The following is a 245491-nucleotide window of genomic DNA, read 5'->3' on the forward strand; positions in this document are numbered from 1 at the left end:
CACTGCTCTGTAGCCCAGCGGTGGTGAGCATTCGAAGCTTTGCATGGAATTCGGTGACGTAAGGCTTGGATGCAGCTTCTCGGCCATGGAAACCCATTCCATGAGTCTGCTGTCGTTCTCATCTGCTTCCACTTTGTTATAAATCCATTAGACTTGAATGTGCAATATTTAGTTGAGAGGAAATGTCATGGACAGTTGGGTGTCCTATCACAATACCACCATAATACCATTCATTAAAGCAGTCTGCATGCCTAGGTGCTTGGTTTTACACACGGTGGCCCTGGAAGGGACCGGGAAATCTGACATGTAGCTTCTTTTCTTTATTAAATAGTGAACTCCTGAAGGAAATATGTCTCATCGTAATAAATTTAAAGAAAATCAAGATGAACACTCCGGTCAGCTCAGTTTCCCATTCGCTTGTCAGACAATAGTAATGAGCCAAAGTCATTAACATTGACGACAGGTTTATGGGGACACCTGGGGACACTTGTCACCGCGCTGGCTCCGCTCCGGACTGCCCTCCCGTGAAAGGGATGACGACGACGACGACGCCACTTACAGAGGAGCTGCTGCCTGGCCCTCAACACACAGCTGAGCCCGGGGACGCAGGTAGGACACCTTTTCACTCGCTTCTCTTACTTATTACACATGCGGTGCACCGAGTCTACCCTGCTACTACTCACGCCTGCTGAAGTATGGAGATGGGAGGTTGGTAATGAAGCGGAGGAGTTCGTCATTGCCTGGTAATTATGAAGTAATCAGCGGCGACGTCGCGATTGTAAAAGCGCGGGAAGCCGCGGTGGTTTCTGGGTCGACGCGGCTCTCGTCAAACTCACACTTTTCAATTAATTACCTCAGACCTCACTCCTGGGACGACGCAGTGGGGTATTTTTTTATCATAAAATTAAAAATTATTTAAAAAAAAAGAAAAAGGAGCAATTTTAAGCAAAATAGCCGCTCTAACTGGAAATTATACTGAAAGAAAACAGCATTTTGTCCCCATTAAATCGGAATGGAGAAGATGATGCGATACGTTTGCGAGACTTGATGGCGATGCCGGGAATAATCATCACCACTTCCACACACACGCGTCTCCCTCACTTCAGAGAGACGGGGAGAGCGAGCGAGCGCGCGCGCGCGCGCCCGGGAGAGGGAGGGAGCGCGCACCGTAGCCCGCGAGCCCGCGTGTCCGCCGTCAGCATTAATCAGCTCCGCCGCCGCGCACGATAAGGAGGCATCGCCGCCGCCGCCGCCGCAGCCGACCGCTTATAAGCGGGAAGTTCGCGCGAAGGGAGCCGACGCGGGCGTCCGACTGTTGATCGTCGGAGTAAATGGGAATTCCCGCGCCGCGGCGCACGGAGGATGGAGAGCTCTCTGGCGCCCGCGGCGCCGCTGCTGATTCTGAGCTGCTTCGGCGTCTCGCAGGTCGTCGCGGGTAAGTCGCGAGTGCCGCAGAGTCTCTCTCTCTCTCTCTCTCTCTCACACACACACACACACACACACTCACGGACTGCTAACCCCGACGCGTCCGTGGGAGTGATGTTCTCGGGGCCGTGAGGCCGACACATGCATCCCACTCGCTCAACATAATGACACGTTGCTAATTACGTTGCTGATTTATTCATTAGTTCTCTGCGTCACCGGCTTCAAGCGTCGCGCTTCCTGTTGTGAGTAGGACCGCGGGGCGCCCTTTTTAACGTTTCACGATTTTTCTGCTTTTAGGGGAGACATTTTCTCTCCGGGTTTCGTATGAAACACGTGTGTTCCTCCATGATGGAGCAGGTCCTGCTTCCAGCTTCTTCATGATGGTGGAGCAGGTCCTGCTTCCAGCCTTCTTCATGATGGTGGAGCAGGTCCTGCTTCCAGCCTTCTTCATGATGGTGGAGCAGGTCCTGCTTCCAGCCTTCTTCATGATGGTGGAGCAGGTCCTGCTTCCAGCCTTCTTCATGATGGTGGAGCAGGTCCTGCTTCCAGCCTTCTTCATGATGGTGGAGCAGGTCCTGCTTCCAGCCTTCCTCATGATGGTGGAGCAGGTCCTGCTTCCAGCCTTCCTCATGATGGTGGAGCAGGTCCTGCTTCCAGCCTTCTTCATGATGGTGGAGCAGGTCCTGCTTCCAGCCTTCTTCATGATGGTGGAGCAGGTCCTGCTTCCAGCCTTCCTCATGATGGTGGAGCAGGTCCTGCTTCCAGCCTTCCTCATGATGGTGGAGCAGGTCCTGCTTCCAGTCTCTCCATGGTGGTGGAGCAGGTACTGCTTCCAGTCTCTCCATGATGGTGGAGCAGGTCCTGCTTCCAGTCTCTCCATGATGGTGGAGCAGGTCCTGCTTCCAGTCTCTCCATGGTGGTGGAGTAGGTCCTGCTTCCAGTCTTCTTCATGATGGTGGAGCAGGTCCTGCTTCCAGCCTCTCCATGGTGGAGCAGGTCCTGCTTTCAGTCTCTCCATGATGGTGGAGCAGGTCCTGCTTCCAGTCTCTCCATGGTGGTGGAGTAGGTCCTGCTTCCAGCCTTCTTCATGATGGTGGAGCAGGTCCTGCTTCCAGCCTCTCCATGGTGGAGCAGGTCCTGCTTCCAGCCTCTCCATGGTGGAGCAGGTCCTGCTTCTTCTCCTTGTCCACACCTGGAGTGCTGAGAGCCTGAAAAAGACCAATTGAATCCTCAAACCTCTGCCAGAGGATAGACACCTTCTCCGTAAATGTGTTTTTTAATTACTTTAAAAAGTAATAGGCAGAGGTGGCTTAGCAGTGGTGAACCCGTAATCAGAAGGTTGCCGGTTTGAATCCCGATCCGCCCAGATGCCACTGAGGCTGCCCACTGCTCACCAGGGGTGATGGTTAAAAGCAGAGGACACATTTTGTTGTGTCACCGTGTGCTGTGCTGCAGTGTTTCACAATCACTTCACTCTCAAAAACCACCTTCAACTTTTCCTACATCCAGAGAAAGAAACTGTCTGGTCTTCTCTGCTGAAACACAGTAAACGGGATGGTAGTAGCCTAGTGGGTAACACACTTGCCTATGAACCAGAAGACTACAGAGTCACAGGTTCAAATCCCACTTACTACCATTGTGTCCCTGAGCAAGACAATTAACCCTAAATTGCTCCGGGGGGGGACTGTCCCTGTAACTACTGATTGTAAGTCTGATAAATGCCATACATGTAAATGTAATTACAAACAAGCAAACACGGGGGTCAGAAAATGACAGTTGTTACTGTTATTAATTTGTGGAATTATATAGTCAGATTTTCCGTATGTGGTTCAGTGTAACAACTTGTGATTTTGCAGTATTGTGAGCTGATTATGAGTACACCACAACAAGTCTTTATATACCATGGTGTGAGAGACCACGTCTTCTGCGGCAGGGACGTGCACCTAATCCCACGTGGGATTATTAGTGTTTCTGAAGCAGAGACCAGGAATTACAAAGGTCAGCGAGCACCACACACCTTCTCCCTACACACCCTGCTGTCCGAACAGCTTTTTCCAACCATTTTGTTTTATTTTTTCAGCTCAGATCATCATGTAAAATATAGATATTTGATTTTTTTTACCCTATCCAAACAGGAAAAAAGCTTATTTTATACCAACGCTGCTGCCAGCGTATCGATTGTCTCGGCTCTGTTTTTCCTGGCTGTGATAGCCCCTCTTCTCTGCAAATCGATGCACATCGCAGGGGCCGTGACTGAAGTTCAACCGAAGTGAACAAGCTTTATTTTGCACTGATTAACCAGTTGACTCCTACAATTCATAGTAAATCAAGAAATTTTATCCAAATGTTGCGCCGTGTACGTCTATATAATTTTAAGCATGAGAGCAGCTATGGAAAATAAAACATGGTAAACGTAAGGTAAGAATCCCATCCAAAAACAGGGGGTGTTTCCTTCTCCCTTCTGAGCATTATTTAGAGAGATTGAATTATTAATCTTCATAATTTTGGATCATGAAAAGGAATGGATTATTGACATAGTTGGGAAGTGTGCACAGTTCACTGCCACATCGTACCATGATACGTACAATCTGTCCCTCAACAGTCTGTCCCTCAACATGTCAATTATACCCTTGAGATGTGCTCAGTCTCTCCCTCTCTCACTCACACACACACACACACACACACACACGCGCACACACACATGTGTACAGCGTGTACGGGTGCTGTATAACAGTGGGGACAACCAGGACACTGCATTGGGAGGGAGGTAAACGGCACAGGTAGTGCAGTAGGTAGTAGTGCAGAAGAGTCGTATGACTTTATTGGGGCCGTCAGTCAATTAAAAAACTGTAGCTAATTAATGAAGCATTTTGCAGTGGATGATTGCTGATTCATTGTTGCTATCATTCATGTTTAAAACCATTACAGAGACAAGTGTGGGAAAGGGGCTTCCCATTCTCTTTGTCGGGGTGACATCATGCGGCGCCAAACTGAGGGCGCATGGCTTCACAGTGCTTGTGGCAGAAAAAAACATTTATTTGGTTTTATTGCCGCAAATTGCATTCATGCAAGGTACCTACTAGAGGTGTGAGCCTTCTCTGATCTCACGATTCGATTCAATAACAATTATGAATGCCTTGATTATCGATGAATCACAATGCATCCCATCAATGCGATGCACTCGCTGCAAAGTTTGCACTTCCTCTCAAAAAACAGCAAGTTGCGCTCAAGCTGTTATTGTTACCAACACCCCGGTAAGACGATAATGTGGTGTTGTAGTGTCGTGGAAATTATTTCCAGCAAGAATCTCCAAAGGTCTGAACACAGTGACGTGTGTGTGTGTGTGTGTGTGTGTGTGTGTGTATATATATATATGGTCAAGTGATTTCGCAACCAAAGCACTGGTGTTTTTCTGTGCCTGCCAGTACCATGCACAGAACATGATCTCACACATTCCTCACAGATAAAGCTGTCGCACACAAAGATTTACGATTCTGTTCTGCTGGCTTTGCATGAGAAACACTTAAGAAACCCTTTTTTTCACATTTTTTCCTTCACACTTCCCCCTTTTGATCATGCTATGATCACAAGAATATGCAAAGAATATGTAAATGAGTTAAATGTAAATTGATGAGTAAATAATAACACAAAGAGTATACATAAAATCAATGATTACAGGATAAATAGCAAAATAATGAAATAACACACAGCTAAAAACATCAAAGTATACTACTCTAGCAAGGGTTTAAGGTAACTTATCACAGGCAGTCGCATAAAAAAAAAAGGAACAAGATATAGAAACGATATGTCTGTACTGTCCTCACCTGAGAAGTCAGAGCAGGATACAACATTTTGTACAATAGCTTCATCGTTGTCATCAGGAGTCTGCTACTAGGGTGGATCAGGAAGTGTGCAGTTAATCATTAGTCATAAACACTTTGCTTTAGGGGCAGTGGTGGCCTAGCGGTTAAGGAATCGGCCCTGTAATCAGAAGGTTGCCGGTTCGAATCCCGATCCGCCAAGGTGCCACTGAGGTGCCACTGAGCAAAGCACCGTCCCCACACACTGCTCCCCGGGCGCCGGTCATGGCTGCCCACTGCTCACTTAGGGTGATGGGTTAAATGCAGAGGACACATTTCACTGTGTGCACCGTGTGCTGTGCTGCTGTGTATCACATGTGACAATCACTTCACTTTTTTTTTTTTTTTTTCACATTTTCCTTCACAGTAGATCTATCATGGACGAGGCCGTGGGGCGCACTTGCGGCTGTGGGTTCAGAAAACTCCAACCTCTGAGGAGTTGTACTTGAAGGAAGCTGGCTGTAGTCGGGGTTGACGAGCTTGAGATGAAGGACGAAGCCTCAGAGGCGAGACAGGAAGTCTGGTCGTAGACGGAAAAGGCGGTCGGTAACATCTGAAGCAGTCAGAAGGGCGATCGGTAGAAGGCAGACGGCTTGAGGCAATGTCAGTCCTGAAAACGGCTTACAGCGAACGTGATTGATATCAACGAATGAGTTTTTTGCCCCCCTTTTATACTGTCTGTCTACTGCTGCGCTACCGCTAACGTGGTGGCTTTCGGAGAGCACATGCACGGTACCGATCATGATACGGATCGGGTATTGACACGCGGTGCGTGCACAAGGCCACCGAATGAAACCCCTCTAGCGCCACGCAAGCTATAGAAAATAATGAGTTTCAGAGCAAAGTGCATACTGCGTTCGGCCTGAAAGCGGCTTAACTTGGAATGGCGCTGTACTAAAATAAAAGATAAAATGATCCTTTATTATTCCCACAAGTGGGAAATTTACAAATTTGTGTATGAGATCAGGCATCCGCCCAAAAAACCACCAGGCAACATCATTCTGATCTATTTTGTTCTGCAATGCATCGATTATAAGAAAAATTCCAACACCCACTGCAGTCGGGTTTATGATGCATACATGCGAGTGTACAATAAACAGCATTTAACAGGAATCTGAGCTAAAAGGGCAATTGTTTATTAATCTTTACATAGCAACAGTTGTACATTTGTGTTGCATTTGAATGAAGTGCATAGGCACAAAAGCTGCTGGCGGAAATAAGCTCCCGCGATGGATCTTATAGGCATTAATGGGTTAACAGCGTTTTTCATATTCTCTTAGAATATTAAATGCATTAAACTATGACAAAAAGACATCAAGCTACTTGCTTTCTATAGGATGAGTAAAAACACACACACACACTACCAACAACCAGGTGTCTAGTTTGGAGCCTGCAGCCACACTCTGTTGTTCACGGGGCCGTAGTTTGTGTATGAATTGGACTGGTGGAAAGAGATATAAAGCCCAATTTTTGAAACTCTATAACAGACGTGGCAAAAGAGCTTAAAATTTCACACAGCCTACTTCCTCGCATGCAAACGTAGCACAAGTGATGTTGCCCGGTATTAGTACGAAATAGCCCAAAACACGAGAATCACTCCTGTAGCAGAGACCTGCTCCACCATAGAGAGGCTGGAAGCAGGAGATGCTAGGATTGGGAATAACTACATTTCATTATCCACACATAACTGTTTTTCAGTGACCTCTGACCTCTGATGTAAAAGACAACAGATCAGGCTTTGACTTGTACTCAATAAAGCTACTGTTTTCATCCCGCAATAACAAAGGCAAGCGTCCAGTTCCTGCCAGATAGATAGAAAGTAAAGAATATTACTATAGATCTTCTTCTACAGTTCATCATTTATACATACCTGCTGTCATGTATGAAGCATCTTCTATGGATTTTCCAATAAAAGTTTTTTATTGCTATCGACTCTATCCTCTGGGCAGAATGGGTGCTCATGAGCAAAAAAATGCACTGGTCATGAACGTCTCGCATTATTTTCTCACCTAATAAGAAGTTCATTGAACATTCCATGCTGCTTCCAGTCATAAATCGGGTTCGCCCCTGGGGGACAGTGCACAATATTCCTGACATCTCAGTTATTCTCAGGCAATTTCAGAACACAGAAGGTTTGCCTTTAATTCAGTCTTGAGTTGTCAAATTTCATTTGTTTCAGAACCACCTCTGAGAGAGAAAGGAGCGTTCTCCTGTCCGGATGGGCGTGGCGTGCGTTTTGACTCTTCCTATCTCTGAGCCTTTGTTGTTAGAATGGGGCACTCTGTCGCGTCTCTCCCTCGGCTCTTCGGACTGAACGCGGTGGGGGGGCACGACTGAAGGACAGGAGGTGGGCGCTCGGACAGCACCTGCCAGCGGAGTGAGTCATCACCGCTGAAGGCTGCAAATAAAACCCCCGGTGCGGTTGATGGACAGCTGGAAGAATGAAAGAAGTGAGAATGACATTACAGCTGTCGCCATATCGCAGAGCCGCGAATCAATTCGCTTAGAAGATTTACAACTCTACACAGAATGGTCAGAAGGTCCACCAGACACTTATATTACTTGGATCTACTCAGTTTATGATTTGTCAGGGCTGAGAGAGTTGGCCAGCGTTACAGCAGCACAGCCATGAAAGGCGCCCGGGGGGGGGTGTGCTTTGCTCAGTGGCACCTTGGCGGATCGAACCGGCAACCTTCTGATTACGAGGCCGCTTCCTTACCCGCTAGGCCACAAATCTCACTTCTAGGAACGTGGTGTGGGTGGATGGGTATGAAATCAGTGTAAATAATCACACACACCCCCTCGTCATTCATTTTTAGAATGTTAAGGAGTGTGTAAAAATATATCAATATCAGTTGTGAATGGATGTCACATAAAACAGAAAAAAGCAGACACCCCAAAACCAGGGTGTAGTCAGGGGTGTGTCTCACTTTGGGAGCTCATCTATTTCAGAACGTGTCTCTCTTCATCAAATAGGTTCTTTTTCAGTCCAGCCTGTCCCATAATTCATTGCATGGATTTTTCAAACCGTGGTTGTTGCCGATCCTCCAGGATAAGCTAAGAAAATTGATTTAATAATTATATGATAATTTCATGCTTTGTTTAAATTGTAATTTTCTGTGCGAGATCTTGAAGGGGCAGTGCTTCGTGGCGCAAGAGCTACAGTTTAGACCCGGGCTAAGTGTTTGGGCCAGTGGTAAAGGAGTCGCATTTGGGGTTCGAGTCCCGAACCGCCAAGGTACCGTCCCCGCACGCTGCTCCCCGGGCGCCTTTCATGGCTGCACACTGCTCCCTCAGGGGATGGGTTAAATGCAGAGGACGCATGTGTGCTGTGTCTCACAATTACTCTCACTTTCATATGGCAGTTCTGCAGGATCTTGAAGAGGAGAGTAAGTCTCATGCGCAAATGTTTTTTTTTTTATCTTGTCATGCAAATTCTGAGGACGTGCTTGACCTTACACTAATGAACAGGCTCAACACTTAGCATTTAATGCCAATATCGCAACTGCAGTTTGTTTATTTGCCAGTTCCGTCACATTGAAGTTTCGTTCTGAAGCTGCTACTATGAACACGTGCGCAATGCAAATTGTTTTTCTCATCACGCATGGCTTGAATTAACGAGTTTCGCGGCAGTCTCATTAGCAGCTAAAGAGCATTTGTTAATGAACGTTTGTTAATGAGCCTTTCTTGCCTCCCATGTGGCAGACTGCAGCTGACGGTGTAAAAAGCAACACCCCGTGCTGCTTTATGTGATCCGGTGTCAGCGTGGCATGAACTGTAGCATAAAGGCAACCCTCTGCACCTTCTGCCCGGGATGCGTTCCACATATTCCACCTCGTTTTTTTTTTTTTTTTTTACCAGATTTCAATGCAAGTTCAATGCAAAAATCTGATTCAGATTCTGGGCACCAGTGAAACTGTAAGAGCCTAAACATTTCTTGTTAATAATTAGTATAAAGATTTATACAGATAGCGCAGACTGTGTTGTTTGGTGGGCAAAGCAGAGCCTTTACAATTACATTTACATTTACGGCCTTTATCTGACGCCCTTATCCAGAGCGACTTACAATCAGTAGTTACAAGGGACAGTCCCCCCTGGAGCAACTTAGGGTTAAGTGTCTTGCTCAGGGACACAATGGTACAAAGCGGGACTTGAACCCGGGTCTTCTGGTTCATAGGAGAGTGTGTTACCCACTAGGCTACTACCACCACAATACCTGGTGTGCATACACAAACTCCTTCTCCGCTATCGCTGCTCGTTGACGGACGGTTGTGGTGGAAGCGCTACTCATCGAGTAGCACAGCGCGGGTGAGAGTTGTGCGCACTACTAGTCGAAGGCTGCCCGTTACAACAACATCAAATGGATCGTTTTCAGCAACAATTTAGTCTCCGCTGGAATGCTGTGTTCGCTAGGACATGTTTGGCGCATTGAAGCGTTCCCTTCGGCCGTACCTGGTGCGTCAGCAAACGCGGGGTCAACTGACCGTTTCTTATTCATTTAAAACTCATTACGTGCTTTTTCCCTGGACACGTAAGCCATTTCAAAGTGGCCATAAACGTATGGCGTGGATGTGGGAAGAGAGCTGGGTGAGCCCCACCCTAAACACATACGATTCACTTTATTAAGGAACTGACGACAGTATATTTTTCAGTGTATTTTAATTCTGAAGGAAGTTACAATTAAGTTTGTGTGAATGTGCGAAAGGCCCGACCTGAAATGGGGGCGCGAGATGGCAGTAAAACGGCGGAGAATGAGCTTCACCGAGACGCCATTCCTCCTCCCTCGCAGCGTTTGTCAGAATGACAGAGAGCTCAGCCAGACAGCCACACACCACCTGCGCTATCCTGCAAAGCCAGAAGAAAATCTGCATTATTGAACACCCATCCTTGTGCACATATCTCCTCGTGCACGCCTTTCAATAAAACATTAATATTTTGTGCCCAGGTATCGAGTTGGCTTATCGTAAAAAGGCCAGCAGGCCGAGTAAGAACCTGTGAAAACTGTGTGTGTGTGTGTGTGTGTCTCAGCTTAAAGTGAATTGTGTCAATATGCAATGTGCTTGTAACAGCTGAACGTTTCTTCCTGATTTTAATCTCTACTTGCAAGAATGAGATATAAATTGCAGAGACTGGTTTGGATTTTTTGTTTTTTATATATATATATATATATATATATATATATATATATATATATATATATATATATATATATATATATATATATATATATAGATATAGATATATATATATATATAGATATAGATATAGATATATAGATATAGATATATATATATAGATATAGATATAGATATATATATATATATATATAGATATATATATATATAGAGAGAGAGGCATATATAATATTTTATATTGGTGCTGTTAAAGCAAAACAACTGCTTAATACTTTGGATGAGCTCTGAAATCCCACCAACTCTGCTCTGGAACATGTCTGAGGACCTCCTCTCGAGGCGGTGTTCGAGGAAATGAACTGGCCAAGGCTTCAGTCAGTCACCTGTACACAAATACGGGAAAAAAGCACGAGGACGCGATGAACACGTGTGCCGTGTTGTGTTTGCGTAGGCAGCTCAGTTCTCCGATATTTCAGGTTTTCGGGGATATTCGTGCCTTCCCTCAAGCAGAAAAGGTGTTGACTTTTTACAACATTTTGAGACTAGATCAGAATCGGAATTGAGCTTTATTGCAAAGTTGCTGGGTTTTTTTTGCCATAAAAAAAGACTTGTCTTGTTGGCATGGTACAATAACAACATCAAAATGGAAAAGTCCCTTTTGATTTTTCAGCTGCTTGATAGATTAGTAGCTGTGCAGCCCTCCAGCCACTTCTGTCTCCTCTTTAGTCCGTACCTGTCAGAATCCACTCGGCCAGCCGTCTCTCCACAACTCCGATTACCTCGGGAGGAGGAAAAGGAAAGAACGGAGAGAGAAAACGAGAGAAAAGGCTCCTCACTCTGCACCCTTCCCTCTGTCCGCTCTGCAGATAGTTTGACGGCTCCTGTCAATGTGACCATCAAGTCCCTGAAGGCCAACTCTGGGGTGGTGACATGGGACATTCCTGAGGGGGACACGGTCATTGGCTTTGCCATCACCCAGCAGGTAAGTGAGCGAGACGAAAGAGGAGAAGAAGACATCCTGCTTTGTGTATTAAACCCGTCCGCAGGAGATGAATTAGCTGCTGTCAGTGTTCGTTACCCATCCCACCACCACCCTAGCAGTTGTCCCGGAAACACTGTGTGGGGTGTGTAGCCGCACTCCCACCGGTGGGCCCATCACCGTGGCGACCGCTGTGTGATGACAGTTGTTGAAAGAGGGGGAGGCAATATTATTCCCTGCTGGCACGAGCGCAGCACCATCAGGCTTCTCCTCTTCTTTTATCATCCACTTTATCGGCAGTGCGGAGATGTCAGTTGCAGTAGTGAAAAACACGTAGCGAAGCTCAAGATAGTGAGGCAGAGACTTTCCTCACATGCACAGCGCACCCAGCCAGTGCCGGTAGACCCCAGTCACCCCATTCACCCCCAGTCACCCCAAATATGCATGAAAAATGTCTCCACTTCAACTAGTCCAGCCTTTCTGACGGTGTGTATATTTTTCTGATACACCAAAGAACAACTTTAATGACATTCTGGTATTTACACGGTATCTACAGATTTGGTCCTAGGATAAGATAAGATAAGATAAGATGATCCTTTATTAGTCCCACAAGTGGGAAATTTACAGTGAACCAAACGAGGGTTTTTTAATGATGGATATTTAAAGCAACTTAAGTAAGTTGCTCTGGATAAGAGCATCTGCCTAATGCTGCAAATGTAAATGGGAGGAGCCTGTTGGGACGACAAACTTCTGATACACATCACAAACGCAACGTCTGTTATTGTGGGACGACATCCTCTAGCAAATCCATCATGTAGATGGATTTTTTAACAGTTGAATTCAATAATACTGATTGGCAAACTAATGAATCTGACATTTGCAAACACTCTCACACGCTGCGTTACATATTTTCATTTACATTCTACATTTAAGGCATTTGGCAGACGCCCTTATCCAGAGCGACTTACAACGTGCTTTCAAGTTACCATCGATGAAGAGATCAATTCTAGTTCATTAGAACCCCCAACTATGAATACAAACTTTTTATTCACTCTTGTTGTAGATTCTGTAAAGGTAGACAATAAGAATGTTACAAGTTAATCTAAATATTCTTTAAAGAGGAAGGTCTTGAGCTGTCGTTTGAAGGTGCTCAGTGACTGAGCTGTTCTGATCTCGAGGGGAAGTTCATTCCGCCACTGAGGGGGCAAGACAGAGAAGAGTCTAGATGAGTGTCTTCCTTTTACCTTCAGAGATGGAGGGACCAGGCGAGCAGTACTGGAGGCTCGGAGTAAACGAGGTGCAGTGCGAGGTGTAATAAGGGCGCCTCCATATAGCACCTCCAAAATACTCTGGAATGAAACTCACCAAAATGTACATTATATCTCCTGCGCATATTAGGTATTTCATTATACAGCACTTGTATAAAGTTGTACTGATTAGTTGTAAAAGTTGTAGTTGTAAAATGCTCTATAAATAAAGTTGGATTGGGATTGTTTTGAAGTGAATTTACTCAGTCACTTGTTCAAATAGTCAAATTTATGGAAAAGTGTCACATATAGATCCCTCTAAAAATGTGTGTGATTTGTGTCATTTCTGATTGGTATGTTTTTATTGACTTGTGGACCAGAAAAAGGATGTGCGCATGCTGCGATTCATCCAGGAAGTGAACACTACCACGCGCAGCTGTGCACTATGGGATCTGGAGGAGGAGACCGACTACATAGTGCACGTGCAGTCCATCAGCATGAGCGGGCCCAGCCCCCCCAGCGAACCCCTCCAATTTCGCACACCGAAGGAAGCTGAGACACAGACCTCGAAGAACAAAGGTACAGCGTGAACCCAGACTGATGACAGACTAGTCCACTCAGACACGCTTTATCTCTTTACATAAATCCTGTACAGCACTGATATTGATTTACTTTATTGGTTTATTTATATAAAATAAATATTAAATAATGTTGCAGAATATTCTTATTTTCATCCTTTTTTAGACACCATTCGATGAGTTTACAACCAACCGAGTTTCGTGTCGGTCCTGTGTTACCATGATTCCCGATTAAATGATTCTCACCTTTGTATGATTGTATGAAGCTGCCATGTTCGTGTCTGTTCTCCATCGGGAGATTTTTGCTAATCGTGATGCTTTTTCCCCCCCGTCTTCTGTTTCATATAATAAATGACATCACGCGTAGGTGTCCTCCTTTTCCCCAACACTCATTGCACATGTACATTCACAGCCTTTGCTCAATAATTTGTCGATTACAGCCTCAAGTCTTTTTTTTTAATATGACTCTACAAGCCACCTATCCTTGGGGGCCACTCCTTTGATATTTTGACTGTTTGCTTAGGGCCGTTGTCCTGCTGAAAGATGAACTGTCGCCCCAGAGCACACTGAGTACAAGAGCGATCTGGAGCAGGCTTTCATCCAGTATCTCTCTGCGTTGCTGCAGTCATATTTCCCTCTGTCCGGACTAGTCCCCCAGTTCCTGCATCTGAAAAACATCCCCACAGCATGATGCTGCCACCACCATGCCTCACTGTAGGGATGGAATTGGCCTGGTGATGAGCAGTGCCTGGTTCCCTCCAAATGTGACGACCGGCATTCACTAGTTCAGTCTTTGTCTTATCAGACCAGAGAATTTTCAAAGCGTCAGAATTTTTTTCCACAAGTGGACTCCAGTTAAGCTGCAGAAACATCTCAAGGATGATCAGGGGAAAAAGGAGGCACCTGAGCTTAATTATGACAGAGGCTGTGAAATCTTATGTACACGTGCTTGCTCAGTTATTTTCAATAAATTCACCAAAACCTTAAAAACTTTATTTATGTTGTGTGTAGAAATCTGAAGCACTGTGAGTACTTTCCAGGTCTACTGAATACACCGTTTCTATTGAATAAGTATTCCAGGTGGTCATGTTAACCTGTGACCTTTACCACAAGGTGTTTTTGTCTCTGAAATAAACTATTCAGAAGCTTGGCCGTAGCACAGTTTCATAAATGTCACATAAATGTTACGCAACATAGTTATTTTTATATCCTGGATAAGCCTCCATGATCATGATACAACCATCCGATGGCACATGAATCACAGACGCCCTTCTGTTAACATCAGAGCATGTGGTGTGATCAGCAAAGCTGCAAAAAACCTTAACCGAGCTTTCTGTGAGTGTTAAAAAGGTTAAAAGTAAAAAAACATTACTATAATTTATACTCTTGGGTATCTTCTTTAATTAGATGCCATACGTTCTTCCAGATTTATACAGAGCCGTGGAGATGTTTCTCTTCTAAACAAAGATGAAAGCTGGAGAGAAGCGAGAGAGGGAAGGAAGGAAGTGTGCAGTGTGACAGACAGGGAGAGCAGATAAAAGCGCGGTATGCAGAAATGATGAGGAAATGAAGGGATTGGGTATAGGGCGTAACACTCCAATGACAGCAGCTCCCTGATCTTGTCAGACTTACACAAATACACACACACACACTCACACCGTCAAACATGCACACTTGCACCCGCCAGAGATATGAGGGAGGGGCAAAATAACAAACTTTCCCGGTTTGGGCTGCATGGTCCGATAAGAAGGAGATTTGCTGGGGACAGAGAGTAGGGGCTACTACAGAAAAAAAGTTTTATATCTGCTCTCAACGGGGTTTTGGTGGAGTCTTGAAAAGTCTCTGAAATCTGATTGTATTGCGTATGAAAAGGCTTGCGTTTTGTCTCGATGTCAGCCTCAATTTAACGTTATTGTCACGATGTCTGGACATGGCGAGGAAGGAGGACGCATACACACTACGTCACGAAACAGGGGCTTATTATTTTTTATTTGTGTCTTTTTGCTTTTTATTCCTTTCGACAAATGTTTTGGTGGGCCAAAATTCTCTGATCGTAAAGGGCTTTCTTTTAGTGGTCCAGATGTTGTACACTGTAATAAAACTAGTCCTTCACAGAATTTATCACTACACTAAACTTGATGGTTTGTGACTAAACATGGTGTTCTGATGTTTTTTTAGGTTCTTTTTTTTTCAGTCTTGTGAGGGTGGTAGTAGCCTAGTTGTTTAGACACTCGCCAATCACCCGCATGACCACCAAGTCACTCCCCGAGCAAGACAATAAACCCTGAGTGTCTCCAGGGGGACTGTTAGGTGCTCTGGATAAGGATGTCTGATAAACACCCAGCAGACCCCACTCCTCCTCAATTCTACTTTAAAGTGTTGGAATATTTTTGGTTTTCTGCTTTGGAGATAATCAGTTTTACTCACCTCACGGAAGGGGTTTCATCAATGACGAACCCCCTGAAGCAGCGGAAGAATTAAAAAGTGCTGTAACCCCAACATTCAGCCCAGCTCTGCTATTTAACTTGGCTTTGAAGATTGCAACAATGGTCCTAGACTTCAGAGAAGCAGGTTAAGTCCAATCGATCCTCCTTCAGAAATTGACTTCTTGTCCCACCCACCCCCCGCCACAAAGACCCTGTGGAGCGCATGTCTCCACACAGAACGTCTCCTCTTGTGAATGCACTGCACACACATGGCTCTTTCAACCCCTCTGACTTGCAGGACTAATTGGGCTGTCGGCTCCTTGCCTACAAAACAGCGGCGACTTAACTGGGGATTAATTGCGGAGGCCGCGCACGAGCCACATCCCACACAGTCGACTTGTCAAGAATCATAAACAGGACACTTCAGACTGTTTGCTGATCAAAAGTGTCTGATTCCCCAACACTCTGACAAATCCGCCTCTGCAACTGGGTCATTTGGAACGAAATTGAACGGTAAAAGCTGTTTCTGTAGCTCGTCTTCTCTCTCTTTTCAGACGAAGTTACCATGGAGGAGGTGGGACAGACCAACCAGCTGCGGGCAGGAGAGCTGATCATCATAGTGGTGGTGCTTATTATGTGGGCAGGTAAAAATGTGCATGTTCCCCCAGTAGGAGGAGTTCATTCTAACTGACTTAAGTAAAATATGTGCTTATTGGTGTTTGTGTGAATTAAAGACGGCCGTACTCTGCGCTGTGCTTATGTGCTCAGAGGGATATTTGTCTCGTCCTCTCAGGTGTGATCGCGCTCTTCTGCCGTCAGTACGACATCATCAAAGACAACGAGCCGAACAACAATAAAGACAAAGCCAAGAACTCCTCCGAGTGCAGTACGCCTGAACACCCAAGCGGGGGGCTGTTGCGCAGTAAGGTATAACCACCCCCTCTCCTTCGAGGCCCAACAGATGACACTGGGCAGGTGAATTGTCCCAGGAAATGACTTTATTGGGATGAGCCACTGTCATCTCTAATCAGTTCACATCAAGTGCATGTAGCCCATGATCACAAATTCAACACAGAACCATTTAAGCAAAGGGCAAAATAGCCATTATTAATAGTTATAAATGCTTAAGGATAACAGACATGCAAAATTGTCATAATAGAAATCACTTAACAGCTACATCCATACATTCATTATGATTACCATAATTATTATGGGAGGTGAGATGACCAAAAATCTGCCACTTTCTTTTTTTTTAATACTTTGATGCAAATGTCTTTCTTCTGCATGTTTGTGTGAGTGTGTGCGTGTTTTGTATGGCTACAAAATTAGTGATAACAATGGGAATGGATATGAAAACTCTAGGCTCGCCCTGGTGACACTGTGTTGTCAGGAGTGCATCAGGCACAGCAGAACTGTGTCAGAGTCTCTGAGGTATATAGCGGACTTCCCAGAGTTGCACTCAAATCACACTAAAGTCACATAAACAACAACTTTAGACTTGACCTCAATGACTTGAGACTTGACTCGGACATGTGACTTGTGAGTCATAACTCGTAAACTATGTTCATTGCATGGAATTATTTATGTAATAATGAAGTGCAAAAAAGAACTCTCACGAGTGCACGTTGCCGGCTACGGCAAGCCCCGAGGGGATAAAAGTATATTCATACAGCTCCTTTATTCAAGTTCCATAAAACACTTGCATTTATTTCATTATTTCGTTCATTTCAGTTTTTCCAACGTGTTGACCAGCATTATGGGAACGCCACAGGCTGATTAATTTTCCCTCCCTGAAATACAGATTTCAAATCAAAGCTGACGGCAATGGCAAGTTCAATTAGAATCCGAGCCGTTTAGGATTTGTGGATTTTTTTAGATTTCTGTAAAACTATTGTGTAGCCTGATGGAAATAGTCAAATAAAAATAATTATATTATATTTTCAGCTTATTCGTAGTAATTTTATAAAGATGACAATATTATTAGCTAAGCAAGTAAATGAATTTACATGTTCACTGAAATGCATGTTCTGATAAATATTGATACTGTGTATTCACAACATAGATGCTATGCTACAGTACATGCTTTTAATCTAAAACACACACCAATGCAGTATTATCTTCAGAACGTTCATTTCAGACATTTCAGACTTGAGACTTGAGACCTGACTTGGACTTGTGAACATCTCTGGGTCCTTCATCCTAAACTTGTCCAAGACTTTACACCTTTATCTCTTTCACCCGCCCTAATGATTGATAATTTTATTATTTTTAATATGCTTGCCGTCATTAAATGTCACCCTCTTGCTTTTACAGTACTCCAAGAATAATAACAATAACAACTGGACAACGTCTGTGAACATTATTGAGGTGTGATGAGACCGCTCTCTTTACCAACGGACTTCAAAGGAGCGTCTGAAAGCCAGGCAGCAGAGCGGCCAGAGTCGTCCTCCTTTGCGGCCACACACTCATTAGGGTGAGCCGGCTCCGCGCGCACCGTTGCCAAAATTCGGGCCTGTGTTCTGACGCCACGGGACCGGCCTCGATAAGACAGTGGCATAAAGAGCAGGGAGCCACGGACCTCCTCTCTGCCTCTGGGCCTCTGGAAACAAGGCCGGAGGCTGGGCTGAAAGCTGGACATGGCCCGGGCTGAGAGATCCTTTGCTTCTCGTCCTTATCAGCACGCCACCAGCCCCCCCGGTGCTCCGGAGCTGCGGCTCAAAAAGACGCTTTCATCCACTGCGGCTCGCCTCGGCCCTTCTTCTTTCTTCAATCGGCCCTCTGCCTTAGTTTGAAATCAGATTTAGTGTTGTTTTTTTGGTTGTTTTTTTTTTGTGTGTGTGTGTGTGTGTGTCTCCCTTACATGCTTTATCCCAGGCCATTATATAGCACATGGAGGAGGAGTGGAGGAGAACATGCCACACACCAGAGGGGCGAGGGTGGTCGCCTCTATCCTCCGCCATCTCTCGGTGGGAGGGTTGTGGGGGGGCCAGAGTGGCATTTTTGTTTTTTCCGGGAGAATAGCGGGCTAATTTTGAAGCTGCTGACGTCAGGCTGCCCTCCAAAAGAACTAGGGCCGGATCAAAGGATGTTTGTGAATGAATGCTCGCTTCTAAATGCATCTCTGTAGTCTGTGCACTGGCACCAGCCAAATTCTGATTCGGATGAAAGAACAGTTCTCCGCTATTCAAGCATCGTTGCTTTAATGCACTTTGGTCAGATTGATTTATTATCTGATGATATTTCTTATGATGGAATACTGCATTGTTCCAGCTAGTTTTGATGTTACAGCTGTCTGAAACACGTCTTGACTTGTGTCACAACTTTCCTAGGAACTTTTTTGTGAAGAAGAGCTACTTCTTTCTACAGTTCACAATTAAATGGCAAAGTGGGGAAACACACAACAAAAGAAGAACGTTGTTAGATAATATTTCCTCTCACTTGGACCAGAATCCATAGTTTAAAGACAACCGAAGTTGTCTTCACGAAAGGGCTGAAATGATTTCTTATGTCAGCAATAATATACGAGGGCATATTCCAGCATGCAAACCACCTTAAACGGAGCCCTGTGGCGGGGGAGTGCGGTGACTTTGGGCATGTGACTTGTTCCCTCTTCCTATTTTCTCGTCTGTATACTGGGGGGGTCATTGTCTCGTGCATTTCTCCCAGCGACTGGGCGTACAGTTGGCGCCGTTTTCCGGTTTCATCCAGACACACGCAAAGTACAAGGGCTTATATTTAAAGGACAGATCAGAAATGGAGGGGGGGATGCAACTTCTGGACTCCTCTACCAGCAACAGAAACATTTTGTCCCTCCTCCGAGTGGACAGGTCAGCGAAACGGAATTGCCTTAAACACCTGCATCTTCCACGTCATGTGGCATGTGGCATGTGGACGTGCGTGTCGGCTTCTTAAAGAGAAAAAGTGTCCCGAATTCTTCACACACAACCCTCCACCGTCGCCGTCGGTAAAAGAATAAAATAAAATTCGCTATGGCTCCGTCCTTATTCCACCAACACACCGCATGAACGGTGGAGTCGACATGAAGGTTCGTTGCCTGTGCTGAAAACGCCGAGTGGTGTGCTGCGGTGAAATGCGTACCTCCATCACTCCTGTGCTGTGTTTGTGCGTTTGTGTGCTATCCTGCAGGATCGAGGACGCCGTGGCCAACACTGTGTAGACTTAGTGAAGACTGATGACCCTCGGCCTTGTTGTATAGCATCGAGTGAATAAAACGTGCTAGTGCTGTTTCATCAGACGTTTGGTCATTTTGTCACAGTCCTTCTGCAGGACACGTTTTAGGGCACTGAGCATGGGGTTCACAGTTTGAAAAGATTGACAGAACTAAATAGGTAAAAGAAGAAGGAAACAGTGTTTCTTTGGTGATGCTTGTGCATGTGATGAAATCATCCAGAATGAGGAAGTAACGTGTGAGAGCTGTCAACCATCGGGCTCCTCCCATTTTAATTCATGTTAGTTGGTTCTCTCCAAGATGCAGATAACTACCAAGCAGTGCTTTCCTGGATTATCTCTTTGTTCGCGTCAATCCTGAGGATGCCTTTCGACTTTACACTTACGGACAAAATTTCCATTAACACAAAAAAGCTCGGAATAAAAAAAAAAAAAAAAAAGATCCTTCCCAGAAAATGCCTTGGCTTCTTTACGCATCTACGTATAATCGGGGCTTAAAAAAGACCAATTTGAAGACAATTTGGATAAAAGTGATAGAACCCGAATGCTGATGTGGCTTTAGATGTGAAAGAGAAGGCCAGATGGGGAGGCCGTCTGTAAACACTGTTCTGCCGCATTACCCCGTCTGATTAACAGCCCCTTCGCTGAATGCTGAGGCAGTCCTTCCTTCTGCTTCTAACGGCCCCCGATGCGGCTTAAATCAGCCCACCATCCATCCATCCATCCACTCACAATCAGATTTTAATTATCACCACCAAAAATGCACAAGTCTGCATTGGTCTTATTATCGTTTTATTATCCTCAGAGAGTGTTGTGCCGGGCCCTGGTCTGATACCACGTCCAGGGATTTTAATGCGTCTCTGAAGTGCATGTAAATTAAGCTAATGTAGGTATGACTCACTAAGTGCAGCACTGATGATTTACTTTGTCCATTTTGTCAGTGCGTCACATTAAAAATGTCACAAACCGCAGAGTTGCATATTAAAAGGGCGAATTGAGGAGAAGCTGACCGAACATGCATGTAGCAGGTGGATCGAACAGAAGGCCTGGGGTGAAAACAACTGCCGCCTCGCCAAGTTTCGGTCAGAAATGCTGTAAAATGTCATGTAATATTGATAAAATCCAGAGGCTTTCCATCAGCTTCCAAAACAACAACTGAATCCATTTTCAATTCTTTACTATCCGATAATATATCACTTAAACCTGCATCTCTTTGGGACGTGGACTTTTTTTGTCACTTTAATTGTTATTTAGGCTGCAGATTTGAATGCAAGTCCAATGTAGGCCACAGTCACATCGTTCCATGTAGCAGAGTGACAGGGAGAGTGACACCCGGGTGTCCATTTAAGCAGGATACAGGCCTTTGTACAATAAATGCCACTCTGACATCATGGATCTGGTGGAGGATACTAGAATAGAAGAAATAATAGCGATGGTGGTCTGAGATCAAAGTCAATTGAATTAACAGTGAATAAAGCCTCTGGCAGGGAATATAAATTCAGTTGTGACAATTTTACAGAATACAGACAGAAAAAAAACATCTTTATGTATGAAAAAACAAGAATAATAGAAGTTGATTAGTGTCCTGTTGAAAGGACAAACAGCCCCACCTGGTGGCCAGGGGTCTCATCATAATCTAATTTATAAGACCACCTCATTGACTCTCCAGGGCAGTAAAACGAAATAGTTCTGGGCGTTTAAAAGTGTAAAAAGCACAAATAGTACTGGCAGTGGTTCTCTCCCAACTCTGTAAACTAATGAATGATCTCCTACAAGCAAAAGCCTTCGGATGGAGAACAAAATTGTATTGCTCAGAGAAGGACAGGATAGAACACACACAATGGGATTGTTTCATTAAAATAAGTAAGTAAACACATCTGGTAAATTAATATTTGATTAATGTTTGACTTGACTTTTTTTTTCTTGCAGCTTAGTTACACAGTTTTTTTACACATTTTTTATTGGTGTACAAACTCTTGCACAGTACTGATTTTCTGACATTGTTCCTTTTGCTGTAATTAAAAGGCTTTATGCTCTGATTTCGTGGTCTCTGCAATGTGATTTTATTGTAAACTTAAAACTTATTATTCAACTTATATGTCTGCAATTGCATCCTGTCTCTCTGTGACACACACACACAGACACACACACAAATCGTTCTAAATAAATTAATAAAAACAAAAATGTGAAAATGTATTTTAAATGATTTATTCATGATCATATCTTAAGATAAAACATCTAGGGATTCAGATGCCAGATCAAATGAAGAATAAAAAAAATCTGTTTGGATGATGGTGGATGTGATGCATATTCTCATGGACCAACCCCCTACACGCACCCCAAAAACTGCTGTTTACGCTGATCCAGATGATAATGCACGATACGGCTAGCCATGAAAGTTCATGTTGACACCAACTTACTGCAGTTTAACAAGTCATTCCCCCTACCAACGCAAGTTCAGAGTGAAGGCACTCTTCAGTCCATCTTACAGCTGGATTTTGCATCATGGATGCAAAATTCCGAGTGCAAAGAACCTTTACAATTCAAACCCTCAGGATATAACACGTTCTCCCACCAGAACAGTTGAAACTATCACAACACAAGTGACGTCATGCTACCCAGTTGGGCCTTGAGAAAGATATTAGTTTTATTAGTAGTACAAGATGTACAGCCACCACCTTTGTGCGGTGATGATCAACTACAAACAAAGATCCTGAAAACCGGTAGCGGCGGAATGGAATACCATCATGGAGTAGTGTTGTAGTCATGAGCGCGTAAACTGAGGCCAAGACACTGCAGAGACTTGAGGGCACCAAGACCAAAAACAGCCTAGGGTTAGAATCGACAGTGCACAAGTTATTTAAAATAATGTAAATAATCTCTAAATCTCTGATCTTTAAAAAAGACACACCTCATGATGAAGAGGACTTGTTTGGAATGTCATACAATGAAATTATTGCTGCTCTTGCACAGAGACACGGGATTCATTTTCTGTGCTTACTGAAAGATAACAGGCTCAACCGATGGAAGGATGACACAGACTTCGTTCGCGTTATTGACTACACCCATCACTGTTCCACCACTAAGCCACCACTGTGGGGCAGTGTTGGCTTGGCGGTTAAGGAAGCGGCCCTGTAATCGGAAGGTTGTGGGTTCCAATCCCCATCCGCCAAGGTGCCCACAAACAGCTCCCCGGGCGCTTGTCATGGCCACCCACTGCTCACTAAGGGTGATGGGTTAAATGCAGAGGACAAATTTCACTGTGCGCACCGTGTGCTGTGCTGCTGTGTATCACAAGTGACAATCACTTTATTTATTTATCACTTTATTATAAATCGAGGCATCTGACTGGCTGCTTTTGAATTTCTGCGCGTAATAAATAATGATGCTGTTCTGTGGGGATGCGCTGTTTTCCCATTGAGACCGCTATGTCCAAGACCAAGACAAGACTGAGACCAAAAAGCGTTGAGACCAAGACCACAAAACCTGGTCTTGAGACCAATCTCGAGTCAGTTCAATCAGATCATCATCCTCAGGTTTATACACATTATTCATTCGCAGAGCATCCATGTGATACCCGATGTGCCAAACTGGAAGCTTCAGACAGGGGACGTGTGTTTTATATGCAGGATAGGCTTATTCATTTCTTATCTTGTTGGACAACTTTTCCTGATAGAAAGTAAATGAAAAGAGTGTCTGGTAGAATAAAAACCTCATGATATTTATCCCCTTTAAAGTAAATATATTCTAAAAATCAGTAATCTGGCAGCGTGCAAGTCAGAATAAACAGATAAGTTGCTGAAACTTCACAGTTTTTCTTTTCCTCTAGTGACCAACTAATGTGGTTGTCAGAGGCAAAGAGAGACCAGATCTCCTGAACAAGGAGGTCCAACTCAGACCACTCACTCCACCTAGTGGACAATCTCTGTGTCTGAAGTGCCCTGCTGTGTGTCCCCCCTTATATATCTATAATTAATAACTGTTCCTTGAATGTTCCCACTGTCCCACCGGAACTTTTGCTGTCAATGCTAATTAATGTGAAGGCCATTATGCATGTAGGCATGTAATTGAGCTCCACAAAATAACAGGAGGAAGTGTGTTAGTGTGTGTGTCTGCTGTGGGCCGGTCCCCTGCCTTGGACTCCAGGAGTCGCGAGCCAGAGTAGAACTAAGAAGAGTACGGATTACAGCGGTATTTAGTTCTCACATTACCCCCTACTTCACCTGCAACTGTGGCACAACGGGTTCCTGTGTAAAACTTGACACCTCCCCCACTTCTCCATGGTTGACAGCCGTCTCCATGGAAACACAGTCTGAATCCTGGAGGCTGCGGAATAATTTCACTGGTCCAGAGAAAGTGACAGAGCTGCATGCCTGACCTGTTCCACTGGAAAAGCTTTTGAGATCCGCAATTTGTTCTCTGAATCCTTGATGTGTCTTTCCAGAGGACATTTTTTTTTTCCAGGCAAACACTTGGTTTGTGGTGGACTCAAGTCTGTAGTTCGTCTAAATCACTCTTTTTCTGTGTTGTCATTTGTGGCTGTTCTGTACACCGGATTCAGAATCCTGGTAGAAACACCATATAACTTTTCTCAGAGAAAACGTCCAGAACAGAGCGTACCCCCCATGAAATCACTTCTGCTGAGCTACTGGATCACCAACCCTGTTTCATTACAGACCCACAGCAGTAAGCAGAGAGCTTCCCCTGCCAACTCCTACCTGAACAGTGATGGCCTAAGGCCTACAAACCTTTCAAATTGGTGGTAGCGTCGTGCTGGGTAACACACCCGCCTACGAACCAGAAGACCCAGGGTCAGACCCCACCTAATACCACTGTGTCCCTGAGTAAGACACTTAAACCTGAGTGTCTCCAGGGGTAGTTACAGGGTCAGTATATAAAATGCCGTAATGTAAAAATCTGGCAAAGGTTTATACCAATCTGATAGCTCATTAAAATTCACTTCAGGAAATTCAACCAATGAAGGGTTGCCAATACACCTAGAGCGCATGGTTGCTGAATGAGTGGAGGAAACCGGAGTACCCAGGCTAAATTCCACACAAACAAGCCCAGAGCTTTTAATTCAAGGTTCTAGAAACTGTAGATCAACTTTCCTATTCAGGCAGGCTCTTTTCAGGCCCTGTAGACAATTCATAGGAATTTCAGGATGATCTTCTCAATGTCTTGTCCCTCAAAAAGCACTCACTCACTCCCTGAATTTGCAATGAAACACGAGGCTCACACTGGTTTATAATTTATTCAATTTAGAGGGAGCAACAGGGTTTTTAAATGAACAGCAGAATGTAACAGAAATGCCTCTCGAAACAGAACACTGATGATGATTTAAAAAAAAAAAAAAAAAAATCTTCCCTCAGACACCAGGAATGCAATTACGAGGAGAAGTTAGATGTTATATTAGGTTAAATGAACGTTATGAATACGTCTTATGAATATTGTATGAATCGCTAAGTACCTCGCACTCCCTCCGCAAAAGCATGAATAAATAGTCCAGCACATAGAACAGAAATACATAAAAAGTAACGTGGCTCGGCTTCTCTGGGTTAATGCCGCGCTTATGATTTGGGGTGGAAGGAACATCTCACACTTCCAAAATTCATGTATAACGTCTGATTCTTTACCCATGGCAGTAATGGCCTCATCATGCGAAGGCTAACTTTGTCACTGGGGCGCTCCTGTAGGGGATGAGCGTTAGCAGGATTGTGCAGAAAAACGTGGGAAAGCCTAGGATCTAGAAAAACTGTACTTCCCTGACACGACACCATGTGCTTTGTAAAGACTCTGGGCAGGGAAGGGAGGGAGAGTGCAAAAATACCTTTTTGTTGTAGAAAAAATAAGTCTTCTTTAGTATAAACTGGTCAGTATTTTCCAGGGTACGTAGCTACCGGAGAGGAGGGATTCAGCTTCTGTGGCGGCATCTCTAGTGCATCCGTAACCGAGACACCAGCCCAAACTCCAACCTTCGAATTCAGATCACGGTTTGAGCATTAAATACAGGGATGAAACTTCTCAAATTTACCTTAACCCAGAAAACTACAAAACGGATCAATTATAATACATTTTATGCCATGCCTGTATATATACACATATGTAAACAAATTACACATACAAGGGTAAATAATAAAATAAAAAATAAAAAAAAGAGGACAACAATGACAATAATATATATTTTTTAAAAATAAGACGCTAAAGGGAAACGTATGAACATTTATTTTGCTTTGGTCAGAACTTTGGAAGCAGTGGATGGGTCTGATCTCATCGCCATCTTGGTTTCAGGAGCCTGAAGCACCAGGAACCTGTGGTTCAACCTTCGCGGAAATCCAACAAGCCTCCGATCTTCTCCGGTTTCTCGTCAGCGACTACCCCCTGTACCCGCTGCCTCCACCCGTCTCCCTTCTGCCCATTGACAGTCTCAGAAGCCAAAGGTCTCCTCAGCTTCTGCTTTGTCCCAGTTGCCAGGTGACAGGCACTCTTCAGTGTTGAAGTCCTGAGGGTTTACCCCAATGTCCAAGACCTGGGGGTTAGTACGAGACTCAGCGAGTCTGGAAAGAGAAGCAAATGAGAATGATTGCCATTGTGTGCATCACCAGTCTTTAAATTAAATTACTAAATTTCTACAATTTTGTTGCACACATAACAAAATTCATATTCAGCAGTTTCACTGTGGACTTCTCTGCCTGTGTGAAAGGTCACTTTTTTTTACTATTACTATAACACATATTTTAGTTATGCGTATTTTGAAGAAGACAAACTAATCACCCTTGTAGCTGGTGTGTAATTACCATCTTTAATTGTGCTTTTAGTAAACAGAATTTTATTAATAGAAAATGGACAGCTTGATGGACAGCTCTCCTGCTGCTACTTCATCATTCTGGATGATGTGTAGTGTAGCACTGAGCTTAGCACCAGTTTACAAACTCAGAATCTGTATTTCACTTCAGTCTCCAGTTCACTCACACGCAGATCAGCACCAGTATTAAAAGCAAACGATTTGCTGATGTGATTGGGACAAAAAAAAAAATAAAATAAAAATCACACAAAAGACGAAGATGATGACAATGTGACCGAGAACCCTGACACAGTGCATGACTGTGACTATAGCTCAATCTAAACTGTCACCTGTTCCCAAACTCCAGTCTATTACCTTTAAAAGAGGCAGGGGAGCCATGCCACCGCCACGTCACTATACTACACTACACAGCTGAGGGCCTAGGATGATGATGATGATAATGATGATGATTATGAGGATAATGATGTCAGGTGGGGTGGATTTAATTGAGGGTGGAGAACTAGACAGAACTACATCTGTTACTTCTTTACCTGTAGAAGAGTCAAAGCTATCCAAACTTCGGCTACAGGATAGCAATGAAAGAAAGGCATGTTAGGAAGGGAGCATACAAGCAAAAAAAAAAAAAAAAATCCAAAGCATTTATTTATTCACATGAAAACAGAAGTTTAATCCTGAATTAACACATGACTAAACTTACAAATAAAAAGCACTTCCATTTGCAGTCACTAGATGGCACCAGTACACATCCATACAGATTTAACAAGCACATGGGCTGGTTTTCAAATTCAGAACCCAAATCTACGCCCAAATTAGCCTTTAAAGGGTAGTGCCTAGTGAATAAAAATAAATAAATAAAAGTGCTTCACTGTTACATGGGTTCTATGGCCGTTAGAGAATCCAGTTGCAAAATGTGTGTGTGTGTGTGTGTGTGTGTGTGTGTGTGTGTGTGTGTGTGTGTGTGTGTGTGTGTGTGTGTGTTTAACCTTTAGAAATTGGACTGATATAATTTCTACAAAGACAAAACAGAAATAATATTAAGAAAATTGATAAATGTGCCATTATTTGACCATTACTTGACCAGGTTGGAGGTTGTGTTAGACTGTCTGTATAAAAGGTCAGAGTGTTTGGGTAGTGCTGGTCACCACAAATCAGGCATGATTAATACAAGCTCCACAGTGAACGCGGGCCGTCAGAAGCCTACACTGAAATTAGTAGCAGTCTGGACTATCCAGACCCCCACAGCTACAGATTAATTGTGTTTTTGGACAATTGTAAGTGGCTCACATTTTCAATACAAAGTGAAGTTCAGAGATGGAGCCGCGTTTTAATCGAGCCCTCGCTTTCTAATTCCCCAGTTAGCAGGACGGCTGCCAGCCATAAAAGCCAGTACATCAGACACCTCAGTGGTGCTGTTCACCCGGTCCTGCCCAATGATCCCTATAATCAGTACGGCCCAATTAACAGTCTGGAATAGCAACAGTGGGCAGACAAATAATCAGATGATAACAGGGCTGAGACCCTCAAACACCCACCTCACCTCACCACAGCGGAGCGCCTCAGTCCCTCTGAGACGCCACGCTTTCTCTGCCTTTCATTATTTCTCTCCGTCTCTATTCTCTCCCCTCCCTCAGGATGTCTGTTTTTTCCCCAGCCTAACTGCCTATTTACTCCCCCCTGTAGCACAGTTTCATTCAAGTGAATTTATATACTTGTATTTATTTAAAACCCCTCACTTGCCTTTCATCTTTTGCCGAATTGATTTTTTTTCCCCCTCACTCAAGCAAACTTAGTTTCTTAAGTGAGGGAAGTTTCTCTGATCCTCTTGTATTTAACAGCTTTAACAAGAGGGCATATAAAAATAAACCACTCATGTTTATTTTAATGCATCAATAAGAATCAGCTGCATAGATTGCACATTATGGCATTAATAATGTATAGTAACTGTAAAATAAAAATGAAGTGTCTATGGTTCTTACTTATAATGTCATTACGCATAAACAATAAAATAATTTACATAAAAATATACTTCTAAGTGTGTATTTAATTGTTAATGATGTTGTCCAATGAAAACCTCCCATTTAGACTTTTTGTTGTTAATTCCTTTGTCACGGTTATACACTGTAACGGGAAACGGCGAATTTATCCATGTGCAGAGTTGAGTCGGGTGAACAGCACCACTGAGGTGTCTGATGTACAGATCTGCCTCCACTGGATTCAGAGCTGCACCATGGCAACAGCTCTTCCCTTCTGAGCCTCTTTCGCACACGACTTCAGCTACAGTTCCATGCAGAAGAAAAAAAATAAAAAGTTGTCTTCATCTTTAATGAAAGATCAATAAAAACAGTTGCCATATGCTCCCAAATCCCTCTTGTAGGGAGCCTTGTAAATCTTTAAGAACTCTATACCCCCATAATCTTCTGTGGGCCAATCAGAACAGCCTTCCACTTGAAGCTTTAATGAATAAATTACATGTTTACCTTGTTTACCAGGGTGAAATATGCAGAAATGTCAGTAGAGAACTACATACACAGGGCGACTCTTCTCTCTCTCTCTTTTTTTTTTTTTTTAAATGGAAAAGAAGCGGAGGACGACACCAGAAAACGACCAGGGAGGTGTGGCCTTAAGAACTGTGGAATGTATTCCCGTAGGGCAGCCTCTCCTCAGCCCCTCCCTTCCTGCTGGAGGGTTAGAGACAGGGGCTAAAACTCTGGACTTCAAACTCTAACAGAGGTCCTGTGACCAAGTGCTTGAACTTCTCCTCTTCCTGCCGTGGCTGGCAAGCACGCTGTACGAGGACAGTTATGTGGCACATGGTGTAATGACCCGGAGCATACAGACTACACCAGAGGTTGGATTTTGTGGCGGAGCTGGTTACAACCGGAAAGTGAGATTTTTACTCTTGTAAATGTACGCTAGCAACGCCCAACGCTGATTAGAGATGTCAGCTTGTTGGAATCAGGACAGGGAGCTAAAGATTTTGGGTGGGACGAAGGAGAACTGAGATTTAGGGTGGGGAAGCGGCTTAAAAAGAGGAAACCACTGACCTCGAGAAAGCTTCATCCAGACCATCTTCAAGCTCCTGGCAAACACAAAGAGACACAGAAGACTTAAAGCAGGAGGACAGCAGACAGACTGGGCCAGAATGAGATAACACCAGGTTCAAATGGGCACAGATGAAGGACAAGCAAATTTAAAAATCTAAAATAATGATAGATTTAATAATAATAAAAATGAATTCAGAAAGATTGCATAGAAATGTAGATTGCATTTTGCCACACACTTGCAGATTCCATCAAACAGGAGGCGGTATTTCACCAAAATGTAACGTAACGTAATGCAACAGATCATAGCACACACTGCTCCACGGGCCCCTTTCATGGCTGAACACAGCTCACTAAGTGTGATGTGTGTGTGTGTGTGTGTTTGCTGTGTATCACAATGACAAACAACTTTCACTTGTCCTTAAAGATTCAGTAACTCACTATTGGTTGTCTGTTACTAGCTGGTTAGCAAGTAAATATCCCTGCCACACGATACATATTTCTCATAGTTTTTATAATTTTTGACTCCGTTTCACAACTTGTTTAACTGTGATTTAAGACTTTGAAGGTAACACACGGCGATACCTTGAGTGTGTTTATCGCTCACCTCACACACACAGTTATCTGAGACTCGATCGGCGTGGCATTGTCTACAAAACCTGCTGACATTTCAGCAGCTCTTATCTAAATGTCAGGGGCAGGCACAATTACCTCCTCCTGAAGTAATGGGAATACTAAATCTACCAATTATGGATCATTAATAACACCACACACAAACACATCCCCACCGCCAGTGTTTACCTAACCTGACCCTGAGGTCCACTAAGCTGGAGCTGGGTGGGAGGGAGGGAGGGAGGGAGGGGTGGAGGGGGCGGTCTCTCTTGTCCAATCAGATAATGGTTCCACATTGTTCCAGCCTTAATCAGCCTCCTCAGAAACGGTCGCTGCTTCCAAAAATGTTCTAGGTCAGCGGACTTGTGAATGTCAAAGAACCGTGTTCCCATTAGGAAGCAGAGGATGTGAGTAGGATATCATGCCACTAGTACAGGATGACTGCATGATTATAAATATAAAAATATCCAAGTCTCCCTTGTTTACTATACAGGGAGTGCAGAATTATTAGGCAAATTAGTATTTTGTCCACATCATCCTCTTCATACATGTTGTCTTACTCCAAGCTGTATAGGCTCGAAAGCCTACTACCAATTAAGCATATTAGGTGATGTGCATCTCTGTAATGAGAAGGGGTGTGGTCTAATGGCATCAACACCCTATATCAGGTGTGCATAATTATTAGGCAACTTCCTTTCCTTTGGCAAAATGGGTCAAAAGAAGGACTTGACAGGCTCAGAAATGTCATAAATAGTGAGATATCTTGCAGAGGGATGCAGCACTCTTAAAATGGCAAAGCTTCTGAAGCGTGATCATCGAACAACCAAGCGTTTCATTCAAAATAGTCAACAGGGTCGCAAGAAGCGTGTGGAAAAACCAAGGCACAAAATAACTGCCCATGAACTGAGAAAAGTCAAGCGTGCAGCTGCCAAGATGCCACTTGCCACCAGTTTGGCCATATTTCAGAGCTGCAACATCACTGGAGTGCCCAAAAGCACAAGGTGTGCAATACTCAGAGACATGGCCAAGGTAAGAAAGGCTGAAATACGACCACCACTGAACAATGCACACAAGCTGAAACATCAAGACTGGGCCAAGAAATATCTCTAGACTGATTTTTCTAAGGTTTTATGGACTGATGAAATGAGAGTGAGTCTTGATGGGCCAGATGGATGGGCCCGTGGCTGGATTGGTAAAGGGCAGAGAGCTCCAGTCCAACAAGGTGGAGGTGGAGTACTGGTTTGGGCTGGTATCATCAAAGATGAGCTTGTGGGGCCTTTTCGGGTTGAGGATGGAGTCAAGCTCAACTCCCAGTCCTACTGCCAGTTTCTGGAAAACACCTTCTTCAAGCAGTGGTACAGGAAGAAGTCTGCATCCTTCAAGAAAGGATGTACTCCACAGCGTGGCTGGCAAGAAAGGGTATAAAAGAAGAAAAGCTAATGACATGGCCTCCTTGTTCACCTGATCTGAACCCCATTGAGAACCTGTGGTCCATCATCAAATGTGAGATTTACAAGGAGGGAAAACAGTACACCTCTCTGAACAGTGTCTGGGAGGCTGTGGTTGCTGCTGCACGCAATGTTGATGGTTTTGACTGATCAAAACACTGACAGAATCCATGGATGGCAGGCTTTTGAGTGTTTTGTTTTTGAATGTCAGAAATGTATATTTGTGAATGTGGAGATGTTATATTGAAAGAAGAAGAAAGTGAAGTGATTGTCACATGTGATACACAGCAGCACAGCACACGGTGCACACAGTGAAATTTGTCCTCTGCATTTAACCCATCACCCTGAGTGAGCAGTGGGCAGCCATGACCGGCGCCCGGGGAGCAGTGTGTGGGGACGGTGCTTTGCTCAGTGGCACCTCAGTGGTACCTTGGCGGATCGGGATTCGAACCGGCAACCTTCTGATTACGGGGCCGCTTCCTTAACCGCTAGGCCACCACTGCCCACTATTGGTTTCACTGGTAAAAAATAAATAATTGAAATGGGTATATATTTGTTTTTTGTTAAGTTGCCTAATAATTATGCACAGTAATAGTCACCTGCACACACAGATATCCCCCTAAAATAGCTAAAAATCAAAACAAACTAAAAACTACTTCCAAAACATTCAGCTTTGATATTAATGAGTTTTTTGGGTTCATTGAGAACATGGTGGTTGTTCAATAATAAAATTATTCCTCAAAAATACAACTTGCCTAATAATTCTGCACTCCCTGTATTATTTACTACATACAGCAACATGTGTCGTGTTCGGCAGTTCGTTCACCACGCTTGAATTTAAGCGTGCGTGGCACGCATGGCGTGGTAGTAGCCTAGTGGGTAACACACCTGTGAACCAGAAGACCCAGGTTCAAATCCTGCTTACTACCATTGTGTTCCTGAGCAAGACACTTAAAGTGTCTCCAGGGGGGGGGACTGTCCCCCCTATCAACCGCTCTGAATAAGGGAGTCTGATAAATGCTGTAAATGTAAAAGATCTTACAACTGACGAGAAATAAAAAGTATAAAAATGGCCTCACTATATTAGCAGATCATTTCTAGAACCTATTTTCTTTTTGGTAAGAAAAAGAAATACAACATTGGAAAAGAGCGACCTCAACTGTGCACATGTGTGCCTTCATGTGAAATAAGGAAGCTGGCCTTGTGAGAGCTGTCAATCATGCGTGCCACTGAGGTCCCCTTGAGCAAGGAACCGTCCCTACACACTGCTCCCCAGGCACCTTTCATGGCTGCCCACTGCTCACAATTGGTGTTGGGTTCACTGCAGAGGACACATTTCATTGTGAGTGCTGAATGCTGTGCATCACTTATGACAAATAATGCCTTTCACTTTCATATGGGCCCCTCCCATGTTTATACTTCATCAATTAATTATGCATCACTTTCATTGAAATGATAATGCAATAAATGAAATTAACATTAAACAATGTGATCCAATTTAAACCCTGCACAATTATTAAACTACAGAGTGGGAACCCTTAAAACCACCCTTCCAAACCACCTGAAGTGGGAAGATCCTTTACTTCCTGCAGGTTTACTCTTAGGTCAGGTTCTTTTTATGTGAGTGGATTTCGGTACTTACCCAGACCGTGTTGTTGTTCTCCATGGCGTGTGTGTGTGCGTGCCCCGCCTCAGGGCCTGAATGCACCATGGCAACAGCATGGCCCTCCTCCAGGTCCAGCAGGTTGCCTGTGGCTACTTCTGTTGGAAGACACACAAATGAAAACAAGTAAAGAAACAGACAACCATCACGGCTCTGGACACACATACACAGAGTCCATAGTTGCAGCGGCTGAGGGCACTGAGATTAAGGTGACAGGAACGCTGATAGATCACACAGTGAGTAAATGTGACTCTGGCTTCACCTCTAACAGAGCTGGAAGATTAAGGAATGTGTCAGTGATTAATTACTGTTGGACACACACACACACACACACACACACACACACACACAAATGTCTTAATGAGAGCAAAGTGTGTCTCATCCCACTGGCCATCTGGGACCTGTCATTTCTTAATGGTGTAATGAAACACCATAGACACTAATCTCTCACCACACACACACACACACACAGAGACACACACACAGAGACACTCTGTGAAAGTGTTGAAAGTGGGGTCTAAAGACAACAGAAACGAGGTAGTGTGTTGGAGGCGTCTGCCGTGTGTAGAAGTGCAGACACCAGCAGCTACCAGAGTGTTAAAGGTCCTGGAGTTTATTAAGCAACTCGCCTCTTCCTTCACACTCTCCACTTTCAGCAGAGGACAAGCCATCTGATCTGCACTTCACCATGTGCGCAGACACTCACTCACTCACTCACACACACACACACACACACACACACACACACACACACACACACACAAGAGGATCAAATTGCCCATATTTGACATCACTATACCATTACACACACTTTTCCAGTCTCATGTTGGTTGGGAGCACGTCTCCAATACATCCTCTAACCTCTAAAGACATATTTAGCCTCATAGTTATGGATTTGAGGGCTACAATAATAGTTACGGATAAAGCGCTACAATAATCATACCAGTGCAGGAAAGAGTGCTGTGTTAAACATAAAATCCTGTTGTTTTTATAATAATAATCCCACCGGTCAACGGAAGCTTTTAAAAACCTTATTTGTAAAACATGTCCAGAGGCAGGGGTTAATCAGCTTGCCGCGGAACTGATCTCCAGAAACATGGTGTTCCAGCGACTCCCCAAATCCCCGTAAGCACAATCATCCCTGAATTGCAGACATGGCAACCGCAACACCATTCCACCACTGATTTCTGAAAATCACACGTGGGCTTCAACCATAACACCATTACTTCACACTAAATTTAATTGTTTAAATTTAATCAATTAGCAAATAAGACCCTATATTCTCCAGCAATTAGGTGGTAATTTACAGTAGAATATATGGTGAAGGACTACATGAAATCCTTTTGGGTGGGTATAGTGGGGGGGTGATCATTTAGAGTCTGATGCTCAGTAATCTTTTGGACATAATCTGTAGTTAGCTGACCGTGTACAGCGGCAATCAGTGGGGATATACGGCAAATAGACCAGCAAATACATTAAAAACTCCTGCCTAATGTTGTGCAGGTTCTCCTACTGTTGAGGCCTGGAATTTACAAGACCTGCTTTCTGATCTACAGTTTGGTCCTTCCACTTTGCTTCATCTTCCCCAAACACATCACTTGGCAAAAAGAAAATTCACATTATTCAGTTCTGTAGCGGCTTATTGGTGTTTAATGTGGGCGAAACGAAAAAAATAATTCCATGAGATGAAATTAAATGCAATTAAATGATGGGTGATTGTTGCAGTAGCCTAATGTGCAGATCAGACTTACCCCCTCCTTTTAAACTGCCCAGGCTGGCCGAGCTCTCAGACTGGGAGCTGCTGGCCCCCTCTCCATCTGAACCAGACTTTGCACGCTTCTCTTTGTCTAGATGGACACACAGTGAGAGAGGGTAAAGTGTGTGAGTGAGCGACTGTCCCATAACATGAAAAATTAAACATAAACCATTATGCTCTAAAGACATGTTAACAAAATGTCCCAGCTGGAAACAAGGCCCTGAAAACACATGCACAAAATTAATATTAAATGTTTCTGGGGTGGGAATCACACAATATCCTAGACAATATCAACAAAATATCTCAGTATTGTCAATTATAAAAAAAAAATAAAAAATTTACAGTTTTAACAGTAAGCCAGCTCCACAGTTAACCTTTATTTTCTGCAGTAACAAGATGTTTTGTACAGATTGGTTTAAGTGTTTCAGTTGGATACCAGTGTTGATAATGTACCACCTAAAGGAGAATGGGCTGACAACATAATACCATTTTGTTTTACCACCAGTAATATGTACTATATGTAAGGCTATATGAATTATTTAGATTTCATAATGCTATTTTTATGATACAGTAGTTTTTGTTCTAATAATCACCCTATAAATTCCTGAAATTTGGAGCCCAACACAGATGCCCTTTACATGTATAAGGGTAATAATCTGTATACTGGTTTTAGCAGATATGTGGATATGGCCACTGGTCTATCATTACTCTGCAGACATTGCAATTAAGCAGCAGCTTTTCTGTCACTTTTAACACTAATGTACATGGCAAGCGTGGGCAGCCTAAAAAAAATTGTCCAAAAGCAAACAAGATTCTAAACTCACAATAAACTGTTCCCCATAAATGTGCAAAATCTTCACAAAAGGTGCAATAGACTAAAAACGCAGTGCAATTTTTTTATACTTAAACCAGTGTTTATTTTATTTTTCTATTGTGGTCTTTAACTATAAGCCTCGCACTGAGTAGACTGCACCTTAGGTTTTGTTGTTCCTTGAAAAGTGACAATGACAATAACAATTTGTCTTATCTTCTGTTGTCTGACTCAGTAGAAGAGTTACTGCAGCTCACATGGCTCCTTGATGCACACACCTACACAAATCCACATCATGGTGCATGATGAGCATGTGAGGTCCGATGAGTTTAGTCTAATCCAGTTTGTTTGGGTTTGGTTTGGCCTATCTGCAGATAATGTGTGGAAAATCTGGAGGCTGGGCTCGTTGCGCATCATGCCGGACTTGACACTGTGCAGTGGGGAAGGCTGTTTCTCATGGAGGTTTAGCTCAGACCTGCCCCCAACACACAGTCTAACATGCACACAAACTTCAAAAGATGTCTGAAGTCCTTTTGTTTTCCTGAGAGAAGATATTAAAGCTTATAAAAAAAAAAATTAAAAAAAAAAACTTATATTAACAACCTAGAAAGACACCCTCACACACACATACACACAGTCAAAGACACACAAGACAGAGCAATTGCTGAAAGTGCTGCACGTATTAACACTTAGAGCTCAGGTCAGTGATAAAAGGCCTCGCATAGCATCGAGACACACTAACTGTGAATGTGGCCCCTGCACCACCTACCACCCTACCCACAATCCTCTGGGGTCTTGGTGCACCCTGAGGAGCCCGAAAGCTCTTAAGCCTTTTCTCCCTTTACAACCAGGCACTAGAGGAGATATTTATTTTGCTCTCATTCACACCTGTCATCCAGCTGAAGAGGTAATGTAAGTTTAGAAATGGGGGTTTGGTGGAGACAGATGAACACGAAATTGAAAAGATGATAGAAGAGAGAAGGGAAATAAGGAGTAAAAAAAAAAAAAAAAAAAAAGCGTAACGCAGCTAATTTGCATGAGTGTTCATTTCAGCTCAGAAGCGTCCCAAAAGCACAGAGCCGAATAACAAACGGCTGCAGCCTTGATCTTCCCCCAAATTAAAGTTCCGGCATGGAAATTGACCTCATTTAAAAAACACTAATCAAACCGTCTCCACACCTTCCATGAAAGATGAAAGGCTGCTTTAAAACAGGCGGCGTGCGGAGGACTGCAGAACAACGGGAGGACCAGTCAACACATATCTGCCATATACCAATCGCTCCATTTCTCAATCCACACTTCATGGCTCTTCGTCTAGTTCATATGAGCACTTCTGTCTAAAATGCACTGTCGAGAGACACTGCACGTGCGAAGGCAGCATCACCACACACACACACACACACACACACACACACACACACACACACACACACACACAGGTGGATTTTCAGTGCGCTCCTCACTGGGTCTAAGAACAACAACGCACCATTGCAAGTAAGAACGAGATGAAACCCACGGTCATTTGACCACAGAACCCTGCTCTGCACCCCGGCCCGACCGATTTTCCATCAAGCTGCTGCCCCAGGAGGACGACCTCCACTGTGTGCTGCCATGCAGATTATTTTCCAAAGTGTCAGCAATGCAAGTCACGTTTCAAACACGTTACAGCGAAATGGTCAAAATGCACAGATGTGGCAAACCATCCACTGTCAATCTGCCCACATCCCAATCTGTAGGAAAATGCCTGTTCACTCTCGCACACACACACACACACAACATGAAATGAATGAGTTATCAACGTTGCATCAACCATGTGTTGTACTTCAACAAAGGAAGTCATTTTGTGACATTATCGTTATCGTTTTTATCACCCATTCCTATACTCACAACCATTACACACAATCTCTCTCTCATACAACTCTCACATTCAACTCCCATTTCTCCATACAGCTGACAAAGTCCCCCCTTACACACACACACACACACACACACACTCTCTAGGCAGCATACACATCTCCCTGTCTGTAGTACCCCACCTCCACTCAGAGCTGTCAATCACGACTCCAGAGTAACCACAAAAGCTCATGAGTCAGCAGACGTCTGCCTTGCTCACGCAGATCAGTGTGAAAATGCAAACCTGCCGCCTCTAATGAGCCACCATGGCAGAAGACTGAATCTGGGCTAAAATTATATCCTTCAATATACAGATAACGTTACACAGAGCCGGGTTCTGTGTGTAGAACTTGACAGACAGGAACACACTGGAGGCTGTCAAATGTTAAAAAAAATAAATAAAAAAAGACTCCGCCTGGCAGACAAAACAATGGAAGATGAGACCGTCTGGAACCTGCAAACAGGAAGATGGGTTCTTCACCCTGGAGAGAAGAAACGAGCAGCACAACAGACATACCTTCTTTAGAGGCCTGCCAGAACTCAAACGCCACTTTGAAGGCTTGGGCCACCGTTAAAGTTACTGCCTGGGCCTGGTGGAGACAGACAGAAAGAAAAGAGCTTGTCAGAGTTCAGAAAGACTCCATATTTTTGCTTATTTTATTCTGGAACTCATGCTGTTGTCATGGTGAGGTGCATACAATAAAAAGGCTCATTTATGGGCAACTCACATGGCAACAGTTAATTTAACAAACTGTTCTGGTTGAGTTGTGTCCAAATGAAAATGTGTATACCATAACTGAATGTGCGCTCATTAATATCAATTAACATCATAAACGTCAGTGTTTGTGACAAAGGACCAAAAATCTGGAAGACAGTTCATGTGAAATTGGTCTCCAATAAGAACAAGGCATGTTAAGGTTTCTGAGGAATTTTTTGCATTTAGCACCAGTGATTTGAGATGTGCTCCATCCCCTCAGTGTGAACTGGTGTGGTCAGGGCCCAACCTAATACTAATAACTAGATTTATATGTAAATGTATATCTATATCTTATGAATCAACTCTCCCCATGAAGATACAAAGACCAAAATATTTGTAAAAGTAGGGAGTATATGTAGGGAGTATATGTGCGTTGCACGTGTGTGTGTGTGTGTGTGTGTGTTGCGTGTGATGGAAAGAATGAGACCTTTGCATGGCCTTTTGCTCATATTAAAAAGGAAGTGATGCAACAACAGAATTAGAGACAGGAAGGAAAAGGGCAGGGAGGGGCACTACCTCACAAGGGACTCCAAATTCAAAGTGTGCGTGCATGTGTGTGTCAGAGTGTAGTGTATATGTATGTGTCTATTTATGCATGTACAAAACTGGATGACTACATGCATGAGTGACCGAGTGATTGAGAGAGAGAGAGAGAGTGTGTGTGTGTGTGTGTGCATGGAGAACAGTTACCCACCACTTTCCTCTTCGTGCACAGGTAGGCGTGGCATTCCAGAGTCTCATTGCTTTGACTCTGGGCAATGAAAGCAAACACTTTATCATGCATCTTATCTGCTGTGCAGTAGGATATCCTGATGATAGAGAAAATAAGGGAGGAAGGGATAGAGAGAGAGAGAGATTGAGAGATGACTGGGTCCTCAGATTACATGACTATCACACAATGTTATCCCAAATAATCCTTTAATCCTCGACTCAACCTCATTTTAAACACTTTTTCAAACCACACCACACATCAATGGTTAAATCCGGTATGTTCAACACATCTCATAGTGAACACAAGTAAATATTTAAGTAGGCATGACTGTAGGACCCACAGTAGGCATGACTGACAGGTCAACACAGCAAGTCATCCTATGACCCCTCATTTTCATCTACATTCCAGAAGACACCAATCCTCAAGCATTCCAAATGTGGCTTATACCAGAGTAACAATATCATGTTAGATCAACTGTATTATTGTTAATTGGATAGGGAAGACTGTGCAAACGGTGTTAACGGTGTTATGGCTGGTTGTAGCCTAGTGGGTTACACACTCGCCTTTGAACCAGAAGACCCAGGTACAAATCCCACTTACTACCATTGTGTCCCTGAGCAAGACACTTAACCCTAAATTGCTCCAGGGGGACTGTCCCTATAACTACTGATTGTAAGTCGCTCTGGATAAAGGTGTCTGATGCTGTAAATGTAAAAGTTTGGAAGGGTCCAGCATGTGTATGAGAGTGATTCACTGGTGGCTGGATTAGAAATGTATTAGTCAAAAATTAAGCCTTCCTCCATATTCGTCCAGGGATACACAGGAATACACAAATAATCATGGGAGCTGAACACTGAACAGGGTGGGAGAGGCAAAATGCATTGGTGCAAACAAACCCAAGCGTTCGCTGCATTGCAAAGAAAAACAGGTCAAGACACCAGAGGTAAAATAAATAAATAAATAAATAAAATCATGTAGACATGTAACAGACAGGTGACCTACTCTTCACGCACATATGACACGCATATATGGCAGGCTCTGAGCTCTGAGTGATGGATGGGATGGTTTGTTGTTTACTGCTTACTGATGCAGACATACTGAATTAGAGTAGACACACCTTATATTAAAACATCTTACTTTACAGTATAGAATGTTTCATCATTCAGCTTTTTTCTGACATTGTATTCGTTCGCTCTCTTAACATGAAGTGAAATGTCATTATGAAACACTGCAGCACAGACCACAGTGCATGCAACAAAATAAGTCCTCTGCACCCGGGGTGCAGGGTGTGGGGACGGTGCTTTGCTCAGTGGAACCTTAGTGGTTCAGGATTATGAGTCTGCTTCCTTACCTGCTACAGAGGATTGAACCTGAGGCTTTGTGAAAGTGAAGTGATTGTCATTGTGATACTCAGCAGCACAACACACGGGTTAAATGCGGAGGCCATATTTCACTGTGTGCACCATCACCATTGGTGAGCAGTGTGTGGGGACGGTGCTTTGCTCAGTGGCACCCCAGTGGCACTTTAGCAGATCGGGATTTGAACCCGCAACCTTCTGATTACGGGGCCGCTTCCTTAACCGCTAGGCCACCACTGAACAGTGTTTATCCATGTAATATATTATAATATATAAATCCCTATTTAATATATTCTAGATAAATTCATTTCACAAACATCCTGGAATCCCTGTATATATTTCACATGATGAAATGGGGGTGTGACTATTCTGACTGACCAATCAATTGTCTGCAGTAATTTCACATCCCGTTCTGATAATGGTTCAGATCATTTGGAGCCTGAACACAGCACCTTGAACCAGGAACTAATCTTGTCCACTGATAAAAGTTGTTGTTAATTTGAGCAGAACTGGTGTCATAGAGAAGAGGTTCTGGCATCGAATCTATCAATCTGCGTTCCCACAGACTGCAACCTGTGAGGATCCTGGGTGTGCTGAGACTCACCTGTATATGGAGATGTTCTCTATGAGCTGGTTTGAGGCACTGTCGTACAGGATGATTCCTCGCGGCGAGACGTTCAACGTCACTTTCTGCAGTTTCTTTCCACTAGCTTTCGCCTGGGTGGACACAGGAAGAAACCATTTCAATTTATATTCAATTAACAGGGGAAAAAAAAAAAAAAAAAAAAAAAAAAGAGGGTCTGGGTGAGAATGTAGAGTTCTGACGTTGTAGTGACCATATGAAATACCCAGCTCTTCAGACTACAGACTATTTTACAATCAGTTCCCAGAGTCGATCATTGCGGGTAGCAACATACAAAAAAAAAAAAAGACCAGTTCTCTACATATTTAAGTGGCATAATCATCCTATATTCCACCCGTAACAAAGGTCGGATACGTGATCAGAAGGTTGTCGAATCCTGATCAGCCAAGGTGCCACTGAGCAAAGCACCGTCCCCACACACTGCTCCTCAGGCGCCTGTAATGGCTGCCCACTGCTCACTCAGGGTGATGGGTTAATGCAGAGGACACATTTGGTTGTGTCACCGTGTGCTGTGCTACAGTCTTTCACAATCACTTCACTTTCAAAAACCACCTTCATTTCAAATCAATCATTTCAAAATCATGGTAGCACGCAAGTGGCTTTCAATCAATTCTGCTTTATCATTGTGTCCCTGAGCAACAAACATAACCCCTATAATGATCTAGGGGATCGGTGACTGTAAACAATCAGCTTCACTCTATAAACTGCAAAATTAAAATATCATCCTGAATCCTTATATTCTCGCAGAACCGCTGTCTGGTCATCTGACACAACCTAAACAGAACTGAAATAGACATAATCTGTCAGCTCTGTCCCCAGTTAAACTCAGTCACCCTCTGGGTTTTCAGGGTTTCGACGCCATTAACAGGAAATAGAACAGAGCTGCACTCTCAGAAGCAGCGCAGTGGCAGCACACCGCCTCACCGTGGCAACGATCCTCTTGACTGCAGCAGCTGACAGCTCCTCCCCTTTGGGCTGCTCCACCAGCGTCACACCCAGGTACTTCAGCTGGAACACCACACCCTCCAGCAGAGGTTCACGCGTGTCTGTCCAGTTCTCTGGCAGCTCTGGTGGAGATCAGTCAACACACAGATCAGTAAACAAACAAACAAACACACACACACACACACACACACACACAACAGAATTGAAATCCATCTGTCTCCCAATATTGAGGAAAATGAAAGTTACTGTGGACCAATGGAAGCAGGTGATAAAATCATTGTCTTTTAAGAATTTGTGCAGACACATGCATGCTCCCACCCACACAACCTCAGGCATATTATTGCACACTGTTGATATATTCACTGTACAACGGTGGCATAAAACATTAATTTGAAAGATTATGGAAACGCTTTAACCCCAATTTGCTCTAGTCATTATCTATCCATTATACATGTATTTTACTGCTGCAACTCCATTATGCTGGTACCAAAGTAAATAAACCATTAAATGGTCTCATAAATCTTGAGCATCCTTTAAAGAGCATCTGTAAAAACAGGCAGTGGTTGGCCTAGCGGTTAAGGAATTGGACCCATAATCAGAAGGTTGCTAGTTCGAGTCCTGAGCTACTGAGCAAAAGCAGTTACCACACACTGCTACACTGCTGCACCTTTCATGGCTGCCCACTGCTCACCATGGGTGATGGTTAAAAGCAGAGGACACATTTTACCGTGTGCTGTGCTGTAATGTTTCACAATGACTTTCACTTCACTTTCACAAACTAGCTCATTGTGGCAATACATCAGCCCAACAGGAATAAATCACAATCACTACCACATTAATCACAATGCAGTCTATATAATACTAATTTGTGGGCATATTAGTGTGCGTGTGTGTGAGTATATACTGTCTGTCTAGTATAGGCATAATTAATTCATACTATTAGTGATCAGTTTCACAATACAGAAACATAAATTGGCCACATAAATATACAGCAAAACATTACAATGGCCTCAACATTACGGTTGTTTGACTATTAATTCACTGCTAAAATCGAAATAAATAAATCTGGCCGCACCAAGCACATAGAAAAGCAATACACACACGGACAAAGTGAAACACACACAAAAACACCTCATGTGGATCACCTCATGGCAGAAAGCCAACAAGAGTACTCCCGTTAAAGCTCATGTGTGGGAATATGTTGGATACCCAAAAGATGCTAAAAGGAGAAATCCAGAGCGACACTGAGCTTTCATGTATACATTTACGGCATTTGGCAGACGCCCTTATCCAGAGCAACTTGCAACGTGCTTTCAAGTTACCATCGATGAAGTGATCAATTCTGGTTCATTAGAACCCCCAACTATGAATACAACCTTTTTATTCACTCTTGTTGTAGATTCTGTACATAAGTTAGACAATAAGAATGTTACAAGTTAATCTAAATATTCTCTAAAAAGGAAGGTATTGAGTTGCCATTTTAAAGTGCTCGGTGACTGAGCTGTTCTGACCTCGAGGGGAAGTTCATTCCAGCACCGAGGGGCCAATACGGAGAAGAGTCTAGCTGAGTGTCTTCCTTTTACCTTCAGAGATGGAGGGACCAGGCGAGCAGTACTGGAGGCTCGGAGTATACGAGGTGCAGTGCTAGGTTTAATAAGGGCTGTGAGGTAGGATGGTGCTACTCCATGTTTGGCTTTGTAGGCCAGCATCAGTATTTTGAACCTGATGCGTGCAGCTACTGGGAGCCAGTGGAGGGAACGTAGCAGAGGGGTGGTGTGGGAGAATTTGAGAAGGTTGAAGATCAGTTGTGCTGCTGCATTTTGTATAAGTTGTAGAGGACGGATGGTACATAGTGGTAGACCAGCTAGAAGGGAGTTGCAGTAGTCCATTCTTGAGATTACTAAGGACTGAACCAGTATCTGGGTGAGAAAGATTGCTGATGTGAGTAGAGAAGGAGAGTTGGTTGTCTATTGTTACTCCAAGGTTGCGGGCTTTTGTAGAAGGAGAGAGCTGTGAGTTGTCCAGGTAAATAGCAAGATCCTGATGTGGTGAAGAATCTGCTGGAATGAATATTAGTTGAGTTTTGTTATCATCAGTAAATTAATCAGTTTTGGTTCACTAGGACCATCAATACAATCATTTTATTCACTCTGTCATTGTTTTTTTTGCATAAAAGTCAGACTATAAGAAAGTTACAAGTTAGTATAAGTACTGTCTAGGGTGGAAGGTCTTAAGCTACCATTTGAAAATACTCAGCGACTGCTGTTCTGACCTTGAGGTGAAGTTCATTCCACCACCGAGGGGCTAAGACAGAGAAGGGTCTAGATGGGCGTCTTCCTCGTACTTTCAGCGGTGGAGGGACCAGGCGAACAGTACTGGAGGGTCGGAGAGTGTGAGGTGCAGGGCGAGGTATAATGCTGGCTCTGTTGTAGGATGGTGCTACACAATGTTTGGCTTTGTTGGCCAGCATCAGTATTTTGAATCTAATTGGGTCTTAAAAGTTAGACCCAAGCCTGATAAGTAGAGATTTTTAAAAGCCAGAACCTGACATTAGTGTGGCGCCGAACGGCGGTAAAACATGACTGAACCAACATGCCTCGCGCTAGACATTTTTCATTGTCAAAGCTTTTTCCACACATCAGACTTTGCTTTTGTAATCACCAGAAGCCAGCGAGTCAGGGATAAATGTACTGGCCCAGTGTCGCCTCTCCCCGCTGCCTTTCTGCAACAGGACAAACTGTGAACCTGTAAAGCTGCGTTGTTAAATGTGATGCGGTCCAATTTGGTGCAGCTAACTTTTGAGCTGGTGCACCTAAGAAATAAAGTGAAGTGATGTGATTGTCACTTGTGATACACAGCAGCACAGCACACGGTGCACACAGTGAAATTTGTGCGCAGTGGGCAGCCATGACAGGCACCCGGGGAGCAGTGTGTGGGGACGGTGCTTTGCTCAGTGGCACCTCAGCGGATCGGGATTCGAACCGGCAACCTTCTGATTACGGGGCCACTTCCTTATCCGCTAGGCCACCACTGCTGGGCGCACCAATGTAACCAGTGCAAAAGCTATTCTACAGTAATCTACAGATTACTTTTATTCTATTTACACATTTTATTTTCTGAAAAGCAGCAATAAATAGCTTCTGAAGTTCAAACCCTTTTTATGATGATGTGTTTGTGTGATTTGCATATGAGTGCAGCTTGCTTCGTTTGTAAATCTGAAAACATTTAACAATGCTTGTGGGATTTGTTGTGGAAATCTTTCCAGCAGCGAAGCATCTGAGGTCAGTTGAGTTCAGTCAAGTTTATTTAAGGTGCGCATGGGGGGAACTCACAGGAGTCCCACCCGTTAGTAAGTTCACAAGCATCTTTATACCATTCTGGGTATACAAGGTCGAAAAACAAACCGGACCACTTTGGACAACGGCGCCCATCAGGGTCACAGAATCTGTCTTATCAGCTTATGTCCAGTTTTGTACCTCAACAAGGTCAAAAGGAACATACAGCTGTCTTCTGACTGTTCCATGACCAAAGGTGAACCATGTGAAATGTCCAGGCCCATACACTTTCCCTTCACAGATTTACATCGCCACACCTAATGGGATGCAGAGAGGGAGTATTGGGTCGGTCTCAGGTGGCAGGATTTGTCACAGAATCTTTACTGGTGTAACTCTCTGTGGTGCATGACACTGATGTAATCCCATCATCATTCACCAGCAGCAGGGCTGCTATGCAGAGAAAGGGGACCCTGGGGAGCTGGAAATAGTTTTTGTGGCTTGGCTGTAGTTGTGACACACACTGGCTCTCTGTGATCCAAAAAACTGTTTTTGTGGAGCCCTGCTTTTGTGGCTACGTCAGTTCACAAAATGTTCAGACCGCTTTCTTTAGATGCATTTCTGCTTGCTTTGTCCGTCTTCTGTGGGGGAAAAAACGTCTGTTGAGATGTGGTCCGTTGGCTGCTTTGTAGTTTTGTAGGCCGGTCATTAATTCATTTCGACTCAGGGTTAGAGGATCTGTGAGCCTCTCGGAGCCACGTATGCCCTGTTTAAGATATATTCAGTCCCAGGGCGGTTGTGGACTGGGGCCGAGAGGTCTGAGGTCGGCACGAGAACTTGAAAGCCAAGTGTGATAATCAGAGTAATAAACCCCCTGCAGAGCCAGACACAGTCTCCTAGGTACTGTGTGTATTTGTGTGTGCATGAAAAGGGGTTATATGAGGGCAAGTGAACTTGTCTATGCCGTCCACATCTACATCACGTGTCTAAATGGCCTAATGCATGACTTAGTGTTTTCAAACATCTTTGTGTCTACACACCCTTTTCAGCATTTCCTTGCTACAGGGCAGTTTCTTAAGCGCCATTATGCCCAGCATTGCATTTAAACACAGTAGCTGAGGAATATTTAACACAGTTTACACAGGAGGCAATTTAAGTGAAGTGATCGTCATTGTGAAACACTGCAGCACAGCAAACGTTGAAGCAACGAAATAGGTCCTTTGCATTTAACAATCACCCTTTGTGAGCAGTGGGCGACCGTGAAAGGTGCCCAGGGAGCAGTGTTTGGGGACAGTGCTTTGCTCAGTGGCACCTCAGCAATTCGGGATTCAAACCGGCAACTTTCTTATTACAGGTTCGCTTCCTTAACCCGCTAGGCCAACTGCTGCCCCTTTTATTCTTTTTATTAATATAATTTTATTCTTAATACAAATATTATAAATGTTATTGACTGTCCGTGACACAAAGCATGTGTTCTACATAGAGGATATAAGAATAATAACATCAACACTGCATTTACAAAACACAAGTAATCTCAATAATCTCAGCATCTCCTGGCCTTCCACAGGTGGTGCAGGTACCACAGTTTGAGAACCAAGGCTGTCTAGCTAACTGAGGAGTTCTTCAGATGAGCTGCCAGGGAAATCACAAAATACAAAGCAGATCCCCTGATGCCAAAGGCTAACCAACAAAAAAATAGTTGGTTTACTTCCAGACTTCTTTACTTTCCAAAAAAAAAAAAAAAAAAAATTATAAAATGTTGTTTGGGGATAGCCTCCGGCACAAAAACAAATTGATAGCGCCCATTGTTGTTCCCCTTCACAGTGCAGCACTAAGACTATTTCCATGCTTCTAATTAAAACTGTACTGAACAACTCCACTCTTTATGTCAAGCCACTAAAATATATATTTAATCACACAGACATTATTGTGTGTCCACAGGGTGAAAGCATACTTTTGAAAAGAGAGAACAAAGACGTGTTGATTTAGGCATGGCCACGTGGATGTGTCCCAACAAAACGATTGTCCAGTACAGGAAACTGGAGCCTAATCCATGCAACCTACGGGTGCAAAACTGGAATAGCCATGTTACTGCCGGCCATCACTTAACATTCCCTCCAGGATTCCACACAGACAAGATTTTACAATGTTGCAATGGGCTTGTCCATGGCCATTATCGGTCCCTGCTATGATGGGTTGCTATGATTGGTGAAAGTCATGAGTGATGTCATTTATGTGTCAAATCTGCAGAAACATTGCAATGATTTGGGGGAAAACAGGAGCTGGTTGATTTAGCAAACATAATTAACTGGCTGTCCAATTAGAATTCAGCACTTCACTTTTCTAAAATTCTGTGCATAATTTGAGCTAATAAAAAAACAATCCAATTAAGACGACTGGAAGCACAGGGCCTCCAGGCGTGAGAATCAATTAGGGTGTCCATTAGAGCAGGAGCAAAAGCTCATGCACACAGACCCTCACAGTCAAACACACACAAAGCTATAATGTATGAAAGTACTGAGATCAACCAGCGTTCAAAAAGAGCGTTTTTAAATGATTGGTTGTTGTCACACACACACACACACACAAGCACAGTAAGCGTAACACACATCAGCAAGTTCCCATAAACCCAACCCCAACCAGACAGCAACGCCGCCTGTGGTGTTGAGAGGTCTTCTGCTGATGCACTGTGGTTAAAGAGACAGCAGAAAAAGCTGTGGGTGATTCAGATGCGGAAATCTCACCTGATCTGCAATCATAAAATGATAAATGAAAACAAAACACTCAAATCAATATAATAATATTTATAATATTAGTATTATTGTTAGTTATGTGCATATGAGTAATAAAAAAAATCATTCTAATTTAGACAAGAAAGGACATCATTTGAAAATTTTGCACTTTTTACCGCTGTTTCCTTACGTTGTGTACAAATTTTATATTATGATGTGATGGGCTCCAAAAAACAAGCCTGATCTCCAGCAGACTTTCATCATTGCTCACATACGAGCAAAGAGCTCAAATAATCACGTCATCACACCCGACCGAGTTGAGCTTGGCACCTGAACCTGTGCGTGAGAATCCCTGGATGATTTTCCCGGAGGAGAAAAAAAAAAAAAAAAAAAAAAAAAAAAAAGGTGCCGGCCAGTGACCTTTTCATAAAGAAAGAGAAGAGAAGATGAAGGCAGTGAGTGTGTGACAGAAGAAAGTTCTAAAGAGACCGCTCCTCATGGGGAGGAAACAGGTTGGGCTCCAGCTGATGACAGGAGACGCACAGCTCGCCATTGCTTATTCATGATGGATAAACATGCTGTATATTTGATGAACTTGTGTTTAATGGAGCTCTTGCCTGCAGACGCACAGAAACGAGAAAATGCGCAGGCTGACTCCATACACGTCACGTTGTGCAAGGCAGCACAAATGACTTACCATTTTCGATTCTTGCTATACAGAATTAATAATAATTTTTAAAAAAAAATCAAAATTTGCTTTAGCTAATAATCAAAGTGGCATTGCCTGGCAAGAAACAAAGAAACCAAAGAAGCTATTGGAAAAAAGGCCCATTAGAACATTTATAAGATGACTGCATTAAATCAAATATACACTTGGATAAGTCGTACAAGTCAAATTTTTGAGGTTGATGTTTTTGCTGTGAATAAATAAAAAACAAAAAACATACCCGCATATATTTTACATCATTCGCAATGGGAAATGACCGTAACGTAATTCAAAATTTGTGATAAACAATAAACTTTACTTTGCAGACGCTTTTATCCAAAGCGACTTACAGGAGGAAGACACCAGCAATTCTCGTTCGAGCCCTGATAAGGCCGAACTTGTCAGCAAAGAGCATGCTTCGGAGATTGTTAAGTGCTAGACAAAGAAAAAATGATTTTATATAAATATTTTTTTTGTGCATGTGTAAGTGTTAGATTTGTCTGAAATACTTTTTGAATAAGCGGGTTTTCAACTGCTTCAACTGCTAAACTATGCAAAAGTTTATTCAATCTGACCACACAGGAAGTGGTTCAGATTATACTTCCTCTAGAACAACTGTCTGGCAGTACTGGATATGATATGAGCCAATTTGCCCTAGCCGGCACACTAGGGGTTTTAGAAAATATCAATACATCAATATATTTACATGTAGATATTGTATTGATACAGGGACATCAAATAATCTATATTTTTGTATTCAAATTTAGTCCAAAATTCAGTTCTGATTTATGTTGTTTTGGCTGAATTATTCATGTAATGTGATCCATACAGATTGTACACAGCATCTTATACAGTATTTCAGCTCTGTTTTTACATTTCCTGTGAAACGTATTATGTCACAATATGCACAATACCATAATATATCATGATATAATTGTATCGTGACCGATCGTAATATATTGCATCCTTGCAAATACACACCCCTACTGAACACATTTACTAAACCTTCATCCACGTGGGAGGGAAGCATCTCCAGGAAACTACCACTTTCACAACCTTACATTATACATCCCACACCGAAATTCACAAACCACACCCATGTTCTGTTAGCAGTATACGTAGAAAAAGGTGTAGAAAGGGAGCAGGTTTAATCAGCATCTCATACTAAATGACAATGAGGAAGTGCATCTGGGACAGAAGTAAGAAAAGATCAGAAACACCACACAGCAACTCCACAGCCACTGTAACCCAAGCATCACAACCTTGGTAATGTTTGGGCAGTTGTATGTCAGTGCCAGCAGCAGCCTACGTCCTCATTTGCTGTGGTGTATTCACGCTTTTTTTCAGTCATTTTCGCAATTATGAAACCCCTCTATAGATACAACTGAAATGGACAAACTATTCCAAGTAGTGTGTATTACGGGTGGGGGCAATAAATTGGAATGATACATTTTTCACATGCTGGAATCCCCCCCCCACAAAAAAAGGAAAAACAAAAACACATTTTTAAATGCAAATCCATTCTTTAGATTACAATGCTATTCTGCTTTTAATCATGAACATGTGCTTAGCGTGCTTTTTTTTTACAGCAATATATAAAGCATAAATAGCCAGAATAAATTAAATCAGTTATCATGGCCATTTCAACATGACTGTATCATGGCTGCAGATCAGTCTGTGTAACACGTCTCCCTAATTACTTTTAAATGAAAGAGGCTAATTGGTTCAGCAGCATTATCACCTACATTTGAATGGCATCTTAACAGGCAGCCCCAATTTACTGAGCCCACCCACTGCTGTTGCTGACCCAGGACCTGAAGCTCACCCCGCACCTCTGCACGAGCCGTTTTTGAAAAACCCCAGTGAAGTTAAGGGCCGATTAGTCTCCTATTAACGCACTCAGTGTGGAGAAGCTGATGTCTCATTAGCAGGAGCGGCACTTCGGCGCAGACGGAACAAGTCAAGGGAGGTCACGGCTTCACACAGGAAACACTTAGCATGCAGCGACCAGCACAGACGGAGTTCTCCAGGTACGAAATCAGCTAACTTTCATTTGATGGCTCGGACTCGCCACATGTTGGACCTCATGTGGACAAGGCTTGATGCTCAAACAACAAAAGGAGCCAAAGAGGGGAGAGGGGGTGAAAAAAATATATCAAAGGGCTCAGATGTTGCACAGAAAAAACAAACCAAAAAAAAAAAAAAAAAACTGACAGCACAGGCACAGCGTGTCCTGGGCAGGCAGGAGGGGGGGCACTGAAAGAAACGCATTGTGAGGAAGAAAGAGGAATCAGAGGCGCCCTGCGGAGGAGGAGCGTACGGCGGCCCACCTCCCCTCCATCTTTTATTCAGCTGTACTGGATGTGCCATCCACCAGACGCCAGGCACCACCTGACCCTTAACTCCTCACGTTCAGCACCACTCACACACAGGAAAAGAATTCGTGTTTTTGTTTGGTGCAGAAACACCGCGAGTGTGCGAGTACGTGTGGGTAAAAAAGGTGCGAGTGTGTGCGGAATGTGAAGCCTTGTGTCAAAGGCCTATTCTTCCATCACCCGGGCGGGGACCCATCGGGCCCCTAACGTCCATTCACGGGACAGGAATGCGGAGGAACAGATTTTCAGTTTAAAGAGGGGAGCAGGGACAGGCTGAGCGTGAAGGTGCTGCTTTCACCGGTAACACTCACGCGTCTGATACTCCTGACAGGGGTTACAGGGTATCGACTGACATGAACTGGGTGTTTTTTTTGTTTTTTTTTAATCAATACAAAGAGATTGCAAGTGATTCCCTTTATACTAAGGTATTTTTCAAAAATATCCTAAAGCATTTTAAAAAAATACAAAATCACCCATATGTTCAGTTCAGTTTCCCATTTGGTTGTGAAAATGAGGGTCAAAGAATCTCAAATAAAGTCACAAAAAAGGGACTCTTTGCCACAACAAAGCAATGACTGTACGAAGATACGTTTCAAAAGTTAAACAATTTTGTATTTTTTCGTTGACATTTGTCGGCACATTACGTTCATGGCCCATAAACTGTTGCGCAACCCTGTGCTTAAATCAGCATTGTCCTGGACACTCTCCAGATCAAATCACTGAGGAGAGATTTAGCCTCTGGTAAGACTCTTACCATTAGTCACTAATCTGCAGCTCTGAGAAAGCCATCAAAGAAATGTTCACAAATGAAAGAGAGACAGGAGAAAGTGGAAGGACTAAATGAAAAGGTGGTTTGCGAGGAGGAGAGAGACATGGGGCTGTGAATACGGTGCCTGGACAAGCAGGTAAAGGAAGTACAGGGGAGCACATGAATACAGGTCTGCAGTAATGGGATTTGGAAAGTTCCATAAATAGCTTTGGGCGCGACGCCCTCCCTCTGTTCAAGCCCAGGCCCTCATACCTGAGGACGTGGTTCCCGGGTCATGGGGTACAGCAGCTAATGAGAAGTGGTGGAGAGCAGGAGTCCAATTATCCAGAACGACACAAGAGCCAAGAACCGCAAAATGTCACCGCACGGTGTAGATGAGAACATAGTATTCGATCATACTTTACAACAACTAAATGTCCGCGGGGCTTCAGACTGTGACCGTTGTACAATTTACAACCAAATTTGCGCCATGAGAGTATGTTTGAAGAACAGCGCATTTATTTAGCTGAATGTCATTTTAGACCCACATTTTTAAACACACTATTCATTCTTAAATTGTGCAGGTTTGCATGTATTAAAACGTCCCATCAATTTCCTGTCTTTGTTATTCCCATCTCGGGAATTAGTAGGTTGTTGGTGGTACCAATGGACAGTAAGGGTGTTGAAATTAATCTCATAATCGATGCATCGCAATGCAGACCTGGATGGTTCTGCATCGATGCAGTGTAGAACAATCAATTATATCATAATAGCGTTGCTTGGTAATTTTCTGGCAGCGGTATAACAATTCTAGTTTAAAATTAGTAGTAGTGACAGTAGTGACTGTGGCTGCTTGATTGGAGTACAGCACCGCTCAGAGTAGGAGTTCGGCCTCCAGTACACGGACGATGGAAATGAACACCCTCTGAACGGCAAATGCATTTCTGTGCTTTGTAGCTGCATTTGGGGCTGAAACTAAGTTTAATAATCGATTAATATGTCTATTTTTTTTTTTTTATTAATCGTAGAACCAGATAAACAAAAATCAAGAAAAGCATTAAGTTTCCAAACACTTTATACAAAAACAGAACTAAAATCTTTAGAAAGTGCACAAACATGTTGCTCCTTGAGCTGTTATAATAAAATAAAAATGAGCTTCCAGAACAATAATTTATAAAAAAAAAAGAAAAAAAAAACGAACAATACAAATCAGAAAATGAAAGTGAAAGTGAAGTGATTGTCTTTGTAATAATGGACTAACACAAAAAACATACACTTGTAGGCTTATATCTGTGGGTGGGTGGTTGTAGCCTAGTGGGTAACACACTCGCCTCCCACACTCAAATCCCACTTACTACCAACGTGTCCGTGAGCAAGACACTTAACCCTAAATTGCTCCAGGGGGGACTGTAACTACTCAGTCACTCTGGATAAGGGCGTCTGATAAATGCTGTAAATGTAAATGTGATACACTGCAGCACAGCACACGTGCACACAACAAAATGTGTCCTCTGCTTTTAACCAATCACCCTTAGTGATCGGGATTTGAACCGGCAACCTGATTACGGGGCCGCTTCCTTTTCCGCTAGGCCACCAACAACTCTACTAGTAATAGATTTTTATCGACTTAATCGATTCGTTGTTGCAGCCCCAGCTGCATTCAATAAATGTTTCACTGGCATTTGATTGACAATGTTTAACACCCACAGCAGTTTAATTTGGATATCAGTAGAAATTGACAACAAGAAAATGTTTAATTGAATGTTTAATCATAACACATAGTCGACCAAACGCTGGTGCTTAATGCCCGTGTGGACACTTTGCTCCAAACAGTCGGCAGGTCCATATGGCAGGTCCATAAACAGGCATTTTGTATAGATTAGTGTAGACTATAGACTATGAACCAACTTTGCAATACATGTGTCAGAACAGAAGATGTGCCTTTCCAATGGTATTGAATAAGCTTGGAAGCCCATAAAAGTATGACTGCAGTATTGACGCATGCCGAGAGGCTGAATGAGACATGTATATATCTATGGTATGTATATCTATTAAGGTTGCCAACTTTTTCAACCCCAAATGAGGGACACTTTTCTCTGAAAAGCAAATTCCATAGCAACCTGCATTGGCATATTATCTCTTCCCTAAATGATCCTCTTAAAAGATTAATCCATGAACTACAATTTCTGGTTAGGGGGCTTATTTATGACCAGAAAAAATGACAACACAACAAACACTCAGGGAAATGTATCAGAATGAGTTGCTAATCATGAACACAGCATGAACGCTTAATTTCCAAGGCGTTAGTGTATGTGTCAAGGGCTCAAGTTTAATTGCTTCAAATGCATAGCTTAAAAATGTCACTATTCACACAGAGTCAGCAACCATGCAGGTTGACACACGGTCGACTGGTGAGATAGAAGATGCCACAAGGCCAATAAATCACCCTCGCTTTACAGCACTGTAAAAGAATCCGGCAGGAAGCAATCTCCATTACGACCTGGCAACATGGCACTTCCGAATGACTTTGCAGAAGGGACATAGTCCCAGCAGCCACATAGAAAAATGGACACAGACACTAGACGAAAAGCCACCGCCACCGCACAATCCTTGACGTCTCCTCTATTCTTAGAAAATCCCCCAGAGTCGAAAGGCCACGTCATTGTGGCTTGAAGGCACTGAAGCTGATACAGCTCTTGTTTGCTCCATGTTTTCAAATGAACAAGTCACAATCAGCCATTTCCACACAATACCTCCAAAATACACCTAAATTCTGTCCAAAGAAACGGGTACAAGCGATGTTACCAGCTTCACGTTTTCACGCATTATTATATTATATAATAATGCGTGAGGTAGGACATTTACAAGCGAAAAAAAAATAATAATTTTAAGTTTGAAGGTGGCAGCCTCTGGCAGCTGGAACCCTGAGTAGGACTTGGCAGTCATGGAAAGTGAGCGAGTAAAGCCAGACTCTGGCTGACCATCCCTTTACTGCTGAAATCCACAGTCTAACTTCTGAATTGGAAATAACACAGGCTTAGGGACCAAAAGCCACAACCCAACCTAAACGTTAGCCTACCCAGTACATTCATATCCAGCCAAGAAATCAGTCTTTATGACTAGATGCATAGTGGAAAAGTGAATATAAGCATCTAAAACAGTTTTATTTGGCAATCATTAACTCCTGATGAGAACTAATGGAGCATTTAAAACTGTCAAACAGTCAGGAAAATGCTTTCAATGCATGCCTTTAAAATTAATTTATTTATTTATATATTTTACAGGATTATCTATTCATAGCAGCCTTCAATTTCTGGATTTTAGAAAATGTACTCTTTCTCTGGCTATCTACAAATTAGCATAACGTTTTTTAATTCTCTGAAGCAGCACGGACAGCAGATAATTAACAGAAAGCTCCATGTAGACGGAGTCTGGGATCAGACGAGTCTTTCCCTCAAGACACTTTTCAAACTGGATTGTGAATAAATCACTGATATAAAAGCCTTAGGCCCATAATAACAGAAAAAGTTATTTGGGAAAAACAGCAATATTCTTGACACTGAAGGGCGTGGTTTGACGATGGCCCAACCCAGGGGCTGTTTTCAGTTGTGTGGTGGTAACCGGCAGTGACTACATATATAACCATGCTCTGGAGCAGCAGCCTTTGAAGGACATGCTCTCCCAAGTCCTTGTATTGCAATAACAGCTCGAGTTAGAGAAATAGTCACCAAACACAAAGGTGTGGGTTGGTGTGCATATATGTTCATTTCCCTTGTAATTTTATTCGAGTCTGCAGGAGTATGTTCCACAATTCCATAGATACGCATTAACAGTCAAACATGGCTTTCAAATACGGAGTAAAACAATAAAAATGAATGCATTTCACTTAACTAATCGGCAGTCAGCGACAGCAGGGTTCCTGATGAGACAGTTACAATAATACAGACAAAACCACCAGCATTAAAATATTAATTAGGAGACATCATACATTATCAACTGCCACAAATGCTCTTTACCGATAAAAAAATGCAATATTTTCCCAAGAGGGTACACAATATCTGACTCTTTGCAGACACTACAAGGGGGTATTGGTGGCTTCCAGTCTGTTCCCCACCCCAAGGTCAAGTTCAGAGACGAGGACGGGTTCTCACTAAGAGAAAAGGCCTGCTTGTGCCACAGACGACAAAAAAAAAGGGCTGGTCACACTGTTCCACATCCTCAACAACCCACACCAGTGTTCTCAGAACCTGGGGGGGGGGAGCTCACCATGGGATCCTCGACGCGCTCTCTCCGGAGAACGTCTCCAAATCGTCTCCGGTTCCATCCCACTGATACCCTCTGCAAGATATTCGCCCCTGATAACCCGGGGTGGAGCCGGTGGTCAAAAACCGGCCGTCCATACGATGGGGGTGGGGTTCCCTCATGAATTCAGACAATAAGGTCACCACCCATCAGATAATCCAGTCTGAGCCACGTTGCTGCAGAGTGGGGATGTGCAGCCCGGCAGAATGCCGGCCGCCGCTGCACCCAGGTAGCAGGGCCAGAGATCAAAGCGGCGGCAGCAGGAGCCAGGAACTACACGGAGCGCTAATTATCATCGTCGCCGGGCCGTAAACAGGCCGCCGAGCGGCTCATAAAACCATGCGGCGCTGCATAAATATAGCGCTCTGCGCTGGCATGTTTTGGTGCGTTTTTTTTTTTTTTTTTTTGACACGCAGTTTCTTCTTATTTTAAAGCAAAAATGCTGCGATGTCAGGGTGAAAAGGCTGATGACAAAAGGACCCAGGAAAAAAAAAAAATCCCAACAATGGTTGCACCATCCCCCACCACCCATCAGCATCCAAAAACTCATCACCTAGCAACCCTGGGATGTCTTGTGCGTGGCTGTCATGCAGTAACCAAGTTGAGGAGACCTGCAGAAAGCCATGCTCAGAACAGAGAATAAATTTGAAAATAAAAAAAAATCAATGTTAACGTCCTCAAATCCAGCCATGACCATCAGACGTAGTTACAAGTCTGTCCTGAAGGATTTAACTAGATTTGTACTACAACACAGTGAGTCCAATTTTAAACATGGTCTGAATTGAAGTAAATAAATGCACACATAATATATCTACCACAACATGGTCAGGAAGGGGTAAAAAGGAGTAAAAAGGGGTGGTTCAGACATCACTAACTACCACCGTGTTCCTGGGCGAGACACTTAACCCTGCGTTGCTCTGGGGGGTGGGGGTGGAACTGCCTCTAACTTTAACAGGCGCAGTGGTGGCCTAGTGGTTAAGGAAGTGGCCCTGTAATCTTTAAGTTGCCGGTTCGAATCCCGACCCGCCAATGTGCCACAAAGCACCGTACCCACACACTGCTCCCCGGGCGCCTGTCATGGCTGCCCACTGCTCACCAAGGGTGATGGGTTAAATGCAGAGGACACAGTTCACTGTGTGCACAATGTGATGCTGTGTATCACAATGACAATCACTTCACTTCACTACTGATCAGGCAATTGTCTAAATTTACAAAATAAATGATAAATCGCCAAGAAATCACTGTCGGTCAATTCCGACAAAAAGTAAACACTTGGGATGACCAGTTCACAACCAGATGCCATCTCCATGACGACAGGCAGCCTCCTCAGAAGCACTTAAAAGCCACATCCACGGACAACAATCACTCCAGGTGGGATTAGGCGTGACCTGTCAACGTGGGTGACACGCTTTCAGATCCACGCCTGACTATCCGACAGAAAACTGAAAAGAAAGACGAGAAAGTGGGAGAGCGAAGTTTCCATCTCCGTCTCAGACCCGTGGCCCGACGGGACGCTAGAAAGCTAGCGGCGGGGGACCGTGACACGTCCGGAGCGGAGAATAGAAGCCCGGGTCGGGTCAACACCCGGACACGTTCTCTCGGCGGTGCGTCTTCACGACTCCGGGGTATTTATTTAGCGTTGCTTGTTCGGTGTTTATTCGAGCCGGAGCGGCGCAGCCAGTCCCCCGGCGACACGCGGCGTTGTGAAGTTAGCATGTCTTCCTGTCAGCAGCCTCGGAAGCGGCACGGCTGGCCACGACCGCGGGCAGAACTTGTTGGAACACGTCGCTTTGTGTGGAGTCTGGCGTAAAACCGGAGGAGACGGGAGTAGCCGGGGTGCAGGGGGGGTTCGAGTTGGGTTAATGATACACGGGAGTAAACGCGCGGAGCAACTCCCGCACGGCCACCATTTCGGGAAGGTGGCGGGGTAAAAAAAAAAAAAAAAAAAGAAACATTGAAAAGTCGTAATTTCGTCGCACGGAAATCAGTGAAACTTACTTTTATGTCTGCCCGAAGCCCACGACTGTTTGGCGATGCTCGGACTCCGGATTATGGCTCGTCCTGCCGACTTCAGCGCGTCCATAGTTCACCGTCCGGAGCCGCGGGGCCACTCTCCGGCTCGTCACCGCCGAACTTTCCCACCGCAGCTCGCCTTTGCTCCCCTTTTCACGGGCGACCGGGCCGGACGGACGGTCATGCTGGGCAGGGGTGGGCGGCGTTCGCTATGTAAATGGCTCGGACCAAAATGCACATGACGGGCTGCGTGGCCGCCGCGATGGGCGGGGCCTGACGGGCGTGTCGACCGCCGCTGCGCCGCCCCGGGGCCACTCGCGGTTGCCAAGTCCGCTTGCTTTAACCGACCTTTGAGTCTAAACTGTTTGTTGACCCTGCTCACCCCTTCTCACTCTGTTAATGATGCCAGGGACAATACAAAAAAAAAAAGATGGCATCACTGGACGTGAACGAGAGGTGTGATATTTGTAACATTTTTGTTAGACTTGTAATAACTGGCAACCCTGGCGTTAACCGGCTCAACAGCTTGCAAGTGCGACTTAATGCAAGCAAATGGCATTCCAGGTAATATTTATCTCACTTGAGAAAAGGCAAGAATTGTAATAACCGATTAAATCAATACTTTTTATAAGCATGAGGTTATCAGATCCAGAGGACCACAAAGTGACAGGTTCAAACCCCACTTAGCAAGACACCTAAACCTGAGTGTCTCCTGGGGGACTGTCCCTATAACTACTGATTGTAATCAGCACAGACCACCTGAACGCATTTGATTTATATCCAGGCAGAGAAAACAGAGACATTAGTTCAAAATAGAATCTTGATGTTTTCCTCATACTGGATATACAGGTCTCTTTTACTAGCATGCTTCACTTGGTCACGCTTGCTCAAGACAAAGGCATGTAGAAAATCCAGCCCTGCACCCTGACTAATGCACATGCAACAGCTTAAAGGCGGTGCAGTTTACAGTCCTCCGAGGAACAGAGTATTTCAATTGTGATGCCTGTGTTTAACAGTAAAATGCATGTTTTGGTCGCGTGGTTCTGTTATTGTGGATACCAGGTAAACACTGCCATCTTGTGGTCAATGGCAGGAGTTGCCGAAAGTGGTTGGGAGACATCATTAACTTCACAAGCGAGCTGCATCTCTTCACATGGCCAATGTTTCTGCAGACCAGCTCTGGCATCTACACCCTAGGCAGAACTGACCATACGAAAATCCTTCTGGTCCATGCCTCTGGCCTGAACAAGCAGCACTTTGGCCATATTGGTGGGATCACAGGTCACATTCGGAGTTGGTGACGTCTGCTTCGATGAAGTCTGTTTCGGATTCCATGAACTTGGACTTGAATTTCACAACTGACCTTAGTCAAAATAGATTAATCTTCCAGATAAATTCATCTTATAACCACAGGCATGTCAGGAAAATAAAAATCTGTATAACAAGTATTGCTTTTTTAAAAAGATTTTATGAATTCTTGTACAAATACCATTGTGTTGCAGCACGTTTTTGTTAACGAATGTGCTAAATACATCTGGGTTAATGAAAATCTGGATTAGAAAATAAAATGGCCTTTGTTTTAGAGAGCGGCTGTATCATGGCAGGAAATTTGAACAGCTAATCTTGCCTCGTGCTGCTGAGAGCTCACACATTAGTGGTCAGTTGAGCAGAGCGTGCAGTTGCCATGGTGGCAAATTTGAGTTAAATGTGCCTCTGTCCGTGTGCATCTCCATCACTCGGTGTGAGCCCCCCAGTGATGGCCTGAGGCCCTGCCTGTTCTCAGAGTCACTGAGACCAGATGCTTATTCATATTTAATTCTCTCACTCAGGCGTCACTTCCTAATCCCTTTTTGAAGAAGCCTGTAGAAAAGTTAAAGCTCCTCAAAATAAAAGAGTGAGAGAAGCCTGAACGTATTCTTAACAATATGCAAAGAGACAGCACTGAAGCTATGAGTGTCATCGAAAGATGTGAAGAGATCCAAATTTTAAAAAGAACCATCTTACATTTGATAAAGGTCAGCATGTAGTCTGACATTACTTTCAGTTCTTCTTTGACTACAACTGGCTTTTGGCACAAAACTGAATATTTTCCATATTACCCATAGTCGACATTCACGTGGAAGTTCATTAGTGCGCTCTTGTGGTGGAATCATGTCATATTAAAACAACTTCCCAAACCAAAAAAATCTGTGTTTATGGAAAACCTCTCTTCATTGTGATGAAAATGACCTGAAACTTGTTTAGAACATCGAAACAGCAATCATGGGAAATTCTGCATTAGTCTCTTACATTTCAGGTTGTGATAATGAGGAGTTTAATTGACCTGCTAAAAAAAAAAAAACACCACAGTCTGAATCCTTTGAAAGAAAAAAAATGTCTTTAATTCCTTGAAAACCTCACAGAATGAGCTTGCTGCTGAGATCATGTCTGGAAGAAGCCCACTGGAGCATTAAATGAAAAAAAATCCGCAAAATGAATTGTACATCAGCGTCAAAGTGTCCCCCCAAATGCAGGTGGTACGTAAACATAAAGGACTGTAATACTTTTGTAAAAAAAAAAAAAAATTAAATGAAACCTCTGACTTCCATATTAACCTTCTGCTCTCAGCTCAACATTTAGCTATAAAACAACCACTATGTTCCAACACAACACTCACAAAACTGAGAGACTTCAAGGGCTTGGCACAAGAAATTCAGCACTGAACATTCGCTTGTAGGGAGAGCCAGAGGCCTTGGTCTCAAACAGATGAACAGAAAGAGCAGAAGACGGAGGTTTGCCGTTCTTTGAGCTTTGCATGCGCTGGCTCAAAACATTCGGTTTTAAAAGATCATTGGAAATGCAAAGTTAAATGCAAAAGCAAGCAAACTGTAATTGTGTGGTACTGCTATGGCAGTAGAAAAGAGGGAGGCTGCGTGTTCATCTTGCGATTTGTTAGCAGGAGATGTTATGGAGACATTCCCATCACCATCAGGTGGGGTTTGTTCATGTCCAGTCGGAAAATGGCAAAATACTTCAGGATTCAAACCATAATTAGGCCATTCAGCATGGGATGTGGGTAATACTTGCTCACAATACTTTTCTTTACAATTCCTAAACACGGATGCAATCTACACGGTAATTTGTGTATACTTGTAGTTTATATTATTATAATACCTTGAATAAACTAGGGTAATCTCCATATTTATCAATATGTAGTTGTCTGTATACTGCCAGGCTTGGCTATGGCACACACCACACTTCTGTATGAAGGAGTGATGCTGAAAACACTTTTAAATAAAATGTGTTCACTCACAGCGACCAAGTTCATGCCATGGTCATTTCTGTAATATTTTCCTCTCATATTATTATGTGATGTAGATCAGTTGCTAAAGATGAGATTGTCCTACATTTATCAAGGCCTACAGAACACTGCAAACTGGCTTGCCTCACATTTAAAGTGATATGTCCTGTCCATAATAAAGTTGATTGTACTTATTAGGGGTGTTAGAAAATATGGATACATATTTCAATATATCTGCATATTTTATGTGGTGGTATTGTATTGATACGGGGACATCAAATATTGATAAATTTGTATACAAATTTAGCCCACCAGGTGGTGATGTCAAGCGTTTTCTTTAGTGAGGCCAGTGAAGTTGCAAATAAGCGTGTGACTACAACCTCCACTCCTGTAGATGGCGCTGTACAGCTGGGTACTTTGAATTACAGCTCGGCATTTCAGGAGTGAAATCGCAAAACTTGACAGACTGATCACAGCATCTTGTAATTTCGTAATATAATTGTATTGTGACCCGTGTACTGTACCATGAGATCCTTGCCAATACAAACCCCTAGTATTTATATTAGCAATGGAGCTCATGTGGTTATGAACTGTACTAACCTGAAGCAATGTGAATTGATTATGTAAAATTGTGGGTGTGGCCTAAAACTAAACTGAATGTATACAGATTCTTTTAAACTCGCATTGATAAATGACCAGCCTCCCTCAAGCCGGCAGCTGAAGTCTAATCTCAGTTCTGATGGGGCTGGGTTTGGTGAAGCATGGGGGAGTTTATGGTTGTCTGATGCAGTCCTGTCCTAAGGCACTGATAGATTCAGATTGGTGTATAAAGTTAACTAGAAGTCCATGAAGTAGTTGGAATCCATTACAGCTATAATATAGGAGTTGGGGGTAGCTGAAGTTCCAATTGATCGAATGTTAGAAAAACTTGTTGACCATTGGTTTGACCATTCACTTGCATTTTGAAAAATTTAAAGGATAAAGAATAATTTTGCACCAATAAAGAACTCTTTAAAATGATAAAAATATGAATGGCCAGCAATTTCATATTTTGTGGGCTGAGAAAAATGCATTGCTGAGGCAACTCTGTACTTTGACAAAAACTTTTCTGTGAGGTTTCAATACTTATCCCATTCCAAGTGATGTCCACTGTCTTTTTTTCAGTTTTTTTTTCTACAACAAATACAGTCACACAATACAACATCCTTCTGATCTTGGATAGAAGACAAAAAAACCTTCTCAGTCACTGACAAGCAGAATCGTTCAGGATCTGCCCACCAAAAAAAAAAAAAAAAAAATCATTTCTTGAGGGGCTGATACACAGAGGCATTGGGGTCCAGGCCTGAGGGGCTGCTGGTGTCCATGAATTTAGAGGAGTAGTGTGGGGCGACAGGGCTCATGCTGCTGGCTTCTGCAGAGTATGTGATGCTGGGCATGACCGCCATCACTTCTGCAATCTTCTGCTTCAGTTCCTTTATTTCCTGGTCCTTCTGCAGGATCTGGCCTATCAACAACAATATACACACAGTTACCAAAACACAATAGTTTTAATGTAAGACAACGCTATTCTCAACAACAGTGACAACTACAGTTAGGCTCTGTATTAACTTCCAATTAGGGCACTATTTTCAAAATTGATCTAAGCGTGGGGTAAGGTATGACTAGTCTAATAGATAAAACAGAAAAGAACCATTAGTTACATTTAAGTTTAAATGAAATAAAAACGACATTGAAAACTACCCATAAGTCACTGTTCTCAAATCATGTGGTCCCAGAATCGAGAGCGATTACTGTTCACACTGGACAGAATGAATCGCACCAAGGGGGGAAATAGTTGAGTTCGATTCAAGTGTACAAATGCCTGTAGGTGTGAAAGCTCCCTTACATTTCAAAACCAAAAGTTCAACATCTGTGTCTTAAAGAGAAACTAACTGCCACCCAGTACGCGATGTTCAATAATTTATAATTAAGCATGCAATGGGATGATTTAATCCCACGCCTGTCAATGTGTCATATGTGCAATCATCAGTAATATTAATGATCATGTATCTATTTATGTTGATCCTGAGGTGTCTTTGACCTCGCGTTAGAAACAAAGCCCCTTGTTTAGAAAGTAAGTGAAAATTGAAAATGAAGTGATACACTGCAGCACAGAACACTGTGCACACAATGACATGTGTCCTCTGCTTTTAACCAATCACCCTTAGTGAGCAGTGGGCAGGCGCCCGGGGAGCAGAGTGTGGGGACGGTACTTTGCTCAGTGGCACCTTAGTGACCTTATGATTCCAGGGCCTGCGTTTAACAAAATCACCTTAGTGAACAGTGGGCAGCCATGACCGGTTTTACATATGCCATTGCCAAAAGATTTTCTTTAAATGATGAAAAATCTATTTGTGCAATTTGTATGGATTAAAAGAAGAGTCAGGTTGAGTTTATTAAGTTGTATTATTGGGCTGTACAGCTGAGGTCTGTGTTCTAGTTTTCTTAGAAAGACTGTCCAAATTGGGTAGAAATGGAAGCACAAGGTTTAAAGCTACCCTTCCACTCATACCTGTACTCAGACACTACACTACTACTACGGGACAACTACGAAAACACAAAAAATATGATAAACATTTGGCATAATGTTCACAAATATTCATGGGTACCACCTTCCCTGTCTCAGTTAACCTCCGATATGGGCCAACCAAAAGGTTTGTACCTGGATGCGCAGATCCCGGTTTGAAGGGTTGGGTCTTAAAAGGTATAAAGACTGTATCAACCTGATAGAATGAAGTCATTCGAAGGGTTCAGAAACAAATATAAACTTACCAATAAACATTTCTATAAGTACCTTCAATTTAGGAGTTGTATATATAAAAGGAAATGAAAGACATACTAGGAAAACCTCAACAGAGGAACTTCTGTTCAAGGATCATTTAAGAAAAGGAATAATTTCAGACCACTATAACTAGCAGAGCTAGTATCTGGATCAGCTGAAAATTAATTGTATAAATTTGACGCATGGAGGGTAGATTTAGAATCTGAAATTTCTGGAAAAAGACAGGCAAACTGTATGTGTAGATTACTACAACGCAGACATGTAACACCAGGCAGGAAACCATTTATGAAATTCATCCAAAATATAGATCTGTTTGAAGAGAACGAAGATAATTGAGTGTATCAATGTATGTTGTATAACATATCGCCTATAGTCTTTAATGTATGTTTTTATAATAACTTGTGAAAAAAAAAATGAGATGAGAGAAAATAAATAAATAATTCTAAAAAAAAAATCTCCTTCTGACTCTGAAACTACTTCTCAAAACTTAAGACATACCTTGTGCAATCTCCAGCTGTCTTTTGGCATCCCCCAGTGCTGAGAAGAGGTCTAGTTTGATCCTGGTCTCTGCACTTAGGCTGTTCTCCAGGTGCTGTGTCTTATCCTGCATTGCAGACAGTGCTGACATCAGCACCTCGGTGTCCTTCTCATTCTCCTTATACTTATGAAGCTCCTGGAATTGAGGAAGAGCATGTCTGTGTCTGTGTTCGTGAATCTCAGGGTGTACAGAAGTGATCCCTCTGTAAGGACAGTGGGTGTGAGATCAACAAGTCACCTGTACTTTGAGCTCCATCTCTCGGATCTGGTCCTCCTTCAGCTTGATGTCCTTTGCGAGTTTCTTACACTCCATCTCCAGCTCTCCGATTCGCCTACGCAGAACTTCTGTTCCTTCTCCTCTGAAAGAGAACACCTTCATCAGTTGCAGTTCGGCAACTTGTTCAACAATCAATCCACACGGCATTGTACAGCAACTCGACAACCATAACGTCCAGCTTTGTCATACTGAGGTGCTATGGCGTAGTGTAATATAATAATAAGGTTTAATGTACCTGGATGCAGCTGCGAGCGCGACAGCACGGGCAGCCGTGGCCTCCTCCAGCTTCTTCCTTTTCTTCTCTTCACTCAGCTGCTTCTCGGCTGTCGCCCGTGCTTCCTGTTCAGCCTTCAGGCGCTTCTCCAGTTGCCCCAACGTCTGTTTATCCTTCTGCTTTGCTTGTACCGCACTGTGTAGTCTTCACGCACAGACGGACAAAGCAACAACATGGTTCATTCTAATGCACTGAATTAGACATCCATTGCAATATGAAAGGTCCTCGTATGAGGAAATTCTATAGTAGCCAATTCATCCAGCTTGACCACCACAGCTAAAGGCCACCACACCTAGGCTGTGATTAGCTCGGAGGTCATTAAATTTAACAGGATGATGAGCCCTAAACAAGTGGCTTCATGGGCAAATACTGAGAATGAGAACTTTGCACAGTGAAGGCACGGGATGATGACAGAACTTCACACTGGCCCTTGAGAGGGGAGACTCACTTGTTGTGCAGGAGCTCGTTCTCCTGGCGAAGCTGTCCCAGCTCAGACCGGACGCTGCGCTCAGCGCTGCCCACTGAACCAAGTTGTCCTCGCAGGTCCTGCTCCACCTGACGACTGGCCTGCAGCTCTGCCTTCAGCCTCTTCATGTCCTGCTCCAGCCTGGAGAAGTCAGAGAGACAGTGAACAAATGGTTGTTCCAAGACAGCGCCCCCGTAATCAGAAAGTTGCCGGTTCACATCTGACACTGAGCAAAGCACTGTTCCCACACACTGCTCTACTTGTGCCAGATCATTAAGATCATTATAGTCATGAAATAGTAGTTTTCAAATCCTGGCTCAAAGGGTCCTCCCAAACATGGACTTATCACCCTAGTCGACTATAGTGCCCACAGAACACCAAGCAAGGGGTATGTAAAAATTTACAATGCATTTTTCAGAAAATAAATGTTTTTTCGATGCTACTAAATTCTTAAAGATAAAGTTCTAAAATAAATTCAGAACAACTCACCTTAGAGTCTAACTGAATTGGGGCCTGGCATACAACTAAATGTGGGCACAGACAAAATCAGAATTGCAAAAAAAAGTACTGGAGTGTATTAGGGGTGGGACAAATGGCCAACATCTAATGATATTTCCTTTGGTGATGTATCATAATGTGCAAATATTTTTATTTCCTTCAGGTAGGAAGAAATTAAGATTGTATTGCAGACAAATGACTATTATTGTGAGCTATTGAACTATTTACTATTGTAGTTTAACTATTAACTATTGTTTTTAATCCCTAGCACCTACCTGAGCAGTGCTTCTGGCTTGTTGAGCTGATTGTTGGGGATGCAGCACTCAATTGTTTCTCTGTTCTGTGATGTGCCTGGACCCTTAGCCCCGCCCTTCTGCTTCCTGTCTGACTTTCCTGTGTTGGACGAGGAAGAGGAGGGTGGTGGTGCCGAATAGGGCACACTGCCATTGGCTGCTCTGCACGGCGACGAGCCGCCCACCCCACCGCCCCCTCCATTCTTGCAGTTTTTGGAGGTGCAGTTGGAGGATAAAGACGAGGACGATGAGGACGAGGAGGAAGAATTGTCCTCCCTGAGCAGCAGGTTCTCCGTGCTGCCCAGCAGCAGCTCGCTGCTCAGTCTTTTGCCACCGTTCACGTGGTTCTCCATATACTCCACTTCCGGCAGCTTACAGTCCGCTGACGGCATGATGTTGTGTTGCTGCTGCTGCTGTTGTTTCTTCCCCTCCTTCCCTTTCTCTCTGTACTCCAGCTCTGGCAGGGGTCCTGATGGGAGCTTCTTACCTGACGCCGGCCCTCCGTTCTGTGATATGGGTATCTGGGAGTCGCCCTCAGACGAGCCTTTAGCTGACACAGGGAAGAAGTAAAATAGTCAGTCATCTTCCATTTGACATAAAACCTAAAGTGCAAAATAAAGGTATTTTAACAACTATAAGGTCTTCTCTTCCCTCATTGGAGCTCTTTACAACCATCTACAAGGAAAAAAGGTCCCAAGACATAAATGTGGTTCCTCACCTTCGTCTGCCTCGCGTTCCTGTCTCTGGAGCAGCTGCTGTTCTGGTGGGAGGGCCTGCTGCAGGAGCTGCATGTAAAACTCATTCTCTTTCTGCACCTCCTTCTGCTTCCGCAGGCGCATCTTGTAGCTTACATAGCTTTTAAAGCCAAAGCCCAGTGTCACCACCGGGTAGCCAATGCTGAGGGCAGAAGTAAGAGATCAGTCATCACAATACATAAAGCTGTTTAAAATGTATCTGCTGTACTGCAAACTGATGAAGGATATGTCGGATAATACCAATATATAAAGCAACAATGGGAAATGGAACTCAATGTGACATAGGATGATGATACTTGGAAAAGTGTTTGTTCTGGTTGTCATAAGGGGGTGGGGAGCCAAATGTGGAAGGAATTTGACTGGACGTCTAAAAGTCTCTTCACTCTGGGAGTTGGGGTAGTGCTGGAGGAACTGTGGACTTGAGGGTGATCAAACGCACATATTCTGGGACTGTCCCACTGTTCTACATTTTTGGACTGAAGTTAAGGGGCACGTGGAAGGGTTCCTTAAAGCGAATCTTTCCTGGGACCCTTTAACGTGTCTACTGGACAAATTCCCCGATTATCTGTCCCAGGATCAGAAAACTTTGCTACATCTCCTACTAATGACTGCAAGAAAAATTATAAAAATGGTTGAAACCTGAACCACCCATGGTCTCACAGTGGATACAAAAAATCTGATAGTTATATGTGATGGAACAGTTGACAGCACAACTACAGTTGAAGACTCACATCTTTGAAAGAAGATGGAGACCAGTTCAAAGTTGAAGTTAGTCTATTTATTGATTTTTATTGTAATTATACATATTACTCTGGAATATTAAGGGGTGCCGGAAAACACCCCTTATAACACCCTGTGTAACTAGAAAGCAAACTAATAGCAGATGCTTCCATTTTTTTTTTGCATATGCAGTCCACTGAAGACATAACTACATTGATCTACATCGCCAGTACAGTTTCACACTTTCACCATCCTGACAAACCACAGTATTCGGCCACATAAAAAGATCCACCATCCCAAATCAGAACAAACCAAAACAAACTTACCAGTGTGCTGCAAAAGGACGACACAGGTCCACGTGAAAATTTTTCAGATCTTTGAATCTGATAGCTGCCTCTATATACACAAAAAGTATCCACAGTGACACTGTTGGAAGGCACACTCCTCTTTCTGTGAAGAGATCAGAACATGAAGTCAGAGACACACAACTGCATGGACAGTTTCAAAAAATCACTATATTTATCTTAGGTCTTTTCAGTACTGCTGAATAGATTCCCCGGGTCCAGTCAAAACGGCTGGACACTAAGGATAACCTTTCAGCAGTGCAAAAGCTATTGATTATATACAGAGCTCCTCCAGAGTACACAGTAGCACAGTATCAGCTTTTTTGGGGGCAGTGGTGGCCTAGTGGTAAAGGAAGCGACCCCGTAATCAGGAGGTTGCCGGAGCGAATCCAGAACGGCCAAGGTTCCACTGAGGTCCCTCTGAGCAAAGCGCCGTCCCCACACACTGCTCCCCGGGCGCCTGTCATGGCTGCCCACTGCTCACCAAGGGTGATGGTTAAAAGCAGAGGACACATTTCGTTGTGTCACTGTATGCTGTGCTGCAGTGTTTCACAATAATATCACTTCACTTTAGTTCAAATGAAAACATCTGATTGCATTGTGGCCACAGAAGACACAAGAACAAGTAGTTAAGCAGAAGTTGCAATTCAATTACACAGGATCACTAATGGCACATTCAGAAAACATTCAGGTTACTTACTGATTCTGAGCCTGTGATTAAACAGGAAAAATAAAACCCCACTAATAGCCATGCAACAATGTACATTACTCTAGAAAGAAGTGAAACTGAAGAATAACATTTATTGGGTCATTGTGTGTGGAAATGTGCCACAGGGAACGGGGTATAAAATGTCTGAACCTGTGCGGAACATGGTCAACACAATAATAAAAAAAAAAATTTTTTTAAAAATAGTGCTTCTCCTGCAAGCTGCCGTACATAAGACAGTTTAGCCCTTTAAATGGTCCATCTGGCCATTACAAAACTGAGTACCAGCAGTGACAAGCAAGGACAGCTGCGCTCTCTCACACACACACACACACACACAAGAAGAAGGAAATAAATCACACTTCTGTCTGTGCTGGGTTACAAACCAAAAGGCCAGACTCAAACAGATTATAGAGCCTCACAAGTAACGGCATGTGGGCATGTCTCAACAAAGCACATAACAGTGGAGTGGACATTGATAAGACAAATCCTGATATTGCATTAGGAAAATAAACCTTTAATTGAATAATCATTTTGGATGATTCTGGATGCAAATGGATTATTAAACTTAACCTAACAAAATATCCATTCCGTGTGTAAGTGTTAATTGTAACAGGACATTTTTCATTTGTCTGGCATCAGTGAGAGCAGGCTGCATTTGTAAAGACGGCAGTGGATTGAGTGTTTATTGTGATTTTGTCTTATGGAAAAGCAAGCACAACACGGCAGAAAATTCAACCACAAATTTGGATCATGACAGGCATAACGTGGCAACTCTGATGCAGCCCCTGCGTTTCCTTCTGAACGGACTGAATGAAACGCTTCTGCTACTTCATTCTACCCTTGCGGAGCGGACTTACCTGTGTGCCAAACATACTGCACCCACACATAGGTGCTGGCTGCGAAGAAGAGCCACTGCACAGGTATGAAGAGCAGACATATGATATCTGATGTGAACGCCACACACACAAAAAACACTGAAAATGCCTAGAAGAAAAAGAGGGAGAGGGGGAAAAAAAAAAAAAAAAGACTCAATGATTAATATGCCTTTTATTAATTAACGTCCAATTCTATAATTCATACTACATGGATGATGAATGAGAAAACCCAGCTAATTAACTTGACTGACCATTCATTGTTCCATAAATTACAAATTGGCGTTTCTACTGGTCAGTAATTATCAGACAGTTTCAAGATGTCTGCTGCCCATGATTGAGAGCATGTTGAGTAAATGCGACATCATTTCACCATACATTTAAGTATTTATACATGAGTCATTTAAGCACAACCGGCTGTGAAGGAATAGTGTCATAATGTTTGATGAATGAATCGCCTGCTCATTCGAAGGCCCTGATGACAAGCAAAAGGTGTCTGTGTGTGTGTGTGTGTGTGTGTGTGTGTGTGTGCGTGTGTAAAAGGGGTGTATGCATGCAGAATGCTCACCAGGCCCTGGTACCTGAAGGAGTCATACACGCTCCTGATGAACAGCCAGAACGGCCACAGGTACTCAAACCTGAACTCCAGCACAAAGTCTGCCAGCAGCACCAGCGCCCAGACCACAAGGAACTTCAGGTACAGGAAAGTGCTGCAGGAAAACAACAGAGAGAAGAAGAAACTTAAGCGTACGACGACAACAGCAACAAAAAAAAGGCAAACTTGGACCGGTACAGGCTTCGATTTGGTGGCAATAAATAAAGCAAAACTGTTATTGTTCCAGTGGGTGACGCACTGGACAGCGAAGCAGATCCTGAACCTGCAGTCCCCTGTAAGTGGCTTTGAAAACTAGCGTCTGATAAAAGCGATGCCATTTAGATAATGGCACACTTGGCACATGAAATACGACCATGTTTCACCCCCCTCGTGTTATCGTTCCTACGTGAAGGTCCCACGCAACATGTGTAGGCGTGTGTGTCGTTCGTGCCCCCCCCCCTCCTCCTCGAAATACACAGGAACGAGGCGAACGCAGTCAACTAAAGTGGCTATTGGCGCTATTCTACGAACGTAGCAGCAATTCGGTAATACGCGGCACAGTCTCTGCGGGGTTCTGTTCAGAAGACGCGGGTCCACGCAGCTCCCAGCTGGGTCCGGAGGCCCGGTGTCGCCGTCTCGGCGGCAGGCTAACAGCCGACGCCGCTAACGCCAGCAGCCCGAGAGAAAGGGGGCTTTTAACGTGACGGCGGCGGCGGGGGGGAAGAAGAGAGACGCGGGTCTGGCGGCCGCCAGACGGTGCCGTACCTGCCGTAAATGCCCTCGGTGATTCGGTTCCGTTTCAGCGGCCGTCGGAGTTTGCTGCAGTCCGCATTGCGCCGCTTCATCCTCCCCCCCTTCGCTCGGGCTTGTTAACGCGCGCTGCGGTACGTTCCAGTTTCTCTCTGGCGGTCGGACAGAAAGGGGTTACGCGGGTCCTCGGTGAACGTGTCGTGCCTTTTTTTTTGTGTTGTTTTTGCGCCACACGGGAAACAAAGAAATAAATAAAAATACCGTCTTCTGGACCCTCCTCTTTTCCCTAGCTTATTCTGACAGCCCTGCGCGACAGCAAGCCGGACCAATCATCCGCCCTGTCGCAGCCCACCATTTTGATTGAAACGCCGGCCGGCCATACGCACCGGCCTGCGGTATCGCTACCACCAAAAAAAGGGCTGCGGGGCGGCAGAGGATCTCGTGATGAGCGTAGCGCCGTCTGGCCAATCAGCGTGCGCGTGGACAAATCAGGTATGGCGAACGGCCCAATCAGATCTCGGCTTCGGGGCGGGCTTTCCGCGTTTGGCTTTACGTACGCCGTTTGCGTACGGCCGTGCGCGGCGGCGACGCCAATTCCTGAGTGGCCGCCACGTGACCACAACAGACCAAATCTTTTTTAATGTCATTAAAGTGGGCAGCCATACGGTCCACGTCTCGGTCGGTCTTCATCGCTGCTAGGTCCGAACACGGTTGTTTTTTTTGGAAGAATGACAGCACACGAATGTTTTTTTTTTTTTGCAAAATGACTCGTTTACTTCTTCTTTTCAGTCACAGCATTATAATGTATTAAAATGTAAATATACAAAATTTAAATAATTGTGTACATTATGCAGTTTGTTCAGATGAGCCTATACATGTTCTTTTTGTATTTTTCAATCAACAGAACCTGACATTTGTAATAAAAAAAAAATTAAAACTTATCTTAGCCTATCATACATCAGATCATGTTCTTGGCATACACCTCCATTTCCATATGCAGTATATTCATATAACAAAACATAATAATAATAATAATAATATATTTTCTAATGGTTAAGTGGGTGTATTTTCATACATTCATTATTGTCCTTGGGGAAGACAGCTTCACATGAAATTGCAGTCTTACTGAGAGAAGTGCAAGTGTTAAAAGTGGGAAAAGATCAACAGGAATGGCTAAGAAACTAATCAAATTTCATTAGATGCCATTTGGAATAGATTTATTATAGAAGTCCCATTGTTTACTTTATTACTTTAATATAGCATTTATTACTGTAATATAGTGTTAAAAATAGTATTGTAGGCATATGTCTCTATGAATGCAAAACCACCAGCTGTCAATGGCCATTATTTGCCTGGAAACAGAATTCTTTGATATATATTTATAAATAATTTCAAGAAAAAGTTCACAGAATTTCATGAATAACAAAAGGCATAACAAAACCAGATAAGTAAGTAAGTGTCAGATAAAAAAAAACAGATAAAAAAAAAAAAAAAACACTCCAAACCCACATCTTTGACATTAGGGTCACCTAATGCACCACACACTGTTCCCATGCAAGATTACACACACATGTTCACTAAATTCTTAGTTTATCTTTAAAACACCAACTAGGAATTTTACTAATTACATATTTTGAAGTGTAACTCTCAGATATCTCAAATACTGCATATCTTACACACTTTGTCACAGGTCCTTCACTGCACAATATTCATTATATTTGTCATTATTAAATCATATCTATATAAATATTTGTGCGGTTCAACATTTAAAAACAAATAAAAATGTTAATGGGCAACATGAAAGATGCATAGGGTCAAGACCAAATGAATCAATAGCTGGCAACATTTAGGCCAATTCCCCAACACCGAGGTGAAGATCCAAACACAGTACTTCCATAGTTATAGCAAACCAAGACTGCGAACAAACAGATATATCTACAAGTTCACGCATAAGAAGTTCAAGACAACACATCAGTGAACAAAAGCACTTTCCACAGACGTAGGAATTATAACACCTTCACATGGTTTTGCTACGCATATCTTCTCGGGGTTGTTTTACAAAATGTAAACTAAAGAAGCATGTCTGGCTTCAGAAATAGCATCCAACATTATTTCAAGTTTATCTGGACATGTATTCTTTGCCACTAAATATATGTTTTTTTTTTTCTCTCCTTCAAAGGTAGCCATATAATCAGTGCCTTCATTTCACAGCATGAGTACAACACGGTCACCCTGAACTAATTCTAAGGTCCTCAAGCAGTATAAGGTAAATTTTAAATTATACATACATACATACGTACAACACTTTGTAATAGTACAAAATCATACAATGAATACAATCAAAGACATAAATGTACAAACATTTTCACATATAAAATAAATCACAAAAATGCTAGTTAAATTAACAACAAAAAAACATATATATATATAGTATAACATTATGAATACAAGAATACAAAGTATTGGTATGCGGATAAAACATACACAACACCTTTAATCTAGTCATCCAGTGTTTCCTTTAATATTATACACATTATACCCGTCATGTTCACAGCACAATAAGAGTTTATTTCAGAAACTGTGTGGTGTTAGGTGGCCTGAAAACAGGAAGGGGACACTCAAAACATCAATCTTTTAAAGCAGAGAGAAAGGAACATCCCCATGTTGCTCAGACAATCGGTCCACAATCGGACATTATTTATAAAATGCTGAGATCTATGGAACATCTAATAAAACATTCCGTAAGATTTATGGAATGTCACAGATCTTTCCAGAAAAAGAGATCTCTTCTCTTTCACAATGAGGTAATGAATCAGCCCCAAATATAAAAATAAATGTAAGATTGCAATTCATTTTCAGCTTTTCATTAGCCCTTGTCTGGCCATTAGATACACATTGAAAGTCTTTAATTGTAAAAACGTATTGTATAAGCCATTGGAAAATAATTATATTTGACAAAAAAAAAAAATAGGCCTATGCTTCTTCTTATCTCTATAAGCATGTGCAATAAGTGCCATGGTCCTCATGCCTGCAAGCATTTCTGTAAATATTTAAACTTTAGGAGGAGCCATGAAGAAAAAGTGCTTTGTTCGTTCACACAATTTCACAGGCAGAGATCTAGAGAGCTGAATTCATGTACGCAAGACAGACTAATGAGGTAAAATCTGTGATCCCTGGTCAAGAGAGCATTTGCTAGAAAAGGGTGATAGTATACCCTGATTAAACAACAAGGCTTTGGCCCCGTCATCACTGCAGCCAAACCTCAGTGCAATTCTGACAGAAACTTTGTTTTACCTTATTAACACAGCATCGCTGGTTCAGTCTTAATGTGAAGACACAATTATGAACTGTTTTCATGTACTGCAAAAGGATACAAAATGCCCATGAATTTTTCCTTCTGTCAAAATATATTGCACTGAGTAAAATATCATATAAAACCTCTGTATTCATACAGTATAATACATTTTGTACAATCACTGACACAAAAACTCTGGAGGTATGTAACTGTACGCTTCTTCATATCCCCACTAACTTTATGATTTCACCAACAGAAAGTTACAGTAAAGTAAAAATGTACATCACAGTTGTAGTAATGCCTAGTGGCCTTAGTGAACAACATGGTGATTTCCCTCCTCTCCGCATTGTCAGTTAAATATAATTTCTTTCCATAAGGACATGAATGGTTTGCTGTGAAGAACCCAATTAATAATTCACGCAAATTGTGCATTTTACAAAATCATGAGAATAGATATTTCATGCATTGCAGATCCAATTTCAGCTGAATCTGCAAGGTTTATGCACCAAGGTTTTAAATGCACTGTGAGACACTTCAAGGAGCCTAGGCAATTACATGATAACTTTGGCATTAAACTGACAAATTTGGCCAGAACAAGGCGGCAAACGTTTTGCCATCAGAAACTGTGTGCTTACTAGTTTAATTGGAATTGTGCAATGAGCAAAACTGAAAAGAAAAAAAGAAAAAGCATTCTACTAAAATAATGGTTTCGTAACGTAACGTTTACCTTCATTCATTTTAAATTGCAATGTAAACACAATAAGGTTGTAACTTTATATCTACATGGACATTGTATTTTTAGATTTTTATAGTACACGCCCTGATAATTGTCATTGGGACATTCTTTGTCCTTTGATGCACAGCACTATATGTCAAGTGCTGCATGGGGTCAGGAGTATATAAGGTTTGACATTCAGTGAGTTTCCTGCTGAGGATTATGTTTTAGCTGAGACTATATGAGGATTGACTAAAGAAGTTAACATTAACCTGAAATAAGGGCAATCGGCAGAAATAGTTCTGAGGGCACGGATCTTTACTGGCACTTAATAGCAGAGGTTGGCTGCATTCTCAGGTGACAAGGAAATTATGATCCACACTAATTTTGTGCTGGAGTCTGTAATGTTCACAGTACTACAGAGCAAACACCAACCATAGCTTATATTGCAATGTAATATCCAATACTGATCAGCACTGGAAATATTTAGTAGCACAAGGGGGTCGGACTGAATACTGAAAGCGATATTTCATATGCATTGGCAATTCCCAGTAATGAAATGCTGGATAAAGTTTTCCCACAATATAATTATTAATTATTTATGTTTCACTGAGGATTTGTGAGGATGACCACATGGGTTTAGTATTCAGGAAGAGTTCTAAAGGTTTCACAGACTTTCAAGCACCACTGTATGTAAGAGTTGGAATTTTGTGCCGAAGCTCTTGAGTAATTCGTTGTTTTTTTTTTTTTGTTTTTTTTCAGTACATGGCTGTTGCCCCGAATTAAACGCTGGCAGAGAAATACACCTTTAAATCAAGTTTCAAGTTATGTAATTTCTCATACGAGGACATAAAAAAAAAAAAGAAAGATGTATTGTTTTATGCTTAACTGCAGTGTGTTCTAGAAGAACAAAAATAAAAAAAAAACTATTCAGACTGAGGCTCGGTCCATTTTTACATGAGGTTAGCATAAAAACTTAATTTATTTTATTAACTAACGTAAATGATGCTAAAGCTGATAATTTAATGTAAAAACAAACCATCAGAAATACGTTGTTTTTTTAACATATAAATGTTATTTCAAGGTATTAACGCGACATGATTCAAACCGTTACTTAACATACGTGGGGGTGTTGGTTTTGTTGGTTTGTTCAGCGTCATATCTAAGACGCTGGTATGGTGGCTACATGCCGAACATAGCACCACATAGCACCTTGAGGAAAGGCTCGGTCTCACAGCGGTAACAACGGCAGAAAAGGAGAAACATGAAGAGCAAAAGCAGGCTGAGCCAAAATGCCACCGTGTTTCCATTAAAAGTTGAAAACGCTATGTCGTCTGTCTTAGTTGCAATGCATTCAGTGCTCAAAATGATCACTAGGAAGCCAGTCACAAGCTCGCAAGGCATTTGACGGCAAACAGAAGAGCATAAACACATGGCACAACGCGTCAGTGCATAAAAGACACACAATAAAAGCTGGGGATTGTTAATGTTACTTTTCTAGGATATTTTTGCCTTCTGTGATGCAATTGTTTCAGCACTGCCATCCTAAACCTGTAGATTTTGATTGCATAGCTCTTTGAGTAGTGGCTTGAGTAGTGACTGATTAAACGACTCTTTTAAATGCTCTTTATGGCAGCCTTTTCTCTTAGATCCGCATTTTCTGAGGAACATGAAAGAACAGGTCAAACAGAAAAGGTGTGCTTCAAACTCATCAAGCTGGTTAAATGTGAATTACGACATCAAATTAAGTTTAAACGATAACTTTCGAATTCCAATTGCCTCCCGTCCCCCAAAAAAAAAAATATTACTATACTATTGTTTAAAGGAAACTCGCACTCAGGCACAATAGAAAAAGAAAAGAGTTAAGAGCACCGCTGGAGGCAGTACACACCGCAATACCATATAATGCTTCAGTATTCAAAATAGACTAATTTAGCACCTTGTACATTTTGCTCCCAAACATTTAAGAATACTGGATACAGAAAAAAACAATATACAAAATAATGAACTGATATTAGAAATAAGGCTTGTAACATTAAAAAGAGGGAAAGGAAAATACATGATCATTTCAGACATGAACATCACAAATCTTAGCACAGTGGGCAGCAGCCTACATGGGTGAGGCTGGCCCGTCGGAGGGAACTGGGCTCACAGTAAGGGTGGTAGCACCAGACACAGTCCCATGGCATCCCAACAGCACCACAGGGGAAAAGGATGAGCACCTGGTTCATAATTATTATTTTTTGGTTATGGATTCACAAATACAGGTACTCCATGGGCAGAACACACTCACCATTGAAATTCCTGTCTAATAGCACACACATCAATCATACACCATTGCAAAGAATTAGCGTGCACATGGAATCAAAAGAGCACCATCCTCATCCGCCAAAACAAAGAATATACAAACATAAATGGATGTATAGAAGTGGTCATCATCATGAAAGCAGAGAAGGCAGAGTGTGTTGGTTTCATCGATGTCCTGCATAAAAAAAAAAATTCTAAATATGAACCTGTAGTGCCATTACTAATAAAAACAACACGCAACCAGAAGAACCAATATTAGAGCAGTGCTGCTTGTGACTTTTTTCAAAACAATATTTATCACAATTTTAGGACAGTTTTTTTCGTTGTTGAAGAAAGCCATAAAACATGTCTAGTTGTATAGATCCAACCACCAGTCACATGACTCACATGAGCACAAATATGATCAGAAAGATGGTCTACCGATCAAATATGCAAACACCTGACTTACGTCTTTATCGAATTAAGAGCGGAAACAAAAAAAGAAACAGGGAGTACTTAGGCCATCCAATCTGGTGACAAATCTGAGCTTCAGATGTAATTTGAGCAATAGATGTAGACAACTCTAACCTCCACATGACATAAAAATTTTGATGTATATTTCATACAATATATTATGTTTTTTCTGCATTTGTATGGTTTGCTAAAGTTGTTTCCTTCTCTCTGAGGTGACGGAGGGGTGTAATAAAGCACCAATTGGAACAAAGTCACCCTGAACTATGGCAACAAAAAGGAAAATGGTTGGTTTTGAATGTCTGATTCCTGGATTACCTCCACAATGCTGTATCAAAAAAAAAGAAAAGTGTGTGTTTGGCCAATATCACTTTAAACAGGACAACGGTCCTTAACATGTAGCCCTAACCACAATGTAATAATATTTCAGACATTTCCTTGTTTAAAAAAAAAAGAATGGTACAAAATAACCAATGATAAACCAAAAAAACATTATTACAAATATAGAATATACAATGCAATACAGATTAATACTAATATCATTCTGTGCTTCTGTATCCTTGGGAATGATCTAGATGAAGGATGCCAGCACCCTTGGTACTCTTCTTGCTCCCCCTAGAACCGGGTGGCATCTGTGGGATCTGCCATCTTGTCAAGAATGCTGATTTTTTTTTTTTTTTTAACCCAGGCGCAGAATATTAATGACAAGTCACTGCTAAAAATCCAAACATATTGAAGTAGACAGCTGGCAGTAGAAACAGGACACATTACAGGGACATACTCAGGCACTTGGGATTCATCTTGGCTCGCATGGGTAGCATCCAGTCCATAAGGTAACATAAGGAGGCCTGTTTCATGTCACCTCAACGTGGCCTGCTTCTTCACAACACACCAAACAATACAGACATGATATTTAAAATGAAAGGGGGATAGGGAGAGAGATAAATGTGAATCTCTGCACCAGAATACACCTGTAGCACACAGTCAGGGGGGAAAGGCTAGCAGCAACCAGGCAGGTAGGAGGAGCTGTGGGACAGCCGGCCTGAGAGACCCCCCACTGGCTGGGAGGTCACTAGACACTTGTGAGGCTAAATCAAGCCTGGCAGCTGATCAGAAAGAAAATGTCCTTTCATCTTGTGGGTAGATCTGATTCTGGTGGGATTACATGCCAACCGTTCACGTTCAGGTAGCAGGTGTAGCCTTCTTATCTTATTTTAGACTTACAGGCTTACCCTCAGCTCCCTTCTCCATACCTGACAAGAACCTTTCACCCGACTGCGTTAAATCTGCTCATTGAGGTTTTTTTTTTTTCCAGCACCAAGGGTTGATGCACCTAGCCTGCTTCCAGCCATTGTTTTATGTCAATTTTGCTTGGGAATCCATATTGCAGTAGGAAAGAGGATGCTTAGTGCCTCATCCAGCCAATAGTAGCAAGTTATGCATTTGCATAGCTTGCATTAGGAATAAAAATAATATACTGTACCCTTCAAATTGTTTTGAAAGAAGAATATATAGCACCATGCCAATGTCTCTTGATCAGCGAGCAGCCACAATGCCCCTAAATAATGAATTTTACTACCAACAAGTATCTTTAATTGTAAATAATTAATAGCACCGTAAAATTCATCATAAAATAATAATGCTAGTTTCTTAAAGATGCTTTAAGTTATTTTGGTCTTGGAATCAACTGTAAAAAACATGAACACACTGTCCCTAAAAAGTGAAGCCACCAAACAGGGTTGCCATTAGATACCTGATTGTTTTATCATACATAATGTGCCAAACCAACAAAAAACTGCTGCAACGTACAAAAAAAAAAAGTAGGTCTGTGGGCTGCACCTCCCACCCCCATTTTTAAATGAATAAATTGCCTGTTTCCATGTTAGTTGACTCATATTACAGTCCACAGGGGTCGGCAACCTTTAACACTGTAAAATGAATGGAACACTGCATATTATTTTTACTTATATGCTATGTACAAAAGTACTAAGCTAGTGTGTTTGTGAAATTTTATTTATGCAAAGTTTGCACATATACGGATTGAATGGGAGTGAACATCGTCAGAACTTTTTTTTTTTTTTTTTACAAATATGCGTGTAGAGGCTGATGTAGATCATCCATAAAAGTGTAAAAACTTGGCCTGACATGTTCGGTGAAAAGAGGAGATCTGGTCACCGTAACTTAGTGATGCTATGCTAACTCGACACAACTTTCTTATCAATTTAAAGTCAACATATGCAAATCACACTAAACACTAAATATTACAAACAACTGTTTACTCAGCCACAGAGGAGTCAGATTTTAAAACCCTACTCTAATAGAACAAACTGATTAACGGATGATTAACAGTTACCAGATCATAATAATATAACATTTTCAAACTACATTAAAATGCTAAAAATAAAAAAATAATAGGCTTAAATTATTATTTATTTTTCAAATACCCCAGGGAGCCGCATTGTAAGGACTCCAGAGCTGCAGGTTGCCGACACCTGGTCTATAGTATCTAATTCAGACTGAATTCGAATTCAAACCCTATGCTGATATCTTTTTTTTTTTCCATGTAGTGAGAGGGTGACTCGCAGCCTTGACTGGAGGAGAATGCATCGTTGGCCAGAGCTACTAAAAGAGAAGGCATTCTTGATGCTGACACTCATTTAATAACATTGGGGAGGTATTTTATCTTCATTTTTATACTACGGAAGCCAATGCATCAGTATCCATGTTTTTTATAGTTGATTGGTTGCTGAAAAATAGGCCCTGCAACTGAATCAAGGACTGAATTGAAGGGTTAAGAACACCACTACAAATTTTCTGCTTTTAACATGGAATGTAACACATAGCACCATTAATACAAAGTGGCTCCTTGGTTTTAAGCAGACGTCACTCAGGCGGCCCTGTGCACCAGTAGCAGGGCGGACTAGAGACGCTTCGGCTTTTGCAGGCACCCTGTGTGCCAAGAGACTGGAAGTGCCTCTCATGGCAGATTACAGTACTATAGCATAACTCTATGGTGCTACAATTACTTTGTGAACAATGTTTCATCAGGTATATTCAGGCAAAGATAAACATCCGCTGTATAGGAAGCTACCAAGCTGGCTTAGATGTTCTTCAAAAATGAAAGACAAATGTAGGAATTTAAACAAAATACAGGCAGAAACTTATAGATTTCCTCTGAAAACAAGTAACGTGCCTATTTGAAATTACCAATCATTTTCAAAGACTGTGAGGGAGTGATGGAGAAAACATAGCCTCTGTAGATTGTTGCATTGTGCCCATTGGTGTAGACAGATACAATGAATCAGAGAGAAATTGTGCTTTATGGAATACCCTGCTTACCCTAAAATTTAATAGCATTTAAACACAAATACTGAAAAGGTCATCATTTTGACAATCTGGTAATGAAATAAGCTTTATGATAGGTTTGTACAATTTAACACACTGAGCTGTTTCGGGAACAGCTCAGTTATCTCATACAGGTTTAACAGAAGAACCATTTGTGCATATCTGATCTGCTTGAAGTGTCAGATCTGCTTAACATTGTGCTTTGTTAGCGTAATAGTTTTGCTTAATATAGAAATGGGAGACTTTTAAAGAAAAGTCTAGATAAGAGCTAGGGTGAATTGACTGAAAGTGCGCTTTGGTTGGGTCTCAGTACAGGTTTTGGACTGTAGAGTGCAGTGTTGAGTTGACAAAGGAGGACGTCCTTCAATTGGCCATGCATATGTTCTCCAATCAAATGCACCATTACTGTGGTACAATTCGCTCGTGGTGAAAATGGAACTGTACAGACAGACACTATGTTCTGACTCCATCATTCCAGCTTTATACATGATATGTATACATCAAAGAGTAGCTGTACATATTGGGGTACATGCCATTCCTCGCCCAGTCATAACACTGTATAACCACGCCTATGGGGAAAATAACGCTGACTTTTCAGTAGCGAAGAAGGGATTTTGTATGAGGAAAAGAAATACATTGGTTTCATATTTTCTCACGTGAACCTTTTGCTCCACTCCACGTCTTACACTGAAAGAACCATAAATTACTATGATTAATAAACAGACAGATGGCATTAAAACATGGGGCTGAGTAGAAAGGAAAGGGAAGGATGTGAGGAGTGAGAGAGTGCACCATCACAGGGAGGACTCGTACTGCAGCAGTTCGTACAGGAGCGGTCCATCCCTGTACCTAATGCCCACGGCAGCTGGGGTGATGAATTGCAGGATGTTTATCGTCCTCCTCAGCCTCCGGTCCACAAAATGGGCGTCCCATGCTGGGTAGCGCTTCCTGGGCATGTCTATTTTAATGAGCGGCCCCTCTGACCGATAGCGGCCCAAGGGCGTGGTGGGTTCAGTTGACCGCACTTGGAAAACGGGCAGGCATGACTCTGCTGCGTCATCCTGAAGGCCCTGGTCCCCCACAGAGGCGCGACTGGGGGTGTGGTGGGAGGTAGGGGCCATTGGCTCGGCCTCAGGGGGCAAGGGGAGACCCCAAAGAAGGTCGGCGCAGCAGGAGCTTGTCAGGATTTGTACACGGGGGCCCATGGGGTGAAGAACGCCGTAGTAGATCCCCATAAAGACCACACCTGAGGCAAAGCTCATGTAGACACCGCACATCACTGGCACGGCGTACGAGTCGGTGGTGGCCGGGTCGCGGTACGCATACCACAAGCAGGTCAAAGCTGTGTTTTCGGCCAGCACCACTATATAGTAGGCCACCATGCGGTAGCGGCTCCGCCCCTCCTTCACATTGAACCAGCAGAAGATGTAGACGATGCCCACCACCATGTTGAACAGCACTTCCTCCCACTTGGACATGCAGAAATCTGTTCCACCATGTACTATCCAAAAGGCCATGGCGCACCAATGTATTACCACAAAAATGCCAAAGTAGATGTGGAAGATGGAGGCGAAGAGAGCGAATGATAGCACCCTGGAAGAGATGGTAAAAAGGCGCCAGAAGATGTGGATGAGGGCACCTCGGTAGCTCATGCTCTTCTTGTCGTCGCGGGAGTCCCGTAGCAGCTTGTGGTAGGACGCCAGCACCCAGGACAGCGAGAGGAGCGAGGCCACTAATGACACGCCTAAAATGGGAATGAGAAGAGCAGTAGAAGAAGACATGGTTTAGTAAATATTAAGTCTCCGATTCACAATTCTCAGTCGCTAATGGAGGATCCAGCAGACTGAGGAAGCTATTAACTTAAGATATTGAAGTTCTTACACTGCAGCGACTCGGCGCGGTTCTTCTGGATCATGATGCAGAGCTGCAGCACCAGCTGGGGGGCGCTCTCCAGGAATGTCTCCAGCAGGCGGAGCATGCTGACATCCGCATACTCGTACATCATGGCCCAGTAGAAGCGCCGACTATGCTGCTTCCGCCGGTGGCTCTGGACGCCCAGGTACATGGTGCGGATATACCTGAAGAAGGAGGTCAAAGGTCAGTTGGTGGCAGCGTTCATGTATGATAATGCACCAGTAAAAGGTGTAAAACCTTTGGCAAACCACGGTGCAATTGTCATCAATGTGAAAAACCATTTATTCTGTAAATTTGGAAAACCATAGCACAGTGGGAATGTTCCTGAATGTCATTTGCGAAAGTTAAGTAATCAGAATGTTTGCCAAGTGGGTGTGGTCCCAGGATGACTATAAGCTGACTGAACTAGGAGTATTACAAGGAAAGGGTAATGAAGGACAAACAGGGAAGTGATGTATTGACAGGAGACAATTTCAGCCAGAATGAGGAAATAAGAAGTGAAAGAGAAGTGATTGTCACATGTGATACACAGCAGCACAGCAAACACAGTGAAATTTGTCCTCTGCATTTAACCCATCACCCTGAGTGAGCAGTGGGCAGCCATGACAGGCGCCCGGGGAGCAGTGTGTGGGGACGGTGCTTTGCTCAGTGGCACCTTGCCGGATCGGGATTCGGCAACCTTCTGATTACGGGGCCGCTTCCTTAACCGCTAGGCCACCACTGCCCCTTTTTTTTTTGAAGAAGAAGAAGTAGGATGCATGAGCAATTATCACACCTACAAAGGGCTGGGTGGGTAGTTGTTTTCAGCTTTCTAAGATACAGATAACTAGCAAGCAGTGATTTGTTGTTTTTATCTGTTGCAGTGTGCTTTTTTTTATTTCAAATCATGAAAGCCTTACGAAGCTCCAGAGCTTTGAACCCCGTTATCTAAAGGCAAACACACAATGCTCACAGCAATTCAGCTTTCCTAAAACACAAGGATTTCCTGAAGAGCCCTAAATAAGCTGCTACATCCTCAGGCATCAGCAGGCCTGCCAAATGGCCCACCGTTGGCAGAGCTTGGGTGCCCACATCAGTAGCAGGAAAAGAACTCCCTGTGGCTCATCTGTCTGCTAATGCTGCTCACGATGATGGGGGTTTACTGCATCAAGTCCAACGTCTCTTAAAACAGCCTTGTTCCTACAGCTTAAGAGAAAGGCAGCACACTTGCACACCAAATCAGACACTCTTTGTCACAAGCTAAAATAACACATTTCAAAAGAATGACTTTCAAACCTTTCTTAATGCACATATGATTTAATCCTTGTACCAAACCCTATATATCTGCAACCAGAAATGGTATAATTGGGGTTCATATGTGAATGTGTCCTTTGCACTAACAATCTGGTTAAAATAAAGTCCTTTATTTGAAGGACAATCTTCAGTAACTTACTGAAAATGTGTTGCTGCTTAAAAGTGCTTCACTGAGATGAAATTTAAACAAAATTAATTAAATGAAAAGAAAATTAAAATGAAATTAAATTAAAACTGAAAGTTTTTTAAGGGCTTAAACTTTAATATCATCTTGGCCTGATCTGCTGCTGAATGGCACAGGGAGAGGAGACACTGGGTCAGTACAGTCGGGGCCAAAAGTTTTGAGAATGACGCAAATACCAGTTTTCACAAAGTTTGCTGCTTCAGGGTTTTTAGATCTTTCTGTAAGTTGTTTCTGTGGTGTATTAAAGTATAATTTTAAAAGCATTTTATACATTTCACTGACTTTTACTGACAATTACATCAAGTTTGTGCAAAGAGTTAATATTTGTAGTATTGGCCCTTTTTTCCAAGTTGTCAATTGGATTACGTTCCAGGGGGTTTCTTGGCCGTGGACCCAAAATTTCAATGTTTTGTTCCCTGAGCCACTTAGTTATCACTTTGGCCTTATGGCACGGTACTCCATCATGCTGGAAAAGGCATTGTTCTTCACCAAGTTGCTGTCGGAGGATGGTTTCTTAATTCATGTCTGTGTTCTTAGGCAAATTGTGAGTGAGCCCATTCCCTTGGATGAGAAGACACACACATGAATGGTCTCGGGATGATTTACTGTTGACACAAGACAGGACTGGTGGCAGTGCTCACCTTTTCTTCTCCAGACAATCATTTTTCCAGAACAATCAGAAAGGGTCTTCATCAGAGAAAATGACTTTACCCCATCCTCAGCAGTCCAATCCATGTACTTTTGCCAGAATATCAGTCTGTCCTTGATGGGTTTTCTTAGAGAAAAGTGGCTTCTTTGCTGCCCTTCTTGATACCAGGCCATCCTCCAAAAGTCTTCTTCACTGTGTGTGCAGATGCACTCACACCTGCCTGCTGCCATTCCTGAGCAAGCTCTGCACTGTTGGCACCCCGATCCTGCAGCTGAATCATCTTTAGGAGACTGTCCTGTCGCTTGCTGGACTTTCTTGGGACCCTGAAGCCTTCTTCACAACACCTCTCTCCTTTACGTTTTTGATTATCAGATAAATGGTTGAATTAGATGCAATCTTAGTAGCAGATTATCCTTGCCTGTGAAGTCCTTTTTATGCAATGCAATGCAGGTAACCATGGTTAACAGAGCAGGAAAAATGATTTCAAGCATCCAATCTGCTATTCTAACTCAATTAGCATGACAGAATGATCTCATTTACATTTACATTTAAGACATTTGGCAGACGCCCATATCCAGAGCGACTTACAACGTGCTTCCATGTTACAATCAATGAAGTGATCAATTCTGGTTCACTAGGACCCCCAACTATGAATACAACCTTTTTATTCACTCTGTTGTAGTTTCTATACATAAGTAAGACAATAAGAAGGTTAGAAGCTAATCTAAATTAACTTGTAATCTAAATTAACTCCTCCAGGGGAGGTTCATTCCAGCACTGAGGGGTCAAGACAGAGAAGAGTCTAGATGAGTGTCCTCCTTTTACCTTCAGAGATGGAGGGACCATGTGAGCAGTACTGGAGGCTCGGAGTATACAATGTGCAGTGCGAGGTATGATAAGGGCTGTGAGGTAGGATGGTGCTACTCCATGTTTGGCTTTGTAGGCCAGCATCAGTATTATGAATCTGATATGTGAAGCTACTGGGAGCCAGTGGAGGGAACATAGCAGAGGGGTTGTGTGGGAGAATTTGTGAAGGTTGAAGATCAGTCATGCTGCTGCATTTTGTATTAGAGGTTGGATGGTACATAGAGGTAGACCAGCTAGAAGGGAGTTACCACAATCCAGTTGTGAGATTACTGAGGACTGAACCAGTATCTGGGTGAGCGGGAAAGATTGAAAATGTGAGTCGAGAAGGTGAGTTGGTTGTCTATTGTTACTCCAAGGTTACTTGCTGTTGTAGAAGGACAGAGCTGCGAGTTGTCCACGTAAATAGCAAGATCCTGAGGTGTTGAATAATCTGCTGGAATGAATATTAGTTCAGTTTGGGTGGGATTGAGTTGGAGGTGATGGGCTGCCATCCAAGATGAGATGTCAGTTAAACATGCAGAGATTTAGGAAGCAGCATATAGATCTAATGGTGGAAAAGAGAAGATGAGTTGTGTGTCATCGACATAGCAGTGGTAGGATACTCCATGTGAGGAAATGACCTCACCAAGTGATCTCATGTAGAGTGAGAAAAGGAGAGGACCTAGTACTGAGCCTTGAGGGACACCAGAGTCTACGTGAGGCAGAGGTGGATCCTTTCCAAGTCACTTGGTAAGATCGCTCATCAAGGTAGGAAGCAAACCACTGCCATGCTGAGCCCCGAATTCCAAGCCTCTTCAGGATAGACAAGAGTGTTTTGTGGTTAACTGTGTCAAATGCTGCAGAGAGGCTGAGGAGAATGAGTACAGATGACAGTTTTGCCAATCTGGCCGCATGTAGCTTCTCAGAAACAGCCAAAAGGGCAGACTGTTTTGAAGCCAGACTTGTTAGGATTCAGGAGGTTGTTCTGAGACAGCCTTGTGCTTGTCTCTCACCAATGAGAGGATCACTGAAATGATCATTTTACATTTTTGTTAATGCGAAAATGGATGCTGAGGCTGTAAAATGGAAGCTATCCAATGCCGATTACATTCTGGTTGCACTGGCGATGAAAGCAAAGTGTGAGTTGTGGAAAAAACTTTGACCATGAAAAAAGATCATGACCATGAAAATTATAAGACACACACGCAAAGTATGGTGGTACAGTGATCTTGGTCTGCATCTGCAACCAAAATAATGTTGGGTTTGGGATTTTAAAAAGCTGTACTTGCTGGGTTCAGGTCTAACTATTAAGGCCCATCCTTTACGATCTCTGGTTGGATTAGAATGTGTCTGTTTCTTGAACCACACAGAGTTTATGGGTACCTTTCCCCCTGAACGACTGGTTGCACCATATATATCCATTCATTCACAGGCTGTAATAAAACTTTCTAGAGGACTTTGCATATGCTAATTATCGAAACTCTCCTGGCACTTCAATATCACCATTGAATAACAACAATGTAATTTAGCACAAAGAAAACAAAATCTGGTACAATTTGCCCAAGAAACATGTTGGGAAGATAAAAACTGCCATAACCAAGATGCACCATGCAACATTTTATGCTAAGATCTGCTCAATGCTTTTATCAAGAGCAGTCAGTGCAGTGATAATGTGACGTGGGGACATAATGACAGAGGGGAAAATAAAATGTCGGACGGCGTAATCTCAGTGCCTCTGCTGATCTGCTTCTTGGTCCCCCCATCCCCCACACTTCAGTCCTCCTATAGGGCATTTTTTTCCCACAATTCTGCTCCCATCTCACAAGCGTAACCAGTCCATCCATCTTAATCAGACGTAAGCAGCTGCTGCTGCTGCTGCTGCTGCTAAACACACAGTCCACTACAGCCCGAAGATTTTGCGTTCGTCACTACAACCGGTGGGCAGTGGCACTAACACAACACTATGCCAGTAGTGATGAATAATACCTTAATTCTAATGCAGCCACATACCAACATAGATGCCTTAAACAAAACACTATGAAGGAAAATGATTGAATTAAATTTGACAACAACTGATCACATTAACACAAATGGACATTGGCGTAAACAAGATATTGAATTTCTATCTGTCAGATTATGTCTGTACAGCATTATTCAGAATAGTAGTATTAATATGTCATGATCCACCTCTAGTGTGGTGCTCCACCCCCCTTGTTCTTGGTGTTCTTCCTCTTTGTCTCTCGGCTGTGATAATGTGTGGGGTTTAGCACATTAGCATTTATCATCTTCTGCTCCCACCCTTTGTCTGCTTCCTATTTACATACCCAGGGCTACTGGGTATGTAATACCCAGCAGCATGGCTACTGCCTCGCTCCCAAGACACACATGGGATAATAACAACTGAAAAAATGTGCTGCTAATATAATTTAGTCTTCCCGTCCTATGATTACATATTTTATTTCTCAGCAGCAGATGGGATGACGTTATATAAATATTGAAACTATCCAGCCTCTAGACCCATTCTTTCAAGACAAGGATGCACGAAGGCTTGAGCCAATCTGACAAAATCTGAGCACAACCCCAAGAGAGGGTGGAGACACACAGAAAACATGCTTAATTCATAGAGAGAGCACCAAGCCCCACACAAAATTATGAAATAACAGTTATTGCATCTCCTCAATTAAATTAATTAATTAAATTACATGAACAATTCCATACTCTGCCCATCACCCAAACACAATTTCTGCTCCATGCATGATTCAAAACACAAAGCTCCTTTAGTTCTGCAGGTATATTGTGATGCATGTGTCTGTGAACAGACCTCTGCCCTGGGAGGATCTGCTTAAACCATGTTTGTGATTTAAATGTGATTTAAGCATGCTATAAAAATCATACTTCAAACAGTCTATGACAAACGTTTCAATTACAGCAAAGACCATTTGCTGGCATACAACTGATGGATTTTAGATCTCGTGCCACCCCAACACCCCTGAACAATAATGGTAATGCTTCCCTAACTGTGTACCAGTCTATTTATTACAAACAGTAATAAACAGAAAACAAATAAATTATTTATTAATTATCATAAAAAGGAAGACAACACTCATACATCCATATAAATATTCAAATCTTTACTAAAGATCTTTACAGCTGATCAATTGAATTTTTTCACTGCAGCTCATACCTGTATGCACTCCACACAACATTTTGGATTCTTCAAAATGGCTCCATCTTAAGTCTCCATAAGCACCACAGAGTAGATGCACTCAAACTTTTGACTTGTAGTGTCCTGATGAGACAGTGGATGGTGCTCAGATCTAAATCAAGGTTTTGTCAAACTTTGTGGCGGTGGTCTGTGTAACACTCCCAAGACCATTATAGACATACTGCTAAGGTGGTTCTGCTGGATAATGTTGAGCGTTTACCATGGCATCTCCAGACTCTCAGTGTACCAGTACTGGCGTTCTCTGGTGCATGCAAATCAAGCTGCAGGAGGTGTTTCCAAACCCTGGTTCTGGAGGAACATCTGTCAAAACACAACCAAAGAAAGGCAGGAAGGTTGTGGAGTCATGTGGGTTGGAATGACAACTTACTGGCAGATGTTTCTCCAGGACCAGGGTTGGGAAACACTGTACTAGAGGACATTAGAACCTCCTGTCACCCATGGACACTGTTTCTAAATGATTGCTCAGAAACATGCAGACAGTAGCCGACTGGAGCCTCTGACCTCTTGGTATCTCCTCTGTGCTCTTTAGACGGTGATGGGAGATGCAACAAACCTTTTGCATGTATGGCTATGCAATCATGGAGGATCTGGACTACCTGTGTAATCAAATAAAGTTGCAGGTATCACCTCAGGCTACAGTACTTGCAGGAACATTAAAACTAGAGAAACATGTAAGAAATTAGGAGAAGGTTGTTGTCATCACTTGCCATTCCCTTGTTGGCAGTTGGCTCTCATATGCACCTGTGCTCACTTTCATTTTGTGCTATAAAGACTATATTAGTTATTAAATCTTTTTTATGAACCTTCTCAATTTGAATAGTAAATGTTTTTTTCACTTCAGTCAGATTGAAACCTTGTGTGACCTGTATTAATTATTAACAGTATTAATGGCTGCTTTTTATAAGGAACATTATGAAGAAATCCATGAAGTCCATTATCCTGCAGAGCTGCCACATCTATCTGTGTGTGTTTCAGACAGATACAGCTTATTGTTTAATGGGAATAAGAGGGTCAGACAGTGTGAGGGTGTACTGCTCATATAATGCAGGATATTCAAGCCATTTCCTAGAGAAATCAATACAGCATTAAAAGCATGGGGTTAATTTTTGAGTAATATATCAGATATCAGGCCCATATCAGGTGATGCTCTATTTCAAGAGACCCAGAGATGTATTGGACATGGATTGAGGAGGATGTAAGAGCAAAAGTGTTTCTTTACAGAATTAACATTATATAGCGAGTCTGGCCGTAAACTATATTCACTGCAATATTTATATTATGTATTACACAGCAAAAGCATCATGCATTTCATATGAAGAGTGATGAGCAATCTATTGGAAAACTTTTACTACAGCTCCACGCTTCAGTACAAATCCATCCAATTTCAGTCAAACATTCATCATTCACTATATTTGAAAATAGTGGCCATTAAAATTTTAATGGGCTAGGGTGTATAGTTATACATCTAATGCACAATTATTCAATATTAGATATTTTTTTCCGAACAGAGCTTTAAAAAAGCCAGAAAACTAACACGCTACTTCCTCAAGTACATAACTCCACATGTGTTCATTCATAGTTTTGATGCCTTCAGTGAGAATCTACCAAACTTTGGCCTGTACTATATATGACGACTTTGCCCTTACACTACTGCTCAGTGCTGCGATTTGAACCAGTTTGAAAACAGTGCCCTCAGAGTCTGTAAAATATGTAACGTCGTTTCCATATCTGTCTATTTTGCTGGGCTGGTGAAATATAATGCAGTCAGAAACGAGCACTAGCGGTGACACGGGAGACTTAGGAGATGTGCCTGAGATATTTCACGCTTGGATGTCATTTTAGGAGAGCCCCGTTTAGCTCAGCAGTTTCCTAGACTGACATCCGAGGCTAGATTAGACAACTCTTTGAGTTCGGCAGTCCAACATGCGCGGCGCTCATCATACCCTGTCAATTTTCCATTTCCTCTACAACAGCCTCTCAACCGACAAACCTATTTCAGCAGATCTGCCTTTAGAGGCCACTCACCAGATACCGGTCCTGCCAGTATCTGCACTAGACAGCTTAATGCCTGCCATTTTATAAAGGCTCTCACTCAGACTTTCTCTGACTGCTTCCTTGTATCACGGTCCATCGCCTGGTCCATTCCTCCTCTCCTCCCTCACTTGCATCCAGACACCACAAATTCCCATTGCAGACATCCTGAAAAGAACAAATTTTATCCTGATCTGATTATGCTGAGAAGACAAGCCGGTAGAGGCAGTGCGATTCCTTGGACAGTTCTCTGCTCCCCTGTGTTCATGGGGGTGCAACTTTGATGTGTACTTCCTACCTTACTTTGCAGCCCTCTTTCAGCAAAGTAAGGTACCCGCCACCCAGTAAAACTGGTTCAAGCTTGATGTGCTGGTGTCCACATTCTGCAGGTCTCAGTCCTATCAAGTAAGCTATGCTTGAAAAAACAAAATCTGATTCATGACAGAACCAGCTCACAACATTCAGGATTGAAGGGATCTTCTACTGCCAGCATGGCTGTTTTGGCACCGGAAGAGCAAAGAAGTTGGGTGGTCATAATGTGATGGACGAAAATCTAAATATGCAAATGTAATAACATCTTTTATTTTGCTTAAAATGACTAATGGGAAATGTGTGTGACACACAAACAGGGAGGAGTAGGATGATAATGAGCAAAAGAGTAGAGTTCCAGAGAGAGAGAGAGCTTGAGACAGCAAGAGCATGAATGAGCCTGGAGGCTGTGGATAGGTGCTGGGAGAGGTAGCACTTACGCGCTGCTCCCCCCGGACTGTTCCTGATGCCACACTGCTCTCTCAGCCAGTGCACCCACCCGTCCAAACCCCTACAGTTCCTCTTTAGGGGTGCCCGTCCAATCGAGCAACTAAAGCAAAACAAACAGAAAATAATGGGTTGATGAAATGAAAATGGCATGAATTCGAAACATAATAAACATGGGGAAAGAGACAGAGGACAGATTATAAACCAAAATAACAAAAAAAAAAAAAAGAGAGAGAGAGAGAAAAAAAACAGATGCTGTTGAGATCATCTGTTCAGAGATCAGCATGCCAAGGTTTACCAGTGAAAATGGAAAATGTTTTGTAAGTGCAATTAATTCATCAGAAAACCTCCCAAATAAGCAATGGAACAGGCATAAGCAGCAGGATTACGGACCTGCATACGAGACGCGAAGGACTCCATTTGTATTTAGACAGTTCAGAAAATAACATAAAGGGGGGAGGAAGCAAATTTTAAAGCAAATTATGACTTAAAATCAAACACACTGGTGTCCTGAGCATTAAAAAAATATATATTCTCAGTCAAGATTACACACTTTGCAAATGTAGCCTAAATATGTTATTGTTCATATTGTTCATAATTAATAAGGAAATTTAAGAAAATAAAAATGGAATGATTTCTAAAATAAAAAAGGGAAGGGGGGGGGGGGTAGTGGCAGTTCAGCTATAAACTCAAAGCACCGTGCAGAGCACCAATAACTGTGCATCATACTGTGAAAATGTCAACTGTACAAACACAGATGCCACAAAACTCCCATTCTGCGTGAACGCACCATGGCGCTGGAAAAGGCCATAAGTCCATATGGGATTTTCACGCGAACAAAACCAGGAAAAGCGTGACAGACAAAACTGATCCCGCTCATGCTCACTTAATACAAACACAGACACAGGAAGCGGGGGAAAGATGTATACTGGTGTAATCATGTGCTTACTAACCGTACATACGGCATTTTTATATATGTGTATATAATAAGCAATTAAATGCTTGTGTTTCCTGCGATCGGCAAACATCTCCGTGCATCAAATCTTTCACACTAAATAAGCAACTACTTTCTGCAGCGCCGAAACGCTTTCTTCCTCTCGGACATGTTTGGCCATAAAAGAGACCGCACTTATCAGCGCCTCAGTCAATGCCGCTTCGGCGGATGAAAGGGTTGTCCAAGAGTCAGCCTTTCTGCTCCTTTCTGCTCCCCCTGGGGAGTAGTTATTCCGAGCAGCGTGGGCCCGAGGAAGGGTGTCTTTATAATCCACAAAGCACAGACTTCAACCAACAAAAAAAAAAAAAAAAAAAAACACACAAACAGGAGAGATGTGCAGGGAGAGCTACAGACATAAAACAGACAGAGGACGGTGGAATATTTCTACTGTCACTGGGGAAAAAAGTAAGTATCAAATAATGAAAAAGAATGAAATAAAGAGTCAAATGAGTGACGTTTTGCACATTATAAACTTAAATTACTGAGCTGGCTCTCTCTCTCTCTCTCTCTCTCCCTGGCTTTCAGCGGGGCAGCAGATGCCGGGGGTTCGACGGTGATTCACTACATACATGCAACAAACTGCTGTCCTGAAGACGCGAGTGGGAAGATGACTGCACGAAAGACACAAAGTCGTGCAGGCTGTGCTCGAGAGGAGTGTGTGAAAGGTCGTAGCCGTAGGTGTGGGAAAGCATATCGTGTTCGGGCTGCGCTAGTCAGAAACGGGGGAGAATCCAGGTCAGTGTGTCATCACCCGAATTCATGTCCATCTGCGCTCGCAACTGCTGTGGTGTTCCAATTACCACGGTGGTGCAATAATGTACATTATTACGTATACATAAATCACAATTTACATATGCAATCTATCAGTTATGTAGAATTACATACGCTCTAATGCAAATAATGTAGCCACTAAATGCAATGTTTAATAAAAAAATAAATAAATAAATAAAAAACTGAAAGGTAGAGACTAGTAACAGATAAGCACAGCACAGGCATTTCTCCAAACTGCTGCGGTCCACAACTGGAAACACACTGCACCGTTCTGCTGTGCCGGAAACCATGTTAAAGTCAGAGCCAGAGGTCTGAGTAGCATGAATTCTGCTTGACGTGGTTTTGGTGCACATTAACCTGATATTTATATTGTACAGAACACATGAAGCCCCCCGCATCTATACGTTAGGGGTATTAACTGATTGTCCACATAAGGTTTACTTAACTTGACATTGTCAGGGGGTTACAATACCTTAACCAGAAATTTTAACAAAAGCCCCGTAGACTAGATAACTTCAGGCCAGATGGAAAATGTCTGCACTGGTCACGTGCAGGATCAATATCCCCCTAATCGTTGCACCACTGATTAACAGAGTCAAAGATAACAGATGAGGAATACATTTTGTACTCCATAACCTCATCCCAATTACATTTCAAGGATTCCAAGTCTGTCTGATTGGACATATACATAACAATTACCTGTTGTCTCAGGGGACACACCTTGAGGAACCCATTGGTTTGGATCCTCATTGGTTTTCCATATAGGCTATTCTAGTGCCAAAGAAAACTAATGATGTATAGTCTGCTGTTTACAATGTTGTTTAGATATGTATGTAAGCAAGCATAGCTCCTGAACCGCAGATGCCGTTGCGTTCAAGCTGGAGTGTGCTCTGAAGCATTGACAGTTAACAGTGTATGTAGGATCTATAGGCTATTTCGGAAGTTGCTTTAAAAAAAAAAAAAAAAAAAAAAAAGCAGAATTTGTATATATTGGAGCTGCACACAAGAGAGTGACCAATATAGAGGGCTCTTCTTCTCACAAGTAGGTCAGCTATAGATTCAGGAGGCTCACTGTCAAAAAGCGACCGATCTGCTGGCCATCCTGAGAGTTGTGGAGTTAATCCCTGGGATGTAGAGGACGCGCGGGAGGAGAAAGGCAGCCATTGAAACAGCCATTGAAACAGCAGGCATCTTCAGCCAGAGAATATCTGACAAAAGTGGAAAAAAAAAAATAAAAATAAAAAATTTGCATTACAGACTTTGACATTCTTCAGAAGGACAAAATGACAAAATTGAAAAAAAAAAAGGCAAAGGTTACACTTAAACACTTTTCAGCCCGGCGTGATTTCAGCTGCAGGATTAATCCAGTTTTACAAAGCCTTTAATGCTTTATCTGCAAGCCCCAATATTCACACTTATTCTCAGCGGGGTGTAAAAATCCTGTAAAAGAGACTCCCTCCGATCCTCTCACTTGCATAATCCCCTTAAGGAGTTTCTTTCCCAAAAAGCTCCATTCCAGGCTAATTCAGAGTGAGTATTTCTGACTTTAGGGTGAAGGGGGGGGTTCAGATACATTTAGCTAGTTTTCAGCAACATTGGTGGACAAACAGTAAGAAAAACTATAAAAATAAGTTATTACAAGGAATTATTATGATTTAAAATTTTCTAAATTATTAAAATAACTTAAAATAGAATATAATTTCAGTGTAAGAAGCTGGACTGAAAGGTTCAATCAGTCTTACTACATCTCTCATTCAACCTATGAGAAAAGTTTAATTGTTTGGCAGTCATGCAAGTGAGGGTCAGTGGGATCAGCACCATGGACAGTTCCACTCGCTCACTCAGCAAATGCTTTTCATAGATGCAGCAGCTTCATGGAACCAAAATGCTGTTAATAATCTGTAGGATATGAATAAAGCAAGCTTCCTTTAAAAAAAAAAAAAGGAAAAAGACTAAATTGCTCATAACAAGCACCATTCAAGAGTGTTTATAACATCAAGCTTTCTCGGAGCTCAGATCGAACACTTGTTGACGGACCTTGTCTGCCAGAATGCTGACTCATGAAATGTGACATGAGAAAGAAGACGGACAAAGAAATAAGGAGAAATATAGAACATGACTTGCAAAATTCAAAACTCCCAACTATCCTCTTTCAGGCCTGTTCAGAATTTCTAAATATATGTAACAGCCAATGTAATTTGGAAAAAAAATTCAGAGTGCACATTTCTTAAGAAATAAATTGTTTTTACATGAAATATATATTTTCATCATTTGAAGCCTATCTTAGTCACGTCCGTTCCTTTCGTTGTTGGCCATGGACTCCCACGGTACGACCCCGTTTGCCAAAAGCAGCATATGCAGCATGAGAAGAGCTGGGGAGGCACTCATGCAGGGAGCATGGAGCATGGAGCCCCCCCACCCCCACCCCCGCATTTCATTCTGCCAGCTCTGTATTTATCCGCTCGCCAGCCAGACTACTGAAACCCCAGCGCCATGGGCACCTAATTGCCTCTTCACCCACCTGCCAGTTACATGTACACGCACCGCACTCAGCGGAAAGCTGCCCACGCAAGCCTGACCGCTGCACCTGCTGCAAGTGGATGGTGCAGCATTAAATAATGACCCAAATCAAAGGCGTAATATTATACCATAATTGCAATCTGGCAAACTGCTGGGTCGTCAGTTTGCTTTCGGTGCCATGAATCGGTCCGTTTGAAACATCTGCTATAACATGACAGACAGACAGCTTTTGGCCACAAATCTAATGTTCTGCAAAATACAAATGGCCAACAGTACAAAGCTGTTCATGTCGGAACAAATAAAGGACGATCATGTTTTGCTGGCCGGGCTGCAGGACGCAAGGCCCCTATCAGCGCCATGTGTTATTAGGTCGTTCTGTCTGTTGTGCGTAAAGGGTGATGCAAATGACCCGTGGCGGCTGCAACAGACAGAGGGGCATTGTCCTTCACCATTTGGGACCCCCACTCGCATCACACACTCATCCTGATTACACTGACTTCATTGCTAATTGGGACACACAAAACAAGGGGGACAATGAGGGGAGTTGACAACAGAAAAATGTGTACATTTATAGTATTTATCAGACGCCCTAATCCAGAGCGACTTTCAATCAGTAGTTACAGGGACAGTCTTAGGGTTAAGTGTCTTGCTCAGGGACACAGTAGTAGTAAGTGGGATTTGAACCCGGGTCTTCCGGTTTATAGGCGAGTGTGTTACCCACTAGGCCACTAGCACCCTGCGTAGCAGTCGTGAGGGCAATGTGGGGCAAAACTAAAACGTTTTATGCGTTTATTGCTTATGTATGTATAGAAAATACCTACACAAATCACCCAAAAAAAAATAATCAAATCAGCTACACAGACCACTGGAGCACACAGCAGGTTAAAGCCAGTTCCAAACTCTGCAGCCCTTTCGGCCCCGGGGGGAGATTAGCGGCTGCTTTCTCGCTGCTGCCAAGGGGGAAGATGCGCCGAGACGGGTTTAATTGAGCATGATGGTGTTTTCCCCCCTCCCCGCACTCGCATCTAATCCATTTTTGATTAAAGTCATCGGAGAGATGGTTGAAACAGATCTCATAACGTGGAGACGGCCGCTGGAGGTGGTGACAGGCTGCGGGGAGACGGAGGGAGAGAGAGGCGGCTACTTTCTCCGCCATGCCGGTACGCAAATCATGAGGCCGAGGATGTGAGCGTGGATGCAAAACACTGGCTTCTGCTCACAGACTGCGTAATTGGTGCCTATTCTACCAAGATAACCGGTAACTAATGTCTATAATATTGTGGTAATTAATAGCATATTGAATTTCAAAGCAATCTGTGGCAGTGATAATTAAGAGACAAAACAGGCCCATTATTCTTGCTTAATAAATGCATAGAAATACTTACAGCATACCATATGCCAGTGATGCTGTTATTTACACTGGGAGACTGTTGTAATTACTAGTGGTTTTGAGATTAACGTGACATATGAACACTCGTCTTAAGCCTGTAACTTGGATTTTCCAATTGTGATCACATGATGTATGCAACACAGAAGAAATAGTCCAGTGAAAATGTCAACAGAGCGTCAGGGTCAGTGGGCCAAAACATGAATCCAGTCATTCGATAATTCAAAACCAATAACTTGCATTTCAGTTCCATTCCATTTAGGTCCATTTTCTGGTAAGATGCGAACTGTATTTCATGTATTCTGCCCAACATTCTGTGAATTCTTCAACAGTCGAAGCCCAGCTTTTGTTCATGTATCCAGATTTAAATCTAAAATTTATTGATCCAGTATTTAATGTAATACTGTTGTCCACAATATCAACAAAGACACATGTCAGGGATGTAAGGGAAAAGCCCTGTGAGGTACAATCTAATCATTTTAAAAGCAAAGTTGAATCATTTTATCAGTTTTGTGATTTTTTTCATCGTTGTACCAATGTGGGTACAACGATGCGAAACAACCAATTTCCAATATACTGATTAATCCAAACATGCGTAAAGAGAAGGCCACTTGGTTAAGAGTAGCACTTTCAACTGAGCCACTAGGGGGCGACTGCAATATTTTCGGTTTCTTATTTCAGGGCTACACAACTCGAAAAAAACAAAAAAAAAAAAAGACATATTGCGATTACTGAGATCAATATTGCGATATGATAAATGGCACTTGCTTGCCTATCAATAAAAAATTAATCACATAAAATGAATTACTTCAAAACCTTTACATCAGTGCAAGTTAATAAAAATAACCAGTGAACCCGGAAGTACCCGGCGCGCCGTGACCGCTGGTTTCTGACACATTTCTACACATTGAGTGTAGAATTTAGCCGTTGAGCTCCATAGTTTCATACAAAATAAATTACATTAAGTTAAAAAAAGGTTTTGGGTCCGCAGTATTAAAAAAAAATTAATTTTGGATTGAATTATATTTAAGGCCTTAAATTTCAAGTCCAAATTATGACTTTTTAAGACTTTATAAAGATCAGCGAAAACCCCGGAAGCAACATGTCTATATTTTCCACACAACAATCGCTGAAATACACGGAAACGCGCACGATTGCTTTCATTCAAACGAAAGAATGAATCAGTGCTGGATTTTACTAATGAAACCTTTGGAAGCGATACTTCATCGACCCTGACGCACGCTGTTCCTTTAAATACAGCAGATCCGCGGCTCCTACTCTCCGCCGGAGTGACATTAGAAACGAGCACGACGCCCCACGTGGACCCGAACCCACTCCGGTCCGGCCACGGCGCTCCTCACCTCCACACCTGCCCCATCTGCAGCACGTGGACGAACACCTGCCACATCCACACCGAGATCCGGCAGCAGCGGTCCCTGCCGTGCGCCCCCACTCTCCGGCTGAGCCCCTCCACGGCGCCCAGCCCGCCCCCCGTGTAATCCTGCACGAACCACCTGAAGCTCAGGATCTGGACCAGCACCGAGGGCACCAGCACGAAGAAGAGGGTCAGCCCGAACCACAGATAGTCCCGCTTGCCGTAGTAGTCCGCGGCCAGCAGCAGGTCGGTGCCCACGTCCCAGAAGAAGACCAGCATGGCCAGCACGATCCACAGACAGTCCAGCCAGAGACGCTCCCCCTGCCGCGGCCGCCCGGCCGCGCTCCCCTTCCCCGGGAGGGAGCGCAGGCAGGCGCTCCTGCAGCCCCAGTAGCAGGAGGAGCTGTTGCAGCAGTGGCAGATGTGGATGGCGGCGCTGTCCAGCGCGTCCTCGTCGCCGCCGGCCACCGCCTCCTCCAGCTCGTGCAGCTGCGCGAAACCCCCGGCGCCGAGCCCCGCTCCGTCCGACTTCGCTGCCATCTTTGCTCTCTGAAGTGGCCCGTCCGCTTTCCGGGCTGGATGACGTCACTTCCCAAATACCTGTGCATCGGCGCCGGGCGCGCCGGCGGCCACCCAGCGGTGCCGTGGCCGGGGCCGGGGGCGCCCTGCGCGGGAGACCAGGCGTCCACGACACCCGCACACTCGGCCGAGGTGGAGGTTCAGACGCGGAGTGCCAGAATGCGGAATAACGCGTAAGAGTTACGGCATGAGAGGAAAAAATATATTCATGTTTGTCGTGCAAAAAATGAGGTAAGTGTCTTGCTCGGGAAACTAGAGACCGAAGTTGAGCTTTAGTGTCATTTCGGCGATATACGTGTTGGACAGGGCATAGTGAAACGATATATTGTTTCTCCGGAACCTGGTGACATTAAGTGCACGAGTGTGACACAGACAAACTGGGCTACGTAAGGTGCAAACAGGGGACACGGGCAGTGCAAGAGTAACATTTACCTAAAACATGTAGACAACAATGAGAGACAGCGCTAAACATGCGAAACGATTCATAAATGTGCAAAGTAAAATAGTGCAAATACTGCTGTTCAAAATGGAACGTGCATTAACAAATTATATTACAGATAGATAATCCTACAATATAACAGAGGTAGTGTGTGTGTGTGTGTCAGTCCAGAGTGTTCAGGTGTCTGATGGCCTGTGGGATGAAGCTGTTGAATAGTCTGGCAGTGAGGGCCCGAATGCTTCGGTACCTTTTTCCGGATGGTAGGAGGGTGAAGAGTGCATGTGAGGGGTGTTTTGGGTCCTTCACAATGCTGGTGGCTATCCTGATGCAGCGTGTTTGGTAAGTGTCCATAATGGAGGGAAGAGAGTCTCCGATGATCTTCTCAGCTGTCCTGTCCTCTGCAGGGTCCTGTGATCCAGTACGGTGCCGTTCCCAAACCAGACAGTGATGCAGCTGGTTCGAAGGCTCTAAACGGTCCCTCTATAGAAGGTGGTGATAATGGGTGGTGGGATATGGTGGGATATATGAAACTAAGTGAAACTGGGGTTTTAACATCCATATTTTGCTGCAGCTTTAGTATTTGGGTGCATGCTATTTGTTTTTGTGCTTTAAAGCTGCCATTTAAATGCTTGTATGACTTTTAAAGTCATAACTGTTCTACTGTTCTGAATTTCTGAATACCTGCCCTGGAAAATGCTGCAAATATAAAGTATGTGAGAACGAAATGTAAGAAAGCCTCGCTGTTTTTGCAAATAGGAGCAATCTGACCACTAGGACCAAATCTAGACCAGTGATGGAATAAAAAAACTGATTCAGTTTCCAGGCAATGCTAATTACTAAGCAAGCACCATTCACCATCTTTTTCATAAGTGTTCGTTTAAAAATAGATGAATGAATGAACTCAAAAAAGTTGTTTTTATTTTAGTGAGCAGTGTGTTCCCAGCATCTCCAGATCCCTGCTCGGTCAGGAAATATACTTCAATGCCTTGTGTTGGTTTTTGTCTCCCTCAGCTGGACGAGACGGGCCACACTCCGCTCCATCTCCTGCCACTCTTGCTCTTCCGAAGTCTGCTGCTCATAAAAGGAGACATGGCCATTTTTACACGCGCCCGTGTAAAAAAAAAAAAAAAAATACAGAATCCTTCAATCAGAGTGCGAATGAAGTGACGGCGTTATTTTCAGACCTTTCTGAGGCTCGAGTTCGGAAGATCCGTTTTGGCAGAGTGAAGGCGCCTGGTGTCCCTGTCCCTCTCTTTCTGCTTCCTCCGCTGTATCTCCTGCTCCTTCTCCTCGAGCCTCCTCTGCAAGGCCGCAACTCGCTCATCCTTCAGCACCAGCTGCTGCCCCGCCGGCCTGGCCGCCTCCTCCTCTTGCCTGCCTCGCAGTAAGAAATGTTTAAAGATCTCTTTAATAGAACTTGATCTTGAGCCACATTGTGGCTGATATACTATAGATGTTGCAACGCTTTTTCTATGAAAGTGACCTCAAATTGTGACAGAACTGATCCCCGCTTAAAATGCCAAAACCATGTCAACTTGAATAAAGGTGACGAGCGTGTCCCACCTACGCGCTGTCGCCTGCCTCACAGCTTCCTTGTGAAGGGTGATGTTGTCCAGATGTTCCAGCAGCAGCTCCTCGCGCCTCTGCCTCTCCTCCAAGATCCTCTCCCTTTTCCCCTGCTGCTCCTGCTGCTGTGCTTCCTGCAGCCGGGCCAAGCGCTCCCATAACTCTGCTAGAGACATCTCATCGAGAAGACGGTGCCCTGCCGTCTGATGGCCAGGGAACGAGAAAGGAGAGGAGACGCCGTTGCAACGATGCAGCGGTTCTGTAGTGCCGTACAAATGCACATCTACAGAACTGAAAACGTCGTATGACATGCGTGTTCAGACAGAACCTCTGTTCTTACCTCAGTAACATCAACAAACTTGTGCCTGATGGGAGATACCGACTCTATGGCTCGGATCTGAAGGATGAGCTCAAATTTTCGGCTCAGCTCCGCCTGGGCCTCCTCCAAAGCCTTCGCCAACAGTTGCCGGTTTTGCTGTGAGACCTCCCTCACTTTGGGACACGAGCGGCCAAACCAGATTCAGAGAGGATTCGGTGGACGACTGCCTACTCCGCTTTTACTCAGACTGGGTTGGTTTTACCTATGCGTTGCTTGAGCTCCTGCAGCTGGGCTCTGGCTGCCTTGGCGTTCCTGTGGCCTCCTGCCACCTGCTGCACCAGGTTTCTCAGCTCCTTCTCTTCCTGCAGCCGCTTCTCTGCATACTCCCTCATGAGTTCGGCAGTCTAGGACGGTAAGAAGAGGGTACGGTCACAGCAAATTCGGAGCCAGACACGGCAGGTATTATCTGCACTGGCGCCACTCTGCACCTCCTCCTTTTTAAACACCGCCCTCTGCCGGTTGCGCTCGGCCATGCGGGCTTGTGCCAGCATCGCCTCCTTGTGGCTGATCTTGCCCTCCAGCCTCAAGCGCTCCAGTTTGGCCAGCTCCTCCTGGAGGTCCTTCTCCTTCATCTCCCTCTGCCATTGCAGGAACGAGGAGGGCTCGTAGGCTCCTTCAGCCAAACGTTCTATCCTGAGGGAAGAGGAGAAAGAGGCTAATTCTTCTAGCGCCAGTGTGCCGTATATGATTGTTCAGGGAATGTAAAGAGAGAATCGAGCTCAGTTGAAGCCCACTGACGCCAGAGCTGCTATGGTCAATAGCAAAATGGTCCTGTTACCAGCTCACACCAGTGCACTAGGCGATTATCTGCATGTACAATATGTCACCAGACTGGTCACTCAGCCTGATAATAATACACTTATCCAACTGGAGAGAAGCTCATTCGTTAAGGATAGAAGCAGTATACAGGGTTGGCCATTTATATGGATACACCTTAATAAAATGGGAATGGTTGGTGATATTAACATCCTGTTTGTGGCACATTAGTATATGTGAGGGGGCAAACTTTTCAAGATACGGTGGTGACCATAGTGGCCATTTTGAAGTCGGCCATCTTGAATCCAACTTTTGTTTTTTCAATAGGAAGAGGGTCATGTGACACATCAAATTTATTGGTAATTTCACAAGAAAAACAATGGTGTGCTTCGTTTTAACATACCTTTATTCTTTCATGAGTTATTTACAAGTTTCTGACCACTTATAAAATGTGTTCAATGTCACCAACCATTCCCATTTTATTAAGGTGTATCCTTATAAATGGCCCACCCTGTATATTTTATTGCCATGAACTGCCGGGATTGTATGGTAGATACAAACTGGTCAGGGATGAGTGGCCGTCCTTACACGATTTTGTTTTGTCATGCCAAAAAATCTATATTTCATGCATGCCCAGAAATAAGAACCTGAGGTATGCAGTCACCTCTTGAAACTGCATACATTCAAGTTCAAGTTGAGCTTTATAGTCATTTCAGCTACATATACATTAGACAGTAAATCGTAAACGAAACAACATTTCTTCAGAACCTGGTGCTACTTTTTAACTAAGTTACATACTGACAGAGTTACATAAACCACTGCAATAAAACTGGCCAAATTCACACTAGCACAGTATCTAGTGCTTCAGCAGATCTGGGTTCGATTAAATCGTTATTTCCAACACAATGACTATTTATTGTTATTTATTTTTTTATTCAAACCAATTTTGCATTGGTTTGTGTTCTTTTCAAAGAAAAAAAAAGCAATTTTTTAATGGCTCTAAACTTGTATTGTAATCTCCAGCAGTACCTGGAAATTTCCTCCTCCATCTGCCGGTGGTAGAGCGCGCCTTGCTTCAGAATGGCTGTTGTGTTCAGCCTGATGGGCAAGCTGTTGACCTGTGTAAGACGCACAGAGGTTCTCAACGGGCCAGGTTTCGCGTAAATTGAAATGAATGGCGTTGCACATGCTCCGCACAATACCCTCTGGGTGGCTGGCATTCCAGAGGTGAAGACGGCATTAAACTTAAGCTGCGAGTCTCGAGCCTGAGTGATCTCTGCGATGACATTCTGAAAAAGGAGATGTCTCAGAGGGAAGCAGTGGCAAGAAGAAGTCAAGAAGAGCTCATCATACCTTGGTTCTCTCTGACGGTTGTGGGTTGGCACACCTGAATCCCTGGGCGTTTGCTTTATACAAGTCGTCCTTGAGCAGGAGGATAAGAAAAATATTTGCTTGAAAATGGACCTGGGAATGGAGTAGTGTATACCGTGATGAAACAAGGACACACCTGGGCTTTAAGACGATTCTTCCGTTTCATTTCTTCCAGAGTTTGCTTTTCTTTGGGGGGTTTATAGATTCTGGGATTCACCTAGGAGACAGGAAGTCCAATGACTTTGATCTGGTAAAACTTAAATTTTTTTGGATGGAATATCAATAATGGACATTGGATTTTTTTTTTTTTTAGACAGCATGTTCAGGAGACTGTCCAAAACAAAAGTCTCGTCCTCAAACGTCTCACTTGAAGCGTCCTTCCGGACATGGATGAATGGTGGGGTGGCTACAACATAAACATGCAATACTGACAGCAGTCTAACCGGATGGTGCTTCTGTTGAAGTGGTATGGGCTCCGGAAGAGGCAGGGGGCGAGGTTTCGGCTTGGTCAGGGTAAATTCCTGCGGCCTGGTGCATTTCCCTGGGAGCTTTTTAGCAGCACCCACGTTTGATGCTCCACTGGCAAGTTGGTCCAACAAGGCCTTGATCTTAGGGCACCACCTATTGGTAGAAAGAAATGTCCATAAAGGTCCTGACATAGACTGCGCAGAACAAGTGACTCAGATCTGGAGCCAGAACCAATGCAAAAAAATGATCTGGTGTTAAGTGAGCAATCCACACAGTTGTGTGACGCATGCAGCCAGATGACAAACCTTTGATAATGCACAAATTGATTAAATGATGTTTAATTAATTCTCTGAAAATAAGCATGAATGAAACAGACTTGTCATTTAACCTTACAATGTGGTACTATTTTACAGTCTCTTGACCAAAGACATCAAAAGAGCAGCGCACGCAAGAAGGCCCAAGAAGCAAGTGGATAATTTTGTTATTTTGCACCGACATGGAAGTTTTTATATCTTTAACTTTAGTTTATTTAGTGGTCAGTACATTGCACTATTTAATGTGCAAGTTCATTTATGTGGACCTACATGAACTCACAGACACAAAAAAGAAAAGAAAAATGAAAAGGCTTCAGTTACTTTTAGACACCACTGCACATGGATGCCACCTACAACTGCAAGCTGTGCAGCATGGAAATGAAACAGCTTTTCATTGCCTGTCTATGTGTCTGGCCTGAAGTGAGGGTGCTTGCCTGAGCAATGGAATGATCCAGTTCGCTTCTACATAGGCGGCGTCATAAATGTTACTCCAAGATCCCAAGATCCACGTGCTGAGGTTCGTGACGTTGAAGAAGAAACTGAGGAACTAACAATGAAACAGAATCAGGGTGAGCTTGGTGGGGGAAAAAAACATTCAAAAGCAAAATAACATTTTTGTCATCCTATATAAGACATTAGACTTACCAGAGGCACAAAGTTTTCTAAACGTTTTGGCATGAATGGTAAAGAGGCGCCTACTTACTTTATGCATCTTTGCAACGTCCAGCGACCTGACAATGTTACTGAAGCGCTCCATGCCAATATCATCCAGGAGGAAGACAGCAATGTAGCAAATGACTGGGCAGGGCCAAAAAAAAAAACATGTAGCAGTTAGTTCACGACTCGCAGAGAATGTTTGTTATTTATCACAGACTCACCGGAGAACTGAGACCGATCTGCCTTCAGCAAGCACCTGTCATCGTGGTCGTAGAACGCGTCCACCACGACGTCCAGCAGCTTCTGGTGCTCGGCGCATCCACTCACCACGTCCAACACGAACTTGCGGTGCAACGCATTGCATTTCTCCTGGAAAGGCAAATCCATTTGGAACACGTGCGATCGGTGCATTAAAGGGGAGTTCCAAATCCCGTTCGGTACCTGCAAACGCACGGCGGCGGTTTCTAAAAAGCTCTCCACAGACTGCTGGGCCGGCCGGAACGCGTCGAGAAGCCGGGCGGCTTCTCTCACAATCTCCCCGTACTTTGTCATCTTTACTGATCGTCGAAAGCTCCGCGTTTCAGGCTCGGGGTGAACGGAGGGCCCCCTGGTTGCTAGGCAACAGTAAACATAAGAGGATGTGGGCGAATAGGTTTATATGGCAGACGTGTGTGGAACGTGTATGATTCTTAAATCTACAAAAATGAAACGGACACACGTTTCAGACGAAAGGACTTGATCATTTCTTGTGCTGTAAATGGACATGTTACAGCGCGACTCTTCGTACCTGCCGTGATTGGCCGTGTTCACGCCGGTCCGCGTCAAGGCAGGGCGAAATCAAATTTCCCCATTTAGCAATATTGTGAAATTACTTTCCAGTTTTTGGAAGGCTCATTCCTGTTGGACGGTTCTTACAGTCATCTCAACATCTACTGACCATGTCAAATATTCTCATTCTTAGTAAAGGTGTCAACAATCGCAAAAAAAAGATAACAGAAAAACAGACTGGCACTGGGACTATAAAGGCACACGTGAGGATAGATGTATACGAATCTAATCACAAATAGAAAGCAAATACTAATTGTTTTGGACAGTCCTGAACATGCCGTCTAAAAGAAATCAGATCAAAATCATTGGACTTCTCGTCTCCTAGGGTGAATCCCAGAATGTATTAAACCCCCTAAGAAAAGCAAATTCTGGAAGAAATGAAACAGAAGAATCGTCTTGAAGCCCAGGTGTGTCCTTGTTTCATCACGGTATACACTACTCCATTCCCAGGTCCATTTTCAAGCAAATATTTTCTTATCCTCCTGCTCAAGGACGACTTGTATAAATAGACTAAACTTTAGCCCTGTTTTTATAATAGTTGTCAACCAAGTTGCATTAAATAAACACACTAACCCTAAGCCAAATGAATCAAATACACACATTCCGACCCGTCGTCTTACACAAAATTCTTGACTCGTGCTCTGATTAGGGCATTGCAAAATGTTTTAACAACAATAGAAATGAAAAAGACTGTCAAAGCCATTAAACGCCCTCTGCTGGGCGCGGCGCACTATAACTGTTCACAAACTGAAAACGTATACATTTTGCCAAAGTATAGCACCGCGATATTTCATTTATGTTTTTCCATTTTTGATGGCGTCGTGCTGCACCAGCGATCAGCGCCAGCTGCCCGTTCCGCGCGACTCCCCGCCCTGACGCCGCCGAACGCGCCCAGCCGTACGCGATGACGCAAGAACGGTGACGCCCGTACGGGCCAAGTGGGCGTCGATGTTGTGTCAACGTGACTGTCAGCGCGCAGACGAGCCCGTCTGGCCCGTCGGATTTGTACAGCGAGCAGCGCCGCGAGCAGCAGACGACAATGCCCGCCCTCCGCGGTCCCGAGCGCCGGGCGCTGCCGCCGCTGTAGAGCCGCCGAAGAAGACCCAGCCTCCGCCTCTCCGCGCCGGGTTCAAGCGCTCGCAGCCTGCCGCGTTTTCCTACCCATCCCTGCAGCGGCGGCGGTAGCAGCAGGCTAGCCAGTTAGCGAGTTTTTTTATATATATTCTGCAGGTAAAGCTGGGCATCGGTGACAAAGGAGGGGCACCTAAGGATGAATCGCTTCCGAAAGTGGCTGTACAAGCCGAAGGTAGGTTCCGGTGTGCGGCGCTCCACCTTTTCGGGTCTCCGGTAGGATACTGATTGTAACATTTATATCGGACTAAAGATCAATCGGCGTGGGCTTTTCTTTTCTCCTCAATCCCGAGGCATCTGACACGATGCATGCCGAGAAGTCTGTCGGTGGCGGGGTGGGATGCCACTACGCGATCGCTGTGTATATATTTAGCGTTTTTTAAACCGGGTTTTTATTCACAACAGCGATGGTTTAGGACCCGTGCTGCCCACGAGGGGATTATTGTGATGTGAAATGGTAAAAGTGCTGTCTAATGATCGGCAGCCGCTACATAAAGGCTGCGGTCGCGAAGCGTGTTGCCAGGTTGGGCGGAAATGCGTCCAGTCTATCTTAGAAAAAAAAAAAACGAACCAGGACCGAACTTCTTGGGATTCGTGTGCGAGACCTACGCCTTGTCCAAACAAATAAAATAAAGGCGCGCAACTTCCTCTGTGCAGAACTACAGTCACGTCGCCGTTATCGACATTGCAACGCTAATGGGTCGACATGTTAGCACGGAGCACAATTCAAAGTCGATATAAATTGATGAATTTTACTACATTTTGTGTTAAAAAAAAAAAACGTTTCTGTCAAAGTTCTGCTAAGTCCTGGTTCCCCTCATTGATCACCGTTCACGTGCCGCTCTGGGCTGTTTACTCGGGATCGGTGAACCTTCACCTTTGACCCCGATTTGAGTGTGTATTTGTGGGGTCCTGCTCGATATCTGACTGGTTGTGTTGCAGATTTTTGATTTAGAGAGAGAGGTGTGAAGGCAGAACTGGGGTACCTTGCATTGATTTAACATACAAAATGATTTATTATTTTTTTTAATACATCTAAGACTATTCTAAATAAATCAAGATGTGAGAACTTGTGTTAATAAGTGTGAAAAAATGCTAATACATTTTAATAAAATGGCAGAAGAAATATTGTTACAGTTATAAAAATGCAACAACAATAATAATTATAACAGTCTTTATTCTCATTATATCAATACAAAATACAACACTGAATATAGCATATATTACATTCAAAACGTATCCTACCTTAAAATAACAAAGTGCTCGCTGCGCAGCAAATCCTCTGGGTGCATAATACATGATTTTTATGTTACTTTAGCCAAAAAGACAAATATTAGATTTGCAGCTGAAGTCAAGATGAGGCTAGTTTATTTTGAATTGTAAGTGAATGAACATGTGAATCCGGATTCTCTTTTTTTTTTAAGTTCCCTTCTTTTTTTCTTTTCTTTTTTTTGCTGAAGAGTACAGTAATTCTCTGCTCTGCGTTTGGAGGCTCACCACATTCTGAGTATTGCAACACATCAGTTGTTAAGCCTTTTGTCATTTCTGCATCCACCGATAAGCTGGCCGCTGGTGAATTATGGTACTCCGAGGTAGAGGACTGTTGAATCAGCACGTTCCCCCGAACATATTGATGCTTCTGACGGCTCATGGCTCTGAGCTGCTCCACAGATAACACAGGGATGAGGGAAGAGGCACCGGTGTTTCTCTCCGCCCCATCCCACCCAGGCCCTGCCATTTTGCTCAGGTACAGAAGGGGTTAAATATTGGTGCAGGGTGAGCTGTCAGGGCAATGTATCAAGTGTCCAAACTGCTAAAATATTTAAGGCATGCAAATGTCCTTTTAGAACACAGCACTTTGGAATTGCAGGAAGAGACACTTGGAAAAGTGTCGTTCTTGATGTTTCTTTCTATCTGTCTTCTAAACGGCATTTGGGAGGTTTATGTGTCCGGCCTCTCTCAGGCAGTAGTCCTGGTGCCCTCAGGGTTGGATTTGGGAGAGATCAATTGATTATTTCTGAATAATCAGAGTATCAATACTTACTTACAATTAGAGTATCAATAATGGAGCAGTAGCTACTTTGGCAAAGGGCAGTGATGATTTTTAGTGCTAATATAAAGCCTGTGAGTTTACAGTATGTTGCTCTTTGTGTTGGAATTGTTTGATTTGTTGGAAATTTGACAGATTGCCCAACGGAACTACTTAAAAAATGCAAAGTAATTTGCACTAAATGGTATTTCCATTTCAATTACTCTCAGAATCTTTTTTTTTTTAGAGAAGATAAAAATGGATCAGATCATCTCCCTGTCACTCCCTGTCTTAGCCTCTTTCCGCACACTTGTCTCTTGTGTTGTTTTAAATATGCATCATGGGAAGCTGTAGTTTTAAGAATCGTGATTCATTCATTTCATATATAATTGTACACCTTGCTTAGCAAGCTTCATTAATATTTTTTTCAAATTTACTCTAATGAATTGTACTGTTACACTAAATACTGCTATTAATTCAGTGATTAAAATGCTTTCATTACCGCCCTTTTAATGTTCAATGCTAGTGAAACAAATCCGTAGAACTTTTGTAACAATTCTGATTGAATTTACATTACCCTCACATTGCCCACAAGACAGCTCTGTGTGTGACCTCTTGGAGTATTTAACAAAGCCAAAGACTCATTTTCTCTGTCAAAGCAATCAGAAGATTTTTGTAACGCTTGTGCCTCTAAAACCAAAAAAAAAAAAAAAAAAAAAGCTTCTGAGGGGTGAATAATTGTCATCTCTTAGTCATTAGACCATGTGTTCCTCAAGTGGCGTTTATTGTTCTGGGGGGTTGGGATTTGCTGAAATATTAAGTATATCCATCAGACCCTCCGTCTTCCGATAGTTTTACCCGTAACTCGCTAGATCTTGTTCTGATTGAACGTCGTTAGTATCGGACCTGCTATCGGCCATTGCGCGGTTTTAGTCAGGAAGGGGATATTTGAGCTACGCCCACATACAATGTATGAAATGTAAACAGTGACCCATGTGTTAACTGAAAAGGTCAGTTCCAGGTTCTATTTGTCTATATGTGTTGTTTCCTTTATAGCAAACATCACTAGTCTGTAAGAAAGCTTACACTAGTATTCTAAAGGGAAAACCAGATGAAATGTTTTGGCTATGTCACCCATCCCTAATTTAGGATTAGGATTAATTATAATATCCTATGCGTGAACCTGCTTTCCACCTTTTGGTCACATATTTTTTAGATCTGAACTAGGGCTGTGCGATATGGCATAAAATTCATATTGCGGTATAAATTGATGGTAGACTGTATATATTGCTGTATATAATTTGAAGGAGGTTATATAATAAAGTTTTTACACATTTCAAAGTAGCTGTGAAATTAATTGTGCAAATGTGTAATTATAGAAAAAATATAAAATTTCAACATCTCTCCCATTAAGCTCTTTACTTCAGTAAAGTATGAAGCGAGTTCTGTATTCGACATACATTCATAGAACTTTGCTGGATTTTCTCTTACTCGTTCAACAAAAACCTAGAAATCTGTGCACTTACACACACACACACACACACACACACACGTTGGTTTTTCATGTGCTGCATCTGAAAAATTGTGAAAATAATCCAGCCACTCTTCTACTCGCCTCACTTTTGACAGCATGCAAATGTTTTTAATAAAACCCCAAAGCTAACCCTTACCCTATTATCACAAGTGTGAAATGTGCATGATGTACACGGATTTACACATGTAGTTTGACCCCAAGGTGGAAGGTACTATATTAATGTAAATTGAATCATTCCCTGTCTTTCCTTTCGAAACATACCACCAGAAGCGCAGCGAGCACCTTAAACCGGAAGTGCGGCGGTATCAAAACTGTTGAGGTTTTTGTTTAATGAGCAAGAGAAAATACAACGGAGATCTGTGAATGTCAGTCGAATACAGAACTCAATGCGAACTTTACTCGGGTCAGGTTATCAACGTTGCACCACTCTTTTCATCAAGCTGCTCCTCCATGCACTCTGTGCTCTCGTCCATTTTCCAAAAACAATACGTTGTGCTGCAAGTAGACGTGTTTTATACCACACAGAACTAATCTGAGCAATTTTGAACCTGGAATGAACTGCTACCAATTGTGAATGTTCTTTCCTCCACCCAAGCCTTGATCTGATATGGTATGGAGAGACCTCTTAATCCATCCATCCATCTGTCCACACGTCCATCTGCTATTGGCCATGCTTGCTCTGCGCATGGCGATGGCGCGTCTGATCATCATTCGGCGTGAGTCCTGGCAGGACGAGCGGCACTGCAGGGTCACGGGACGGGCCAGTGCTGACTTATAGAGGCTGGCCTCAAGCCCAGGGCCCAAGTGCTGACTCATGGCTGAAAGAGCCTTTACTTCATTTTATTTTATTTGGGGATGTGTCGAGTGGCTAAATGCATCCTGGCCTGTCTTTCTCGCTCGTCTGCTGAAGGGATGACATTGCCATTCTCACCCTTGCCTGTCATCTTTATTAAATGATGGCTTTTTCGTCTGTCCCCGTGCGGCAGTGGAGCACTGCCGTTGAAGGTCGAAGCTCTTTTCATAATGAACTCACCGGATCCTCTGTAACACGCAGAGTCTCGCCCATCTAGCTCAGCCGGTGGGGGCTTTCGCTGTCCATGATGGAAAAAAAAAAAAAAAAAAACCTCCATCTGTGGTCACTACACCCCAGCCAATGTTCACTGACATAACTGGATTAATTCTTGCATAATGACTTCCTACCAGTCACGGGTCTGTGGAAGTGGGACCTCTCACGCTACGTGATTAGTCTGAAGGCGGGCGGGACTGGTGGGCTTTGAACCAGGCTATGCAAATCCGCTTATTCGGCCCCCTTTCTGCAGGCACGTGCCGCGCGCTGTTGTAAGTCGGAAAGGCCGCGCTCACTCGCCAGGCGCACCATGTGGTTCAGGCTCGGGTTCATCGCAAAGCGGCTTTTCAGCGCGCTTCTCTTGTTAATTGAAGCCGCGTGTGAATGAAATTGAATTGAATTGAATTCATCTCACTGGCTGATTACAGACAAGGGCCGCCAATCCGGAAGACGGGGAGGCGAATTCCTGTTTTCGAACGGGCACGGTGCAGCCCCTACGGAAGTGGGACGTTTACCGCAGAGAGGGCTGTAGGATATTAGGAACGTGTAAGACGTTCTAAAACAGCTACATTTGTTCCAAAACTTGAAGAAATAAGTTTTGGGGCAGCCAAAGACCTGCTCAGTCTCGTAATTTACATTTACAGCATTTACCAGACGCCTTTATCCAGAGTGGCTTACTGTAGTCACAGGGACAGTCCCACCTCCGGAGACACTCAGGGTTAAGTGGGGTTTGAACCGGTGGCTTTGTGGTGTCTAACCCACTAGGCCTATACTAACCGCTGATTGGCTAATGCTCTGTGGCCTCTATTTTTTTTCTATTGTTGTATCTCTCCTGTCTAGCTGTGAAAAGGTCACGGAAAAACTGACCAATAACCAACCAAAAAAAAAAAAAAAAAACTATTATTACACCAATTAGCTCATAAAATATTTATAACTCAATATTTTATAGCTCAATATTATAGCTCAAAATATTTTATAGCTCATAAAAAAAGGGGTGGTAGTAGCCTAGTGGGTAACACACTCGCCTATGAACTAGAAGAACCAGGTTCAAATCCCACTTACTACCATTGTGTCCCTGAGCAAGACACTTAACCCTAAGTGTCTCCCGGGGGGGGACTGTCCCTGTAACTAATGATTGTAAGTCGCTCTGGATAAGGGCGTCTGGTAAATGCCGTAAATGTAAAATAAAATCAGTTGAACCCGAATGAAAAATTCCTACTGACTTTATAACCAGCTGTGTGTCCGCCTTCGCAGTCGTGAGGTGTGCAGAGCGCAGACATTTTTGGTAACGTCCGGGTGTAAAGACCGAGTCCCCCCCCCTTCCCACCCACAGGGCTCATCAGTCAGGTGCGCTTCAGAACGCTCAGCAGAAGCGAACCAGTGCTAAGTGGAAGTGCGGCTTTGCACCTTTCCTCTGAATAAATAGCATTTTAGAAGTTGCTGTTACGGGGGAAAAAATGGGATTGAGCCAACGCTGGACTTTAGCCTCGCAAAGCAGTCTTATGTTGAGGCGCTGCTGCTGCTGCTGGAACATGCGAGGGCGTTGATCACCCGACCACCAGCCCCACTTCGCACCTTTAGAAAAGGCCACATATTTACGCTCTAAAACCTACAGGCCGGGTCAAGTTAGAGGTTCTTTTCCACTCCGGGTCACCTGATGCCGTAGTGCGTGCCTGAGTGACGTTATGCGGCCATGTCGCCCCCGTGGCTGAGCTTAGGTTCATTTGGGGGCCTTATGCCGTGATTTGTGTTTCACTGGAAAGCACAATTCAGGGCGTAGTAACAAAGCCGGCGTAGGCCTTTCAGGCCGCGATAGCTGGAGGCCGCCAGAGAGGTTCCTTTTGCTCTCCTGCTCTGCTCTACATTTCTAAAAGGAGGCTGTCATTGCCAGGCAGTGGAACAAAAAAAAAAAAAAAAAAAAAAGAACAGAGGGTTTTTTTTTTTTTTTTTTTTTTTTTTTGGCAAAGATGATGAATTCCGATCTGTAAAGAGGCTCCCAGATAGTGGGAGGAGAGCTAGCAAGGAATTAAATTTTTTTTTTTTTTTTTTTTTTTTTTTTTTTGCTCAGCTCCTCCGAATGCCGAGCGGTTGCACAGTTCTAGCTGGTACCGCCTGGCGTGGGACCGGACGATAACAGTGGCCTCTGAAGGTCACATTTTTCAAATGCTAATTTAGTGCAGTTGTGTGTGAGGATGAGGCCGGAATGAAACAGTTTTCCAGGTAACCGTTGCGAGCGAAGAGCATAATGAGGGTCTGTGTCGTCGGACAATTCTTCTGAAGTGACAACTTTCCACTTGCTGTGGGAAATCTAATTATGGCAACATGATAAAGCCTCTACTTTGCTGCTTATGTCCAATTACAGAATTGACGTTTGGATTTTGACTGTGCTCACAGTGCCTGCCTCAGATCCGAGAACAGAAGAGCTGAGCGGATCCAGTTTAGTTTTCATTTTACAGCCGTCGAACCCTGTATGTGTGCGTACCCTCCTTTTCAGCACTTGCTGATGAGACGAGAGAGCGCTCCTCCGGCCATTCGGCTAAAGCTATAACAGAATGGAAGAGTTAAAAAGAAGGTGTTTAAAACTGAAGAGGGCTGCGTGATATTGGGATTTGTCTAAGTAAATTAGTGCAGGAGAAACTTGTCACCAGATTGGCCGGTTTTGAACTGATGCAGTAAGCAGTGGTGGCGCTGGCAGTACTTTGAGTGCCGTTTCGAACAGTTTCTTTTTTTTTTTTTTGCGGTCGTAGAATGCTATTACTGACCCTGTTTGTGAGGGTACAGCCACATGAGCAGACCTTTAAAGAGCTCATTCAGTAGCTTTTTTTATTGTCACTTTTTGTAACCGATTCGTTCGTATGGTTACATGGGAGGCTAGAACTGACGTTTCACCCCCGCCCTCCTCCTGCATACTGCGATGGGGCATGTGTTGCGGTGTGTGTGTCAGATCAGGGTGAGAACCGTGCTTGATCACGGTGTTAATTTGACCAAAGCATGTCAGGCACATTTTATTAAGACCGCAGGGCGCTGTGTTAACTAGTTGGAACAGATAATGATGTGTCACCTTTTTAAACACGCATTTACGCATTACGCCATTTATCAGACGCCCTTATCCACAGCGGCATGCAGACAGTCCGCCTGGAGACTTGCTCGGGGACACAATGGTAGAAAGTGGGGTTTGAAGGTGCTGGTTGATAGGTGAGAGTCTAACCCACTAGGCAACCACCACCTTGTACAGTAAAAAAATAAAGCAACAAAAGAACATCATAGCTAGTAGTCAGTTCTGGCCACGGTGCTTTTGATTGAAATGCAGTTGGGACCCTGACATTTCTTGGCTCAGGGAGAATGTGAGCATTGGCGGAAGGAGCCGGAGCGCTCGCTTACGCAAGCAGGCTATGCTCCGAATGTTTAACCACCCTGTTATTTGCCATCAGCACAGCACCTGAATGCAAGAACACATCATCTTGAGTCATTGTTCTCAGAAACGTCTCTTCTCTACAACCTTTCGTTGTATAAAATGGAATATAGACAGTCATGGACAAAAAATTGTTGGCACCCCTGAAATTTTCCCAAATTTGACATAATATCTCACAAAACTCCAAAAATGGGCTGGACAAAATTAACACTTAACTTAATATTTGGTTGCACACCCTTAACTGTAACCAGTTGCATCCTATAACCATCAATAAGCTTCTTACACCTCTCACCCGGAATTTTGGACCACTCCTCTTTTGCAAACTGCGCCAGGTCTCTCATATTGGAAGGGCGCCATTTCCCAACAGCAATTTTAAGATCTCTCCACAGGGATTTAGATCTGGGCTCCTTGATGGCCACTCCAGAAGCCTCCAGCGCTTTGTTGCCATCCATTTCTCGGTGCTTTTTGAAGTATGTTTGGGGTCATTGTCCTGCTGGAAGACCCAGGATCTCAAACGCAAACCTGGGCCCTACAGTGCAACCCAAAGTCCTTTGTTTGCAAGGCACCATGAAATCTGAGGATTACCAGTCAAGGCACCCAGTGCCAGATGCAGCAAAACATCATCGAACCGCCACCATGTTTGACCGCAGGTACTGTGTTCTTTTCTTTGTCGGCCTCATTCCGTTTTCGGTACACGGTAGACTGATGTGCTTTACCAAAACGCTCTATCTTGGCCTCATCTGTCCACAAGACTTTTTCCCAGAAGGATTTTGGCTTACTCAAGTACATTTTGGCAAACTGTAGTCTTGCTTTTTTGATGTCTCTGTGTCAGCAGCGGGGTCCTCCTGGGTCTCCTGCCGTAGCGTTTCATTTCATTTAAACGTGGGCGGATGGTTCGCGCTGACACTGATGCTCCCAGAGCCGGCAGGACAGCTTGAATTTCTTTGGAACTTGTTTGGGGCGGCTCATCCCCCATCCGGACTATCCTGCGTTGCAACCTTTCATCAATTTTTCTCTTCCGTCCACGCCAGAGAGATTAGCTACAGTGCCGTGGGTTGCAAACGTCTTGATAACGTTGCGGAGATCTCCATAGATCTGGAGATTGTTGATCTTTTTCCACAATTTTGTTTCTCTGGTCCTCACACAGCTCTCTTTTCCTCTTTCTGTTGTCCATGCACGCAATGCAAAGGCCAAGTGAACTTCTGCTTTCAGCTGGGATTTTTATTGAGTTTAAAGGAGCATCGCATGCTTGAAACAATCTTTTTTTTTTTTTTTTTTTTTTATATCCACAATTTTGAAAGGGGGCCAATAATTTTGTCCAGCCCATTTTTGCGAAACATTGTGTAAAAATTTGCTTTTTTGTTCCAATACACACATAGGGAATAAACACGTGTTACACGTAAACGTTTCTGTGAGAAATACTCGATTTTCTGGGAAAATTTCAGGGGTGCCAACAATTTTGGCCATGACTGTATTTTTTTTTTGCGTTGTTTTGGCATTTTGGGAGCAAACACTGGCAATTTGAACCAACCCGGAGGGAAATATCATATTGGCAAGTCAGGTGCCACGTCACACCCAGCCTTGCACTAAATTCTGTCTCATCATGTCGAGAAGGAGAATGATCTGTCACGTCCTGAGGACTCTCACCACGCAGTTCGCGCCACCGGTGCGTTACACTACCAACTTCCTTGGAGTTTCGTGCTCTGACAGATGACTGGGGTGAGAAGCCGCTTAATCGCATAATTAGCATTTTGTTGACCCTAAGTGTGGCTTTGACTCATTGTGGATCTTCGCTGGCGTGCGTGACCTCATCAGCCACTGTAGCCCTTAAGTGCAGAGTGGATGACTGCGTCACCGGCGCTTTCTGTCCGCACAGAGGATGCCACAGTGGAGGCCTGATGCTCCCGTCAGAGGGTGGTTTTTCTAATGACACGCACCTGCGAGACAGGACGACCCCGTAAGCCGGCAATCACCGGGTGTTCCTCTGGCTGAAATGTAATACTAATGCAAGCACAAAGACAGATGAGGTTAACACCCGAGGACATAGTAGATCTTATCCTAACTGCTTCAATTAATAGCACAGGGCCTCTTCAATATGAATTTGATGGGCTTCACATTTACGGCATTTGTGAGACGTCCTTATCCAGAGCGACTTACAATCAGTAGTTACAGGGACAGTCCCCCCTGAAGCAACTTAGGGTTAAGTGTCTTGCTCAGGGACACAATGGTAGTAAGTTGGATTTGAACCTGGGTCTTCTGGTTCATAGGCGAGTGTGTTACCCACTAGGCTACTAGTGCCCAATCAACTGTCCCCATTCAACACTGGGTGGTCTTTTATAATCAGATTGGCTCGTTTCTCAGATCTCATTGGACGCACCACACTCAAACAATTGTAAAAACAGAAGAAACTCATACCTGTGATTGCTTGTCACTACAAATTATATAATAAGAGAATTTATTAGTGCATAATGTGTATGGATGGTAAAGGATTGTGTTTTAAATGTGTTGCTATTATAAGCTTTTTATGAAAAGTGTAGGGTAGCCCAGTGTAATAGGGTGAGTTGGTGTAATTTCCTGCTGGCGTAGTGTTCAATGAACCTAACAATGGTCCTTAGAAACAAATTACTTACTTTTATAAGTAGTATTCTACTGACAGAAAATGTTTCAAATCACATTTGGCTGATTTTTATTCGTTGCCAACGGCATTAGATCGACGCAAAGCATATTTGGAAGATGTGAGAGATTCTGTTCCTCTACTGGATGGATGGACACCATTCTTCTGAGAGACTGTCCCTCTTTTGTTGTTATATCTGAGATGTCAACCATATCACATGATTTTATATGCTACCTTCGCCACTTATTCATTTGGGTTTTGCTCTATTATAAAACCAGCATTACAAAAAGAGGAAAAACCTGCCCACTTGGATACAGGCACAGGCATTACTTTATGAAATATGGCTTTTTTACTTTCAGTTGGATGTATTGCACCCGTGAATTGGGAGTCAGTTCAAAGTAAAATATTGACCACAACCTCTACGCCCCTGCTCTGCGAGGAACAAAATGGTTCTGGCTGGGCAAGATAAATCGTCAGTGTGTGGGCTCTCAGAGAAGCGTAAAGTCTTTCATCCTTCACCCCACCCCAACCTCCTGCTTCTGCATAAACGAAGTAGGGAACACAGCATTACGCCAGGCAATTTATTACCTGAGGAGCGTTTGAGTGGAAAGCCGGCCCAAGTCTATTTGTTTCAATCTGCTACTGAGCTTCTATATATACGTGACCAGAGATTCTCGGATTGATCCGTTTTCACACATGAAACATCTCTTTTGCATTATTTTTTACCAAAGAGTGTCAACGTGCTGACCTTGTCTTGTAGTCTATGATGTCATTTTTGTTTAATGATATGACTCTTATTTTGAATTGAAAAATCTATTTTGTACTTGTGTATTTATAAATAGGTTATTGAATGGAATAAATAGGTTAAATCTTTAGCTACTAACCCTGCGATTTGCTTCTCAATGAGCCTGTCCTGCACATTTAGTGTGTGTGCGTGAGGCGCGCATGTGTGCACTGTACATGTTTTAGTACCCAAGGGAGTTAATTCTGTCACCCAGAGGCTAGCTGTGATAAATTAACCCGTGAATCCACCCAAACCCTGCGGCGAAGGCTGGTATGGTACAGGTGCAGTGATAGAGATAGAGGAGAGGAATGAGGAATGAGGAACGGTGTCCTGTTCATTGGTATTTCCATAGGAACGACTGGCATTTGTAGACTAGAAGGTTTTTCTGGAAAAAAACATTAGCATATTTTATCCATAAATAAATAAAATCAACGTATTATTGTTATTATTTGTACTATAGTACAGACGCACAAACAGTAGGATGCATTAGTTAGGATTAAATTGATGCAGGAACTGGGTTAAAGATAGAAAATGCACACTGTGTGTAATAATGATATGGCGATATGATGATACCTGTTATTGCTTTGTATTGACAGGTCCTTCACAGTACAGAGTGAGTGATATGATTCGTCCTTACAGTGAAATATACTCTCACTCAGTCACTCTCCTTAAACGCTTAGTCCTGTTACTCAGGGTCGCAGCTGCTGAAGCCCACCCTGGGACAATGGATGCAGGGTGGGGACTCACAACAGGGCTCACACACACACACCCCTACAGTGAGTCAACAATTTACCTAGCGGACATGCCGTTGGATGGCGGGAGGAAACCAGAGAACCCCGAGGAAACCACCACCAACATGGGGAGAGCTCCACACTCACAAGGGATTCTCGAATCTCGCGTCGGGATTCGAACTCACATCCTCGGAGCCACAATTCAGCCCCAATGCAATAAATCACTTCTAAAATCTAATTTAAATGTTTTATGGTAGACTAGAGTAAATAAATTAAACATTGCATAGAGTTCAATAAGGATCTGTCCTAGTATTAAATGACAACTAACACTGGCTAGTAGTCAAACTGGTGATGATAACAATGATAATATTTATTTTTAGTATATCTTATCTGTGTATTGGCCAGTCTTGAAATGCCTAAAGAGTGGGGCAGTGGTGGCCTAGCAGGTAAAGAAGCAGCCCCGTAATCAGAAGGTTGCCAGTTCGAATCCCGGTCCGCCAAGGTGTCACTGAGGTGCCACGGAGCAAAGCACCGTCCCCACACACTGCTCCCCGGGCGCCTGTCACGGCTGCCCACTGCTCACCAAAGTGATGGGTTAAAAGCAGAGGACATATTTCGTTGTGTCACCATGTGCTGTGCTGCAGTGTATCACAATGACAATCACAGACCTTATAATGAAGTTGATGCTCTACGTTTTGTGGCTGTTCTGCTTTCGCATTTAGAGATGAAAGCCAGTCAGGGTGGGGCAGTGGCAGACTTCGTCCCTGAACCCCAGAAGCTGGGCTAGCTGTGAAACTAATGATCCAGAGCTCTGCAGCAGGCGTGTCCCCTTCACAGCTCCGCAACCAAACTCTGAGCATTTAGAGCACTCTGTGCAAGCTTTAAATGTTTTATTTATTTGTTTGTTTCTAAAATTCCATCGCTTAAAAATATAATGAAGTAAATTTTCAAGATCAGCACTATTGGGGGGTGAAGTGATTGTCATTATGAAACACAGCACAGCAGACGGTGACTCAACGAAATGGGTCCTCTGATTTTAACCCTTACAGCGAAATATTCTCTCAATCACTCTCCTTAAACGGGAGGTAGTAGCCTAGTGGGTAAAACACTCGGCTATGAAATATAAGACCCACGTTCAAATCCCACTTACTACCATTGTGTCCCTGACACTTAACCGGGGCAGTGGTGGCCTAGCGGTTAAGGAAGCGGCCCTGTAATCAGAAGGTTGCCGGTTCGAATCCCGATCTGACAAGGTGCCGCTGAGCAAAAGCACTGTCCCAACTCACTGCTCCCTGGGTGCCAGTCATGGCTGCCCACTGCTCACCAAGGGTGATGGGTTAAATGCAGAGGACAAATTTCACTGTATGCACCGTATGCTGTGTATCATGTGACAATTAATTTAACTTTTTTTTTTTTTTTTAACCCTAAGTTGCTCCAGGTGGAATGTCCCTGTAAATAAGTTGCTCTGGATAAGGGCGTCTGATAACCCACCGCATTAACCCATCACATTACTGAACAGCGACAGGCACCTTGGGGAGCAGTTTGTGGTGCTTTGCTCAGTGGCACCTTGGTGGTTCGGGACTGGAACCACCAACCTTCTGATTACGGGTCCGTTTCCTTACCCGCAAGGCCAACCACTGCCTACGCTCGAAGCATGGGGCTTTGTCCCCACTGTATGGTCAAATGGGTGCTCAGGATGGACATAAAGAATTTTTAATTATGTTTCAGCTTATTGTCCAGAATGAGGAAGTAGGACACTAGCGAACACCCTTACTGGCCAGTATTTCTGAGAGACAACACAACACAGTCACATAGTCAAAACTTCATTCTCTTGAAATTGTTGAATGGTTTTGAAGAATTAAGTTTTTCACAATGCACCATTTAAAGGGACAGATTGTGGATCCACAGCTGTCACAAATGTGACATTTATTCATAAATGTGACATTTATGAATAAAGAATAAAAAAAATATTTTTCTCCTTTCTCCTCTACTTAGTGTAGTATATTTGAAATTCACCTTTAGCTTGGACACGCTGTCCGTGCAGAATAAATTAGGAGGTCAAGTTGTCTCGGGAGCAGTAAATTTGCTGTCCTCTAGTGTTGATGCATAACACCGGTCAGCAGATTGTGGGTGTGAAGTCAGGCTGCGCTTCTGCCTTTTTTTCTGCTGAGCTGAATGAAGGAGAGGGGGGAACGGGGTGCTCTGCAGTCTTTTTAGACTCTTGCGCATTTGTTTCAGACCTGATCGATATCGGGAGTGCTGCCACTGACACACACACTTACACACACACATGCCGGCATAAGCACTTCTGTCTCAGCCCCCAAGGCCTTCTTTTTGCCCACCCACCCCCATTGCAGTTGAATTGCGTAACTCATTTATAACGCACTGTAGATCATCTGGCAGGTACTTATATTACAGTGCACAGCACCTGCATGATTTATATCCTGCCGTTCGCGAAATTCCTTCGGTTAGGGGAAGTGCTTTAGAGGCGATGATGATGTGATTCAACAACTTCATTGCTTAAATTCCTGTTGGTCGTTTAGTGTCATTTCATTATCGTGACATTCAAGTGTTCTGGGGTTACCACTGTATTATTTATACAGTGCCCTCCACTGTTATTTGCACCCTTAAAAAAAATTGCAATCTGGTTTGGGGATTTTTTTTTTTGGGTTAAAAATTGGACTTAATCGAGTTTTGAGTTTATGAGGAAGAACAAATCCCTCATCAATACATTAATATGAAACAATGTGAGTTGAGCAGTGTCCAGTTTAAATTGGATGTAATTAAAACTAATTTTGTAGCATCCCTCATAGTTCATGTCTGTTAGTGTAGCAACAAGAACAATGAGAATATTCCTGATAGACGCATGCCAGCTCCACTTCCACCCACTTTTGAATCCGTGATTCAGCAGCTGGAGAATCTTCCCTGCCCGATGTGGAATGTAGCGGACCAGGGCCAAAGGGCTTCTGGGAGATGAATGCCCTCTTGTTTTCCAGCTAAACCTCCTAGAAAGAATGGCCCAGCGCTTGACATTTTTCCTTCCTTCGTCTCCTCACTCCCTATGTGTGTGTGTGTGTGTGTGTGTGTGTGTGTGTGTGTGTGTGTGTGTGTGTGTGTGTGTGTGTGTGTGTGTGTGTGTGTGTTTTGTGCCATGCTTGATGTCATCTTTCTGAAAGAATGCTCTGTGAGCGGGGGTGCGACGTTGACTGACGCTATCTTGGAATGTCGCACAGACTGTCCGTTTTGCTTGTGCTTTTAGTGATGCTCTAGTCTGATTTCTGACGAGCACAGCAGGCTACACCTCAAGTGGACCACCTTTTTTTTGCAATAGTTCATCATATTAGCAAAAAGGTGACCATTGACCATTAGTGAGCAATCCTCTTAGTCAAAAGTGCATTTTGGAACTGCCTGAGGAAGACTGAATGATGTGACATTTGAGCTCTGTAAGCTGACCTCAGATCATATCGAGCCATTTACCTGATTTCACTTCGCATGTGGGTAGTAGAACAGGTCATGAGAGCAGATTCTTTAGATGTCTAGTTGTGTCTGGGTGGTAGTAGCCTAGTGGGTAACACACTCGCCTATGAACCAGAAGAACCCGGGTTCGAGTCCCACTTACTACCATTGTGTCCCTGAGCAAGACACTTAACCCTAAGTTGCTCCAGGGAGACTGTCCCTGTAACTACTGATTCTAAGTCGCTCTGGATAAGAGCGTCTGATAAATGCTGTAAATGTAAATGTCTACATTTTCAAATGGTTTTCCCAGACATGACAGGAGCAGTGTTGCCACACGTTACCCTGTGAACTCTTGCAATTAATAAGAATTGCCTTGGCGATATTAGGGGTGGGGGCATTTAGGTGATCTGAGCTGCTGTGTGGGCTGCGTCTCCGTACACTGTTGTGAGCATCTTAAACGAGCATCTCCCTTTTTAGATTAAACAGGGGTGGTGACAGAATTTCCTAACCTTGCCCAGTGGCTCCAATTTACAAGGCTGCTTCTTTTGACTCCTCTCTCCCTAGTTCACCCCCCTGTCTGGCCACCATCTTTCTATCCTACATTCTACCCTGTTGACTGCCCATGTTCAACCCTACACATCCTTACCTACTGAGTCCTTGTGTTCTGATCTATTGTTAAGATCCCTAGAGTTAGTTGTGATTTTATATAGACTGAATAATACTTTTTGACTCACAGTAGTCATATACAGTACAGGCCAAAACTTTGGACACATTGGTAGATTCTCACTGAAAGCATCAAAACTGTGAATGAACACATGTGAAGTTATGTACTTAACAAAAAAGGTGAAATAACTGAAAACATGTTTTATATTCTAGTTTCTTAAAAATATCCTCCCTTTGCTCTGATTACTGCTTTGCACACTCTTTGCATTCTTTTAATGAGCTTCAAGAGGTCGTCCCTGAAATGGTTTTCCAACAGTCTTGAAGGAGTTCCCAGAGGTTTTTAGCACTTGTTGGCCCCTTTGCCTTCACTCTGTGGTCCAGCTCACCCCAAACCATCTCGATTGGGTTCAGGTCCGGTGACTGTGGAGGCCAGGTCTCCACTTTTTGTTAAGTACCTGCTGGATTTGGTTGTTACTATATACATTTGAACTCAGACATCTAAAGGCAGAAATATGCTTTCTGTGAGCTACATGCATATCCGTACACAGTTGCGTTGTTAATGTTTGTGGTGATATACCTGAGCCCGTACAGTCATGTTTTTCTCTCTGTACAGTTTTTTAGATTGACACAAATACTGTTTTTCACAAAGTTTGCTGCTTCCCTTTTTATTATGGCAGTTTGCATATACTCTAGAATGTTATGAAGAGTGATCAGATGAATTGCAAAGTCCCTCTTTGCCATGAAAATGAACTTAATCCCAAAAAACAGCTCCACTGCATTTCAGCCCTGACACAAAAGGACCTGCTGAGATCATTTCAGCGAGTGTTGGTGAGCACAAGGCTGAAGATCATTCTGTCAGCAGAACGGATGCTTTAAAAGGAGGGTGATGCTTGAAATCATTGTTCATTGGGTGATGCTTGAAATCATTGTTCTTCCTCATGGTTACCTGCAACGCATAAAAAGGGCTTCACGGGCAAGGATATTGCTGCTACTAAGATTGCATCCACATCAACCATTTATCTGATCATCAGAGAGAGGTTCAAGTGTTGTGAAGAAGGCTTCAGGGTCCCAAGAAAGTCAATTCATGTGTGGGGCTGCTTTTCATCCAAGGGAGTGGGGGGCTCACTCACAATTTTGCCCAAGAACACAGCCATGAATAAAGAATGGTACCAAGTTGTTCCAACAGCCATTGGGATCGGAGACCCCGTGAAGAGGGAGTTTTCAGTCTCATTTCATTTGCAGATCTGAGACAGCATGCAGGAGTGTAGCTAGCTAGTAGTGTATTTGTGTAGTGTATATAAACGTGAGGTAATTGTCAATAAAAGTCTTATAAAATGCTTGTAATTGTACTTCAATACACCAAAGGAACAACTGACAAAAAGATCTAAAAACAATGAAGCAGCAAACTTCGTGAAAACCAGTATTTGTGTTTGGCCACGACTGTACTCTGCGTCGTAATCTGTAGTGTGTATTCCTTACCACCAGGGGTCAGTGTCAAGGCCGCAAACCGAATGAATGAATAGCTGTATCTTAAAATTGTCATCAGATCTCGCAACACTGCCCCTATAAAACTACGGGGGTATTGCATCTGTACTCTTTTTTTGAGTACGTCCACAACAATACAGACCGCAGCTGTACGTACATTTATACATAGTTAACAGCAAGTATATTCGGCAGTGATTTTGGAATGAGGTTGGACTAGGCATCTTCACTTGCACCAGAGGACATAGGATGATGTCAATTCTGTGCTCCACTTCCTCTTGTTTTTCCATTAGCCCTCAACGTGCTGTTAACGTATTTATTGATTTATTTCCGTGTCCTTTATCTGTTTATTTTTCTTGCGATGTCCACCTTTCATTTTTCTTTTTCTCTCCTTTCATCTCCTTCATGCCCAAGTTAGCAGCTGCCTCTCTTATCACCCTCTGTTTGCTGCTTCTCCTTCTCGTCTGTCATTTACTGTGTCAGTAGCTGGGCTCCACAGCTCCGGTCTCGCTGTTCCCAAGTGGTTTATATATAGAGATTGTGCTGTACATGACCTTGTTCAGAAAGGAGAGACGTGTGAAATGTTTAAGACGCTCTGAGTGGAGCTCTGCAGCCTTGCCATGACCTGATCACACTGTGTGTGTGCATTATTGGCATTATTGGCCCATAACTGTATTTAGACTAGGAAAGTATATAATGAAGAAATGTCACATGCATTCTAACTGTCTTTTTCTTAGTAATGCAAAGTTGAGAACATACTTTTAACAACATGTCCTAGGACTCTGACTGCGTATAAAAAAAATAAAATAAAAAAAACAGAACACATCACCTCTTATTGTTCCATCATCACAGCAGTTAACCCAGAACACCAATACCCAGACCCAGAAAATTGCTTGCGCTGTCTGTGTTTCACAGCTGTGCAGCCCTCCTTCAAAAAAATTAAATAAATACAGCAGTGGATTTATAGAACAAAGCATGAAAGCCCTCTAATATATTCAATAAATTTTTTTAATCTGTGCAGGGTTTTGCATGGTATTCCTGCATATGATTGCATCACACAGAGTCCCATACATGTATATGTACTCTGTGTGCCTTTTGCGCGTGATCTGACACACGAAACAAACATCATTAGCGTTTTCTACCATGACGCAGACAGTTCCCAGTAAATTAGACTCACCGTCCTCAGTGTGGCTCATCGCTTGAACTGCAGTCGTCTTCTCCTCCTGTGGTCCTCCATCAGAATGGGACTTCAGCAGACACCTGCTGTGCATTTTCCTTTCAAGAGAAAAGCTATTAAAATAGGATGATGATAAGAGCATTTATTATTCTCCCCATTACCTTCTACCGACAGTTATTTACTTGTTTCCTGCTGAGATTTTTTTTTCTTGTGCCACTGTGAATACAAATTCCATTGACACGTGCATGTACAACAAATTTTGAAAAAATTATTCTTTAAGTGTAGATACTACATGTTTTTTGCAAATATTGCTGAAAAAGGTGTGTTGCCAGTTCTGCTCCTACATTGTGCTGCTTTGACGTCGTGTTTTCTCACATTTCTGCCTGTTTTTCACACTCCTTGCTTTTCTGCAGAGGACAGACTCTCACCTCCTGGCCCAGTTTTACTATGCAGATGAGGAGCTGAATCAGGTGGCCACAGAGCTGGACAGCCTGGATGGCAGGAAGGACCCCCAGAGGTGTACCCTGCTGGTCAACCAATTCCGCTCCTGCCAGGTAATTGTTCTCAGTTCAATACAATATCTGTAACTGTGGTTGCAAAATACGCTTATCAGTTACCTTCTTAAAAAAAAAAAAAAACTAAGCTTCAATGACAAGAAGATCAAAAGCCTATTAAAAGGGAAAAAATGCCTCAGGCACAGTGTCTGAATTATGTGAAGTACATTTATATGATTTTTTTTTTCACCCCACAGTGTGTATCTTGTGTGTGCACCACCATGGCCTGTCCAAGCTTGACCATTCAGGTCACGGTTAATACCAGTAAATGCTGACCAATTCAGAGCGATCATGTTCTTTGAAAAAGCAATTTGAGAAGAACACCATTGTGGAAGAATGACTGGCTACCCTGGTGGTTTAAAAAGCAAATTAGAGAGAGTCTTCTGAGTCTCTGCCCTAGGCAGCCCTAACATTCCTGTTAAAATGTTTCAGGGCTGAAATGTTTTCCAGAGCAGCAAAATTAAACCTGATCAAGAACAAGCATATTGTTGTGCTTTTTTGGTTTTGGTTTTAGTTCTTTCCTGTCTGGTGCATTGGAACAGTTGGTACTGCAGTGTACAACATGGATGCCGTTGAGTGTTTGTCAAATGAAAATGTGGCACTTAAAGTGGACTTAAACCATCTACATCTTTTGGTGAGTTGCCAGGTTTGGGAGATGTCAGCCAGATCTGGCAACCACTGTCCCCATCTTTCTAGTTTAATATCAAGAAAATAATTCCTACTGTTGACAGCCAGCCATGCTAATTATGTTGCGTAACCAGGTCATGATTTCTGGGAGGGGACATTTGCTTTTGAAATTTTAAGGCCCTTTGAGCATCATGAAACAAATACCCTGTACACATTTACAGCTGTGCACTGTTATGGAAATATGTATCTCTAATAATCTTAATCATAATAATTAAAGAAGACATGGACAATATGGATCATCCTGCTCTATACAATTTAGATTTCCTCAGCAGTAGCTTCTAGCCACACTGCTTACATTTCCATGCATCTCTGATGGCCGCAAGTGTTTTATGGATAATGTCTAAACTGTATAGTTCCACAAGGTGAGGTCGAGCACCATAGTCATTACAGTCTTGATTTCAGTAATGCACTTCATTGTGGGGAGTATCGGTTTAAAAATATCCTTTAATATCAGGGCACTCATGCTTTAGGGAAGCACGTGACTATAACCGTCTCACCTTGATCATCTGTAACTTGTCACCATAGTAACCAGGTAAAGTGGGTTGACTGGCCAGTGAATAGATTCACAGATTAATGTTACAAATTGAGTTGAAATGGACTGACCTATAGAGGCAGTGAACCAGATTTTGCAGTGTTATAATTAGCAGTCCTAGATGATGGAGGTCGTTAGACCTAATGGGTTTAAAATGCCCTCATGCTCATGAAAGAAGACAAGACTAGAAAACGGGGATCGAAAATAAAAAAATCCTTATGCTTCAGTCAATGGGTACTTAGTGGGTTAGTAATCAACTGAAGATGTTAAGGGTTATTTTGTGAAGTGCTGCCTGAAGACGACTCTTATTCATGCCGAGAAAGAAATATTCTATCAATGGCCATTTAAAGCACCACATTGTCTCGCTCAAGTTCTCTCTCGTCACCTCCCGTCTGTTTCCTCTCCGCTTCTCCATCGCCTCTCTTAGTTTAAGAAAATTGAGAGAAACGTATTTATTATAACAGGTTCACAGCTCTGTCTACATATGCCACCCTTTTTTCAGTCTCCTCATTCTCCTCCTGCCTCTTTTGCTGGTCCATTTTCGTCCCACTGTAGTCATTTTCAATTTTCAGTCAATGAGATTGGAATGCTAATTATGCTACCAAACCCTTTGGTTCGAGCAATAACACAAAGGGGAAAAACAATTATAGAGTGAAGTCATCCACCCAGAATAGGATTGCCGGTAATGTGCTCTACATCATAATCATATAGTGCGAGTGCGGCTTGCACCCACTGTATCCCAAAGCTGCTTGAAAAGAACATCTATTAAGTTGAGCTAAGTTAACTGGTGCAGTCCATCTCTTTGTTTAGGATTTTCATCTTAGTTACTGTTTTTTTTTTTTTTTTGGTGGCTTAGCAGTATGTAGTATATGTAGCACTGCCTACAGAAGATCATAGACTTTTTTTTTTTTGCTTTTATATCGGTTTATATTGGTATATTAGTGGTCCACGAGTACTTAATCTGAAGTGAAAAATGAAAAATAATATTTGTCATTTTTATATCCATCACCGAGCTACTGCAAGGTTAGGGGAACTCGTATTACTGTCAAATAATCACAAAGTGAAATTTTCACTTTAACAGCTTATTTGGCCTCGCAGTGACTAGTTTGGATTTTATTGTTATAAGGAGAGCAAAGTCTTAAGACACATCATCTTTAACGCAGTTTTAACTGATTAGATTTTTTCCCTTAAAGTCTCAGCTAATGCCATGTTCATAGTTGGAATGCTGCAGTTCCCTAATCGTTTTTTTATGAACTTTAGCATACGCTCTGCTGACCAGGCACTTTTGAATGAAAATCTGTGCTGTGCAGCTGTGTCCTCCAAGTGTTTGAATTCAGGTTGAGTGCTGGTGATGAAATGCTTCTCTTTATCAAAATGTAGCCTACTTCCATTTTAAGTGGATCATTGCGAGCGAGAGGCTTTCAATTTTTCTGCTTGCTTTTCGCACCATGGCTCTTTTTCCGGATAATGGGGAAAACATTATGTTGTTGTGGAGCTGCAGACAATGTTGCCATGTCCAGCTGATGCTTCCAGCCCAGAAAAAATCTTCCAGAATAAAATATTTGCCATTTCATTACCATGGCTGCTTTTTAACATCACTGTAACATAACACTGGGTCATTGTGCTTTTTTTTTTTACTGTTATATTACCTTTGTGTATGTATAGTCTTGTGGTATGTTTCAAATTCAACCAAATAAGGTAGGCACATATTTTGCCTACCTTATGGCAAACTAATCTCAACTCTTGCCAAGATATTTTTTACCTGCACAGTAGTTCACCCAATCTGGCAACACTTTGTCATAGAATTAGTTTTTTTTTTTTTTTTCCCGTCCCCTTTGTTTCTGTTGGGTGGCTGGTATCTATTGTAGCTTTGTTAATGCAAACCCATCTGCCTAATACTATCAAGACAAGATGTCAGCAGCACATCCATTTCCAAATCCATAAACTGTTAGGTGGTGCCTCCACGGTCTGCACTTCTATTCCAGTACAATTGTGCAATCAGATTGAGATCTTGGGAATTTAGAGGCCAAGTCAACACTTCAAGCTCTTAATTCATTTTGTCAGTGTGGCATCTCGGTGTAATATCTGCCTAAAATAAAACAGGATTTATTCAGAACAAGCCACTTTCGTCCATGGCCCATGTTTATTGTATGTAAATAAAGCCTCTAAATTATAGCCATTTTGACACCATCTTTCTCTCTTCAGCTTTATGTGCTCTGGTAGCTCTTCACTCCCCTTCACTCTGCGTGTGCGTCACTGAGCCATTGACACTCATGACCTTGCTGTTGGTGAAGGTCCTCCTTTCCTTGTACAACTTTTGATAGATAATAGTGATGTGTTCAGAAGTGAACTGGACTGACTGTTCATTGCCTAGATGCATCTGTAGCCATGTATTCACTTTGGGTTTAATGTTTTGAGTGTTTCGTATAATATTGTATTACTGTATAAAAGTGCAACCTTAACTAATTGCCATACTTTGTTCAAATTGCCATGTTTTCATTGCATTGCTGAAAATGATTTCCTAATTACTGGCATGCCCTGTAGCATCTACATTTGATAGTCTAGTAGAGAAACGTCTGTCTGGCAGAAATGATCCATGACTGGCAACGTGGAAAGAATCACTGGCCGCCAGCCAGGCAGTTTGCAATGCAACAGCTTGAATGGTGGCAAGGCATCTCACAGCTGAAAGACAGAGAGGACCAGCAGCGAGTTCAGCTCATCACTGAATACCTTACGTGATGGTCACCCCTATGATGAGATATTTTTGACAACTCTATTATAGTTGTGATCGTTCTACAGCAAATGCTATTAGCCCACTACTAATCCAGAAACATGATTCATCATCAGAAGAACAAAATCTAAAAATCAGTCCTTGACCTTTACAATATATTTTGCCAGTCTTAGCTTGTGGGGGTGGGATTATAATCATTGGATTCAGTCACCTTTTCTAGGCCAGTTTCCAGTAAATAAATGTGTATTCAGTGAGTACTAAACTGAACACCATTGTTCTCAACATTCATTAAATCTCTCTTTCTCTGATTAAATGTGTCCTGGGAAAATTCTCAGAACTGATTCATGGTGTTATTATTCATGGTTTAATAAATTTCAGTGTCCTAAACCGCCCTAAATAAATAAGTATTGTGCTAACAGTCATTTGACAATACAGTTATTAATAATGCCGTCATTTTTGTGCTAATGAAAAATTACTTATTGATTAAACTAGGTTTGTTATCTTTTAACAGGATAACGTGCTGAACATCATTAATCAGATCATGGATGAGTGTATCCCTGGTGACCGGGCAAACAGAGACTTCTGTGTAAAGTTCCCCGAGGAGATTCGCCACGACAACTTGGCGGGCCAACTGTGGTTCGGGGCCGAGGTAGGTATGGTGCAGTGCCACACTGCTCTCGCCGTCACCGTGGAGGCTCCCTGGAGAGGCTGCTTGTTTAATGCTCATTGCTTAATGAAACATTGTGAAAGGACCAGGCTCAGTGATGCTCTTTTTAAAAACGGATAATTGGCTATGAATCTGTGAAGTCACGTAAGCATGAGAATTGCAAAGTGAAACCAAGAAAGTCTCCCCAAGAAAGTTATTTTTTGTTCTTCATTGTGTCTTCTGCATACCTCTTGATGTGATGGTACTGTGGAGTTCCACCATAGAGCAATCTGTTCTGTTCTTTTTTTAAAGTACATTGTGTGAGGTATTTTTAGATAAGAATAGCTTGGATGGTAGAAGCCTGGATTCTTTGCCTACAGTCTGTCTCCCTCTTGTGGTCTAATGGGTTGTAATGCAGGAGTCCCAGGTTTGTAGTTCAGACGTAGTTGATAGCATGAAGTTAATGTTCCTCGCTGACATATTTTTATAGACTCCTGGTTAAGTACATAAATATAATACTGAACAACACACACACACATAAATATGTATACATACACATACATACACACATACGCGTAATTTTGATACCATGTGTATTTTTGTCCCTGTTGTGCAGTGCTTGGCTGCCGGCTCCATTATTATGAACCGGGAGATTGAGAGCATGGCCATGCGACCACTGGCCAAGGATCTTACCCGCAGCCTGGAGGAGGTGCGGAACATCACCCGTGACCAAGCGCTCCGTGACATCAACTTCTACACAGAGCGCATGAAAGACGCCCTCCGCCACTTTGACAGCCTCTTTGCTGAATTTGAGCTCAGGTGGGCTTAGGTTTAGGATTTACGCAGTTATAGTTATGCAAAAATTATTATTATTATTTTCAGGATGCATCCCGAGGATGTTTTTGACACGGTTTCATTAAAAACCTGGAAAAGTCATGGAATTTGAAAAGAAAAATCTCAAGGCCTTGAAAGGTTTTGGAATACTAAATAAACATATCAAGTTCTGGAAAAGTAATTTAAATGTGATTGACACATGAATGTATAACGAAGTTCATAGTTCCTGTGAGACCGCGTGAGAAACCTTTTTCAACGTTTACAACTACAACGTTTAAAACTAATGCAGGTCTGTAGAATCTTTGCTGGCTTTACATAGTGAACCACTTCTTTTGGTACTGCATCTGTTGCTTCCATATTCTAGAACTTTCTCAGCCGCATGTCTCCTGTTATAAGTCATGTTAATTACAGCTGATCAATGCCCGAACCTGATTGGGGCCCATTTTACTCGGGCTTTGACTTGTGCAATCTTAAGCTTTTTAGGGTTGTCATAAGTTCAGTTTAACAATATTATGGTACTTTTTTTTTTTTTTTCATTCGCACAGAATTTTCTGAGAATGTACGGTCATGAAAATGTGCCTTAGAGTAAATGAAAATCATGGAAATTATTTTCTAAATATGTGTAGGAACTGGTTTGACCTTACATTAGCAAACAAGCCCCACGCTTATATATCTGTCCTTGACACCAGTTTGACAGTAGTGTCCCTGAAGTTATTTTTTTCCCTCTCTCTCTCTCTCTCTCTTAGTTATGTGTCAGCCATGGTGCCTGTGAAGACGCCAAAGGAGTACTATGTCCAGCAGGAGGTGATTGTGCTCTTCTGTGAAACAGTGGAAAGGTGAGTGGAGCTGAGGATTTAGGCATCAGGAAGCCAGTGTGCTGAAGCCATTGAAATAGTTCCAACTCTGATCCAGCGGTTGGTGTTGTTGCTAAGCAACATCATTCACTCATTGTAGGCAGACCAATATTAGAGCTGATTCAGTCAGAATACTGATAGGATTCCTCTCATACATTTATGTGTTAAAAATGTGTATTTGTTTTTGCAGGGCACTGAAACTGGGATATCTTACACAAGACATGATTGATGACTATGAACCTGCTCTTATGTTTACAATCCCCAGGCTGGCCATTGTGTGGTATGTCATTGCATGTCATAATTTTCCTGGTTTCTCTTTGACCCTTTTTGATGAGTTCCTCATCATCTTTATTCTGACCGGGATTTTGTCTCTTCAGTGGCCTGGTTGTCTATTCTGAAGGACCTCTGAACCTGGAACGTAAACCAGAGGACATGTCTGAGCTCTTCCGGCCTTTTCGCACTTTACTAAAGAAGATCAGGTACTGCACTGTTGAATTAAGCCTTGTTAGTCTGACTTACCCAGACAATATAACACTGATAATAAGGGCAAGACTGAACAATGTGGTATTAAAATACTGCAATTGAGTGAATAGGACATCAGGTTTATTGGTATAAGATTATTAATAATACATTAAAATTCATAGTGTTGGACATGTATTGACTATTTACTAACTCACCCTGTCTCATTACATCACTTTACATCTCAAGAGCTGATAGTTACTGTATTATCAAGTTTGTTCTTAGTCATGTCTTACAAAATGATCTGAGATGTTATAGGTTATGTTAAACATTCACTTGCCCAGTTATTGTGAGGATAGACTGTCAGTCACTAGTCTGGCTGGTTGATTGCTCCGCTCTGCACATGTGGCTTCCAGCACATATCAGAACAATATTCTGTTGAGTTTATTAGGAGACAGGGAGAATTAGTGTATTTCCTTGTTTCTTACAATACATGTGGATGCCCCAGCTTTTTGATAATATAGATATTCATCCCCCTGTACTCCATTCGAGTATAAATTCAATTGCAATATCTTGACCTTTTAAGGGTCATTGGTTATTTGCTGGAAAGCATCACTGAATTGCAACTGTGAAGTGTAGCTAATTGAACTTTTTTTTTTTTTTTTAAATAAAATCTGAAAAAAATACACTGAAAGCTCTGATAATTACTAATGACTTTCTTCATTGAGCCGAATGAACCAGTCATTATCTCCTGGAGCCAAGGTTGTCCCTCAGTAATGGATTTCACTAGGTTGTATATAAATTGTTCATATTGTGAGGTGTAAAGATCTAGCCAAAGGGCAGCAAGGTTTTAATGCCTCTCAGAAGACGCAGCTCTGTACTTCTAGCGGTTTTTAATTCAGTCATTTCAAGTAAGGGGTGACTCAAATTGTATAATGCTAGAATTTTAACGTTGACACAGGAAATGTGCAGCGGCAGGAATCAAAAAGGATCTTGGGGTAGCTGGGTGGGTGCAGTTGGGGCGCGCCCAGGTTGTGCAGGGTTACACACGGGTGTGAATTTAGCATTTTTAGCATCAGACTTTATCGCCGTTTTGTTCTAGGGATCTGCTCCAGACACTAACAGAGGAGGAACTACAGACTCTGGAACGCAGCCTCTGTGTCTCTCAGGATGGGGAGTTCCCACAAGGTCAGGACCACTCATCAGTCGGGGAGCCCAGCCAGCCCTCCTCAAGCACAACAGAGAACCAGGAGGTAGAGGAGGAAAAGAGTATTATAGTGGAGAAGCGACAAGACAAGGAGGAGGAGTCCCTGGACGTGGCTCTTGGCACCTCCCACTCTAAAGAGAATGGTGTCTGGGAGGAGGAGCAGGAGGAGACAACTCTGTGTGATGAAGATGGCGAAGCCGACTTGGCCTGCTCCATGCAGTACGATGAAGAGGAGATCGAGCAGCTCAACATGATGGTTCATCAGGTGGGTGACCAGATGTCCACCCTGCTTTCCCCACCCAGCCAGGGTCACTCCCCAGCCCGCCGGCCTATTAACAGGCATGGCGTCTCCAGTGGGCCTTCCAGCACCGAGGCCTCGCCCCGCCGGACACCCGGCCACTACCAGGAGGAGGAGGAGGATCGTGTCTTCTTCATGGAGGACTTGGAGGTGGGGGTAGCAGGGGGTGACATAGTGACGAGTGTAGACGAGCTACGGGTGGGACACGCACCGCTTCTGATGTCCACATCCAGTCAAATTCCAGGCCCAGTCACTACGGATTTGGCCTCCAGTGGTTGGCTGAGAGCCTGTCAATCAGAAGAGTTGGCTAATGGTACCAGCCGGCAGCCCAAAAGGACACAGCGCTCTACCTCCCTCGATCCAGCTGTCACTTCCTTGAGCAACGGCTGGGAGGCGGTGCCTGGGGAGGAAGTGGCAGTGGGTGGCGGAGCTGGGGTGGTGGAGGCAGCGGAGGTCATCGCCCATCGGACTGGTGGCATGAAGCTCTCGGCCACGGTTATCTTCAACCCTCACTCCCCCAGCCTATCAGACCTGGCCATGGTCCTGCCCCGCCCATCGGAGGTGGCAGAGCCATGCAACATGGGGGGCGGAGCCCTGGTGGCCACGCACTGCCTGCTCAACTCCTGTGTGTGCTGCGCAGGTGGCTGCGACGACACTGCGGTTCGTGATGACTCTGGCGTGGATAGTGCCACTGCCATGGCGACGCTGGGCTTGTCGTTCGGGGCAGAAAAGCAGAAGGTGGCGCTGGCCGTCGCTCGCTCGCTGGCAGGGGAGGCACGGAACAGTCTGGTGGGGATGGGAGACTCCGGCAATGTTTCCTCCGCTGTTCACCTGACGCCCCCTTCGCCACGCCAAACCAGGGAGGGTCCCGCCTTGAAAGAAGGTGTCGAAAATGCGGAGGAAGGACCCGGCTCCCCACAGTGCCCCTGCTGCGAGACGTGCCACGCCCTGGGATCGGGGACGTCCGAAGGCTGCAGCCACCAGGGCAGGAATAGCCGGAGGCCACAGGGCAGCACACAGGACATACAAACACGTGGCGAGAGAGATCCCACCAAAGAGGGCATCAAAAAGACCTCCAGGTGTGTGTGTGGCATACGTTTTTGAAGGTTTTTTTTTTTTTTTTTTCCCCTTACTTTTTAGCATGCAAATGTATTTCATGTTTATCCTTTTCAGTTATGAATCATGTGTTCAGATGCTTGTTTTTAGTCCCATTTATGTTTTTTACTTTACGTCCTCAGTTTGCGGGGCTCGCCTCTCAGTTCTGTTTCCAGCAGTGACTGTGAGAGTGTGTCTGTCACCACATGTAGTCTTTCCAGTGCATACACTCCCAGGTAAACTGTGTGTGTTTGTGTGTTTGCCGTTGCTCTTTTGTACAATTTAGAATCAGCAGTTTAAAAAAAAAAAATCTGTGAAAGTGAGCCTCGATATGAATTGTTAGTAGAAAGTGACGATCGCTTTTAAAAAGCCAAATAAAAATGGTCACGTTTCAGCTCATAACTGTCATAGAGATACAAAGAGTGTGTGTCACTCGGGGCATAAATTCTATTCAGAACATTCAGACCTTCAGATTCAGTAATGGTTTCCTCTTCAGCCCCGTCAGCAGTCTGACTGCCAGTTCAGGGACATCAGAGGATCTGGACCACCAGGAGATCCAGCTGGCCCTGCAGGCCGCGAAGGCCGCCGCCCGCAACAAGATCCGCTCCCGCTTCCACAGCAGCAGCGACCTCATCCACCGCCTCTTCGTCTGCATATCAGGCACGCCGCCGTCAACAGCGGTACTTGTACTGTGCGTGCGCCCTACCGCATGCGTTCTCACCTGCGCTCCTGTGTCCTTCGTGCTCAGGGGTGGCTGACCAACTGCAGACCAACTATGCCAGCGACCTGCGCAGCATTCTCAAAACACTCTTCGAGGTCATGGCAACCAAATCGGAGCAGGGCGACATTGACAAGCAAAAGAAAGGTACAAATCCGTTCGTTCATTTGTGGATGGGAACTTTTAACTGAAATTCTTCATTTTAATCAATGAATTCATAAATAGTGAATGTGTACATTTAACATTTGGATTTACGTGTATACATTTGAAAATTGCATGTACTTTGGTTTCATAGATTCACAAAAAAGACAAAACTCATACAGTTATTTGACGTACAGACTATTTACAGAACTGCAGCACTCAGGCCCTGTCCATCTTGTCTTTGACAGCGGGCCCTAATGCGCTTGCTCGTTTTTGTTATATATATTTTCCCCCTGCTGTCTTTTCCAGCGCTCCCATATGAATGAACTTTTATGAATTATGCGCGATGAGGTGCTGCACTGCGTAGGCCTGATTGCTGCACTCTTCTTTCATTGAAGCCTACTGTGATCTTCACAGCTTGACGTGCTGTCCTCTTCATCAGAACAATTCCCAGTGGGCATCTGTAAGGCATGGTTCTATTGTTCTCCAGCAGGGCCAGGGCTCCGCAGTGCGGTGTTGGAGGACTGTGCCCTTTGTCAGGAGACCATATCATCTGGGGAGCTTGCAGCCAAAGCTCGGGACGGCCAGTTTGAAGGTCAGCATCCACCTGTTCCTTGAGCTCTGAGTTCTGTCTTTCTCGCATGTGAGGTGAGAAACCCTCATGAGAGAAGAATGACCCGTAGTAACCCCCCTAGCAATAAATAAGATTTTCTCTGCCATTAAGTTATTATGATAGTAAACTGAGTTGGACTGGACACAAAATCTCTTGCAAGGGACCACAGTGTTTATGGATGGACTGTAGGAATTCCCAGTATCTACATCATGAGTGAGAGGAAGAGACCAAAGACCGTGCTAGAGGAAACTGAGAACAGAAAAAGAAAAAGCGAGAGAGCAGGCAGTATTAAATGAAGGGTTTACACTGACTTTGCTTTACCTGCAATTAGCACGAGCCCTTAGCAGCTTACTAGTATTTTCTAGAACCTTCCTAGTAGCTTTCCGTTGCAGCCAATTTTTCCTGTTTTTCCGGATACCCTATCCCGTTTCTTACGTTTCCCACTTGTTTGTGGGCCATCCCCCCAAATTATCAAGAATTTAATAATAGTCACATACGGGTTTATGCTTTGAATATAGCAATACAGCCAATTTTTCCGCTCAGCCTGGCAACTTGTGTGCAGCAGGGATATGAAAATTTAAGCAAAGGATTTAAGCAAAACATGTTTTAATAATGTGGTCTATGAGCAATGTATACATGTATAAAAGCCCATGAGGGATGCTCAAAAGTGTGACTTGTATTTACAACAAAAAATCTTGCATAGTTTAATACATATACTAACCGTAGTATATAGCGGTAAGCCAGTAAGTGTGTTTCCAAATAGAAGGGGGGCCCTGCCATGTGGTTATCACTATTGATGAATTCCTGCTGTTCTCTATCTCCTGTCAGATCCTCCTGAATGGGTTCCTGATGAGGCCTGCAGCTCATGTGTCGCCTGTAAGGCTCCGTTCACAGTCATTCGCAGGAAACATCACTGCAGGAGCTGTGGGAAGGTATGGCTGGTTCTCCTCAGGGAGCAGGACATGTGGCAAGAGCCTCATTTCTGCTCGTTCTTCCTCTTTTCTTCATGGATCTCATTAAAACTAGATAACATGAAAGTGCTTTTATTGTGGATGCTTTTGATTTTGAATGTAATTTCTACAGCATGTGTGGAGGATGGCATTTTGGTAACTTTGCTGTTAAAGTGTGTGTGTTTTGTTTCTTTCATGTTAGATCTTCTGTTCACGCTGCTCATCCCACTCCGCTCCGTTGCCGAGGTACGGTCAGATGAAACCAGTGAGAGTGTGTACTCACTGCTACATGTTCCACGTCACTCCTTTTTACAGCGACCGGACGGGTATCTGACACTAACACACACTCACAGTCATTCAGAGATTCACTGAAAACATACACGTGCAATACTGTCTACAAAAAAAAGAAAAACTGTGAACTTATCAAGTAAACTTTACTAGTATATGAGCCCCATCTGCTCCTGCAACAAAAAGACTGGTGGAGAACGGACACCTGTAAGCTGACACGGCGATTCTTGATAAGCTGCTACCAGATATGGAGCCAAAGGATCTGGCTTTCTTCTCTTAAGAAACAGCAAGCAAACAAATGTGTGACACTGCAAGATTAAAAAAAAAAAAAAAAAAAAAACGCACTGGCAATATCTTCTTTTTTTCTTTTTTTGTTCTGTTGTTTGTTTTTGGGATATCTCAAGTTCACTTCCTGAAACTTGGTTAAAAGACCAAGGCCTTCCCCTCCCACCCCCACCCCCCACAAACCCGGCTTCCACAGGGCTCAATACACATTACGTGAATGTAATACAATGGGTGTAATTACAATAATATACATAATCTGCACCACAGGTCAAGCTTTTGTGCTCTTATTAGCAGTTTGATATAATGTTTTTTTTTTTTTGTTCATTTTGCTACTTCCAGAAAAAAAAAAGTAGTGAATTATGACACATGGGACTGATTATTAAAAATGTTTTATATGGATGAGAGGTTATTATTGTTATTTTTTTTTTGCTATGACTATGAATGTGCAATGTGTGTTTTGAATTCTTGTTTAAATGTACATTTGTGTACAGATGAATCGAGAGATTGGATGGGGTCTTCTTGTGTTTCTTCCCCATTGCTTATGCTGTGCCACTTCATACAGATACCAACAGCGACTCTTTCAAACCCCCTACCTCACCCAAGTGCTTCCCCTCATGCTCTGTCATGCAACTGCTACCCGAGCGGCCTGTTTTCAAATTGCACAAACCACACATCCTTCCTCCATCTTCTGGTCCCACCTCAGATCCCAGCAGGCTGGCCTCTCCTCAGCATGTTCCGCACCAGCCTTTGGTTTATTCACGACTCTCTGTCCATACCTTTCGCTGCAGCTTTTCTGAATCCTCTTCATATCTGTCTTTAATAGTTAAGACTAGGGCAGAAAAATTGAATGTGCATTAACTTGCCTTTTCTGGCATTTTTTCATTTGTGAACAACACTGTCAGAACAGGCAGATGAAAATATGTCTGCTTCATTTAAACTTTCTGCCTGTTGTTACCATTTCTGACTATTAATGCACATGGGACTTCAAGCTGCTCCGATGATCAGGCAGTGCATCTTCAAGTTCCTTCTTCTTTCTCCATGCCTGGTGAGGTCCACATCCAATGAGCAACATCTTCCAGTCGCCACAGTTTGCTTTCTTCCGTATCGTATACTGAGAATGTATCTGGGCTGTCAAGTGAGGACACGAGCAGAGACATATTGGCATATTCCAAAGTCTTAATGCTAAGCTAGTCTGACCTAGTGTACTGATCTTGTTCTTTTGACCTTCAGCAAACTCTCAGGCCTAAAATGAATATCACTGCAGTTTTATTTTTATTAAGTACAATGAAAATGACTTTGAGGAGATATTAATATTTTCTTTTATAAAGAGCAAAAAAAAAAAACGAGCATAACGTATGTAAATGTATAAAATGTTATTACTACTTTTCTGTATTGAGAGGAATCACAAGTTAATGATAACCGTATACACTATTTATTCAAAGCTTGGTAATATTTTGTAAATTTGGTTTCGACACAGTGAGGTAAGAATTTGAAAATTCAAAAATGATTTAGTTTTTATGTCCTGTAAATACAAACAAAAAATAAATAAATAAAAACCTGTTTTCCTCTTTTGGGGTTTCTTGTCTCTTGTGTAAATGTCATGGCAGTTTGTTAACAATGCAGTACATTTATAATAGTCTCCAAGCGCTGCACATCAACATTCCTCTCCAACGTCAGCCTTGCTTCTGCTCCTCCCACATCATCATAATGTCATCTGGGGTCAGCAGATGAATGATCATCTCTGTGCGGCAGAATATTGACTACTAAGTGTATCTTTAAGGCACCCGATAAAGTGGAAAAGGTGAGCATGTTTACAGTCCACCTGCCTGGTAACACTGAGGGTTCATGGACCATCTGGAGATGTTGCCACTGTGACATCTAACAAATGTGCTAAATCATTTCAACATTGTGATATTCCACATTTAATACCAATTACCGCCAGACCGATTATGCAGGGAATACATTTTCTCAGTGCAATTACATCCACTGAGACTGTAAGCCAGAGGTGACAACATTAAACTTGTGAAGTGATGCCATCATGGCATGAGGTGGGATACACCTGTTGGAAAATCTCATCTCCAAAACTCCAAGTCTTATGGGCACATACAACCATGCATGGGTTCATGGGGACTGCTCTGGATCATGTACGTTTGCTTGTAATGAACAAAAAATGACCTGCATGTAAAGGAATTCAGTAGATGATTAACTATGGATTTTTAAAATTACAATTTAAAAGTATATTCATCTTAGGTTATACTGAGAACTAGATATAATATATGGTAATTGCACAGCTTCCTGTCTAAAGTTATAGGAATATCATCAAGCACCAAAATTTTGGTTCATAGAACGCACTTTATTAAACAAACAAATCAACCACCAAACTCCTCCAGAAGTTTTTGTGCGCCACACCAGCCACGCTGTCGAGTTCCTGAGCTCGCCGCAAGGGGGCGGATTCGGCGCGTCTGATTGGTCGGCTGATCAACTGGCGCCGATCACTTAACGGGGCCCGCGTTATCACGCGCAGCTTCGCGGTGCAGCACGGACGGACACGCCCTTCACGCGGCGCACGGACGTCCTACTCTAATAAAGCAGAGGCTTTTACCAAATACTGCCGCTCCACTCTGTAGATCATTTTTGACAAAAAGACATTTGCATGAAGGCTAAAGGGAAGCAACAGCGACAGAAACCCACAACATGCGCGAGTGCGCAATAAAAAGCTCCACGTCTCATTACGCGACGTGGCCTTGCGAACGAGTGTTAAAATCAGAGTAACTCTTATTTTGAAAGGTCGGTCCGCGGCGGCCGGAGCGCGGCGAGTTCTGCGGTGGGCTGGACCGGCGTCTCTCTCTCTCTCTCTCTCTCTCTCTCTCTCTCTCGCCCTCTCCCCTCTCTCTCTCCATTACCGCGCCGAGCGGCTCGAGCTCCTCCTCGTCCCCACGCAAGCAGCCCCGACTCCCGCCGCACACCGGGGCGACCGGAGTAGTAATATTAATAAACGTCCTGCGTCGGCCGCGCGCGCCGGACTGTTGCCATGTGACGGCGGAGGAGAGCGGCGCACCGCCCCCCAGCAGAAGCGCGGAGGCTCCGTCTCGGAATGGGAGGCTCGTTACGCGGCTGACGCTGCCCAGCAGTCCCGGTAGGAGCTAGAATGAAACGTACGGTCACGTTCATCTCCGGATAGGTGCCTTCCGGTCACAAATTGAGCGAATATTACGTTTTGGGGGCGTAAAAGGACGCAGACGTTACTTCTGCGTCCATTATTCCTGAGCCCAGGTTGGGACTAATTTGTTCAGAGTATATATATATATATTTAAATACAAGTGTCAATTAGTTGATGAGAGGTGCTAAATGTTATCAAAAATTCTTTGCAATTATTATTATTATTATTTTTATTATTATTATTTTTTTTTTTTTGTAGAGCTGAAATCTTAAGCGCTTTCCTTTGGGAATGAAGGTCCTTCTCGGGTCCCTGTTTGTGTTAACAGCCTTTCTGTTGGCAGATGCTGCCAGGGGTGAGTCCATTTTCTTTTCTTTGCTCCGTTTGCTTCTTATTCTTTTTTTTTTTCCTTTTCTTTTTTTTTTTATTTTATTTTGTGGCCGTCCAGTGTTCCTTAATTTGCTTTATGTCAGGCTAATATGTCAGGCTAACAGACAGTGAGTAAAGGTAAACTTTTTTTCTTTTCTTTTATTATTATTGTAAAGGCCAGTTGGCCCCAAACCTTTTACCACTCAAACAGCAGAAGTCAAAAAGAGGGGGGGAAAGACAAATAAGCACTAAAACAACATGAGAGGGAGAGGCGAGAGAAAGACTGCACCCACGGGTGCCCCCCTCCTGAGGCTGTTTGTGGTCTTTGCAGTGATGGCTCTGTGTTTGTCCACTCAGTGCAGGTTAGCTAAACAAACACGTCCATTTGGCTTCCCGCGGTGAAAAGCACACAGTCGGCAGGGCCGCCCCAGCCTCCGAGATTTACGCCGCTCTGGAAGTCTGCCTTTTCGGCTCAGTGTGTGTGTGTGTGTGTGTAAGGGAGAGGACGTGTGTTTAAGAAAGGTGAAAGGTCGAGTTTTGCTTGAAATTCCTATTCTGAGGGCAAGGTAACAAATCTCGTGCCATTCACGTTCCAGCCGCTTCTGCAGAACAGCTCAGTTTTTTACATTTTTAATTGCTGGTGTGACTGAGATTTTTCCTAACACACCCAACAAGAAGCAAAGCAGCACAAAATTGATATTTCTCAGGGTCATTCATAGAGAAGCGTGGTGCAGTGTTTTCAGACATTTTCTCAGTTAATATGATTATGCTAAAAACGTGAGAAACAAAGGAATATGACATGGTTTCTGATGCAGGTGCGAACGATAATGTTCATTTCCAGCAACCCCTGACTCGTGTGTTTGACCGACTGGCCTATCAATGATCAAATTTTATTGTTGCGTTTCCTAATTCTGTACTTCTGTACTCCTGCCCTAGTTTTGAGAAACTATTTGTGAAACCTCTTTGATCATCAGACTCCTCGGTACTCAGCCAGATGACAATTTGAATAGTTTATGGCTCCGATGTCCAATTTGGGTTATGAATGCATGCCTACCTTCAAGAAAGCAATTCTTTGACGTTTTTAATTCCATTTACTCAGCACCCCCTTTTTTGGAAGAACGGACGCTTCACCTCGGCCAGCATTGTAGGTGCAGCGTAACCAGGAAAACATTTCTGATCAATTAAAACAAAGGCAAACGAAACAAAGGCCGAGAGGCAGCGGTGAAAAGAGGAAAAACTAGGTCATGCTCCTGACTGCACGGCCATAGGAGGTGGGGTCTGAGCGTGTGAGCAGATCGCATCTGTGTGTCTTGGACAATGCAGCATTCACCATCGCTCAGGACAGTCCACCGTCTCCGGCGCGCAGCTAAACCCTAAACAAACGCCAGGCGGAGGCCCGAATGGAGCCAAACTGGCAATTACACTGGTTTGCAGATTTCCCGTCCGCATGAGAACTTCGGGAAAGCGGGGCAGGTCTGGACATCCCAGTTGCGGGACGGCTTTGTAAAAAAGGGGAGGAAGCAGGAGCTCGGCCTAGTGACTGCGTCTGTCGGGGGTGTCCTTGCCCCACCCCCTAATTTTTCTCTCGTAGTAAAATGACTGAAAAGCTCAAGGACTAGGCGACTTGTTCCACGTTACGTACGGCTGAACTTTAATGTGGCTACAGATGAGTTTGGAGCAGGTTTGTTTCCCAGCGGAAGGAAAGAGGCCTGACAGGAAGACAGGCTAAACGATAAGTCAATAATGCGGCCGTGTGACCTCCGCGCAGCCCCACCGCGAGCCGGGCCGCGGCAGGGGCGCTGAATGGAGCCCATTGATGGCGGCGCGGGCGTCTCCAGCCGCCCGTCCGTGTCGGCGTTGGGAGGGTGAGGTCATGGCCGGCAGCTGTCCGGCGCAGTTGTATCTGGCAGCTTTGGAGCTGGCCGTTGACACGTAGCTGCGTTAACCACATTTTCCTCACTTCTGCAGAGGTTCTTAACCTCTTTGTATTATCGAGAATGGAAGCGGTTTTCAGAAGCACGTGCACGTGAATTTTTTTTTTTTTTTTTTAAATACTTTTTATACATGTTTCAGTTTTATCATAATAACTGGATTAGTAAAAAACTAGAATAGCAAGGGTGGTCTGTTGTATATTTTATGGGTTACATGGAACACCTAATTTGAATTGAATTGTAATTAAAACCATTTTCTCAAAACAAAACAAATGAATAAAATAAAGAATTTGATTAAACGGGAAGAAAGGAGGAGAATTTGTTACCAGATGCAGTAGAGGAGTTGGTCGTCTTCTTTCGGGAAGGAAACCTCGGATGTAGCGGTGTTACAGGCGTTTGGCCTGCTGGTCAAATGGACATATTCTCTTTGGATTAGTAACGGTCCGCTCTTCTCAGCCGGCGTGGAGGGAGACATGGAGACCGGGCAACTGCGCATTCCTTTAGAAGAGTGGTTTTTTTTATTTTATTTTTGAAAGCCGGGTGGGTTTCGCTTCACTGTCAGCGCTGCATGCTCAGTGACACCCCCCCCCCCCCCCCCCCCCCCCCCCCCCCCCCCCCCCCCCCCCCCCTTTATCAGCAGCAGAGCGCATGCAAGCGGCCGCAAGTGGATCCTCATAAAGCCTCTAATGAGCGCGGCTTTCAGCGGGACCGCCGCAGACTCACCGTTCTGTAGGGTGTTTGCACAAGTCCCCAGCCACCACCCCCCCCCCTCCTTCTGCAAGCCACCACTGCGGCCCCATAAACAGCTGCCTACTGATGTGTGCCAGCTCTCGCTGTGACAAAAGCAGCAAATGGGCCGGAGCCCTGACTCCGCCCATCCCGCAGGACTGCGATTACCTGCAAGTCCCTCATTGTGGAGTTTATTAATAAGGCTGGCGGCGCCGCTGTGCTGTTTTTGGCTCTCTTACAGGAGCGGGACTGCGGCTTTTACAGTGGACCTGAAAATGGAAGTGGCTGGATTTTATGATAATGTCGTGGTCAGGGGGGTGTTTAAGATAAATATAGCAGCTGCCCGCACAGTCTTGCTAACGCGCCTGGACCGCTTCACCCAGAAGCCACATATGACAGGACCGTGGACCGGACCCCCTGCCCGAGCTGGGCTCGGCTTTAAGACGGTTTGACACGTGTAACTTCATCTGTTGCATAAGAGCTCGCCGACATGCACAGGCCAACCAGGGGTCACGCTGCACAATACGATGAAATGTGACGTTCATCTTTTTAAACCGTAGGGTCGGCTTGGTGGGAATATTAAACAAATATTCGCCTGTCTGAACCGTGAAGGGCGCCATGTGATCGTTATTTGGTGTAAGGATTGTTTAAGGCAGGTAAGTCGGGAGAGAATTCCAGCAGCCTGCGGTGCAGCCAAGTCCATTTGGAAAATATACATTTTTACAGGAGAATGACATCATGCGCTCGTAACTAGAAGATACCCCAAAATCAATTATGTGCCAAAGACATAAAAAAAAAATACTAAAAAATCTCAGGGACTTTTGGCTGCCGGGCGGTTTTCCATTTCCTTCGAAACGTAGCAAGGTCAGTTTCCTGGAAACCCAACACTCCAAAGTTTCATTTTATTTCGTTCTTCTTCTTTTTTTTTTTTTTTTTTTTTTAACAGAAGTCCAAGTGGTAGAAGGTTATGGCGCGGTAGTGATTTTCCGTGCACTGCCAGTGCTCCAGTCAACCTGCCAAAGCCCGGGGGGGGGGCCGGGGTGGAACGGGGCAGAGGGTTGGGCCGCTCTGACTTTCTCTGTGACCTTAATTACATCACCTCGCTGTTACTATGCAAACTGAGGCAGTCAGGAAGGTGCACCGCCGCGCGCCGAATTTAGGGTCTAATGCGGCACGATCACAAAACTGGCCACGTGGGGCACGGTGTGGATTGCTTTTTAATCCACATAGTGCTCCTGGGCAAAATGTTTTTACTTTTTTTATTTTTTTTTGTTTTTATCCTTGTGTAAAATTGTGCATATGAGCATGTTCATATCATGCCTGACATGATAAAAAAAAAACTTTGGGTGCAAATATAAGAGTGAAATAATTATATCTGTAACTATCTTGTTGTCGAAGTGTAATGTAAAAAGATGTGAATTGATGTGAAGGCTTTACAGCAATTTTTGGAAATAACTTGTTTCCTGGCACATTTTCAAGCAAACTGGATGTTATTGCGCCATAGCCACACATGACAGGTATTGGTCAGAAACTAACAACGTCAAACCTAAATGATATGCTACTGCTCACTTTAAAATGTTGAAAAGCAGTGAATTAAGAAGTTATTCTGAAGCATTTCCAGTGTTTCCCTTTGATCAAGCAGAGAGGGGGCAGCCAAGAGTCCGACCTGGAGTTTATGTATGTACAGGTACATTAATGATTTGCCAATGGAAATGAGCAGGGGAGACGTCCCAGTGGTGGGAGTCAAGATGGGGACTGATTTCTCGTTTATATTATTAAATATTCAAGCACCACCTGCGAATTGCAGTGCCTCAAGCCGATTACATTTATCGTTTTTGGCCCGTGTGTTTGTAAAAATGTTCTGTATTTTGTTTTCTAGGCTGTCGAGGTCCCCCTCCCTTCCAATTTCACGGCCGGTTCTTTCTCGGGTTTATTATCACCCGGACACCCGGGGAAATGAATCAAGTAAATATAGCATCGTTACAATGAGCCATGGAGCTAATCGCCATGCCCTCCACAGAAACCCTGGTCCCTCGCGCTCTCCCTCGCTTTCTCCCCACTTCCCATTCGCCCCTGTTTACTGAGGCTCCATTTGCTGAGAACAATGGTTGGATTATTACAGTCACTGGTCCCCCTGGTCAGACATGGCAGCAGTAATTAATTTTAAACACTCTCAGCCGGCCGCGCCGCGCTTTAGGGCCGGCCTGGGCGTTATTTACTCCCTAACCGCGAACACGGCAGACCAGGGACTGTTTTTTTTTTTTTTTTTTTTTTTTTTTGGCCGACCGCTGCCATGCCGGGGGTGCGTGAGAAGGAATTACGAGAGGGGTTGCGAGTGGGGGGGTGGTTTGGGGGGTTTAATATGCACGTGTGTGTTTCATTAGGAGCGGTGTGTGGGAACAAAATGGTAACGAGATGTGCACCGAGTGAAATCATCTCAGAGCGCCGCAATTATACCTCGGCTTATTATGTCGGCAGCTATGGCTACTGCTCGATTTCCCCCGCGCGTAAACGCGTTGAACTCTCGTACGTCTTGTACTGTCATGACAGGAGGTTTGTGGGAAGACGGCCTTTGCTACAGGAGTGTCTCCCAGAAGAAGGGAAAAATGCGGACTGGGCTGCTGCAGTGTCTCAGAGGCCGAGGCTTTTGCTCTAAAGTCGTTAAAATGCTCTGAAGCTCAGAGTCCGTTCATATTTTATAGCACAGCTACTGTTATCCCAGACTGGAATTCTGCACCACGCAGTGAAACTGATTTGATTTCCTTGTGCAGAGGGATGGGAGCTGAGCTTTGACAGGGGCTTGAGGCCAAAAGCAGCCTTGCTCTGTGTGTGTCTGTGTATGCATGAGTGAGTGAATGAATGTGTTTTTTTTTTCTCTCTCGTTTTGACTGCTTTTACCCCAGTAAACTGGCCAGTTGAGGAGTAAAAGGTGCATGCTGACAATGGCCGGTGGAAATAGATTCCGATTCACTGGCCTGTGGGAATGGTGGGGAAGGACAGTGTGGACAACGTTACGGGCAGCCTGGCAGAATGAGAGAGAGGAAATATATAGTGAAAGGGAAGTGAATGTCATCACAGCACACGGTGCACACAATGAAATGTCTGCTTTTAATTCATCACCCTTGGTGAGCAGTGGGCAGCTATGACAGGTGCCCGGGGAGCAGTGTGTGGGGACGGTGCTTTGCTCAGTGGCACCTCAGTGGCCAACCTTCTGATTACGGGGCCGCTTCCTTAACCGCTAGGCCACCACTGCCCCTGAAATGTTATCAGACGTTTTTGGTAGCTGAAAGCAGCCATTGGGCTTGTCCGGGATTTGAACCTGTGACCACTCACACCTGAAACGAGAATCACACCACTAGACCAACAAGCCATTGACTGAACAATTTATGGATAAAGTATCACGTCATGATTATGAAAGTTGCAATATGGCCTAAAGCCTTAATCATGCATTTATAATTTTAGATGCATGAATCTCTCTTTGTTTATCATTGTACCTATGACAAGCTCTGCAGTGGTGGCCAGTAAATGAAATCATCATAATCATCAAGGGGTGGTAGTAGCCTAGTGGGTAACCCACTCGCCTATGAACCAGAAGACCCGGGTTCAAGTCACTACCATTGTGTCCCTGAGCAAGAGACTTAACCCTAAGTTGCTCCAGGGGGACTGTCCCTGTAACTCCAACTCTGGATAAGGGCGTCTGATAAATGCTGTAAATGTAAATCAAGAAAAGCTCATTCTTTCACTCAGAACATCAGAAAACCACCTGCCTGGTGTCTCTTGTGCCACCAAAACACCTCTGACCAGTTGAGACCTCTGAAGTTGTCCTGTGGTATCTGGCACCTAGCCGTGAACTGGAGATCCCGCAAGCCCTATGAGCTGTGAGGTGGGGCTGCCGTGGATCGGAGTCTCAAAATGGTTTTCCCCACAATGACCGAGGAATAGCATTGCCAAGTTATGGTACACGTTGGTTGCATCAATGTCCAAGTAATACCCTGACCTGGCTTACTTGGTTTCCAACACCTTGCCTGCTTTCTGCCATCTCTGCTCCTGGTATATCATGGTTATTTATCTGACCAGGCCTCTTTCTGCTGTCTCTCTGTGGTTCTACAGCCTAGAGAGCTTTTCTGGCCAATTTGGGTGGTGGAGAAGGGAGCAGCATGGGCACAGTCTGTGATGCATTTCATGTTCTGTCGCCAGCATTTAGATTCTGTAGGGTCTGTAGGTTCCAGCAGTCACCATTCCTGGACCACTTTTGTTCGATAGTAGCCACCAAAACACAACGAAAGTCCTACGGGATCTGCAGGACATTCCCATCATAGTTTACTATCTCAGATCAATTGTTCATTCTCACAAGCCTTAAAGAACTGACTGTCCAACATCTGGAAAGGTCCCTTCAATGGGTTGGTTTTTAGGGGTCAGGGACAGATTGTTATTGGTCATTGATTGCAATCATTCCTTGGAACAGCTACGGATCGACAAAAAGTTGACAAAATGCTTGAATCGCGAAATCTCATTTTGGCTTCTCTATGCTGCCGTAGAAACAGTAAGTGCTTAGGAGAGGCCTACTTAAGAAAACCTCATCTCCATCCATGGAGTCAGTAATGCATGTGCAGTATCTCACAAGTGTGAGTACGTCGCTCGCATTTTTGTTAATATTTATAACACATTGATACAATGTAAAGCAGTCAGTGTGGAGATTGTATAACAGTGTTATATGAATCGGCCCTCAATAAAGAGGGGGCTTCTTGCTTCTTGCGGTTCTTTTAAAACACGTGTTAATAGAACACTTTTGGGCAGTTTTTTTTCCCCCCACTTGAAACCTGATGTCTACCCAGACACCAGGTGAAAAATGAACCAGCATGCATCTGATGTCAAACAAAGTGTTGAACAAACGACTGAGGCGGATAGGAATGAAAAGTGACAAACTTTGGATGAGTGACCCCTGTGAGTCAGTGGCGGCTCCGCTCTGCATGTGGCAGTGATGACGGATTGATTTCAGACAATATTCCTGAACTGACGAGTGGCCCCCATGCCTGTCAGCAAGGCCTTTTTCAAGCCCTTCCTCCCGTCTGTATCTCTCTCCTTTTCTTCCCTCTCTCTTTCGTTCTGCCCCGCCTCTCTCTTTCTCACTAACTTTCACTCACTTTCCCGTATTGTTCTCCAATCATCTGTACTAACTCTCATTTTGTACTTAGCCCCCCCCCATTTCTTTCCTCCTCTCTGTCTGGCCGACTCCAGGTTCACCACCAGACACCGGGTTCCTGGCTGAAAAGGCTGGGGCACAATAGGCCGCGGTCTAAAGCGCTTTCTGCTGGCGTCTGCTCTCCGACGCCCAGCTCGCTGTAGTCACCACAGCGGCTCGGGTTTCTCCAGCACCCGGCAACGTCCCGAACCGGTGAAAACCAGCGCGTACTTTTCGAGCGTTTTTTTTTTTTTTTTTTTTTTTTTTCGTCTCTTCCGTTGTTGAGCAATTCACGTCATTTCCAGCAGAAGAGTGGAAACCTTGCTGATACCAGTCACCCGTGGCACGGCCCCTCGATGTTGCCTTTTCTCTGCTTCAGGCAAGAAGAGACTTGGATGGGCAGGCTGGCCGCACGGCCGCACGCCGGGTCTGTTGTGACAAGTGAATTCCAGCACGCGCGCCTCCGTAGCACCGCGTCACGCTCAGACCCCCGCGCCCGCCGTGAAGCAATGGAAAATGCCCTGAGCTCGGCACGCTGGAAAACACGATATACAAATTTCATTTTTATGTGAGGCAATCTGCTGCGGCTCACTGCCCCTCAATCTTCTCACTGAGCAAACATCCAGAATCTTGCATTTCATTCAGTTTTATTGTCTGTGTTAGTGTTCAGCCCACACACACCGACGCATGGTTCAGCCAGTTTGGCTGTTTGGGGCGAGTGTATACTAGGGAGGCAAGAAGCCCACAGTTCGCGTTCTGTTGCAGTTTATGGGTCCCGGTTTAGGATCAGGTTGTTTAGCACAGAAGGGAGAACAAAAAGAAAAACTTTACTGTTTCTTACAATGAGAGTATTTCTCCTTTCTAAGAAATAATTTTGGTTTCTTGGTTTTTCTGAATTTTTGATTTTTAACAATCCTCTACAGTAATCAAGTTGTTTCATTTCTATTTGCATAAGTTGTTAATTGTTTTATGGTTGGAATTGCTGCTGTCCGTAGAAGATTTTTTTTTTTTTTACACACAAAATTATTAGTCAAGATGTTATGGCACCCCTCTAGATCACTGCAGCCAGAGTAATGTCTGCCAATATCGAGTCATCTTTAAGTCATGTGACAACATGTAGGAATGTCGGCATTAAGTTAACAACACACTTCTTTATGCCGACTGGAACAATCCCCCTTTGGCCCCCTTATACATGAAAATCTACAATTTTTGTTGCCTCTCTCCAGCTCCTTTTTGTAAAAAGACGCATTATTGACACTTTAATTGGACTGGAACCCTTTGAAGAAGGGGGTGGCACACAAGGCTCTTCTCTCATGTGGTCGGAAAAACCCCCCAAAACATTAATAAACAACAATAGAAAAAAACCGACCCATGGTTTATGAATTCGACAATATACACTCTCACACATTCAGACTATTTTTACGCCATAAAATAAGACTGTAGACTGAAAACTCTCAAATAACAAATGTGAGGCTCTGTAATATTTTTATTAATAAAGCAAAACGTTTCAGACTTCACTAGAACACAGTCCTGATAAAAGAGTGTCTCTTTTTAATATCTGAATATGTAAATATGACAATATTGTGCAAAGCAGTCCTGAAGGCGAATCTAAAGACATCTCAACTTTGGCACTTCACTTCTTTTGGCCTGATTTTAACTAGATGTACAGCAGCCACCATAATTCTTTATAAAAATAGAGAGTGGGCAAAACATTTCAGTGTATCCTGTATGGAAGGAGATTGATGCATCACAGCAAATCTGAGAAAGAAATAACAGCAAGGTGAACAGTGTAGGTCTGCTAATAAAATCCATATTTCACTTGCTGGACAGCCTCAGCCTCTTGGCCTCGTTATTGTTTTTAATATCTCGTCCTGCGGATTCCGCTTTGGCGGCCCTTTTGATCGCGCACAGCGATGCGCATGAACGTGTGTGAAGATTGATGTATCATCGTCGTGGAAGTGAGAGACCTGGCACGTGTCCCCCCCCGCCTCCTCTTTCACATAAAGCAGCTGCGCCTGTGTTCACTTCTAATAAAATATAGCAGCCCGGGGTTCAAAGGCTCCACATTTGGGTCTGTTTAGAAGGCGAGAGTTGTGATGGAGATGTTTTCAGAAGCTCCTACAATGCAATAAAGTCTGTTTTCTTTAAAAGCAAGGGGTTTGAACTTTTTTTGTTTTTAAGGACATCTAACAAGCACATAAACATGGAACTAACCACTGTTACTTTTGACATATCAGTCTTGTGATAAATGTCCAGCCGTCCATACACATGTAACAAATTCATTTAATGTATATATTTCAATGATGTAGACTTAGAATAGACGTACGATTAATTGTGTTCATAGTCTCTATTTGTTTATTTAGGGCATCTGCCATAAAAGGAAATTATTCTTGGTTTGCATAAAGCTCGTGACCCCTAAACCTCTTTATCAAGTTGTTAGTCTGAGTCTAGTTTTGTCCTAGTCTCGTCTTCATCTCCCTCTATGCAATCGCATAGTTTTATTCCACTTGACATTTACTCTCATTTTTTATTTTTATGCGAGTTCAAAGGCAAATTCTGGCAGCGCTAATACAGGTATGCCAGTATCATTCGGCCTTATTTTACTTTTTATGACACATCTGCTGCATATCAACAGTGCCAACAGCTGGATCATAGATGGAACCGTTTTTCATCATGTTTTTAAGTTTCATGTTTTTTTTTGTTTTTTTTGTCACAGCAGCCATTCATAAATGTTAACAGTTCATCTGTGGAATTTGAAGCACACCAATTTATACTGATACTGACTGGTATAAAACTCATGATTTAATGGGACCGGCTCTACCTTCCAGATGGATGTGACCGATTTAATAGTAAAATTCGTTTTTTCTTTTTTTTTTTTAACTAGATGTCACAGTGGGTAAGAAACAACAAGGCAGCAACAATGCCAGGCAGAGTCTCTCCTTGAGAGACATGAGACGGGTATCAAAACACCACTTTCCCACTTTCTCGCTCCCTGTCCCGGTCACTCTATAGGCATCGCCTCCTCCATCAGTCCTCACACTCACCCTGGTGCCCAGATAAAGGCCCATTGTCACTGGGCTCTTATCTATCGATTGGAAAGTGGAATTGATTACTAGGCCAGGTGGGTCTGTAAGACAGGGACGGCAGGACAGATAAGAAAAAGAGGGTCTTTCTGTTACCTCTCCCCTCCTGCTTTTTCTCCCTTTATCATCCCTCCTGTCTTTTTTCCCCCCTCTCTCACCCCCCGTCTGTTTTTCTAGTGTCCCTTACCCATCTCCTCTTACCACACCGTGCATTTTTACAGCTGTCTGCGTCTGTCAGCTGTTCTTCTCATTTCTGGCTCAGTCGGCCTCGCTACGTAAAAGAAAGAGACGTAAAGTGGACCTAGTCGGGAGAGTCGGGAGTCGCCTCTCACCGCGGACGCGCAGGTGTTCTCCATTCCAGCGTCTGTCAACAACGGCGCAGCCTTTATTGACGGTGTTTAAAGCCGGGGCGGCCGCCTCACTGCAGAAGAATGCTCGTCTTCTCCATTACCCATCTACAGGTGTCTTCTGAAGGCCGTGTCACTGCACCAGCATCGGCTCAACGCGTCAAGCACCCGGTCGTCCCCTCCCCTTCTTTGTTCTCTCCTCTCCCTCCTCTCGTCTTGTTTCATTTTTGTCTGTCTTTCACTCCCCTCGTGCCCAGTTGCCCGGCGGCCTCCCACCCACACGGCGAGAGCTTTTTTTTTTTCAATACAAATAGGAAGGCATATTTTGCGTAAGAATGCGGTCGCCGTTCTCTTCAAATAATCAATCGCCAGATTTGGGGGAAAGGAAAACAGGGCTAATTGTGTGAACAGCCTGGCCTCCCTCCCGTCGACCCCCCTTCTTCCTGGACCATGAAAGGTCCCTTTTAGCCTCGGCGCTGCTAAAACAACGTTTCTGTGCGGCGTCTGCGCTGCGAAATCCCATCGCTGCATGGTCATGCATATCGTTTTCTGTTAACATGGTCGGTCGGGTAATGCTTACCATTTGGATAAACAGTCTGGTGGTGATCCGGTGCCATGGAAATCATATAAATAATTTTTTCTCGTTGAATCGTTTTGGCACACTTCAGGCCCTCAGGTATTCCCCTTGAGCAATGATAGTTGGACTTCAGGGGAAGCCCAACTGTGACCCTGTCAACAAAGGACAAATGTCAGGATGTGGACATATAAGTGAAATTGAAGTGATTGTGATTGTGAAACACTGCAGCACAACACATGGTGACACAACAAAATGTGTCCGCTGCTTTTAACCATCACCCTTGGTAAGCAGTGGGCAGCCATGACAGGGGCCCGGGAAGCCGTGTGTGGGGACGGTGCTTTACTCAGTGGCAGCTTGGTGGCTCAAGAGTCGATCCGACAACCACTATTATCTCAGTTAAAATGTTAATATTTACAGCATTTACCAGACGCCCTTATCCAGAGCGACTTACAATCAGTAGTTACAGGGACAGTCCCCCCCTGGAGCAACTTAGGGTTAAGTGTCTTGCTCAGGGACATAATGGTAGTAAGTGGGATATGAACCTGGGTCTTCTGGTTCACAGGCGAGTGTGTTACCCACTAGGCTACTAGCACCCAATGACTAGCACGAATAATTCAGTGATACAGGGCATTGCTTTTTTTCAAACTAACGCTAAGCATGCTACATGCTAGGTTGTGCTTACGAGTGTAAAGTCAACGAAAAGAACCGCTTGGGTGTTTTCTATATTCTACTCTACTTGTTGTTGTGTGATTTATTTCTGTTGTCCAGATGATTGACCGTTCTCATTTAGTGACCAGTTGAATTGAACATTATTCACTTTTTATATTTCAAGATAAAGAACTTCTATTACTTTAAGCAATTTTAACCAATGTAAATCAGTGAATGTTCCTGATACAAAAAGCTGTAAACGATTCCAAACGGCCTTGGTGGTAAGAGCTGCGGTTAAGAGCAGCGCCACACAAATAGACAGTTACAGAGCAAACACACCAACGCGCACACACTTTAACATCTAAAGACTTCGGCCTTGACTACGAGTTCCTCCTCTTCTGCCGTGGCTTTTCAGAGAACATCAAATTAGTCAGGAGGAAATCTTTCATTGCACATTCCTCTCACCTGCTGTGCCTGCCAAGTCTTCATCGGCTGTTTACACGCACGCTGTATCTTTTGCACAAGAGTCACATCCTCTGACACGTTTGCCCGGGTGTGTCTTGTATATGTTCTGGATTTCTGAATTGAGTCACGTAAACGTATTGTCACGCTGATTTGCAAATGGTATGCATGCATGTGGTGTTCATACATGTGTGCAAAGAAAGTTAAAGAAAACAATAATTGTGTCCAGTAAAATAACATCAAACGGATTAGAAATCCTGTCCAGACATTGTTCATTTTGTAAATGACTATAGTAAGCTGGAAATAGCTGTTAAAAAATGGACCATCTACACATAAATGTAGAGATGCCCATTATCAGCAAAAATTTGTTCCAGTGGAATGCTGCGTTCACTAATGCTGTAATCACTTTAAAAGCTTGAATGGTTATTAGAAAACACTTTTTTTAGTTGTCTTATCTCATTAAAGAAGTAAAACTGGCCAAAGTTTAGTATCAGGATCAGCAAATGTAAGTTTATTTCTAATTAGTGAGTAAGTCAAACAAAGATTTTTTCATTTTGTGATATCTTCTGTTCAAACTCGTCTGAAGTAGAAGTGTCATTTGTCATTGTGATACACAGCACAGCACACAACGAAATGCATTTCACCGCTCTGTGAGCAGTGGGCAGCCATCAAAGGAGCAGTGTGTGGGGACCGTACCTTGCTCAAGGAGGCCCTCCGTTTATGATTCCCCTTCCTTACCTGCTAGGCCACCATTGCCCGCTGCTTATTTCTAAAAAGAAAACTTTTAAACTAATGTATAAATTACAAATTAAATTGTGACATTATTATTATTATTCAAATATTGAAAAATGTTTCAATGGGTAATTTAATGGTGTCATCAGTAAAGTGTAGTGGGTGAGATAATGCACCAGCATTGCACTTTAAAAAAATGAAATAAACAGTACATACAATAGATTCCCGTCATTATGAATAAAGATTTTGCACGAGTGCCACTGACAATCACCTCACCACGACTTAAAATTTTTTTAACCCACAGAGAGTGAAACAATCCTTTATCCAGAGTTTACATTATAATAGTGAAACCATCTGTGGAAGCAAGTCCTATCTGGGATCCAATTTGTTTGGCAAGGCAGTACTCCAGCCGAGTGCTGAAGGTGGGTGAATAAAGGTTTTGTTGAAGCGGGGTGAAACGCGTCGTTGCCACTTCCTTCCATCCCTTTAACCCCCCCCCTCCTCATTCCCTTTTTTATTTTACTGTAAGTGGCAGCTGAGGGGTTTGAGGCACTGCTGCGAATGCCCCAATTCCCTTCCTTCCTCAACAACTGAACTGGGAGCGGCCTCACCCATCCCCTCTAAACCCTGAGTGGCCAAAATATTAAAAAACGGATCCCAAACCAGTAGTGTCATCTGATGGCGAGAACATGTGCTGCAGAGGTGTGAGCCGAGCTGTGTTTCTTTTCACACGGCTGGAGGAAAGGGGGGTGCTGGTGGTCATGGTGGTGGTGGCTGTGGTGGCTTTTACAGTTTGTGACCATATGTTGGGGTAGATGTCATGTAGTGTGTTGAGTGGCTTAGTCCGCTTCACTTGGCAGACATTTGCTCATTTAATTTCTCATGTTTTTTTTTTTTTTGTTTTTTTTTATTCATTGCCCTCCTTTTACTTGTTTTTCCATTCACTGTGTTATATAGTATTGTAGAAGAACACAACCGTTAATGAGAAGAACAGGTCCATGAAAGAGCTCTAGCCCTTCTGGGTTTAACTACCAAATCACCCTGACTCAGAACATGAAAAGAATCAGGAGAGGGGTGGACATGTGACCTCCGTTATCCAACTTCATTAATCCACAGTACAGTTCCCCCTTCCTGAAAGCCGGATAAACGGAGGGAGTTTATGTGGATGTTTCTGTTTTTGCTGCCTTTCATCTGAAAATTCCTAAGAACTAATGAAGCGCCACTTAAACCCACCTCTGCATGCTTTTATACGGCCTCACTCGCTGTCTCTGCACATAATGATCCGAAAGCGGCCTTCTTTGTGTGACGAAAGAGAGAGAATGTTGAAACATGCATCTGTTTGGGGTAGGTAGGGCTATAACTGCAAATCTCAGGGAATTTTGTCATAATACTTAGTCCTTGTAGTTGTTCTTATCCGATGGAGACAAGGAGACTGGTTGGAAGAGCTGCCAGTCACTGTCTTCATTAATTGGAACTTCGGATTCCTGCGGATCCTGCCCGGATGAGATTCAGTGGCGTTGCAGAGCCCCTGTCTGTAAGCTGAGGCTGCTGCTCACCAGCAGCAGTGGAGTGTACTGGTGAGATACAACCACTGGCCTGGTGTCAAAAACACTGCGGTCCCACTCTCCTCTACCCGCAGACCAGTGACAATTACAATTTCCTCCACGTGCCATCCAACAGGAAGCCTGAACACTTAGCCATTTGAGAGAGAGAGAGAGAGAGACAGAGAACGAGTGAAAACATATAGCCATCGAGAGGTTAGTGTGCCCCACAATGTTTGCCATGGGATGTTCCCTAGTCCATCTTGGGCAAATTGCACTCTTTCCTGCATTCATTTAAATCTTTTTGACAACATGGCAAACACACAGGAAATACGCATAAAGGCAACAGAAACAAATTAATTTAATTCAACCAGCATCAAATTACATCTGTGGCAGTAGCTGATAGGACAGGATGCAAAAATTAAGCATAATGAGCCTGTAAATAGCAACTTTTTTGTAATAATAGAGTAAATGTTTACTTTTGTTTTGATTTATTGGACTTGTGTCCTGCTCTGCATACAATACGGCCAGTCATGTTGATGGTGGTAGTGTTACATCGGATCGGGTTACAAAAACTTCAAATTTTTTAAAATAAAATTTGTTTAAAAATTGACATGACAAAAAAAAATGTAATTGACAAAAATATCAAAATTTCTCCCTCATGGTGAGAAAAGGCCACTTTATATAGAAAAACTGTGTAGAGCAACATAAATGAATATATGGGAGAGACTCGTGACATCAGCAAAAAATGCTCATTTGACTGGTAAGTTACATTTTGGTGGAAATCAACATATATTGATTGCTGAAGGTCCCAAACCATTTTTCAATCAATTTGGATTTTGGATTGAATTTAATTCAGTGCAGCAGTTCAGTCATCGCACAATGCATACACACCTATAGTACGTGTCGCTATTAGGGCATGACATTACTAACACGATGATATGACACACGCATGCTACAGTAACTGACTATGAGATGGCAGTAAGGCTTTAGCATTAAAATCCTCCAATGTTCAGTTCTCAGACCTCAGGGCCCCTGGTCCCTCTGCAGACCTGCGCGCACACACTCACATCTGTGTGCAACCTGGCCCATAAACATTCAGCTGGTTCCCTCCCCACTACTTAATGATGTGCTTGTTTACCATATGGTAGTGTGTGTGTGTGTGTGTGTGTGTGTGTGTGTGTGTGTGTGTGTGTGTGCGTGCGCGCATGCACGCCATCTTCGGTGTAGTTATAACATTTTTATCGCACTGACTGCCGCTGCAGCTGTCAAAGCGGATTTTCAGAATAGACGGATTGTCACGTACGGCGGTGACGATAGACGCCTCTGTCTTCTTCTTTTGTCCACTTCTGGAAAGGGCTGAGATCGCCTCGCCACCACCCTTCTCTACCCCGGGCACCCGTGCCACTTTGCTCAGCCATCTCGTCTGATTAACTGCTGGCTGAGAAGATTCAGCCCAGCCAACTAGGCACTTGGAGGAAGCAGCGCAGCCAATTAAAAGTCCGAAGAGAGCTGCAGCCCCTCGGAGCCCCAGCTCCAGGTCCATCTTTTGATCTCCTGGGCTGAAGAGAAAAGGGAGGAATCCCCCCCTCCTTCCTGCCTTTTCATGGATGACAAAGCTGGGCCAATTATTCCAATCTGGTTTCAACATAGTTGAATAATCAAATGGCGAGGTGATGAATCAGACTGTCCATATTTCCCCCTTGGTTCTGCAGTTAGTTCTGCGGAGCAAGGCTGAACATCAGAACTGAAACTCTGGTATGTTTTTCTTTTCACATAGCACATTAAGAAAGCACCCCCCCCTCCTCCTTCCATGTGGATTGTTAGACTTTCATTGGAGAAAAATACAAAGCAGTGTTAATGGCAAACAAGACGTAACTATAAAAGGAGACAAGCTTCAGCTCAGCATGACAAATGAGAAAAATTATATTGGCAAAGTTTCACTTTTGTGAAGTCGATTAATGACTTTTGGCTGTTTTCTTTTGCTGGTTTGAAGGATTCCACTCAAACCGTCTTACAGATCTAATAATGTGCTCACAGAAAAACTGAGCATACACTATTTGTGATATGTAGAAATTAATGTTAATGTGTTTAGAATTTAGATTTTGTACTGTTCTATATATATGATTAGACATGCTTTATACAATTTGTTATTAGTGTGGCGGTAAGTGGAGTTTTATTTTATTTTTGCAGGTCCCCCACGCATATCAGAACGGGTGCTCCATCGGCAGTCGGCTCGACTGGGAAGCTCCATCAAGTTGCCCTGCCCCGTTGAGGGGGACCCTCCACCCCTCATAATGTGGACCAAAGATGGGCGGAACATCCACAGTGGCTGGGTGCGTTTCCGTGTCCTCCAGTTGGGCCTGAAGGTTAAGGAGGTGGAGGCAGATGATGCGGGGACCTACGTCTGCAAGGCTACCAATGGTTTTGGCAGCGTCAGCGTCAACTATACCCTGATTGTAATTGGTTAGTCTCTGACCCTTTTGACATTTGTTGGTTCTGTTTTTAATATCACTGATCTTGTTTAAGTGCTTCTGCCAGACCAAATCTCTTAAATGGTGTAGAGTTGTCACCCACTGCCCCATCCAACAGTGGTCACTTTCTACTGTGAAACTATTCTCAACAGTAGAAGGTTGATAATCACCCTTAAAAAGCATTCAGACAGTATACATGTCATGGCCCACAAGACACAAAAAACAAGACTCCATGTAATTGAGCGGTTGACATTTTTTTATGGACTCACATGAACAAAATCTATACTTCAGTATGTACCCTCATTCGTGATAACAGATTTTCGCACAGAAAGCAATTCAGTTTTTTTTTTTTTTTGTTAATGGCTCCAGAGAGAGAGAATGCTTGACTGGGCTATCATAACCTGTGCAGAATGTCTCGGAAAAAATCCTAGGGCTCAAGATTGTGCTGATTTGCAGATGTCCGCAAAAGCCTGCAGACTGGAGCGTGGGGCCAGCGAACGGAGAGTGGGGATTTGGAGACAGGGATTACAGGCAATCTCTTCATCTCCCGCATCTCCTCCGTCTCCCCTCTCCAAATCCAAAGTCAACAGGGGTGTAGGATTTTATTTCTTTCAGGCCTCAGTCTCTGACACTCAGCAGATCAGCGGGTCTTTTCCCTTCGGACCCTGCGGCGACAGGGAGATCGTGACGTGCAGGAACCAACAGTGACTTTTACTGAATCCCACCACAATGAGAAACACTTGTTGGCACTGGAGCGAGTGGAGGCAGGTGGATTATGGAGTCACACTTTGTGATGTGAGTCGTGTGACTTTCTACAGGCCTCATAATCTGACACAGATTTCTGTTGGGCAGGGCTACAATGCACAGTGGCACCGAAAGCCATAAAAAACCATTACAGACCACCATAGCTTCGTCTATGGAGGGTGGTGCCAATGACGGCAAGTCCCAAGGTCCAACTCTGGTTAGGTGCATGCACGTATGCATTCTAAATTAAGTAAATTGCTTTGGAGAAGCAAACGTAAATACAGTGTAAGTGTAAAACGATTAGAACAGAATGTTGACTTTGGGTCATTAGGGCCTCGTCAAGCGCTACTGAGAAGTGTGAAAGGCTTCTGTACAGTTGCTGCTTAATTGTGGGTGTATATGGAGGTGCTGCCTTGACTTTCCATCAAATCAAGGTTTATTTAATGCTATATTTTTCCTAAATTGAACCCATTTATTACAGCAGTGACTCAGCAGTATATAAAGGGCTGGTTGAATTTGGCCCTTGACTCACTGTACTTTCATAAGTAAATGAGGATAAATGAGAGTCGAGGAGCATGAAAGCTCAGACTAATTAATCAAAGAGATTGAGATTTTTATGGCAGATGATTGGGCCAGATTCCCATCGTAATTACTGAAAGATGGCCGATTGGACCAGATTCTAACAATTTACTTCATTGCAAACAGCACACTGGCCCAGTGCCTGCATTTAATTAATTAAAGACGGATAATTGTCCATTGTGTTCATTTGCACAGCACTCCTCACAGTGCCTGGTACATCTCAGATTTCACCTAGTGCCATTCCCCCATCACATTCTGAAGTTAATATAGTTGTCAGATTAAATACACACCAGTGCTCTATCAGCGCAGTCTATGAGTTAATAATTGTCTCAGTACACCACGGTGCACCAGCTATGTGGAAACAATCAGCATGTAAGACCCGAGCTCTGGAACACACATGCAGCCTAATGCAACAAAAGAGGCGTTATCTAAGCAAATACATTGACAAGCAAACACGGATTGTACAAATGTCATACTAATGTATGTGTTTGAATAAGTATATCTTAGCCATGACATAGCTACAAGACGTGATAAGGTGTGTTCCTCGATATCATTTCAAATGCTCTTCAAAAACCAATAAAATGCATATTCGATATAATCGAATGTTAAGACTTAATCATTGCTAATATCCAGCCAACATAAATCTGTAACATGACCTCACTGACCAGTCCTATAGATGGATTTACATGTGTGAAAATATTTAACAGGTAAAGCTTGCTCATGATAAAATTGGTTCCTAACGCAGCAATTCTTATGTCAACATGTTCTTTAAAACCCTCTATACAGATGACATTACAGAATGTATACAACTGTTATTATGCCATTGTTAGCTTTTGGATTGGTTTAAAGGATTGGGAGTGACTATATCTCATTATAATGGCACTCTGACGCATCTCTTTATTATCATCATTGAGGAGGATGATGCACATAATGGCACACTGTTTCCTAAATTACATTGCTTAGCAGCATCTAGATAAGAGACAGAATAATTACATTTTTTCACTGGCTCCAGAGCCAAGAATAAACAGTAAAGGGTAAACTGTGGCCCGATCAGAATAATAGACACGAGGTCATGCTACACTATGAGATATTTACACTGGGGTGCTGCGAGCGTAGGCCCCGAAGGCCCTCTTGTGTGTTATTGCTTAATTAAAATGTCATGATTGCACTGAAATATGATACATGCAGGGATTTAAAGTGCCCATAGAAAAGGAGCTGAAAGGATAAATTCTCCACCTTTCACAAAAACACCATATGATCAGAAACACGTAAGTGATCTCTAGGTTGATTCATAAAATAGAAATAAATAAGGGCTGGGCCTCCAATCTTGTTTAGATTGTGAAAGGCTACTCTTGTTCAAGTCAGTCCTGTGCGTCTTTGCCTTCTGAGACCCCTGTCTTCCACCGTCCTGCCAAGCTCTGGCAGCGCGTCTCATTTGTTTGTTTTAATGGGTAATTGTCCCATCAGGGGTGCCGTAGAGCTAGAGGGTCTCTGGAGAGCGGCGGGAGGGGGGGCACATTGTTAAATCCGGCATTCTTGCAAGGACCTTGCGCCAAAGAGTTGAGCCACTCAGACTAAAAAGCTTGATGTCAGGAGTGATTTAATGAGCAAAAGTTGCCCATAAATAGCAAGATTATTGTGTGTATGTCTCGCATCGCACAGTGGCTGTGTAGTTTTCAATGGGAGTGCTGGCAACCATTATTTTTCAGTCGGCGTGCGATTTAAAACGTCGTTCGTTTCTCACAGTAGTTGCAGTGGCCAGGGGACCGGTGTGAGTGACTGGGGAGACTGGCCGCACTATATTTTCTCTTTTTTTTAAGAGACATCTTTGTGCGCCGTCTGCCTTTATTGTGTGTGTGTGTGTGTGTGTGTGTGTGTGTGCTTTCGGCTCCCATTCTTCCCAGAAGAATTGAGCCGGTATTTCTGAGGTTTGTTTTGAATTAATTTTAAATGGGGTGAAACGGACTCAGAAATGTAAAACGCATTAAATAGGAACTCAATCTGTGTTTATTCTGTGGCTAAAGTATGGCCTTCTGTTTTTGTAATGCTTCCCTTGAAAGGAAGCTAAACTAGTTTTGCAAAGAGCAAAATGCTGAGAATCAATGGGGATGCAAGGACAAAGAACGGACAGGGGGAGGAGGGGAAAAAACAGGATATAGAGAATTCTGTGGGGTGAAATATCTAGGCAGGAACTTGGAGAGTTGGGGAGAGGGAGTTGGGGTTCTAAAGGAGAGTGTTGGGGTGATGTAAGGGTACGGTTCTTTTGGACGAAGGAGCCCCCCCATCCCCCAGCGTGAGCAGACAGCTGTCCTCCGTTGAGCTATCCCAAGAATCTGCACTGCTCTCGCTACCATGGCGCCTCAGCGCGCCTGTCCAGCTGGCTGTTTGGGCCCTGTTTTGGGGTTGTCTCTTGACAACTTCACCCCCGCCCCCTTCCTTCCCCCTTTACTCCCCAAACACACACATCCATTTACAGTCTCACAGAGAATAACATAAATGAAAAAAGAACCACCTGGGAATGACATGCGGTCTTTTGACATGAAGTTTACACATTGACTTACGTGAAGTTCATACCCTTGACAATGCTGTCACCTATGAGATAAAAGTTGACCAAGCTGAAGGACATAGACCCCAATTCAAACTTGAGGGGGACAAAAGGGAATAGAGGCCTGTAAAATGAAGCGGACGATTTGATGATTGGTTTGGGGGGTGGGATATCTCCATTTCCGACTCTAACTTTCAATCAATCCGACATAACACTCAGAAAATATGGTTCCGTTCAAAACAGAAAAGGGTTCAATGGCAGCCTATCATAAACAGTGAGAGTGTTCTTTTTTGGGTTTCCCATATAGTAATTTTAGTAACTAACACATTAAATCACAGCTCTTTTTCTTAAGTAATTATATTAAAAAGCAAACACACAAACCCTGTCACTATGAGACCAAATCATAATTTTGCGGGGAAAGTCTTTAGCTTGCATTTCAGACAGAACTTCTTCTCAAAATGTGTAAAGTGTAGAACAGTTTGTCTTCAGGGGTAACTGCTGAGTCAGATTTAGTCTTGTTTAAACTATTCGATAGATACCTGCAACCAAGCATGATGGGCCGTATGGACTCTTCTCTTTTTTTTCCTCAAGCTCTAATGTTCTGTTGCAACTGAGTAGCCGGCACAGACCCGGGTTCAAATCCCACTTACTACCATTGTGTCCCTGAGCAAGACACTTAACCTTAATCCGTAAATACTGATTGTAAGTCACTCTGGATAAGGGCGTCTGATAAATGCTGTAAATGTAAATGTAGAATGCTATTTCAGAGTAGCATAAGGCTGGACTTAGTGGCAAGTTAACTCTACAGTAACCTCTTTATGGGGGACACTGCAGAACTATTAGACTGGTCAGTATGCTAACTTCAACAGAAATTTCTGCAGCACTGCATTCCTCATATTATTTGAAACTAAAATGTACACCAAAATGGAGTGTGCTTTTGTCTAACACCAGATGAACTCAAAAACAGTTAAATAGTTCAATGAGTTGTTTTCTCTCTGTTTAGTGGGCAGTGATGACTGACAGTGGCAGTTCCCAAGCAGCACTGAGCAAACGCTGCTGATATGTTACAGAACCTGTACGGAAATTTCTAGAATGTGACACGAGGCAATTTTCTTCCTCTGGGACTTTCGCTGGTCATTAAAAAGTCACCACCAGCATCTGGAGCTCATTGTAACTCAAAAAAATGCACAGGAGTGTTTTTCCGTTTTCCTAGTATTGAGTTCAGATTCGAGGCCAGGGAGTGCCTTACTTCCTGTGAATGAATTTTTGAATGGAGAGAGAGCGAGAGGGGGGTGGAAGGGAGAGGGATGCTAACAGAGGAGATACTGTACAGCTTTCACTCCGGGAGGGGGGTTGGGGAGAATTTTTTTGGTGAAGCAGAATTTCTCTTTCAGCCTGATAATTCAAAACAAATTAAGGAAGTGATTAAATAGGAAAGGCCCAAAGTAAGAATTAAAAATTCCCCCCAGGTTCTGCAGATTAAGACAATTTGGTCAATAGGGGTAGAAGTGGAAGACATATGAGCTTAGATACATAGTTTTACTTTTTAGACACACTGGTATTACGTTTCAGTTGAACATTCAGACAACATGTTTTCACCATTGTTTATAAAAGCAGGTAGTGAAGGAATTTTAAAATATAGCTTTTAGGGCTCTGAGGAGCCATTTTGTCTTCAAGGTGTCCTTATTGCATCATAGACATCGTATCCTGCAATATATCAGGTATTGCGCAATTAAAAGTATTGTTATATCATGTTTTTGTTTGAATATTTCTTTATAGTGTCCTAATTATTACAAGAGTTAAAGGGCCACCATTAAAAGGGCTCCTGGGAACCTCTTATTCTCTTAAATACCCATATTTCTACTATGATCTCAAAAGGTGTGTCTTTATGTGAAGGTGAAGACGGTGTGAAGTGAGCATGTGGTGTCAATAATACATTCATAATTTCTTATATTCCCCCCACCTTCTTCATTTTCGGCTTTAAATGTGTTTTGGTGGCATATTGACTGTGATATTCCCTGTGAATAGGTTTAACACATAGGAGGAACATGTCCCGTTGGTATGTTTTATAATCTTCTTCAGGGAGGTGAGGGTGGCCTCTTGCTTTAGGATGTGAAAAGCTCCAGAGTGGGCTGGTCCTGTATGGCTGGGTGACTTTAAATGAGCAGTTTTCTGCTCTTTCTCTTTCAGACTGGTCCTGAGTTGGAGTCAGAGTTAAAAACAATTCAGCGGAAAGCTCATGCTTTTATGTCTGTTGACTCTCTAAGCCAACATTTTCTTTTTCTTTTTTTTTTTGTTTGGAAGACAATAGTGGCTCGGAACAAGGCCTCCATAAAGGCAACCATTGTTTATAGAAAAAAAAAGCCATAGAAGGAAAAGATTCATTTCAAAGACGAGCAAGAGTGAGCGAGAGAGAACGAAAAGAATGACAATGGCACTACGTTCTGTTTGGGTTGGACGCTTGAGAGGCCAGCAGGAATGCATCGACTCCGACCCTGGCTTTGAGCTCCACGCTCTGGGCTTCGGTGGGAAGGGTGCCTGCCCCAGAGGCCGGACTCTGGTGGAGGGGATGGAGGTTATTATTGTAGTTGGCCCATCTCAAGAGCCCCTGAAATAGCCATGACATCACGGTTAGGGCTGTTGCTGGAGGAGGCGCACAATGGAGGGTCTGTGCTGCGCAGGACTCTGGAGAGAGTCAAGAGGGGTTTTTTGGGGGAGACGGGGAGACTGGGGGTGTAGGCAGAAGGAGAAGGGGGAGGTGTCAGACCCACCAGGGCCCCTTTTCCCGGTGCTGCGTCTGGCTCGCCTACCTGCGAGTGTCTATGGTGCACATTCACTTGTGTTCCTAAATTCAGAGCTATGCACATACACACGAACAGGAATCGTGCCGGCTGCATCACAGGAAACACTTACTGGAACGAACTTGAGAACTGGTCCTTGACAGCAGAAGGCGCCCGGCCGCTGATCGATTGTCATGTCGGGCTCAGCAGAAGGTTCTGCTGACTTCCGCGCTGCTTTTTAGAGCGGGGTGCTCTGTTTCATCTTTCTCAGCGAGGAGAGCTCTGGGACTTTTCCGTTATGAATGAAGATGTTCACCAGTCATTTTCTACGCTGAGATTTATGGCTCCACTCTGTCTTTAGGATAGCCAGTCCGAATCTGAAAACAAGCTCCAAACAAAACAAGCGTCTGTTTGTGTTTGGGTGATGGCCTTATCTAAATGATTACCGAGTATTTAGTTAAAATGGTCACCGCGCCAGCCATAGCCATTCACCAAAATCATGAAGTAGCACTAAACCAGAACCCACTGGATAATGCCAAACCATGCACTGTTTTATGTACAGTAAAGAAAAAAAAAAAAAAAAAGTTCGCCCGTAAAGGCCATGTGGTCTCACAGTGTCTGCGTGTAATTTACAGTGCGATCATATTTTACCTAATCCTGTCTTTAGCCATGCCACATGATGTCAGCCGGAGTTACAGTACTGCGCAGCTGTCCGTTCGGCGGCTGGCCTGTGAAAACGGACTCCTTTACTTGATACCCCAACGCCCTGAAATGCAGTGACCTTCTCATGCTCCCAGTTGCACTGATGTTTTACCTTTAAATGAGACGCCAAACAAATTAAGTGAGAAGAAAAGATGATGTTCGTTCAATGCTATCTGATGATAGAACGTCCATATGTGTTTGTATATATCAAAACATGTAGAAGTTAATTAGAACCTCCAGTGGTCAAAGAACCGGTCCATAACCCATGCATCTGGGGTGTAGTCGGTCCTACATCATCCGTTATGGGCTGGCCCACTTTTTCCACCCTTATCGGAGCGCCGCTCTCGCCGGAGAGGACGGCTGCGGAAAGGCATCTGTCAAAGTGATTATGCACATCAGGCCACACATTCCAGAGCAGGTTACTGCTGCACTGCCTACCATTTAACATCAAAAGCAGCGCAGGCAGCCACGAGGAACAAGAGCCACACATAAAGGACCAGCGCTTGAAGAGGCCATGTGGCTTGTTAATAGTAGCGAGGTAGAAGACGGCCTCTGCAGGAGCCAGAAATCTCTTTCCTGCAAATTTATCGTGTGTAGAATAAAGTGGACACACGTACATGCACACCCACCAAAGATGAGGCTTCATTAGCCTCGTTGCAGCATTTCATAACTTCACTTCAGTTATCTATGTTATGAATTATAAAAACAGTCCAAAAATCAGATGATCTTAGCCAGATCTGTGGTGAAATACTCCGACATGTACAGTATATTCATTTGCCATTGGAGACATATCTATCAATCAACCATCAACTGTTCCACAACAGTTGATTGCGGTGCAGAATTGTCGCACTGTGTTGTTTCGGACTCGGCACGAACTGAGAGGCAGACGTTTTCGTCACGTGGAACACGGGATTCTGCTGAAATGTCAGCAACAGTTGAAGAGGTGGGTTTTGAGAGCGAGGGGCAAAGGTCACGTTCTGCACATTTCCAGTAATGATCTTGTTTCGTGGTGCCGCTCGGGGTCGGTGCGCCGCGCAGACCTCCCTCGCTGCTGCGACCGCTCTCCGCAGGAGTGATAGAGTTTCTCGGGGCATTGTGCGACTGTCTCAGGCTCCCTTTGAAGTGTTCCGCCGAATGCAGAATGGATTTAAATGACACTGGAAGCACTTAGGCCCTTTGTCCAATCTGGCAGCTGATAAGAGCGTCTGCTCTGTGAAAGAGGATACAGCGGATGCTAAGAACATGTCTGTGCATTGCAACACAATAGCGGCCTTCACATTCCGTACAGCACACTGATGCAAATCCTGCCTCTCACAGGCTTTTACTTGTTTGAATTGTTTTGTTGTTGTTTTTTTACATAAATTTTACATGAACTACTTTTATGGAACCTTTTTTGCAAGACGCTTTTTGTGTTGTGCACTAAATCATGCGCAGAGCATAGTGTAAATGATATGGTGTCCATCATGGACTTTTTTTTTTTCCCATTTGTGACATGCATCTCTGGTGGGATTCCGCAGCCCACCTGTCGAGTGACCTGCCATGCTTCTCTGTCCTCTTAGATAACTCCAGTCCTGCACACAAACCAGGCGGGCCCGGGGGAGCCGATTCTGACTACGCTCCAGATGGGCTGTCAGGGAAGCTGGGTAAGAGCCAGAGAGACCCCCGCATCACATCTGACCTCCATCTGCAGAGCAGGTCCTGTTAGCCTGATGCCGTGTGTATCGCTGGGAGAACTGGGCTGGAACTAATGGGCGGAACATGAGCTGAAGGGTTTTTTCAGTGGAACATTTCAAATGATAGATTTTACATTTTACGGCATTTAGTAGACGCACTTCAGTCAACAAACAACAAGCATGAACTAGGACTGGCCATTGCATTACACAGCAGCAATTGACCCCTCACATAAAGGTGGGGAAAATATCTGTATTTTAAATATGAACATGCATATAGTAAACAGTTAAAATATTGTATGAAAGAATTTGGTATGATGATAATTTGGTAATTTCCCCCACTTCGGTAAGTAGTTGAGTCTTCCATTGGCCTAGTTTAGGACCATTATCATATTCAAAATGTGCTCTTGATTTATACAGATAAATGACATAATATAGTGGAGATCTTCACTGTCAGTAACAAATAACCACCGACTCTCATCTCAATATGCAACAGAATGCTGTTATTGTAATAATATATCACCAAGGTGATGTTTTTTATTGTGTAATTGTTGTATATGAATCCTGACACCCATCCCGATCTCCGCAGTCCGCCCACGTTTCACACAGCCCGCGAAGATGCGCAAGCGCGTGATAGCGCGCCCGGTGGGCAGCTCGGTGCGGCTGAAGTGTGCCGCCAGCGGGCAGCCGAGGCCGGACATCGTATGGCTGAAGGATGAGCGTCCGCTGTCGGAGCGAGAGGTGGGCGAGGGCCGGCAGAAGAAGTGGACGCTCAGCCTCCGGGGCCTGACGCCGGAGCACAGTGGCCACTACACCTGTAGGGTCTCCAACCGCGTGGGTCAGATCAACGCCACCTACAAGGTGGAGGTCATACGTAAGTATTTCCTTGAGACTCAGCAATGAATTGCATAGGCAAATGTACAGGCTGAGGAGCACTGGTTCTAATGAGCACACTAATTAAAACTGACACTGACATACATACAGAATCCATTTAGTGTTGTTGGCCTAGCGGGCAAGGAAGCGGACTCATAATCAGAAGGTTGCTGGTTCAAATTCCGAAGTGCCTGAGCAAAGTACCTACCGTCCCCACACACCGCTCCCCGGGCGCCTTTCATGGCTGCCCACTGCTCACCAAGGGTGATGGTTAAATGCAGAGAGCACATTTCACTGGGTGCTGTGGTGTGGTGTGTCACATGTGACAATTAATCACTTTCTATTACAATTCCGATAATTAAAATGAAAAAATTAAATTTTTCCTCAAAGTGTTGTTGGAGAACAGGACCCTGATATGTAGCTACTCATTACAGCCCTTACCCACCCATCCCCACTTCAATTAAAAGAAAGCTGCAGTTGCTGAACACCTGAGGATGAACTCAACGCTGCTGAATTCTCGGGGGGTCGAACACGCACTCGCCACACTCAGCCAGGCCTAATCCAAGGATGAATGATGTCATTTATAATCATTTCTGTATGTAGGGAGCATTAACTACTTGAGATATAGCAAGAAGAGTGTGTGTGCATGTGTGTGTGTGTGTGTGTGTGTGTGTGTGTGAGACCCTCATCTGGAAGTGATTAGGCCCCAGCTGTCGCACCCCTCTCTCTCTCTCTCTCTCTCTCTCTCTCTCTCTCTCTCTCTCTCTCTCTCTCTTCCCTCGCCCCTGAAAAACACATGTGTTGTAAAACCAGAAGCGGAGACAGAAAACTAGTAACACATCCTTCTGGTATTACAAATGCCGTTTTCCCCTCGTTTTTCCGTCCCTGTCGCATTCAGGACGTCTTGAGGACTCTCATTGTGGAAATGACTGCTACACCTTCATCTGGATCCTAACCGACATCCTGTCCTTTTTCTGTTGTTCAGAGCGGACAAACTCCAAGCCCATCCTGACCGGGACCCACCCGGTCAACACCACGGTGGACTATGGAGGAACCACATCGTTCCAGTGCAAGGTCAGGAGCGACGTGAAGCCTGTCATTCAGTGGCTGAAGCGCGTGGAGAGCGGCGACGAGAGCCGCTACAACTCCACCATTGAGGTAGGCGTGCGGAGGGAGAGGGTGTGTGTGATGAAAGCGCTCAGAACGCTCGTAACTCCACTTCGTTTGAAGTGCAGGATTTATTGGTTAATAAAAGATGGCGCAAGTGTACGACACATTTGATAATAACACACATGTCTGAAAAATAACAGATTTGATTTATAGCCCGGTTTTATTCGATTTTCGATCTGGCGTGGCCGCTTGTGTTCGTGGACGGCTGGTTTTCAATATCACCTCTCAATCTGTCAGGACGCTCTGCGAAAGCCAGCAAATTCTTCACGTGCTGAGTTGTAATGAAGTCATGTGTACGTTTAGCTTCTCTGGGAATAAAAGTTGGATACTAGACCCAGCAGGTTGGATAAAAATTTCGAAATAACATTTTGGTTTGGTGTCAGTGTAGGATGAAAAAGTTCAAATTCTTACATAAAACCTCCTTTGCCAGGAGCTTTTAATGGATAAGTGACCAATCACAAGTGATGTGAGACCTGTTGTTCCCATAGCAACCATAAAAGTGTAGTGGTGGAGAGAGTTTCTGAGCACAGTGAAATCTTCTACTAACTCTGAAGTGGACTTTTTTATGTTTAAAGTAATAAAAGTCAGTAACATATTAAATCTATAAACTCTGGGGCAAAATGGACCGAAAAAAAAAACATACACATGAAAAACAGAATGCCGGATTGGGTTCAGGTCGGTTTGGCTGCTACTCCCTCTGAGATTGTTCGGAAGACACTGGTGAGTCTTCACTGGTTTAATGATTCTGTTACAGTTCCATGTGGATCACTGTTGGGTGACAATGTCACCCTGCAGCAAGAGCCAGAACGGAGACAGAGACCGTGTGCTTTCACAACTTGGCCAATGAGAATTGCCTCACCACGTGCAGTTCTGTCTTGGTTAGGTTTGTAATCTTTATTTTAGGGCTGCAACTAACAATTATTTTAATAATCGATTAATCTGACTATTTTTGTTCAATTAATCGTATAATCTGATTTATTTATTTTTTAAACAAGAAAACACAACACAAAAAACATACACATGTATGCTTTACATCTGCCAAACATAGACAAAAAAAAAATAAATAAAGTGCCACCTGAGCTGCCAGAACGATAAATAATTTATAAAAAAATAAAGAACAATACAAATCAGAAAATTTAACAGGATTTGTTTGAATGTCAGAACACTGCAGATGCACACACTCGCAGACGCGCACAAACTCTCACACTGACACACACACACACACACACACACACTGCAAAAAATGCTTTTCTAACTTAGTAGTTTTGTCCTGATTTCAGTCCAAATCTCTAAAAAATCTTAAATCAAGATACATTTACTAGACACATGAAATAGCATAAGAAATGATGTCTTGTTTTCTGATAAAACATCTCAAAATTAAGTGATTGTTTAAAACTGCCTCCGCCATGTATCTGTCCTCTACCTCCGCTTGTTATTTTTTATTTTTTTGCTCCGCGCTGTCTATGAGGCGCCAAACTCTGCTAGCATCTGTGCGCGAGAGAGACCGAGTGTGTTCACTCCGCTCCGCGCTCAAATAAAGTTTTTAATAATCAAACGTCTCCGCGTCGCACGACATAACGAATCGATTAGGAAATTCGTTGCCAACTCTTTTAGTAATCGATTTTAGTCGATTCGTTGTTGCAACCCTACTTTATTTATACGCAGAGTTGGTTGTGAAAAGAGGAACAAACATACGTGTGAAAGATGTGCTCACATGTCTATGGACACAGAACATGCAAGTCATGGAAACGAATACAGGAACTTAAGTCTGAGAAAAGAAGAACAACTCCATATATGTATGGTGTTCGTTGGAACATGAAGAATGAAGCAACACCTTTGTACAGACAAAGACAAATTCTTCTAACAATCACAGTATTTAGCCTTTTTCAAAACAGCAATACATTATGTCCTTTTGCTTACTGGGGTAGTACCTTAGAAAAGAGAAGGAAGGGTAACTTATGGAATGGCATGAATGTTATTTAAAGATTCTGAATCTTATGCTTTGAATCATGATGCATCTTTAAAAATATACTATATTCCACATTCCTACTGTGAGAATGTGAGGATAGGCATATAGCTGTATATAAAATCTAATCAGGATTTGTGCATTTGTAGGTTGGAGACCATCGCTTTGTGGTGCTGCCCACCGGCGAGGTTTGGTCCCGCCCAGATGGCTCGTACCTAAACAAACTGCTCATCACGCGTGCCAAGGAGGAAGACGCCGGCATGTACATCTGCCTGGGCGCCAACACAATGGGCTACAGTTTCCGCAGCGCCTTCCTCACTGTGCTGCCAGGTACACAACACACTGATACACTAGCAGGAGGTTCCCCGGTTGCCAGGGCCGTGTTTGGTTCGGCTTGATAGATATAATTGCATAGTGAAAGTGACTGATGATTCAACAAATGATTCATTTGTTCTTTGTTTGCATGAACAATGTTGCCAGATTGGGTGGTTGTGAATATGTAAAGCGACTCTGTACTCCACAGTCAATATCAGCACTAGTTTTTAACTAGAATATTGCCGCCACCAGAAAATCACCAGGCAACATCATTATGATATAATTGTGAAGTGAAAGTGAAGTGATACACAGCACACGGTGCACACAACGAAATGTGTCCTTTGCTTTTAACCATCACCCTTGGTGAGCAGTGGGCAGCCATGACAGTCACCCGGAGAGCAGTGTGTGGGGATGGTGCTTTCCTCAGTGGCACCTCAGGATTCGAACCTGCAACCTTCTGATTACGGGGCCGCTTCCTTCACCGCTAGGCCATGGCCCCTGATTATGTTCTGCACTGCAACGATGCATCGATTATGAAATTAATTTTAACACCTCTACTGGCAACACTGCAAACTGGTTCAATATTCATTGGTTGAAAGGATGGATCTGGTCTATGCTGACTGTTTTACTTTTTATCTCTCCAGACACCAAGCCTCCCATCGCCCCCGTTTTCCCACCGGCCTCCAGCTCAGTGCCCTGGCCAGTCATCATCGGCATCCCCGCAGGCATGGTCTTCATCTTTGGCACTGTGCTGCTGTGGCTATGCCAGAGCAAGAAGCCCTGCCCCCCCTCGGCCACGCAGGCCCTGCCGCCCCCCCACCGCCCACCCTACAGGGACCGGGACAGGGAGCGGGGCTGCCTGCCTCCTGTCCCTCCCTCTTCCTCGAACTACTCCAGCCCGGAGAAGGACTGCCTCAGCTCCCTGAACTATGAGGAGTACCTGGCCCACCAGAGCTGCCCCGGCATGGGTCCCAAAATCTACCCCAAGATTTACACGGACATCCACACACACACACACTCACACATGGAGGGCAAGGTGCACCAGCATCAGCACATTCACTTTCAGTGTTAGCGCCACGCCACGTGCCCTAGACTGCGTCCTCATCCACAAACCGGACTGGCTGTTGCCGTTTCCTGGTTTTAAAGCCTCCGGTTGGCCTTTTTTTGGTGCCTGGATTGCCTTTCAAGCTGCAGTAACCTGAACATCTTTCAGGTATTTCTGTTGTAACCCTTATTTGTGTATGTACTCTTTAGCCAAAAGTGGGTTTTTTTCTGTTCAGCCCAAGCACAGCCTCCCTGAAGACGATGACTGCAAAGCTGCGTGAGTAACACGGCGCTAGGATTAGGAAAACGCGGGAAAACGAGAGAAAGTAAATTCAGATCCACTGCCAGTTTAATTCCTAAATGGACTGGAATTGAACCCCGGCCTCGGTCGCTGCGGCACCATTTTCACTTCCCCTCTGTGGTCTCGCTGCACCCTGCACTGAGAAACATGACACTTTTTTTTCTTTTTCTTGCGCACCGCCGACATCTGATCGCAGAAATATATTTTTATAGCCCGAGCGTCGACATCACATGTTTCTGCATGTACACCAGTAAAAAAAAGTGAACATTTGCACTTATTATTCTTATCATGTTTTATTAGATACATAGCAATCTTTCCCCAGCTACTTTTTCCACTCATTTGGGTCTTTTTGTATTGTTCCCACTTCAAGTTGTCATTCTCGTGTCCTTCAGTTTCTGTGTTGAGCTCGCGATACTTCAGTGGTACTTCATGTGTTCTCTACTCTGATACTCAGGTAGCCATTTTTTTTGTTATCTTGTCAATGATTTATATAAACCCCCCCCCCCCCCCCCCCCCCCCACTCTTGACCACTATTAGTTCAATTTAGAGGCTATGGACTGCAACAGCGACACCTGTGGCCAAAAAACTCAAAAACTGAATGTGTACATACGCAAACAAAAGTAATTATGTTTTAATAAAATAAACTGGGAATCAGGTTTCCTCTCTTATGAGCAAATGTTGCATTTTCAGGAGCATAGACTGCAGTCGTGTGAGACGGTATCTGCTATAATCAGTATTGGCGTGTTTATGGAAAGGTCATAGCCTGTGATATTCAAGTTCACAGACAGAACTGCATCCTTTAAACACACTGCAGGGATTTTAGCAGGAATCTCACCTTTATGAAGAAATGCCTCATATGCTATGATTGGGTACTTGATGTCATCTTATACCATTTTGGCAAAATGAATCTTTGTTACAGAGAGTGTATGAACAGTGTGTCTCTCTCACTAAAAAAGTCCATGGTAATGTTAATAAAACAGAGAATTTGTAGAAATGTTTGACCACCCAGGTAAATTGGGTGCCATTTTATATTGTTTTAACACAAGTCGTGTTTTTTTAATTTATTTCAGTTAAACAAAGTGTTTGTATTTCCTTCCATTGCCAGATATTAAGCATTTATTTTTCATCTAAAAACAATAGTGTCGATTGAAGTACTGTTTGTTGTAGCTGTATGTAAACAGTGTAGTATATATTAAACCTTGTCAAGCAGTGAAAAATCATATTTTAATTTACTGTATAGGACACATGTTATTGATTATATGTTTATTTGGACAATCATGTACTGTTACCATCTTGTAAATTAAAATTTATTTAGGTTATTATGAAAAGAAATGTCATTGATGCTGTTTTGTTGAAAGATTTTTGTTCCTTTGACTTCTTGGCACCATGTATAACCTGTGTTAAAAAAAATGGTTGTTGATCATTTTTAGAATTTACTGCCTAATACATACAGAACTCACCATACACATATTTTTAAAATAATATTACAACCAATTCTATGGTACATTTCATATGAGAAGTATTCACATTGCATCACATTTTCCACATTTTATGTTACAGCCTTATTCCAAAATGCACAGAATTCTACACACAACACCCCATGATGAAAACATTTACTTGAGATTTTGGCAAATTTATTTAAAAAAAAAAAGAATAGAAATCACATGGACATAAGTATTTAAGCATTAAGCATTTTTCTCAATACTTTGTTGATGCACCTTTGGCATCAGTTACAGCCTCAAGTCTTCTTGAATATGATGCCATAAGCTTGGCACACCTATCCTTGGCCGGTTTGGCCCATTCCTCTTTGCAGCCCCACACAAGCTCCATCAGGTTGGATGGGAACCGTCGGTGCAGCCATTTTAAGATCTCTCCAGAGATGTTCAATCGAATTCAAGTCTGGTCTCTGGCTGGGCCACTCAAGGACATTCACAGAGTCCTGAAGCTACTCCTTTGATATCTTGGGAGTCGTTGTCCTGCTGTGTCCTGTAGCGTTGTTGTCCTCTGGAGTAGTTTTTCCATCCAGGATGTCTCTGTATGTTGCTGCAGTCACTTTTCCCTCTGTCCTGACTCCCAGTTCCGGCAGATGAATAAAATCCCCACAGCATGATGCTGCCACCACCATGCTTCACTGTAGGGATGGTATTGGCCTGGTAATGATTGGTGCCTCATTTCCTCCAAATGTGCCACCTGGCATTTACAACAAAGAGTTCCAAATTTTGTTTCTCACGGTCTGAGAGTCCTTCAGGTACCTTTTGGCGTCTGTCTGGCCACTCTACCATATAGGCCTGGTTGGTGTATTGCAGAGATGGTTGTCCTTCTAGAAGGTTCTCATCTTTGCACAGAGGACCTCTGGAGCTCTGACAGATTGACCATTGGGCTTTTGGTTACCTCCCTGACTAAGGACATTCTTCCCTGATTGCTCAGTTTAGGTGGCGAGCCAGCTCTAGGTAGAGATCTGGTGGTTTTTAACTTCTTCCACTTACAGATGATGGAGCCACTGTGCTCATTTGGACCATCAAAGCAGCATAAATGTTTCTGTAATCTTCCCCAAGGTTGTACCTCGAGACAATCCTGTTTCAAAGGTCTACAGATAATTCCTTTGACTTCATGCTTGGTTTGTGCTCTGACATGAACTGTCAACTATGAAACCTTATATAGAAGGTGTGTGCCTTTCCATATCATGTCTGTTCATGTATCATGTCAATGTCAGTTTTTTCCACTTGTGGACTACTAATAAGCTGCAGAAACATCTCAAGGATGATCAGGAGGCACCTGAGCTCAATTTTGAGCATCATAGAAAAGGCGGTGAATACTTATGTATGTGTGATTTCTCTTTTTTTTTTAATAAATTTGGCAAATAAATGTTTTTAGCTCAAGTTGTAATTATGGGGTATTTCATAATAACCTAAATTAAAAAATGAATTCAATCCATTTTGTGCTGTGAGTACTTCCCGGATGCACTGTACATGCAGTGGGGTGACCTACTTACTTACCACCTTAATGCCAAAAACTAATTTCTAAGAATGGCTCCAGCTGGATTGGACCAATGAGCAGGCCTTATATGTATAAGTACATGGCAGGTATATAGCCTCATGTGTAGGTTTCTTTTTAATGTTAGTGCATGAAATATGCGTTTGGTTTTGGGCTTTAACGGTTTGATAAAGGCAAGTTTTAATGGCTCAGCATTGCTCAGTAGAGTCAGATCACTTTGAAATGCAGAACAGGTGGGGTCGGCATTTTAATGTGATTTTTAAATAAAACTCGCTTTTGCTCTTTAAATTGTTGTGGGGGAGAAAATGCGAGCAGCTCACCTACAGAGATCAAAGCAGCATGGAGCAATGGACTTCATTTTAAATTGGACAACTCAGAACTTGGAATATGATGCATCATATACCTGGGGGATATTTTAAAAAATGCTTTGCTGGAAAGCTCCACTAGAAACTTCATTAACTAATGCAATCTCCTTTATTCAGAACATGGTGCAAGAAGAGACAAACAAATTAGAATAAACAGACCAGTCGGAAAGGTTCGTAGGTTTTGGCACGCACAAAAACGTGTTGGTGTGAATTTTGCAAAGCGTGTCAGAAATTGAGATATGGAGGACATCACACAGGTTAAATCATTTCAGGCTGCGTCAGAGCACCCTGCATCTACATACATGATACGAAACACATTCCCTGGCAGCTGGATTCGTGCTGCGCCAGGCAGGTGGGGGTGGTGGTGCTCGGCTCCCCTCAGGTCCCCTCAAAGCACCGGAATGTCAGCAGGGCACACGGGGGTCAGCCAGCGTGGAGACAATTGAGCTATGAGCGAGTGAAAGTGAACTGGTGAGTGATTGAGCGAGCAAGCGGGGCCAGTAAGTGATCCTGCAGAGCGTCCGAACGAGTGAGAGCCTGGGCCGGATGAACGGATGAGTGAAAAAACACAAGCGGGGACGAGGCTCCCAGAGGCCTTCGGATGGAAGCAAGTCCCGGCAAGGAAAGAAAAGCCATGCCCTTCCATTAAAGAAAGTGAATCTCCCCACCGCTGCTGCCGCACTCATTCAGCTGTAATCTAGGTAGGATTCCCTTTCACCGCTAAGGAGCGGCATTGTCTGGCTGCAGCACTGATGTGACAGCAGAGTGCGGCCGCCGTGGAGAGAAGAGGCTCTTTGTTTGGCCCTCCGGTCCCTCTGCTTCGGGAAAGGCATTATGGGATGAGACCCGGGTACGATGGCCCAGAACAATGATCGGGAAATTAACCTCGCATGACCATGATGGTGACCCAGAGCCTCTCCATCGAGCTATGAGGAAGGTTCCAGGTGCTCTGGGTTTATTCATTGGGATATGGGATAAATGGGATAAAATACACAGAATTTGCCAGTGATACGATATTGCAGGACACTACCAAGAAGTTGAAAAGTGGAATTCAAACTTGGAGAACAACAAGCCTTGTGTTTGAAATAAGTTTACTGCCACCTTGTGGTGAATTGAGGAAAGATGCCTTTTATACGTAAAAAAGCACGTCTAGTTACTTTAATTAAAATATTTTATTGAAACATATAAGCCTGATAAGTACAATAAAAAGATAAATTGTTGCAATTATAAAGCCATTTATTTTTTTGTGTTGTGAGTTGAGATACAATCAACTGAATGCACTTAGTTATGCAAATTTAACTTTTAAAAGGATATGACTTCAATTTATGTATGACATGCATTTGTAAGACTCAAACTATCCTCCACTTGAAAAACTGTGTTTTTTTTCTCCACAAATCTGTCAACTTGATTGAAAAATATAACATAAAGTAAGAGTAGCCTACACTGGAGCAAATATCCTTTCTAAAAGAAAATAGATTAAAATAAAATTTCACATTAAATATGTAAATGTTAAATTAACACTGTACAGTGATCCTAACACCGATCATGTGTAACATGTCAGTGAGTGATGTGAAGAGGCAAACAAAACGAAAATTTCATTCATATTCAGCTACCATTTAGAAAAAACATGAGAAAATGGAGCCATACACATGTATGACATTTGGCAGACGCTCTTATCATTATCATTACATGAGTGCTTTAAAATGTCCATCACGGAAATCCCTCATTTGGCTCACTAGTGACTTATCTGTAAATACCATTAGATTAATAACTCAGTACCCAATCATTTTTTAAATAAATATACGTAAGATATTTCCTAAAAAGTAATGTTTTTAGTTTGCATTTCAAGATCTTTAATGACTTGGCTGTTCATTCCACCACCTAGTAGCCAAGACAGAGAAGAGTCTATATGAGTGCCTTTCTTGGTACCTAGTATTTTTTTGCCCCCAGCATATACACATCCCCTGCTGCCTAATATATATCCCACCCACCCACTGCCACTATATTCAAGGTAATCATCACTATTTGAAATAAAAACAAAAAAAAAAAACAGATAGGAATCTTCTGAAAGTTTGTAACAATATCAATGTGCGTTTAGGAGTCTGGGAGCTGCTGAGCTCTGTGTGACATGCGCTAAGAGAGTAGGCGGCACATGCAGTTTCATAACGCACGTGTCATAACACACCATTTAATGCCCAGGGTGCAGTGTCATGTGTCCAATCATCATTGGATAATCCTTTGGCTCCTGGCCCTAAGAGTGGCCATCTGTTGCCTAGCAACTGCCTCAGTGGCCACAATTCAATTACATTTCAAAGCCCGAACAGGTACAAAGAAGACAATAGAATTAAAAGCATCTAAACACAGTTAGTGAGAACATCTCACTAACAGGGGATGGCAGCTTTATTTTTAACCTGCTCCTGCATTTCTAATTTCATACCATTTTGCACCCCGTTCACGTTTTGATGTCTAGGGGGTATAAGTAAGGGGTATAATCTCCCACCGGTTTGATTCAGAGTCACTGTAGTCTCTGGTTGTTGTTAAGGGTTCGTGTATTTATGGCTGATCAGCTCTGGGACGGGGATTTTGTGGCTTTAAATAACGGTCTGGAAGGGCATGTGTGGCTTGTCACAGCACAGAAGGAGAAATCCTATGAAGGGATCCTCATCATCATGACGCAGCGCGGAGCAGAGCGAGGACGAGGGAGGCAGGCCACCAACCACTGAGGCATCATCATTCCTTCTCTCTCACTCCTTTTCTTTCGTTCAGCATCCTCGCTCTCCTGAGCCCTCCCTCCCCCAGCCACCCTCGCTCCTGTTTTCTCCCTCTTCCCTGCACATCCCCCAAAGTGCATTGCACTGGTCAATGAAAGCTTTCCGAAGGCTGGACGCCGACAGGAGAGAAAGCTAGGAGCAGCGGCACGTCCCTCAGGAGGATGAGTCTCGGTGAACACAGCAGGCAGGATGCAGCTCTCAACGGAAGTAGCCAGAGCTCGCTGCAGGACAACCAGCCTCCGAAGACCAACTCATCCCCCATGAAGAAGACCTCACTGGTGAGTATCTGAATAAACAGTGAAGCTCTCAGCAATCTATCTATCTATCTATCTATCTATTCAACACCACACAAGAGTTAAGAACTTTTGTCAATGACAAACACAGTTAATAGGTCACTATTGCACACAATGTACATGTGAGAAGTGTTTTTACGTTTTTTAAGGACTAGTCTGCTTGTAATGATTAGCGAGAAATGCAGATGGAGCCTCAGGTGGTGATGTGTAGGTGGTGTGTAGAAATCATCCCACCCCCTGGAGACACTCAGGGTTAAGTGTCTTGCTCAGGGACACAATTGTAGTAAGTGGGATTTGATCCTGTGGCTTTTTGGTCTACTGGCTCATAGGTGAGTGGCTTACCAAACAGGCTACAGCCACACCTATCAACCTTTAGCGTGTGATGTGAAGTGTTTTTATGATATCTGGGTTATATTGTGCAAGTGCTCCCATGTAGGATCCAGCCGCTGAAGAAGACAAGCTTTCTTGATCAATGTAGTTAGCCTCAGAGTGTGATGGATCTATGGCTTGCCACAGAAGTGTCGCAGTCACAGAGGACACAATTGTGTGTGTTTGCTGCCACCATGGATAAGCAGAAACAGCATAATGTGAACCACTGACACCTGATACAAAAAGTTGGGAAGGTCTGGACAACAACACAACTACAACATTAACCAGGATGAAAGTGAAGAGTGGAGTGATTGTGAAACACTGCAGCACAGCACACGGTGACACAACGAAATGTGTCCTCTGCTTTTAACCCATCACCCTTGGTGAGCAGTGGGCAGCCATGACAGGCGCCCAGGGAGCAGTGTGTGTAAATGTAAAGTGGTGGCCACTACAAAAACACTTCCGGTAAACCTCTGGCATCCTTCTGATTATGGGGCTGCTTCCTTAACCCCAGGGGAAGTGGGAAGGCAGGGGAAGTGGTGGTCACTACCGGTAAACCCCCATTGTACAGTCTGTATGATTCATTTACATTTACATTTACAGCATTTTATCGGACGCCCTTATCCAGAGCGACTTACAATCAGTAGTTACAGGGACAGTCCCCCCCTGGAGCAACTTAGGGTTAAGTGTCTTGCTCAGGGACACAATGGTAGTAAGTGGGATTCGAACCCGGGTCTTCTGGTTCATAGGCGAGTGTGTTACCCACTAGGCTACTACCACCCAATTTGATTTGACGACGGGCTCATTTAAAGTCCGGATTTACAATCTGGTTCCGGGTCAGGTTGGCAGTTGGTGCAAAAAGCTGAGCAAGAGCTTCTGTTTTCCTCTCAGTCATGGGATCTCAAGACATGACAAGGTCAGGTATGCTGGTGTCTTCCTCCTGTAAGTCGCTTTGGATAAAAGTGTCTGCAAAATAAAGTAAAGTAGAGTAAAGTATGAAATCTAGGGCCATGTTATCCTCACTCAATATCAGATGCAGTGTCACAGTTTTTCATTTATTTATATGGCACTTTTCACAATGTACATTGTCACAAAGTGCCTAACAAATAGGACAGTGCTCAGGGCCCCATGTGAGTAAGCCAGAGGCAACAGTGGCAACTATAGTGTGTTAGAGTCCCAGCAGGTGACAATCGGATGGAGTCAGCCAAGCGGGACAGTTCATGAAGTTCAGCAATGTCACGTGATCACTCCGAACCAGGAAACTCCCCAGGATGGAGTGAAAGATAAAGAAAAGAGAAGAGTGAGTTAGTGATGAGTTAGCAACAAATGAACTGATATTTCCAGCGGCACTAACTACTGCAGTGTTAATGTTAAAGGCTAGACTGTACAAGCAGCTTTTTAGCCTGGATTTAAATACTGATTCTGCGTCTGATTCCCGAGCAGTCCTTGGAAGGTTTTCTCCAAAGTTTTTCAGGCTTCTCGATTCCCAGAAAAAAAGAGACTCAGACAAATAAGGACTGCAGTTAGTTATCAGTATTTTTATCATGGGACACACTTTTCAAATTTAAATGGTTAAAATACCGAGAAAGACTGAATGTTTGATTGATTTTGAAGTTGATTAAGTGATTTATGAAAAAAACTGAAAAATATTGATGTATGAGGATTATATGTCAGATTTTGTGTGTGTACATTTTTGTGCACAAAGAGTACAAAAGGGTACGAAATACATAAGAATGACATATAAGAGTAAAAAAATCAAAGGATTTTTAAAAATGGCTAAAAAATAAGATTTCCTGCAGAAATTCATGCCACAAGCTGTAACACATCCAGACTGATCGGCAAATAAAAAAAATGTAAACTTGCATTACAGGGCATTATCATCACCTACTGTTAAGGAGTGTGAACAGACTGCAGACTGCACCAGTTGAGAATCCCTGCTGTAAAGGATCAGAATCAAAGTTTTGTCTTGCTTAAAATGCCATGAATTGTGTTGACTTCAACTTTTGCCTTTCAGCCTGAAAAATGTGCCAGTCCAACTTCACAGCCCGAGAACTGCATTACCATCGGTGTGTCGTCACGAGTGCTCTTCAGCATGGACAAGGAACAGCAGATCTATCAGAACAATGGCTTGGAGGAGTACCTGAAGTACCAGACTGAACATGAGACGGAACCCTTCGGCCCAGGGCCAGCCTTTTCCTTTGTAAAGGTGAAATATGATGATGCACATGCTTGCTCACAGACATACAGATTAAGTTATTTATTCATCGTTCCTCAGACAGAGCAAGTAAAAACAAGGCAAACTGGCAGTCTAACAATCTTGAATAGATCCAATATTTACAACGGGGTAGGTGAGGTCATTTACATGCAGACATCAGTTCAATGTCTCCTCCCTGACCCCACTCACACATTGATCCTGAATAAGTACATTTGGATTTACAGCATTTTTCAGACGCCCTTATTTAGAGTGACTTACAATCAATAGTTACAAGGACAGTCCCCCTGTAGACACTCAGTGTTAAGTGGTAGTGAGGTTACTAATAGTAGTAAGTGGGGTTTGACCCTGGCTCTCCTGGTTCATAGGCGAGTGTATTACACAGCAGGCTACTACTACTCTGAGGGACGAACTGTGTTTTCTCTACTGGCAGAGGTCATTAATCTGGGGTCTGATCAGCTAACAACTATTCCCTACACAAGTATTCTTGCTTATGTAAAAGCTCAGTCGGAGCATATCCCAGTCCATATCATCAACAGAGATGTGTTTTCATGGAGAAGAAAGAAACGTTCAAGAAAAGCGTTTGTTCAGCACCAAAATCAAATTCTCCCACACCACCCCTCTGCTACGTTCCCTCCACTGGCTCCCAGTAGCTGCACGCATCAGATTCAAAATACTGATGCTGGACTACAAAGCCAAACATGGAGTAGCACCATCCTACCTCACAGCCCTCATTACACCTCGCACTGCACCTCGTATACTCCGAGCCTCCAGTACTGCTCGCCTGGTCCCTCCATCTCTGAAGGTAAAAGGAAGACATTCATCTGGACTCTTCTGGGGACTGCAGAGCAGAACGTTGGGAGAAGATGAATGGATGGATGGCGTGGATGTGGTTGGTGCCGAGCTGCACCAGGTTGCACTACTGGTGCAGTGTTGGCCTCCTAGTGCGTACCGACACGGACCTGTAATCAAAATTTGAACCACCAAGGTGCCGTGGGCAAAGTACCATCTCTACACACAACTCCGTATTTCACCAATGTTGTGGAGTATCTCTGATGTCTCCGATGAATCATTCGAAAAGCAGCTAAAAATGGGCTCATCCACACAGGGCTGATGATTACTGAGTGGACCTCTGCTGAAGGTACTAAAGCTGAGGTCAAGTGTCTGAAATCAGCCACTGAAAAAGGGAACCAATTACATAAATCCACAGTCTGAATGAAGCAGCGTTTCATCATGGAGACACCATCTTGGCAGTTAATAAAGATTAAACCTCCTCACACTTTACTTCCATATACACACACACACACGCACACACACACACAAGTTTTATGGACCATTTTATGACTTTACCCTCAGGACACTAAAATAACTGAAACACTATGGACATAAGTGTATGTTCAGAAGACAAATGGCTGTTCAACCATTTCATCCCTTGCTGTATTTATACATGAATGAAACTGCAAAGGACTTTATTAAAAACCACCACCTTTTCAACTACATTGTCACAAAATACCTAAAACCTAACTTAACAGTGAGCAGTGAAAGTGCTGTAAATTACACCTTGTTGGCAACCTGGATGTTCTCTCCTGTTGTGTCCTCCAGGCTCTGGAGGAGGTCAACTGCAGGCTGAGGGAGCTGTACCCCAACAGCCAAGAGCTCTTCAATATTGTTCTTGTGACCAACAACCATGCTTACGTTGGCCTCAGACTCATCAACAGCATCAACCACTACAGTGAGTAGCATGCCTGTCTGAAGTCCAAAACCTGATGTTAATAAGTGGAATGCAGTCTACAGTCATGGCTCAGGATGTGACATCAAGCAGATATCAGAACAGGGTTGTGGTTGCGTCATCACAGGGACAGAAGCATGTCTCACGGTGTCATTTCATGATGATCGCAAGGCCAGTTCAGTTTTTTAAATGAGATTTGGCCATCTTTAGACATCACATCAGTAATACACCCCTCAGAAGTTTTAATCTGAAGGCAGACTCGATCATTATTTATTTTTGTGGTTTATTGCAAAAATAATGATCAGAATTATGACTTGGCTTGACATATTCGCACTCGCCCCAATTCTCAACCTCATTAATCAACCTTGTCTAACCTCAAATGTAGATGCATATCCTAACTATAACAAACACGTTGTCCATGCTAAAGCAGCATCGACACAGGGTCAGAATTTGTACAATTTATTTCATGGAGTGTATGACTGTTCATCACAGAGTTGTCCATTGAGAAGTTCTGCATGACTGGTGGAAACAGTCCAATTGGGTATCTGAAGGCTTACAACACAAACCTCTACCTGTCTGCTGACCCAACGAAGGTCGTAGAGGCATTGGAAGAAGGTAGGACGGGCAGGTTTGTAGGACTCTAGGTTTGTTATGCGAATAAGAATTAGTCAGACTGGCTCTGAAATGTGTGTATGACGAGGATAAGTGTTTTTGAGTCACAGTGTAATTTATTCCTTATAATTTGCTCGAGTTGGATTTGGAAATGTCTCTGATGTAAACCCTCTAGTCGACTAAATATAAAGAAGCAGACAAAAAAATGATTTAAAGTTTCAAATTAAAAGTCAAGCATCTTAATGGCTTTTAATGTCATCTGCTTCATCTCAGGAATCGCTGCAGCCACCATGTTCACCCCTGAAAAGGTGATCAAGGTGCCAGAGAACCAGTTGCGAGTGGCCTTCGATGGCGACGCCGTGCTGTTTTCAGACGAGTCAGAGCGGATCTTTAAAACCCAAGGCTTGGACAAGTTCTTTGAGCATGAAAAGACACATGAGAACAAACTCCTGGATCACGTATGTCCGTTTCAAGGCATAAGTAACAATTAAGTAACTGAATAAACCTACATTTATTATTGTAATTGTGTTTCTAGGGGCCCCTGAAAGGCTTCCTAGAAGTCCTAGGGAAACTGCAGAAGAAGTTTTATGCTAAAGGCCAGCGATTGGACTGCCCTATCCGGACGTACCTGGTGACGGCTCGCAGTGCAGCCAGCTCTGGTACACGGGCCCTGAAAACTCTACGCTCCTGGGGCCTGGAGACAGACGAGGCGCTTTTCCTGGCAGGCGCCCCCAAGGGACCCATGCTGGAGAAGATACGACCACACATCTTCTTTGACGACCAGATGTTCCACGTGGAAGGGGCGAGAGAGTTGGGAACCTTTGCTGCTCATGTGCCCTATGGGATTGCCCAGACACTCCCTCAGAAGAAGACTGAGAAGGAAAAGGACACAAAATAACTGTGAGACAATGAACAGCTCCTTATAAGTTAAATAAAGCATTGTGTGCAAGCTCATAAGTTACATTTATTTAAAAAATGAAATAGAATACTAGACATCTCCTGTCAAAAGCAGATGAAAGCATGAACCTCAACCCAGGGAGATGATCTGTTCCTGTGATTTCATCAAATTGTGTGCTTCAGTGTTGGTTTTACAGGATTTACAAGGCCCAGAGGCCGGTGCGGGGAGGATTTTGTTCATTAATACACGAAAAAGGTACAATACGTTGGTTCTCTTAATAAGTGGCGAGTGGAGTTCAGGTTTGACAGTCTGATATTTAAGGCCATATTTATGTAGAAATCTGGAAAATTTAAGAACCAGCAGAGGTCAGAAGATACAAAGCCAACCATGCCTTCCTTTACATTATTGGAACCTCTAATCTGTAGTAAGGTGCTGACTTTACTAATAATTCTTGTCAGACAAATATAATCAACACAACACATTAAAAGAAATATGTTTTTGTTTTGATCTATGCTTCATTTTTAATACAGAAATTCTTGATATGTACGCACGTCCAATAATTCTGACTTGTGCTGAATAAAAAGCCAAAAAAGACAGTGTGCAGTTACTTTCTTCCCAAAATGTGAGCTGCTTTGTTCCAATGAAGTAATTTCCTCAACATAGCAGCTTCTTCCGACATGTCATGCACCGCAAAGGCAATCAAAAGATTTATAAATGTTACCAAAAACACAAACTTATACCAACACATACCATGGGTAGTGTTGGCCAGCTTCAGGCAGTGTTCACCCCTTCTTTACTAGCACATTTACAGGGAGTGCAGAATTATTAGGCAAATGAGTATTTTGTCCACATCATCCTCTTCATGCATGTTGTCTTACTCCAAGCTGTATAGGTTCGAAAGCCTACTACCAATTAAGCATATTATGTGATGTGCATCTCTGTAATGAGAAGGGGTGTGGTCTAATGACATCAACACCCTATATCAGGTGTGCATAATTATTAGGCAACTTCCTTTCCTTTGGCAAAATGGGTCAAAAGAAGGACTTGACAGGCTCAGAAATGTCATAAATAGTGAGATATCTTGCAGAGGGATGCAGCACTCTTAAAATTGCAAAACTTCTGAAGCGTGATCATTGAACAATCAAGCGTTTCATTCAAAATAGTCAACAGGGTCACAAGAAGCGTGTGGAAAAACCAAGGCGCAAAATAACTGCCCATGAACTGAGAAAAGTCAAGCGTGCAGCTGCCAAGATGCCACTTGCCACCAGTTTGGCCATATTTCAGAGGTGCAACATCACTGGAGTGCCCAAAAGCACAAGGTGTGCAATACTCAGAGACATGGCCAAAGTAAGAAAGGCTTAAAGACGACCACCACTGAACAAGACACACAAGCTGAAACGTCAAGACTGGGCCAAGAAATCTCAAGACTGGTTTTTCTAAGGTTTTATGGACTGATGAAATGAGAGTGAGTCTTGATGGGCCAGATGGATGAGCCTGTAGCTGGATTGGTAAAGGGCAGAGAGCGCCAGCATGTGTGATGGACAATGCTCCATCACACGCATCCAAGTACTCCACAGCGTGGCTGGCAAGAAAGGGTATAAAAGAAGAAAAACTAATGACATGGCCTCCTTGTTCACCTGATCTGAACCCCATTGAGAACCTGTGGTCCATCATCAAATGTGAGATTTACAAGGAGGGAAAACAGTACACCTCTCTGAACAATGTCTGGGAGGCTGTGGTTGCTGCTGCACGCAATGTTGATGGTGAACAGATCAAAACACTGACAGAATCCATGGATGGCAGGCTTTTGAGTGTCCTTGCAAAGAAAGGTGGCTATATTGGTCGCTGATTTGTTTTTGAATGTCAGAAATGTATATTTGTGAATGAGGAGATGTTATATTGGTTTCACTGGTAAAAATAAATAATTGAAATGGGTATATATTTGTTTTTTGTTAAGTTGCCTAATAATTATGCACAGTAATAGTCACCTGCACACACAGATATCCCCCTAAAATAGCTAAAAATAAAAACTAACTAAAAACTACTTTGATATTAATGAGTTTTTTGGGTTCATTGAGAACATGGTGGTTGTTCAATAATAAAATTATTCCTCAAAAATACAATTTGCCTAATAATTCTGCACTCCCTATATATTTCTTTTATGGCATTTAGCAGTCGCCCTTGTCCAGAGCGACTTAAGACTGCAGGACATTAAAATTTAAATTCTTCTAGATGCCACTGCCTGTAGTAAATATCTTCACTAACCCCCTGGCCACCCAAAATCTAATCCTGTTTGCTAAACTAAATTGTCTATCGGCCGTTCCCTGCTTTTCCATGTGCCCTCATTTGTTGTTTGCTGTAAGTTGTTTGCTGGTTTGCATGTGTCCATTTCAAAAAAATATTTCTGATGAACCTTATTTTTCCAACTCAGTAGCAAAATACACATACACAAAATACGCTTAATGGATAGTTCATTAACGTGCCATTTTATTGGCTATAATACAACGAAATTATTTTAAACTTAATGTGATTTGCTTCTTTTTATATGAAGTTTAGGATTTAGATTATATATCCTAATATAATCTGTACATTTGTAAGGAGAGATTTTACTACGTACTAAACAGGCGAAATAGACTGATGTGCTCAGACACTGTAGTAAGTGTAATGTAATGTTGCGAGTGCCCTGTAGGTGGCAGCATCTGCTGTGTTCGGAAAGAAAGTTATTGTCTGCGCTTAAAAAAAACTTATGTTTTTTTGGCTCTAAAATTTGCTCAAATCAAATAATGTTGGCAGCAATTATTTACAAACTGGGAGACAGATTTGGTAGGAGTGTTGGTAGTAAGCATTGGCTAATCGGTCTACACACCACATAATGATGCCATATTGTATATTGACTATTATTATTACCTTTTCTCCAGGAAATAGCAGTTATACAGATTCCATTAGCTATGGGGAAAAAAAATCATTAGCGTTGGACAAAAAGAACAGGAACATTGTTTACACTAATAGCTCATTTTAATTATATTAAAATCACATAAATAAATTCACACAGGTATCTCTAAAGGATGTGTACATATTGTATGTATGTACATAATCTGTATTTATTTCATAGAATATATATCTCGTACATTATATACATTTGGGGTAACCACAAGGTGTCATTTAGAAAAAAGTAAAAAAAAAAAAATTCTTTAACCCAAAGCTGTTAACAGTGCCACTAAAAAAACTGGAATGTAGCGCCACTAGACTACCTATAACATTTAATAACGTCCCTTATAGCCTTGGAGAAGTTATCACAACTCTGCAAAATGCTGTTTCAGGGTCTTTAGGATCTGTTGAGTGTCCACATGCTCAGGAAAGGCCTCCTCTGACTTCCGCGCTGCTGCATAGCTGCTCTGGAGATCTCCAACCTTTTTGACCCAGACAGAAAACATAAGTGTGTTTACCATGCAGTCAGCATGGGCAGAGAAAGTGGACTGTTGTGCAAAAGAATGGGCAAGGGGACTTACTTTATCTGTTAAAATTGCAAGGTTAAAGTGCGGTTCATACATTTGAGGAGCCAGTGATGCAGCTGTTTGCAGGAAAGCTTTAGACTGTTATGACAAAGTAAGTGGATTGTAAGAGGAAAGCACTTGTATTAAATGCATATTCATTCATCATTCATTTCCTAGCTAATTAAGAAACCACTTCAACATAATATCCATTTGCACAGAAACCATGCTGACATGCTCACCTGCTCTATGCGGCCTTTTCGTAGCTCCAGCACAGCTAAGTTGTTATAAGCCTCTGCATGGTCATTATTGAAAGCCAGAGCCAGTTTAAAACACTGGTATGCTAAGGGCAAGTTGCCAATTCCCTAAAGAGATGAAAATGAAGTCTTCATGCCAACTTCCGAATAACATTCATCCTGTAACACGGGTGAAGGGTGACAGAGGATTTTAAGGTCACCCACCACGGCCACATGGCCCAGGTTGTACCACACGTCTGCCTGTTCTTCATCACTGGACACGAGAGCCAAGGCGCGTTCAAATGAAGATAACGTCATATCATACTGCTGCGCATAGAAGCAGCACAGGCCCAGGTTGTTATAGAGCTGGCAGTTGTAAACACCCATTTGCAGCAGCCGCCTGACAGATAGAAGAGACAGACATTAAAAGGCAGTTCACTCAACAAAGCCATAACCTGCACGCTTTGTTCTCTCAGATCTGAAGAGTTGTGGGATGACTGGTGGGATGATTGGTATTTACATTTACAGCATTTATCAGACGCCCTAATCCAGAGGGACTTTCAATCAGTAGTTATAGGGACAGTCCCCCTGGAGCAACTTAGGGTTAAGTGTCATGCTCAGGGACACAATGGTAGTAAGTTGGATTTGAACCTGGGTCTTCTGGTTCATAGGAGAGTGTGTGACCCACTAGGCTACTACCACCCTATTTCAAAAGATATTGTATTTTAAAAGATACTGATACTGTACAGGAGGTAGTGGGGATTTTCTGTAAAGCATTCCTCATTGAAAAAAAGCCAACAATCACCTTTAAACGGCCCTGTCGTATTTCGTAATTAACATTTTCATGAATGTTTCCAGCGTAAGTGAGTAGTAATAAGGCACAGGATTACAAGGGGTCCCCACCTGTAGAAGCGCAGGGCGATCTCAGACTGGTCTGTGTAAAAATGGTTGCTGCCGATGCAGGCGATGGCCTCCACATGGGTGTTGTCCTGTTTCAGCACGTCTTTATAATATTCTGTTGCAGACGTCATGTTATTCATCTCCTGTTAGAGGGAGTGAAGTGGTTGCAATTCTTATTTCATTGAATTAGGCGGTGCTACTCGGTTATACGTCTATATTGCATTTCTTAACATTTATTGTAATGGAATATCCCAACAGACAGCATTTTAAAATAAATAACATGCCTCATGAATGCGAGCAATTCCTGTTAGCAGTGTGACTTCTCCTGGGAAGTGGTCCAGACCTTGCTTAAATAGGTTTAAAGCTGTTACTGGTTGATCTAGTCGCTGATACACCTGTGTAGAAATATGCAGATAAAGAGGTAATTGATTTGAAATAAATTGATTAGTAAATTACTTCTTCTGGCATAAAATTCATATTGGAATAAATTTAACCATGACTGTATGATTTGAAGTAAATTTAAATGTAACTGTTTTTAAAAGGGTAACTAACATGTGTCCCTAGCAAAGGTACTGCAGCAGGAAGTTGTATAATAAACTTTTTACCGATACATCAGCATATAGCATAACCATATACCAGATAAAACTGTATCTGAGTAATTCTACTGAAAGTGGACTTTGTGCAAGGAATTTGTATAATGTGAATGATTTAATCAGAAGATTTTTTGTATTCAACTGTAGAGTTTACATTAAAAATAGGGAAGCAGAAAATATTTAAGTAACACTATGCTTGTTCATAATGCAGTCGCTCCAGGATTCCAAGATTTAATTTTTTGGCCCTGGTCATTTTAATGCGCACTGTCAGTACCCGATCGGTACCACTTGCCCGATCGGTTCTGCATTTAGTAAACCCAGAAGTGCACAGAGGCCAGCGGATTACTGACAGATTGAAGGCTTGTTGGGGCAGTGGTGGCCTAGTGGTTAAGGAAGCGACCCTGTAATCTGAAGGTTCGAATCCCGATCCGCCAAGGTGCCACTGAGGTGCCACTGAGCAAAGCACCGTCCCCACACACTGCTCCCCGGGCGCCTGTCATGGCTGCCCACTGCTCACTCAGGGTGATGGGATAAATGCAGAGGACAAATTTCACTGTGTGCACTGTGTGCTGTTGTGTATCACATGTGACAATCACTTCACTTTCACTATTTTATTTATTGGGTCTGCAGTATTTTTAAGACCTTTAAACTCTAGATTTAAGGATTACTAGTCATTTTAATTATATTTAAGGCCTTTTTTTTTTTTTTTTTACTTTTTTAAGGATCCGTGGAAACCCTGCCGTTTTGGGTCTCGCCCAAAACGAATGGCTTGTGCTGCAAGTGGGCGTGGTTTCGCACAGGTGATGAGACTGTCATTTTCACGAGAAACAGATATTTCGGTGGTAGGCTGGTAAAATCAAAATCCCTCCCATTGTCCAAATTTATATCACATACTGTGTATACCGCACAGCCCTAGTGAACACTGTGGTTTACACTAAATGTCATATATTTAGTAATAATAACCAAATGAGATTCTTGCCTTGGCGAGGTAGAGATATGTATCAACAACTTCCTGATGATTGAGGGCGGATCGGAACTGTTTCTCAGCCTCTCTGTGTAAACCAAGTCTGCAATCACATGACACATTTTTATCTAAAAACCTGATCATGCCAAAAGTTAGAATAAGACATGCTATAGGAATTATTTGCAGGTACAATGCAAATTAAAAGAGAATTACATTTATTTTATTTCTTCTCAAAGTACATCAATTTAAATGAAAGGAACATTATTTACCTATGCATCTGTGAAATACAATAAATTAAACAACAGTATATTGTCTCACCTGTAATAGCATTTACCCAACTGAACCTTCCACCACCAATCCTTAAACTGAGCATGCTCAGTGGCCAGGGCAGCAAGGTCCAGTGCCTGAAATACACAAACACTTGTGATGGCACAACTGGTTAATGGGAAAATTGTACACGTGATAAACCTCAGATTCTGTATGACTTACATTTTTCACATCATTTTCATGGTGGAAGATATACTCAAACAGGGTCTAGTAATACAGACGGACACGGAGGCAGAAATAATGAGCATCTAAAACATCGGTAACGTCAAAAGTGCACAAAGTGATAAAAAAAATGGCCTACTCTGGACAAGCTGGGCTTCTGAGCATATTTGGCCAGATTTAGCCTGGACAGATTGATGAACGGTCCATCTGGGTTCGTCAGCATGGAGGCCTGTGAAAAAGGGAAAAAAATAAAGCGACAGCTCCAAGGAGAGTGCTGTCGGGTAGATGTTAGTAGACGTGCTATACCGTGCCAAGCCGGACAAATCTCCCCGAGGAGCTGGTCACTGGCCGAGCAGTATGGGCAGTTCGGGGGGTCTTGATGGCCTGCTCCATAGTCCCTGGCCGGCCTGACTGCGTGCTGGGTCTCACAAAGCCTGTGATTGGGCGTCCTGACTGGGTCACCGGCCTGAAAGCCACATTATTTTACTTTGTGGTTAGTGGAAAAAAAATTATTCTGCAAAAGTCTCAGGCACAGTTTTTTAAACAGTAACTATTATAAACCGATAGTTCAGGGGACACTAGCTATCAATTACCCATTTTTACAAAGAATTCCCATGACTTTTCAATTATTCTGAATCAAATTTTCATGACCAAATGTTCTTTGAAATGTCTAAGAAATGTGGAAAAAAAAATCACAAAAAGTCAAATTTCCCAGAAAATTGTTAAACTAAACAACCCTGAAAAGCTTTACTTAAACGAAAGTGTTTCTTCTTCCAAGTTCACACAAGTCTGAGCCCGGGGAAAACGGGCCATAATCAGGCTCGGACAGAGATCATCATCTTTAATTTACAAAACTTTTTAAAAGGAGACACGTGCCTGAGAATGTTCTGGAACATGGAAGCAACACACGCAGCACCACGTGACGTGGTTCACTACGTAAAGCCAGAAAAGATAACGTAGACCTCCGCTAGTTTTAAATGTTGTAGTTGTAAACGCAGGAAAAAACGTTTCTCACGCAGTCTTACTATTTACTTTTCGTATCCCAAAACTTTTTTGAGGGCTGGAAAATTCTCTTAGCAAAAACGCTTAATTTCACTGATCGAGACTACAGTATTTTTTATATATAAAGTAAAACATTTTAAAGAGAAAAAAAAAAAATACTAAACCTGACAGCGGGAGTTGGGCCACCTCCTTGACTTGTCCCTGGAAGCCTCAACGACGTCCCAGGCCCTTTACAGTAAAATCATTTGTGGCTCATTCGTTTGAGGTGCTTTTGAAGTAAACAGAACGGGCCAGTAGATGGCAGTGGGCTTACTGGTGACTTGGGCAATGGCGTTTTCATCCAGCATCATCTCCGCAATGCCCTCTTGATCCACATCAACCTCATCAATGTACACCATCTCAGTCAGAGCTCGGGTCTTCAAGCTCCATGTCGCCTTCCCAGTAAAAAGCAGCAGAGAACATATTTTAGGCTGCAGCTCCAGCCAGAAATGAAAGGGTTCATTCAGAGCGATGTGTGTGTGTGTGTGTAAGGGTTTTAGGAGATTGCACCACAATCATTAGGAAATAAAGAGTGAACACCACCGTTACCTCAGACATAAGAAGTGAAGAATCTGATTCCTTATGACAAAGAATGCAGGGAAACAAAATCAAAAGACGTAACAAGAGGCATGCAAAGATGGTAAAAACAGGCAACAATAAATCAAGAAATAAACAACAGGATCTAATAACAGTTAAAAGGCATTAACCAAGAGTATAGGCAACAAAAGCAACATCGGTCAACTGGTGCACTTCATCGGTCACTTTATTACAGATAAGCACCCATTATGTAGAGGATGGACATTTAACTCTCAGACAGATACAAGATCATGTCTGTATATGTTTTTACGAGAATGACGGGGGTAGGTGACAGAAATAAGACTGTGGATATCAATTCTACGCGGACTGCGGCTGTCACTTGCAATTAGTTCGCGCGTTAAATTCCTTAAATCCACGTCCCGCAGCTTAATGACGAGCCCAGATTATCCCTAAGGGGTCGCGGTTAGCTTTGGCAGCTAACGGTAACTTTACCTGGTCGTACGGACTGTCCTCCAAGACCTTCGTGCAAATATCTGCACATCTCTGGAACTTTCGTCTTCTGAAATAGCTCCAGGCGAGAAACAGCGGGTCCATAGGCACCTCCATTCTCTCGGCGAAAACCGGCCTAGCCAGGGAGCGAGCAGCTTGACAGGATGAGCGCAGCCTCCTGACGCTACAAGCGGCCCGTCACTTAGCAACCGGGGTCCTGCCGGCCTGAAGCTGGTCTGGGAGATGCCTGTCCTGAAACACCTACACTACTAGTACTACTGCGGCTAATAACAGTAATAATATCAATAGTAAGTAATACAAATTCTAATAGCATTATTATTGCGGTGTTCATATCGCTCTTATTTATGTCGCTGTTAATGCTTCACAAATTTGTGCGAGAACCGCTAAAGTCGTTTTATTCACAGGCCCATCTTTTGTCAGCTCACGTGTCTCTGTCAAAATGTTCTGGAGAGAACACACAAAACATTCGTTTTTCAGAACCTCTCCAGTCTGCCACCGGCTCGCGTTCGCCAGACCTTCCGCCACTGCGGCCTTGGGTAAGAACTCGAGAAATCTTCTACACAAATGAAATGCAAATATTAATTACACACGCTACGAGTCTTGATGGTGTGCCCATTTTCACGACATCGGCTACACAGCTGACGAGTTTAGAATGTAGTAATAGTACTATGTAGTAAAATGGTGATGGTCGAGTTTAATAACTGGCGCGTGGGTTTATGGGAGCGGGAGAGGCGGAGTTTCAGCTGCCGCTCTGGCCAATGACAGTCGCGTGGCAGTTTTCCCGCCAGCTCGCTTGTTTCGGAAGTGAAACGGAAATCACGTGGATCCCCTTGCAGGTTTATTCCATTCACAGGGACCCGCTTGTGTACAGGAAATTAAATCTGCCCCAGGGTACTTTTATATAACTTGTTTTTTCCGGGTACGTGGTATCGGGAGGCGAACGTTTTGCTTGGGAGAGCTTTTGGATGAGATCGTCGTGTCTCACTTTTTTTTAAGGATGGCGGTGAACGGAGAAGACGAGACGTCCCTGCCTTTGGTGGTCGGCTTGGAAAACGAGGACGAACTGAGGGAAGCGTTTTCTGTTTTGGTTGGAAGTGACCCCGACCACTGCTCTTATTCCCAGGTAACAAAAGAAAGAGCGCCGGAAGTCAGGCCGCGTACACGAGTTATTCCTTATTCAATGTGCACGTGTTTTTTTGTGCGCGATCAGGGCTACGTGAAACGCCAGGCCGTGTTCGCCTGCAGCACTTGCACCCCGACGGGCTCGGATCCGGCCGGCGTGTGCCTCGCCTGCGCCAACACCTGCCACGACGGCCACCACATTTTCGAGCTTTACACCAAGAGGTACGTTCCGCCGCGATCGCCGCGTTTTCCCGTCCCGCCGGGCTGATCTCTAACACGTTGTCCGTGTTGTTAGGAATTTTCGCTGCGATTGTGGCAATAAGAGGTTTGGCTCGTTCAAGTGCACGTTGGTTCCGGTACGTGTCCCATCTTTTCCCACGGCGGCGTGTTATTTTGTTGGCAGTGGTCTTCTGTGTCTTATTGTGATTTTTGTGTGTGTGTGTGTTTAGGACAAAGACTTAGAGAACCCAAAGAACTGCTACAATCACAACTTTTTTGGCCGATACTGCTCTTGTGACCGAATGTACCCAGATGCTGATGACCAGGTTTGCTGAATGGCATTGTTTTTGCCACCCAGATCAAAGTGCTGGATCGGTACATAGCTGTGACTGTTCTCTGTCGTGCCGCAGGTCAACGATGAGATGATTCAGTGCGTCATTTGCGAAGACTGGTTCCATGAGAAGGTATGCTCGATGGCCTGCGTAGGTTAACTGTGGTCCAGGACTGTTTCTACATGTGTCTCTCTCTCTCTCCGCAGCATTTAGGTTGTGTCGTGGAGGACAGTGACGAGCCACAGGAGATGATATGTGAAGCCTGCATGAATAAAACCCCCCTGCTGTGGACATACGTGGACCACTTTGCAGGTGAGTTGAGTTTCGATTAGCCTCTTATGCAAATACATGTGGTAATGAGTATGGAAATTAAAGACCTACTTTCATTAACAAAACACCACCATGTCAGTCCAATGCAGACTCAAGACATTTGTCATTGTGTCTGAAACAGGTGTTAAACGCTCTGTTTTATTTCATAAGCCCCTGAGGTGACTAAAGTGAGTCGCTGTCAGGAGGATGATGAAGTGAATGTGGAGGATGACGACAAGCCGACAGGAGAAGAGGCCAAAGACAGCAGTCTGTGCAGCAACGGGGGCCTGAGCATTCCCACCAGTCACAGGGTGAGCGTGCATCGGCTGGGATTTGAATTCTGTATGTAAAAGCGAAGTGATTGTCATTGTAATAAACCGTGGTTCACACGGTGCCCACAACGAAATGTGTCCTCTGCTTTTAACCATCACCTTTGGTGAGCAGAGGGCAGCCATGAGAAGGCGCAGTGTGTGGGGACGGTGGCACCTTGGCGGTTGAGGATTTGTACCGGCAACCTTCCAGTTACGGGTCCGCTCCCTTACCTGCTAGGCCACCACTGCCCAGGTGCAGTCAGATGGTAGAAAAAACAGAAGTCCAAAAATGAATTGCAACATAACATGAATTATGTTTGTAAATGGAACAGTTCTTTGCTCAAAAACTGGGATGTTTTATAGGCTTTGTACCAAAAATATTATTAAAATGTTATATCATCAGCCATAGGGGCTTACCCATGGTGAAACATTTCTTTTAAATACATCTGTATGCAATTAACATTACTGTGCATTTATAAAAATGTATATATATTATATTTATGTATTTATTTATCTTATCGGAAATGTGTGATTTTTATGTAAAAACTATAGCAGTGTTTGCACAGAAGTATGAAACGGACTTTTTACATGTACAGTGACATTATTTACATTTACAGCATTTATCAGACGCCCTTATCCAGAGCGACTTAGTCAGTAGTTACAGGGACAGTCCCCCCCCTGGAGCAACTTAGGGTTAAGTGTCTTGCTCAGGGACACAATGGTAGTAAGTGGGATTTAAAACGGGGTCTTCTGGTTCATAGGCGAGTGTGTTACCCACTAGGCTACTACCACCCTGATCTGCCTGCAGGTGGCGCCAAGCTACAAAACATCAGCGTGCTCTTTATTTCATTACTCCCAATTGGCATTCTTGTGTGTTGTGTTCTTTTCAGTAAAATCAGAGGGCATGTTTTTGGTTTTTCAGGTTGATTCAAACGGAAGTCCGGGTTCTAAGAGGACCCACCAGGAAATGAATGGCTGTCCGTTAAAATACCAGGCCAAAACGGAGCCCTGTAAGCTCAAGGAGCTGGAGTCCAAAGGGCCGCTCCGGGCGAGAGATGGGGCCGTGATCTGGCCTTACCACTGGCGTTCCGAACTTTGCACTTGTGTCAGCTGTAAGGTAAAGTTTCATTCTAATCCTCTTTTCTGTGTATTATCTCGCAGGGATATTGTGGTGGGATTCGTTACTGATGTAATTCGCCTTTCTGGCCACTGCAGATCTATACCACTTGCCGGATCGGTTCAGCATATACACGACATTTAGGCTTGGCTCGCTGAATTCAGCAGAATTAAAATGGAAAAAAAAAAAAAAAAAACAACAACACAGAATTAAAATGGAGAAAGAAAAAAAAAAACAGACGTCCTAAGAAAATTACTAAGAATTCGACTCTAAACGCTGAGTTTAGATCTGAACCATACCCAAACTATTTCTTATGAACCGGAAGAACAACTCTTTTTGTAAGGACATGCGCAACGACCACTTACAGCCAAGAGAAAAGAAGCAAACTAGCTCGAGCCACTCACGCAACTAATCAGCTGATTCAACACATGGTTTTATTATCATGGGTCCAGTTCATTATGCGTGTTGTATTCCAGGTCTCCACATTGTTTAATTATTTGATAAGTTTTTGTTGAGGTCAAATGTGAAGCGCTTTTATTTTACCAAAAGGAATATTTGTAATATTGTGAAATGCACATATTACAAGGGCAGTGGTGGCCTAGAGGTTAAGGAAGTGGACCCGTAATCAGAAGGTTGCCACTGAGGTGCCACTGAGCAAAGCACCATCCCCACACACTGCTCCCTGGGCGCCTGTCATGGCTGCCCACTGCTTATCAAGGGTGATGGTTAAAAGCAGAGAAGCAATTTCCTTCCGGATTAATAACGTATAAATAAACTTACATGTAAATGGTTTATAAAAGCCAAGCACTTTGTTGAACAGTGATTTGATCAATGTGATCAAATGTCATTGCAGGTTATTTTTTTCCTCAGCCACTCCATAATTTTTTAGGTGAATAAATGTTTATAATGGAAAACATTGAATTCAGCAGAATTAAAAAAAAAAAAAAAAAAAAAAACTAAATTTAGGAAAAAATAAAACTGATTTCATAGGGCTCTACTCTGTGTCTACTTTGGCTAACAGTTCTGCTCCAATTGTCTGCTGCAGAGGGTGTATGTGAACACGGGAGTTCAGTTCTTGCTGGACCAGTCGGACACTCTGCTGGCCTATGAGAGGAGAGGCCTTTTGGAGCAGGGGTGCCCCGATCAGCTGCTCATGTCCTGCCTGAGGACCCTGAGCCACGTCCAGCAGCTGGAGATCATTTACCGTGAGTTGGATTGGTTTGCTGTGCGACTGACTGTCTTGGTTTATATGGCCATTATTTTATATTCTAACATTGCCAAATATAGGGTTCGTTGTAACAAACACTGACCAATGAACCATGTGTCCTCAATGTTGCAGGTTCAAAGCCCATAAATTTATTTGGGACTTTTTATATTGTAATGTCATGTTATACTTTTTTGCAAGGTGCCAGCTCTACATGCTTTATCATCTGTTTTTATTCTACAGAGATTAATGATATGAAAACTGAACTGATGGCTTTCCTGCAGACGTTTGTAGAGGAGAATAAGGTACTGAGCTCAACCCATCCATTAGTTGTCATTAAATTAAATGGACTTGCACAAGAGCAGACACTGCTGAAGCTGTATACACAGGCCCTACTACACTTCACACGGTGCAGCTCAAAACACGGGGTTGGATGCCATTGATAATGTGTTACAGATTGTTAGCATAAATGACACTAGAATATGTTAGTGTAATTGTCAATTTGCTTTATTACAGGAGGTGACAGCAGAGGCCATCTGGACTTTCTTTGAAGATCTGAAGAGCAGGAAGAGAAGGCGGACCGGCGACCTTTGCTTGGGCAACTGATGGGTCTCATCAGCTGTGAATGTATGAAATATAGATAATAATGCTGCTGGAGCGCTGGTCATTTCTTTTAGGGCTTATTTTGTGTGCAATGGATTTAGAACATGTGCTCAGCAGGGTGTGCTGGCCCTTCTAATGCAATGAATCTTTTTTTTTTTTTATTCCGGGTGAATATAAATTTGACTTTCGTATGGTGTGTAGAATGATAAGACTAGCTGCTTTGTGCAGAAAGTTTATTGTGAAGGTCATTGTTTTTTCAGCTTACAAAAAAATTCGACTCCTTTCAGGAGGACATTTAAAATAAGTACAAGTTTATTGTAAATGTCACTAAAATCAAACCACAGGATGTCAACAACAAATCTGTAATTCATCCAGGTGCCTAAAAATAACACAGTTGTACAAAAATAACACACAGTTGTACATGACGTGTTGCCAAGAGAAACGTTACAAACTGACAAGAAGCAGGCTGGTAGTAGATGCTTGCATAGGACGGAAATCCTTCTTTCTATTTTTTTTTTTTTCCCCACAAAATCACCCAGCCACCGGCAGGGAAAGGAAGGCACGGACTCAGTCTGTTGCAAAAAAAAAAAAAAAATGCCATTTTTAATGACTGAACTGTCACGATGCGTGGAAAGGAGGGAAAATGGCCGTTCAGTTTGCAGAGTGACGACATAATTTTTTGTGATAATTAATAGCAATACTGTGCCAGTTAGTTAACCATTTAAATACAAGTGCCAGACCTTTATTGGAATTAAAACTATTAAAATAAAGTCCTCTATCACTGTACAACAGAATACACCTTACAACATGGAAAAACGTCAAGTAACTTGTGAAATGTGGCATGGTGGCGTGTCAGATGAACAGAATTGAAGTTCGGTTAATAAATAATTGATGATGGCGGTTGTTGGTTTAATTTCAAACCATAATCCGAGTTCCGGATACTTGCTTGCATTTGGAATAGAGTACTAAAGAACTCTTATTACTCTAGTAGAGTAATAAAAGTCCACATACATGTAAAGCCTGTCCAACCAAATCAGCAGCTTCAACAATGTTGAAATGAATGCTACACGGCTTCCAAAGATGGAATAGCAGAGGCTGATATATTAAAGGCTTTTTTTTTTTTTTTAACTGAAGGGAGGCACCAGTGACACTTCAGAGACAAACAGAAACAGTTCCTCGTCCAAAAGCCACTGCAACATCAGCATTCACCGCAGACCCTGACACAAGCCCTTTTCTGGTAGGCGTGGTAGAGGGTCCGGCCGGCTATGAGACCCAGCTAGGAAGGGGGGGCGTTACAGCCCACATTCCAGTACATCCCGAACAGACACTACCAAAGACAACATGAAGAAAATATCACCGGACTGTGGTATATAAAAACTACTAAAATACTCTAGAAATACAAACTCATTATTGAGTTAGCTCATTATTGGTGAAGCTTATTCCTTCTCCTGGTGAGAAGAGTCACCAGAACTTGATGCTTCCTGCTGGGATGGCACAGGCCCTGCTTCAGGGCCAGTTGTGTTGATTGGAGGCAGAATTGGAATCGGCGCGATCTATTTGATTTTAGGGTGGAATTTTAGGGATAGTCCCTTGCCTTGGGCACAAATAGCAGAGTGGGGATCGTCAAGGCGCGGCGAGAGCAGAACAGGTCTTCGCATTTCCCTGTAAATTCTTGTCAATTTGAAATGCCTTCCGGAAAAAAAAAGAGAAGAAATAAAAAAAAAAAAAAAAGATACTCACCAGCCACCAGGTTGTGCTGTGCAGACCCCGGAGGCAGAAATAGAAAAGAAAAAGGACGCAGACAACGTGAAGTCACGCGATGAAACGACTGCGAGAGAGACGCTCAGAAGTTAAGGCCACTGGAAGAGACGTTGGGATGAACTCACGGCGCGCCTGATGCCGTTATCGCTGCGGATAATTCATTTTGGTGGCTTGGCGCTGATATGTAAACGGAGCCCTGATTAATTGCAGATACTTGGAGTACAGTACGGCGCAGTGACTAATTAAACCAAAACAAACACACACACACACAGAATTCGAAAAAGAGGAAGCGGTCCCAAGTCGACCCTCACGCTTAATTTGTCACCCCGTAACCAATACAGCACCAGCCTGTTTTGATCCTCACCCTCCCTTCTCCAAACCCCCCACCCCACTGAGCCACAAACGTTAAAACCCATCGGCCGGCAGTGCACACTTTATGGCAGTTGCCATGGCAACGTTATCTCCCACAGCAGCTACCCATTCATGGATGGGCCTCGAACAGCACCTCCCCCCAGTCTATACAGTCTATTACACACACACACACACACACACACACACACACACACACACTTACAACTGGTTTCGTTGCACAGACAAAGGCTAATATGCATTCACTTGTAAATTGAATCAGAAATCCAGAGGAACCAATTAAAATGAATCCCTCGGTTAGCGCACACACACACACACACACACACACACACACACTCTCTCTTTCTGTTTAGGTACTGGACCCCACCTGAGCTCAACCTGAATGTCCACAGGAGGACAAAGCAAACCAAGAATATACCAGCAAAATGTTTCCTCTATGATGAAATGAAGAAGACAGGCAACGCATTTATTCCAGGTTCTGACCACCAACGCTTCTTCAGCCAAAGTAAACCTTCCGTTTTGGTCAACGTAACTAGAAATGACCTGGAACAAGAACGCAAAAAGACTCTTTACTCTGATTTGTAACAGTACGTGTCAACAAGCAAGATGGCTGCACCACGTCCAAGTCAATGACATGACGGGCCACGGTGCAGCGTGTCTGGACCACCCTTTGAGGGTAAAAGTATCTCAGTTTTGGGTTAAACGTTGATAACATTAGCACTCGCTAACCAGTAGAAATGCCGAATCAGTGAGACATGGGGAGACTCTGCCAGAGTCTGAGACTCTGAAGATACACAACCTTGCATGAAAGAATGAAGAAATTAAGCCATGGACTGGATCGTTCCCTTTTGGTCTCCAAAGTATTGGGCTAAAGTGCAGATTTCTTGTACTGGTAGTCAGGTTTGCTGGGGGATCGCTGGTCTCTTCCGACCGTATTGTCTTCGTTCACACTGGTCCTATGGGGAAGAAGCTCCCCCAAGTGGTCCCTGAAGCCACCTGCTGGTGGGGGTCGCTCCTCGTAGGGTTCTGTGCTTCTGACAGGAGAGTGTGAGGCTCCCAGACCAAATGTAAGGTCCGTTTCATTCTTCATGCATCCCCGTGGGAACGATGCAGCACCCCCCAGTGCCTGGGATGAGTCCAGCCTCTGGTCGAGCACGTCCAGGTGAAGGGGGTCGCTTGGTTGGCCAAGTCTCATCAAAGGGGGTCCAGATGGTGGAAGCTCGCAGTGATAGCTGGGCGGTAAGGTGCCCGAAAGCGAGCGGCTGTGGCTGTTACTGTATAAGTCTGGACCCGTGTAGGGGGCTTGCAATGGGGCTGATGTTGGAGTGGCCGAATGGCTAGAAAAGTCGTAGAGGTCTGGGTACTCGGTCGGGGCATCCATTTTGGGTTTGGGTGGGTGCCTCTTGCAGATTGATTGGGAAGGGACCGGAGTAAGAGTGTGCCAGGCTGGGGTGCAGAGTCCGCTGGAGTAGTGCGGGGCTGGAGGGGCTGCACTGTCCGGACTATCGCTCTCCATGGCGACCTCAGTTAACCGATGCTCAGTCAGGGTGAGTGCGGACACTCCCAAAGCAATGTCAGGCATGAACTCATTCATAAGGGGTTCACGGCTCTATAAAAAATAAATAATGTTACAAATTAGTATAAGAAACACACACATGCAAAGGTTACCATGGTAATAGTAGAGAAGGACTTACCCCCTGTGAATCATGCATGGCCTGGCCCAGGCCCGGAGAGGCGGCTGGGCCGTCAGGAGGGAGGTAAGCTGGGCTGCCGTGCTTGGTACTGGCTGGGGGTGGACGGTGGGGCAGCAGGTTGTGGTTGCAAGGGTAGGAGAAAGAGCGCGGGGGGGGCTGCAACAGCACCCGCGGCCTCCAGACACCCTTCAGGTGGCCATGCGACGGTGGGTGGTACGGTGGAGGTGGAGGTGGGAGAGGCGGGTGGGCACCTCCGGGAGCCTCCAGCTCAGACAGTGTGTTGTCCACCGCTGGGGAGCTGTTCACACGACACTGATTCACCGATCGCAACACAAGCAGGGGGCTCTCGTCACCGAAACGCTCCTCTGGAAAGAACTTGTGAGGGTTCTAAAGGGAGAGGGGAGAAAAAAAAAAAAAGTTGATTGACAGGATAATTATATCGCACCTAACCCTCAAATCAACTCACAAATCATGCAGTGTATGGCCAGCTTTGATGGAGAGCCGTAAGAGGGAGGATGTATTGCACACGTATATGAAAACCTAGAGGAACCTACAATTTAGCTGAAAAGGCTGGCTTCATTGTCACTGGTTTAGAACACGTGCTTACGCACTTGTAAACTAGAGAGAACCAGACTGGGACTAGAAAAGTGCACCAAAAAGTGCACCACCTATTTAGTAGTGCACTACTAAATAGTGCACCATTGGAACCTTTAGAGCTTTATCATATTTCAAAGCAGATACAGGACTATTTCTATTGCTGCTAGGGTCATTCCTACATTTCCCACTCATAGTGTCAGTTGTACTTGTTATGCTCAATTAAGAACAATGTTTAACTATTTGGAAAAAATGGGGGGCATTTACGGCATTTATCAGACGCTCTTATCCAGAGCCACTTACAATCAGTCGTTACAAGGACAGTCTTGCTTTAGTGTCTTGTTCAAGGACACAGCAGGTGTAAATGGGGCTTAATCCTGGTTCTTGTGGTTCACAGGTGAGTGTTTTACCCACTATTACAGATAATAAGTGGCAAACTCAATTAACCAATAACTTCATATCACAGACCACAACCTAATGAAATTATATATTTTTAAATGAATAGCATATTAATAAACCTAAAAAGCAGAAATGACCACAATCCCCATTTATTTAAGATCCATGAAAGTTAACTCCATAAAAGTTACTTCTACAACACCTGCTGGTGGCAGTGTTTCCCATGCACGACAACACTGCTGTCACCTTTGCAGAGTTTATCATCAATAATGACCAGGACAAAAAAACTAAGATATTTAGGGTGACCAGGTGTTTTTCCCAGCCATGTCCACAATTGTGTCTGGTTGAGGTTTTACAATTGTTGGGGTTTTAGATCTGCCTAAACATTCAACACGAAATGGACATCTCTCATAAAATACCATCCCGCATCAATGCACTGGCATCCAGCATTAATCGATAAAGATTAAACTGAACCCTTTAAACTATGCGACAGAATAGGGTTTATAAGGGGGTTATAAAATTTACAGTATATTGAAAAATTACATGTTTACCCTGTTATATCCCTGTTTAAAATCCATAAAAATATTGTTGGAAGAAAAAATGTGACAGGAATGTGAAACCATTCCCTGACAAAAACTTTTTATTTGTTTGAGGTTACATGAGGCCAGAACGTCCATTTTTTATGCAAGTGCAGAGATTCAATAACTATTCAGTAAAAGTATTCAGTAGTCCTAATTCAGTTCAATTTTGGGTCCTGTGTGATGAATGAGTAATGCTGTTAATTGTTCAGCAGGGAGTTGTGTTCAGCGGCTGTATTTTTGAGAATTATGTGTTAAATGTGTATAAATAATGCATATGTTTCCTCATTGGCCATGGGTTTTCTTAAGCAACTGTGCCACTTTGAACTTTGTTGTTCTCTGAAGAATGATAAGACACCTTGACACATCTACCACCAGTCAACACTCCATCAAGCATGCTTCATCAATATACCAACACCAAGAAGAGGTTTGCCATAAATGTGTGAGAGAAACTGAAAACAGAACCCACTGTAATTGTGTGAAAAGCTGTACAAAATTCATATAAATCTTTCAATCAGTAACAGAAAATATGTTTAAATTTTTTTTTTAAAAAAGAGGGAAATTAGGATAAGGACCCCACATGAAGTATTTAAATAATGGAAACACTGTTTCCAGTTAGTATAGAGTGTGCTTGCAGTCCCCTAAAAAAACGGGAAAAAAAAACATTTACACACATTTTTTACAGACGCACGCTCATAAGTTACATGGGTAAGAACTAGCAAGTGACTTTGTTCATTAATTTATATATATTTATATACAGAGAGAGAGAGGACATAGTACCCTGCTTGACGTGGAGCATTAATCTCGTTCCTAATAAGGAGACTTACAGTTCAAGATTATAACGAGCAATATTTCATTGGTCTAGTTGTGGACTCACTCTGCCACCGACCTGAGCGCACCAATTCTTTATCCATTCCATATTTTAAGCACATTTGTTTGTGTCTGTCCTAATACCGTACATGGTGTTCGCTTCTACCAATATCTGTCACAACATGTTGATTATCGTACACATTCCTGCCAGTACATAAGACTCCTCATGGCCTTCAGTGTGTTTAAACAGTGGTGGCTTAATATCAGCACTTGTGTACATGACTGCATCTTATAGTACACATCTGTATGTGTGAGTGTGTGTTGCGTATGAGTTACCTGCAACAGCTCGGCTGCTCCGTCTGACAGGCTGAACTCTCGCAGCACACGCAGCTGTAGCTCGTAGCTCACAGTGGCCCCTTCGCCACAGTTCAGAGCGTACGCCCGCTGAACCTGATCTGTGTGCCGCAGTTCCTGCAGCCGCCGAATCATCTCCCTCACCACAGACAGCTTGGGAACTGAGAGAGACACAGAGTGGATTCATGGTACTCTCCACGAAGGCCAGATTTGTAACACGGTCAAATTCATTCAGACATTCTCCCTGACCTGGTATCTCATTGGCCACCACAGAGGGGACAGTTGTCTGACTGCTCGTGATTTGCTGATGGCTGATGACATGGCAGCACTGTGGCACGGCGTTGTTCACCATGTACAGGGTGTCAGGCACATTGGACATGCGCACCATGCGCAGACGGACCAGGTCCGTCTGTTCCACCATCATTTCATCCAACACCGTCTGGAGCCGGAGCAGAATGTAGAGAATGTTGCATTATTAGGACATTGCAGCTCAGGCTGCCACTATTGTGTGCAAAACCATAAAAAAAAAAAAAACAATCTCCACAAGCACAGTAGATCATGATCAATTTAATCTAACCAACCATCCACTGCATCACCCATAAATAGGACTATAATATACTTATCAGCAGATGAACATCATAAAAATCACTGGCAGAATGATTTTTTTACCCCAAATCTGCAAAATATTATCACTGAATTGTGAGTAAGTAAGTAAAGCTTTGTTGTCATCCCAGCCATATTCATAATACACATATTCATAGTGGGATGCCTGTGCACCTGCAAGAAAGCGTCCCACATTCGGGGGTTGAGGAAGTTGGCAAGCTTAGTCAGAAACATTGTCAGGTGGTACAGTTTTGTATTAAAGTGTCAATAGACCCAATCACTCAAGTAGATGAGAACACGAATGAATATTTGATAGCTGATAGGTGAAGTGCACTGTACCCTGGCCTCCTCCACGTAAGGTGAGAAGAGCCGCGGTCGCACGTAGATGCCCGTGTTCTTCTGCCGCAGCCAGGCGTTAGCTTTGCCCCCCTCAGCAGTGGGCAGCATGTCAGAGGGAGGGGTGCTGATCAAACCACGTTTCATCTGGGGACAGATGGGGGGGGGGGGACAGTTCGGATTAAGGAACTCTTTAAAAGCAACGTGACATCATCTACTGTGTTTTTACCGTAAAAGACACCAGAAAAGTACAAGCCACTGCTGCTTTTGAGTGCATTCATAAGCAGGGAGATAAAAGATGACCTTTAAGGTACTACCTGAAAGAGCACAGGCCTGCATGTTTCATTGTTATTTTTCTGTCTCCACCTGTGCTCACTGTGTGCAGTCTAATGCACTTCCTGCCTTTATGAAATTAGTTTTGAGTTGTATTGTACTGTACAAATAGCACTCTGTCTCCTAGTAATACACACACACACCACATCAGTGAGAACATCACAGTTGGTTGGAAGTATGTGTTCCATGCGGACAAAGGGCAGCAACAGGGACAGGATGTCCCTCAGCTCCTCGATATCCAAATCTCTCCTCTTCACCCCCCGCTTGTTCACGCTGTGGGCTGTTCCACTCAGCAGGTTCGGTTCTGAGACACACGGACACACAAAAGGTTGAAGTTCAAACGCACACACACAAAGCATCCAAATGCTTGGCCAACAGATGGACCACTAGTGATTCAAATAATGACTAATGACTAACTGGATCGGGTATTGATAACAGTGTGCCGATCTATTAAGCAGAGCGATAAGAGTTAAACTGAATGTTGAACCAATGTATACCTATATTTAAGTAATTATAATATTTTCTTAAATGAAAGAAAACCGTATTTCCTTAAACATAACAGTCTCGTCAAGGATCGGTCCAAAAACCCACATCAGCCCTTCCATGAATAGCCATATACAATACATTATAGTAAAGTATATTTGTACACTACTAGTCAAAACTCTGGACGCCTGGACCTACTCTGTAGCATATATGGAGACAAAGATGGAACCATTTTGAAGAAGCCAATGCAAGAAACAATTCAAGAAATGTTTGATGAATCTGTTCCTTCAGAGTCGCCTCTTTTTACCATCATGGCTGCTTTGTTCACTATTGTCATCAAAAGCTGCTTCGTGAGATGCTCATTAACATGAGTGAATGACAAGAAAATGTTCATCATAAAGCGTCAGGACTGTTAGAAAACAGTCCTCATTCTTGAACTTAAGGTGGTGGAGAGGAGCAAAGAGTGTGAAATGCTGCAATCACAGCAAAAGCTCCCTGCTCTGGAGAAATGCAAATGTTCAACTTTTTGCCTTGTTTGCTATTGTTTTGTTTTATTACATAATCTCAGTGGTGCTATTCCATAATCCCGTGTCTTCAGATTTGTTCTAGAATGTAAAAAACGCAAGACCCATGAAGTAGATGAGTAGATGAGTCCAAACATTTGACTGGTAGTGTACATATTGGTTGGTAGTGTATAATATTTTATTGTTATAAACACTGACATCAAAGTACACTATGCAATATTAGGATGGACGTTTTAAAATGAATTTTCTTTTACTCTGTAAGACCCTCTGCTGTATTCAGGGAACTGTGTGGAAGAAAAAACATTGCAGCTACCATTCAATGCTAAAGCCATTCATTAGACTACTAATTAACATTGTGTGGCTTAAACGTAGCCATAGTAACTTGATGAAATGGTAAAAATGCCAGGTATGGAGCAGTTCTTTATTTATTTTTTATTTTTTTTATTCAACTGTGTTCAGTAACCTAAAAACAGCTTTTGCCTGACCAAGGCATATGTGGGACAATTCGCTCCCGGGGTATGTTACAGCCACCCTGCGTGCATACTAATTCACAAACCCGTGGTGGCGCAGGCAGGGGGTCGGCCGGGGACATTGTCTCACCTCTGTCGGCCATTCTTTTAATGAGCTGCTGCTCCCCCCACTTCACTACATACTTCAGAATGTCCTGCTCACTTGCCTGTGAAACCAAAACAAAAGACAGAGAAAAAGAGCGAGTGAACAAGAGAGAAAGTGAGCGCGATATTGCAGGGAAAAAAATCCAATTAACTTAGAAAACACAGCACTTTCTGACACAAACTGTTAAATCAAGAAGAGCTTGTTTACAATTCGAGTGTAAAAATATGCACAAGCACTCATTATTAGAATTTTGTATTCTTTATGTTCATTTTAAGCTTAGTGGTGTAAACAAAAATGTGGAATATGATTACGCATATTGCGGAGATTGATGCTATGTTTTGCATGTGAAAACAAGTATTATGCCTGAGTACAGGTAATGAATGAATTTCATGTGAATGCTTGTCTTGTGCCACAAGGTGGCACTAGACTACTCCATTAAACAATGCAGGCCCCAACCTTAGATGCCATACGCAGTCATATTTCCAGAGATGCGCATTTTAGGTTCACAAAGTCAAAATCCAGACCAAGATTGAGTTTCAACCAACCAGATGAGTAGGAGGTGCATGTCTGGACCTCAGCGCCTCACCTGCAGATAGTCAGACTGGATGGTGGTGAGCAGCTGCTCCTTGGTGAGCTCGTAGAGGACATCTGAGGTCACCACCTGGCTGAAGTCCTCACATAGGAAGTGCAATGCCTGCCGGTGGACCCACTTGGAGCCGTAGGGCTGAGAGCTCCATTTTAAAATGGTCACCAGAGAGTCCAGGGAGAGGTTTTCAACTATGATGTCCTCACAGCCTACAGATATACAGGGAGAGACCAATGAAACTGTTAACTGAAGTCACTGTCACAAGCCATGATATTAGAAAACCACCACCAAATGCGTGCGTCTGCTGCTTCACAGAAATAGGCAATAGAATACAGCAATTTTCAACAGGCAGTGCAGCGGCCAGCCCCTCCCCTCGGTACCTGGAGGACCTAATGCTCAAGAGACACACCTGGAGCACTGTCTGGAAGTTTGTCAGTTCGGGCTCAATTTTATAAATTGATCAAATCGATCCTTTCCATATGATTCGCTGCTTGTAAATTTGTTTCGGTGATTGGTAAAAGTGTTTCACATGTTGTAAATTTGTTCTATTAAATGTTAATTTAGCGGCCACCATAGTCAGGTGATTTGTTAATGATTGCGAGAGCGATGCAAAAATGAAAGACGGGTCAGGCATAACTTTTCAGGTCCGATTACAGCTAATTGCTCAACACGAATATATGTGGCATAAGAAGTGAGGAGTGATTTTTGTTAGTTTAGTTAAAAAAACATTAAAATACATTTATTTCCTTCATTTATTTATTTATTTGTTCATTCATTTGTTATCTATTTATACATGTATTTATTCATTCATTTCTTTATGTAGTATATGGTATTCTGACTTAATATTTATTTTACCAATTGTTAAAAAGTTCCTGCGTTTGTTTCCTCCCCCTGTAGTATCGAGTACCATCCTTAGTATCAGTATAGAGTTTGAAATTTTAGTATTGTGACAAGCCTGTTATCATGTGCCTACCTGAAATTGTGACCACCACATACAGTTGCTGGTGGTATAACTCGACAGCTCTAGCATTAAGACAAAGCACTCTATGTATTGTGTTGCAGAGCTATTTACTGAGAGGTGAACACCTTCATGGAGAAATACTGTCTCTTACCTGACAGACTTAGACACCTGAGTTACTAAAAAGCAATTCAATCATATGTTTTTCCTCTGAAATAAATTGCTTGCAAAATTAAAAGACTAAGATTCTACACAAACTGTGGTGCAGACAGCAATGCAAATGAATCAGACCTCATTTGAATCAGGCTCAGAGCTAAGTCAACAAAGCACGGGGGAGAAGGAAGCCCCGTCCGGGAGCGAGAGGCCGTCAGTCAACACCAAAGCATCCAGCCACACAGCATCGGTGGCGGTGGAACAAGGCCAAGAGCAACGGCGCAGATAATCCTGCACCCTACCACTGTTTAACACCCAGCAGTCTGACGTGAAGCCTAAGGCCCCGTCCACACATTAACTTGCCATATAGTTCTAGATCAGTTCAATATGTGCAGTGTCCTGAGGATTTGTTGGAGATGATTTATCTGTAATCATGTAATCTGCCCTTTTTGTTGTTATGTATGATGCATTTGGGGTTATAGGTCAAGTTGGAGGTTAAGATAATAAGTCAGCGGTTGTTCACGAAGAGGCATTTTGCTGTCCACACAATATATATATAGAGGGTCCCCTAAAACACAGATTCTGCGTGGACGCAGGGCAAAAAAAAAATTAAAGGTACTTTAATTGAAACAAATATATTCAGAGAATGTAAGACTTCCTCCTCAGCATTGGCCATAATCACAACCAATTCCACTGGAAACAAGTGTGGAAGAGACACAGCATGAATACCAAAGACAAAGCACCCTCTTCTTTATCATCAAAATTATTCCCAGTGCAGAAAGTTTCATGTTAACCCCTTGTTTAAATTGCAAATTGTGAATAAAATTGGCACTCTGACCTCCCAAAACATCATCATTTGATATCTGGTAGAAGAATTGCAATAAAATGTTGTTCCACACCTATGTTTGGATTTGACATGCATAATGCAAGTACCACTCCAGCGCAGGAACATCTGGTGCATGTGACAGGTTCAATTTAGGTTCTTTACTTACACTTTCACTCTCTCTCTCTCTCACACACACAGACAGAGCAAGAGAGAGTGAGAGAGAGTGCGCGAGAGAAAAATGAGATAAAATGACTGACAGGTGACATTTAACAAAACAACCAGACCACCATCATTTCATTAGACCAGACTTGAGCCTTGCCTGCGGTGCTCATCTGGCCACTCCTACTTCAAATCAGCACTACACGGACCATGAGGAGTCACATGAAACCCTTTCTCCCCAAAGAACAGCACCTCCCGGTCCTGGCCTCACAATTCTCACCCTTCCTTCCCAGGCCTCCTTTCTCCACATGAAGTTAACAGGGAAAACAGAGTCGTCGGGCTCCACTGCGCGCTAATGCATGCATCGAGCAGACAAAACAAAAAAAAAAAAAAAGCTGCAGCATTGCAGGGAAAGTTAAAAAGTTAGGCCTCCTTTTGCCTTCAACCGATTCAATGAGACAGAGCCGAGCTGACAAAAGAGGAAGACGGAGCAGCTCTGTTTGCGCTGATACCACGTTCTCAACCAGGATCTAAAAGCCTTTTAAGGGGAGGAGTTCCAGAACGCAACTCAAATCAAAGGCCCCCATTGAGCCTTGTTACGTACAGTTGTCTCTCATCCACTGTGCTGATGTTTGTGTCTTTTATCAATGCTTCATGCTCTGCTTTTCTCCAATTCCCACCCCCATTGAAGGATTTCCACTAAATACCAAGGAGATTTGGGGAGGGGGTAAGGGGAATAATAATAACATTTCAGTGATACCTGATATGTTTTAACCAGGGATTACAAAGAACAAAAACAAAACTTGTTCAATCCCAGATAACCAGTTATTTATCATTCTAATGAACATTTCAAAGGTTAATGATTTTAAGCAGCAGACCCCAGTCAATACCAAATATGTTTTATGTTTATTTAACATTACTCCTGTCTATTACTGTATTACATAAATTAACAAAATCGTGGTGAGAAACAACCCACTGAGAGAACCGATTTCTAGAATGCATCCAATTTCTGCCCAATTAACAACCAAAATGATAAATGAACCAGAACTGTTGTCAGTGCGGTGATTTATTAAATCTTAACAAACATGAAAAGGCAACTGTATTTCATATAGCCCAGAGATTGCAAACAATATTCTATGTTTATGTAAAGGTAAAGGTTTCTGGTATGAAATTAATATGACCACATGCATATCTGCCACACACAAAGTGATTAATTGGAAAATAGGCTTCTGAACACTGAAATCCATTCATTCCTGTTTCTGTCATAATTATGAAATAATAAGATAAAATAATAATAACAAAAAAATACAAATTATACACAATTGGAATCATTTTAATCTCAATACATCAATAAATACCAATAAATATCTGTCTATAGGTAATGTACTAAAGTAAGTATCGTGATTTACTGCAGTAAGACGTACAGTCCCAAAGTTAAATCATACATACATCCTTCAATCATCAATCACCTGTCATTCTTTATTACTTATCATTTATAACCTGTCAGTTAAAGCCACATACTGAATTATGGAGTCATCAGTGGACTGTCTTCCCCCAGACCACGAACAGCGGTGTCATTTGCGAGCAGCAGAAACTGTCCTTAGGATGCCAGATAATGTCGGAAGCGGGAAATCACTTTTTGCTTTATCTCCAGTAAACAGTCCGGCAGTGAAATGAATGGATCTCATCCTGCCTCCTCTCTCTCTCTCTCTCTCTCTCTCTCTCTCTCTCTCTCCCCATCTCCAAAACAACCAGTCAGTCTCATTCGTTTTGCTTTCATTTCCGCTCCTCCTGCCTCCCAGCCATACTGTATTCCATCTCTGTATTTTTCAATCTCTTGGACAGTTGCCTCATTCCTTCCACACACACACACACACACACACACACAGACTCCACAGGCTTTAAAGGGACGGGGTGGGTCTGGCACAGAGGGTCTGTTTTCTATTCCAGCCCCTGCCCCTGGGTTCAGAATATTCTTCCAACGCTGGTGATGAGAATTGCAAAAAAAATACAACTAATCTGTCCAAATAGCTTTTGGATTCTCACATCAGTAATCGTCCACCTCACTCACTCCTTTATTACATTAATAGATTTGCTCATCTGATCAGGAACCTTTTTAGGGCACTGACCGAGGACAGGTCACCCACCACCTAGGAGCAAACGGAGTTGTCACGTTCCACTGTGTGCTAATACATGCAGGGAATGAACAAAAAGAAGCCGCAGCGATGCAGGGAAAGTGTAAAAACCTTTAACCTCTGACAGGCCTCACTATGCCTTAAATCAGCTCTGTCTGCGCTGATATCACATTCCTGACCAGGATCTAAAAGCCTTTTAAGTGGAGGAGTTCCAGAATGCACATTCACATAAAAATGATCATAAACACCAGAAAAGAAAGAAAAAAAAAAACAGGATTTTCCAGGATTTATTTCCCAAGACATATAAACTAGTATCCAGCTTGATAACTAAACAAATGAGTGAATTATTCAATAACCAAACAAAAGCATCAATCTGTCTTAATGGCTTCTTGAAGCCGAAAATGCAACGAGTGCCCTGATAACTGGAATCGTCGTCTTGAATTTGCTCTGTGAAACCAAGGGGATTTCTACCAATTTGCATTCAATCAAAAGGAAACTCTGGCTCCAACTCGGAAGCCCTTGGGTCTGACGAAGTTACATCGGCTTCGATCACAAACGTCTGCAAACCAGAATTTGGCTGTAAAACAAAAAAAGTATCGATTCCACTCGCTCTCGCAATGTACAGGATCTCCACTGGCTCTTTTGAATGGGCGGAAAAATGTTACAAACGCAAAACGTCTTTTCCCAGTCCCAGCCAAGGTAATTGAGAAGGTGGAGACTTTGATGGCTGCTCAACCGCTATCTTCTCCCACTCGGCTTTCCCTGTATGAAAAATAAATAAGCTTTTAATATCAGGCTGCCACGAGCGAGACCCTCCGGTCCGGAAGTTGATAAGTTGATTATCCGGTAATAAAGAGTGGCTTTAAAATCCCTCGCCAGTCTAATTGTCAGTTGGTGTCAGCCCATATCGTGGCTTAATCTCCAGCATCAAGATGACATCTGGGAGGCACAAGTGAGGGCTGAAGTGTTAACAGCGTAATAGATCCGCTGGGTTTAGTGTTAGTGTCCCCGTTCGTCTCCAAGGGGTGGGGTAGGACAGAGTAACTTCAGACTGATTAGAGGGTGATTCCACGGGCCAAGACGTACGTTAGCAAAAGGCGCGAATGGACATGATGCACAAATGTCCAGCGACAGAAACAATGCATTCAGAAAATGTAGGGCTGTGCGATATGGCATAAAATTCATATTGCGATATAAATTTAACCGTAGACAGTATATACATTGCGGTAAATTTAAATGTAAATGTGTCCATAGCAAAGGCACTGAAGCAGGAAGTTGTATAATAAGCTTTTTTAAAATACATCAACATATAGCGTAACCGTGTACCAGATAAAACAATATCTGGGCAATTCTAAGTGGACTCTCTGTCACACCCACAAGGCCAGTGGAATATCAGGTATTTGTATAATGTGAGTGAAGATATACATTTTTTTAATTTTCTGTATTCAGCTGTAGAGTTTACATTAAAAACAGTCAGAAAATATTTAAACACATGTTCATATTTTATCATGCAGTACCTCCATGTGATTTTTAAAATCATAATAACATTTTTTGCACAGAGCACCAAACAGGCTAGGACCGGCCCGGGTCATTTCCACGCGAGCTGTTAGTACCCAATCGGTACCACTTGAAAGTGAAGTGATTGTCATTGTGAAACACAGCACAGCACATGGCGGCACAACAAAATGTGTCCCTTGGTGAGCAGTGGGCAGCCATGACGGGCTCCCGGGGAGCAGTGTGTGGGGACTGTAATTTGCTCTGTGGCACCCTAGCGGATCAGGATTCGAACCAGCAATCTTCTGATTGTGGGGCCGCTTCCTTAACTACTGGGCCACCACTGCCCCAATTGGGCCACCACTTTCCCAATCGGTTACGGATTCGGTACAGACTGGACAAGCGGTACAGACTGGACACTTAGTAAACCCAGAAGTGTGCAGAGACCAGCAAATTACTGACATATTGATGGCTCGTTTTATTTTATTTATTGGGTGTGCAGTATTTTTAAGACATTTAAAGTCTAGATTTAAGGATTGCTTGTCATGTTTAATGATATTGAAGGCCTTGTTTTTTTTGGAAACTTAGGGCTATTTCGAACATTTTGGGGAAATTTAGGGCTATTTAAGGTTTCCACGGAAACCCTGCTGTGTGCTCTGAGCTCTCGGCCAAAACTAATGGCTTGTGCTGCAAGTGGGCGTGGTTTCATACAGGCGATGTGAATGTTATTTTCGCGAGAAGCGGATATTTCTGTGGTAGGCTGGTATAATTAAAATCTCTCAAATTTATATTGCATACAGTGTATACCGTGCAGCCCTAAGAAAACATATAATATTACACCTTAACGTTTAATGTCAATACATCAATGAATACCTACGCATCATTAATATAATTGAAGTATGAGAACATCCCAGTCTCGACTGATCACTTGGGATTGGTCCTTAAAAGTCACATGGTGATACCTGCCTAGAACTCAATGGTCTTCTGCAAAGCGGGACTGCAGTGTTTTCATTATGACGGTGATTTCTGGATGTAGCTCACACTTCACTCTGTGGCATGACTGTGGCATAAACCACTCAGGGTGATCCAGTGCTGACCAGAGGAGGATGGGTTCCCCTTCCTGAGCCTTGGTTCCTATCAAGGATTCTTCTTAATTCCTCTTTTTTTCTTGCCACTGTCACCTCTGGCTTTCTCAGTAGGGGCCTTGAATACTGTTCTAATGTGAGACTTTGGGCCAACGTACATTGTAAAAACGTGTTGTACAAATAAAGACTGATTGATATATTAGTGTTTTGCGTTAGTGGTATGGTACCAGTGCGTACTGTGCAGTTGTGTCTTCTTCGTAAAGACATGGCGACCGGTGGTGCTGCTGATGAGGCGGCTCTTGAAAAACATTGCCAGTTGCTTAGTTAATCATTAGCATAAGCGTGGCTAACGTGAGCATCGGAGTGAAGTTTCTTTATTAACTATTTAATGCTCCTAATACTTCTTGTGTTTAAAACTGGACATAATAGCAAACTGTTTTTACACAATATGGGTACAACACCTTAACTATCAGTTTGCCAGGATGTATCTGTGCATTGCTGCATCAAGCTGTGCATCTGAACAAGTTCTCAGTACCGGAGGGTACGTTGTAAGCTTGTTTGTGGTTCTTTCCAAAAATCTGGGGAAAAAAGAAATAAAATAAACTAATTTAAGGAACACTGCAGGCAAGTTAAGTTTTGGGTGAAAAATTAAGCAGTTAGTGGACATGTTCTTTGCCTGTAGTGCTCACATGTTCTTTTCAATGCTCTAATTATTTCGTTTTTTAATTACTCAAATGTTTAGAATGCCTTGATATTGTTATACTGTATGTAATAAAGTATTGTTCAGTCATGGCATATTTTGTTTAATTTATACAAATGTTTAAGTTTATAAGCAAGAAGAGAGTTATTATTTTGTTTGTTTGTTTAATTATTTTTTGTTATTAATAAAAATATCTTGTTGTTCAATTCATGTTTTTATGTTGCTATTGGTACCGAATCCTGAAATTTTGATACCATGACAACATAGCATTTATGTGCTCTCACTCTAAACAGGTTCATCTGCCAAATGCTATAAATCTAATTATTAAGCAGCATAGAATTTTACTAGATTGAACTGGTATCTAAAGTTAAGAAAATTTACCAAGAAACCACTGAATGATTATTATTTTATTTGCACCATTTTTTAACAATGACTGACTGTCATTCATATTTTCCCCCCATTCAGGCCCTGTTGTTGTTATTCCATGAATATATTTCTTTTTTTTTTGTTTCAGTACACCTATATAAAACATTCTAAAGGAATATTTTCTAAATTGATGTTTTAATAGAAAACGTTGCTTAAACCGATTTCCAGCTATTCAAAAGAAATAAGGCCAGAAAGAAAATTCAGGCACTCCACTGCTTGAAGTAAAGGGTCATTAGAATCGATGGATGTGAGCTCAAGGCACGCAGAACGGCGGCATGGCTGACCTTTTATTAGCACTAGGGGTCATCTCGAGCTCTCTGAATGTCAGGAGAAAGACCACGCTTTGGACGCTCAATAAATAAGTAAAATGATAAAGCCCTGACAAGTGAATTAGACCCCTGCCTGCTGAGGTCCGCCCGCGTCAATAAGCCTGTCAGACCTGGCGCTAATAACTCCGTCCCGCAGCTAACTGTGGAAGTGGTGGTATGCATGGCAACCAGGCGGCTACAGCCGTCCTCCAGCACATAGCTGAGATAACATGGCTGTTGATGGCTTTGTGTATTTGTTCCTACGATGTCGGCAGCATTAATTTGGAGCCACCACTGGGCGATGTCAACAAATTAAGGGATCAGAATGAATGAAGGAGAGCAGTTATGATTCATTTATATGAATTTGTGAGCGCGGTGCACAAATCATTTCAATCAACAGCAGAAGCAGCCTTGCGGCATCAACACAGCCTGCACACAACACTGAGGGGCCAGTTCTATTCACCGCGTCCTCTGGGGCCACACGTGACGTCACATTGCCCTGCATTCAGCTGACGTGCTCATACAGGAGGTACCTACAATCAGTAGTCTCCCTGGAGCAACTCATGGTTAAAGGGGGTTCTGGGTCATACAGTGTAACACAACCACACACACACACACACACACACACACACACACACACACACACACACACACACACACACACACACACACACACACACACACACACACACACACACACACACACACACACACACACACACACACACACACACACCAAACAATGTTTCTGTTTCGCATTAGAACAAAATCACTGCATTAGAATTCCAGGTGTTTGAGCGTGGACTGAACGCTGACCGATTTCCTGCTCATTGGAGCAAATCAAAGCATCTACAAGGGCGTTCAGCACCAGCGTTCGGTCAGCTGTCAAAGATCGAGTCAAAAAAAGGCTACATGCAATGTTTGCTAGGTGTCAATTTCAGCCAATCAAACAGTGAGTAGTGTTAAACAGCGACGAGCGTACGCTGGTGAAACACCAAACACAGTTACTAAACGGATCAAATATGCGCATGGTGTTCATTCTTAACATCCACGTTTCATTTCGTTTGTATGTAAAAATTCAAATGAATTGCACTTAAATTCCACTTTTTTTAATGTTGTTTTATTGACTCCATTTAAGATGCAGTTTTCTATGTCTCACAGTACAAGGTCTGCAGTAGACATGACTGTTTTCGACTGACTTGACATGGCTGACTTAAATCTCAACTTGACTGCCATTTCATCAATAGTCATGCTGACCTGAGAACACCAATCGCTTGATTCTGAGCGTGGCCGAGACTCTGAAAAATGTAATTAGTTGCTTGACTAAAGATTCACCCAAATAAAAACCTGAGCCTTTGTGAATTAGATTAGTCACCAAGGATGTAGTGCCTCCTAATTAGGGAATTCATTTTTATGACGACAGAAAGATGGGAATTACTCTAACCCAGCCAAGCATCAGACAGAATAAAGAGTGAACAGTAAAGAAGGAACACTGGAGGAATCCTGAGAAGGTTCTGTCCTTAATGGAACTTTCACAGTAAGTGCCAATTGGTTTTATAGGGTTTAGTCCCTCTTTGGGTCCGTCTCAGTCAGGTCTATTAGTATAGTGGCCCCTGTCTCCCCATACACATCTCCTATGGGTCAGTTGCCTCCCCCCGACCCCATCTCCATCCATAATGAATTAAGATGGAGAGGGAAGGGAGGCTTCTGGAGATACCAGCTGACCTTCAGTCGCTCAGCCAGGAGACCAGACAGTCTCACAGGGGAGGGGTCTGGTACCCCATACAACCTGAATCGAACCTGGCTAGAAAATGAATGAAGGGCTGTGAAGTTGATGAAGTAGGCTATATAGCTGCCAAGTCTCAAACGATATGATTTATAAAGGCATTTTGTTTTTTCTTTCTCTTCACACACACACACACACACACACACACACACACACTCTTTTTTTATTTCACATTTTCTCTCTAGCTGCTCCTTGCTTCATTTTCTTATTAAGACATTTACAATGAATCAAGAAGGCACATATTTTACACAGGAATGCACATTAGCCTCAATTAAAACCCACAAACAATTGAATTCTTAAAAAAAAACAAGTTCTTTTCTTTACATTTTCTGCAGCTGTATATTGTTTGTAGGTGACATTTTCAGCGCATGTGCTCACGAGATCCCTGTAGTATATAAATAGTGGTAGTTAAAAGCTAGAAAGTTTGCCTGTACTCGGTGATATGAAGGACAATCACCATGCACCACATGGATTCAGCCCTGAACTGAGCTGACTGACACACACTGCAGTCCAGGGAGGTGCCACAAGCATTTCTCTCAAGGACTGCAAGGAGGTAGGAGCCTGTGCACTAGGGTAGCAATATGTGGCATTATAATCAGCCAGCAGAATATTTGAGAAAATTGCTACAGGGACGCGTAGAACTACGATTATGACCAATTTTTGTACGCGGCCATGCTCACTTGGACGCCAACACTGACGTACTGCTTCCATTATGGAGACGTTTCTGTCACCTCGCCACAAAACTAAATACCCTGCATGCTTTTTGGTGAAATTAATTAACGGGGAAACAAGACAATTACAATTAAATACAGCCATAAAATAAAAAGAACTTTCAAATGTGTCTAATAAATAAATTGTGATTAATAAAAATGATGTGCACGGCTAGTGAAATCTAGTCAGACGAAAGGGAGAAACAGTGGAGAAAGGTCTTGTCCCTGTGCCATTTCCCGCTGACCTGTCTGAGCAGCCAAGTGAACACAGCAATAGAAGGAAAAAAAAAAAAAAAAAAGAAAACGATCCTCAGAAGACCAGCGAGGAGGAAGAGAATGAGGGAGAAAGAGAGAGATAATGGGGAAATGGATCGGTGGAGCACGGGGAAAAGATGAGACAGATTGAAAAAGACAATGCAGACGTCGGTTCTTGCAGCAAAATATGCCACCGCCTGAGGGACCTCCACCCAACACATCTACCAATGCAAAGTTATTTGCTAATAGATGATTTAATAGATTATAGACATTGTCATCTTTCTTATTATTGCATTAAAAGATTTGTAAATACTTTTTCATTTCTATTCGTAATTGTAACTGATCCCATTATTGATTTCAGTTATTGTCATTTATTTATTAATACTTCCTTTTTCAGCTTGCAACTGTTTTAATACTTAAACACATTAATCAAGAAACAGACATCTTTTTTTAATTAGTTTGTATTTTTTCCTCTTTAAAATAAATTCTTTACTTTCTTTTGCTTTGTTATTATTGCCTTCATAGTAATTCATTACTTATTGAGAGATTTCTTATTTCATATTTAATGTTTAGTGCTTTTGCCATGCTTTAAATAAAGCTTGAACTGAATTGAATATGAGAAATAAGACGGACCTAGAAAGAGAGACAGAGATGTGAAAGAACAATGCGAGGCGGATGAGGAAACAGATATGCAGAGAAACGCATGGGGGTTAAAAGAGAGAAATATAAGCTTGGTGTGGAGAAGGTAGAGGGAAGGAGAAGAGGGTGGGGGAGAAAGAGTGGGTTTAAAAGAGACTGGATTGGGGAGAGCAGCTAAGAAAGAACTCTTCTCCCCGCCTCAAAAGCCCACAGTGCGTCAGACACCAGGCTCCCAGTTCCTCGCTATCTGATGCCAATCTGCAGAATCTATTTCCTCCATCTAACCCAGAGGGAACACAATCCGGCTCCAAATTAGGTCTGATGCAGCAAATATTCACCCTTTGTTTTCCGAGACAGATGAATGATGAGAGCATTGTCTCCAACATGAAAGAAATTGCTTTCCCAATTGTCCTGGTCTGAATTCTTTCATTCAAACTCATATTAAATTATTCCTTAATTCCATTTCAATAGCAAAAAATCCCCAAAAGGGGTTCCCAGTGCTGAACGAGGAAGCATTCAATGCACTATAAGATTCGCCAACACTCACCCTGAGCCAGCATGCTGAACTCCAGAAAAAGTGCAATGTGGTAGAGCTCCATGGCTTCCTCGGTGCGCGTGGTAGCGAGGGCCCTGGAGGTCGTGGCGACCCCCGTGGGCGTCACTACAGCCAGTGCCTCGCTTAGACTGCCCTGAGACGGACTCCCATGAAGGACCAGGGACAGGTCCACCACGTCCGTGTACATGCAGTGCAGGATGACGCGGGCGTACCGGCGCGGAATGATGGACTCGTCCAGCACTATTAGGGTGGGGGTCTGCAGCGTCCACTCAGTCATCTCCTCGCCCGTACGGATGCGTCTCTGTAGGAGGTTCCTGAAGAAGGGGGAACGGGCTGAAAGAACTGCCTTGTGGGCCCTAAGGTCCTCCTCAGGAGTTGAGGCCATGGGGGACGTGGCTGAAGAGCAGGCAATGGCCTGATGTTGGGCCGGGGCCCCACCTACAGTCCCCCCTCCACTAACGCTACCTGGCGGCCCCACCATCCCTCCACACTCATCCGCCATCTCCGGCTGGGAGCTGAAACTGAGGACAGAGTCGTAGTAGCACATGTAATCCAGCAGGTTGCGCATGTCGGCCTCCAGCGGGTTGGGCGTTCCAAACTCCTCGCTAAGCCGCACGAGCAGGTCCACGTTCCTCAGGCGCCTCTCCGCCTCCTCCTCTTCCTCCCCTCCACCCAGCCCTCCTCTCCGTCTTCCTGTGCTCCCGAGCTCACCTGTATACAGGAAGTGTAGAAGGGCGGAGAACATTCCCACATCGATGCCCACTGTGCCTACATCCATAAGCACCTCGGCACCATAGCCTGCAGACTCTGCCAGAAGCATCTTGAAGAAGGGGCAGCGTGCAGCCAGGATGGCCCGGTGGGCGGGAAAGCAGGTGTCCTGGAAGATGAGGTCCACGTCTGTGCAGTACTTGTGCTGGAAAAGGGCGGCCATGTCGTGTCGCAGGGTGGCTGCCTCGGGTCGTGCCAGGCCTGCTGCCAGGCTCAGCTCTTTCAGGGCTGCCGTGCCCTCATATTCCTCCACCAGAGCATTGACGTCACACACATCCCAGCCTGACAACAGCTCTCGCATCTGCCGGGCGTGGTCAGCGGAGCGACCGGACTTGCGGCGCTTGATGAATCGCCGCTTGAGAGTTGCCAGGCCAGAGCTCTTCTTCTTCTTGCCATCATGGTTGCGGTCATGGTGGTGGTGGCCACCAGGGTCCAAGCTGTAGAGCTTTGAGTCCCAGCTGAAGCCCTGGTGGGAATACAGGGACGTCCCTGTGAAGTGTAAACAGGGAAAAATAATTAGTACAACCACTCAAACCTTAGTGACCTTTAACTCATACCCAAACCCAATCTCTGGCGTCTTCAGTCTAATCATTGTGCATGACAGCAGTCTAATGATGCTTTCATACACAACCATTAACAAAAGGGAGGGGAGCCGGTCGGTGGCAAGGCAGTTAGTGACGTGGCATCACATCTCCAGTTCAAATCCCGGCTAAGGAGTTTGCAAGCTCTCCCCGTATTGGGTTCTCCGGTTTCCTCCCACCATCCAAAGACAAAATGATCAATTTAGGCTTATGCTGTACTGTGTATACTATGGGTGTTGAAATCAATCGTATAATTCTGCAAAGATGCAGTGCAGAATATAATGGATTATATCATAATAACATTGTTCGTAGTGACTGCGGCGGCCTGATCTGAGCACAGCGCCACTCCAGGTAGGATTTTCAAGTGGCGCGGCACTGTTCTGTTGCCCTGTTCTCTGTATGCTGCACACTGTATTCTAGCATGACCAAAGCGGCCGAGCGTACTTTGTCACATTCAAAACACACACATGACCAGGGAATCGAGGAAAAGCTGATCCTAACAGGAAAAGCTGATCCTAACAGTCTCTGAGTGTCCAGAGATCTACAACACGACATTTATAGTCTTACCGAGAGTTCAGAAAACCACTCATATTTTTTATGCATGGTTTTATGTCAGCGAGTGCAGCGCTCCTGTGTTCAATCTGAAAGCGGCTTTAGATTTTTAGATGGTCTGTGTTCAGGTTATTGGGGTTTCTCTGGTGTTTGGGGCTTCAGGTTGTAGCGTGTTTCCTCGTCTACGTCAGTCTAACCAGTGCCACGGTTGAGACTAGAGCCATCGGACCCACCAGGCCTACAATGACCATGGAGCGTTGTCACAGCTAAGATCGTGCCGGGAGAAGCTACCTTCGCCAGTTGTCTGTCTGCTTTCCCCCCAAAATTATTCTGGTAACCCTCCATTTCCTCCCTTGTTGACTTCCATCCAGCATATATTGGTCGTTTTCCCTAGACCCACTGTTAATTCCCCTTCTTTAATAAATTATAATTTGCATGCCCATCCTCCTCCGTCTCGCTTTCATTTCGGAACTAAGTTCATATCTGTCGTCCGTGGCGTCAGGTGAGCGCGGACTGAACACAGAAAAATCTAACGTTGCTTTCAGACCCAATGCGCTGAGCCCCGCAGAAAAACTATGCGTGTTTTTCTAAACTCCCGGTGAGGCGATAATGTCGTGTTGTACATCTCTGGACACTCAGAGAAAGATCAGCTTTCCTTCTGCATCGCAATGCGTCGATTATACGATTAATTTCAACACGCCTTGCTCTTAGGGTCAAACCTATTATCACTGACATTCTCCAATCTAAAACTTATCTGAACTTCTTCAGCAGCTCCTAATATCCTGTCTCCCACTTAGGCAGCGGAGGCACATCTGCCCAGATTTAACGGACCCAGACTCGGTCCTCATTGGAAAAATATCGTGAAGCCTCTCAGGCGGTAGAAATGCATTATGCTGCTCCATCTTCGTAATGGTAGAGTCTTAATCACAGTCTCCAGCCACCATTTCACTGGTAATTAAGCCTCCACATTCCACAGACGGGAATTAGATATCATTATTGAAATGCCACAAATGTCAAGTTTATCACAGATACGTTTTGGGTATCCGCCATTAGCCTCATCTTTGATTAAGACATTTAATTTAATGCCACTCAGCAGGTCCATCATAGCAAAAAATTTTCCAGAGATGCTACGTCTGGACAATGTTATTTCCAGTGGCAAACATTTCAACATTTATCTAAAAAAAAAAAGCCAAATCGGACAACAGACTGGAAGGAGACATACGGTTTCATCAATGTGCTGGTGAACACGTAGGAGGAAGTTGATAATTGAGCCATTGAGAGTCAGACAAAAAGCTGAAAAGAGGGGCTGAATATGCCACTGGGGGACTTTCTCTGCAGTAGACGGGCTGAATGCAATTTTAATTGCTTTCTTCTGTGGGGTTACCAAGGATAAGAAAACACGGTCACGAGCAGATCTCTTCTCTAAGAAAGAGAAAGAAAAACCTGCAGAAGGACGTTTGAAGCGTCCAACCTGCCTGGAATTCATGAATAAAGATGCACTGAAATCTGTACACATTGGTACCAGTACACAGCACAATGAAGTCTGAACATCTTCTCCAGTTGAAAAGTAACAAACATGACATAACACACATGAACACACACAGATAACATTCAGATTCTTAAAAATATATATAATCTCGGTTTAAAAGCTGATTTTTTTTTCGGGTAAACCTGTAAAATTATAAAAAAAACTAAAATAACCAGACTTACCGGCAAAGGTCTGCTGAGCATGTGAGTTTCCCCCAATACGGGGTGAGCAGGAGTGAGGGTAGTTGGAAGCATTGGCTCCCATGTTCAACCCTCGCTGCCTTCTTACTCCGCCTTCTCACTTCTTCACTTCCATCTCCAGGGTCTCCCCTGCCTCTGCGTCATTCCCCCCTCGGCCCAGGCCGAGTGAGGAGCTTCCTTCCTTAGCCGTGCACTCTGATCCTTGGGACCTGGAGCCCTGAAGCTGGTGCGAACGTCAAAGTCGGGGCAGCCATGTCTGCAAGAGACCATGTTGGTGAATAACTGGGCTGTCGGGATTGGTTCTAAACACATCCAGTACATGTGGTGTGGAAATACAAACAATAACTAGAAGGAAGAGTCAAATTGGGGCAGTGGTGGGATAGCAGATACGGAAACGGACCCGTAATCGGAAGGTTTCTGGTACGAATACCGAGCTGCCAAGGTGTCACTGAGGTGCCACTGAGCAAAGCAGAGTCACACTGCTCCCCGGGTGCCTGTCATGGCTGCCCACTGCTCACCAAGGGTGATGGTTAAAAGGAGCGGACACATTTATATATATATTAAAAAATGGTGAAAAAATTAACTATGATAATCGCAGTAAGCAGATAAGTAGCAGTGGTGTATTTGGGGAGGGGTTCTATTAATGTTTATGTGTATAACAGCACATTATATTTTTGTATTTCATAATTACGTAAAATATTCAAAGTCGCTTAGTTTGGAGGGTCTGGGGTCATAATTTAGTCATAACTAAATTAGACAAACATACTGACAAGTTGCGTTAAAAATAGTAAATGTTTAGTAAGAACACTGACAGTTTTACTAAACCTTTTTGTGCTTTTTTTTTTTAAAAACATGCAACACCCTGCTGTATAACAGAGTCCCTCTCAAAAGGCTATTACACTGAATCAGGTTAAAAATCAGATAGCGGCCAAACAGCACAGTAACCATCTTCTGAATCTGTCTAAACACAAACACCCACCCCACAGTCTGTCTACGCTGGCTTTGTAGCTCTTGGTGTTGGGTGGCAAGATCTGTCCCAACTGATATTCTGCTCCTGTAAGGGATCCTAGCTTCTGCTCACAAAAACACCTCCCTCCCCTCCCCGCTGTGTGTTTACAGCTCGTTCAATCCGAAAATCAATCATACACACAAACACACACACACACTCAACGAAACAAAGACGGAACAGAGGAGATCAAAGCTGATTAAACTGACCGGATCGTTCAAAAAAGGCTTGAAATGAACAGAAAGAAGTTGGGGGCTGCGTTTTTACATCAGAACGGTGCGGGTCGCGGTGCATCAGAGGCGGACCAGGCTGAGAAATGCGTCTCTAACCAGAAGTGGCAGTGCCAGGCCACATGCATCCTGCTGAGTGTGTTTAAGACATCACGGCCCACCACCTGAGTCCACCCCCTATAGAGACAAGTCCCTCAATGTATCAGAAGCTTTTAAAGCAGAAAAAAAAATGTAACAGAAGGTCAGGTATACCCTGAAAACAGACGTCTTCGTACATAGGTTGGTTTAAAGGTGATTCTCTGCTCTGACCACCCTCTCAGCGACTGGAGGCTGGAGGCTTTGGGCGTCTGATGGGGTCATTTTATCTCGCTGCTGGGTGATGTGGGTCACCACGAACCCGCTTCTCTACCTCAGCCTGGCCTCCCCAGAGTGCCGTGAGTCTGTTTGAACAGAGGAACGGTGGGAGATTGAACATAGTTTATTCATGTGTTAACTCTGGAGGTGTGCTCAGAATTTCCTTTGATCTCGGGAGCCTGCAGAAAATGTTCGGCTTTTGTCTGTCTGCTTCATCTAAGCAGTCATGTCAATACTCTGCAAAAAAAAAAAAAAAACAATGAATAATTCCAGCTCTGCTGGAGTCTGTGGTGTTCTAAATGCAGCTGCAACAACAAAAAAAAACTTCTTTCCTTGGTCCTCAACATGTTGACAGATTGCTAAAACTGATCTCGGGTTTCACTCTGCCCTTAAATTTGGAACCACTGGGCGATTACAGATTTGAACAAACAGATTTGGTGGTTAAGAGACAACGGCCATTATAACCAAATACCATTGCTGAAATGGGCGACTACCACTTCAAACCAAACCAGGATACCTGAAGATACCTTTGACTGACACAGGAGCTTCCCAAAAGGTTACCAAGGTAGCCAGAGAAAGCAAAGACAACTAGCATCCAATATATAATGAAACTAGGCTATGATCAATTGTGCTTAATCGTGACTAATGTTACCATATTTACCATTATTTTACAGCAAGCCTAACCATAGCTCAATACTACACAAAGACATTACGATGAAGTCCTATTTATTTGCAATAAAGCCTTGAACAAAAGATCATTCAGATTTTCTTTCGATTTGCCATTGAGCCAATAATCGTCTGCATGCACTCACGCTGTAAGGAACACATTTCTGCTATATTGTATATAATTTGTGAGCATCAAGGTCCACCAGCTCCAGGAGAGACGAGATGTCTGCCCCTTCAACAGTAGGCAGTTCCCGTGATCCAACTCAGCACGTTTGATGTGGTGATTGATCTGTAGGTGGTCTGTCTTGCTGGTGCTTTTCACAGACAACTTTTCTTTCCACAAATTCAACCGATCACTTCCTCAAAAGTTACTTGGTGCTACTTTCTCATTTTGGCTTAAAACCAAAATGCGCCCACAGTGGAGCTACTTGGCTTTGCAACTAAATTAGCCATGATTTTCCATTCACGCAGCTGAATAGCAGAGACAGTGCCAACAAAACAAATACAATTAAACAAGCGCCAGGCGGTTTACAGCGACCAAAAAACCCCAAAACAATTAAATGTTTATAGAGTTGAAGAGAATGATTCTAAAAATAACAATTTGAGATCACCATGATCACGCAATTATGTAATAATAGGATAATGGGTGTCTAGAATGGTGCACCTTTTTATGAGCAAGCATTGTGTTGATACAGAGTTTTGCACTTTTTTTTTGCATTTTTCAGAATGTCACACTACATGACATTCTTGTGATTGTCCTATTTTGGTTTAAATTTGCCACTTGTGGGACTACTAAAGGATCATCTTATCTTGTGATGGAGAATATGTCAGGAAAACCCTGGATTATATCTATCTTTAAAGCCCTCTAGTGTCAGACTTGCTTTCAGACTCAGCAAGGGTGTCAGCTGAATTTACTGCAGACTTCTATTGGACAAAGAGGAACCTACAGCTGACCTGAAGCTGAATCTGTATTGGGGGGCAGAGGGGGATGGTCCAATTAGATCTTTTTTTTAATACCAAACATGCCCTTAAATACAAAAGCAGAAAAGCAGATCAAATTACTACAGCTGCTGTTTTAAACAGGAACACGCTCTACAACTACAAAATGTACCAATGACCTTCCCTTCAATTGGTGACACATGCTTGTTATTTACAACAAGCATCATTAATTTGTTTCATTTCCTCACCCACCCTGCATGTAATAATATTCACCTACAGTTAGGTGGAATAAATTGCAATATTAAGCTTCAGGGTCCCGAGTGTTGAAATGACTTTAGATGAACTTGGGAAGAACAATGGGGGGTTTCAGACAGCTGGAATACGAAAAAAATACACCACCACAGATGATAAATACACAATACACTCTCTGGGACTGCCAGGAAAATATGAGGACTATCTTAAACTGGCCTGCAGAGATTAGGCAGGTAGATCAAATAAGGTCAGAAAACTAAATTAATTAAAACACAACACATGAACACCTATGGGTAAAGTTGATACAAAATAATTGTGCCCAAAACTAGTTTAAGGACAATTTAATATTTACAATATTTTGTTGTATGGGGTATAATTGGTATAAACCATAAGACATAGAAGCACTCCCAAAACAACGTCCAGACATACAGTAAAACGCATAGTCTGATAAAATCTGCTTGAGTGTATGATGACAATATCGATTTCATGCTGGTTTTGAGTTTTTCTCCTTGATTGCTGAAAGCAGTGATTAGTGTGAAGTGCTGCATTTGCAATCCAGCCACTGTGACTGAAGTTAACAAATTAGAAAAAATTGAATATCCACATTTCTCATACCTGACACATTAGACAAACAAGCCAACGTTTAACCTATTATGTCTGTAAGGACTTTACAAAAAAGCCTCCGTAAAGCTTATATAAGCTTATGCCTTCCCTCTGACCTACCCTGAATAAAAAGGCCTCTACAGTGGCTGGGAACCTGCTGCTCCGTGGCATCACTCCAGAGCCCCTCCAGCCCGGACCGGGAGGCAGAGCCAAATCCTCAGGGCTGGACGTGGAAAGTCAGCCGGCCGCTCACCGCTACACTGTCGCTGGCTCCATCTCACCTGTCGGATCAGGGGCAAGGAGTTCGGGCTGTTCACACAAATCCTGCCGGCTCCAGCCAAAACATCCACAAACACAGCGCTCACTGCAGACATCGGAGACGACTGACGCCCGCTCGCTTACAAGCTCATTAGGCTTGCCGCGGTGGCATTTGTTTCAGAAAAAGGAAATAGGCAGTCATGCTACTCTCATGGCTTGGCATGGTGAAGCAGGCACGGCTGCCAAAACGTTCCCTTAAAGCTGCAGTCCCGCATTCCTCAGAAAACCTTAAAGTGTTTGTAGGAATTATAAAGAACAAAGATTTGAAAAAACAAATGCATGAAAACTTGAAACCAAATCCCCTTCCTCTGTTCACAAAGATCCCAGATGAGTCAGCAGGACCAAAAGGAATCATCTCTACAAACGGCTCACTAATCAAAGAGTGACAGGCTGGGTGACACCTACTTTCCATAAAATACATCACCAAGAAACACATACATTTTGTGTTTGCACCACAAGAATAATCTAATTGGAGGAGACCACGCAATAAAATAAAATATATAAAATATAAAAACATTATTTTTTAGAGATGATACCAAAGTCAACGCAGATTTGGTGCAAAAAACCTGAAGTGGTGTGAAACATACTTTAAAACATAACTCTGAAGGATAATAAAAGGTTTGACTCTTGTTATGGCCAAAGTAACATTGTAGAGCACCAAGGGCATCAATTTATCAAGTTAATAGCCTGCCAGTTACTGCAATGGCAAATAGTAGAAGAAGCATTCCTTGGTTATAATGAATGAAATGATAAGATATTGATATTAAATGATAATGAATGATATTACAGGCAATAGGTAAAGCAATAAATTTGATCCTGATAAATAACTGCATAAAAGCAAAGCATTTTCTAACCAAGGTATAAAGTGTGTGATATTTTTGGTGTGTGTCCTGGGCTTGGGTGATATTCAATTCTCCATAACCTGGCTTGCCCGTAAGTAATTTTTATTTTTAAATAAAATGACACAGGGTAAAAGAACAAATGCTGTGTATCAGTTAGAAAAAGAATGGCGAGTGCCGCACTGAAATTAATTAATTTCTCTAGTGTTCACAAAAATTGCATCAAAATGCAGGTATGTATTTTTGACAGTATAAAGAAACATTTCAAGGAATCGTGCCAGCAACTTCTGTGTGTGTGTGTGTGTGTGTGTGTGTGTGTGTGTGTGTGTGCGTGCAGGATTATGTTGCACTGTCTAGACTAATTCAGCTCTTCATGTTGTCAATTGCAAGATACTGCTAACTGCAGTAAATACCTCCGCAACACAAAACATTTCACCACGATATTAATCTTTTATTAAATTATATGATAGTTAACCAGTGTTGTTTGTCAGTTTTTCATTGAACTTGGTCTGAGCGGTTTCCTCTACATAGCATACTGAGTACAGTTACACAGGATTAAGCTGTCATACTGGATGTTTTGTTGGGTAATGTATTTTACACAACCTCCCCGCAAGCCGTTTATTCCGTAATTATCATTTCCCACAGAAACAGCTTTGTGTGACAGGAATGTCAAATGAAAAAGCTATTATTTCTAAATACAAGTTTTGGAAAATAATTCCGACACATTTTCACACCAATATTATAATAGCCGCACCCATTTGAACCGCTCCCATTGCTGTCGCCAATGCGGTGAAACGTCAGACAGAACGTAGAACCTGATCAGGTGGATCGGTTTACCAAATTTACACTAGTCAACACTAATCAAGCCTTGTTAAGTGAACAGTCCCCAAATGACCAATTATGTCTCACAGGGACGCGGTGCCACAGCTTCAGAGCTGTCGCACGGCCCCATTAACCAACCCATTTAGATAAACGTAGGATGTACCTAATGAGTCAAGATCAACATGCTGTATATTTATCTGGATATTTTGGAAGCACTAAACCCAAAATGTCCTGTGACACTCTTTACATACATATTATGGTAATCTTACCACCATACATTTGTGTTATTTGATTTGAATAAAAAAAAAAGTTGATTTAATTAATTGGAATGCAATAATCAGTACCCTTTAGAATCATAGCAAAATGGACCCAATTTATGACTGACTTATCTAATAAGGATCCTATGACTTAAAGAGTTTAAAGAAATTGTGAATTGTGAATATTACGGCCACCAATAATCCCCATACTGACAACTCCTTGTCAATGAACATGAGGCTCACTCACCCCAAACGGACTGCAAGCACGCAACCAACAACAGCAGACGCGCGACCCAAATCCTCATGCGACACACGCTCATTTCCTTTCTTCGTTCGTGTTGACAACACAAGGCCAAACCCAAACTTCCAGTGTGGACGTAGAGGGCGTGTTTTGTTAGGTTTCTCCGAGCCGTCCTCATTCAAATGAAGAGCAAACGAAAAAGAAAACGCGGAACAGACGGATCTGTGCAAGGGAGAGCAGCACTGGACAACGACGGCATTATATGACGGGAAGAGGAAGTGGGGTGGGGGATGTGGGAAGTGTTTGTGAGGGGATGGGGGGTGCTCTTTGAGGCAATACAGGCCTTTCAGAATCTCTAATAGGAGGTGACAGCACCAAGCCAAAGCCTGTCGGGTAAGCCCCCCTGTAAAACCTAAGCTTCATCACAAGCCACCTCCCATGTCTCCCCCTACAGTCACCACTGCCGCTAATTTCCACTACCACAACAAAAAAAATGAGCAGAGAGCAGTAAATTAGAGCAAATTCACTACAATCCCTTGGCCAGCAATGTTTTGGCCACCTTCATAAACTATTTTTCCCCGTCATTGCATTACATGGTCTTTAATTTTAATTAGTACTCTGTAGCACTATAGCAGTCTATAAATTTCAATGGGCACCATGGAATAATCAATAGAAGTCAAATTAATCAATATAGAGTTCCACCATGGGATAAATTAAAAGGCTTGGGGCCCATGCCTTTCTGATTACTATCGATATCAGCAATTTTGAGACTGTAACTCTAAGGTATGCAGGCTTAACAGTACTGAGTGTCACAAGGAAGGATGGACCCTGCTTGAACTTGCTCACCAGACAACTCTAATACAACGCTATTTAATGCACAACGTCTACAGATTTTATATCCTTTACCCGAGGAATAAACGGTCAGACTGCTAATGACACAGAACACCTTTCTCGAATGCTACACTACTTTTCTCAAGGTGAAAGAATTTTACACTTTCCACCTGTTTAACAAAGATCAAGGTTCAATCCTCACCAGCAGAACTTCAAGCGCCCATTGCATCAGCTTCTCTCCCATCGCTCTGCGGCTTTATTCAGATTCTTTACCTCCGGCAACCTGATAAAGTCCTGCCTGTAACGATTTCTGAACATGGCTATCCTTTTCTAAAACGTACCCAGGAACAAAGACGGAATGAAAGGATGTTCATGCGTCATCTTTGTAGTGATGTGAAAATATCCACATGGATACATTTGAGGCAGCATGGGAATGTCGAACGTTGGGAAATCAGATCAGACCTGTTCTCGAGGATAAAATGCATTTAAGCAAAAGTGTTGAAATCAAATCTCTGCCACCTATCAGGAAAAAAGAAAACTACATGAGATAAAATTTGAATGTATTTGAATCTAATCTTGTTTTCATCTATTCAAAGCACCACCAAAGCAAAGTCCAAAAAGTTGGTGTAGAAATGATACGATTATCAGAGCGATGCAGTGTTTGGCTAAGCTATAATTTAGAATACCAGCTACAGGGTGTGAGAATCTACATTTAGAAAAAAAAAAAAAAAAAAAGAATGCACTGCAAAACCACAGAGGAGATTAATCAAGTCCATAACGCATGTGCTGTATTCAGAAATCTCAAGCAAATAGCTTTACGAATTCAGAAAAGGCTTTAATCAAAGTGACAAAACGTGCAGCAAATAGAGAAAAAGAAACACACAATGGTGACCTGTGGAGGTGAGCCACAACACAACAGAAGTGTTTTCTGGAAGGTACTGACTGTTCAGAAGCTCTGCAAAGGTGTTCATGACAGCATTTTGATTTTGGTCGGGTGGTTTGGAAGGTTTAATTATTGTTAAGAGCACAGAATATCATATGAATTTACCAACTTAAAAAGAGACCAAAGAAAATATAAAATAACTACCCTAAATTCCAGCACATAAGCCACATTTTTTATTATTTTTTTTAACACGCTTTGAGAATGACTAGGCTAATTTATGGATTTTTATAGGCTAACTGGCGCTAACACATTTAACTAGTCAAATGAAATTAACGACCAGGTCACAGTGGACCAATGAAACCGTTTCGGCAAACTCACACCCACTTAAATCTTCAGACCAGCCATTTTGCACTTTGTGCGCAGACCCTAATGATGGAAAAGACACAAAGAAATGCATATCATGCGACTTTCCGTCTGGCCACTCGTGTGCGTTAACATACTTGGCCAATAAACAAGACTGATCAAGGTTTAATACGCACACTTCCACTGGCTTCCCTGAACAACGGCGGTAATGATCTCAAGCAACAGCAAGTCACACAAAGACACACGAAGTAAACCACGCCTGCACCTGGACCATAACACAGCTTCCATCCCCTCCCTATTACAGCTGATGCATAGGGTCCACCATCATGAGCCACCCTCCAGAACTGCGCTTCAGAGCGGTGACGCACTAAGAAAGATGAGGACTGCGCCTTGTGACCTGCGCCTGGTCACCCAGCGTAGATGGATCAGCCATGGCAATGACTTCATGGCATCCCTCCAAAGCTCCTAGAGCAAGGAGGGGCAGCCAGAAACAAATCCCCAGGACGAGATGAGGTAAAGGAGCATGGAGAAGAACAGCTGGATGCCCATCGTCGCCATCTCTGACTCACCCTTCGGAGCCACTTGCTATGGCGCCATTTATTTTAAATGCTGCACATGGAAGATTAAATGCATTTAAATGCTTCATGTATTTAGCTCTAGTTAATATTGACTGGTGATAGTGGACGCCTATGAACCAGAGAACCCCACTTACTACCATTGTGTCCTTGAGCAAGACACTTAACCCTGAGTGTCTCCCGGGGGGACTGTCCCTGTAACTACTGATTGTAAGTCGCTCTGGATCAGTGTGCCTGCTAAAATGCCATAAATGGTCAGCATGACTGTTCACGAAATATAAACATTCTTGGGAGTTTATTTGTGCCGTAATGTAATAGTAGCAGATGTATAATAAGCAGAAAGTCACCACAGAGTCATTGCCAGCGCCAGCAAAATAAGCAGGAATAAAGAGCGCCAGTCACGGCGGCCACGGGCCCCGTTACATCACTCTTTCGCAGTTATTCTGCTCCAGCTGGAGCTCTGCTGACGGTGCCCAGCTCCAACACTAACAGCCACATACATTAGCAACGTCAGCACTTTCCATTCAGACGTTGCGGGGAGCTGGGGGTTCGGGGCACGCGTCATTTTAATGTGGGCCAGCAGAGAGGACCCAAACGGGCCAGACGTGGAACTCTGAGGGACAAAATAAACCTAAAGGCGGCTGTGCTCTGACAGCGCATAGCGGTCGACGACAGAGATAATTTACATTTCTGTTCACAGTTAACCTTGGTGCTAAATACAATGTCTACCACAGTAGATAAAACACATACACTCTATCTACACTTCTGGTCCAAAGGTTCGTCATTTAGAAATGGCCTTGTTTTCCACAAAGAGGACACGCTGCAGCTTCTCAGTCCCTCTGTATCTCTTAAATTTAAACAGCGTTTTACGCTGTACTATGATCGTCGAAAAGGGGTTTTCTATTAATCAGTGAATCATTTAAAGGTGACAGGCTGCCATTAGTGAACACTGCTTGTAGAGGACAACTATTGGGTCTTCCAGTGGAATGCTGACGTTCCATTCATTAACCAGCATTTCCAGTTACAGGAGTCATTTACATCAGGGACAGGTTTTCATCTATTTGGACATTTGGTTTTATTTATAAGGACATTGCAAAATGAGCCGAAAGTTTTTATACTGTGAAGTACACCGTGCATAAAAATGTATCAACATGGTCAGAATATACATCACATGTTAAGAGATCATACTTGTAAAAAAACGCTTAATAAAGCATTTGAAAATAGCTTCAGCATTTTAAATGCATTAGCATATTAAACATTTCTTTATTGATACTTGTGTCAAAAGTAACTAATGACTAATGTCTAATAAAATTCTGTTCTTTTAATAATACTGCATTAAGAAGAAGTGATCCCTTAAACCTCATGTGCATTTAAACATCAAACTCCTCAACTTTCAACTGCAATCTCGCAAAAGCCCCAAAGTCCCAACATCTCATACCTGGACACCGATCATGTGAGACAGTGCCGAATGTGTCAGGCCAAGTGCATGGCAACAGAACACTGGTAAAGTTGTTCATAAAAAGGTGTGTAAGGCAGGAGGGAATGGGAATCAAATAGCTCTAGGCTGTTCAAACAACTCCTGACAGCTCAATATCAGGCAGCGCGTCTGGCCACAACAGCAGCCTACAACTTGAACCCGAATATTAAAATCACTTTGCTCACTAAAAATCGCTGACTAACCACATTGGCATTTATATAAAATAATATTACAAGCGCGCACACACAGTGCATGCCACCCACTTAACCAGACATGCCAAAAAAGCACATTAACATCAAACAGTGCAGAGAATCTGATATGACGCGGGGTTTTGAGACAGTAGCCTGATTACGCTTCAGGTTGTCCTGATACGTTCCACGTTTATTTGGCCCGAAAGCACCTCTATCTGGAAACACACATTTTCTCCAAGGACACAGAGCCATTAAAACGAGATAATTAATGGCCTGGCAGTCCGACATCTCCTGGAAAATTATACAGAGGGGGACTATAATTTACATGCACCCAGCCCCCCCCCCAGACCCCTGAGGCTCTGCACACCCTGCCCCGCCCCGTGAAGGCCTACAGAGCACACACACACCCCCCACCCCCCAACAGGCTTCAATTCTGCTAAGTGTATGCAAATTTTAAAACAACCTCTTACATTTTGTAGAGGAGAAGCTGGTGTGTTTGGCCCAAAGCACGCAGGTCGAACTCATATCGAACAACTTATCGACAGCACAGAAAATCAACCCACATTAGATCCGCCGAGATAACAAAGACGGAAAGTCGAGGGGACCCGATGACGTATGAAAGTACAGCAGTAGATCAAAAAATGCAATGATGATGATGATAATAAAACCTCCCCGACATCCGATAGCCACACATGAGGGACTTTCTCTGACATTTAAACTGAGTGGGTGTATTTTACTCAAGGTCACCCCCCCCCTCTCACCGCTGCTGGAGCGAATGTCACCGGGAGCCAGGGATGAGCGGATGGGGTGTGGAGAGGTGGAGGTGATGATAAGATAAGACGAGGTGCAAGTTGCGTGATCTCTGATTTCTGGGGAGCCAAAAAACATTCCAAAAGCAAAGCAATTTCACTTCACCACTTCCGCAAATTTACGAAAAAGAAAAAACACATTCCACTGGTGCACTTTTCAATGTAAAAATAATCATCTATGCAGAGACCTGCTGGATGCACAGAAAAATATTTTAATATTATATGCAGAGGCAATGAAAATGATCAAAGTCTCGCACAGATTTAGTTCTACATTCCTACAAAACTTTGCTTCAAAAATAAACATATATTTTGCTTTCCTTTATTAGAGTCTGACTGAGCGTTTAGATTTCGATCGTGGTGAACATCGTCCCCGTGTCGGAAATGACAGTTGCAGCGACACTTCGGCCACTATGGACGCACGCGAAAGGTTTTCTGGGAAAAAAAAAAGACAGAGAACCCCCCCCCCCAAAAAAAAAAAAAAAAAGAACCCGGTCGTTTCGCTCCTCACGAAACGTTGACACCGACAAGACGACGCGTATTTCCGCCCGGTTTCGTTTTTTTTTTTTTTTTCGGGAGTGGAACTGGAACAATGAGAAGCCCGCGTCCCAGCTTTGTTCCCGGTGTCGTAAACCACACGAGCCGCCTGCTGCGAAAAGGAGCTCCGCGGCGGCTTCCCCTCCACCGAGTTGCCTCAAAGTTGAAACCCGCGGCCGCCGCAGACAAAAGAACCGAGTACCTTCACCGGCGCCGGGGTCCGTCCGTCCGTCCGACCTCGAAGTTCTTCTTCTTCTTCTTTCCCAGCGCAGGGCAACAAACCTCCAGCCGCCAACACCCCCCTCTCTGCACACTAAAAAAAAAGAGCCAAGAGCCCCCCTCCAAAAAAAAAAAATATATATATATATATCTGTACTTCAGCCAGCAAGAGTCGACGCCATATCCACATTCACGCGGCCCCGCCGTCTTTCCCGCTCCCACTTTCCCCTCCCGGCCAGGAGCGCGGCGAGACACAAGGACGAGGTCCCCCCTCCCGCGTCGCGTTCTCCAGCGAACACATTGCCGCCGTGCGGGCCTGTGTGTGTCTGTGTGTGTGTGTGTGTGTGTGTGTTGTGGTTCTCTATGCTGACGTCGTTGCGCCACCCTTTCCAGCCCGGCCTTCCCCAGCGCGCCCGATGCCGCGCCGTGGGCTGTGGCGCCCACCCGTGGCAGGTCGCGTAAAAGCAGCTGCTGCTCAACTGTGTCGTTTATCGTGAGACGGTCGTGGTTGAATTGCGAGAAGCTGCTTCGGTGGTTGAATCCGTAAACACGTTGTTTTTTTTGTTTTTTTTTTTAAAGCCCGTGCGTCGATAGTGAGTGGGCGTGGAGGGAAGCTGCAGTTCCACGGTCTCTCGGGCGATGGCGACAACAGCCGCGTTTTGGGACCTTCGTGGTCGAGGTGGCATGAAGCACGGCCTCGTGGGGCGTTCCACACAACCGCGTTTCTCAGTTAGCTGGGTTAGGCTGTGTCATGAGTCCCGGGTGACCAATAGGAATGCTGAGACACATCTGAGAAACACGCCCACACACTAAATTGCTTTGTTAAATTATAGCTTATTCTTTCCATATGAAACCTAACAATAAAGTACAGAAATCCAAATGTATTTCTTGTATGATCATGTTCCGAGACTCCAATGCAATTTTTTTGTCATCAAAAGTTGATTTGCTCATGAGATGCTCATTAACATGATAAGGGCAGTGGTGGCCTAGTGGTTAAGGAAGCGGCCCCGTAATCAGAAGGTTGCCAGTTCGAATCCCGATCTGCCAAGGTACCACTGAGGTGCCACTGAGCAAAGCACCGTCCCCACACACTGCTCCCCGGGCGCCTGTCATGGCTGCCCACTGCTCACTCAGGGTGATGGGTTAAATGCAGAGGACAAATTTCACTGTGTGCACTGTGTGCTGTGCTGCTGTGTATCACGTGTGACAATCACTTCCACTTTCAGAAAGCGTTCGGCAGAAACCTTCAGGGCCGCGGGCATCTGTCCCCGTTGTCTTAACTTAAAGTGCTGCTCTGGAGCGATGCAAACTTTCTGAATGTTTTTTTTTCTTACTACTTTTTGCTTATTACTTAACTTCCCGTGCGTCTTGTCATAGTCTCGTGTCTTCAGTTTGGTTCTATGATGTAAAAAGACCCGAAAATTAGTAGGTTGAGTCCGAACCTTGGTAGCGTACACTTTAGGATTAGCCGCTCTCGCTAATGAGCGACTGTGGATGGCGGCAGGCCAGTGGGTCACAATCTCTCTTTTGTCCCAGAAAACTGTCTACCCTGAGCGAGACTCCTTTAGCGAGTCAAAGTCACTCAGCGAAACGTAGGTCCTTTTTTTCCCTTCTTCTTCAGCGCTTCCCCAAAAATTAGGCTCAATTTGACCTTAATGAGGTCCAGGCTAAGAACGTGGGACCAATTTGTCCATTAGGACCAGGTTTCAAGGCAGCGGCGTTCCCCTTTGCCGTGGCTGAGACCAGTTGTACTGCTCATAAGTGACCTTGACATTTATAGATGATATTTATCTTTCTGAATGATGATGCAGTCAGCGTGTACGCTATCTGGACATGTATACTGTTCAGTGGGGCTCACATGAGAGACATCTGTTACTCTGACATCGGTGACCTCTTGCCTCCCCTTAAGGGACACGAAGCACAGCTGCGCCACGCCATACTTGCCGCTGTTGTCTGCCTTGACGCTCCGTCTCTCATCATGAGGATATTTATGCCTCTGGCGGGGTTCTCATCTTTGTCAGAATGTGCCGTTTGAGAAGGGGGGAGAATCTGAATGAGTTTTTGTTTAGATAATTTTTTTTGCTGGGAATGTGGGAATGTCTACTTTATGTACGACAGGAATAATGCAGCGTAGCAGAGTCGTGGTTTCCAGCTGTTCTTAATTTGAGTGCAGTTTTTCTCTGTCATAAAAGAGATAAAACTGTCACAGTCTGTTGTGTGTAAATGGCCACCAAAAATAGTGTAAATGAAGTCTGAAGACTAGATGACTTTGAGAATACATACATGTGAATGAAATTAAACGAAACAAGGGCCTCTTGTTCTAACTCTAAACAAAATCTTTCTAAGCTTTGGTAAATGTATTTCCTCAAATAGTCCATGTAAGGTGCGTGCTGTATACTTGCTTCCCACAAAAGTGATGGGGTTACAAACATTCACTCATTCCACACACCTACAATACACGGCAACAGTTTGGACACACCTTCTCATGCAATGTGTTTTCCTTATTTTCATGACCATTTACATTGGTAGATTCTCATTGAAGGCATCAAAATTATGAATGAACACATGTGGAGTTACTTACTTAACTTAACAAAAAGTGGAGACCTGGCCTCCACAGTCACCGGACCTGAACCCAATCCAGATGGTCTGGGGTGAGCTGGACCGCAGAGTGAAGGCAAAGGGGCCAACAAGTGCTAAACACCTCTGGGAACTCCTTCAAGACTGTTGGAAAACCATTTCAGGTGATGATCTCTTGAAGCTCATCGAGAGAATGCCAAGAGTGTGCAAAGCAGTAATCAGAGCAAAGGGCGGCTATTTTGAAGAAACTAGAATATAAAACATGTTTTCAGTTATTTCACCTTTTTTTGTTTGTACATAACTACACATGTGTTCATTCATAGTTTTGATGCCTTCAGTGAGAATCTACCAACGTAAATGGTAGATTGAATGAGAAGGTGTGTCCAAACTTCTGGCCTATACTGTATATTCTCAGCATTTTAAGACCAATTTGTTCTTTATGGTCTTTTATATTTCTGACTTAGCTTACAGTCAGACAATTCCTCACATTCAAACAGACACAGACGACCATTTCAAGGGAAATAAATAGCTTTAGGTCTTCTTGAAGGTTCCTTGCGAGGCTGTCTTATCTCAGTTCATGTACACATAGTCTTCATGAGAGTGACCCAACCCCTCCATCCTGTAGGAAGTGAGACATTAAGCTCCCTTGAGCCTCATGAGCAGGGAATTCTCTTTCAGACGGACCGTTTTCACATTGCCGCAACGGACAGCACAGCGAGATGTTTGCAATTTTACGAGGACACCCGCTTACCAGGTCTCCCGTGATGGCAAAGGTCGCGTTGACAGTTCAAAGACGAAATATGTACTGCAAGCCGCCTAAGGACAGGATTGGAGCTGGGGTATTGTTCATTTTCTTTCATTTATGGACACTATGGCAACTAATTTGGGAGATAATTCCACAAATAAACTGAAAAATTGGGTAGCAATAGCAGTGATGCTTATTTATTGTACTGTGTACTGTGCATCTGCTTAATTTTCCTCCGCTTCTAGAGGGTTTCGGCAAAGTCATGAGCCCAAAGACACTTGCATGCACAAGCATATTCAAGACTATATGTGTTTGATGACGTTTTTGTTGAGTTTGGCAGCTCTGATTAAGGTATTAGAGGACACCCGAAACACCCCGTCCCCTCTATTCCCCACAGCAAACTGTCTTCACTATGCTGGTGTTTGCGTTCACCCTGCTCTTCCCTGCTGGATGGATCATGCATCACATCCCATACTATCGCAGCAGACCGCCGGCGCAGCCGTGACCAGCCTTCAGCGGACGGAGCGACGTCGCATCTTTCCAATCTTCCGAAATGTTGTAGCGGTGAAAAAAAGTTGGACTGATCTGTAATGTATTCATTAACCATACAAGCCTTACATGGGACTGGTTGGAATAAAGGATGATAGCAGATCTAAGGCAGTGCGTGACATGCTTCACCTCCTTTTATCACCGCAGTACATGCGAATCAGTTTGTGACCAGAACTTGGCCTGGTGGGAACACGTCACCACCAACATCCAGCGCTTACTGAATGGTCCCCGCTAATAATTTTGAGGTGAGACGGCAGCAACTGGATCTAGCCCAGTTTTGGTGGCAAAGGGACTGCATCTGTCCTCACCGATGTTAAAAGGACAGTGATCGTGCATCAGTTTACTGCTAACAGTTATTCCTTTGGATTGAGGTGGCTGGAATCAGTCTTCCTCAGCTCCTTCAAGCTGACAGACGTGCGGGAAACAAAAAGGATCATAACGTAACAGCTTTGATCTCGAGATCACCATTTTCTCACCATTGCACGCGGTTTTAAAACATATAGCACATTACACCAATTCAGGTCTTCTCACTCGTAAAAGCGTTGGTAACAATGCTGTATTTGCTGTATTATCTTAAAGATTATCTTAAACCCACCGAATCAGTTCAAACCATCTGAAAATCTACCGGTAAAAACACACAAAAACATTTTGTAATGCAATTTTGTCCTCTGGGTGCTTATTGCACATTTTATTTACCTTTACAGTTACAGTTTTGTTCCTGTTCAGCTCACACTCTGTGTTAATTCTCATTGATTATTAAAAACCCAATGGACATTATGGGCAGACGATAAATAGACAGTAAATGGGACAATGAAATGACATGCGGTCATGATTATGATCAAATTCTTCTCTTGTACTTCTCTTGGATTTATGCACATATCACGTGTCCTGCAGTGAATCAAGTATCGCAGGTATCGATAGCGTTGTGACGTCATCACTATCGCGACCAACATAGCGATATTTTGTCTTATTGCCTGTTAATAAAGGTTCAAAAACAACAACCTCTTAATGTGAGGTTTCAATTTTTTTTTGTTCACAATGCAATCTTCTTGACTGTTCATTTTCAGCGCGATTCAACTGTTGCATATTCATCGGTTGTCACGAATCTATCATTGGGTCCTAATTGTCCCGACAGTCGCCGTGCGTAGTGCGCAGGCGACGCCCGGAGAGCTGGAGAACGTCAGAAACCCTTCTTGAATGGCAATTTGTC

General features: G+C 43.4%; 11 protein-coding genes and 1 long non-coding RNA gene across 29 annotated transcripts; 6 read left to right on the forward strand and 6 right to left on the reverse strand.

Annotated features, from left to right (window-relative positions):
- The first annotated feature begins 1180 nt into the window (after nucleotides 1-1180).
- fndc5a (fibronectin type III domain containing 5a) lies at nucleotides 1181-18417 on the forward strand. Of its 2 annotated transcripts, none has more exons than XM_028982184.1 (6): nucleotides 1181-1435; nucleotides 11284-11399; nucleotides 13024-13222; nucleotides 16202-16291; nucleotides 16441-16622; nucleotides 17961-18417. In XM_028982184.1, exons 1-5 carry the CDS (start codon nucleotides 1363-1365, stop codon nucleotides 16578-16580), a joined length of 618 nt encoding a protein of 205 aa, XP_028838017.1. In that variant the 5' UTR covers nucleotides 1181-1362; the 3' UTR covers nucleotides 16581-16622; nucleotides 17961-18417. The 2 variants fall into 2 exon arrangements, with proteins under 2 accessions (XP_028838017.1, XP_028838016.1); XM_028982183.1 differs by having other exon boundaries at nucleotides 16441-16574.
- Nucleotides 18418-25070: 6653 nt separating this feature from the next.
- Nucleotides 25071-58695, reverse strand: ldlrap1b (low density lipoprotein receptor adaptor protein 1b). Of its 3 annotated transcripts, XM_028993123.1 has the most exons (10): nucleotides 58413-58695; nucleotides 42259-42401; nucleotides 41296-41408; nucleotides 39316-39430; nucleotides 38382-38454; nucleotides 35156-35251; nucleotides 33384-33502; nucleotides 29685-29719; nucleotides 27171-27202; nucleotides 25071-26392 (listed from the first exon to the last, which is right to left on the reverse strand). In XM_028993123.1, the coding sequence occupies exons 1-10, from the start codon at nucleotides 58495-58497 to the stop codon at nucleotides 26346-26348; spliced, it is 858 nt and encodes a 285-aa protein (XP_028848956.1). In that variant the 5' UTR covers nucleotides 58498-58695; the 3' UTR covers nucleotides 25071-26345. The 3 variants fall into 3 exon arrangements, with proteins under 3 accessions (XP_028848956.1, XP_028848953.1, XP_028848943.1); XM_028993120.1 differs by lacking the exon at nucleotides 27171-27202; XM_028993110.1 differs by lacking the exon at nucleotides 25071-26392 and having other exon boundaries at nucleotides 26406-27202.
- A 2087-nt stretch (nucleotides 58696-60782) lies between these two features.
- Nucleotides 60783-71988, reverse strand: maco1b (macoilin 1b). 2 transcript variants are annotated; one of them, XM_028982187.1, is made up of 12 exons: nucleotides 71880-71988; nucleotides 71634-71770; nucleotides 70842-70983; nucleotides 70259-70385; nucleotides 68675-68798; nucleotides 67592-67770; nucleotides 66856-67423; nucleotides 66065-66223; nucleotides 65578-65760; nucleotides 65304-65424; nucleotides 65027-65201; nucleotides 63006-63211 (listed from the first exon to the last, which is right to left on the reverse strand). In XM_028982187.1, exons 2-12 carry the CDS (start codon nucleotides 71711-71713, stop codon nucleotides 63006-63008), a joined length of 2064 nt encoding a protein of 687 aa, XP_028838020.1. In that variant the 5' UTR covers nucleotides 71714-71770; nucleotides 71880-71988. The 2 variants fall into 2 exon arrangements, with proteins under 2 accessions (XP_028838021.1, XP_028838020.1); XM_028982188.1 differs by having other exon boundaries at nucleotides 60783-63211; nucleotides 71634-71950.
- Nucleotides 71989-72079: 91 nt separating this feature from the next.
- LOC114791723 (uncharacterized) lies at nucleotides 72080-76422 on the forward strand. Its single transcript, XR_003750039.1, has 3 exons — nucleotides 72080-72110; nucleotides 73798-73884; nucleotides 76391-76422. It is a non-coding gene; the product is annotated as an uncharacterized LOC114791723 (long non-coding RNA).
- Nucleotides 76423-81936: 5514 nt separating this feature from the next.
- xkr6a (XK, Kell blood group complex subunit-related family, member 6a) lies at nucleotides 81937-100217 on the reverse strand. The gene is made up of 3 exons (XM_028987028.1): nucleotides 99663-100217; nucleotides 83612-83808; nucleotides 81937-83474 (listed from the first exon to the last, which is right to left on the reverse strand). Exons 1-3 carry the CDS (start codon nucleotides 100214-100216, stop codon nucleotides 82525-82527), a joined length of 1701 nt encoding a protein of 566 aa, XP_028842861.1. The 5' UTR covers nucleotide 100217; the 3' UTR covers nucleotides 81937-82524.
- A 1431-nt stretch (nucleotides 100218-101648) lies between these two features.
- On the reverse strand, nucleotides 101649-107342 carry cfap99 (cilia and flagella associated protein 99). The gene is made up of 16 exons (XM_028987831.1): nucleotides 106993-107342; nucleotides 106647-106819; nucleotides 106427-106574; nucleotides 106252-106346; nucleotides 105983-106095; nucleotides 105210-105387; nucleotides 104903-104983; nucleotides 104749-104817; nucleotides 104598-104684; nucleotides 104425-104513; nucleotides 103068-103272; nucleotides 102842-102983; nucleotides 102601-102752; nucleotides 102258-102463; nucleotides 101879-102068; nucleotides 101649-101765 (listed from the first exon to the last, which is right to left on the reverse strand). Exons 2-16 carry the CDS (start codon nucleotides 106755-106757, stop codon nucleotides 101673-101675), a joined length of 1959 nt encoding a protein of 652 aa, XP_028843664.1. The 5' UTR covers nucleotides 106758-106819; nucleotides 106993-107342; the 3' UTR covers nucleotides 101649-101672.
- A 627-nt stretch (nucleotides 107343-107969) lies between these two features.
- zfyve28 (zinc finger, FYVE domain containing 28) lies at nucleotides 107970-140059 on the forward strand. Of its 3 annotated transcripts, none has more exons than XM_029000571.1 (14): nucleotides 107970-108339; nucleotides 127526-127666; nucleotides 132128-132265; nucleotides 132879-133081; nucleotides 133843-133932; nucleotides 134141-134230; nucleotides 134328-134429; nucleotides 135512-136993; nucleotides 137153-137245; nucleotides 137506-137669; nucleotides 137758-137874; nucleotides 138359-138463; nucleotides 139310-139413; nucleotides 139634-140059. In XM_029000571.1, exons 1-14 carry the CDS (start codon nucleotides 108304-108306, stop codon nucleotides 139763-139765), a joined length of 2997 nt encoding a protein of 998 aa, XP_028856404.1. In that variant the 5' UTR covers nucleotides 107970-108303; the 3' UTR covers nucleotides 139766-140059. The 3 variants fall into 3 exon arrangements, with proteins under 3 accessions (XP_028856404.1, XP_028856413.1, XP_028856423.1); XM_029000580.1 differs by having other exon boundaries at nucleotides 138362-138463; XM_029000590.1 differs by lacking the exon at nucleotides 137153-137245.
- A 2896-nt stretch (nucleotides 140060-142955) lies between these two features.
- Nucleotides 142956-177257, forward strand: fgfrl1a (fibroblast growth factor receptor like 1a). 3 transcript variants are annotated; one of them, XM_028980619.1, is made up of 8 exons: nucleotides 142956-143159; nucleotides 143423-143516; nucleotides 160956-161228; nucleotides 170146-170229; nucleotides 170846-171130; nucleotides 172115-172287; nucleotides 174415-174595; nucleotides 175225-177257. In XM_028980619.1, the coding sequence occupies exons 2-8, from the start codon at nucleotides 143453-143455 to the stop codon at nucleotides 175650-175652; spliced, it is 1488 nt and encodes a 495-aa protein (XP_028836452.1). In that variant the 5' UTR covers nucleotides 142956-143159; nucleotides 143423-143452; the 3' UTR covers nucleotides 175653-177257. The 3 variants fall into 3 exon arrangements, with proteins under 3 accessions (XP_028836452.1, XP_028836443.1, XP_028836461.1); XM_028980610.1 differs by having other exon boundaries at nucleotides 142956-143140; XM_028980628.1 differs by having other exon boundaries at nucleotides 143148-143277.
- A 4581-nt stretch (nucleotides 177258-181838) lies between these two features.
- On the forward strand, nucleotides 181839-188940 carry nt5c1ab (5'-nucleotidase, cytosolic IAb). Its single transcript, XM_028981854.1, has 6 exons — nucleotides 181839-182333; nucleotides 184732-184923; nucleotides 186532-186661; nucleotides 187151-187273; nucleotides 187544-187728; nucleotides 187806-188940. The coding sequence occupies exons 1-6, from the start codon at nucleotides 182217-182219 to the stop codon at nucleotides 188166-188168; spliced, it is 1110 nt and encodes a 369-aa protein (XP_028837687.1). The 5' UTR covers nucleotides 181839-182216; the 3' UTR covers nucleotides 188169-188940.
- Nucleotides 188941-191229: 2289 nt separating this feature from the next.
- ttc8 (tetratricopeptide repeat domain 8) lies at nucleotides 191230-197636 on the reverse strand. 2 transcript variants are annotated; one of them, XM_028970910.1, is made up of 15 exons: nucleotides 196912-197636; nucleotides 196432-196461; nucleotides 196157-196277; nucleotides 196008-196071; nucleotides 195148-195307; nucleotides 194981-195070; nucleotides 194842-194886; nucleotides 194671-194756; nucleotides 194368-194455; nucleotides 193080-193190; nucleotides 192799-192938; nucleotides 192121-192295; nucleotides 191902-192024; nucleotides 191678-191761; nucleotides 191230-191578 (listed from the first exon to the last, which is right to left on the reverse strand). In XM_028970910.1, exons 1-15 carry the CDS (start codon nucleotides 197023-197025, stop codon nucleotides 191462-191464), a joined length of 1548 nt encoding a protein of 515 aa, XP_028826743.1. In that variant the 5' UTR covers nucleotides 197026-197636; the 3' UTR covers nucleotides 191230-191461. The 2 variants fall into 2 exon arrangements, with proteins under 2 accessions (XP_028826743.1, XP_028826744.1); XM_028970911.1 differs by lacking the exon at nucleotides 196432-196461.
- LOC114785093 (putative E3 ubiquitin-protein ligase UBR7) lies at nucleotides 196870-203043 on the forward strand. Of its 2 annotated transcripts, XM_028970913.1 has the most exons (13): nucleotides 196870-197216; nucleotides 197407-197465; nucleotides 197926-198052; nucleotides 198140-198273; nucleotides 198347-198407; nucleotides 198501-198596; nucleotides 198681-198734; nucleotides 198809-198914; nucleotides 199083-199222; nucleotides 200145-200339; nucleotides 201385-201544; nucleotides 201787-201848; nucleotides 202060-203043. In XM_028970913.1, the coding sequence occupies exons 3-13, from the start codon at nucleotides 197927-197929 to the stop codon at nucleotides 202147-202149; spliced, it is 1224 nt and encodes a 407-aa protein (XP_028826746.1). In that variant the 5' UTR covers nucleotides 196870-197216; nucleotides 197407-197465; nucleotide 197926; the 3' UTR covers nucleotides 202150-203043. The 2 variants fall into 2 exon arrangements, with proteins under 2 accessions (XP_028826746.1, XP_028826745.1); XM_028970912.1 differs by lacking the exons at nucleotides 196870-197216; nucleotides 197407-197465 and adding an exon at nucleotides 197740-197820.
- Nucleotides 202377-240728, reverse strand: LOC114784980 (BTB/POZ domain-containing protein 7-like). Of its 8 annotated transcripts, XM_028970904.1 has the most exons (12): nucleotides 240394-240728; nucleotides 239610-239717; nucleotides 227984-228257; nucleotides 224364-225629; nucleotides 212183-212391; nucleotides 211582-211657; nucleotides 210118-210278; nucleotides 209645-209788; nucleotides 208952-209141; nucleotides 208685-208863; nucleotides 205971-206357; nucleotides 202377-205885 (listed from the first exon to the last, which is right to left on the reverse strand). In XM_028970904.1, exons 3-12 carry the CDS (start codon nucleotides 228063-228065, stop codon nucleotides 205145-205147), a joined length of 3435 nt encoding a protein of 1144 aa, XP_028826737.1. In that variant the 5' UTR covers nucleotides 228066-228257; nucleotides 239610-239717; nucleotides 240394-240728; the 3' UTR covers nucleotides 202377-205144. The 8 variants fall into 8 exon arrangements, with proteins under 8 accessions (XP_028826737.1, XP_028826734.1, XP_028826736.1 ...); XM_028970901.1 differs by lacking the exon at nucleotides 239610-239717; XM_028970903.1 differs by lacking the exons at nucleotides 239610-239717; nucleotides 240394-240728 and adding an exon at nucleotides 234535-234766.
- Nucleotides 240729-245491: the final 4763 nt, after the last annotated feature.

This window comes from Denticeps clupeoides, chromosome 1, assembly GCF_900700375.1.
Source record: "Denticeps clupeoides chromosome 1, fDenClu1.1, whole genome shotgun sequence".
Classification (NCBI taxonomy): Eukaryota; Metazoa; Chordata; class Actinopteri; order Clupeiformes; family Denticipitidae; genus Denticeps; species Denticeps clupeoides.

Bases quoted from the DNA above. Each gene is read 5' to 3' on its own strand.
- fndc5a (XM_028982183.1), top strand. From the start codon at position 1,363: ATGGAGAGCTCTCTGGCGCCCGCGGCGCCGCTGCTGATTCTGAGCTGC. The intron at 1,436-11,283 runs GTAAGTCGCGAG...TCCGCTCTGCAG, and splicing joins CGTCTCGCAGGTCGTCGCGG to ATAGTTTGACGGCTCCTGTC. The intron at 13,223-16,201 runs GTACAGCGTGAA...CTCTCTTTTCAG, and splicing joins ACAGACCTCGAAGAACAAAG to ACGAAGTTACCATGGAGGAG.
- ldlrap1b (XM_028993110.1), bottom strand. From the start codon at position 58,497: ATGGACGCGCTGAAGTCGGCAGGACGAGCCATAATCCGGAGTCCGAGC. The intron at 33,503-35,155 runs GTAAGTCTGATC...GTCTTCCAACAG, and splicing joins GGGCAGTTTAAAAGGAGGGG to AAGTAGCCACAGGCAACCTG. The intron at 27,203-29,684 runs GTCAGTGGTTTC...GCTATCCTGTAG, and splicing joins CTGGATGAAGCTTTCTCGAG to CCGAAGTTTGGATAGCTTTG.
- maco1b (XM_028982188.1), bottom strand. From the start codon at position 71,713: ATGAAGCGGCGCAATGCGGACTGCAGCAAACTCCGACGGCCGCTGAAA. The intron at 65,761-66,064 runs GTGAGTCTCCCC...CTGTGCGTGAAG, and splicing joins AACGAGCTCCTGCACAACAA to ACTACACAGTGCGGTACAAG. The intron at 65,202-65,303 runs GTGACTTGTTGA...CCTCAATTCCAG, and splicing joins AGATGGAGCTCAAAGTACAG to GAGCTTCATAAGTATAAGGA.
- xkr6a (XM_028987028.1), bottom strand. From the start codon at position 100,216: ATGGCAGCGAAGTCGGACGGAGCGGGGCTCGGCGCCGGGGGTTTCGCG. The intron at 83,809-99,662 runs GTGAGGAGCGCC...CTCCTTCTTCAG, and splicing joins CAGATGGGGCAGGTGTGGAG to GTATATCCGCACCATGTACC. The intron at 83,475-83,611 runs GTAAGAACTTCA...TTCCCATTTTAG, and splicing joins CCGCGCCGAGTCGCTGCAGT to GCGTGTCATTAGTGGCCTCG.
- cfap99 (XM_028987831.1), bottom strand. From the start codon at position 106,757: ATGACAAAGTACGGGGAGATTGTGAGAGAAGCCGCCCGGCTTCTCGAC. The intron at 106,096-106,251 runs GTAAGTAGGCGC...TTTCATTGTTAG, and splicing joins ACGTTGCAAAGATGCATAAA to TTCCTCAGTTTCTTCTTCAA. The intron at 104,984-105,209 runs GTTAGACTGCTG...CCTGTCTCCTAG, and splicing joins TTCAACAGAAGCACCATCCG to GTGAATCCCAGAATCTATAA.
- zfyve28 (XM_029000571.1), top strand. From the start codon at position 108,304: ATGAATCGCTTCCGAAAGTGGCTGTACAAGCCGAAG. The intron at 134,231-134,327 runs GTATGTCATTGC...TTGTCTCTTCAG, and splicing joins CCCAGGCTGGCCATTGTGTG to TGGCCTGGTTGTCTATTCTG. The intron at 138,464-139,309 runs GTCAGCATCCAC...ATCTCCTGTCAG, and splicing joins TCGGGACGGCCAGTTTGAAG to ATCCTCCTGAATGGGTTCCT.
- fgfrl1a (XM_028980619.1), top strand. From the start codon at position 143,453: ATGAAGGTCCTTCTCGGGTCCCTGTTTGTGTTAACAGCCTTTCTGTTG. The intron at 170,230-170,845 runs GTAAGAGCCAGA...CGATCTCCGCAG, and splicing joins TGGGCTGTCAGGGAAGCTGG to TCCGCCCACGTTTCACACAG. The intron at 171,131-172,114 runs GTAAGTATTTCC...TCTGTTGTTCAG, and splicing joins CTACAAGGTGGAGGTCATAC to AGCGGACAAACTCCAAGCCC.
- nt5c1ab (XM_028981854.1), top strand. From the start codon at position 182,217: ATGAGTCTCGGTGAACACAGCAGGCAGGATGCAGCTCTCAACGGAAGT. The intron at 184,924-186,531 runs GTGAAATATGAT...TGTGTCCTCCAG, and splicing joins CAGCCTTTTCCTTTGTAAAG to GCTCTGGAGGAGGTCAACTG. The intron at 187,729-187,805 runs GTATGTCCGTTT...TTGTGTTTCTAG, and splicing joins AGAACAAACTCCTGGATCAC to GGGCCCCTGAAAGGCTTCCT.
- ttc8 (XM_028970910.1), bottom strand. From the start codon at position 197,025: ATGGAGGTGCCTATGGACCCGCTGTTTCTCGCCTGGAGCTATTTCAGA. The intron at 194,757-194,841 runs GTAAGTCATACA...TGTGTATTTCAG, and splicing joins ATGAAAATGATGTGAAAAAT to GCACTGGACCTTGCTGCCCT. The intron at 193,191-194,367 runs GCAAGAATCTCA...ATTTCTACACAG, and splicing joins CATATCTCTACCTCGCCAAG to GTGTATCAGCGACTAGATCA.
- LOC114785093 (XM_028970913.1), top strand. From the start codon at position 197,927: ATGGCGGTGAACGGAGAAGACGAGACGTCCCTGCCTTTGGTGGTCGGC. The intron at 198,597-198,680 runs GTTTGCTGAATG...GTCGTGCCGCAG, and splicing joins ACCCAGATGCTGATGACCAG to GTCAACGATGAGATGATTCA. The intron at 201,545-201,786 runs GTGAGTTGGATT...TTTATTCTACAG, and splicing joins GCAGCTGGAGATCATTTACC to AGATTAATGATATGAAAACT.
- LOC114784980 (XM_028970901.1), bottom strand. From the start codon at position 228,065: ATGGGAGCCAATGCTTCCAACTACCCTCACTCCTGCTCACCCCGTATT. The intron at 209,789-210,117 runs GTGTGTGTGTGT...ATCTGTCCCCAG, and splicing joins GTGATGTTCTCACTGATGTG to ATGAAACGTGGTTTGATCAG. The intron at 206,358-208,684 runs GTAACTCATACG...CTCTCCCTTTAG, and splicing joins GAGCAGCCGAGCTGTTGCAG to AACCCTCACAAGTTCTTTCC.